This window comes from Mustela lutreola, chromosome 8, assembly GCF_030435805.1.
Source record: "Mustela lutreola isolate mMusLut2 chromosome 8, mMusLut2.pri, whole genome shotgun sequence".
Lineage (NCBI taxonomy): Eukaryota > Metazoa > Chordata > Mammalia > Carnivora > Mustelidae > Mustela > Mustela lutreola.
The window spans coordinates 5,947,742-6,231,689 of NC_081297.1; the positions used below are offsets into that span (position 1 = coordinate 5,947,742).

Sequence of the window (283,948 nt, forward strand, 5' to 3'; positions counted from 1 at the left end):
GATTTCTGGGAAACTCATGCACTCATGATTCTCTCTCGCTCACGCTGCCTTGTCTCTGGGAAAACGGCAAAGATGAACTTTGGGCCGCCCAAGTGGCCCAGGCGTGGCGCTCGGAAGAGCAGATCTCAGGCTCTGCTGCTGGGTCACTGAAAGTTCCGTCTCCTACGTTCCCTTGCACTGGCAAAATGAAACCAGGTTGAAAACCAAAAAGGAAAGCGGGAGGAACTGTGGTCGGGCTGTTTCATGGTCTGTTGTCATTAGCAACTCACTTTCCGCAGAGACTAACGTCTGAACGGCTGGGCTGGGCTGGGCTGGGCACAGCCGTCAGGTGCGGGGCTGAAGCCAGCGAGAGGAGGTCGGAGCGTTTCCCAGGCTCTCCGCCAGATTCCACACAGGCAACGCGGACGCACGGAGCAGGGACCTGGCCTTCCAGCAGGTTCCAGCCGGCACCCAGCTCTGATACCTGAAAGGGAAGGCACCCAGCTCTCCCGACTGCCGGAAGAAAGGAGCGAATGCAGCTGGACTCCTGCACGCGGATATGCCCGCAGGTGACCGTGTGGACGCGGGTGAGCGCCGCGCCCTGGTTACTGAGAGCGCGTGGCGCCGGCTGGAGTTTGAGACGCTCGGCGGTGTGAACTCGGCCGAGTTACCAACGTGACTGAACCTCGGCTTGACTCGATTGGATGGTTTCTCAGATTTAAAAGTTTAAGACAGGAAACACTTGGATACGACTGTTCTGCGTTGCTCTCGGGAAACCAGCACCCGGCAGCAAGCCGGGCAGATAACTTACCAGGGGGCAAACAAAGTGCCGATGCTATATACCGACTCTACCCTCAGAGCTTCTGCACCCGGGCCTCAGGCCTGGACACCACTGCCGCAAGGGAGGTGCCGTGTGGCCTTTCCACCAGTGAGAAAATTTTGGAACTTGATCCCGAGTCTCGTGCACACAGAAAGGCAGGGCCGTGATTTGAACAGAACCACATCCCTTCAATTATGGGCACTTGTCTGGGCAGCAGCGAGCTCGGGGCCGACAGGAAGAGGACGTTTCCTGGCCCCGCTTGGATCTGGGTGGAGCCACCCGTCTGGTTTTGCAACTGGGAAGATGCCAGCGTTGATGTGTGCCATTTGCAGACCTACCCACGGGGGAGCCACGTGGCTTGTTGGGCTGCCCCTTCCCGGTTTGTGAGACCACAAAGGACTCCAGGAGGTGGCGCCACCGCTTCGGCGAAAACTGCCCGGGGTTGGGGGGGCACCTGCCAAGAACACACAGACGGTCTGTCAGCGAGAAGCACACCTCTCTTCTGTCAAGCTTCTGAGATTTTGAGGTGGATCGTTTAGCAATGGCGGAGACGCTGGGCTCCAAATTCAGCTCACCTCGGGTTTTTTGCGTGTTCAGCTAACAAGTCAAGTTCAACAAAACGGATTAAAGGACACGTTGTTTTCCCCCTTTATAGAAAGAGGCCAAGTTGATACATGAATTAGCATTTTATTCAGGGTGGCCAAACCCTGCACACGAAAACGCAGATGCTCAGTTCAGTCTGAATTTCAAACACACGACAAATACCATTTTTAGTGAGTGTGCTCCGTGCAACACTTGGGACGCGCTAACACGCAACAGTAATTCATTTACCTGAAATTCCAATGTACTGCACCGCATCTGGCGCCCCGGATCTCATTCTATCACATCCTTGCTGTGGACCCTGCTTGGAAAGGCCTTCCTGTCACCTCCACGAGCCAACATTACCCCCACATCCGGTCCCGGCCCGGATGCCGCTGCTTCCTGGAGACAGCCTCCCGCACTCTGTCCCCACAGCTCCCGAGTGGCCCCTGCCACCCATGCGCCCGCCATGCAGATTTCTAACAAGGCTTGCTTTTTTTTTTTTTTTTTTTTTTAAGATTTATTTATTTATTTGTCAGAGAGCGAGCGAGACCGAGCACAGGCACACAGAATGGCAGGCAGAGTCAGAGGGGGAAGCAGGCTGCCTGCGGAGCAAGGAGCCCGATGTGGGACTCGATCCCAGGACGCTGGGATCATGACCTGAGCCGAAGGCAGCTGCTTAACCAACTGAGCCACCCAGGCGTCCCCCCTTTTTTTTTTTTTTTTAATTAAAGATTTGTTTATGTATTTTGAGAGTGAGAGAGGAAGAGAGAGTGCGCCCGAGCGTGACTGGGGAGAGGGCAGAGGGAGAGAGAGAGAGAATCACAGGCCAGCTCCCAGCTGAATGTAGAGCCAGACTCGGGGCCCACCAGCCCGAGATCCTGCCCTGACCCGAATCAAGAGTCGGATGGTTCCCCAGATGCACCACCAGATGCCCCAAGGGTCGTTCTGCTTTCAGATTTTAGACTCCTGAGGGTGGAGGCAGATTGTGGGTGTGAGTGGAAATGACACACACGCCACCTTAAAAAAGGGGCGTGACCTCCCTTCGTCCTTGTCCCCGTCATAGGCGGGTAAGCCGGCCTGGACCCCACACAGGCCGCGTGCTCGGGATGGCAGCAGCCCCAGGAGGGGGCTGCGGGTCACCGACACCCCGAGTCTGGGCTGAGCTGACTCGTCGGAGCTTGGTCTGGCCCAAGCTCTACCTGGGAGAGAAATGAGCTTGCTTTCTTGGCGTGTGGAGCGTGTTTCTCTGCTTGCAGGGAGATTTCCGTCCACAGGGTCACTGGGGAGGGAAGGGCACGAGGCCCGGGGCTCTGAGCCCAGGAGGGAGCAGCCCCCAGGCTGGAATTGGCACCAAGGCCTTCCGCGTCCATCCGAACCTTAGCTGAGTGTGGATTTTCGGGAAACGTGGGCCTGCCGTGGGCCGCGCAGAGGGAAACTCTAGAACTCTGGGCGTTGCTCCCCTGAGGCCGCATGTGGCTGAGGAAGCACAACGCCTCGTGTCCCAGCTGGGCCCCCTCCGCCACCACCCAGCGAGGCTCCGTGGGTCCGCACCACGAGAACGATTGGTTTTAGACATCCCATCATTTGTCTTGACTTCCAAACACCCAGCCCACATTTTATCGTCACACTCTGCGTTTTGTGTGAAGCTACTGCACATAAATAGACTCTTACAAATCAGCAAGACACGAAACAAGAGACAAAAGATAACGCAAAAGACTGATTTCCATAAACGGCCCCCTCAAAGCCGGTCTGCCGCGCGCGTGGGCTGGTGGCCTCACGCACTCAGGCTGCCCTTGGCTGCCTGGCCGCGGGGCCCGCTTTGGCTGACATGGCAGGGGTGTCTGCACGCACACAGCAGATGCGGGGAACGCACTGAGTCGTCCTCCCTCCTCTCTTGGATCCCTGCCACTGTCAGGACCATCAGGCCAGCGAGTCCCAGCCGGCGCGGCCCGGCCGCTGACCCGAGACACACGAGTGAGCCCAGCTCGCAGTGGAGTTCCGCCAGAGTCAGCAAAACCACCCAATGACCCGTGGAGTTTGTTTTCTTTCTTTCTTTCTTTCTTTTTTTTTTTTTTGGTACTAGAGAGAGAGAGAGAAATAGAGCACAGGTGAGCCAGCCGGAGATGAGGGGAGGGGAGGCAGAGAGAATTCCAAGCACACCCCCGCTGAGCGCAGCGCAGAGCCCACATGGGGCTGGATCTCGTGACCCTGAGATCACTACGTGCGCAGAAACCAAGAGTGGGACGCTGAACTGACTGAGGCACCCAGGCACCCCACCTACAGACTCTTGAGAAATAATTAACAGCTGTTGCTTTAAGCCACGGAGCCCAATGTGGGGCTTGAACTCAGAACCCTGAGATGATGACCTGAGCTGAGATCAAGAGTCAGGTGCTTAACCAGCTGAGCCCCCCAGGAGCCCCTTGAGGTAGTTTGTTACCAGGTAATAGCTAACTAAAACAGATAAAAAACACAAAAAGTCAATAAGCAGATCTAAAAATCTTTGATCTGACCCATAATTAAACACAAACTTGAAATAATGAGCTATTAAGCCAGGTTAGTAGAAATCAGGTGTGGTGACCCAGCTTTGCTGGTGGCATGTTAGACTCAGGCACCTTCACGTGTGGAGGCATTCTGGAAGGGATTTTGGCAAAACCCAGCGTGGTGGGTGTGTGGCACTCCAGGCGCACCCCAACCTCCTTCTCACGTGACCTCATACATCACAGAAGCAGGAGAGTTATAAACTACGGCCCCTAGGCTCCGGTAGAGCCGGACTTCTGGATGTGAGCTGGATTCTGCTGCTTGAGTTTGGGGAGGAACCGGCGCTCCTGGGGGCAGACGGTCATCAGTGATTTGTTTCCAGGAGACTCCCTGACCGCTTCCGCTTCAGCCTAGACGGCACGCTGCTGCAGCTGGCAGGCGAGGGGCAGCCGCCCAGCCAGCAGGGATTTGCCTGACGAGGAAGGTAGGACTTCTCGAGGCCCAGGTCTGCAGGTTGGCTCTGGAAAGTCATTCCTCATGTTCGACCAAAACCTGTCTTTGAACCTTGCTACGTTTCTGCACAGCAGCCCACAAGTGCAGTAAACCTCTGGTTCCTCACACCGGCTGGAACGCGTGCTGCTCTCAGGCCCTGCTACACCCCGCCACACACATTAACAACATGTCCTTGACCCGCGTCTAGAAATTTCTCCTCCACTTCTACACAGAAGGACACAGAGATCCGCGATCACCGTGCTGCTGTTGACAACGGCGATTCTCAAAAACCCTGGGTGCCTCCTGAATGTCTATGGGCAGATTACGGAGCACTGTGAATGACATGGTGGGAGAGAGAGGCGGCAGGTCTGCGGGGACGAGTGAGAAGCCCCGTCCAGGGTGCGCTGGTACGTCACTAAGCACAGGGTCTGGTAGGTAATCAGAACGCGCCGGTCCGCTGCTGGTTGGGAAGCCCCCAACAGCGGTTCCTTCAGGTCAGTGAACAGGCTGGAGGGGGGATTTTTACTTGCGTTGTCTGGATTCTTTTTCACCAGGAAGAGGCTTATTACTCTTATCATAAAAACTCATTAAATCAGGTGCATGAGAGTTACATCGGATAAGCTTATTTCAAATCCACAAAGAATTCCCTGAAGGTGTGACACGGGTCAGGCACGGGGCACGGTGCTCCTGGGCTGCAGGAGTGAGATAGGCACCAGGGTCGACTTCAGCAGGCCCGAGCAGAGCTCACGCAGCCTCACACGCGGCAAACCACGCGATCGTAGCTACCAAGTGTGCAGCAGAGACGTGGAGGAGAGATGGGAGTCCGGAGCCTGGAAGGACCCATCACTCTGGGAGCTCCCGTGGCCTCCCCTGGCCTTCGAGGACCTCGGACGTCTCCTGTTCGTCCTGGGCTTGGCGAGCGCGGAGTGTTACACGCAGAGACTCGGTTAAAGTTTCCGATGACTCCATGAAGTTGGCATGTTATTGCTTCATTTTGCAGAAGGAATGAGTCTGGAGAAGCTAAGAAGTGAGGTCAAGGCCATGGCAGGGGCGTGGGCCCTCACCACTGTGTGCAGGGCCGGGAGGGGCCTCTCCCTGAGGGCAGGGGGCATCCGACGGCCGGCAGCTGCGGGCACCGGCAGGCTGGAGGTGTACCCCATGAACTGGATACTGCGCGGAATCACCCTTTGCTCTACTTACTACCCCCCCTTTTAAAAGATTTTATTTGTCAGAGAGAGAGAGATGGAGCACAAGCAGGGGGAGCAGAGGCAGAGGGAGAAGCAGATTCCCCGTCGGGCAGAGCCCAATGTGGGCCTCGATCCTAGGACCTTGGGATCATGACCCGAGCCGAAGGCAGACACTTAACCCATGAGCCCCCCCCCCCCACCCGGCATCCCCCCTTAGCCCACCTTGAGAAAACCCAATGTTGTGCCTTCTCTGCACCCGCAGCTGAGCAGCTGATGTGGCTGCAGAGAGCAGGACGCCGATGTCCTTCTGCATTTCCCGGGCCGGGGGCTCTCACGCCGCTGGCCAGACCGGCAGCCTCCATGCCAGCACCGCAGCCTGTCCAGGGTGCAAACCCACACCTCACGGCTCCCGTCTAACGCCCCACTGGACCGTGCAGCTCGTGCCCAACAAGCGTCCAGGCGCACTCCCACACTCCTCCCCTGCCCGCCCGCTGTCCATCTTCCTCGGCCCGATGTGTGGCGATTCCACTCTCGGTTCGCTCAGGCCCGGTCTGCACCTCTCCTGTTTCTCTCACGTTCCTCGTCCGGGTCACGGGTAAGTGCTGCTGATCTCCCTGGACACAGGGCCGTGGGCTGGCGCCTGTCACCGCCGCACCTCCCCTGAGCTCGCGTGATGTCCTCTGGCCAGGCTCTTGCCCCCAGCTGGCATTCTGAACGGTCCCGGTCCAGCTCAGGCGGGTTTCCTCCCTCCGCGGCTCACACCCTCCTGTGGCCTCCCACGGTAGAATGGCCCCGAATGGCCTGGTTGCCCGGCTTCCTGTTGGCGGCCACAGCTGGTGGCATCCCGCTCTCCCTGCACGCGGAGGGGCCGGTCTTGCACGCTGGTCTCGCTGCCCCCGGAGCGTCCTCCCCAGAGGGCCACACACTTTGTTCCGGGCCTCCCCTGCGACCCCCCCCCCCCCCGCGACCCCCGCACGGCCCCTGCCCCTTCTCTGCTCTACTTTCCTTCCCAGAACTCCCACTCCCTGACGTTTCACATCCGTAACTAGTTGCCAGGGTCCAGTCTGTCTCCCCTGCTACAGCAGGCCTCGAAATTCCAGATGACTTTCCCAAGGTCACACGGTGGTACCAGACTGCATCTGAATCCCGGCAGCCTGGTTCTGGCCCGTCCCACAAACCACGCTCCGCCGTCTCCCCGCCCTGTGACAACGCCCGGAACGGGGCAGGACGGGGTGGGACAGATGTATCCCCAGATGTGGCTTCAGGGGCCCGGGAGCCCCTCACACCAGAGTCCACGGGGCCCTTCAGAGATGGGGCAGAGGCCCAGCGAGCAGCAGAGGCACGTGATCTCTCTCCAGGGCTCTTCTCAGGGCCGGTCCCTAGAACCGAGCCTCTGGACGGGCTGTGACCGGCTTCCATCCCGCACACCCAGCAAGTCCTTCCCGCCACCGCTGGGCCCTCACTTCCACCTTGTCCCCTCTGCGTAAGGACCCCATTCGCCTCCAGGCAGTGACGCCTTCCACACCCTTGCTGGCTCCGGGAAGCAGTTTTGAAAAGTCCATAAATACCCCGACTGTAAGTTCCCACCGACACACGTGCTCCGCCAACCCCACACCCGCCAATACTGATGCTACACGAGCCGTGCACGCAGTTGCCCTGGAAACTTCCCCCTCGCCATCCCTCTTCTTTCTCGTGTGCACCCGATCCTGACCCTGACCCTGGCATCCCAAGCCCTGGGGCTTTCAGGCTCTCTTCCCCTTCCTTCCCCACATCCCGCAGAGCCTGGACCCAATGAACTCAGCCCTTATCTGAGCCTGAAACACTGGGGTCTCACCCTTTCTGAGAAAACCTGTGCTGTTCAACGGTCTTTCTACCTTTCCTGTCTTGTCACCACTCAGCAGCTCCAAGAGTGAGGCCTGCTTGGACCCAGCAGTCCCCTGTCCCCACCGGCCCCTCCAACTCCCAGCCCCACACGGCCCTGACCCGAGATCAGACCTGAGCCATTGTCAGTTCTGACACCCCTGTCTCTGCTCCTGCCGAGCCCCAGGGCTGCACGGATGTCCCAGTTCCGCTCTTACCAAAGCAAAACAAGATGACAGTGTCAGAATAGATACGGCAGCAACACCGAGAAGCGTTAGTGATTAAAATAAAAGGTGTGCAGAGTTTTGCAGGGTTAGCCCTAAAGCTAGGGGAGACTGTGCACAGCCTCACCTCCAACATACAGTACAGGCAGGAGGAAGTAAGGGTTGTTTCTGGGCGGTGGGAAATAGGTGATCTCTGTTTCTCCGTCACCACTGGAACCTTTGGGGAGCCTTGCCAGCTGGAGGGACCCCACGGCCTGCTCTCAGGTCTGCCCCCTGCTGGCGGCCTCCAGCAGTGCGGGGCAGAGTGGGAATCACAAGCCGGGGGCACCTGAGGTCCCTGCATGGAATTCTCCATTTTTGGCCTGACGTGTGTACTTTCTTTTCTGTTTTGAGATCTCCTTTTTATTTTGTCTTGTGAATATTTTCTTACACATTTTTTCACAGTAATATACATCAGGCTGTGGCTATTTTCAAGGGATTACAATTTTTACTGATTTCTATCTCCTTCCAGAGGCTTCTGCCCCTATTGGTCTTAGGAACAAACCCTCACGCTGGGTCGGGGGGCGTGCAGGACCAGTCAACAGCCCTTGAGGAGATGGGTGGGAAAACACGTCAGTGGTCAGCTGCCCAGATCACCTTGGTGAGAGCTCTGGGACCGTCGTGTGGGGGATGGGGTCGAGGAGGGTGGGCCCAGGGGGTAGGGGGCACCGTCAGCAGGCCGACACCGCCACGGTCTGCATGATGGCCGGAGGGCTTGAACCTGGGAGTCACAGAGAGACAGTGAACTGCAGGGACATCGACGTGGTGGCCAGTCGGGTTCATGTGCAAGCAGCCTACGGAGAAAGTCGGTTTGGGATAAACTGGGTGTGGCAAGGTCTAGAACAGGCCAGGGTCACAGGGGTGGAGTGTCCCCGCAGAGGTGGGCCCCAGAACAGACCAGACGGCCAGGGGCCACACAAGCAGGGGCACCCCAGCTTCAGGAAAAGCCAGAAAAACCCAGGTGTGTGTCATCAGCCGTGGTGGGGGCCGGGCTTCTAGAGGACAGGAAGGACTCAGACCCCTGAAGTGAGAGGCCTGTGACCGAGGACTACTGACCCACCTGTCGGGTAGCGAGGCCTGGTCACCCCGCGGAGGGGCAGTGTGTGTGAGTTGGGGGCTGGTGCCCAAGTCTGGCGGAGAAAGGGTGCCCGAGGTGGAGTCGAAACGGGGTGGGGGGCCACAGAGAGGGCATGTGGGTCCGGCACTCAGCACCGTGTCCAGGACACAGCACGTGTTCCAGAAGTACAAACCCCCACTCACACATGGACCACATAATAACTTAAACCCCGCTCCGTGTCCGGCACCGTCCGGGCCGTGTAGACAGCGAGTGAATAAGGCAGACAAAGTCCTGCCCCGGAGCTCACGCTCCTGTCGCGTCGCGGAGACAGAGGAAACGAAGAGCAGGACCCACACGTGTGGCCAGTCAGGACTAACAAGGAGCAAACAAGCAGGGACGGGGGACGGGGGGTCAGGGTTTCAGATCGGGTGGCCTGGTGGGGCCTCCCTGGAGGTGGACTCAAGCTCCCACGAGGTGACCCGAGGGGCAGGTGGTTTCTGGACCATCCCGGCCCCCTTCGCCACAATCAACACCACTGGCGTCGACACTGTGGTCTCTGGTCCTCCAGAAGCTTCAGCAGCCACGGTCTACACCACAGAATGGAGTCGGGAACGTGTGGGGAGCGAAAACGCGGCCTCATGCTGGTTGGTGGGGCAGACACACAGCTGGAGGTGTGTGGGGACCCCGCTCGAGCCGCCGCGATGGGAAGCTGCGTGCGTGTGAGCGGGGAGGGCGGCCGGCGCCCCCAATGCCCCTCTGATCCCCCTGCAGGTAGCAGGACCATCTTCAGACCCAAAGGGCAGCGACACGGGTTATCTCCAAAGCAGCAGGAACCAAAGCTCAGACTGGCGTGGGTCGCACCGGAGGCCACTCAGAGGTCATGAGACAGATGACGCCAGCAAATGCTGGCTGTCACACTGGGAACCAACCTGTGCTGTCTGCGATGACAGAGAACTGGAAAGTCTCACTCCTTCCCCCGCCAGCACGACGATCAGGCCGGGCCAGCGTGCAGTCAGTCCTGACCAGCTCGCGACCAGCAGAGAGGATCGAGTCTGGCCTGTGCCCGACACATGTCATTTCCAAAGACCAACCTGGATTAACTATTCTTTGTGACCCAGAGAAGATGATTTTTATCACTTTCCCCCAAAAGGAAAAAGGAAAAGAATCCGAAGGTCTGAGCATGCAGCCTCCCTTCGATCTGTTTAAACTGCTCCAGAACTTTTGGTTACAGAGTCAAGTGTCCTCAATGCCCCCAGGCTGCAGGGGGCAGGGGCTCCGGATAGGAAGTGCGGCCAGTCGCTTGCAGAACAAAGGCCATTCTTCCAGTGGGACTCTCGCACCTGCGTCTCTTAGGTGTGTTTGTTATCTGAAGACAGCCCACGCAGAACCACTAAATAAAAGTAACCTCGAGATTAAAACATAGCTCGGGGCGCCTGGGTAGCTCCATGGGCTCTGCCTCTGCCTTGGGCTCTGGTCATGATCTCAGGGTCCTGGGATCGAGCCCCATTTGGACTCTCTGCTCAGCAGGGAGCCTGCTTCCTCCTCTCTGACTGCCTCTGCCTCCTTGTGACCTCTGTCAAATAAATAAAATCTTTAAAAACACAAAACAATAAACATAGCTTAACCAGCAGCGCTTAGAAAGTACAAATATTTCCATTATTTCCTTGCGTATGTCTGGGCAGGCGTCCCTTTCAGGCTACAAACCAGAGCGAAACCACCGTAATGAACCAAGAAGCGAGGCGGGAAGGAAGCAGCGGCCAGCTGTGCTTCCGGCCCCCGCACCGTCAACATCCTCGCCCTGGCCTCCCCCCACGACATTACCCACAAAACACGTGACATAGTTACGTGAACTCATACTGTGTTACAGTCACACGGGCCACCTGCTTCCCTGAGGGCTCCAGACACCGACTCCAAGAACATCCCCTACCTCCCCTCAAAGGGCAGAAAAAGCCGAATCCGGGTCACGAAAAGTCTCTGCGTGCGGGTCACGGGCTCGGGAGCCGGCGTCCTCACGGCCCGCTGGCTGGGGATCCTGACGACCGCAGCAGCAGGACGTGGTCACCACGCCTGTCGTCCTCGCTCAGAAGCACTGTCAGGTCTCAGGGCAGCGCTCGAAGCACTGGAGGACGTCCGCGCGGCGAGCCAGCTGCCGAGCCAGGGCACCCGAGGCGTCCGGACAGTCGCTCAGCCCGGACTGCAGCAGGAGCCTGACACAGGCTGCGTGCTGGCCGGCGCAGGCCAGGTGCAGGGCTGCGGGGACACAGAAGCCACACGGACTTGGAGCAGGACCCCGCAGCGGTGCCCGCCCGGCGAGCGGCTACATCCCCAAAGCAATCCTTCTCCCACGTTTCTGCGACTCCTCCCGGTGCCCCTGCCTCTTCGGGATCAGAGCATTTTCCTTCTTAACCTGACTGGGTTGGCAATGGCTGTATAAGAATCACCCAGTGAGAGAACGTAAGAGATTTCTGTCTCAAGCAATGAAGCAGGTTCACGAACAGGCAACTTTAAATGGCCCAGAAGCCATTTTAAAGGTTCTGTGAATTCTCTGCGTCAGGAAAAACACTGCCGTGAATGAGAATGACGTGATGAACAAACGGACACTTGCTCCCCTTCGGGAATCAGGGCTCCAGGTTCCTGGCGCTGTGAGGCCTAGGATCCTGTGTCCTGCAGACAGACTCGTGTCCCTGCACGTAGGGACCGTCCTCGTAGCCTTGGACACGGCTCCTGAGCATCACAGACACTTGCCAGATGCCGTGGTGCACCCAACGTTTGCAGAGGCTTATTCTAACCCGAGTCTAAAGAATTAGCTCTGAAAAGCTTTCTGAGCCTCACGTTTAAAAGGTTATTGTGGGGAGCACCTGGGTGGCTCAGTGGGTTAAAGCCTCTGCCTTCAGCTCAGGTCATGATCCCAGGGTCTTGGGATCGAGCCCCGCATTGGGCTCTTTGCTCAGCGGGGAGCCTGCTTCCTCCTCTCTCTCTGCCTGCCTCTTGGCCTACTTGTGATCTCTGTCTGTCAAATAAATAAATAAAATCTTTAAAAAAAAAAAGGTTATTGTGGGGGGCAGCTGGGCGGCTGAGTTGGTTAAGCGTCTGCCTTCTGCCCCGGTCATGATCTCAGAGTCCTGGGATGGAGCCCCCCGTTGGGCTCACTGCTCAGTGGGGAACCTGTTCGGGGTTCTCTCTCCCTCTGCACACTCCCACCACCTAAAATACATAAATAAATCCTGAAAAGAAATTATAGTGATTCTAGTTTTCAAACGCACTCCAAAGAGATATGGCCTCGGGAGAATCTGAACTGGGGGCCACTGAATCCACCAGCCAGTGCTTCCAGGCGCACACGTGGTCATGGTGTGACCAGCACAGGCCCCACCACTGCCATGGCAACAGCGACATTTCCAGAGCTTCGCAAACGCGTTGTTTCAAAGACGGGCTGCCGAGCCGCTGGAGGGATGGTCTGAAGCCAGCGTGTTCCACAGCCAGGTCCCTGCGTCATTTACATCCACCACTAGTCACTCCCCAGCCGCACGGGACACGAAGCCGTACCTGATCGCTTCCTTTCGTCTCTGGAATTGATGTCAGCACCCAAGGACAGGAGCTGCTGGACTGTGCTCACGTGTCCTTCCTGAGGGTGAGGTACACTTGTTATCCTGGGACAAGGGCCCCGACGAGCCCTTCAACACCAACTAATGCGGGTCACGTACTTTTTCTAAAATACTCAGCTGCTACAATGGAATTTTCACAACTACAGAAAGACCTGCATGGCTCTCAGGTTCCAGTGTAAACTGTTAAATCCAGATTTTGGGAACATTTGGTTATGAAAACACAAAGGATCTACTCCATAGGCCAAATTACATGACTACAGTCGGCAGCAGACATCCGAATACGTGCTCTAGAATCTCTCCCAGCAAACACGCTCTTTGCTGGAATTTCAAAGCGAAGATAAACAGGGAGACCGTGACCCCTCCTGGACGCCCGTCACAGCACACATCCCAGCACGTGTCACCTGACAGGATTCCTGTCCAACCGGCCAGGCTGCGAGGACCGGAGAGACACGGAATCACGGCTGCGAGGCCCATCCATCCCCCCAATGGCCTTGGCCAGGTGTGGGTCCCCTCATCTCTCCACTGCCTTCCTGGGGGACAGGAGAGTGCCACTCACGGGAAATAACTATTCCTGCTGCTGGGAAAGCCAGTCGGGGCAGCCAGCCAGTGCGGCTGAAGATGACCCACCAAACTCTCCTAACGCTCCAAGCTGGGCTGTAAGCAGCGAGCGTCCGCGGCTGCAATGCTCCCTTCTGGAATCTACTGTAAGGACAGAGCAGCAGGACTTTACGTGGGGGGATTCGTAGGGCTGCAAACAACGTTATTCCTGAACACAGAACAAGGGCGTGTGCAAACTAAAGCTGGCGCGTCATGCGGAGGAAGGTCTTCCCGGAGAGACAAACCTTAGCGGCGAAATGCAGCGGCGTCAGGCGGCTGGGTACGGCCCTGGCGTCCACATCGGCGCCCAGCTCGGACACCAGGAAGCGGAGGGCCTCGTTCTGCCCGGTGACGGCTGCCCTGTGGATGGCCTGCATCCCCAGGGCATCCCGCGTGGCCCAGCAAGCCTGGGGGGCCGGAGAGAGGAGGCCGTGTGTGAGGAGCGGGGACCTTCCAGCGGAGCCCCGCGGCCTCTCTGGCCGATCATGGGGGATACCACGCTCCGGCCACGGCACCCTTGGCGGGCGGCCAGCAGTCACTCCTGCGCACCAGCAGCGTGCTGGGCCCTCCTCCTCCTAATTGCTCCCCGCACACCCGACACGGGACCCTCGCAGGGGCCCCAGACAAGGACGTCTGCCTCCTCCTCGCCCACGGTGACACTGACCCCTGATCTGAGACCCACGGGAAGGACCGTTTCTGTACCTTGTGCTGTTCGAGCAGCAGCCTGGCCACGGCCGTGTGGCCGCACTGAATCGCGTCCATGAAGGGTGTGCACCCGCACCTGTCCGCACGGTCGGCTTCGTACGCGCACCTGCCACATGAACCCAAAGCGGCAGGTCAGACGGGTCCCCGCCGCACACGCAGGCCACAGAGACCGGAGCGCGGTCCCCGGCTCCCAAACTCAGCCCCTCCTCGGACTTCCTCACCCTGCTTGTGCGCATCCTCTCCCCCTCGTGACCGGTCACCAAAACTCAGGTCTGGGTCCCCTTCTCCCGCTGTGGCTCCTGCCTTGCTAACCCTTCTCACAGCCACCGGACCACCGTGGGCATGGCCAGTCCTCCCCGAAACCTTTATCTCCCGATCACAGAGGAAAATCTAAACGCTCGCCACCCGGGGTCAGGATAAGGCAGCATCGACCCGTCTCCCCACGCTCCTCTGGGCCACCTGCCTCCTTCCCGGTCCTCCTGCTCCCACCGCCTTCCCAGGGCTGCTTTTCCCACCTTCTCAGTCCCACCGCCCACCTTCCCCTGCATCCTGCCTTTCTCTTTCCCTACTGCTCCCCTGTCCTGGCCTTCCTGTTCCTCCCTGTCCTTTTCCTACTTCAGTCTCCCGTGGGACCACCCTCCGTCCCCGCCCTCTGCACAGTCGCCCGTCCTGCCCGCCTCCGGCCGCCTCCCTGGTCCTGCTCTCAGTCCCAGCTCCGCGTGGACCTACCGTCTTCCGCTCCGACCTCCTCTGCGGGCCTATCTGTCCGACTTCCTTCTTGGTCCTGCCTCCTACCTGACCTACCTTCTGCCTCTCCTACCTCTCCTCTCTTCTTCTGTCCTTTCCTTCAGGGTCCTGTCCGTCAAACCTTCTGGGCCCCTCTTACCACCTGTTCTACCTTTGTTATGATCCTACGTCTCCTACCCTCTTTTTGCTCATTATCATCTCCTCCAGCTTCCCAGCTTTTTGCTGCCTTTGCATGTGCTGGTCCTCTTTGCTTGGAGCACTGGTTCCCTTTTTTTTTTTTTTTATATTGGACACAGAGAGAGATCACAAGTAAGCAGAGAGCAGACAGAGAGAGAGGAGGAAGCAGGCTCTCCACTGAGCAGAGAGCCCGATGCGGGGCTCGATCCCAGGACCCAGAGATCATGACCTGAGCCAAAGGTAGAGGCTTTAACCTACTGAGCCACCCAGGCGCCCCTGGTTCTCCCTTCTTCACTTCAATTACAGCTTTGATATGCCCTCATGGAGGCCTGTCTGCTCTCCACCCACAGTAGGACCTTTGCTACCTCACAGTGAAGTCCTGTTCTCTTCTTACTACTCAGTAACTGCTCAGATAACCTCTTCCGCTCTCGTGAGTTCAGTCGTCATTTCTAGGTCGATGATGCCCGCATCTGCTTCTCAGCTCATACCCCTCCCGTGGGCTCTGGATCTTGTCGGCAGCTGGGCACTCGACATCTCTACGTGGGTGCCTCGCAGGGACACGCAACTCATCCCCCCAGCAAACCTGCTGCTCCTCCAGTGCTCTCTGTCCCAGCAAATGGCATCCCTAGTGGCTCAACGAGAAGCCTGTCATCCTGGACGTCTCTTCCCTCATTCCCGTGATCAATGATTCACCTGAATCCACTGATTCCGTTTCCTAAGGACCTCCGTGTCCTTCTCTTCACCCCTGCAGTCGGTGTCTTAGCCCAGCTGCCGCCCTCTCTCTCCCGGGGAACTGCAGCGGCCTCCCGACGTTCGCGACACCCACTCCCGCTCCCCCCCAACCCACTCCCTCTTTTCCAACGCGAGGATCTCTGAAGAATGCAAACTTATTACTGTCCGCTCTGCACTCTGCTTAAAGCCCTTCCATGGCCCGGCGTACTCTCAACAAAATCTCAAGTCCTCGCATCGTCCGGGTCCGCCCTCCACCAGCCTTTGCTCACGGCGCCCTGTTCGCCCCATTGCTCCGGACGCGCCCGCACACGCGGACCTTCAGTTTGCTACAGCACCAGGCTTTCCCTTGGCTCCGAGCATTCACGGGGACTGTGACCTCTGTCTGGAAAGGGGCCCTGCCTCCCCCTCTCAGCCTCCTTCAGATCATAGCTTGACTATCCCTGGGGCCAAGATTCCTCCCTCCCAGTCCAGTTGGGTCATCCTGGCATATGTTCCTGGAGGGAGCCCGTGACTCCTTGTTCTCCTCGGGCTCGCGGGGTGTGAACGGGGACTCCCGTCTGCCAGCGTGCGAGCTCCACGAGGGGACCTGTGCCGGCCAGCCTCTCCTGCGGCCCGTGCATCTGGCACAGTGCTTAGAGGGTGCTGAGGCATTGAGCCTATGAAAACTGGCCGAAAGAGCAGATACACGGGTGATTTTTTCTTGTCTCATGTTACTCAGCGATTTTTGTTGTAAATTCTTTGAGTTATGTCCTTTGTTCATCTCTCTTTGGGTGCTTGAGTTTCTTTCTGAGCTATTTTTCTGAGCTTTTCCTGTAGCATCGACATTAACTGTTACAATTAGTGAATCCTTTCCTCCATTTTTTGTTTTGTTCTTACCTCTGGAGAAGCACCTTCACCGCGTCTAAACAGCCATGCATCGCTGGGAGAAGAGAGCGGAGAGTCAGAGCGTTCAGAGCAGGTATAAACTCCTCCTTCCGTCTCTCTCTGCCCCAGCCTTTTAGCTAGGACTGATGGGAAACAGTAATTAAATCAAGGACACTGTTACCATCCTAGAAAAAGAAAAATTTAGCTAGGTAACTGGTAACGACGATGTTTTCACTTAATAGGCACTTAGCCAACACTCACTCTTTGTGAGCACGTCCATGGCGAATTCTCAGTCCTAAACTTTCCTCCAGTGTTGTGCTGCAAATCCTTAGGGCCGGTCAGTTTTTGCCCAGGGAATGTAAAACATATTAATAATGATCCATGAGAAAATAAGGAGGAATGTAATTCTCTTACTAAAGAGAATGACACTCAGTAACAAAGATTTCAACTATCTGTTCTCCACTCTCTTCCGTGAATGGCTAGGGGCTGATCGTTTCTTGGGGAACTAGTCAAACAATTCGTAGCAGAGAAAAGTTCTTCTACTGACCCATCAAGATTTAAAAAGAATTCCTTGGTCCCTAACTGCTCCCTGAAGCTACAATATTTCCTAAACTATATCATGTCACAGGTAGTGATGCTTTGAGAAACCAAGGCCCTGTACTCTAATTCAACGTACTATCCAGAAGGCTACAGATCATTTTTTATATTTCTTGACCTGGACTCCTGAGGTCTTTATCTATGGAGTCTTCCATCACAGCACTTTCTGCTTTCCAGTAATTTAAAATGATCTATGACTAGATAATTCAGATTTAAGGATAATTAGTTGTATCCCACATCTTTATTGACATCATCACTAGATAAGTCAAAGACACTCAGGCAGGCACTCAATTACAAGTCCCTAGATTTATTTAAACAGATTAGCACTGTGGTAGGTATCAATGAAGGTATAGGGAAATACTGTCTCTTTTCCTCCTGCGGGTAACAGTGACAACGTAAACAGAATCCTGAAAATAGCCATGCCTGTGTGTTCTGCGCTCAGTGTGTGTCAAGGGACTTAGATACATCGTGTTCCTTAACCTCTACAGCAACCCTGCGACGTGGGCATCATTATCATCATTATTTTGGGGATGAGGAAATTTGCTTAAGAGACTCAGTCCCCTGCCCAAGGTCAAAGACAGTGAAGAACAGAATGAGCTTTCCAACAAACTGGGGTGGACAGGACAGATACACACGAATACGAGAAAGAGCATGTTATGGGCCACGTTCCATCAGCCACAGGAACAAACTCTGTGCCGAAATACCCCAAAGCTGCTCTTATTCCTGGCCCGCGAGTTCACAGACCCCTGTAGCTCTGTGGGGGCCCCTAACTAGAAGGCATTCTGCGGGCTTGGGGGAGCGGCCTGCGCCCCTGTGCCTGCGCCCCTGCAGAGCTCCTGGCCATACCTGCTGTGTGCAGAGGCGTTCTCCCGATTTTGCTCTCCGTCTCCCAAGCGGTGGGGCACACGGAGAGCAGGTACTGGAGGATCAGAGGGTCGCCCTCTCGGCTGGCAATGTGGAGACTGTTCCAGCCATCTTTGTTCTTCAGCAGTGGGTTGGCGCCATGTTCCACGAGGTCCTGGATCACCTCCAGATTCTTCCTTGTGCAGGCCATCATCAAAGGAGTCCTAAGGCCAATCAGGAGAAACTGTCAGACGGAAGGGCAGCTGAGACATTACAAGGGCGCGGCTGGGTGTTCTGAAAGGCACACGCCCTTGGCAGAGGTGGAAAACCTAGAGGGGTCTGAGAAGCAGCAAATCTGTGTGGAGCAGCAACTTTTCTGGCCACCGTGAGGCTCTGGGAGAAATAGAAAGGGAAAGAAATTAGGATGTAGGTGTGCCTGCAGGAGGGGATTACTGAGGAGGCAAACCTGCTTCCGGGCCAGTTTAAACTGTGGGACCAAACTGAGACAGAGACAAACTGAGTTAATGAAAACCATGGACAGTTTGTCTAGAATAATATATTTTTTTAAAGATTTTATTTATTTGGGAGAAAGAGAAAGCAGGCACAAGCAGAAGGAGGGGTAGAGGGAGAAGCAGGCTCCCCGCTGAGCAGGGAGCCCAAGGTGGGGCTCTATTCAAGGACCCTGGGAACATGACCTGAGCGGCCCCAGGCGCCCCGTCTTGAATAATATTTGTGTTAAAGGTACTCTGCTGCACTTACTCCATTCACTTTAATCAGTAATTGTTTATTAGTTAAAGTGTGCTGAAAAAAGGCTAAAAAAGAACATTTGATACAGTGCCTACCCACGAGGAGCATACTTTGGAGACACAAATGGAACAGTGTGATTATAATAAGTTTCTGAACGGTCTTGTGTCCACAATTATGGGAATAAACTACACTAATAAGAAGGAAAGTGGCTCTAGCCTTCCTTTTTTCATAAATGATCTTGGGTAAGACATTTCTATACCATGAGCTTCTGGTTTCTCATATGCAAAACATGGGAGACATAACTCCCAGAAAGCAAGGGCAGGTCTTATTTACCTCCTGATTCCTGGGGTTAGGACCTGTGTCAGGCACACAGCAGGAACTCACTATACCTAGGATACGTCACAGGCTGCATCTAGGATCTGTCTTCTAAGATTTCTATGATATTAACTAATTACCAATATTTTTGGCAGGAGGATGTAGTAAGGAGAGTGAATACGAAATTAAGAGGGAGGAACCCAGATAAATGAAGGCTGGAATCTTCCAGAAGGACTTCACAGAGGGAATAAATCCTGAGCAAGGCACGATGGTTAAAAAAGCAGGGAAGGTATTGCAAAGCCAGAAAGGTGAGAACGGGCAAAAATATCTCACCGCGGGGTGGCTCAGTGGGTTAAGCCTCTGCCTTCGGCTCAGGTCATGATCTCAGGGTCCTGGAATCGAGCCCCACATCCGGCTCTCTGCTCAGCAGGGAGCCTGCTCCCCCCCCGCCCCCCCCCCCCGCCTACTTGTGATCTGTCAAATAAATAAATAAAATCTTAAAAAAAAAAAAAAACAACTCACTGCAATTACACCTCCCACATACATACTCCAATGAACGTTGCCTCTTTAATGGTTTTTTGCAGAGAGGCCAGTCCCCTAGCCACAGAATTGTTCTGAGCCATGTATGAGGTCTTCCGTCTGTTGGAATGGTCTTTAGACCAGTTGGCCAGCAGCAGAAGAAAACTAGTCTTGTGCTCAATCAAGCGGGCTGACCCACCATTTCCAGCAGGCAAGACAGCACATTACTTAACTATCCGTGTAGCCACTGGGGTTCATAGTGACATCAGATCAGAAATCACCTGCAGGCAGGAACTTCATTAGGTTACGACTCTTAGGATGTCATCAACTTCCAGGAGCCCCCCACAGTGGTACTGGAAACTATGTCTGTCTAACAAAGAGCAGTTGGTGTGCGTGATGGTGACTGCGGAACGTCTGGTCTGTGGACCTGCTCACGCAAGGCTATCTGTGAGCTAAAACCATACACATCCTGGAAGCGGTAAAATACACGGGTCGTGGTGATGTCGGTTCCTTCCTCTTGGTACTGCACTGCAGAAGTGTGAGACCATAACTTTGGGGGAGACTGAGGAAGGGGCACACGGGGCTTCCCTGAACATTTCTTCACGACCTTCTGTGAGCCTCTGCTCCAGAGAGACAAGTGAGAACAACGTTACTGGCAGAGTCATGACCCAGCCCGGTGTCGCCCTGCTGCAGGCAGCACAGACGATTCGCGGTGCGATCGCGTTCCAGAGTGTTCCCTAAAGGGAAAGAAAGGGTTTGGACAGGTCTGGGAACAGTTAACCCCGCAAGGGTACCCCGCTGTTCGCAGAGGCTGATCTGTCCTCCAGGGCCAAGTTCAGACGCTCCGGTGTCAAGGCGGAAAAGCCCACGGGGATCCGTGACTCTGCGGGGAACGGGGGGGGGGGGTGTCTTTGGGGAACCCGGCCACCTACCAGTCGGCTTTCTTGAGGCAGTCCACCGCGGCTCCTCTGCCCAGCAGGTAGAGCACGCAGTCCCGGTGGCCCTGCGCGGCGGCCTCGTGCAGCGGCCGCTTGTAGTCTCGGTCGGCGGCCTCGACGTCCATGTCCCAGGTCTCGACCAGATAGGCCAGCACGTCCCGGTGCCCGTGGCGGGCGGCGCAGTGCAGCAGGGTGTCCCCGGCCGGCCCCGCGCAGCCCGCGCGCCCGGCTCCCCGCAGCTCCTCCCGCAGGGCGCACAGCCGGCCCTCCTGCGCCAGCCGGTGCAGCCGCCGCGGGGCCCCGCGCGCAGCCATGGGCGCGGGTGGGGGGGCGGGGGCGTGCGGGCCGCCAGCCCTGCCCCCCGCGGCCCCCGGGACGCCCCGACCCCCGCGGCCCCGTGCGGGGGCGGCCCTCCGGCGGACCACTCGCCTCGCGGGCCGGGCCGGGCCGTGCTCACGCGCCCCAGGCTCGTCCGCAGGCGGCCGCCGGCCCGGGCTGCGTCTGCGGGCGCCACACCAGGGGGGAGGGGTGCTGCCGCCCGGCCTGCCCCGGGCCGCGTCCGCTCCGCGCGGCGGCACGATCCGCCCGGCCCCGACAGACGCCCGCCGCGGGGAGGACGAGGAGGAGGGGAGCCGGCGCCGGGCGGCACCCGAGGGTCAAGTCTCCAGGCAGCCGCCGGCTCCCAGGGAGGGGGAGGGGCCCCGCGCGTCCCCACCCCCCGCCCCTCCCCCGCCCAACCTCCGCCGGCCCCTCCGCCCGGCCGCGACCCCTCCTCGGGTCCGCGGGAGCTCGGAGGAACTCTGGGAAAGTTTCCACTCGCCCCCTCGGCCCCAGCGGAAGCACGGGCGGGGCGCGGTCCACGGGCGGGGCGCGGTCCGCGGGCGGTAGCCGCGCCCCCTGGGCGCGCGCGCTCCTATTGGTCGCTGAGGCAGTCCGTCAGCACGCCCCCTGCGCGTGCCGTTCCGATTGGACGTGCGAGCTGTCCGTCGGCCCTGGCGGCGGGCTCTTCCCGGGGCTGCGGCGAGGGCGGAGCTGGCGGAGGAAGTCCGCGGCCTGCTCGGGCGGGCGCTGCCCTGGGGACGCTGGGACTGGGAGGCCGGGCGGCCCGGGCCCTGCGGCGGCGGCGGCGGTGGCGGAGACGGCGGCGGCGGCGGCGGCGGCGGGAGGCCCGGTTCGGAGCGCCGTAGTGCGTGAGGCCGCGGACGTGGCAGGGAGCGCGCGGGCGGGGCGCTGCCGTGTGGACACTTACGCTCTCGGGGTCCTGAGCGGGGGTCCGGCTCGCGCGGCGGGAGCAGGTCCGCGGGGGGCGTGAGGGCCCGGGGCGAGCGCCGCAGTGCGGGGGCTCGGGTCCGCCGCGGGCGGCCGGGCGGGAGGGGCTCGGCGGGGCGTGCACGGAGGCGGGCGGGGGTCGCCCCCGCACGGGGGTCCTGCGGCCGGGGAAGCGGGGAGCGGCTCGTTCCCCGTCGGTTGCAGAAGGAGGCGCGGGGGACGTGGCCTCCGGTGGCTGACAAGCCGGCATTTCCTTCTCTGCCCCGGTGTCTTGACCTTGGGCGAGTCATTCGATCGTGTCCTCTCCCGACTCCCTCATCGGAGTCCCCCCTTCTCGGACTATTCAGAAAATCAGGGCGACGTGGGAAGGCCTGGAGCTTGGCTTGTGCAGAGAACGTTGAGATCTCAGCAAGCTGAACGGGGTGACGGGAGGGACCAGGGCAGGGGCTGAATTCTTAGCCGGGTCTCACCGGGTGCGAGTCGTTCCGACCCCCTGGTGGTTTCAGTCCCGAAGTTGCTACAGTTGACCAGGCCGGGAAGCAGTTGGGCTGTACGTTTTGTGTTGCGCCGTACGGTTTACAGAGTCGTTCATTAATCTGCAAACAGCCCTGCGAGGCATCATTACCGGCAGGGAAATGGATGCCTCCAGAAGTTAGGGATTTTCCCGTGGAGCTAGAGGTAATAGAGTCCTCTGGAACAAAGGACGGTGGCACCCAGTGTGTGCCTGCTGGGGCCTGGCACTGCGCGCCCCTAAATTAGGGGAGATAAAAGGAAAGGAGGCCTCTGGTGTGGACCCATGCAAACAAGCTCATTTCACTAATGAGCGGACTGGATTTGGCCAATTTACTGAGTAATATAGGTAGGCACTGGAGACAGAACTGTAACAGCTTTGCCCGAGTTACTGTTCCATTATATCTTGCCACTTAAGTGAAGGGTAGGCATAAAGGTATTTCGAAATGCGTGGAGTTTTAGAACATGCCCAACGTTGCTCTTACTGTGGCTGTTCGTTTGGTGCCAGTGGAAGCTGAGCATCTTGTAACTTTTTTCTTTCTTTTTTTTTTTTACGGCTCATGCCCCCAGCCCCATCCTAATTACAAAAGACCCCGCCTTTTTTTTTTTTTGCCTTATGTCTCAAGTTCCCTGTTTTTAAAAAGAAAACGGGGACACATGGGTGCACGATAAGGATACTTCAAATCCAGGTGCTTGGTTACTTACCTGGTACCCTCCGTGAAAATCCTCCTCTCCCGAGTTCTTTAGGAACGTAGCTTCTGTATCCCCTTTTAGATAACTAGATGGTAACATATACGCGTCTGACCACGACCCTTGTGGTTTTTCTAGATCAAAAGCTTGGTGTGGAGGGGAGGAATCTGTACAGTGAGCTGACAGATGGAGCTGTGCTTGGGTCTTGCTGATTTCCCAGTTGGGCTGCTTCTTTCTTTTCTGCAGGCTTTTGGAATTTGTGGTCTGCCGTTTAGTGTCTCATGGCTCGGGTAGTCAGTATTGGCATTGAGATTTGCTACGTGGCTGTGTTCTCTCCTTTCTCATACACTGTATTTTGTGTTCCTGTAGCATTCAGCTATGGTTGTCGGTGTCTTGATTGTTGGTGTGTTTTGTGGTCTGGGAGTGTGTGAACACTGTCGGTCATAGGACTGTGAGTTCAGTTTTGCTGCTGTCCTCTTTTCTCTGCTTATCATATCCCTCTACCCTTCGTAGGTGGATTTTATTTGAAAACTGAATTGGAGTCTGTCTTGGCCCTTCTGGCATGGAAATCACTGACTCCTAGAAATTTATTCTCCCAGCATCTTACAGCTTCACCTGTCACTCATGTGCTTTTTGAGGACCAGTCTCCTATTTCAGAGTTCTTCTTGGAGCTTAACCCGGCATCCCACAGATAAATTTAAAATGAAGCAAAACAAACAACTGCTTTCAAAACACGGAAGTGTTCATTTTCCCCTTCCAGGAAAGAGCAAGTAAAACAAAAACGCTGTCTGTCTTTGACTCCTTCATGTGGTTAATGACGTGACCTCTGGCTTCCCGCAAGAAATGTCACTTACCTTTGTCACTGTTCTTCATCGTCCTTTTCAGTCTTGTCGAAGAAGATGTGTTGATCTTCCTGTTCCCTTCTCTCTATTTCTGCTGCTGCTGCGGCTCTCAGACCTTTCCCAACTCTTGTTTTGGTCTGGGAAGTGACTTTCTGTCTGATTTTCCTCGCGGCCTCTGCGTCTACCCATCCCCTACCCAGCTCCCAGGAAGACCGCTGCGGAGTGAGTCTGACTCCTGTGTCAGCACTGCTGGTAAGCTAGATGATGCCCCGAGTCGCCTACATGGTAAAGCCCACGGTGTCTGTAGTGCTCTGTTTAAGGACCTTTACAATCTGTGCCTTCAGATCCCTTTTCCAGCCTTGTCCCCGATCTGTGAACCTCTTGTTCTAATGAAATTCGACTTTCCAGTGCACCAGTGCTGTGCTGGTTCTCTGTATTTTGTACTTAGTGTTTCTTTTGCCTTACTGAACCCTACTCGTCTTCTGAGGCTAAACTCCTCATGAAGTCTTTTTCAACGTCCCTAATCTGTTGTCTTTACTCTCAGCACTTTCTGTGCGTATCTGTGTAGCATATAGATTGCCTGATCTTTGGTGATTTGTGAATGTTTTGCTTGCCGCCTCATGGGCAGGCAAAATCTTTGCCGTTTGGTGTGCTAGTGAGTGTTCAGCATATGACATCAGAGATACCAAGAGAGGAAGCCCTCATGGTGTTTATAATGAATCTGCGATATCGTAACAACTTAAAAGTGGAATGTGGAATTGACAGAAGGACAAGCCTTTCAAATATATAAAAATATACTCTAGGTTGTAAGTAACATTTTCTTGTTTTTCCTTTCTTTTCACCATTCTTATCCTTGTGAGAAGCCCGCACCTCCGTCCTTGTGTGCTCTAAGCGAATGCTGTGTCTTCAGGAGGAGCGGGCGTTTGCAGCGGTTAGACGATCTGAGGAAGATCAGGCCTGCGAGGCCAGGCCTTGGGGGTTTTTAGACAAGCAGGATGTGGCCGTGGGAGGCATCTCCATCAAGGGAGCTGGAACCACAGCATCTTTGTTCTGCGTTTATTTCTTGCAGTGCTCATGGGGACGCGATATTTTGAAGTTTTTCCATTTTGAGCTTATTGGAGTAAGTGATGATTTTCCTCGCGGTGACAGTTTCTAAATACTGGCTTGTTATTAAGTCTTCGGTTATGACATTTCACAGCAATGAGAAAAAGTGACCTAGAAATGAAGCCTGACGTTTTCAGAGGCTGCGTTAAAGCTTTCTGGATATGGAAGGCGGAATGTTCCAGGAGAAAGAACTCTGCCTGTGGGGAGTCAGAAACTCTGAGTGCCATCACCCCCAAGCAAACCTCCGATGAGCCGTGGTTCTAACATGGCCCAGTCGTGGGATCTAGTAGGTTCCGGGGAAGATGTGTGCAGGAGCTCCGGGAGCCATGAGGCACTAAGGAGCTGTCAGTAGGGTTTTGAGGCCATGGAAGAACCCAGCTTCTGTGGAGGGAAGCAGGGGAGCAGTGTGGCGCTCGCTTGTCCGTCTGAACACCAGTGACCGGGTGTGTTGGGTGCTGGGCTGAGTGAGTTCTTCACTCCTGCCGGATGACAGAGCTTTCAGTCCAGAGCGGAAGACATGTGAATACCCACACAGACAGTTGATGATAATATAATAACAGCAAAATACACTCTAGGAATATAATTTGCATACGACGCATATTAAATACACAGTTTTGCAGGTAATTGTTTACAAGCATCTCAGAGCCAGGCAGGGTGTTTTATTACCGCAGAGGGCTTCCCGGATTGATGAGTACTTTCTGCAGGGCTAAAGTTGGGAAATAACACATTAACTGGTTAAACTGGGCCCTTAGGTCTTACGGCCTGTGAAGCACCTGGATCCTTGCGGTGTTGGACTACATTGCCCCGCACTGCTGTCTCCATAGGAAACCCTAGAGGGAAAGTGCCCACCATCTGTCTTCGCAGAGCCCCTCCGAGAACAGCGGGAGGCTTGTGGAGAACTAACAAGATGAGGTTAGGTGACTCAGGAAGGGAGTTAGCAAAACTGCCTTTTGAGGTTCTTACTAGGAGCAGTCTGTCTGGTCAGGTACTTTGTCCTAGACAGTTAACCTTGATTTCTTCCTTCTTGCTTTCTTTCCTTTTAAGATTTATTTATTTGACACAGAGAGAGCGAGAGAGCTAGCACAAGCAGGCGGAATGGCAGGCGGGGGGGAGAGGCAGACCCCCAGCTGAGCAGGGAACCTGCTGGGGGGCTCATCCCGGGACCCTGGGATCATGACCTGAGCCAAAGGAAGATGCTTAATGGACTGAGCCCCCCGGTGCCCCGATTTCTTTTTTTTTTTAAGCAGTTACTTAACAGTCTTTCTGTCTAGGAACTGTTTGTTCTTACTGTCTTCATCCTGTCTGTTTAGGTCTGTAACCTGTAAGTTTTAGAGGACGTTTCGTTAGAAATTCTGATTAGCAATGAGAGGGGAAGAAAGACATTAACTTGGTACCAATTTCCAGTGATCCTGGAATGCTTGGAGAAGGCTTGGCTACAGTAGCAGATAGAGTCAAACATGTAACGACCATCAAAGTTCATGTCTCCAGGTCAGGACAATCTAAGGTGGCTCCAGGTTGTGTGTGTGTGGGTGGGGGGGAGTGACCCTCTTTGAAGCAGTAATCCAAGGACCCAGGCAGCTGGAGGTGCTTCCTTTTTGAATGTGGGGCCTCTAAGGATGCCCGGGGGGGTCAAGTTCCTGTTAACTGGAAGGGGGTCAGATGGAGGAACAAGCCCGAGAGGACGTGTGGGCCAGTCCTGCAAGCGGCAGTAGTCTGTTTGTTCGCATGCCACTGGCTCGAGCTCTGTCAGTGACCTCCAGAGACATGTAGGCCTGCTGTGTGTCTTTGCCACAAAACCTAGAGCGCTCCATTTCACTTTCTGTGACTTGTTTTGTAAGTTGTTTTGCAGTAACGATTCTGGAATGAAGCTGACTGGTGAGAACAGAGTCAAGGAATCCTGACTGTGCTTCCCACTCAACAGGTGCCTCAGGCTCTGTGACTTGCAAAGTGTTATCTTAAGAGCTTTGGGGGATAATGTGGTGAGACACATTCCCAGCCTTCTAGGGCCTTCTGGTCCAGGAGCGCTTGAGTATAGCTGTGGCTCAGGGGAGTCCTGGGCCCGAGGGCCTGCCAAGGCAGGGTGGCCTGGAGGCGGGAAGACTCGATGATGCGGTCCCAGGTAATGATCACTGCAGGCGGTCACCATTTGAAGTCAGACAGGGCGGGAACCCTTGAAGTCAGACAGGGCGGGAACCCGGGGCGGGAACCTGAGGCTCTGCTGGGCTGCCGAGCTATGGGTTTTTGAAAGGGGTCGCAGGGACATCCTGCTGTGAGAAAGCCGTCAAGGGGAAAGCAGTGTGATAATGGGCACAGTTCTGCTTGGCCAAATGGCTTTCATGCGTCCTCAGTTTTTTCCAGTCCTGACACATGAGGGGGATGACACATTTCTGTTAGTCACCGTGGGACAGTCTCTTAGAGGGTACAGAGCACCTGCGTGGGTACAGAGGACATCCACACCTCCGGGCCTCGCGCGGCTCAGCACACGAGGGACCCTGCTCTCTCGCCGTCCCTTTAACCGCACACTGACCACGGAGCCCGCTTTGTCCCCGAAGGGATCCCGAGAGCTTCCAGCGGCGACAGATGTGCCCGTGAGACTCCGTGCACTTGGCATTTAGGGGAAGGAGGGATGCTGCGTGGTCCGTGGTCCGGGTGACTGGGGAGGAGGACCTCGCATTTGTGCATCTTTGTTTCGATGACATTACACTTGAACTGTTGGTTTAAAAGTATGTTCATGAGAATAGAAGGGTGGTTAGCATTTTGCTGTACTATTTTTTAAAAATTTTACCGGAACATTCATGCTGTTAAGATAAAACTCATGGGACGCCTGGGTGGCTCAGTTGGTTAAGCAGCTGCCTTCAGCTCAGGTCATGATCCCAGCGTCCTGGGATCGAGTCCCACGTCGGGCTCCTTGCTCCGCGGGGAGTCTGCTTCTCCCTCTGACTCTGCCTGCCACTCTGTCTGCCTGTGCTCGCTCTCCCTCTGAAAAATAAATAAATAAAATCTTAAAAAAAAAAAAAGATAAAACTCATACGCCTTCAAGGAGACACCGAGCCTGGTGGGGCGGACGTGTCGTTCTGACAGCGTAGCCCGGCGATTCTGTCAGCCTCGATACGGATGTCACAGAGTATCTTCTTCTGTATCGTCTCATTTGAGCCTCGGCTGTCCTGTGAGTTCAGTGTGGGGGGTTATGGTCGTCCCCATCTTTAATGATAAGGGAATCAAGGCTTTAAGGGTTGAATACACCTGCCGAGCAGAGAACGAATCGAACCACAGTTCCGTGATTTGTGTGACTCCGGAGGCAGACGGACACAGGGCTCTGGCTCCCAGTTGAGTGAACGAAGCACTTCATCTCTCAGGTCTGAGAGTCAGATAAAATGCAGTCTAGTTTTTCTGATCTCTTGCTGAAGTCGGAAGAGTAATTTTTGATATGGAAGTCCATTGAAAATGGTAACTTTGCCTCCCAGGTCAGCAGTCACAGGTGGCTGAGGTGACATCGCTTCAGGCGACAATACCCAGAAGCCAGATCGCTCAGCCTGGGGGCCCTCCTCCTTCCGCTCTTACCCTTAGCTCCTTCCGGGATGGCTGCATGCTGGAACCCGTGGGAATTTACTCGAACTCTCTGGAAGCCGAGTACTGAGTTCCGCTCACTCCCGTAATGCCTTTCTTCCGCTCTTGTGTCTTTGTAAGATTTCTGCAAACGTTGCATCTTCTCAACAGAGATTTAAGATTCTGATGTATTTTGCAAAATAAATATGTAAGTTAAGAGTCTACCCTGTCCATATAATTACTTTTCCAAAAATAATTCCTTTGGGTGTTTTTGATGTTCTCTCTCGTGTGGTCTGCCCTTGAAAGGAGTTCTACAGCAAATTCCTAGCAGTCTGGAGCTCGGGGTCCCGTGCCACCCAGCCTTGCCACACTCCCTGCTCTCTTCTCCGCTTAGTGTTGGCTCCGCAGGTGCCCTGTGTCCAGTACTGTGCTGTGTTCACAGGGTCCAGTCAGAAAGACAGAAGAGTACCTTATCTGCTTGGAGGACGCGGGCTGGCCGACTGCCGGGCGCGGGCTCAAGACATTCCCACCCAGTTGGTGGTCGTTATCAGGGCCGCCCACGTTTGCATTACGCATCGCCCTGACGGATGGTTGGCTGAGGAGGGCTGGGATTGGGTGGGATAAAGCCATTCTTACGTACTTTTCACAGAAAAAGTTCTAGGGTGCGTGGCAACTCTATGAAGAAGTACTTCTTCTGTACACATCTGCTGTCAGCCACTGTCCTGTTTAACAGTTTGCCACAGCCAAACTTAGAGCTATATTGTAGATTTGGGTGGGCATCTAAAACCTTGACTGACCCCAGTGTTCCCATTGGTTCTATGTCTCTGTTGCCTTTTAGACGTCTTGTGTTACCTGACTCATCCCAGTAAGCTAAGCAGGTCTGCCCTGGCTCCAAGGCCCTGGGATCGTATGAATTTGAGTGGTTTGATGTTAATGCTATTCCTTTGTGATTTTTATCCAGGATGGGATTTCCTCTCCAGGCCAGTTTGGCAATAGACCTTCACCTTTTTTCTTTTCTTTCTTTTTTTTTTAAAGAGTTTATTTATTTATTTGACAAAGCATAAGCAGGGGGAGCGGGAGAGGGAGAAGCAGGAGAGGGAGAAGTAGGCTCCCCACTGAGCAGGGAACCCAACGAGGGACTCAATCTCAGGAGCCTGGGTCATGACCTGAGCCCCAACTCGGGGTCTCTAGACCTTCACCTTCCTTAAATAAGTGCCTATTAGTAGCTTTTTGCTCCTATCTCCTGTTCTAATTCTAGATGTTCTGTTTGCCAGTTCTGAAATAGTTGGGGATATTTGAAGAGCCAGAGAAGCAAAGACCAGGCACGTATTTGGGATCTACAGTGTTAGTGGGTTTATTGGTTGGAATCCTGCAGCTGCTGCTGTAAGCTGAACCGCGTGCACTTGGAGCACCCGAATTAGGGGCCAGGATTTGTTGGTATTCTGGAAGGGTCACTGTAGCTCTACCTTATAACTTTTTGCCATTCTGACCGCCGGTCCCCATTCAGGCAAAATAGGTTGTTGACTTTGTAATACGAGGGGTTTGGAGCAGAAGTGGTAAAGTTGTGTCTTTTATATAGAGTTTAAGCTTATTTTCTTCAATGTAGAAAATTTCAAATACATTTTATTTTTCTAGTGTAGACAGAGTGCACATTCATTTTTTGCCCTTTAAGTGTGAATAAGACTTCGTTTTTAGGGTCAAGGAATGTGTTCAACAGCAACAGAAAAATCAGTTACCAACCGTTACACTGGAGGGGATATTTTCAGTTCATAGTAAGTAATTAAGATATATTACTTTTTTTTTTTTTTTTTTTTTTTTAAAGACGTTCCCGGGAATACAGACGTGGCTGTGAGATTGGATTGCTGACGCATTTCATGTCTTCCCATTAGGTGGCATCTTTATAATTTGAAAGTTATTTTAGTGTTTTCCGTAAACTGGTCATATCTAAACTTTGTTAAGCAGGGTGGGCAGAGGGGTGTATTTGGGTGGGGTTCTATAGTTCAGGGACTGTTGGGTGTATTTTCTCACTTAAGCGTTGTAGTGCCGCTGAGTCTTGGAGAAGTGAGTGAGCTGGTGGGTACAGCAGGTGCCGGGTGGCGGGTGAAGGGCTCACACCAGGGCCCCTTCCTCTCGCTCCGCTTGCTGCCTTGATCCTTCTGGCCGTGTTTGTAGAAACAGCTCTGGCCCTGCACGGTTCTGTCTCTGCCTCTAGTTTCTGAATTCACGTAGTAGAAGGGTCTCTAGCATTCTTTTAGAGGGGCTTGTACAATTATTTTTGCATGTAGGCATCATTATTTTAAAGTCTTAAAATATCATGAAGACTTTTTTTTTCTCTACAACTTCTGTTTAAACCTTGAAAGAATGAGCTGAAATTTGGAAGGAGCATTTCTGAAGAAACTAAGGGCCGAGGGGGTTCATGGTTTAAAAAAGAAAAAAAAGTAAATTGTGCTGGTTATGTTCATCCATGACTTGGTTTTAGACATTTTCGTGCTGAAATGTTGCTTGAGATTCCGGCATCTGACACTGGCGTTGGCTCCGGTATTTTTAGGACTTGCGAAAACGTCGTACTGACAGGAATGGATTTTATTCTTTCTTGACCGCCTTCTGTAAAGGATGACTTGGATTCTGTTATAGCTGTTCTTGTCCTTTCTTTACTTTTGCTTTCTTTTTTAAGTGTGACTGTTCAGAATGTTGAACATGTAGTGTAACCGTTCTGTTTAATGCCATAAGGAGATAGCTAGATCGTACATGTGTTCCCAGATACAGAAACATGAAGTCTTGGTTAAATATGAAAAGGAATTACCTGATAGAAAATGATGAATATAAAACTACATATGTCGGTACTCTTGAGACAGAATTCTAGGTACAGTTGCTGCTCTAATGCGTTGCCAAGGGAGGGTATGAAAATTACTCCTCTTGAAGATCCTCGAGAGTGGATTTGATTCTCTTCTACTTGGGGGCATCAGTCCTGTCCGCTTACATCAGTGCCAGTACAGAGATGCCCTGGAATCTGAGATGCGTACATGGGGGGGCCCTCTGGGATTTTATAGGGACTGTTCATTAGTCACTGCGTTGTGCTTCTGAGACCTGGAGAAGCTAGTATATACCGGGGATGATGAATGAGTTTATTTTTGCAAAGCTAAGCCAACCCTGAAATACTTACGGTTATTGTGGGAACATAAATGGCCTGGATAAAGTCAGAGAAAAGATCTTAGATCCCAACTTAAGCATTAGTGGTAACCCTTTTTGAATAAACATTCATGATCAGGGCTTCTAGGAGGTTTAGTAAAGAAAAACAATCATTTTGGAATCTTATTTTAGGATTTTTAAATTCTAAGGAGATGCTAAGAGACTAGGAAATGACTAAAAGTGGGTAGGAATTTAGGGAAGAAGGCAAGGGCTGGCTGGGGTGGTCCACGGTCAGTAGGTTCCTGAAAATGAAGTATAAGCTGTTGGCTCCCTTGGAGAGTTGGTCATGACTAACGAGTGTCCCATTTCTTCTGCCCGTTGGTACCAAACAGTGAGACAGTTTAAGCGGAAGCACCTTACAGCCATCGACTGCCAGCATTTGGCTCGGAGTCACTTGGCTGTGACCCAGCCCTTCTGTCAAAGATGGACCAACAGAGACCCGAACCATGGTCTCTATCCTAGACCCAGAACAAAAAGAGGGACTAGGGGTATGTCTTCCAAAAATACCTTGCATTTCTGAATCTGTAGTGTGTGTGACCTTTGACTCTCTCCTGGTATTTGTAAATATTGCTGCTGTGATTTTTAGTCCTCTTGCCATAGTTGGACACGTTTTTCATGACGTGTGAGTTTCCGTGAAAATGGCATCCCTGATCGCGGTTGGCCAAAGCCCCAGGGAAACGTGGCAGAACGAGTTGCATTGGCTGGCTTTACCACAGTGTGCTGGGAGACCCGCACCAGTGTCATGGTCCGCCCTAGAGCTGTGTGATGCCCCTACTCCCGTGGTCTGTCACTGAGCCCATTCGTTTTCCGTGCCGTTAGTTTTCTCCAGAATGCCCCCATGCCGTGCTTTCACGGCCGACTGTGCCCTGTGTCACCTCGTGCCCACCTGTTGCAGGAACCCTTCTCCTTGCCTTCAGGTGTGACTTCTTCCAAACCAGCTGGAACATCCAGCGTCACGTTACTATCCTTGAGTTCCGTTTTCTGACCCATCACTCAGGCACGTGCCGTGAAAAGTTTCCCTGTTACGTTAGGGACGCAAGCTTGGACTTGCTGTCACGTGGTATTTATTATTAATTACATGCAAATTCTACTTCTGGGACTTCGGTTTTTCTTATTACCCATTTAGGTGCCAAACGAATTCCTCCTTTTGTTAGTAATACCCATCGGGAGAGTCCCGATTGCCTTCGTTCCCTTCGATATATTTAATTGCAGAATCCAACTCAGATCTTACCTAGTCATCTGTAATTATCGTAATATGTGTTTGTCACTTTTTGGAACTACTGTAACCCATGTATGAGGCAGTTTTAAACTCCGTGGTAGTGTTTTGTTTGTTCTGTGTGTAGAAGGCAGCTTCTCTGTGTTGTGAGTTCGTTGACAAGGACTTGGTCAGTGTGTGCACGTTTCCATGTGGAGTCCCGGCCCGGAGGACATGCAGGCTCCCTGGGTGTCGGGGCCATCGAGTGCCACAGTTAGAGAGTATCAGGATCTCACCCCGCCTCCTGCCTCCAAGCCCTTGGTTTCTATCAGATTGCCCTAGAACCAGTTACAGTTTTTCCCTCTAACATAGAAAAAATCCTGAATCCTATGAATTCTATTAGAGGCTAATCCTAGTCTTGTTCCCCTCTCTTATTTTCCACAGTAAGAATTCCAGCTGTAGCCACTTCGGGCAGGAGCCGTGTCTTTTGTTATATATTGATAAGGCGCTTAAACACTTGACTGGCATTGTACAATAGGGTGTAAGAATACAGTGGTGTTGTGTGAAATCACCACTTGAACTCCCTTAAGTGCTTGGAAGTCTGAGATCAGGGACCGCACAGGCCGTTTCACTTTCAGTTTGTCTCAGAATCCCGGGTGCCGAAGGAAGGCCCATTGAAGCAACGTGTGGACAGGTTAGGTACCACCTGCATCCTATGAAGAGAATTCTGACTCCCTTCTTCTTATTTTAAAATCAGTGACTGTGTCAGCTTCACAGGAGGAGATAAAAATAAGTCACAAGGGTTTTAACTGAGGCAAAGAGTAGGTTTTCCTGAATCCTGAGAACCCGAAGCATTGTCGGGTTTAGATTTTGTGTTGTACGAGTGAGGCAGGAGAAGTGAGTTCTTGTAAGTGGGTGTGTCTGTGTGAGGAGTTGTTGACCTTCTGTCTGTCCGTCTGGGTGTTCAGTTTGTACATACTGCAAAGTAGACCGTGCTCCTCGGGCCATCTGGAGACTGGTGTCTGTCTCTTCATGCACGTGTCTGAGTACGTGATAGAGCCAGATATAAATACTTTTTGGATTAAGATCTGTATATGAAATTAGTTGACTGGTAGCTATGTCCTTGTCTCTGTTCTCTGTTAATGTACATAATTAAAATCAGCGTCCCTCCTGTGGCTCAGCGGTGGGTCCGCGGTCCTTCCTATCTTGTTCACTGTGTTTGGGTTCTCCGTGCAGGCCAAGGATGTCAAGGGTACAACACTGAGTTCTTCCCAGCCGCCCGGCAGCGGTGCATCAATGACATGGCCAAAAGCAGTTCTGTGGGCCAGGACACCTCTAAGGACTCGGAGGGGGACATGATCTTTGCTGCAGAGAACCACTGTGCCCTGCCTCAGGAGGAAGATGGAGAAGCAAGACTGGGCGTGGCAGGGTCCGCTCTGCCTGCAAGGAAGCGGTCTCGGTCCTTTGAGGACGACAGGAATCAAGCTACAGGGGCCAGTCAGTGGGACGGGGTTTCTAGAAAGACTGCACGGCATCGTTTGTCCCTGTTAGGCGCAAGACCCAGGGAAGCCAGGCAAGAAACTGAGGACTCTCTGTCATGGCGCTCTGCGGAGTCCGGAGAACCCAGCCAGGAAGTGGAGGACGTTGGGCCTGATCCCATTCCTGACTCTTACTATGGGCTTCTGGGGACCTTGCCTGGCCAGGAAGCCCAGAGCCACATTTGGAGCCTGCCCAATGAGGTCCTCCGGCACATCTTCGCCTTCCTCCCCGTGGAGGATCTCTACTGGAACGTGAGCCTCGTGTGCCACCTTTGGAGAGATATCATCAGTGACCCACTGGTACGTAGACCGCTCGTGGCTCCGCGGTGCTTTCTCGGAAAGCACACAGGTTAGCTTTGCTCACAACAGGCCTTAACGTTCCTCCAGAAATGGTAGTTTCCGTTCGCCTCGGGAATAATACCTGAGTTCCCTGGAGGCCCTTACGGCTTTCCGTGTTTGCCTGAGGATTTGCTGAGAGCCTCACTGCCCACTCCCCAGCATATCCCTGTACTCTGCCCACCACAAGGGATTTTCTGTGTCCTGACCGTAGGCCGCATACCCCTTGTCTAGGCTGGCCTAGCCCGCTCCCCGGCCCACCCCATGTAAAGGGCCCTCCATATCTCTCTTGACATCTCATGTCTTCAAGGCTTCGCTCTGTTCCTTGGGCAGTGAAGTAGAATCTCTCCCTTTCTCTTCCTTGTGCTTTTGTAGCAATTTCTCCCTCTGTTTGAAGCTTATCCCATTCCGTATTACAGTTTGGAGAACCTTCCGCCTCCTTTTAAAGGTTTTATTTATTTGAGAGAGAGAAAGGGAGACAGTGTGTGTTGGAGGGAAGAGGAAAGAATCTCGAGCAGGATCTTGATTTCATGGCCCTGAGATCATGACCTGAGCTGAAACCGAGAGTTGGACCCTTAGCTGACTGAGCCATCCAGGTGCCCACCTTCCTTCTCCTTTGAAATTACTGGCTCATGGATAGAAGGCTGCCGATCCTATTTGTTTTCAAGCTCTCCATTGTGCCTCATGGTCTTTTATATACAGTAGGTGATGCATAAATGAGTCTTGCATGGAATCACCCTAAGTGTCCCTCTTGGCCGTTGATACAGTGGGCAGCCCATGCTCTTGGAAGAGACTTCCTGAGTCTCATGACCTGAGCCAAAGCACGGACTGTCTTTGGCTCAGGTCATGATCTCAGGGTCCTGGGATCAAGCCCTGCATTGGGCTCCCTGCTTAGCACTGTTTCTCCTTCTCCCACTCCCTTTGCTTGTGTTCCTTCTCTCACTGTTTCTTTCCCTCTGTCCATTAAAAAAACAAAATCTTCCAAAAAAAAAAAAGAGAGAGAGACTTCCTGGTGCTGAGTCCATTCCCTCACTGCTCTGGCACCCTGCCCTTCTGCTGGTCTTCGATTACATATCTTCCCTCCCAGCTGTGGGCTCAAGGGTAAACCCATGGGCTGGGAGCATGTTCTGCTTGGCTTACGATATCCCTTAAACTAGCCACTGGGGATAAACCCTAGAAATGAAGATAAACTCTCCCTTCAGATATGGTGAAGTTTAGAAATTTAGGGATGGACGGGCGCCTCGGTGGCTTGGTTGGTTGGGTGTCTGAGACTCCTGGTTCTGGCTCAGATTGTGGTTTCGAAGTCATGGGATCTAGCCGCACACTGGGCTCTGCACTCAGCACAGAGTCTTCTCTCTCTTGCTCCTTCCCGCTCTGCTCCTCTCTTACATGCTCTTTCTTTCTCAAATAAATAAAATCTTTTAAAAAAATTTAGGGATGGAGGGCAAGATGGACATATGAAGACAATACATTTTTCTTACAAAAATGAAGGGTTTTGGATGAAATTTCATATCACTCTTGCTTCATTCTTTGCTTGAGGTCTTGTTTTGTACTTTCTGAGAACTGCCTTTCTGCCTTTGGGTGTGACCTCTGTTTTGTGTCATAGTATTTCTACCCACCGAACTGAGATGCATCCTGTGTGACCTGAGTAGTCACAGATGGGGATAGTGAGTTTTCTCCATTCTGCTTGAGAAGATCTGGGGCAAGTTTTTCCAGCTCATATTTACCTCCTGAAATGTTAGACTGAGGCTGTTTTTCATCATCGCTTAACAAGGATGCTTCGTACGTATTTCCGGTGATCTGTTGTAGCTCTCCTTTCCCTTCGGTTGCTCTAGTATCTTTCTCGAACTTTGGTCTAAGGTTATGCTGGCTTCCTAGAATCAGTTTGGAGGTCCTCCATCCTCTTCAGTTTTTTTTGGAGTGTTTAAGAAGGAATGATATTCATTCTTCTGAAAGAATTAATGCTCAGTGGAATTCTCCAGTGAAGCCGTCTGGTCCTGGACTTTCCTTGGTTGGGAGGCCTTTGGTTACCAACTCAAGTCACTTATTATTGGTGTGTTCAGATTTTCTGTTTCTTCGTGAGTCAGCCTTGGTAGGTTGTCTTTTCTTCTAGGTTGTCCAATTGGTTCATGTCCTTTTATTTCTGCTATCAGTTGTAATGTCCCACCTTTCATTTCTGATTTCAGTTATTTGAATCTCCTTGTTTTTTTCTTAGTCTACCAAAAGGGTTGTCAGTTTCGTTGATCTTTTAAGAAAACCAACTCTTAGTTTCATTGTTTTTTTCTTTCTGCTTCTCTCTTCTTGATTTCATTTATCTCTGCTCTGGTCTTTATTATTTCTTTCCTTCTGCTAGCTTTTTTTTCTAGTCCCTAACTAGTTAGGGACCTAGTTAAGACCTAGGGACCTAACAAAGTTAGGCTGTTGATTTGTGGTCTTTCTTCTTCTTTAATGTAGGTGTTTACAACTATAAACTTGTCTCTGAGCATGGCTTTCACTTCATCCCATTAAGTTTTGGTATGCTGTGTTTTTTGTTTTCATTTGTTTCATGGTCTTTTCTAATTTCGTTTTTGACCCACTGGTTTTAAGAGCATTATTTAATTTCCACATACTTGTGGGATAGTGATCAAAAAGGATACTTTCTACAATTTTAATGTCTTAAAATTTGTTTTTTTCTTTTAAAAAAATTTTACTTAAATTCAGTTGACATATGATGCATTATTGGTCTCAGAGGTGGAGGTCAGTGACTCATCAGTCTTATGTACTAGCCAGTGCTCACTCCAGCACATGCGCCTCCCCCAGTTATCCCGTCTCCCCAACGACTTCCCCTCCAGCCGCCCTCAGTTTGTTTCCTAGAGTCAAGAGTCTCTTACGGTTTGTCTCCCTCTGATTTCATCTTGTTTTTGTGGCCTAGCATGTTATCTGTCCTGGAGGGTGTTCCATGTTTACTGGAGAAGGCTGTATATGCTGCTGCTGTGCGGTGAAATGTTCCGGATCTGTCTGTTAGGTCCCCTTGGTCCACTGTTGTTTATATCCTCTGCTTCCTTATTGATCTTCTGTCTGATGGCTCTGTTCATTCTTCAAAGTGGAGCGCTGAAATCTCCTGGGACTTCATGTTTCTGTCTGTTCCTCCGTTTGGTTTCGTGTCTGCTTCCCTCATTGAGGAGCTCTGATACTTGGTACATTTATACTTATGATTATTAGACCTTCTTGGTGCGTTGGCCCGTTTATTATTATATAATCTTCTTTCTCTTGGAATAGTTTTCAAAGTAGAGCCTTTTTTTGTCTGATGCTAGTATAGCCACAGGGTTGTTTTTTTTTTTTTTTTTTTTTTTTTGAAAGCGAGAAGAGAGCCTAAACCAGCGGGGAGGGGCAGAGGGAGAGGGAGAAGCAGACTCCCTGCTTCTCCCTCTCCCTCTGCCCCTTCTGATGTGGGGCTTGATCCCAGGACCCCAAGATCGTGACCTGAGCCAAAGGCAGACAATTAACTGACTGAGCCCCCCAGGTGTCCCAGCTACGGTTCTCCTATTATTTGATCTTCATTGAAATGCTGAGCTGTCAGTGTCCTGACCAGGGAAATCGCACTAGTTTTTCCCAGATTCTGTGTCAAGTTAGTGTTGGAACCAAAACCAAGACCCAGTTCTCCTCATTTCCAGCCAAAACGTGTGTAATGTTTCTACCCTCCTTGCTCAGCTTTGGAATTGTGAGCTGTAAGTGCGTTTCAAGTGTCAGAAGGTCGTCCATAAGTAGTGGCTTAATCTGCTCTCACAGCCGCTGCCTGCATGTTATTCTGGTTTTTTTTTTTAAAACCCCTTCAGTTCATTCCTTGGAAAAAGCTGTATCATCGCTACCTGATGAATGAGGAACAAGCTGTGAGCAAAGTGGACGGCATCCTGCTGAGCTACGGGATAGAGAAAGAGTCCGACTTGTGTGTGCTGAACCTCATTCGGTGAGTGGCTTTTCTCCGGGGCGGAAGACGGAGTTTCCAGTCCTTTCCCGCCTGTTAGCCCTCGGGGTCAGCTTTCTCACGGACTCTGCTGTGACTGTTGTACAGCTATGCAGCCACCAGTAAATGCTCCCCCAGTGTGGACCCTGGACGGGCCCTGTGGAGTCTGAGGGATCACCTCCTCCTTCCTGAGGCAGAGGCCTGCGTGCGTCAGCACCTCCCGGATCTCTACGTGGCGGCCACGGTGAGTGACTGCAGGCCAACGCCACTCCCTTTCTCTTCCAGAAAGACTAGTGGAGATGAAGTCTGGCTGAAGGTCATTTTAGATCTATTTTCAAATTCTTTCCCTTTTTTTTGAGAGGGAGAGAATCTTAACCAGGCTCCATGCCCAGCAGAGAGCTGGACGCCAGCCTCCATCTCCCCGCCCTGAAGTCCCGACCTGAGCCAAAATCAAAAGTCTGGAGGCTTAACGGACTGTGCCATCAGGCTCTCCTCAAAGTCTTCCTTTAATCTCTGCTTTGAAGCCTTAATCTCGTCATTGGTCCCGTTATGGAAATAACAGGCCATGTTGTTATAGATTCTTCAGTGTGCAAGGGATTTTAAAAAGCATTTAATCCAATTTCCCATTCTGTGGAGGAATCTTCAACAGAGGATGGTTGTCTGGTCTCTAAAAGCTTTGATTAATAAGGATTTCTTTATACGGGAGCCCATTCCATTGTCAATAGGTGGGTTATTGGAAAGAATCAGAGAAATGAAGGTTCTCCTGCAGACACTCATGAGTCAGTGGGAAGCTAGAAATAGTCTTCAGTTTCCTGACTCAGCCTCCTTTTTTTTTTTTACAAAATTTACCACTTATATATAATAGGATGAAAAGACGCTGAAATGCTCACCATTTCTGTATCTTTGGGTGTTGATATGACAGATGACCTTTTATTCTTTTAAAGTTTTATTTATTTATTTTAAATTAAATTTTATTTTATTTAGATTCAATTAATTAACAGTGTGATAATAGCTTCAGAGGTAAGGTTCAGTGACTCGTCAGTTGTACCTCACTGGGACTTGTGGCTTCTTATCTAGATCAGGGATTCTTCCGTTTTGTCTTGGAAGCTCCATACACCCTCTGCCCGGCTGCAGCCTGCAGAAAGCTGGCAATCCAGCCGTGTGTTCTGCTCTTTCTGCCTTTAGTGACGTGATTGCTGGTGGTGGTGGGGAGTCATTTCTTTCACAGGATGGTTGGAGTGAGAGGACCCTGAAATTATAACCGGGATGCTTGTAGTAAAGTGAAGAATGAGAAAGATACTTTTCCAGTATTGGACTATTTCTGTGCTCCTGAACATTTTCTTAGATACTGCTAAACGGAGTATGCTAAACAGATCCATAATAAGACATTTTCAGTCATTTACATAATGTTAGTTAAAACATCGAATTTGTATTAATTAAAACATAATTAACAAATAATAACACGAAGTAAGTAGTAGATTAATGTCTTAATGCCAGGGAATTGTCAGTCTTGGTTTTGTCCCTGAAAGACCACTGTCGTCTTTTGTGTTGCCCCTCTGTTGGCCTCCCGGGCCGGCACAGTTGCGCAGTGAGCTTCTCGGACCCCGTCGAGTCGCTTTGGACAGGAAAGCTCACTCCGACTCAGAGACGAACGTTGGGAGCTAGGTGTTCCTCTAGGCCGGTGCTCTGTTAGATCCTTCATTGATGTTTTTTAACTGAAGACACGAAGGACTCCAGAAGCGATGAAAGAAAGGAATCCAGGGTGAAGGGAAAGGCTGACGTTTCTGAAGGTCGCGTGGGCAGTTGGCACTCGGCCCAGGCCGCCCGAGCCTGGGCTTTCTCGCTGGTTGTCCGATGGGTTTTCATTCACCGTGTTCTTTTCTCCCTGCCCGGTCTGCCGCCCTCCATAGGGTGTCAACGTGTGGGCTCTGGTGGCGGCCATCGTCCTCCTGTCCAGCAGCGTGAACGACATCCGGCAGCTGCTCTTCTGCCTCCGGAGACCCAGCTCCACCGTGACGGTGCCGGACATCACGGAGACGCTGTACTGCCTCGCCGTGCTCCTCTACGCCATGAGGGAGAAGGGGATCAACATCAGCAACCGGTAAAGCGGGGGGAGGAAGAGCCAGGCCCGGGCGCGGCAACGGCCCGCGCTGTCTGCGCCGCCCAGCTCTAGCCCCGGGCACGCCGTGGCTCTCCCAGGGCCCCCCACCCCAAGTCCACACGGTGAACGGCAGGTGCTGGGAGGGTCGGACATGCTCTGCGGATACGAAGTGCCACCCCGCTGGGAAATAGCGCTGCGGCCCGTGGACGCTCGAGGCTATTGAAGCCTGACGTGAAGTTCCCTGGCTAAAAGGAGCCTTCTGCCTTGCTGTGTGGCCTCAGTTTCCTAGGGAAGCGTTAAGATTCGGTTCCTCCATTTCTGTTTTGGGGGGGAGCTAAGCACTATGGCTGAGTCTCGCCTGCCTCACCGTCTCTAAGACGGAGGTGGTTCATTCAGAGTGACCGTCGTGGTTTCACTCGCCTGTGTGTGTGCACAGGGCAGCTGGCGGAGGTTCAGATCTGAGGTTGCGTGTCAGCCGCTGGTCCAGGCCTCGGGCACTGTGTTCCAGAGAGAGCAGACAGGGACTGCGAGAGTGAGCACGCTGAATAAGAACATTCTAGTGAGTGGGGCGCCTGGGTGGCTCAGTGGGTTAAGCCTCTGCCTTCAGGTCAGGTTATGATCTCAGGGTCCTGGGATTGAGCCCCGCATCGGGCTTTCTGCTCAGCGGGGAGCCTGTTTCCTCCTCTCTCTCTGCCTGCCTCTCTGTCTACTTGTGATCTTTCTCTGTCAAATAAATGAATAAAATCTTAAAAAAAAAATTCAAAAGAACATTGTAGTGAGTGACAAGTGGTTCAGAGAGAAAGAAGGGGGAAGTGGGCAAGGGAGGTGGGGAGCACGGCGTTAGATTGGGGGAGGAAGGGCACCTGGGTGGCTCAGGTTGTGATCCCACGTCGGGCTCCCTGCTTGGCTCCTCCCTCGTGCTCACTTGTGCTGTCTGTCGCTCTCTCTCAAATAAATAAAATCTTAAAATTAAAATGACATTTTAAGATTTGAGGGGAGAGCATTTTAGCAGAAGGAGTAGATAATTTCAGGGTCCAAAGACGGGGATGAATGTAATATATCCAAGGAGGAGAAGCGGTCTGTTGTGGCGAGACTGGTGAAGAAGAGGGAGACGATCCACAGTTAGGTGAGGCCGGCAGCGGCCAGACGAGGAAAGCTGACGTGGACCTTGGGGAGAGGTCAGCATGAAGTCCAGGCTGTGGAGGGCAGCTGTCAGGGCGCCCTAATCCCCCGCCTGGAGATGGGCGGTGTGCTACTGCAGCCGGTCCTGGGAAGCAGAAGTCCCGGGGAGATTTCCTTTCTCTGGAATCCGTAAGCCCTGGAGGGGGATGCATGGCTGGGGAGACCCCATGAGCTGTGGCCGAGGCATCCTTGCTGGAGTTCAAGGGTGGAACACACGTGCTCCAGAAATGTCAGAGTATTTGCTGTGTTTCTGAGTTACGTTTCAGTTTATTAAATGCCAGTCACATTGTATCCCTACTGTGGCATTGAGGCACAGGACAAGGAGATTTAGGATTAACTGGTACAACACAGTACACACGTGGTGAATAACGTTCTTACGTGCAGATTCCGAACCTGCAGATTCTCTCCATCCAGAGAAGAGGAGTGGAGGGCACGATCTATTGGGTTTTATTGTGTTTATGAATTTCTTCCTGCTTTACCTGGGAGGTAATATGACCAGAGACAAAAGTGTTGTGTCATTAAAGATATTTGATGGTGCTCAGAGATCACTTTCCCTCTGGGGATGGGAAGCGGTGCGCTAAATTTGGGCGGTTGGTGATGGAGGGTGATGGTGATTGGTGATGGAGGGGGAAGAGTTTGGGGTCAGTGTGAACACAGAGAGCTTCGAAGTGGCATGTAGCGGGCTGCTTGCCCATTTCCAGGGCCGCTGCTGAGTGCTTCGTGTCGTCATGGGCCCCTCTTGGTGGCTTGGAGGCCATTCTGTTTCCAGTCCTTGGTAATCGCATCTTGCTCTCTGTGTAACATCCTTCCTTTGGGACCTTTAAAGACTGAATGTTCTTCATGCCTCTACTCCAGTCATCACCTTACAGGAAGCAGGGAGCAGAGCAAAGAAGTCTGAGAAAGACACGGTGACATTAAGGTGATTTCGAACAAGGATCGCACTGCTCTGAGTAGAATTTGCAGTTGTTTTCAGCCGGTCTTGCTGCTTTTGTGATTGTTTGTCTCTTAGGGTTACAGTTAGTGCTTTGGTCGCCAGACAGCATGTCCTGGTCTCTCTCCTTCGCCATTACACACTGGAGCCAGGCACCTTCCCAGAGCTGGGCTTTCCGAGAGGGCTTTGGTCAGCTCTAGGTGTATTTAACATCTTTTCTTTCTTTCTTTTTTTCTTTTTCCCCTATAAAATGGTGGTAGCTATTTTCTTTTTAGAAATGGTAAGGAGTCCAAATACATCTGAGAGAAAACAGGATAGAGATTGTTAATTAATTTGAAAATCTCTAAATCTGCTTTTTCCCTATTAGGATCCACTACAACATTTTCTATTGCCTGTATCTTCAGGAGAATTCCTGTCCTCAGGCCAGAGAAGTTAAAGAGGAACCATCGGTTTGGCCAGGGTATGTGTATAGGGACTTGTGTGTGTGTGTGTGTGTGTGTTTTGTCTTCTATTCTCAGTTCCTCCTTATTACTTACAGAGGAGGGGTGTTTTGTCTTAACAGTTCATTGAGGTATAATTTACATGACATAAAATTCACCCATTTTAATTGTACAGTCCAGTGATTTTTGGTACATTTATTGCATGTGCAACCAACGTCATAAACTAGCTTTGGAATATGTTTATCACCCCAAGGCGAGGCCTTTTGTTGGGTTAATTTCCTCCAGTCTGCCTGTTTGCTTTGTGACAGTCCGTCACCTGGTCTTTGGAATTCCTTTGTTTTTTCTGATTTCTCTTCTATAATGATTACAGCAAGAAAACCATCCAGCTTACACATGAACAGCAGCTGATTCTGAGCCACAAGATGGAACCTCTCCAGGTGGTAAAGATCATGGCGTTTGCAGGTGAGGGAGCTCTCCGTTCCTGCACTGGGGCGTCGGGTTCGTGCCTCTCACCCCTGCTTCCCTTTTCCCTGCTCCCTGCCAGAATTTCTTTACCTTGGTCTATTGTCCAACTACTGTAGTTAAATAATTTATTTTTATTTTTTTTTAAAGATTTTATTTTTATTTATTGGTCAGAGAGAGAGAGAGAGCACAAGGAGGGGGAGCAGCAGAGGGAAACCAGATCCCCGCTGAGCAGGGAGCCCCATGCGGGACGTGATCCCTGGACCTGGGATCATGACCTGGGCGGAAGGCGGCAGATACTTAACCGACTGAGCTACCCAGGCATTCCAGTTAAATGATTTTAAAAGCAGTTAAGGAATGCTTGTTTTTTTGTTTGTTTGCTTGTTTGTTTTTTGCCACTCCAGGGAGCTTCCACATGGCGTTCCTGGTTGGACAGATGGTTCTTAGGCATTTATTTGTGGGATGATACCAGGACTGACCTAGCCGGTCATTTATCATTGTAAATGCTCAGGCACGGATCGCTTACAGAGGGGCGGGCCAGGTTTCCGTAGCTCTCTGATTTCTGTTGCGTAAAGTCTGGGAGTCTCTCCCAGCACTGGGTTCTAACCTACATTCCTCCATGAGGCCAGCTGTAGTTCTCCTGCCTCAGTCAGCTCATTGCACTTGGAGCCTCCCAAAGCACTTGGTTATCCTTTTGTCTGAGCCTTTGCTCATACTCTTTCCTACCTGGAATTCCTTCCTGTTTCTTTTCTGCCTAAATATCCTGCTATAAACAACAACAAGGATTTGTTCAGTACCGCGCGGTGCTGAGTCCTAAGGACATTCTGGAAGGTTGGTTGGTTATCTCTGTTTTATGGATAAGGATTTGACGCTCAGAGAAGTTGCGATGACTTGCCCAGGTTAGATAAGCACAGAAGTGGAGGAGGAGAAGTGGAGGAGGTAGAATTCACAGCTGAGTCTGTCTCTCCAAGAGCAGCCCCCCAACCCCATCCCCCTCCTCGCCATGCTGTCCCCGACTCGCATCGCTGCGACTTTTTCCTAGTGGAGGCTTCTTGAGCCCTTAGAGCCCTATATGACCTCTGAACTCTCGCTGTAACTGATCGTTTATACTAACTCTTTGGCATCTGATTATTTAATAAGTATAGACAACACACACATTTCATAAACACTTCCGCACTGTGTCATTAGACTTCACAGTAGCCCTGTTAGGGAGGGAAAGAGGTACCATTTTTCTACTTTTACAGGTGATTTTTTTGTTTCCAAACTTCATATTCTTTTTTTGGTTTTCTGCGTTTTCATTATACTCTCGTTGTGCTCTCATTGTTTCAGCTGTGTTGGCATTGTATTCCCGAGGAGATTGTAGTAAAGGAATCTTGCTTTATGGGGTTTTTTGTTTTGTTTTTATTTTTTTGTTTGTTTTTAGCATACTCCCAGTGCTTAGTTAGCATCCAGCTGAGCATGGAGTAGGTGCTCGTGAGTATTTGTTCAGTGAATGGTAACTGAGGAAATGAGCGGTGGAGAGGCAGGGCGTGCCGGAGAGCTCAGAATGGACCAGAAGCATCCTTGAATCTCACCTGCACGCTCTTGCCTTTGGATCGCGACTGATGTGTAGGACAGCGGCAGCTGCTCTTACTGAGTTCCCCTGCAGGGTGCCTCGATGATTGCTTTATCCTGCCAGACCTGCAAGGTCAGCGTTACCCAGGCATGGCTGAGGGGCACACCCATGGTCAGTGAGGTCCCGAGGCCCGTCCTTCCCTGCTCAGCCGGAGCTGGCTAGAGCCGAGAGCCAAGCCCAGGTTATTCGGGCTTAGAATCTCCTGCTCTTTTCACAGCCCCTTATCAGCATTGAGAAACCTGTCACTGGTCTGGTCTCTAGCGGAAGATAAGATAAACACGGGTAAGACCTCATTAGGGCATCCTTTGGAACAGCTTTTCCCGGGCAGAGGGTCACCTCCTTTCCTCTTGGCTTCCCCAGGCACCGGGAAGACCTCTACGCTGGTCAAGTATGCTGAAAAGTGGTCCCAGAGCAGGTTTCTGTACGTGACGTTCAACAAGAGCATCGCAAAGCAGGCCGAGCTCGTCTTTCCCGCCAACGTCATCTGCAAGACCTTCCATTCCATGGCCTATGGGCACGTCGGGCGGAAGTGAGCATTGTGCTGCCGCCGTCTTTGTCCAGTTCCTGGTTTTCCCGTCGTGAGCGTCACGATTCCATAGGAACTCAGACACAGCAACGCTGGGAATGTGGAGTGCTTCCCGCTCCGCTTACAGGCAGGGAACGGAAAGATGCGTAGTGATTTGCACTTCCACCCTGTAAAGATGCGCTGTTTGCAGATGGTAGTGTCGCACTGAGGGGGCGTTCTCATTTCTCCGGAACTGAGGCGCAGAGAGTCCGAAGGACTGGTCTGGCGCACAGGCTCTCCGCAGTCTGACGGATGGGCTTCCCTGGGACGAGGGGGGGGAGACTCGGCGGTCGTGCACTTGCCTGGGATGGGAGGTCCCTGGGATGGGAGGGCTTCAGGGAACTCGAGTGTCCCCTCAGGGACCTCTTGGAGTCTAGTCCACACCGTGGAGCAGTGGCATCTGCCGTGAGCCACTTCCTCTTCTGGGCTGTTGTCTGAGAGTCCCTGAAAGCCGGATGAAGCCGTTTTACATCCTGCATGGACCTTGCTCAACCTGTCTGGCTTTTGTTTTCCCCTAACCTGTTGTGACATTTAACGTGGCCAGGTGGTGTCACTGTAGGGAACGGGGTTCCAGTTGGGGGAGACTGAAATACCCCGTGCTGACAGTCAAATACCGTTCGTTTGGGCTGCGTGTTACAGGTACCAATTAAAGAAGAAACTGAATCTCTTCAAGTTGACCCCCTTCATGGTCAATTCTGTCCTTGCTGAAGGGAAAGGCGGATTCATACGGGCCAAGCTCGTCTGTAAGACCTTAGAGAACTTCTTCGCCTCGGCCGACGAAGAGCTCACTATCGATCACGTGCCGATCTGGTGCAGGAACAGCCAAGGACAGAGAGTCATGGTTGAACAGAGTGAAAAGCTGGTGAGTATCTAAGTCTCCTCACGGCCAGGGATGGAGGCTGGAGGAGAGCTGGCGTGATCCTCTGTCCTGCTCGCCTTGCCTTCCTCCAAACTGCCGGCACGTCGGACTCCCGGACCGCAGGCCCGTCGTGCTGGCTGTGAGCTGGCGTGTTTTCTGTGAAGCGGACTCACAGACCTTCTACTTAATTTGCACGCTGGTCCTCCTAATTCAACAGATGAGGCTCCTCCTACCCAAGGCTTATCGGAGCTTGTCATTGGGTTCGAATCTAAAAATAAGGAATCTCTTTGTGGATTTTTCTTGTCTTTTCAGTCATTGGCCATTCTTTGTATGGCTTAGTCGTCAGTCGCAAGTCTAGAGAGCTAATCCAGCTTTTCTGGCTCATCATATCTTGTGCTTTTCCCCCCTCTCCTCCCCGCCCTCCCCACCCCCGCCCCAGATCTTGTACTCTTTGAGCGATGGTCTGTCCCTGGGCTTGGTACGGCCCCAGCTTCTTACTCATCTCTGCACTTGACATTGTGCTAAGGCTGTCGTGGAGCCGGAGGAAGGTTAGGGAGGTGACTGCGCCTCACCGTGTTGTGATGGTGCCTTTGTTCGGACGTCTGTATGTGAGAATGAACATGATTTGAGGAGGGGTCTTATCCAGGGTCTTAAACTGTGACTTGCCGTATCACTTGCTTTCTAGAACGGTGTCCTTGAAGCCAGCCGACTCTGGGACAACATGCGGAAGTTGGGGGAATGCAAAGAAGAGGCTTACCAAATGACTCACGATGGTATGCCCGTGCCCCCTGCTTGACTCCCGTTCAGTGTGGCTGCTCTGCCTGCGAGTTCTGACTTGCCGCTCCCCTCTTTTAGGCTACTTGAAACTCTGGCAGCTGAGCAAGCCTCTGCTTGCCTCTTTTGACGCCATCTTTGTGGACGAGGCCCAAGACTGTACCCCAGGTGATAAGCTCTTCCGGACATCCGTAGTCTCAGACACGTAGAAGCAGCACCATGATTATGGAAGAGGACACACATGTGACATGAGCTGGTGACTCTTACTGGTCGTAAGGAAGAGGCACAGATGATAATTTAGTGACACAGAAATCCGTTGTTACTCGACTGTGGATTTTAGCAGTTGTCCTCACCCCGCCCCTCAACTCAAAGCAGATTTATTTTTCTGTTAGTGTTTTGCTTCGGTTACTCTTAAAATGTTGACTAAGCACAGTCCATCCGGCGACTGGGCCCTGGACTCAGGCTGAGTGGGAACAGCTAGTCAACTTAGAGTGGACAGTGTGTGCGTGTTTTCGAAGTGGCTGTTAGAAACTAGCGTGCCTCTCGGGGGTCCCTTTTCAGCTTTGAGTTACAATGTTAGAGAAGACAATTCGCCTCATTTTTTATTTGCTTATGTGGTTTTTTTTTTTAAAGACTCCATCATTTATCTGGGACTAAAAATGATCTGCATTCCTAGGCTCACAAGTGGTTTCTCTTGTCCCTTATACAGTTGTTTCTTTGCGTTGCCTGCGTATGCCGCAGGGAAGGACAAGCGCGTTGTCCAGCGTGCCCTGGCTTCGTTTCATGAAGCATTTTCATCTTTTTCGGTCGTAAATATGGGTTCTTTGTGCTCTGAGTCGGCGTTCCTTCAGCTCTTTCACTGTCCCTCTTATTGGTTGCAGCTATCATGAACATAGTTCTGTCTCAGCCATGTGGGAAAATCTTTGTAGGGGACCCACATCAGCAGATCTATACCTTCCGTGGTGCAGTCAATGCTCTGTTTACAGTCCCTCACACGCACGTCTTCTATCTCACACAGGTAAGAGCTCCCTCTGCTTCCGAGTCCCCAGAACCGTAGAAGCAAGCTTTGCGCTTCCCCGCCCTCGCTTTCCCGCGGGTCCCCTGTGCCAGGCGCCCAGTGCGGAGCAGATCCTTGCTTCTAAGCACTGGTTCTCTGTGGTTCTCGGGGTCTGCAGAGTCACCTCTGTGTTCACCACGCCTGCGTGTGCCGTCCTCCCTGTGCTCGCCTTTGCACCGCTGACGCCTTCCCAGGGGTGGGGGCCGTGGCACCACGTGGTGTGGCCGTCATCGTGCTCTTCCTGCGACCCACGCGGGGTCAGATAGACAGACAAGGGCGGTTTGCTCTGGGACGTCCTGCGGTGACAGCATTCGGACAGCATGGACTGCTGGCCCTTGGGTGCGTCTCTGGGATCCTTGTGAGCAAGCGGCCAGAGTGGCGGAACCCGGCTGCGCACGGAAGCGTGTGGGCTCCCGGACCCAGGGCGCTCTTGGGTTTGAGCTGGGAGCTCAGCCCGCTGCGCTTGTGTGTCGTTCCTGTTGGTACGTGAAGGAACAGCTGACAGGCTCCGGTCTTTGGCATTTTCTCAAAAATGAAGGGAGTGAGCTGTGACTTCAAGGAAAACAACCGACAAATGTTTGTTGCCAAAGATAAAATTCTTGCTTTCAAGTGAAACGAGAATTTGGAAAACTTGTGTCTGCCACTAGGAGCGTGACAGCTCGGGGCGTCCTCGGCTGTCTGAGAAAGCTGTCACGGTCCTCCCTTTCCCAGTACCTGTCTGTGGGAGGCTGCCGGGGTAGCTGCATAAATTATGGAGAAATCCTCTGCAAAGAAGATTTGTATCTTCTCTCCCACTTACTTACTTACTCAACCATTTGTTTATATCAGTGTGGACTCACGGATATTTTATTTTATGTTTGGGTTACGGCTCACTCGGAGTGATGCTATAACCTCACAGTACTGTTCATCCAAAGTCTTGTGTTTTCCTGAATTTTATTGATGTTCACCAAAGCACATGGTAGTTTATTACTTTAAGTCATAAATGCATGGAAAGGGCAGTAAGTACCATGAGTTTGGAGACAAATGGTGTCTTTCCAGCTGCACTGATCAAAGAAGTAGGGTGTGGGGCCATGCTGTGAAGGGTAGGAGACTGGCCCTGTGCCGAGGCAGAAGAGGGCGGGGAATGTTCAGGAAGGATGCTTGGGGCTGGCCGTGTGGGCAGCGGTTTTAAATTAATGTTGAGGGAGGTCTCTGAGGTGAGGGAAGAAAACCCCAGGCGCGCCTCCCCCTTGTATAATTTACACTTTTTCATTAGGTTTGATTGAGAAGGAAGGGTAGCTTTGCTTAAAACAGAAGTCTTCCGTTGGTCTTGGGGCAGGAGAGGAAACAAAGCTGTCCGGGCTGTGAGGCCTGTTTGGAGGGCATGTGTCACCTTTTTCCCCTGTGCTGCTCTTCCTGTCTTGTAGCAAGGGTGCGGCCCCATGAAAGTTTTGTGGGAAAGAGTCGGACAGAGGCGCAGAGACGCATCTGGCAGTGGGAGGGGGAGACCGAGTGGGTGAGGCGTGGAGTTCGGGTTGCTGAGCTGGGCTGGTAGCAGCGGTGAGAAAACCAGTCTAGGTCCCGTGGTGGGAGAATTGCCCAGGTTGGGATCTGGGGTAAGGGGTAAAGGTAGGTATCCCGAAGGTTCCGGGAAGGCAGCTGCAGTTTCGAAAGCTTAGGAGTCAAGCCAGTGGTCATTGGATTGTGAGCAGGTTTACAGTGGGGACTTTGCAAACCCCCTCTCCAGGTAGGGTGAGTCAGGGATCAGCAGTGGGGTTTGGCAAGGCTGGGACCTCGTGGGGGCAGAAACGTGCTAACCTGCTTCAGGGAGGGGTTGCTGACTCCATTTGTTTTGTCGTTTTCCCACAGAGTTTCCGATTTGGCGTGGAAATAGCGTACGTGGGAGCTACCATCTTGGATGTCTGCAAGCGAGTGAGGAAAAAGACTTTGGTTGGAGGAAACCATCAGAGTAAGGCTTTCGGTTCCTCTTCAATTATTTGTTCCAAAATTAGTTCTCCTGTTTATTGGGATTGGCCTCAGAGTGTGCGCTCTCTCCCAAAAGGTGGCATTAGAGGTGATGCCAAGGGTCAGGTGGCCCTGTTGTCCCGGACCAATGCCAACGTGTTTGATGAGGCTGTGCGGGTGACGGAAGGGGAAGTCCCAGCGAGGATCCATCTGATCGGGGTAAGAGCACATTTCTGTCGGCTGCTTCCCGCACAGACACAGACCTAGCCGGTGACCATAGTCGGCTGCATTCGGGTTGTGACGCAAGCAAGCGTTTGGGGTCTTGGGCGCCATCTGCTCCGTGGCTGAAGGCGTTGTCCCGGCCGTTCTGTTGACGTTAGCCCAACGTCCCTACAAAGACCCAGCGAGGACTGAGGATCTTCTTCCACTCTTCAAAAGCACTAGCGCCCTTCTCCTCTTTGGCTCTCCCCGCGAGGCTGCTGGCTGGCTGCCTGCGAGTGTGGTGGTGTGCGGTGCTCGTTAGCGTAGGGACGAGGGAGCTGCTCGCATGCAGGGTGTGCACACCTGGGTTCTAGATCTGGTTCTGTCACTAACTTTGTGTGGCTTGCGGCAAGTCACAGCTTCCGTGTGCCTCATTCTCTCCATCTCTAAGACAAAAATAATGCCTTTCCTTTACCTGGTTCACGGGGAAGTTAGGAGGAAGTGACATGTGTATGACACTTCTAACTCTTCAGAGCAAAGCGACACGACCAAAAGACAATCACTCCTTTTATGAAAAACAGTGGGCTCTGGGGGCTCGCTCTGTGTGGGCACCCAGTGAGCACAGCCAGTGAACTGGAATCAGAAGGCAGTCGGGGTTTTCTTTTTCTTACCGATAGAGATTCTACAGCCGAGTTCCCGAAGTTCTGGAAATTAAAAGGAAAAAAAAATCACCCTTAATCTCAGGATTTCAGATAATAATTTTCCCTTTTGCTATTTATATCTGTGTTCTTACAGACACACATTTCTGCATCATCGCAGTAACAGGGCACACACACACTTGTGCAATTTTTACTCAACATGTAAGCGTCTTCCCTTTCGCTGCATTAATGACTGCAGTATTTCATGTAGTGACCGTAGTGTAATGCGGGGACCTTTGTCATTGTAAGAAGATAGCACTCTTGGGTATGGCCTGCGCCAGGCATGGCACAGTAGGCAGTTGTCCCTCCGTCACGCCCACGTGTCATCTGAAGCATGTGTCCACACTCAGGATCACTTCTGCTTTCCAGCACTAACACGTGTGGGCTCATTTTGGTCTCTGTTTCATGTTAACGGTTTACGTGTCTCTTGCCCAAATGAGGACAAATCCTTGGAGTGTGGCACCGTGGCCCCGGGCCGTGTTCACGTGTGCTTCTGGGTAGAAAGGGCTACACTGTGACCCAGGCGGGCCCCCTCCTGCAGGAGTTAACCTTCCAGAACAGACAACAGTCTGGACCTGTAGACATTTTTTAGCGCAGTCCTTTCCTCCAGGGACACAGCGGTAAGTGTCACGTGCCGCATGTTGTGTTCAGGTGTCCCCATGGCCTCCATCGTGGCCATCTTTCTGTCTCTGGAAGGTGGATGGTTTCAGTTGCCCCTTTCGGGCAAGAAAGCAGCGTGCAGCGGGTTCTTGCCCTCCCCTTTCTTTTAAATAGAGGAAGGGGGTGCCTGGGTGGCTCAGTGGGTTAAACCTCTGCGTTCGGCTCAGGTCATGATCTCAGGGTTCTGGGATCGAGCCCCACATTGGGCTCTCTGCTCAGTGGGGAACCTGCTTCCCCCCTCTCTCTGCTTGTCTCTCTGCCCATTTGTGCTCTCTGTGTGTCAAATAAATTAAAAAGAAAAGAAAAGAAACGTTTAAATGGAAGAAGAGTTTGAGGTTCCTGACTTAGCGTCTGAGGTTCCTGAGTGCTCAGGCCACGTGGTGGCTAGTGCTTTCGTGCTCGAGGAGGTCGCCCGCTGTGTGCTTTGGGTGCGATTGAGGTCCGTTTCCACGAAAACACCTCATTTCAGAATTCCATCTCTATGTTTGCTTTACTTTGTTTTGTTAAAACAACAGTAACAAAACAAAATGGAAAACAAAAAACAAAAAAAAAAACCAAAAATCCCACCAAAAAACTTTTTCAGGGGATTAAATCATTTGGATTGGACAGAATCATTGATATCTGGATCCTTCTTCAGCCGGAGGAAGAGCGGAAGAAACGTGAGTAGCCTCCTGGCCGATGCAGTGGGCAGAAGTGCTGGTGACAGGGATGGGAGAAGGCTCGGGCTCGCCCTGCGTCAGCGATCTTACTTTCCTCCTGGAGGAGGGGGGCCAGGGCGGCTCTCTTCCCATCAAGAGTGGGATGCCCGAGGCTGCCTCTCACAGAGATCCTGAGAGCACTTTCCAGACGCTTCTCTCCGGAGTCTGCGCCTCTTCCTATTGTCGGTCCCTTAGGCTGTCTTCCCTCACCATCTTTCTGTCTGCCTGGGCACCTTTACCCGCCGAAACCTCCGCATGGGCTCAGACGGTCATTCCTAACATCCTGTAGCATAGTTCTTTTCCACACTGCGCTGTTTCACATCCCTGTGAAGTAGGGGAGGCTGTCGAGTATTGGGCCCTCGATCCTGTTTGGAGACGGAGAGGCTAAAGCACAGGTCCTTTCTGACTTGCCCAGGGTCACACAGCAGGTTAGTGATGCAGTTGGGCCTAGAACCTGGATCCCCCCCGGGTTTGTGCTGCTGTTGGCTAGGAATGTGGAGCTGCTGCCGCGTAGCCTAGTGTGGCCTGTTGTGTTAACCCGAGTGTGTGTTCTCCTCAGAGAACCTCGTTATTAAGGACAGATTCATTAGAAGATGGGTGCACAAAGAAGGCTTTAGTGGTTTCAAGAGGTATGTGACGGCGGCCGAGGACAAGGAGCTGGAGGCCAAGATTGCGGTCGTGGAGAAATACAACACCAGGATCCCAGACCTCGTGCGAAGGATCGAGAGGTGCCACATAGAAGACCTGGACTTCGCAGGTGAGGAGGACAGGGGTTCCTCACCTCCCGGCGGGAGGGCGGTCCGACGGTCCTCTTCCTGGGTGTCCGGGGGGCCCAGCGGGGCTCTGTGGCACCCCCGCCTCAGAGCCTGGGGGACGGGGAGCAGAGCTGGTGCTCTTCCTTACGCGCCTTCCGTTCTGTCGTGGGGTCTGCTCCGGGTGGGACTGCGGGCAAGTGGCTCAGGGCTCCCGTGGCTCTGTCCCTTTGCCTGCAGACTGCAGGGCTGGGCCAGTCCCCACCAGCTCTGGAACGTGATTCCCAGGTAGTGGCCCGTCTACGCCGAAGTTGCTCCTTCCCCGTCTTTTCATGTTCGTCTCCCTCTCTTTTTCTGGTCTCCTGTCGTTTCCTGTCTCCCTACCCCCACCGCTGTCCCCTGAGCAACACGTGGGCAAGGAAGGGTCCTGGCAGCACCGTTGCTTTTAGGAGCTCCCCCTCTCCTTCCCTCCCCTGCCACGCCCCCACCTAACTGTGCGCTCTCTTTTGAACCCAGAGTACATTTTGGGCACTGTGCACAAGGCCAAAGGCTTGGAGTTTGACACCGTGCACGTGTTGGATGATTTTGTGAAAGTGCCGTGTGCCAGGCACAACCTCGCGCAGCTGCCCCACTTCCGAGTCGGTGAGACACGTCCGTGCGCCGCCTGCCCGCGGGGCTCCCTTGTTGTCTGCTTTCTGCCTGGTGTGGTGGCTTCTTGGCATGACCCTTCTAGAAGGAGAGCAAAGACACCTCCTAGCTCCCAGTTTTTTATCGTCACACTGTGTGTTTGAGGAAAGCGAGTCTTCTGGGTCCGCTCCTCCCAGGGTGCGGGTGCGGCGGTCCTGTTTCAGCTCCGGGTTTTTCACCACAGATGCTGGCTGCCCAGCCTCACGGAGCTTTGAAACAATTCACCTGCTCCCCACAGGTGTTGCTGTCCAGACTTTATTTATCTGAGAGAGAGACAGACAGGGAGTGTGCCGGCACATGTGGGGGCGGGTAGGAGTGCAGGGACAGAAGCTCGAGCAGACTCCCCGCTGAGCACAGCCCCTGCCTCGGGACTCGACCCCAGGACCCTGAGATTGTGACGTGAACTGAAATTAAGAATCAGACGTTTAACCGACTGAGCTACCCAGGCGTCCCCAAAGTGTAGTTTTAAATTAATTAATTAGGGCGCCTGGGTGGCTCAGTGGGTTAAGCCGCTGCCTTCGGCTCAGGTCATGATCTCAGGGTCCTGGGATCGAGTCCCGCATCGGGCTCTCTGCTCAGCGGGGAGCCTGCTTCCCTCTCTCTCTCTCTGCCTGCCTCTCCATCTACTTGTGATTTCTCTCTGTCAAATAAATAAATAAAATCTTTAAAAAAAAAAAAAAAAAAATTTAATTAATTAATTTTTAAAAGATTTTATTTATTTGACAGAGATCATAACTGGGGGGGGGGGTGGTGGGGAAGCAGGCCCCCCGCTGAGCAGAGAGCCCGGTGCGAGGCTCGATCGCAGGACCCTGAGATCATGACCTGAGCCGAAGGCAGAGGCTTTAACCCACTGAGGCGCCCAGGTGCGCCCCCCCAAAGTATAGTTTTTTAAAATTAAATCTCCTTTTTACTTAAAGAGGCCAGAAATTCATAAAAAAGTAAGCACTTTGTGTCATTTGTTTGCTTTTATGTAAGTTTATACTTAAGGCAAGTTATGTTCTGAGCATCTGTGTAGTCATTTTGGTTTTGAATCTTAGAATTAAACCATGTAAAGTTTTTCTGCAAATAAACAAACATTCTGCTGACTATGGACTCAGAATTTGGGGTGTAGCCTACATTGGTAGGCTGTGAGTAGAAATGGTACAAACTCCTGGTCTCTGATGAATGTATTCCTAACAGAGAGAGACGTGGTGCTGAAGGTAGGTTAGAGCCAAGTGGGGCAGCGGAGTGGCCCAAGGCAACAGCAGCTCCATATTGGAGAAGAAAGGTTTATTTAATATATTACTACCCTTTTTTTTTCCTTGCTCGCCATTGCATGTTTACATATTTTTATATTTTGTTTTATAACCATTTCATCAGGGTCTGATTCACATACCATAAAATCTGTCCATTTAAAGTGCACAGTCTGGTGGCTTTTACCGTGGTCACCGATGAGTGGCTCAGGGCCATGTTCTCCCGGCCATGCTGGGTGTGGTGACTCTCGGGGCCAGGCTTCCAGGACACAGTAGAGGGACGTGTTTGTTTTTTCTGCTTGTCATATGACAGCCCAAGACATTTCCAGAGAGAGAGAGACAGAGACAGTGTCAGGGAAAGGGAAGAACGTGGCTTTGGAGGCAAGTAGCCTTGGCTTCTGCTCACAGACCCTTGCTCAGCCTCGGCCCATGTGTCCTTGTGACTTGGCCTCTGTGAGCCTCAGTGTCCCTGTCAGTCCCCCACAGCTGTCATGAGGAGATCTGGGGGATGAACGAGACCGTCCCAGGTGTCAGACAACCTGTGAACGGGCTCCCGGGATGTACCAGTCACAGCAAAGGTTAAAACTCAGTATTTCATGCCACTAGTCTGTTGGGTTTCGTATGTTTTTGGAGTTGGTGTTTGGAGGAAGAGTTTGTGTGTGCAGCCAGCAGGTCTTGGTGGGGGGGGGGGGGCGGGAGGGGTAGTGAGCGTGTAGAGGCGAACACACATGTTCAGCAGGCTCTGAGCTGACACCTTTCTTCCCTTCACATTCTTTAGAGTCGTTTTCTGAGGATGAATGGAATTTACTGTATGTTGCAGTAACCCGTGCCAAGAAGCGTCTCATCATGACCAAATCCTTGGAGAACATTCTGACTTTAGCTGGGGTAAGAGGAATCAGTAGCACAAGTTACTTCGGCAACATTCAGAGTTCGCTGGGTTTGAGTAAGGGATCAGTCTGCGACCTGGGAAGGCCTTTGGTTCAGGATCCCCGGCTGGCAGAGAAGGGCTTCTTTTGGGGCTTATGGCTGCTGTAATCAGAGAGACAAAAATGTGGGTTCTCTTCATTCTTTCCTGATTCAGTTTTACAAGTTCTTTTAGAAATCTCCACTGTTGATGTGGTTCTTAATTGCTCACTTTGTGCTGAGCAGTCTGGGGAGACACCAGCCGGAATGTGTCCTGCGTCTGCTTTCCTCCCTCCCTTTCCCCAGGTCATTTGAACCGGCAGCTGCTGCTACCGCCAACAGACTTCTTCCAAGGAAAATGTCCTTGGGGAGGGGAGAAGGAATATTCAGGCACCAGGCCTCTGGTCAAGAGCTAAGATATAGGGAAGTGTCGGTGCTCACGCTTCATCCCCTACAAACCAACCTGCTCCCCCCTTATATCCAGTCCTCTCCTGCCCTTCACAGGTCGGGGTGTAAGCTGGTTAGTCTTTTCAGTTTTGTTGAAAACGAGAACAGAAGTCTGAGCTCACAGTGGCTACTTGGTCCATCTTTCCCTGAACCAAAAATACTTAAGCCAAAAACCAAAAACGTCAGTGTAAAAGTTACTGTAAATACTCTTACTTTCTTTGTTGTCTCGAGCACAGAAAAAACTGTGCAGCCGAAGCGCCATATTTTATGCTCTCTCAAGGAGCTGGGACTATTGGGAGCTGTGGAGTCTGAGCCGTGAACGCCAACAGCCTTGCACCTCGGGGCGGGCCGGTGGTGTGGGGCAGTAATCGGTTTTTAGTACATGGTCTGGAAGTCCTAGCATTGTCAGTGGTGGTGACACAGAACCCTGATGCTCAGAACAGAACAGCGCCTGTTCCTAGGCCCCAGAGGTGACTTGGTGGCCAGAGAACGCCTGCCCTCCCCCAGCCTGCATTCCAGGCACAGAGCTGGACGATGACCAAGACAACACACAGGATTTCTCTTCCCGTGTTTGAGGAAGATGGTGTGAGAGCCTCCCAGGAGGAAGCTTTGCAGACCAGTACTCCAGGACCCGTCCCAAAGCAAAAGCTTCTTGCATGAGACTGACTCCCTTACGTGTTGGTAGCACTTTTTTCTTCTGTGCTTCTCTTAGACGGGCCCATCTGGCCATAGATTGTTTCTGGAATTTGAAATCAGCTGCATGTTTCGCCAGGATTCTTTGCTTTGCTGGGGCCTCACCGTGGGTGATGGCTTGTGTGTCAGATCCCAGAGCCAGAGCCCTTCTTTGGGTTGTGTCCTTACTGGCACCTGGGTCACCAGCGGTTTCCAGAGAGGACTTAGAGCAGAGCTTTGCACACTTTTTCTTGAAAGGGCCAGACAGTAAATGTGTCAGGTCTCTGTTGCAGGCCATATGGCCCCTGGTGCATTGGCTTAACTCTGCCCCAAGAGTGCGAGAGCAGCGGCAGGCAAGTCCTTAATGCATCAGTGTGGCGGTGTCCCTATAAAACTTTACTGAAGGCGGCAGGGGCTGGTCTGAACTTGGCCCCGGGGTTTAGAGATAAGAGCATCTGTTCTTAACCTCTGAGCTAGGACCCCGGGGCGGGGGAAGTAGAAATACAGTTGACCGTTGAACTTCAGGGGGTGAGGGGCACAGAACCACACTCCCCTCCACCCATACCCCTCACCATTGACAGCTGGTAGCTCTTGACTCCCCTAAAACTTAAGTAGTAGCTGACTGTTGACCAGAAGCCTCACGGATAGCATAAACAGTCGATTAACACGTGTTCCGTATGTTGGATGTACTCTATACGGTATTCTTATGATAAAGTAAGCTAGAAAGGGAAAATCATAAGTAAGAGAAAATACATTTACAGCATTGCACTATTAAAAAATAAAAAATCCGTGTTTAAGTAGACCCGTGCATTTCAAAATTATTTGAGGGTCAACTATAATTTTTATGTACGAACAATCTCTAGGTAGAGATTACATGAGTTTTGTATAAACTTGGACCGCCAATATCTTTTTAGAAGCTGGAGTGTGGTGGTGCTCTGGAGACTTGGTGGTGCTCTGGAGGCTGGATTCATCACAGAACCGAGCTGCCACGTTGGTGACTTGTAGCCGGGGTATTGCGAAGCAGCATTCCACTTCACGACGCCGGCTCAAGGAGATTTTTTCTAACTTAGGAAAATTCTGAGATATTTAAAAGTCAAGAAAATAATAAATTGAATTACTATATACAAATCATACCTATATACAGTTGAAATATATATCTCTAAAAAAAAAGTGCCCCCCCATAGTTATAGTGCCATTACATTGTAAAATTTATGATAGTTCCATGTGGCCTCTGCTACCCAGTCCATATTCGTACTTTTGTGATTGTCTCAAAAATGCCTTTTTTGAGTTGTTTTGTTTAAGTCAGGGTCCAAACAGAATTTGGAGTTGTGAAGTCTTGTAAGTTTCTTAATAGAGAGCAGTGTAAGACCCCCCACCCCTTCCCTCGAATGCGGCTCGTGGTGGAGTGAGTGTGCTACAGAATGCGCCACGCTAGATCTGCTTTCTTACGTGGGTGTGTAGATCTCGGTTCCTAACGGTGCTTATTGCTCACTTATTTACACTCTCCTACTGAAGAAGCAGTTACAAAGCAGTACCAGTATTCCTGTCAGCAGAGTACTGAGTGCAATTTGAGATTTCCTGACAGCCCCGTTTCTCCATATTCCACTCGGCTGTGTTGTACGAGTACCATGTTCTGAGGGCTCTTGAAGTCAGTTCTTTTTCCTCTGGGGTTAGATCCGCCAGTGTAATTACAAGAAGATAGATCTGTTTGTTTGCTGTCTCTACAGGGATTGCTTTGCTTCTTTGTGACTTAATTATCTTTTTTGAATGTATAAGACATTTATGTTCTCAACATCAGAACTTTGTATCTCATTCTGTCATTGTCCCCTTCAGACTCTCTCCCTGCACCATTGATAACTATTTTTTAAAAATTTGTGTTCAGTGTATCCTTTGGTATTTCTTTTTGCAAGTATCAGCAGATACATATAAATTTTCCTATTTTCCTTTTTCGTGAAAGGTGACATTCCCCGAGCTAGCGTTCTGAACCTCGCTTTGTCGCTGGGAAATGTGTGTGGAGATCGCTCACTGTTAGTCTCACGTGCAGCTCTTTCTCAACCCTTGGGACCGCTGTGGAGTCGTCACTGGGTCTGTGTATCATGGCTGGTGTAGCCCCTCGCTGATGGCCACTGGCTTCTCTCCAGTCTCTTGCCTTGAGGAGTAATGCCACAAGGCATCACAAGGCACAAATCGTTTTCTGGTTTGCCAGTGCGAATCTTAGTTCCTAGGTAGAGGATAAATGGGTGCGTGATCTTTCTAGATGCTGCCAGGTTTTCCACAGAGATTGTCTACCTGAGAGTCACAGCCCACCAGTTACACAGAAGCGTCTGAAAGGCTTTTTAAAGCTAGTCGGAAGCTCGTCAGTTGGTGATCACCTACATTTTATGGGGAACGTGAATTTTCCCCCATGTAGAAAGGGTTATGGAATCAAGAGAAATACTTCCGCCTTGCTGAGGCTGGGTTGGAAAACATCTGTTGCTCCCAGAAGGCCCTGAGGGAGCCCCGGAAACGTGGCCCGTCCCTGTGAGCTGAAGTTTGGGTCCGAACGCCCTTGCGTGAGAGGAAATACTTCTGCTTTTTGTCACGGCCGAGGCCTCTGTTTGGAGACATCCTCTTTGGAAGTGGCCAAGCCCCCGCTCCGCTCGGAGAGGAAGGCTGTGGGGTGTTGAAGGCTCCGGGCAGGGGACTAGGATAATGAAGTGGAGAACATGAAAACACGTGAACGGGGCAGCCCTGCATGCGAGGCTTTCGAACAAAAGGAAGCCATTGTTCCTGCGACCCAGAGTGAGAAGCCACCGTGGTGTCTGTGACCAGGAGCAGCTCAGGCAGCCTCCTTCTCTCTCACCCCCTTAGAACATCTAGCGAATCCCCAGAAGCCCTTTGGTTCCTTTGTTTCCTTAAGTTTTGAGGAAGTGAGGAGAATCACCACATTGTTGAATGCAGCGTGGGGAAGTCATGTGGTTTCTCAGAGATAGCTTCTCGGCCTCCCAGAATCCGCGAGTCTTAATCCACTTGGCACAGGTGTATCCTCAGCATGGCGCCTGGCACACTGTGGGCGCTCGGGAAGGGTTTGTCCCTGGATGAGGGCAGCCCCTGTTCCAGCCTGGGGCTGGGCCAGGCCCGATTCTCAGCTCAGTTCTCCTGGCCGGACAGTCTGTGGACAGGTCACTCATCACTCTGTGCGCCTGTGTCCTCATCTGTGAAGCTGGCCCAGGGCTGCACCTGCACCGAGAGGAGGGTGTTAGGGAAGGGTCCGGGTGGCTTGACGGGGTGACTGTCGGTGCTTCGGGAGAGTGCGGGCTGGGGGTCCTCTGAGGTGGTTACTGATCTCCAGGTTACTGGTCGTCGAGACGTTTGGCTCCAGAAGGAAGGTATGGGGGAGGGGGACTGGCATCCGAGGAAGATGTGGAGGTCTTGGCTCGCATGCACTCATTCATTCAGCAGCTCTGGTGGCGAAGCTCTGTCGTCATGTGCCTCCTTGTCCTGGAGCTTTGTGTCTGCAGATCGCGGGAGAGAGGGAGCCTCACTGTTGCTTGGCGGTGAGAGAGCACAGGTTCTGGACTTAGACCCAGGTTGGAGCCCGTATCTCCTGTGGTCCCATCTCTCCGTTTGCATAAGTGACCTCCTTTCTCAACTCCTGTGCCCTCGTCTCTACAACGGGGGCGAGGACAGAACCGCCCCCAGGAGGTAGTGGGTGAGGACTTAGCAGCTGGCGGCCCAATGGCTAGTGAGGACCAAAGCAGCCTGGAAAGATTTAAGGAAGGGATGCGGAGGTAGTGGTATCAGGTGCCTTTGGGTTCCTGAAGCCTGAGGGTTCAAGCGAAGCTTTGGGGTAGGTTTTGTTTTCCTTCCTTTGGATAGCATTTGCCGCGGCTATGCGGGTCCTCCTGCTCGCACTTGACTATGACATGAGCCCCTTGGCAGTTCCCTGGACGATGGTGTTTCCCAGCGGCTGCTGTCTTCACACCTGCGGCACTAGCAGACCCCCAGGATGTCAGGGAAGAGTGGAGGTGGCTTGATTAATTGACTGTTCCCTCCGTTGGCAGCCCCTGTGCCGTGCCTAGCACTGTAGTTCGCACTAGGGAGTACAGGTGACTAGACAAGTAACACACTCCATGGCCTTGTGGAATTTAGAGTCTAGGGGAGAAGCTGTGTGGCAGTTTTGGATCCACCGGTAGGGTTTTGGGGACGGGGAGAGTCTGCCACTTTGACACGTGCTGTATAACTGTGCCTTGGGCCAGGGGGCTGGTCGTCTTGATGGCCGGGGCACTGTTCTCTCACTGTACAGTGCCTGATTGTCTTCAAGCTAATTGTAAAGGAAAACTTATTTTTCCCACGATGTTTGGGGTTTTAAAGGTGTGGTTAGTTGGTTTGTTTTTAGCTTTCAGAAACTGTTAGACCGTGAAATGATTCATTTGCCCAGTGGGAATCCGTCCGCATCTTAAAGATCCTAGTTATAGCACGGGGCCTTAAGCAGAGCCCCTCCAAGGGCCACTCTTACCGGAGGCAGAGCGGCTGGCACAGCTTCAGTCCGGCTGAACAGGCAAACTGATCCGCTCAAAGACTGTTCATTCAGAACTAGAATCTAACACCCAGGAAGGTGTGTTACTGGAACAGTTTTTCTAAAATCATTTTCAAAGGTAGCCAAATGAAGACTCCTTTGTTTGTAAAATAAGGCCAGTTTTAACAAAGTTGGCCTACTTGTTCGCATAAGCATGGCAAGAGTAGTAATTGCCCCCTCCACCCCCACCGCCTTTTTTTGGATAAATTTGCTCTGCTGGAACTTTTCATAAGGAATTTCACATTCAACTTCTAACAGCCTCTTAAGGCTAAGAAGACAAACCAAACACTTGGCATCAGACATTACCTACAATACTATAGATTTCGGTGAATTCCTATCTTCGAGGTCCCCCAAATATCTTGAGGTTCCTGCACGTGCTGGGAGGTGATCCTCTTTACTCCTCTGGTAAGGCTGCTGGGAACCCTACAAGCAAGGGACCAGACCGATTTTTCCAAGGGGTTTCATCGGATCCATAAAGTCATCCTTAGTTCCTTAAAACTGTCTGGTCATATCTGAGCCTATGCACGTGTCCCTCAAATAGGACAGACTCGTGTCTGATCCTGTCAAAGCCTTGGTAATATAACCACTGTTTCCAGTTGTGTTCTGTAGAAGACCAGATTCTCATCAAACTTACACAAATACATACATATCTATAAAAATAAGAATAGTCAGAGTTTCTGAATTCTGGAGGGATCAGATTGGGAGAAGAAGGTACGTGTTCCATATTTGTTTCCAAAGGAATATTTTACCAAATTTCTCTAAGTCATAGCCTTAAATCTGGAAGAGCAAACAGAGAACCAGGGATGGTTCAAGCAAGAATCTGTTGGAATGCACGCTTCGCCTTCGTTGAAAGTCTTCATCAGGAATGAGGGACTCCCAGCGGCAGGAGCACTGCCCATGGTCCTGCAACCATCAGGGATTGCCTTGACCAAAGACAGCTGCCTTGCCAGGGGCATGCCCTCGACGCTCATGGCCCCAAACCAGGACTCTTGCCCCCGTGTAGCATTCCCTGAAGAGTAATCCAACTTTTGGAACTCCTTAGAGAACCAGCTGAGGTTCCTGTTGATACTGAGTCACTGTTCAACTCGTGTCTGATCCTGCGCACTCTATATAGTAAGACTCTTTATATAGTATGTCTTCGTAATCTTAGTCCTGACCACGCACAAAACTCCTTTCTGAAGATTCCCTTCTCACAAAACTTCTACAGCTTTACAGACTCGGTTCCCTTATTTCTAGTAAACCAACAGCCTCAATTAGCTTTTAATTCCAAGTATTTTCCAAGGTCACAGGAACTTAAACATTTGGATTCCTATCTTTCTGAATTTTACCTTTGTAAAAGATTTTATGTATTTGTGAGACAAAGTGAGTGAGAGATCACAAGTGGTGGGTGGGTAGAGGGGCTCGATCCCAGGACCCCGGGATCATGACCTGAGCCAAAGAAGACGCTTAACCAACTGAGCCACCCAGGCACCCTATCTTTCTGAGTTTTAGAATGCCCAGTTTTTACAAGTTCTTGCCTTTAAACTAGAGCTCTTTTATAAATTAACTTTAGCAATACCACACAAACAAGATGGAGACAAAATCTTAAATGCCCAACTTCCAAAGATTCCCCCTTTTACAAAACCCAATTGCAAGATGGTATTGTCTAATTTATCGATTTGTTAGTTGGTCATTTCTGTCCAGAGTCTGTTGACTGTTGTGGCCAAGCCGTGTTGCCAAAACTGATTGCCCAGGTTTGGAGAATGGCCCAGAAGGTTGCATGTGGGAGAATCAAAGTGTCATTTCCCAGTTTCTAAGTAGAACATGTCTGGTTTTATTCAAAGATATCAAAAGCTATAACAACAGACAAACCAAACTAAGCCAAGAGTGACTCTGTGACCATTGGTTCCTCCCTGGAAGTCAGGGCGGGGAGTTGTGGGGGTGGGGGTGGGGTTGCTTCACAACTGAACCAAACAGCTTCCTTGTTTCTAGTTCCTCCGTAAGTCAGAGCCCCACTGACTGAACCAAACTGCTTCCTTGCCAGCCTTTTCTGAAGCAGGAAAAGAGGCTAAGAGGCAGCTGAACAGGAGGAAGAAATCTAAGAGCCAAACCAAATGGGAGGAAGAAACGAGCTCTTGTGCCATCAGCTAGGTACTCACCAAGAGACGTCTGCCCCAATCGAACCCTAAAACTGTTTCCTGCCACCGGAGTAAAATTAAGCCCCGAAGGTTGGCCGCACCCAAGCAGAAAGGGGCTCCAGGGACAGACCCTAGGACAGAGAGCCCAGGCAGCTGTTTGGACTCATGGGGCCGCTGGTTGGGACTGACGACAAGCCCTCAGGAAGGAACCCCTGGCTGGCTCACCAGATCTGAAGCCGAACCGAGCTCGTCTGCCCAGTGCGCAGCGAAGACCAAGACATCAAGTATGATCAAGTTTATGCTACAAGGAAAGGGTTTGTTGGGGGCAAGCCTCAGATCCACCTCCCGGAAGGAGGAGAGTCAGACCAATTGAAGGGTACATGAAAAAAGCCTGGGTAAAGAGTTGCAGCTGTGTTTATGAGTCCTGGTAAGACCTTGGCTGCCGTGCGCTGTCTGTGTAGGACAACAGGGTGTCGTCCGCCCTTCTCACTCAGTGCTCTGACAAGCGCACAGGGGAGGGAGTTTTCCAGAGGCCACGGGACATGTGTTCTCACCACAGACTGAACACAGAATCGGTTGTCTTCCATTAAGCCAGACATGAAAGCAATGTTACTCTTCCAAGTTTTTTTTTTTTTTTCTGAAAATACAGTTGTTTTTGATAAAAACATTAACATGTGATAGGTTTAATTGTTATTAAGAAGAGTAAGTGTTTTAGTTCTAAGATTTGTTGAGTTGTCCTATTATATGTCAGGGCATCAGTCTGTTGTCATTGATCTTGGGAGGGGTCCTCTCTGCCTCTTGGACACGAATGTGTTTCCTTTCCCAGATAGGGAAGTTCTCAGCCATGAATTGCTCAACTATATCTTCTAGACGCCCCCCCACCCCCTCAGGGATCCCAATAATTCAGACATTGGAATATTTCATGGAATCATTTCTCTCTCTCAGTCTGAGCTCTTGGGCTGTAAGCTGTTTTTCCCATGCCTCCTCGGTTTCCTTCTTTTCTGTTGTCTTCTCTCTCACTAATTTGTTCTCCTGCCTCCTTTACCCTGGCAGTATCTAGTTTAGACTGCATTTCGTTGATACCATTTTTAAGTTCGGCCTGATTTGATCTCATTTCTGCCCTTAGAGACTCTTTATTGTCACTAATATTTTTCTTAAGTCTAGAGATCAGCTTCATAATTGCTATTCTAAAGTCTACCTCTTTCATCCTGCTTATATCCATATCCCCTTAGGTCTGTGTCAGAGGCCTTGTCTCTGATTGTTCCCTTTGTTGGGGGTTCTTCCTCTTAGTCAATCTATTGAGGGGTGGTTGAGGGAATGTACAGATGCCAAAGTATTAACCACGACCCAAGCAAGATGCACCTGCTTTATAGGGAGAAGATAGTTGCAAATGACACTACGGATAAAAGGCTGATACCCAAGATTTGTAAAGAACTTCTCAAACTCAACACCCAAAAAACAAATAAGTCAAAAAATGGGCAGATGATATGAACAGACACTTCTCCAAAGAACACATACAAATGGCTAACAGACACATGAAAAAATGTTCATCATCACTAGCCATCAGGAAGATTCAAATCAAAACCACATTGAGATACCAACTTACACCAGGCAGAATGGCCAAAATCAACAAGACAGTAAACAACATGTTTAGGGAGGATGTGGAGAAAGGGGACCCTCTCACACTGTTGGTGGGAATCCAAGTTGGTGCAGCCACTTTGGAAAACAGTGTGGAGATTCCTTAAGAAATTAAAAATAGAGCTTCCCTATGACCCTATAATTGCACTGCTGGGTATTTACCCCAAAGATACAGATGTAGTGAAAAGAGGGGTCAAGTGCATCCCAATGTTCAGAGCAGCAGTGTCCCCAGTAGCCAAACTGGAAGTAGCTAAGATGCCCTTCAACAGACAAATGGCTAAAGAAGATATGGTCCATATATACAATGGAATATTACGCAACCATCAGAAAAGATGATGCGTCAACATGGATGGAACTGGAGGGGATTGTGCTGAGTGAAAGAAGTCAAGTAGAGAGTGGCAATTATTATATGGTTTCGGTCATATGTGGAGCATGAGGAATAGCACGGAGGACACTGGGAGAAGGAGGGGAGAACTGAAGGGGAAATTGGAGGGGGAGATGAACCACGAGAGACTACAGACTCCGGGAAAGAATCTGAGGGTTTCAGAGGGGAGGGGGAGGGGGGATGAGGTACCTGGTAATGGGTATTAAGTAGGGCACATGTAGTAATGACCACTGGATGTTATATACACACAATGAATCATAGAACACTACATCAGAAACTAGTGGTCTGCTACTGTATGGTGACTAACATAACAATAAAAAAAAGAAGCATTCTAGAATTTCTTGGCTTAAATTTCTTTTTTTTTTTTTTTTAAAGATTTTATTTACTTATTTGACAGATAGAGATCACAGGTAGGCAGAGAGAGAGGAGGAAGCAGGCTCGCCGCTGAGCAGAGAGCCTGATGCGGGGCTCGATCCCACGACCCTGAGATCATGACCTGAGCCGAAGGCAGAGGTTTTAACCCACTGAGCCACCCAGGTGCCCCTTTCTTATGTAGTAAATAGTAACAGATAAGACGTAAACAAACCTCCTTTGGAACCTGTCATGTTTAGTAGTGTCAAGGGGTTCCAAGACCAACGTGTTTGAGAACCGCTGCTTTGGAGCTGTGCTTTTCCATGTGTCAGTCTCAAGCCATTCATGATTAATGAAACGAATTTAGTGGGCTATGACAAGTTTTTGTTAAAAAGCAAGGTAGAGCACTTAGCGTGTGTGAGTGTCTCCTCTTCCCAAGGTAGAAATAAAATCTGAAAGAGAAAGACGACACTGCACTTACGGTTAAATACTGTTTTATGAAACCGTTCTTTGAGCCTTTGATGTACGCACGTACGTGCGTCTAGAATTGTAACGCGAAGGCTCAGAAAGTTTGTAAACGCAGAAACCCTTGCATGTGTGGGTGGGAAGCTGTGTACAAGCAGGTTTGTCGCTGCTTTGTGGACAGTAATTTGGAAACAACCTGAGTGTCCGCTTGGAGGGAACGGCTTGAATCAGACGTGAAAAGAGCAATGCGGTCCTACCCAGTGTGGCACTTCCGTGAACTAGATGGGAAGCAGCCCAAAGTACAACATTTATGTCAACAAATACCTGTAAAATGATACCTAGCCTTCTGGGTCGTATGTGTAAACTTAAAGCCCTTTTAGGACGGATCAGAAAGGGTGCACTGGCTCCCCCGGGGAGGGGAGTAGAGACGACAGACGAAGGGGATTGCAGCAAGACCCCGTCCTATTTTGGAAGGATTTCCTGGTTTCATTGTCCCTCAGTTATTGGTGGGAACACGAGTGCTTATGTATTTTCTGTTCGGTTCTGCTGTAGGCAGACAGATCCTGTAAGAGAGAAAGCCAGATCAGTCCAGATACTAGATACAGGTTTTGCCACAATTAGATCCATAGCCCGTTGTGATCCAGAAAACAGGAAATCATAATTCCTCGGTCAGCAGGTATTTGTGATTTTACTCGTCTGCCACAGCTGTGTTAAATTCCGGGCACAGCAGACCAGACACTGGTCCCTGTGCCTCTGACTTTTCTAGTCTGGGAGGTTGTTAGCGTTTGGCTTGGTGTTCCCTGCGTGCCGGGCTCAGAGCACTTAGCGTGTGTGAGTGTCTCCTCTTCCCAACAGTCAGACCAACCGGGCGCTGCTGTCGCATCTGACGGGTGAAGAGACTGAGGCTCGAGTAGCCCAAGCGTTTGCTCACTTGCTTAGCCACAAGCCCGGGAGGAGGGGACAGGCTGGTCCATGTGGGCACATCTTTCAAGGCCGCCGGTTCAGCTCACCTGGCTTGAAAAGGCAGCATGCGGATGATTTTTAATGGTTCTGGGACAGGTGGGCGTGAGATAAAAATCCAGACGCAGTCCTGAAATATCATTATTTCCTGTTTGCCCATTAAGCCCTTTTTTTCAAACTGCCCATTCTGTCAAGACTCTGGCCGAGCCGCTCTAAGCATCCTGTCTTGCTGACGGCCTGACTGGCAGGGGGGCCGCCAAAGAGCCGAGGGCGCTCGGACAGTCGGTGCTTGTCTCCCGTGAGGACTCTGCCATGTCCAAAGAGCGTTTTCTGCTCCGGCAGCGGCGGGGTTTCCGAGCTGAGCGCAGTGGAGACGTGGCGGGGACCCTCGTCCCCCTCGGAGCGCAGGGTCCGCGGTGACCCTCTTCCCCCGCTCCCCGTTTGTGCGCAGGAGTACTTCCTGCAGGCGGAGCTGACCAGCGCCGTTTTGAAGACCGGAGTGGTGCGCTGCTGCGTGGGCCAGTGCAACAACGCCATCCCCGTGGACACCGTGCTCACCCTGAGGAAGCTCCCCATCACTTACGTACGTGGCCTCGGCAGCCTGGGCTTTCTGTCGCGTTCCATTTGGTCGTGGGCGGCGTCTTAGGCGCGAGCATGGCCTGGCGGGTTGGGCTGTGGCCCGGCGCTTACAGGACCACAGTTTCCCTGGAGGGCCCCGATCAGTTCAGCTTGCTGCCCCCCCCCCCCCCGGGAATCCGATAGAGTCGAGGTGACCCTGCATGGCCGTGTTGCATGTCTGCGAACATCAGAACGCTAACGCTTTGTCTCTTGGGGTCTCGAGAGTTCCGCTGTCTGATCGTCCACCTGACCTCTTTCTCTTCCCCCCTGCAGAGCAACAGGAAGGAAAACAAGGGAGGCTACCTCTGCCACTCGTGTGCGGAGCAGCGCGTCGGGCCCTTGGCCTTCCTGACGGCCTCCCCCGAGCAGGTGCACGCCATGGAACGCACCGTCGAGAACATAGTGCTTCCCAGACACGAAGCCCTGCTCTTCCTGGTCTTCTGACAGCCGAGAGGCGCTTTCTCCCTGGTACCGAATGCCTTGTGTGGACTCGAGTTGCCTGAAGAAAGCCCGTGCGGGGTAGGGTCGTCACTCACCCGGGACTCTGAATTCACGCACAGGGCATCTTCGGAGGAGGACGAAGCCAACGAGAGCTGGACGTGCCGTTTCTCCATTCCCTGTAGGTAGCCAGTTTCTGCTGCCCCTGCTCTCTGCACATCAGGCTGGGGCACGGGGGATGTTCTTTTGATAAAAAAAAACATTTTATGTATTTAAACTTTTATTACAAGGTTTCAATTAAACAGGCACTGTAGCACTGGCGTACCTCTGTGTGACCCCTGGCCGCAGCCCTGTGGTTTTTGAACCTTCTCCGACTTTCTGTCTTTCCTGCTCACTCTCCCACACCTGGGTCCCTGCTCACGTGGCGCACCAAGCAGAGTGTGAGACTTCACGGCCGGGCCATGAGCGACGGCTGGAAACACAAGGGGGTTTTGTGCCGTGGGGAATCACACATGAAGAGACATAGCGTGTGCCTTCCTCGTTACACGGGGGGCACAGTCTCAATGGGGGAGCAGCATAGTACACGAGATGACAAGTGCAGAGTGACAGGAGCCAGACTTCTGTGTTTCCCAGCCGTAGAACTGGGGGTCAGAAATGCTTGACAGAGAAGTGGAGCTGTCTGGCCCCTGTGGGGGTGGGTGGGGCCTAGGGAGACACGGGGCCTTTGTACCTGGTTCGCTGCCTGGGGACGCCGGGCGCAGGTAGTAAGACGGTTCTTACAGAAACTGGTGACAGAACTGCCATCGTCCAGATGTACATGGATCTGGTATTTGTACGTTTTTGCCACATGGCACGTCAGGGACGCAGATGGCAGGTGGGGGAGTTGGCGCGGCCTTGCCCAAAGAGCTCGGCACACCTAGGCCCTGAGCCCACCACGAGGCGTCTGGAGCGGGCCTCGTAGCTGCCATGGTCACAGCCTCCCTTTAGCCGCCTCCAGCTGGTGGAGCTCAGTGCCGGCCGGTGAGTAGAGCGGCGCTGTCGGGGGGGCCCAGGGGTGCTCTCAAGGGCGAAGGCCAAGTTCAGGTCCGCACATCGAGGAGTGAGGAGCGTTCACACGATGGGAATCCGAAGGCAGACGTGGGAGACTTGAATGGCCGTGGGACGGGGCTGTTGCGTCCGCTCGGCCCGGATTCCCGGCCTCGCCTTACGTAATGCTCGGCGGGTGACCCAGAGTAAGAGAGCGCGTGGGAGGACTGTGGATCTGGGTCGGTCACAGTTTTCACTGTCCTTCCAGAGCGGGCGTGGGGGGAGGGACAGTCAGCAAGAGTTCACCCACGTGTTTTCTGGAAATGAAGTTGTGCCTGCCAGAGGGTTAGCCGTGCCTTTGTTGGAGAATCATCAAGTCTCCGAACCGTCCCGGAGCGCCGGCGGCGGGGCACGCGCTGCGTGTGGCGCCGCTCCCAGAGACGCAAGTGCAAGTGCAATGGTAGCGGAGATGAACCGGCTGCGGGGGGAGGGCTGCACCGGCCGGCGTGCAAGCCACAGGGCAGGTCAGAGGGCTGCCGACCCGAGTGATGCTGGAGCTGCGTTTAACAACAGGACAGGCAGCTAGCTGGCTGTTCGAGACTGGGAAGCTTTTCTAGGAGGAAGGGACAGCAGGAAGGACAGACGGACGGCGCGGCCGGGACACCGTGTCAGGACTAGCATTTTGGCACTAGTTTCAAAAAATAACAGAATCTAGGAATATTAATACTGATGATTTCATTTTTCAAGTGTTGTTTGTTTGTTTGTTTTGAGAGAGTGCCTGAGCGTGGAGGGGGGAGGGGCAGTGGGAAGGGGAGAGAGGATCCTAAGCAGGCTGCCTGCTGAGTGTGGAGCCCCATTACAGGCCTCGATCTCATGATCTTGAGATCATGACCTGAGCCGAAATCAAGAGTCAGACGCTCAAGTGACTGTGCCACCCAGGTGCTTCTCAAGTGTTAAGAATTTTTTAAAAAGAAGTGAAGCTAAATATTTGGTGTGTTTCAAATAGAAAAAGAATTTTTACATGGCAGTAAAAATATAAGTTTAAAAAATAAGTTAAATATCCATCATCATTTTAATAGGAGCGATTGGATGAGAAAAATAAATGCATTACTCAAAAACATAAACACCACATGAAAATGAAAATATATTCAGTCTCTTTAAAAGTGAGTCTTTAAAATAAGAGGCTTTCATGATTTTATTGAGTTGTGAATGGTTTTTTGTGCAAGGTTTTCGGTAGTCTTTTTTTTTTTTAATTGTTGACCCACAATAACTGGGGGAAGAGTAAGAAAATAGTTAAAAGCTAGTTCTGAATTTTTATTTTGGCTCATTACTTTTTATTAATTTCTTTTATTTGATACTCGGGGAGATCTTTTTGGTTCTTCAAGAATTTTCAGTCTATTGCTAGCCAGCTCTGGCTTTTCATTTCAAAGAAAGCTTCCGATTGATCTCCACCTTCTCTGTGTTGACCGTGTGTGTGTGTGTGTGTGTGTGTGTGTGTGTATAGAGATTCTGATGCAGTTGCCGATATAAACACGAATGCTGTCATGTGTGGAAGATATTTGAAATAAAATAAAAATTATTCTTGCAGTGTAAGTGTCGAGATACCTCAGTGTATCCTAGACTGGGCGTTAATTTGTTCCTTCTTGTAATTACTCTCAAGACATAAATCAGATTTTAAATTTCTAAGAAGATAATGAGGTGATGGTATTGGGGCAACCTATAACACCTCTTGATAGGTGTTTTCAAATATCACATCATACCAACAGCTGGATGTGCCCACTGAAGGTGTGAGGCCGTGGGACGTGTGTGGCTGGGGTGTGTGGCTGGGGTCCAGTGCGCGCACAGTAGCCGCGGGCTCGCAGGGGGCCAGGCCGGCCTTCTAGGGCCTCGAACAGCAGGCCAGGGATCTGAATGTGATTTGGAAAAACTCTGAGGAATCACTGAAGATTTTAAGACCTCAGATTGTCTTTTGGGAAAGAGAGCATGGCAGTCACGTCCTTCCAACTATGCAGGGGGTGTAGCTCTGCACAGAGGGTGTGTTGCTGGACCAGGGAAACTGCAGTGGACTGTTAGGAGCGCTGGTGACTAGACAAGTGGTTCTCGGAGTGTGGTCCCCAGATGAGCAGCACCGACGTCACCTGGGAACTTGTCAGAAATGCAGATTCTCAGCCTGGGTCGCACACTGACATCTAGGCCCAGCCGTTGGTGTTTGACAAGCCCCACAAGCGATCCCGTGGCACGCAAAAATTTTGAGAACTCCTGTTCTTGATGTTAAGAAGGTGGAACCAACGGGACCGTGAAAGTGCTGAGATGAGGGTGGACAGTGGCAGGGTCTCAGCGGGACCCCCGGTCGTGTGGCTTATCGGCTACAGGGTCTGCATGGGGCCTCTGTCGTCTGGCTTCCTGCAGGGTGGGTGAGGACACCCTCCACGGAGGCAGACCAGGGGAGATTTCATAGACTTGTGAACGCAGGGATGACCTCAGTGTTTAGCATGTTGAATGTGGGGTGTCAGTGTGGCGTGTTGAATTTGAGGCACTTAATTCCAAGTAGATTTGTCCCGGAGGCTATTCGCGAAACGGATCCATACTTGAGCACGCCGCTTCGGGCTGGAAATAGAGGTCTTAGGGTTGCGAGTTTGTAAGTGGCGGTGAAGGTCGTTCAGTTTAAGGGTCTTGTGCTTATTCCAGCAGAATGGCGCCGGAAGCCCAGACTTGGGGTGAGGTAAGGGGGAGGACTCGTGAAGCGAGTGACACCTGGTTCCCGGAGACCGAGTTACCACGAGGAGGCCAGGACGGCGCTTAAACGGAAGTGCGCGGTCAAGTGAAGGTCAGGCGAAGGTCGAGTGAAGTCCGCGGCCGCTTAGCGTGCGCTGGTTCAGTGAGGCCAGAAGCCACCGGGCGGTCGGGGGTGGGGGGGACTCCAGGGGACTGGGTGGACAAGACATGTCTTCTGAAACCACACCAAAGTGGCAGTAAAAGGATATATATATTTTTTAAAGGCATAAACCTGTAAGGGCAAAGAAAACAAAAAGGAGGTAAAATTATAACATTTTATAAAAGTTATACAATTTTGGCAGTTGGAAAGAGGTAAGTGAGTGGTGACTGACTTATTAGCTCATCGAGTAAACGGAGTCCTAAGCCCAAGAACTCTCAGAAGTTGTGGGCACTGATGGGCACTGATGGGCACTGATGGCGCTGGGTGTTTCTGGAAGGAGAGGATAAAGGTGGAGCGAAAACCAGGAAGACTGGTAGGAAAGTTTATTTAAGTTCACCTGGGTGGCTCAGGCGGTTAAGCATCTGCCTTCGGCTCAGATCATGATCCCAGGGTCCTGGGACCGAGCCCTGTGTGGGGCTCCCTGCTCAGCACGGAGTCTGCTTCTCCCTCTCCTTCTCCTCCTCCCCCCACTCGTGCTGTCTCTCAAATAATAAAAAGTCTTTTAAAAAAGAATTTCTAAAAGCCAGCTAAGGGGCACCTGGGTGGCTCAGTTGGTTAAGTGTCCAACTCTTGATCTCAGCTCAGGTCTTGATCTCAGGGTCATAGGTTAGAGTCCTGTGTAGGGCTCTACTCTGGGAATGGAGCCTCATTTTTTAAAAAAGAAGAAGAAAAGGAAAAGAAATAAAAATAGTTTAGGGCCTCAGATTTCTGGGCAGCTTTTCATGCTCGACCGTAGCAGAAGGGCAGAGGCTTCACCTCTGGGTGGACGGTTGTCACGTAAGAGACTCGGAGTAGCTGAGGGCAGGGCCAGAGTGAAGACAAGGCCGTTGCCTGACTGTGCTGGGGCTCCGATAGCAGGAGGCCCTCGTGGGAGGCTCATGAACAGACGCGTATTCCTCAGGGTTCTGGAGGCTGGAGGTCCGAGATCAAGGTGTCAGCAGATCCCAGGTCTGGTGACCTCCTGCTTCTTGGTTCACAGACGTCCATCTTCTTGCTGTGCCCTCATCTGGTGGGAGGGGCAAGGGCGCTCTCCGGGGTCTCTTATAAATACTAACCCCGTTCGCGAGGGCCCCGCCATCATGACCTAATGACCTCCCAGCTCCTAATACCATCCCCTTTGGGGTTAGAATCTCAACATAGGAAGTTTACACACACACGTGCGGGCACACCTAGGCTCCGTGGGAGGGGGCCGGTTCCTTCGCTGGGGCGTGTAACCCGCTTGAGCAGAGATGCTGACGGTGACATCAGGGCTCCCTAAGGACATTGGCCAGCCAGATTACCCAGTGCCAAGAGCATATGGTCTTCGAACCACCCAAGTCCTCAGATCTTCAAACACATTTTTTAGTGTCTCACTCATATAGTAATAAACCAAGACTTGCCAGACATCTGAAAACTTCTAAGGTGAAGGTTGCATTTAGTTTGTTTTGATATCCAACTTTCATATCACAGCAAGCTGAATCAGCTTGGAGAAAACAGCCCATGCAGGGAAAAGGAACCAGCTAAATTTCGTAAGTGTATTTAGAGAATAAAAGAAGACCGTGCAACCATGAAATAATAGGCTCAAGATATATATATATACACACACACACACATACACAGACATCTGTGAATATTTGAACATCATTGAAAGTGTAAAAAACCCCAATAGAACTGTTGGAAAGATAGAGAAAATATCCAGAAAGCAGAGCAAAAACAAACTGAAAAAAACAGGAAATACGTAGTCAGAACCAGTTGAAGCAGTTGAGCATGTGAATAATAGAAGTTTCAGGAAGAAAGAGACAGAGGTTGGGAAATTTTTTTAAAAATCATCAAAATTGCCCACAGCCAAATACACGAGTTTCCAGATTCACGTGCTCAGTAAATGGTCGCCAAAATGGATGAAAAACAGACCTACAGTGAGTTTGTTATAGTGAGATTTTAGGAACAGCAGAGGCAAAGATCCTCCAAGCTCCCAGAAAGAAAAAAGTCATCTGCAAATCCAATGTCTTCCGATTGCACGGCCAGCAGCACACGGAGCTCACCCCGCACAACTGAGGAGAAACCATTTCCAGCCCAGAATTCTGAACCGAGCCAAATGAGCAGCAGCATAGAGGCACGTCGGCACAGACATTTTGTCTACCAAGAAGCTTCTAGAAGATTGAATTGTACAACGTCAAGAGCAAACCAAGCAGGAGGAGGGCTCCCCTCCAGGAAACAAGCCATCGGAGGCGAAAGGGAGCGGAGGGCACCCCTCCTGTTCTGGAACCTTGGGAAGTACTTCACAGAAAGGGACAGAAAACTAAGCCTGTGGGGCAGAGGAGCAAGGACACGATTAACTCTAATAACTAAAGCAGCAGGCTGTGTAGACGGGAATAAGGAAGGCAGGTCGTTCACTGCCTGGCGCACTAGCACAGGCGTGTGTTTGCATAGGCTTCTTCGCCTCCGCGGGGGTCCAAGGTGGGGAGCCGGGGTTCAGAGGGGGGTGTGTTTGACCTTCAGCTTCCGCTGTAGGACGTTGGCTACCGTGCCTGGAACGGAGAAATGGAAGTAGATGTCACTCAGGGCTTATCTAGAGATGCAGGACACACAGCAGACATCAGCTCAGAGATTCTCAAACAGCGTCCTCCCCGCGGGGGGGTGCCTTTCCCGAAAGGTCTCTCATGTCGCGATTGGCGTGGACTCTGCCCGTATGACCGACCTTTAGAGTAGGGGCGGGAAGTGAAAGCCAGACACTGTGCACATAGACGGGGCTCCAGGGAGGCTGGGAACGGGAGGACGGTGGATGAGGGTGACGTGGCATCAGGGCAGGTCGTCTCGAAAGTGCGAAACTCGTGAGCGCGCCTCCGTGTTGGGTGGGAGATCGCAGAGGGGCCGGTGGAGGGAGGACCCCGGCAGGGGGCGGCTGGGGGGGCGGGGAGGGCGGGGTTGGAGGGAGACCGGAAAGCCCCTCTAATGGCTAAGGAGGAAGTTTCAGGTGCTGTCACTCAGTCATCTTAGCATGTTTGTCCTGAAGTCGCCATGCGGGTCCCCCAGAGAGTGTGGAAGGTTTGAGGCTGATGTGGGGGTGACACGCGGAGGTGGACTGCACGGCTCGACCTCAACACCACGCTTCTAGTGGCTGCGTACCCTTCCCCAGCTGCCTGTGCGACCGCAGAGAAGGCCAAGGGTTAGGCCCACACGCAGTTACTAGGCCCTGAACACACCAGTACCAGGGCCTGGGGCGGGGGTGGTGGGGGTGGGCGGGCTCCCCCTGTGCGAAAGCCCCATCCGTAGCCTGTGTGGCCGGCCCTGCTGTCCTGTGGTGGGACCGGTCTGCCTCTGGGCCGGCCGCCTGCATGGGAAGGGGCTTGGATGCCCCTTGAGACCCCTTGCTGTCTGATGCTTTTCCTCCAGCCGGGTCTTTGCCACCCATCCTTCCCAACCCCCCTGCCCCGCTGGGCTTGAGGAATGCGGGGTACACTGAGGGGAGGGGGCTGCGAGCCGACTGCTTTGCATTGCCAGCGAATGGGTGCGGTAGAACCAACCCCAAATGAGGTGGCTGGAGTCCCTCCAGACCCTGCCCCCAACAGATGAAGACCTCACCTGAGGTCTTTCCATAAAGGCCTTCCCCTTAGGCTGCGAGGGCCTTCGGAGCCTCTGGAGGGAGCTGCCTTCCTCCCTGGGCTGCTTAATTGCAGATTCTCCCGAGTGAGCCCGGTGGTGTTGGCCCCACATTCCCCACCACCCGTGATTCCATGTGTTTCCCGTTCCTAGCGGTTTGGACTGAGAGGTGGAGAGAGGAGTTTCAACCCTAACTGCCTTGGCCTGCGGACTCCATGGGACGGTTTGGTTCTGTCTCAAACATCCAAAGGCAGCTCTTGATTTCCTCCCCCGCCCGGCTGGCTCCTCCCTGCGCCCTTCCCCACGTCAGGAAAGAACCAACGCGCAAATCCTTTTGACCTGACCTCCCATGAATCTCAAGTCCCTGCATTTCTCTCCATCACCTGCGCTCTTGAACCGGTGCTCCCGTCGGGCCCGGCCTGTGGCCGCTCTGTGCTTTTGCCGATTCATCTTCTGCTGTCCACGAAGGAAGCACACAGGGTCTTCTTGCAATGAAGGTGAAGTTTCGTCAGCCTCCTGCTTAAAACCCCCTGGGGCTTCTTTCAAACTTGCACCTCGGGCAGAAAAGACGTCTGGTCTACCTTCAACTGAAGCTCATGTTTTAAGGGCCTCACTGAAGGCCCGAGAAGTACCCAACACAATATCAGCACCCCAGTTTCGTGGTTCCCTTCCTAAATGTCCAGCTCAGCGGTTCTGGATCTTTTTAAGTCATCACTTTCCTCACAGTATGTTTTCCTAATCTGGGCCCCCAGTAAAACAGGTGACATTTTAATCCGTTGCTTTATGACCACATAATAGAGGGGCCCTGGCTTCTTAGCCAAAAGTAGTAGGGACCTTGCCCTGCCCTCTGTTCTACTGCCTCTGCGCAGCCAGTTCCCCATTTTAGGGTCTGTTAGGATGTCTCCCATTTTCTCTTAACAAATTCAGCATCAGATTTTGTATCACTTTTTTGGCCATAACCCAAAACAAAAACTCCAAAGGGCATTGAACGATAAACGCTATGATTTCCCCTACGAGTGCAGAGGGGGACAGAGTGTAGGGCCGTGACAGAAGCCGCTCAGCACTGCTGTGGAGAAGCTGGGTTCTTTTGCCTCTGCCCTTTGCCTGGGCTGACTTCCCTGCTACAGGCTGTTTGCAGAGGTTTGGGGCAGGGCATCCAGACGCGCAGTGGCAGTGAGAAGCCCGTCTTCTGTGGCCAGGACACTTTCCTAGAAGCTTCCCCACCTCCATGGTGACAATCATCTGTCATCATCTATGGTCATGAGATGAGATGTCATCTCCTGGTGATGGTCATCTGTCCATTCCTAAGCCAGGCGCTGGTGAGGGCATGGGTTCAGTTACTCAGGGTCTCCTTTCCTGGAGCTTGGGTTGTCCACTTCTCTGATGTGCATGGCTGTGTGGAAGAGAAGAAACACCCAAATGTTGGGACTTGTTTGAGAAGGAAGGGGAGGGTTAGGTAGCTGCCGGTGGCTGATTCTCCAGCATATAAACAGATCTCATTTTGGAAAATCCTCCTACACAGTAGACACACTTAGGACTTCATGTCCCTTACTCCATGTGGTTCCCCCAACAAAGCTGGAAAAGCAGGTAGTAGAAGGCTCTAGAGTGGTGGGCCCAGGCCACTGTGCTCAGCAGCACATAGATCAGAGCTCGGACTCCACCTCCCATGCCATCTCCAAACCCACGGTATTTGCACTGCCCCCATGGAAACCCTTGGAACAACGACTCTGCAAATAAACAAAAAACAACAGCATTTTTTAGGAACTGAGTGCATACAAGGCTTTCAGATGTTCTTAGCCATGACATTCTTCAGACATGACTCCTAATACAAGAGCGAGGCAGCTCTAATTAGTCAGGACTCAGGGCAGCAACTAGAGAGCCTTCTCAGCTCCCCACCCTGGATAGCACCCAAGGCGCTTCTGGGAGCGAAGGCTTCTCGCAACACGCTGGCAACATGGACCGCCACGTACAGCCAGGCGGCCCCGGACCACTGGGTGCAGAGCCACTTGCGTGCCTTCTAGATCCCCTTTCTCTCAAAGGGGATTTTGAAGAATGAATGACATGCTTCTTTTGTACTTCGTGCTTTTGGTCCTCTGCCCAAGGACTGAAGAAAGAGCCCTGGAAAGGTGACCATCTCGGTTCGTGGTGATGGCATCTACCGGGCTGTTGGTTGGAGCCAGGGAAGACCCTAGGACCAGTTCCTGTGAGACCTTTGCTCTTGAAGTCTCGCTCATTTTGATCTGTTCGACATGTGGTTACCCAGCAGTCATGCTGGGGCCCCGGTTCACAGGTGCCATCTGCCTTACTCTTCTCTCTGTGTCCCCACCTCTATCATTGGCCCTTGGAGAACCCCCCCCCTGCCTGTTTCTGTTTGCTTCGATCTCAGCCATGCTTCTTCATAAGTCCCACCACATCAGAAAGGACTCCCCACGTATCTAGGCCGTTTAGCGGTTTCTTTCCTCCTTTCCTGCACTTCTGCGACATTCCTTTGTTCATGACGCCGGTGGCATTGGTATTGACTAGACTGGTCTTAAGAGCTCTTTGTTTTGAAGGTTCTTTTTTTGGCCGGGCTGTAAGCACCTCAAGGATAAGTCCCAGGTCTTCAGTTTCCGCATCTCCAGTGCCTAGAGAGAGAGGAGAGACACATGCCAGTCACGGAGCACTTTCAAGTATCCCTCTTGTTCCTCACCTCGGTGGGAGGGACCGTCCATCTGTCACTTCCTCTTTAAAGACGGAATACCAGGGTGTGTGACTTCAGGGATTCTTCCAAGCTGACGAGGCCAGAAGGAAAGCTTCTAAGCTTTCCCAGGTCTTCTAAGTCCTGCGCTCCTTCCGCTGCACAAAAGTAGTCGCAAGCAAATGCCACAGTTCCAGGGCGCACAGCGAATGTTCTGGGAGCTCAGAGCCAGAGGATTTTGTACTTTGGAATAGTTACTGAAGGCCGCCCAGAGAAGGTAGAAACCAGGCTGCCTCTTGGAGAGTAGACTGGGTGTGGAGAGGATGGCCCAGGAATGACCATGAGCTGATCAGGAGCAACGTGCCTGGCCCGCAGAAGACAACAGGACAGTTCCCGGGCGGCAAAGGCAAGCGCAGTGAGGGTGGCAGCACGGAGCGAGGCTCCGGACGGCCTCTGTGGGAGCCGAGTCTCTTTCTTCCCTTGTGGACCCCGAGTCCGGAGGTGGGTCACCAGGAGAACAGGCTTCCTCTTGCGAGATTACTCCTGAGCCCAGGAAATAGTATTACCTCGAAGTGAGGAGCTGCGTTGCCAGACAAAACTGGGGGCTGATTCTGAGGACCAGGTGGGGTAAATGCGGGAGAGGGGGTCCTTGGGAGCCCTGCACACTTACCCCGGATCTTCATTCCAATATTGCCCGGTCCGCATCAGCTACGAAACCTGGCAGGCTGTGAACTCGCTAACGTGACTCAACAGCAGGAGGACGCAGACTCTCAGTCTGGGTTTGCAGCCCTCCTGGCTCTGCTCTCCGAAGGATGAGATCCACCCTGGGCTTAGAAGTCTCTAGGCTTCCATCTGTGGCTCGAATGGAGACCTTCAGGATTTGAGCTTGTTACTCTGTTTTCTCAATTGTTCCCTGCCGCTAACAGCAGCCACCATCTACGGCCTGGACTTTCCTGACCCCGTGGTCTTTCAGGATGGCTCAGTGCTGTCCCCCAGAGCTGGGCCCTCACAGTGGGCGTGCCGTTCCCGGTGACGTTCGGGAACTAATTCCCTGCCTGCCGTGGGCTGCTGGGTTCGCATCTCGGAGTATTAGGGGGACTGTCACTGCTTCCTACCCTCTCCCTCAGCCTGTCACGACTCGTCCCCATTTCTCTCCTTCTCTCATTGCAATATGCTCTCGCTCCAGAGTCCCTGCCAGTTGGGAACTTTTCAGCGACAAGTAATGGAAACTGGGTCTGTTCTAAGGAAAAAAGAAACTATTCTGAAAGAATGTTGGGAGCTCACAGAATCGTGGGAAGTTGGAGGATTCGGTGTGGATGACGGAGACAAACCAGAGCCAAGAAACAGTACGGCGAGCTTCTGATGGTCTTGAAGCATTGCTGGCTGCCGCCGTAGCAGGTCCGCATAGCTTCTGAGTTCTAACTGGGTGAGGGTATCTGACGGGCCCCGGTCAGGGCCCCAGACCCGGCTGGGAGCAGGAGAGGGGATATCTGCCTTTCTAGGTGAGGGGGCACTGAGGCAATCCAGCGCCACAGTAGGTCCCCAAAATGGGAGAAGAAGGACGCTGCATTCTGGGGAGCTAAAAATAACGAGCGAGCAGAATGGCTGGATTTACAGACCGGCTCTCGGGGGAGAAAGGAGCCAGAATTCCCTATAAAGGGAGTGTTGTAACTTTATAAATTCTAGGAAAAGAGCTGCCCGTTGAATTCCTGTACGGTTTGAATCTGGCCTGGTCTTCAAGGAGCATAGGTTTGTGGGAAAACAAACAAACTCGGGATTCTCTGTTACATTCTCGACATGCTGAGGCTAATAGTAAAAGGTCCTTCCTTGAGGACGAAAATGGATTGGATGGTTAGAAACACGGAGAGACCCTTAAATGCGTCTCTTTGGTGTCTGCTCCTTTCCTAATGTCCGAAAGATTGAAAAAGAAGACGATAATTGTTACTTATGAGGCAAGGAAAAAAGCAGACCAAAAAGACAAAGAGCGATCCGTTTTCTCTGTGGCAGATGTTGCGGACGACAGGAAACGAAAGTGGAGAAAACTGAATTACGGAGCTCTCAGCCAGTTGACAGATGCGGGCTAAAGGTGTGTCCGTTGAAGAACTTTCAAATCCTCTTCCACCAAAAAAATAAAAAGATGGACCCAGTCCCCCCCGCAGGCACCCCTGGATCATTCAGCTGTCGGGACTTTATTGGCATGTACCGAGTGCCAAAGATCGGAACCCAGATTCCGTGTCTCTGATGGCCCCAGAAAGTATTGCGGTAGAGAGTCTCCAAAGATAGATTCCACTGATGCCTTTTGTTGCTCCCCCTCCCCTTATCTGGCTGCCTGGGGACTTGCACTGACCAAGCAAATGCAACAGAAGTGACATGTGGCGGTCCCTCCCCTAGCCTTCAAGGGGCCTGGCAGTTTCTTCGGATGCGTCCGAGCCGCCATGCTGTCGGGAAGCCCAGGCTCGCTCAGAGACTGCTGAACCGTGGGAAGAGCCGGGGAAACCTCAGACCTTCCGGCTCAGCCCAGCGCCTGTTTGCTGCCAGATAAGACACAGCCGCCTGGCTGAGCCCCGCTGGCCCGCCGAGACCCTCAACAGTGGGGTTTCCAGCTTCTTCCCCCATTTTGCATCCTCCTTCTCCCATTTTGGGGATTGCTCTTTGTCTTTTTGGTGTCTTTCTGGTGGGGTCTGCAGCAGCAGGTAACTAGAGCAAGGAGTGTCGTTCCAGCTCAGTCGGCAGGACCCTGCCCCAGGCTGAAGAATCAGAGGCTTTCAGGTAGGAGAGGGGAAGGTGGTGATTCGGAAAACTCTGGCGTGCAGCCTCCTGAGAGCGGGGAGACGGGAGGGACTAGGAAGGGGCCGGGGTGCAGCAGGAGCCGGGTGCCTCCCCCCTCCCCCCTGCCTGCTGCTCGCTGCCCGTGGAACTCACACCCACCTTCCTCCTGGGGCTTGTCCCTGCTCTCCGCGCCCTCCTCCTCACTTCTGGTCCCTGTGTCCCCCCCCCCCACCCCCCACCAACAAGACCCTCTGGCATCAGCAAGTACTATTTTCAGGTAAAATGGGGACCGAATGCGAGGTAGTGCTTGGAATTGTCAAGGCAGCCCCGAAATGGGCCGCCCCCCTCACCGAGGTCGTCATATTAGTTTTCCAAAGATGATGGTGAACCAGAAGCCCGAGTCCGTGAAGTACGCCTATGACTTAACACTTTGACCCCCAGGAGAAGCCTTGCAAACTTCTGGTTTTACTGGATGCATTTGTGTGTGTGTGTGTGCCGAGTTGTGTCTTCTGTGAAATTAGTTTTGGAAATCACAAGGGTCAAACTTTTAAAACGTACAAAGAACAAAATGGATCCAGTTAATGGTAAACTCAAGAAACGTAGGAGCAAACAGCTGAAGAGAGAAGCAAAACATTTAGCTCATCAGGCAGGTTCAGGATAGCGGAGTGATTAAACCCACAAATACAGCGGCTCCGCTCATGTGTCAGCAATGAGTTTCCTCTCGTTGGGCAAGAATTTGCAGGCTGGGAAAGTGGGCGTCGTTCTAAATGCCCAACACCGGCCGCGTGAAATTCGTACCCTTCCTTCAATTTTGATGAAACCGTAGAGATTGGTGATGTGAAGAAGTTAGTAGGGAATGGCCCTTGGCGAGCTGAGCCTGCTGGCGGCCCGTGGATGGTCGCCGAGCCGGGGTCCCACTTTCCATAGGCCCGTGAAGGTGGCCTGACCATGCCGCCGCCCCCGGCTGGGTTCTGGCTGGGGCTGCGCCTCTCCTGCCCCATCGCCCTTCCTAAGTGTTGCCCAGCCCCACACTAACTGAGCCGTGTGACCTTGGGCAAGTCAACCTCCAGAGACCTCAGCTTCCTCATCTATAAAATGAGGAGGTGGCATGAGGCCCCGATTTTGTAAATAAATGTTAATTAAAAAAAGAAAGAACAGTGCAGGGAAAGAGACAGTGTGTGTGCCAGGCACCCGTGGGCCATACCCTGCCACTTGTTGCTTCTCACGGGGAAATCTTTTGAGAGATTCTCCAAACCTGTGATCGGATCCAGTTTTAGGGAAGGTTTTTATTTTATTTTATTTTTTAATTATTTTTCTTTTAGAAAAAAAAAAAAGCCAAACTCAACCATTTGAGACTCTGCATTCCCACTCTTTCTTCTCTTTTATTTGTGGCACATTTCTTCTCAGTGATTTTTTTTTTTTTGTATTGAAAATAGATATTTTGTTTATACAAGGCAGAGTTTCAAAATAACAGTTACATAAAATATGTAGATATAATGCATAGGGAGTATAAATAGAAATGCATATACATGAGAAATGTCCCCGCATATACATGGGAAATGTCCCCGCATATACATGGGAAATGTCCCCGCATATACATGAGAAATGTCCCCGCATATACATGAGAAATGTCCCCGAGTTCCATGTCCTTCCTTCTGGATCCTTACGTCGAGCGGATTCACGCAGCACGATACCTCCCTGCTTCCTTCCAGTTCATGCTCGCGCCTCCATAGGGGGATAGCGATTTGGAGCTGCCAACGCTCTTGTCATCCTTGTAGACATCCCTTAAGCCAGCAGAAGGGACCTAACTGTCTTAGCGTCTCAGGCATTTTTCTTTTCTTTGTAAACTTCAAGTCCGGATGAGGGGCAGAATGGTCAGGCTGCTAAGCTATCCTGCATAAATGTCACATGAAATAAAAGGAAAGCCGAGGCTTTCAGCCAGTGCCAGGAGAGCTTCAGCTGCTGGGATCTGGGGAAGTCAGCCCTGCACCCGAGGCTGGGCCAGGAGGGTCCTGAGCATCCATCCTGAGACTGGACAGCAGAGGAGGTGTCTTACCTGGGAGCCATCGATACAATGACGCCGAGACGTCTGCCTTATCATCCCGATGGGCTCTCTGCTGGCACCCAAGATCTTGAGTCATTTCCAGGTCCTCTTCGGCTAGGGCAGGGTCGGTGCCTTCGCTCGAGCCTCTGCTGCCCTCAGTCTCTCCCTGGAGTGTCCTAGGTCGTGTGGGTAGTTTTCTGCGTCCTCCGCTCTGCCACTGGTTCCCCTGTTCATTGGCATCTCTTCCATGCTTTCCATTTCAACACCGGGTGTCTGCGCAGTGTGCCTGTAAAGCAGATCATTCACAGGTTTTGAAAAGAGAGGGTCGCCCTCAACACGAGTGAACAGACGGTTCCTGTTGAACACTCAGATGGGGAAAGCCTAGCTCACCTCCATTCAGGGCTGGCATTGAAATCTGACTTTGGTATTTTAAGCCACTCATCCGTCAGAGATTCCCCGTGCTGTCGGAGCAGCATACCCCCTTTTCCAGTCCTCGGCTAAAAAGCAGTAGTTCAGACGGCAGCAACAAAAAGGAGAGAGTAACCTGGAGCCCGGCAAAGCCAGACACGATCATCTTGCTGAAAATGATGCAATGGGCACAAAGCTTTTTAAACAGTTCTTGGTACCTGGTATGTGTTTAAAGAAACCAGTCCCTGAGCAACCAAGATGGTGAAGGCAGAACATCTTAATCCCACGTGTCTCCCTGTCACTGAAGGACTCGTGCTTTTAGACCCCGAGTATCTGGGTCGGCAGTTTCTTCCATGGGTTTTGTCATCTACCTCTTGAGGACAGACAACTCTTTAAGACATTTCAAAGTAAATACTTTGAAGCCAAAGAAAACAAAAACACCAATTGGAAGAGAGAGCTGCTCCCCATGTTCAGTGCAGAGTTATTTGTCCCAGCCGAGATGTGGAAGCAAACTAAGTGTCCATCGATAGAGAAATGGATTAAGAAAAGATGTATATATACAAGATAGAATATTACTCAGCCATAAAAAATAATGCGATCTTGCCACTTGCAACAACATGAATTGACCTAGAGGGTAGAGTGCGAAGTTAAATAAGTCAGACAGAGAAAGACAGATAGCATATGATCTCACTCATTTGTGGAAAGAAAACAAGCCATACAGAGAACAAACTGGTGATTGCTAGAGGGGCGGGGCTGGGGGGCAGGTGAAATGGGGGAGGGGATTCAGAGGCACAAACTTATGGTTGCAAAATAACTAAGTCACGGGGCTGTCACGTACGGCACAGGGAATAGAGTCGGTCATGGTGTATTAACTTTGTGTGGCATCTGGCAGTAATTAGCCTTCTCATGGGGATCATTTCGTGATGCATGAAAATGCTGAATCAGTGGGATTTACACCTGAAACTAATAGGCTCCTTGGTGTCAGCCCCCTTCAGTTACCAAATACGTAAACGCGTTGAGCTCCATGGAGGGAGAGCTAAGCTATAGTCAGGACTCTAGGCCAGTGTACTGAAAATGATTCGCTGAAAGCCAATCTGTTGAATGACCAACCTACCTAATAACCCATCTGTAAAAAAGAAGTTTACAGCAAAGAATCAATTCACGAAATGACCAAGTACTGCTTTTCAGGTGTATGAATTCTTAAAAGATATATTTATCAATATTTCTTTACTATAATCAGTGAATATTGTTATTTTCATCTTATCAGCATATTTATTGGCCAAACATACCAAATTTACAAAGTCTTGCAAGATTCTACTTTTAACATCTCATGCTTAAGAAAGATGGTGTGCGTTTTTTTAACATCGATGAATATAGTCACTGTAATCTCTTAAGAACATAACTCCAAATACAACATCTCATGTGGAAATTTAGTTAAAAGGACACTTTGAAAGTTCTTATAAAAGCCATTTTTAAAATTTTGCCAACATTTTAGCCTTTGGGGGACTGTTTTGACAGATTTCCAAGTCACACATCAACCTTAGTGTGTTTGTTTCTAAACGATCTATGAGGTTTATAGCGTGTCTTTCAGTTGGGATGGTATTAACAGCTTTCCCAAAGATGGATGTGATTTTTAGATGACTTTCATTTCAGCTTCACAGTGGCATTTCATGGAACATTCGTTTTGCCAAAGCGAGGCTTGAAGAAGGGTATCATCCTTATACTGGTATATTTAGAAAAAACTTCTTTATAACTAGCAACTAAAAGTTTTGTTTCAGCAAATCGGATTTCTGCTGTTCATTGTGCGATGCTGAGAACGGATCCGGAACAGCCATATGAACACAGAATGCTGGTTACTGGTTTCTAATTGGTACAAGCATGAAATTAAGGCTAATATGTCATTTAAGGCTTTAATGAAAATGATAAAAATGCCTCAAGATTAGAAAAATAACAAAAACTGAAATTTTAGCAAGTAGTGGAAACGGTCTTCTCATCACCAATGGTGAAGGAAGAATTTCCATGATTAGAAATACAAAAGTCAGGCTGACATTTAACGAGTGCATAAATAAGATAAAGTATCCCTATCTTTAATGAGTACGTTCAAGAAAATATATTCATGGTTGTACTGTAGCAATTGCATATCCATCAGATTGGTTATTTGGGTAGGTTCTTTCCTTCTGAAAAGGAAAGACAATTTGGTTCATTCTTTTCTTTCCTGGAGGTAGAGCAGCCCCTTGTCACCAGTTAGGTTCTGGCTGCCCTGTCTCCAGGGGGTGGCCTTGGAGGGCCTCCCAGGGCCGGCTCTCCCTTTGGTCAGTACAGGAGTGGGCGAGCCTGACAGCCAGCCTCAGAAGCCAGGGAAGAGCGTCTTGCTTCGATGGGACAGCGGAATCATGATGATGCTCTTTTCTGGGAAGGAAGGAAGACTCCCATGCAATGTGCTTCTCGCGCTACTCACCTCGATTTTCGGTAACAGACCAGAATTCCCACCAGCACCACACAGACCACAGGGAGTACGCTCCCCATCACCGCTGCAAGAGAACAGAACAGAACTGAGCTGTCACGTGGAGAGTCCCAGCAGCCGGAGTGAGAATGTCTAAGAGTCTGAAAACTCTTCACCGCCGACAGTCTTGCCCAGCGAGCCGCAGGCCCTCGCAGCCAGCGGACTGTTACTAACATTTCTGGACGTCCGCACAGCCCCACTCACTACTGCTGGGCAGAAAGCTCGTTCTTCTCCCACCGCTCCCGCCAGGTCAAACCGTCCCCTTTTAGGTCATACCACACCCTCCGTCCTAATCCATCCTTCCTGGCCAGGGTGACCCGGGGACCGGACAGGAGGGGAAAGCAAAGGCCTCGGAGTTCACAGGCTGGGGTTGGGAGTATGTGGATGGGAAACCAGGTCCGCCGCTAAGTCCCAAGTCAGAAAATAGTTGTCCGTGGGTCAGCCTCTCCGTTTCCTTCAACTTCACAGAATCTCGATTGAGAAACAATAGCATTCGGTGCCATGTTTCTTCCAATTTCATCTTTTTTGTTTTTTTTTTTTTTTTTTTTTTTTAAGTAGGCTTCATGCCCAGCATGGAGTCCCATATGCAGGGCTTGAACTCATGACTCTGAGATCAAGACCTTAGCTGAGATCAAGGGTAGGACGCCTAACCCGACTGAGCCACCCAGGCATCCCCATCATGATTGGTTTTTTTACTGGCAACTTTTTATGGCAGAGGAAGAGTGGTAAGAAGAGAGAGGAGGTAAAAGGTGTTAGGTATGAGTAAGGCAGGGTGGCCTAGGAGAGGGGAAAGATTCGGTCTGGGTTCAGTTGAAAGGAACAGCCTGGGGGTGCCTGGGTGGCTCAGTGGGTTAAGCCTCTGCCTTCAGCTGAGGTCATCATCTCAGGGTCCTGGGATCGAGCCCTGCATCCGGCTCTCTGCTCAGCAGGGAGCCGCTTCCCCCTCTCTCTGCCTATTTGTGATCTCTCTCTCTCTCTCTCTCTCTCTCAGTCAAATAAATAAAATCTTAAAAAAAATAAAAAAGGAAGAAAGGAACAGCCTGGAGGGAGTACTTGCATGTAGGAGGCCAGCAGCTGCAGGGCATTTGAGATTAGACAGGACAGGAAGCCTGCGAGCTCTGTGTGGAAGCCAGAGGGCTAGCCTGCAGGCAGGGCGAACCTATTTCGAAAACATTTGCATCCTAATGAGCTCCCGGCAGAGTTGGCCAATTTGCCTCCCTATTGTGAAATCTCCTTGCCGATAAACAGCCACCTGCTCTACAGGAGAGATGAGGACCCTGAACATCTGGGGGCTCCGGTCGGACTGTGGTACAGTTTTTCTCAGCTTCCGAGAAGCCACACCCATTGACTCTCTAGTCCCACTTCTAGGGATTGATTCCAAGGAAATGGGCAAATACACCAGGCATTTTCACGGAAGTATTGTTTCAAACAATTCTTAAAATATTAATCTCAATCTCTTATTAATAGAAAATTAATTAAACTGTAGTCTGCCCATACATTGGACTATCATCCAACTTTTTAAAATTATAAAATGAATCTATATTACCACAGACAGATGTCTCCAATATCTTAAGTGGAAAAAAAAAAAACTGACTGAGATAAACATGAACCAAAAAATAATCTCCAGTAAGCCATGCGTGTGCCTGTAGCACAGGGCAGCCTTGAAGAATAGATACCAAGGTATTAAATAATGGTGGGCTTGTAGATAATCCTTATTTTCTCTTTTAGAACGTTTGCTTTTTCCCTGATATTTTTGACGTGATCCTGTCACCAGAGGAAAGAGTAGAGTTGCAAGACGAAACTACCTGTGCCTAAGAAAATATAAACACGAATAGAAAAGTCCCAAAGGAAATAACAAGGAAGCATGGCAAATTAGTGAAGAAAGTTTTTGAGTTTTCCGACTTAACATTAGTGATCATTATGACTAAAAACCAGAAACACTTCCTAGGAATGGTGTACCCTTGGGTAAACAGTCTCTTCCATTGACTAATCAGCTTGGCATGCGTTTACTGTCCTTGGAGGGATTTATTGGAAAAGGACGGTTCGTGTCAACTATAGTTTTGCTTTCATAATGCCTCTTCCTGTTTCTCCTGAATGAGAACCAAGCCTGCAGGCTCCGGACTCCAGAGAGAGGAGGGTTCCTGAGCCAATGATGTGACGGAGCACTTTGAACCCAGGGACGAACTCACACCTTGGGCTCTTCCTCCATTACCTCCAGGCAAACTGAGTTAAAGACACTGAAACCAAAATCACTAAGATGCCAGCTGAACAAATCAACTGGCAAGTTCCCCACCGCTTTGTGTTTCCCAGGGGAGGTGTGGGTTGGAGAAGGAGGAAGAGAGAGAGGTTTGGTGAGCCAGAGGAAACTAGTCTGGGCGGAGAAAAGAGAAAAAATGGATTATTGCTCAGGAGGGCGAGAAAGGCCAGTAGCTCCCCACTTGACTTCAACCCGCCATATGTGTTGGGTCTAAAGCAAAGAAAGTGGCCAAGTCAGCCAGTGGACACTGTTCAGTGTGAAAGATGAAGAGGTCCTCTGAGAACATGGCGGCGGGGGTGGACTTGGGTGGGGGTTGGTGATCATTTCTTTTTTTTTTTTTAATTTATTTATTTGATAGAGAGAGATCACAAGTAGATGGAGAGGCAGGCAGAGAGAGAGAGAGAGAGATGGAAGCAGGCTCCCCGCTGAGCAGAGAGCCCAACGCGGGACTCGATCCCAGGACCCTGATATCATGACCTGAGCCGAAGGCAGCGGCTTAACCCACTGAGCCACCCAGGCGCCCTTGGTGATCATTTCTTAGCAGTACCTGTAAACTAGGTCAGCCAGGGAGTGCTGTTTCTGAGTGCTGGAGTGCCTGCCTCTGATGAAATCGGTTTTGAAGTAAGAGTATTGCTGTTCCTGGGCAGTGTTTCTCGTCAGTCTCTTACAGCACTAAGCACATCGTAAGTGCTGGGTTCTGAGTAGGTATTTGGTAAATACCTAACTGACTGAACGAAACCATTCACAGTCCATAAGTTAAAGTACATTTGATGTGCTGTTTGCTTCTCAGTGAGAAATCTTCATTTTGTTGCAATTTAGAACCAACCTGGCCCACAGTGAGAACTCAATCTATTGAATAAACAGATGAATGATAGAACATAGAGCTAGCTCCTATTAAAGACTGAGCATATCAACTGCAGCGAATTCATTTCAGATATGAAAGATGGGAAGTATAACACAGTTTGAAGAATTAACTTTCCTTTCCTAGTGTCTTAAATGAACATGGCAGTGCAAACCCTGTCATAGGTGACCTTCTGGCCTTTTACTTTACAGCCAGGAGTCCTCAGGAGTAGCCTAGCCTAGTCAAAGATCAGAGAGTGGATATTGGAATCGCGGAATGAAATTATTGATTAAAGGGGCACTGGGTGGCTTGGTTGATTAGGCATCTGACTCTTGGTTTTGGCTCAGGTCATGATCTCAGGGTCATGAGTTCGAGCCCTGTGTGGGGCTCTGCACTCTGTGGGAGTCTGCTTCCGATTCTTTCCCGCTCCCTCCCTCTCTGTCCCCCCTGGCCCCCGCTCCCGCTCTCGCTCTCTCAAATAAATAAATAAAATCTTCAAGAAAAAAAAGCCTGCCAAGCGAGCCTGTAGATACTGAAGACACCGAAATGATGAATCACACTTCCTAAACCTTTATCAAAATGTTGAAGTCCCCAAATTGATGTATTCATTTGCATGCTCGTTTACTATTTATTAAGCATCTACTATATACCATTTTCTGTTGAACCAAAAAAACCCCCCAACTTTTAGAAGTTGCGATAATCATTCATGTGACTCATTTTAAGAAATTACATCAGTAGTTATCAATGGGCTGATGAAAATATTAAGTTAATTAACATTTGCTGAGTGATCACTATGGTAAAGTATCTATATTTGCTTACAAACATGGTCCGCTGATTGCTTATTTACGCAGAACGGCAGCACCTGCAGATGGCCGAGGAGTCAGCCAGTGTCTCTGCTGCTTGTACCCAACAGGGGCAAACTCTTGGGTCTCAGGTAGCCGGGACTGTTGTGACATCATTGGCAGACACCATCACTAAGTGTTTGTAGACAACGAGCATGATTTTAATTTCAGTTTACACCTTCCTCGCTGATAAAACTTAAAATAACACCTAATGAAATATAACTCAGATTTATTTTTTATTTCTTTGCTAATAATGACTTGATCGGTCTTTTAAGGCGGGTGCTAACATGTTTACCTTGAAGCACCGTGGAGGAAGGAAATCTTATTTATGTAACAGGAAAGATTTAAAGTTTTTCATCTGTTTTTAATCTTCGTATTTCTAGTTTCTTGCACAGAACTATCTTTGCCTACTGCAGGTGTTGAGTTAATGTTTATGACATCATACTTTAGAATTTGGGAGTTTCTGATATTTTTTTTAAAAGATTTTATTTATTTATTTGACAGACAGAGACCACAAGTAGGCAGAGAGGCAGGCAGAGAGAGAGGAGGAAGCAGGCTCCCTGCTGAGCAGAGAGCCAGATGCGGGGCTCGATCCCAGGACCCTGGGATCATGACCTGAGCCGAAGGCAGAGGCTTAACCCACTGAGCCACCCAGGTGCCCCGGGAGTTTCTGATATTTTAATCTAGTGAAAGTCATGAACTGGAGAAACATGATAAGATGATATCCCGTAATAAAGTCGTTGTTTAAATCTATTTAGAGGGCGCCTGGGTGGCTCAGTGGGTTAAGCCGCTGCCTTCGGCTCAGGTCATGATCTCGGGGTCCTGGGATCGAGCCCCGCATCGGGCTCTCTGCTCGACAGGAGCCTGCTTCCTCCTCTCTCTCTCTCTGCCTGCCTCTCTGCCTACTTGTGATCTCTCTTTGTCAAATAAATAAATAAAATCTTTTAAAAAATAAATAAATAAATCTATTTAGAAAATGTGGCCCTCCAGATTTTAGGTGGAGAATTTTATCCTATAGATATACTTGCACACAGCAAAATGATGGGTTTTCCAGTTAATCACTGGAACATAGTCCGTATGTCTGTATGTTTACACAGAATGTAAAGAGTCACATGTCCAAAGAGAGGGTTACATAAATTGTGGCAAATCCATCTGGTAGGATATTTTGTAGCTATTTTAAAGAACGAGGTTGTTTTAATGTATCAGTAAGGAAGGATTTCCAAGAGCTACCACTAGGTGAAAATGAACAAGGTACAAAACAGTGAACACACAATACCCCTCTAGCGTCATGTGTCCTCTGTGAGCTGTTTGCTGCTTGACTCTCTGAAAGGATACACAGAAATCCGGTAGCAGAAGTTGCTTTCTGCCTGCAAGCGGATTTTCAGTCTGAGATGGGGCTTTTCGCTCTGTATCTTTTTGTAATTTGTAATTTTTAAACCCTGTGCAAATATTACCAATTCAAAAAAATGAATAAAAAAATGCAAAGCTTTGTAGAAAGCTGAATGTAATATGCGACATAAGGAGAAAAATTAGGTCAGCTACCGTATTTGCTGGTTGCCTCTCAAGTGATAAACATATTAGAGTTTCAGTGTCCTTGTCATTAAATCGCACAGTTTCTCCATGAAAATACTCACCAGAGGGGCTTTTTTAAAAAAATGTCTTGCCTTTGCATATACATTTTGATCATTTTAAAACCATTCTAATCAACTAGCTGCTGAAATGACCGAACCCACTTGGTTGACTTTTTTTTTTTTTTTAGAGAGAGAGAGAGAGAGCGAGAGTGCGTGAGAGCATGAACCTGCACATGCGGGGGAGGGCGCGGTGCAGAGGAAGAGGAAGAGAATGTTGAGCAGGCTCCATGCTCTGCACAAAGCCTAAAGCGGGGCTCCTTCCCGTGGCCCTGAGATCATGACTTGAGCTGAAACAGTCGGATGCTTAACTGACTGAGCCACCCAGGTGCCCCTAGATGACACATGATGCAGATAAAATATAGCCACAAAATGAGTTATTCTCCCATAGGAAAACTAGTAAATAGACAATAGAAATGACTTTTGTCTGTACAAAGTTATGGTGGTTTTTTTGTTCTGTTTTGTTTTGTTTGCTTATTGAAAACTTATCAGACCAAAGTCTTAGATTCTTTCTTATGATTGCATTTCTCTTCCCCTTCTTTCTCTTTCCTTCCTCTCTCCTCCCCTCTCTTCCTCTCTTTCTCTAATTCTTGTGAATCCTCCTCACACTCCCTGGTCATTCGCCCTCTCTCCAAGCCTTAGTGTTGTGTGCGTCTTCTGTAAAAAGCATGTTCAACTGAGAGCTCGGACAGTCTTGCTTGAAGCGTGTCGTGCTAACACCATGTGAAAGCTGAATGCAATTTATGACAGAATGACAGCATCCTTGCAATTACAGCAGTATGTGCTCGTGGCTTTCTGGTAAGTGTGGGATGCAAGTCTAGCCCGGCTTTGTGGAAGGAGGGCCCTTTTGTGATGCGCCAGCTCTCTGGTTCCCACATCAGCAGCCTGACCGTGAAGAGCTCCCAGCAGTGAGATAAGCAGTCATGTTAGAATCCTGTACGTAGGGGGATCCTATAACTTACTACCTAAACCAAGACATCCTTTAAAGTGGAAGGGGATGCTGCTGGCAGCCGGGCTGGGGCAGCACATAAACCAGGACGGTCCCACTCCCTGCAGTGGAGGTCCTCTGGGCATAAACACTGCTAGGACAAGAAAACAAACAAACAAGCATACTTACCAGTCATAGCTTCAGAATGGTATGAATATGTACCTGCAAAAAAGAGATTACAGCTCAGTTATTGCTGTAGTCTTAAAGGCATTAATTTCGCATTAAGCAGGAAGAATTTTGGGCAGTTTGGCTTCCATCCTAAAGCCTTGAGAGATTCATGGTTGGCAAAACCAAATTCCCTTTAGCAGAGAAAAAAGGTAATTTATTTCGATGCTGGGTCATGCTTAAGAAGCAAATAGGCCCTTTCTTTGCACAGCGAAGGAAACCATCAACAAAACACAAAGGTGACCTACTAAATGGGAGAAGATATTTGCAAGTGACATATCTGATAAGGGGTTAATATCCAAAATGTATAAAGAACTTATACAACTCAACACACATGAACACACACACACACAAGCAAATAATCCAATGAAAAATGGGCAGAGGACCAGAGAGACATTTTTCCAAAGAAGACACACAGATGGCCAACAGGCACACGAAACATCAGGGGAAGGGAAATGTCAAACCACAACGAGATACTTATTACCTTACACCTGTGAGAATGTCTAGAATCAAAAAGACAAGAAACAGCAATTGTTAGGGAGGATGTGAAGAAAAGGGAGCCTCGTGCGCTATTGGTGGGAGTGCGCGCTCGTGCGGCCGCTGAGAACAGTGTGGGGGCTCCTCGATATTCTAAAAATGGAAATAGCTATAGATTCAGTCATTCCTCTGGGTACTTACCCCAAAGAAAACAAAAACACGAATCTGAACAGAGACATGCCCTCTCTGTTTACGGCAGCATTATTTACAGTAGGCAAGACATGGAAGCAGCCCAGGTGAACATCAGGAGGTGAACGGGGAAAGATGCGGTGAGTCTGTACACAGCATTACAAGAAAGAGTGAAGTCTCGCCCCTTGAGATAACAATGGACGGACACAGAGTGTATTATGTGGAGTGAAATGAGTCTGACAGAGAAAGACAAATGCCACATGACTTCACTTCGAGGTGGCATCTAAAATATGAAATCGATGGACAAACAGACAAAAGCAGAAACAGACCCAGAAACGCGGAGAGCAAAGTGAGACAGCCCGAGAGGGGCGGGCAGTGGGGGGATGGGCAGAACGGGGGAAGGAGGGTGGGAGGGGCAGGCTTCCAGGCGCGGGGATGAAAGGTACAGCTTGGGCGACAGATCAGTGGTATCGCAGTAGAGAAAAACACGCCACAAAGAATCTGATAGGCCTTGCGGGAAGATGTGGATTACCGAGAGCTTCTCCATCCCACAGATTGTGACTCCAGATTGCAGAAGGCTTCCGCTGTCCCCCCCCATACTGGGAGGAAGCAGGTACTACTCAGATTGGCAAAGCCTCTGCCATGTAGGTCAAGACGGTGAGACTTGTCCCATCCGGGAGATGGACTTTCTTTTCCAGCTGGGCGGAGCCAGGGCAGAGCACAGAGGTTAGAGAGCAGAGCAGCAGGCAGAGGGTTAACTGAGTCGTCCGGACTTTGGATCCGATGGTATAATGCCATGCAGTCCGCGCCCTCCAGGTCTCCACCCGCTTCTCAGAAGCAGCCCGTGGCCGGCTGACTTCTCCTAGTGCACGCAAAGCCAGTGCTAACCTGGCGTCTCCGGGGAGGCAGAAGGAGTGTGCTCCAAGGCCTTTGCTGTTGTCTGAGGTGGGGCTTGGGAGGGCTCCTGACTGATCGGCCCTGTGGTTCCTGCAGCAGGAGGCTTTGATGGTGTCAGCCTGGAGCCCGGCACCATAGTGGACTTTGTGGCCACTGTGGTGTCTGACTTGGAAGTGAAAGCGGGCTCTGTAGGAAAGTGCAAGATACGGAGAACATAAATGTTTAGAATCGTGTCTCTGCTCAGCTCCAGAAGAGAGCGGGCTTAATACTTGCTCTAGTGAAGTCCTTCATGGGCCAGCCCTCCCCCAGCGCACTCTTCCGTGGCTTTTTCGGAAAAATCCCTTATGTGGGTAAAACCTACTCATCCTCCTGGAATGGCCACAGGACTTTCCAGAATGCTAGAGGCTCTACAGCTGTTTATCATGGTGCACCTGAGTTAAAGATGCCATGGGTTTGAGTAGATCTGGGCTTGTGTTGTAGAGAAGACTCCGGAGGCGCCGTGAGAGGCTGTTCTCAAAACCCGAGTGTAACTATTTGCCAAAGACATCCGGGGTGCTGATTTTCTTTATTTTTTTGCATGTTTGCACACGACTTCTGGAATAAGGGGAAGCCTGAGGTGCGCAGCCTGACCGAATCTTAGCACACTTGAAGGAAGGGTCCTCCAGAGCATTTCTACCCACGTGCCCCTGGCCATGTCACCCCGTGTCGGAGACGACACTCCCACGCCTGAGATCCTGACTGCACCCTTTCACCTGATCAAGTGTTCGATGCACGAAGGCAAGGCTGGAGAGACCACTTGGTCATTCTCATCAGTTGGTGAACTTCTCGTCAGTTGGTGAACGAGCCGTGACTTGGGTCAAAGGGGTTTTGGAATTACCCCAAACTTAAATGTAGCCAGCGCTTGACCACATCTTCCTGTCTGTAGTCAACGAACTACCGAACTAAGCAGGAGGAAATCTCCTTCAGGCCTCGCCATCTCCCCTTCAGTATTGGTTCTCAGCTTTGGCTCCCTAAGAGTTACTGGGGAGCTTCTAGAACCCTAATTCCCAGACTGCTCCCCAGATCGCCAGAGTTCCAGGGAGATCCCCGTGTGCGTCCACGGTTCGGAAGCCATGCCATAGGGAAGGTGAGTGGGAGCAGTGCAGCCCGTGGCTGCAAGGTGACTGTGACCGCACAGGAAGGGGAAGACAGGGCGCGGAAGCGCCACACTGGATAATGGGACACAAAAGATCAGGAGGTCAGTGTGAAGTAAGGGTTTTCTAGGATGTAGGGCACACTGTCCCAAGATATTAGCATCTACGATTTCAAATTTTCTTAACATGAGGTCAGTGCTGAGGAAGTGGGGATTGAAGATTTGCTAAGACCCTGGAAATGGGTAACGTTGGCAGCGTTGCCCAATGCTTCTGTACCAGAGCGATTGCAGTTGGAACCATTCGGGGAACTGTTCTGTGTGGGTCTCTCATGCTTTTGTACACCTTGTTAGCAGAGGCACTGGCAGCCCTTCCTGGGACTATCTTTTCAAAGATGCTCCTATAGCCTTGGAATGTGGAGACAGCACCTCTCCTTGGAGCAAAGGGCAGATGTGGTCAGTTAGTTATAAAAGACTCCAGTGTCTTGGGGCAGCTGGGTGGCTCAGGTGGTTTAAGTGTCTGGCTCTTGATTTTTGGCCCAGGTGATGACCTCAGGATCAGGATTTTGGCCCAGGTGGTGACCTGGGATGGAGCCCATCACTGGGCTCTTTGCTCAGCATGGAGTCTGCTTGAGATTCTCTCTCTCCCACTGCCTCTCCCCCACTCAGGAGCTTTTTCTCTCTCAAATAAATAAATAAGTAAATAATTCTTTAAAAAGAAAAAGACACGAGTTCCTTGAACTCAGCCTTCCTCTGCTATGAAGCAGCCCGTTGGATGTGTGGGCATCTTGGAGACCCACCCCATTGCCCCTGTGGGACACAGAAATGAGGGAATTGAGGCAAACATGACGACTAAGTCAGTAACCAAGCAAGTAAGAACATCCTTGGTCTCTGGAGGAGGAATGCCCTGTTTTCCACTGGCTCCCATGAATGTCGGCAGGCTAACGTGCAGGGCAGGCAAATCTGTAGATCCTCTCCAGTGTTGATGAGGAAGTGCGTCTGAGGCTGATCCGGCATATTTGGAGTGGATTTTGAGTCATCATTAATTGTGTGCAACTGAAACCTAGCTATCAAGCAACTTTGATTTAAAAGAGAAAATTAAGCTAACGTAAAATTTAATGTTGATGTTAATAAAAAGTGGGTTCTGTTGCTTAAGTTGGCCGTGGAACTCCAGCAGTGGTCCAAGAATCTGAGGGACTCAGAGGGACCCGTGTGATCACAGGGAATGGGAGTCCTTAAAAAGTTTCCAACATCCCTACCTTTTCCAGAAAGGGAGGTGCTCTCTGGCTCTGGGGTCACCCCTGCCGGCACTTCTGTGGAGGACGGCCTTAGGTGAGTCAGGGAGGGGTCTCCTAGAGAGAGGATAACCACATGGCACACATGAGCCTGGGCGTGGAACCTGGAGTGCCTCAAAGCCATATGTAAATAAAAAGAAAATATGTAAATTTAAAACAGAGCTATCTGGCTTCCCAGGATAGGTCAGAAGCACAAGAAGTAAGAAACAGTGTTTCCCAATCTGCAATTCCCATGCAAATGCAAACACGCAGCAAACTTTTTCTAGCCTTTCGAAAAGACCGTCGAAAAGACACATATCAAATGTCTTGTTATTTTCGGTTAGAATGATATCAATGAGATGAACTCAGTTTTAGGATACTGTCTTTTACATGGGAAAATAAATGATTACTCAGTACATTCCATTGTTTCATAAGGGGGGAAAAACGCATTCCAAGCACAGGAGGTTAGGAAAAGTAATGGAGGGAGTTATAAATGGTAGAAGGTGAAGAATCTTTGGGCTACACAAAACCTAAAGATCTCCAGTCTTTTGGTTCTAAAAGTCTATGACCCAAGGTCTCTCCCCCTTGCTTCCCCCCCACCACCCAACTTGTTCAGAGCCCCCAACTCTTCTTTATTTTGGATTCATTCACCCAAAGGAATTGGGACTTTGAAGAAACAATCACTTTGCTGCTGCTGGAAAGTCCTTATTTTTGTCCCTGGATTATAGGTATCAGTGGGTGTCCTGACTGGACAGAATAAGATGTCCACTATGTGTCTTTGCCAGACTGTCCTCACCCGGCTAGCTCATCACTTTGATCCCACTTGATGTCATGTGGCTCTATGTTCCCCAGCTGAGCGATTCCTTTGCAACAAACAGAAGGCTTCTTCCTTGCCCTGCCTCTGATGTCTGCATGAAGTCATCCAGGTGCGGGAGACAGGTACACAAAATCAATGAGAAAGTCTGGCTCTTCAAGGAATCTTACAGCAGAGTGAGTTTGATCTAGAACAACCCCTTTCGTCCACTTCCCCAGTGAGGAGTTGAGAATTTTCACATATATGAGAAAGTATCCAGCTTGCAGTTGGACCGAACCAAATATACAATAAACCATGAGTTAATCATTATTTTACTAGTCTAAGGGGCTTAGTATTCCTGGAAATAACTATTGACTTCCACTCCAAGATTGCTGGCTTCTGACATAGTCATTCAGTTGTGGATGGTTCAAAGAAAAAATAGATTCTGAAAACCATCCCTCACGTGGGCTCTGGAGGGCTGGCTGGACACCAGACATGGGTGACCAAGTTAGATAGCCCCTATCCCCCGGGGTAGATAACAACAAAGAACACTAATAATTTCCATACAGTCTTCTAGGGAGAAACTGGGAAGCTCTCTGGGAAGCAAGCATGCTGTGAGCACACACCCTTTGTAGCCAAATTCTTGCTACCATAATCTTAAAGGCATACTTCAGAGATATTGTGCGTTCAGCTAGACCACCACAATAAAGTAACGTGGCAATAAAGCAAGTCGAATGAATATTTTTATTTCTCAGTGCATAGAAAAGTTATGTTTGCACCATACTGTAGTCTATGAAGTGGGCAATAGCCTAGTGTCTAAAAAAAATCAATATATATACACCTTAATTTAAAAATACTGCTAAAAAATGCGAACCATCATTTGAGCTTTCAGTGAATCATAATCTTTGCTGGTGGATGGTCTTGCCTCGATATTGATGGCCGCTGACTAATGAGGGGAGTGGCCACTGAAACTGGGGGTGGTTGGGACAATTCCTTAAAAGAAGACACTGATGAAAAAAAAAATAAGACACTGATGAAGTTTGTTGCAGTGACTGCATCCCTTTCACAAAGGAGTTCTCTGTAGGAGGTGGTGCTGTTTGATAGTGTTTCACCCACAGCAGGACTTCTCTTGGGGCTGGAGTTGGTCCTCTCAGACCCTGTCTCTGCTTTATCACCTGAGCTCATGTGATATTCTAAATCCTTTGTTGTTAACTTAACCAGGAATAGACTCCATCTCAAGAACCCAATTTCTTTGCTTGTCCGTAAGAAGCAACTCCTCATCTGCTTGAGTTTGATCATGAGATCACAGCGGTTCAGTCCCATCCTCCGGCTCCACTTCTAATTCTGGGTCTCTGGCTGTTTCCGCCTCCTCTGCAGTGACTTGCTCCACGGAAGCCTTGAGCCCCTCAAGGTCACCCATGAGGGCTGGAATCAACTTCTCCAAAACTCCTGTGAAGGTGTGTATTTTGACCTCTTCCCATGAATCATGAATGTTCTTAATGGCATCTGGAATGGTGACTCCTTTCCAGAAGGTTCTTAATTTACTTTGCCCAGATCCATCAGAAGAATCACTCTCTCTGGCAACCATAGACTTATGGGATGTATTTCTTAAATACGAAGACTTGAAAGTTGGAATGACTCCTTGATCCAGGGACTACAGAAGGGATATTCTTTTAGCGGGCATGAGAACAATATTAATTTCGTTTTCATCTCCATCAGAGCTCTTGGGTGACCAGGTGCATTGTCAGTGAGCAGCCATATTTTGAAAGGAACCCTTTTTTCTGAGCAGTGGTTCTCAACAATGGCCTTAAAATATTCAGTAAACCATGTTGTAAACAGATGTGCTGTCATCCAGGCTTTGTTGCTCCCTTCATAGGGCACAGGCTGAGTAGACTTGGCATCATTCTTAAGGTTCCTGGGATTTTCTGAATGGTCAGTGAGCCCTGGCTTCAGGTTAAAGTCAACAGCTGCATTAGCCCCTAACAAAACAGTCAGCCCTTTTTTTGAGTCCTCTGAGTCAGGCACTGACTTCTCTTCTCCATCTGGGAAAGTCCTAGATGGGCCCTTCTTCCACACTAAGGCAGTTTTGTCTACATTGAGGATCTGTTGTTTAGTGTAGCAACTTTTACCAATTACCTTAGCCAGATCTTGTGGACAACTGACTATTTCACTTTGCACTCATGTTATGGAGATGGCTTCTTTCCTTGCAGTGCATGAGCCAACTGCCATGAGCTTCAAGAGCTTCTTCTGCATCTCCTCTCAGCCTTCGTGGTATTGAGGAGAGGGCCTTGCTCTGGATGAGGCATTGGCCTGTGGGAGTGTCGTGGCTGGTTTGATCTTCCATCCGACCACTCAAACTTTCTCCATATCACCAGCAAGTCTGTTTTGCTTACTTACCTTTTGTGTTGTCTCTAGAGTAGCACCTTCAATTTTCTTCAAGGACTTTTCCTTTGCAGTCATAACTTGGCATAAGAGGCCCATTTTTTGGCCTGTCTTAGCTTGACATGCTTTTTTCACTAACCTCATCATTCCTAGTTTTGATTTGAAGAGGAAGATGGGATTCTTCCTTTCACACGAACCTTTAGAAGCCATCGTAAGGCTATGAATTAGCCTAATTTCAATATTGTTCTATCTCAGGGGTTAGGGAGGTCCGAGGAGAGAGAGAGAGAGACAGGGGGACAGCCATAGAACATCCATTGATTCAATTAACCGTCTTATGTGGGTTTGTGGTACCCTAAGGGAATGACAGCAGTAACATCAAAGGTCACTGATCCCAGCTTCCACAACAAATATGAGAAAGTTTTAAATGCTGTGAGAATTACTAAAATGTGACACAGAGACACAAAGTGAGCAAATACTATTGGGAAAATGGCGTATGTAGACTTGCATGAGGCAGGATTGCCACCGACCTTCAATTCATAAAAAACACAATTATCTGTAAAGTACAATAAAGCAAAATGCAACAAAATGAGGAATGGCCGGACTTAATATTGACCGGGTTTCACTTTACACAGTGTTCATGTTGGGTTCATTTTCTAGATGAGGGACAGAGATATCCAAGATGGTAAGACCCTTGCTCAAGGAAGCCAAAACGGTGTGACCCTAAAGCCTATGTATGTCCAGCTCCTAGGGATGTTGTTTAGAGGCTACACAGTATTTCAAGTTGTTTAGAGGTCTGTTTAGTTTCAGACTTTAACACGGATATCTTGTCCCCCAGAGATGGGCTTACCGGGCTTCCCACACTACAGTTGGGCTCTATGTGGCTTTGGGAAGGGGCATGCAGAGACTTTCAGGGATAGCTACTTACTGATGCACTTGAGATTGGGAATTGTCCAGTGGGCAATGTTCGTGGTCTCGTTTAACACGCATTCTGTCAGGCTGGATGTTCCTGCTTTACGCTTGAAGCCGGAGTTACACGTGTACCGCTCCCTGGATTTCGGGCTGTAACTCCTGACCCGGATGTCTGCATGTTCGACGGACTTGGGAGGAGGGCACGTGACGCCTGCAAGGGTGCCGATAAAATGGGGGATGAGCACATCTCAGCTCGTTCAGAAGGCGCTCTCCAGGGCAACCTGGGTGGCACTCGGTGCCTTTGCAGCCAGGGTCTGGCTTTGTTAGGTGCCCCTTAGGATACACCCCAGATTCTAAGCATGTAGAAAATGTTCAGTATGGGCTCTCATCATTTAGAAGCCTTCCAGGAGCCTTATCTTAAGTGCTCACCATCCAACACAGCTAGGGACTGTGCAGCCATCCATGGAACCCCCCCCCCCCCCCCCAGTCTCTCACCATCTCTATCTCTTTGGCGCCCTCCAGCCCGGCTTCTGCGCTCTCTTGCCTGAAAGCAGCAGTAGCCTTTGAATTGGTCTCCCTGCCTGTTCTCCCCAAAGCCTTTGATTTACTTCCTTAATACAGCCAGTCATCTTCAGAAATGGGCACTGGATGACTCACTCCTTCCTGGTTGCCTGCTGCTCTTAGCATAAAAGCTAAAATGCTCAAGAAGTCTTCAAGGCTCTGCTGGACCTGCCCCCGGCCCTGGTCACTCTGATCTTCAGTGCCCCCCTCCCCGCCACCCGTGCCGCTCACCACGCCCACTGCTCTCCCCAGCCCATCTCCTGTCATCCTTCCGAACGTGAACATGACTTGCTCAGGAAAGCCTTCCCTCCCCTTCCCTCCCCACCCAGTCAGCCAGGTCCCATAGCTCTGTGTTCTCTCCCTGCGCAGTCAGCCACTCTCGTGGCTGCGTTTGAAGACAACGAGATGCTGTGGTGGCTGTGTCCCCTCATTGGCCCTTTGAGCGGTGGAGGGCGGGGACCACATCTGTCTCGCCCAACACTGGATTCTCTGAGCCTTGTACAATAGCTGGCAAGTGAAGGTGTTCAAGAAAGAGTTGTTCAGACAATGATGCTTGTTTTGCATGTGCCCTTTGCCCCAGCAATTTCATTTCTAGGAATTTAGCTTACGGATACACTGGTGGATTTATGGAGAGAGTACAAAGTAATAGCCAGGACAATCACAATAGCCAGTACCTGTAAATGGCCTTGTACGTGGTCAGTGGAGACTCATTCATAAATTACAATACAGCTACCCCTGCAAAGAAGTACCACCAGCTCTTCACATAGAGGAAGAAACCTCTCTGTGCGCCGGAGTGGAAAGACCTCCAAGATGCGTGCTTAAGTTAGGAAGAAAAGGGGCAGAACCCTAGGTTTTACATGGTACACTCAGTGAAGAAAGAAGAAATGGTTCCTGTACACAGTGTTTGTCTATACATAACATCTCTGGAAGGACGCAAGAGACCGTTAACACAGGAGATGAGGGAGCTGGGAATACACTGCGAAAAACTTGTTACTGAAGGCCTTTTCGTACTTCCTGAATTTTGCATGGTGCAGAGGTTTTACCTGTTAAAAATGCTTTCGAAGGGCACCTGGGTGGCTCAGTTGGTTAACGTCTGCCTTTGGCTCAGGTCATGATCCCAGGGTCCTGGGATCGAGCCCCGCATTGGGCTCTCGGCTCAGCCGGGAGCCTGCTTCTCCCTCTCTGCCTCTCCTCCCTTCCCTGCTTGTGCTCTCTCTCGTATTTAACAAGCAGATGCTGACCGGTCAGAACAGTTGCGGGTGATAATTGGGACGGGGGTGGGGGGGGATGACCACTGGCCCCAGATGAAAGGCCACATGGAGGAGGCTGGCAGAATATTAGTTGTGCCTGTATGTTATACACTGTTTTAAATACACGAAATACTGCATCATAGAAAGGCAGGGGATGGGAGATTTTTTTTTTTAAAGATTTTATTTATTTGACAGACAGAGATCACAAGTAGGCAGAGAGGCAGGCAGAGAGAGGAAGGGAAGCGGGCTCCCTGCTGAGCAGAGAGCCTGACGTGGGGCTCGATCGCAGGACCCTGAGATCATGACCTGAGCCGAAGGCAGAGGCTTTAACCCACTGAGCCACCCAGGTGCCCCAGGATGGGAGATTTTAAAGGATGCCGCCACAGGAACTCTGAAATCTTGGGTGAGCTAGGACAGGAGAGGGAAAAGTCCTGCCGAGTGGGGGTGTTCAGTGCCTTGGCCATACCACGTTGCCTGCTACATGCATGTGAGAAACGCAGGAGATTCTGGAATTAGGAATTTTTGCCTTTCTCTGAGCAAGTGAAGGCAGCTTGGGGAGAAACTGAGGCGAGAAGACCTTGAAGGCAAGGTCATCTGGGAGGATTCTGGACCGCTTTGGGAGACAGCCCGCCCCCCTGCCCCCCACCCTAGTCACTCCCAGTGGGCCTGACAAAGTGCATGTCAAGTGATACCCTTTCTCAGGCGAATGTCACCAAAGGAAGGTAAGAGCCAGAGCTAGAACGATTCGCATTTTCTCTAACTTGTACAGTTGTGTGAAAAATGTCCCTCTTATATTTAGAATCTGAAAGATTTGAGCAAATTTAGACCCCACGACTTTCCTCACTATGAAACTCCCTGGCTGCAGGCAGCGTCCTGGGACGTGCCTGCTCGTGCACATTCATCTCATTTTGGTGGCGTTTCTTCAGACAGGTGCTCGGTAGATCTGCAGGATAAGCTGGTCTCATGGCTTGGGGGCTTGACACCTGGTGAAGTTCTCTATCCTCACGTCTGGGTTTTGGAATGTACCAGGAGCAGAGAGTTCTAGTCTGAACGTCTGACGACCGAGCTACCTGCGTGGGCTGTATAGTGTCCGGACCCCAAGTGGTTGAGGTGAGCTCAGTCACTACCCGGATTCAACCTTGGTGCTAGGTCTCCGGGGGACGGATTCTGGAAGACGTGACTTGTACAGCTCCACATGTCCCAGTGAGGATTCTGGCTTCCAGAACATGAATCCCCACCCGTCCTGGCAAATGTGATGTTTCTGATCTTAAGCTGGGTGTTCTAAGTGGGGCTGGTTTCCTTCTGTCTTCCCCAAGTGAGCCACTCTTGTCTGATTTACTCAAATCGTCCCTGTGACTGCTTTCCAGCAAGTTGAGCCTTCTTTGGGTTGGGCAGGATCTGGGGTCCGCCCTGACTGGCCATGGGCCCCCAAATGGCAGCTTTCTCCTTCCTTCTTACCGGCTCCCTGTGGGTTGGCCTGTCTCTGCCTAGAAACCCTGGCTTTCGGGACTTGGGCCCTGACCGCCCAGGTCTTGCCCATCTTTTCCTCCGGAGAGCAGCCCCTGGATTGTCACACGGCCCAGCCGCTGGCTTAGGTTTGGATGTCCAAGAACAGCTACTGGAATTGGCCAGGACACATACTCACCCCCTGGACCCCTAATGCAATGTCCCCCTGGCCAGGTGGGCTTCCTCAGATACTAGAATCAGAGGGATCCCCCTGCAAATTCAGAATGTGGTCAGAACAATCTCCTGGAAGGGCCTGGCAGCCTAGAGATGACCAGCCCACCGGCGGGTCAGCGGCCAGACTGTCCCCTCCTCCTTCAGGAAGGCCTCCCTGTGGGCTCTCCTGGCTGAGGTCCCACCATGTCTCCCACCTGAGCCCACTGAGCTGTGACAGCCCCTTGGGTGAGGAAAGCCCAGGCCTTACTTTCATCTTCCTGGTCTCAAGAAAGGGAAAGGGATTGTTTGATTTTTTTGTTCTTAATCCAGTCAGTGACTTTTTTCTTTTCAAATCCCATCAGCATAGAATCTTCCATTTTGCACGATACAGTATACCACTGTGCTGTTCTAATAGTCAGTGTTCTCTCCTCACTCACGTACGTGGCCTCGAGAGCGGACACGAACATTTCCTCTTCAGTGAGGTCATAAGAGAATCTTCATTCTCACTTACCAGTTTTCTGGAAGCATTATTTTCTTACTATTTCTAGAAGCAGAGTCAATAGAAGACAGAAGAAATCGATCTGCTGAGACTTACGCCCTTCACCGTCTCTGCCTCTCTCTCTCCCATCGGCCTGGTCTTGGGGTTGTGTCCTGTTTGCCCGAATCCCTTCCAAAACATTTTCATTCACCAGGTAGTGCTCGAGCTCCATTTTAATTTCAAATAATGTTCTGAATCTATTTATCTTCTCTTTCTGTCACCCCCCCCCACCTGCCCCCAGTCTCTGCTGTTTTCTGTGTTGTTTCTGGATTTGGGATTTTCATCAGCAAATTCTTCTACCTCTCCTAAGTCTTGAAAACACTCTCCTCCATTTAGAATGGTGGTTTTCAGCTTTCAGCGTTTGTGGCACACTTTGAGTTAAAACACTTGTGACCTGTCACTCAGGAGGACTGACACGGCACCTGTGTCAGCCAGAGTTATAAAGAATCATGGCTACCACAGAAGGCAGCCATGCTAACGTGTGACTCGTGAGGCCGTCCTTTGGAGCTTGTGGCTGTGTGGGGGGGACAGTCTGCTGAGTACATGAGAACTCAGAGTTCTTGCACGTTTCAGTGACTCTGTAGCCTTCTCTGTGGTAGCGTGACTTACTCCCCGGCTCAGATTCACAGCACATAGTACCCCTCTCAGCCCAACACCACCCCACCCCGCCAAACACTGTGTCCTTGCAGGTGTATTCACGTTTGTGACAGTGAAGGTGACACACCAAACAGGAAAGGGTTCACAGGAGGCATGCTGTCTGCACAGTTGGGAACCACTGTTTTAGAAGGAAAAGCAAGCTGGGACAGATACTCAGTAAACAATGACAAGCTTAATGCTACTGCAGATTCTCCAACGAAGTCCATTTCTGCTGTTAAATCTGAGGGCAAAGGTCCAAAGTCACTGTCAACGCTTCCCTTCTTCTTGATAATCTGTAGGAATCAGTTGTCATCAATGAGAAAGACGAATTCAGTCCAGGTTTCTCGCCATCGGAGGAAGAAGTTGTGACTATGGAACTGGGAAAGGATGAGTACAATGTACCCTGTGGTGCTAGAAGAGAGCGGGTCGGAGATATCCGTATGTGATCATCTGTGTGTGTTCGTGTGTGTATACATATGTCTGTACGTGGCAATGTGACATGCAAGTGTGTGTGTGTGTCTGTGTGTGACTGTGTGCGTGCTCTAGCTCCTCCGTCCTCTAATGATACCTAGAAGCAATGACACATTAACCGTGAGCATACTTGGTGCCCAGATCTTGGTCTTCGCTGAAAGAAAGCATGACTACTTGGAAAAAAGGCTGATTCCAGGGATAGGATGGGGAAAACAGTTTTTACTCTTTTATTTTTAAAATAATTTTTAATAATTTTATTATTTATCTTTTAAAATTTCTTTTTTAAAAGGATTTTATTTATTTATTTAAGAGAGAGAGAGAGAGAGAGATTGAGAGAGAAAGCATGTGGGGGGGAGGGTCAGAGGGAGAAGCAGACTCCCTGCCGAGCAGGGAGCCTAATAAGGGACTCGATCCCAGGACTCCAAGATCATGACCTGAGCCAAAGGCTGTTAGTTGCCCAACCAACTGAGCCACTCAGGTGCCCGATATTTTTTTAATTTCTTTCTTTATTTTTGAAGATTGTATTTATTGAGAGAGAGACCGCACATGGGGAGGAGCAAAAGGAGATAGAGAGAGAGAATCTTAAGCAGGTCTCACGCCCAGCATAGAGCCTGACCTGGGGCTCAATCTCATGGCCCTGAGATCATGACCTGAGCTTAAATCAAGAGCCAGACGCTTAACTGATTGAGCCACCCAGGGACCCCGCATTTTGATCTTTTAAAAGATCAAAAGATGAGCCTAAATATCTTGTTGTACCGGAAAGTAAGGAAATAGTCAAAGGAAGATGGCAACATCATCAGAAGGATATAGTGGGACGTCTGAACTGGCTCTCACTGGCCACATCTGGGACCATTTGAGTATCAAAGCAAATAAAGAGACTAACAGATTATGGAACAAAATAAAACAAAATTCCGTAAGTCTATACTAATATAAATAAGTAAATGAATAAGTAAGTAAGCAGGGGAGAAGAGAAAGCTCTCCTTACAGCTCGCTTACAGTATAAAGCTAATTAATATAGAAGGAATGACGGAGTAAGAGAAGAAACAATGGAAGCTAGAATGAGCAGACTGAAGTTGATAAGGGACAGATGTTTATACAGGTGGCAGACTGCACTAGGTCAGTTTAGCTAAGCTGGACACACATTTCCTGAATCCCCTTCCCTGCATGGTGTCCAGTTAACCTGTGGTACAACCAGTGATCTTGGGACAAGTTAATCTCACGTGCCTCCTGATACGATTCACTGAGGAGGACACAACATCACACCTGTGGTATTTCTCCCCCAGATCCAAAATCGGAATCTAATCATGAGGAAACACTAGATGAACCTAAATTGAGGGACATTCTGAAAAACAGCCTGTATTCAAGATCAAGAAAGATAAGGCAGGGCGCCTGGGTGGCTGCATCAGTTATGTCTGGCTCTTTTTTTTTTTTTTTTTAAAGATTTTACTGATTTATGAGAGAGGGAGAGGGAAAGAGGAGAGAAGTTCGAGAAGGTTGGGGGAGGAACAGTGGGAGAGGGATAAGCCGACTCCTCACTGAGCATAGAGCTGGACCTGGGGCTTAATCTCTGGACCTGAGATCATGACCTGAGCTGAAACCAAGAGTCAGACACTTAACTGACTGAGCCACCCAGACACCCCAAGTGTCTGACTCTTGATTTCATCTGGGTCATGATCTCAGGGTTGCAGGACTAAGCCCCATGTCAGGCTCCATGCTGGGTGTGGAGCCTGCTTGGGATTTTCTCTCTCCCTGTCCCTCTGACCCTCCCCTACCCCCCTCACGGGCATGCAGGCTCACTCTCTCAAGAAAGAAAGAAAAAGAAAGAAAGAGAAAAAGAAAAAAGAAAGATAAGGAAAGGCAGAGGCTCTATTCCAGACTGAGAGAGACTAAAGAGACATGACATGGCATTGAAATGCCCCATGTTGCCCTGGATTAGATCCAGAATTAGGAAGAAAATGGTGAGCAAGGGCATTTTGGGGACAATGGACAATATCTGACTATGGCCGGAGTGTTAGATAATAATATTGTGTCAAAATTAAATTTTCTGAATTTTGATAATTGTTCTGTGATTACGTGAGAGTGTTGTGTTTTTAGGAAGTTATGCTAGAGAACGTATTCTTAGGAAATATATACTGTGGGTTTAGGCGTAAAGGGGCATAACGTCTCCAACTTACCTTCAAATGCTGTAGAAGAAAAGGCACATGTGTAGTAAGTATCTGTGGTTAGAGATGGGGATGTTAAAGCACTTGGGCAATGTGTAAACAGGCGGTGAATCTGGGTCAAGGATATTAAGAGGTCTCTTCTGTTTTTGTGGTTTTATTCTAAGTTTGAGGTTGCATCAGAATAAATAAGTTAAAAAAATAAGCAAAGTAAGTAACTAAACAAAAACCACTTGGTGAATGGTGCTTTGGTCCTTTGAGGACTGCTCTTTTAAAAAAATTTTAATTATTTATTTGACAGAGAGAAAGAGAAAGAGAGTAAGAGAGAGAGGGAGAGGCACCAGCAAGGGGAGCTGCAGGCAGAGGGAGAGGGAGAAGCAGGCTCCCTGCTGAGCTGAGCTGAGCTGAAGGCAGACGCCTAACCGACTGAGCCACCCGGGTTCCGAGGATTGCTCTTGAAGGAAACTCTAAGAGCCTTGGACAACTCAAGCCAAGATTACAGTTTAGTCAGGAAAACGTTCTTGAACTATTTCCCTACTTGGGATTTCCAAAGTGCTGACTTTCCCTCTTGCCTTGTCCCCTAGTCACGCTGTTTCGTGTTCCTCCTTCCATTTCCAGGGTCTACAGTAGGGTTTGCGCTCTTGCCACATTCGGTATTCTGACTGCGGCTTTGGTTTGGTGTGTGAGTTCCTCATGGCCATGTTTGAGTCCTTGTTCTGCTACATCCACTCTGCTCCTTACTGCCTTCATCTTCGACTTGGGCCCTCTATGTCAGCGATTCCCAAATGTGAGCGTACAGTAGAACCACCTGGAGGGTTTGTTAAAACCCCGAGGGCTGGAACCCCCTCCCAGAGCTCCTGAGTCAATAGGTCTGGGGCTGGGCCTGAGAATCTGCATTTCTAACCAGTTCCACGTGCTGGTGATGCTGCGGGAAGCGTGCCCCGTGCCCCCATATAAAATATCTGGCATTCACAGGTGCGGAGTCTCCCAGCATCACATCAAGTTACTTTCTAGTGTGGATTTAAAGCTTCTCTTGAACTTAAGTATCACTGCTTGTTCATACCTTTCGTTGGTATCGATACCATCAGTGAAGATTTCTTTTACAGGTTGCTCCTGATGTGCTCTCCTGAATATCTAGTCTAATAGTTTTTGATTGGACCCAATTCCCCCACCTCCATCTTAAAAATGTACCCATCCACCGTGCACATGCGTGTACAGGCATGTGTTTAGTTTGGTAGTACCATGGGTTTGGCTCCATGCGGCCAAAAATCTTAAATTTGTGTCTTTGATGCTTTGCTCTATGTTAACATAGATGGGAAAATACTTAGAGCTGGAGGGTGGGGTGGAACAGGGAGGAATGATCATAATACACTCCACTCTAGTAATATTTAACAGGAGACCGGAGCACATAGTCCCGTAAAAATACTAGACTCTGCTCTATGATAAAATGTTCCTTCCTCCTGAGGAAGTCTGGATCGACCATAGACCTTTGGACCTCTCAGGTAATATTACATCATTGGTGACCGGACAGTCTCCATTCAGCCACAGATCAGTGATGCCAGAGGACACGAGAGACAAGAAGTCCCCAGAGGGGAAGGCTAGGCAAAGACTGGATTTAGCTGGTAGGAGTGTATTTCACTGGTTTTTCCTTACCTACCCCTTTCCTTCCTTATGCCGAGTTTGCTCTTCGATGCTGACAGCATCATTGTCTTGGGTCTGGAGGAACTTGTGAGATCACAGAGTCAAGCTCTCAGCCTTGGCCCCTACCATGGGTTATTCTGAAACTTTGGAATGGAGGGACAATCTAAGAACCCTTACCTCACCCAATCACCACACATACAATTACTTCCAAGACCAGTCCATTTTGGGGAGGATTGCAAAGACATCTGGCATGAAACTATATTTGTCTTTTTTGTACCTGATTATTTCACTTCAGAATATTGTCCTTAGCGCAATTCATATATACCACAGGTATTACATAATTTCCTCTCTTTTAAAAGCTGAATAATATTCCATTGTTATGTATATATCATATTTTGGTTATCCACTATTCATTTGTTGATGGGTACTTGGCTTGATAACATGTTTTAGCTGTTGTGAATAAGGCTGCTATTAACATGGATGTACAAATACCTCCCTGACACCCTACTTTTAAATTGTTTGGGTGTATACCCAAGGTGGAATTGCTGGATCATAGGGTAATTCTGTTTTTAACTTTCTGAGGAACTGTCATACTGTTTTCCACAGTGGCTGCACCAGGTTGCACTCCCACCAACGGTGCACAAAGGCTCCTTTTCTCTACATCCTCTTGTTTTTGTTGTTGACAGTCGTCATCTTAATGGGTAGATGTATCTCACGGCAGTTTTGACCTGCATCCCCCTAGTGATTAGAATCTTTTCATGTACCTAGCTCCATTTTTATATCTTTGGGGATATAAGAAGCTCTTTGCCCATTTTTGAATTGGGGTGTTTGGTTTTTCTTGTTGAGTGTTAGGGGTTTTCCCTACATTCTGGATGTTAATCCTTTATCAGATATATGACTTAACATATATCTTATATGATCCTTAATCTTTTATCAGATATATGACTTGCCGATGTTTTCTCCCATTCTGTGGCTTGATTTTACTCTCTGAATAGGGTCTTCTGGTGCACGAAATTTAAAAATTTTCATGAAGTCCAATGTGTCTGCTTTTTTCCTGTTTCCTGTGCCTTTGGTGTCATATCCAGGTAACCGTTGCAAAACCAATGTCATGAAGCTTTAGTCCTATGTTTTCTTCTAAGAGTTTTATTTATTTTAGGTCTTATATTTCCATCATTTATTGATTTTTGTTAATTTTTTTATATGGTATTATGTAAGGTACCAACCTCATTATTTTTATTTTTTTTTAAAGATTTTATCTATTTATTTGACAGGGATCACAAGTAGGCAGAGATGCAGGCAGGGGGTAGGGGAAGCAGGCTTCCCGTGGAGCAGAGAGCCCGATGCGGGGCTCCATCCCAGGACCCTGGGATCAGGACCTGAGCCGAAGGCAGAGGCTTTAACCCACTGAGCCACCCAGGTGTCCCACCAACCTCATTGTTTTGCATGTGGATGTCCAGCTTCCCCAGCACTATTTGTTCAAAAGACTGTCCTTTCCTGATTGAATCTTCTTGACACCCTTGTCAAAAATCATTTTGTCATACACGTGGTGGATTATTTGGGGGCTTTCTATTCTATTTCATTCATTTGTATGTCTTTCTTAATGCTCATACCACACTGTTGTGATTACTATTGCTTTGTAGTAAATTTTGAAATCCATGTGTGTGAGTCCTCCAGTATTGTTTTTCAAAATTGTTTTGACTATTTGGGGTTCTTGTGATTCTATATGAATTTTAGGATGGGCTTTTCTATTTTGGTAAAAGACATCATTGGGATTTCGGTAAGAATTGCATTCAATCTGTAGACCACTTTGGGTAGTATTGACATTTTAATAACATTAAATCTTTCAATCCGTGACCATGGGATGCGTTTCCATTGATTTGTGTCTTCTTTCATTTCTGTCTGCAGTGATTGTTAGTTTTTACTGTACAGGTCTTTCAGCTCCTTGGTTAAGTGTATTCCTAAGTATTTTAATTTTTTTGATGCTATCGAAAATGGAATTGTTTTTGTAATCTTCTTTTAGATTATTCACTGTAATTATATAGAAATGCATCTGATTTTTGTAGGTTGACTTTGTGTCCTGCTACTTTTCTGAATTCATTCATTAGTTCTAACAGTTTTTTTGTGGAATTTTAAAGATTGTACCATCTGCAAACAGAGGTGATTTTACTTCTTCCTTTCTGCAATTGCGCCACATCTCTGTAGGAGAGCTCTGGCATCATCCACTTTGCCTGATTCTTACTTCTTCCTTTCTGATTTGGGTGCTCTTTATTTCTTTTCCTTGCCTACCTGCTATGCTAGAAATTTCAGTGCTATGTTGAGTACACATGGTGAAAGCAGACATCCTTGCCTTGTTCCTGATCTTAGAGGAAAAGTTTTCAGTCTTTCACCACTGAATGTCATGTTCACTGTTTTTTAATGTATGACTTTTATTATGTTAATGACGTTTCCTTCTATTCCTAGTATTTTGAGTATTTTTCTCTAATCATGAAAGGTTGTTGAACTTTTGTCAGATGCTTTTTCTGTATCAGTTGAGATGCTCATGTGTTTTCCCCCCTTCATGCTGTTAATGGGGTATATTACACAGATCAGTTTTCATATGTTGAACCATCTTTGCATTCCCGGAATAAATCCCACTTGTTCATGGTGTATGATCTTTTAAAAATGTTGTTGAATTCAGTTTGCTAGTATTTTGTTAAGGATTTTTACATCAATATTCTGTCTATGTCTATTCTATAGCTATTTTATTTGTGGGTACCATGGGGATTACACTTAACATCCTAAAGTTATCACACTCTAATTTGCATTCACACCAACTTAACTTCAATGACATAAAAACTCTGCTCTTTTATAGCTCTATCACTATTGTTAGTGTCACAAAATCACATCTTTATACATTGGGTGCCCTAAGACATAAGCTAATAATTCTTCAAAATGCATTAGTCTCTTAAATTATGCAGAAAACAAGATTTGGAGTTTTAAACCAAAGTTACACTAATGTTACCTTTTACATGAGTTTTTTTTTATTTAAATATATTAGTCTCTTAAATCATGTAGAAAACAAAAAGTACAGTTACAAACTATTGTTCAGTAATACCAGCTTCAGTAATTGTCCATGAATTTACCTTTATTGAGATATTTGTTTCTCCACACAGCTTCAAGGTATGTCCAGTGTCCTTTTGTTTTGCCTTGGAGGACTCCGAACATATACTGAAGGTTGGGTTCAGTGGTAGTGAACTCCCTCAGCTTTTGCTGATCTATAATGTCTTAATTTCTCTCTGACTTTTGAAGGACAGTTTTTCTGGATACAGGATTCTTAGTTGGCAGTTCTTTTCTTTTAGTATTGTGAATATATTGGCCTACTGCCTCCTAGCCTCTAAAGTTTTTGATGAGAAATATACTGATTATCTTATTGGGGAAACCCTTGTAAACGAGAATTTCCTTCTCGCTTGCTGCTTTCAAGATTTTCTCTTTGGCTCTGGCTTTTGAAAGTTGGGTTCTATTGTGTCTCGGTGAAGCTCTCTGAGTTCATCTTGCTTGAAGTTACTTGAGTTTCCTGGAAGTTTATATTCACGTCTTTCATCAAATTTGGGAAATTTACAACCTTTATTTCTTCAAATATTCTCTCTGCTTCTTTCTCTCTTACTTCTTTTAAGACTCACACAATGTGGGTTTCTTGATGGTGTCCCACAGGCCCCTCAGGCTCTGTTTACCTTTTTTCAATTTTTTTTCTTTCTGTTTCTCAGACTTGATCATTTCTGTGGTTTGTCTTCAAATTAGTTAATTCTTTTTTCTAACTGTTCAAATCTGCCTTTGTATCTCTCTATGAACTTCTTATTTGAGTTATTGTATTTTTCAGGTCCAGAATTTATTTTTGGTTTCTTTATAGGTTTCCCCTCTCTTTATTAATATTTCCATTTTGTTCATACATTTTCTTTGACTTTCTCCAGTTTTGCCCATATCGCATGGTTTGCTGTTATTTATTTGTTTATTCTTTCGACTGTTGCAGGCTGTGATTTTGCCAGGGGTCATCCTGAGATGTGATCTTAAGGTCTTCTCACATCCTTTCTAAATATTTCCTCTGAGCTTGTATGCTCACTTTCTAATGTTCCCTGAATATGTAGTTGTTTATGAATGTCTTAGTCTTTAATGTCTGGCTCCCAAAAGGAAGGAATAGGAAAAAGAAGTGGTGAGGGAAAAGGATGCTGGCTCTCTAAATTCCCCTGGAAGTCATATCAACTGGTTTGGGAGGGGCTTGCAACAACAGAGAGAGGTGCAGAACAATGGTTTTCCACCTCTTTGGCAGCAAGTCTGTGCTCAGAAGCACCAATCAGCAGTCACAGCACAGATCCCTGGTATTTATAGGACAGGTTCCCTTTTGCCCTACCCTGGCTCCTGCAAGCTGTGTGCAGGCTGCTCCAGGAACACACACACAGCTGCCTGCCATGTAGCTGGTGGTGGCAGATGGGTGGCGGCTCCTTAGAGCTGAAACTGACCACTGTTCACCTTCCAAGTCTCCCCTGAAAGTTGCAAGCTTTCAGTATACCCCAGAGTTCCAAAATAGTTCTATCAGACAGATTTTGCCAGTGCAACTATTGTCCAGGACAGTAAACAGATTCCTCATACTTCCTACTCTACACCTTCCCTGAATCCTACTTCAGCCTACTGTTAGGAATAAATGTTTCTCTGGGTATACAACTCTATGCAGATGGTTTTTGTCCTCAGAACTTTGATGCTTTGAAGCTTTTAGTGTTGATGTTTTACTAAAAAGCCAAATTATTGTTTCTTTGTTAGCAATATTTTACCAATTTGTCTTTTCTCTCAAGATACTTAAGATCTCTGTTTTGGTGCTCTGCAGATTCATCACAGTGGTTCTTGGAATGGATTTCTTTTTGTTTCTCTTTCTACTTATTTAGGTTTCTTTCAAGAAGTTTTATGATTTTCTGTATAAGGGAGTGATGTATCTTTTGTTGATTTATTCCTCGATAATTAATTTGGGGCAGGAAGGTGTGCTTTGTAAATGTCATCTTTTAGAAATATGTATTATCAAAATGCTTTTTGCCCGTGCGCAGAAAGAATATTGATTCTTGAATATTGACTTTTAATTCAGTGATCTAGCTCAATCGTTACTAATTTATATGCAAATTATTATAATGGAATAACAATCATATGTCTGAAAATAATGAGAGCTTGAAAAGTTCTCTTCCAGTCTGTACAATGTTTGTTTTTCTTGTCTTACTATATTGGTTGGGACTTCTTGTATAAGGTTGAAGAGGAGGGGTTATCCTGTGAAACTTTGCCTTGTTCATGTTTTGAAAGGGAATCTTCAGGAATCTATCCTATTTCTTCTTGAGTTAGTTTTGCTAAATTGTTTTTTGTTTGATTGTTTGTTTGTTTTTAGAGGGGGAGGGGCAGAGGGAGAAGGAGAGAGAACCTTAAGTAGGCTCCATGCTGGGCCTGGAGCCCAATGCAGGCTTCATCATGATGAGTGGAAATCACGAGTTGGACACTTAGCCACCCAGGCATCTCAGTAAATTGTTTTCAAATAAGGATTTGTAAAAAAAAAAAAAAAAAAGATAAGGATTTGTCATCTATACTGCAAACTTTTTAGCATGAAAGTATTTTAAATGTTGTATTTATGACCTCTTTTACATGCCTAATTTTGTTTGTTTGTGCGTTCTCTCTTATTCTCAATTAATTCTGCTAGAGGTTTATTCATTTTAGTAGATTTTTCAAAATCCAACTTTTGGATTTCTTGCCATCTCTCTAATGTACATCTTTTTCAGTATTATTTATATCTGCTTTTATCCTTATTTTTTTTCTCCTTCTACTTCTTTCGGACCTAGTCTGCTTTAAAAAAATATATATTTTATTTATTTATTTGACAGAGAGAGAGAGAGAGAGAGAGAGATAACCTGAGTTGTGGGGCGGGGGGAAGGGCCAGAGGCAGAGTGAGAAGCAGACTCCCTGTTGAGCAGGGAGCCCAGTGCAGGACTCAAATAAAGGACTCTGGGATCATGACCTGAGCCAAAGGCAGACACTTGACTGACCCAGGCACTACCCCTATTCTGCTTTATAGGATGCTTACCTCATAATGTGAAGCTTCCTTATTTTCTAATGTAGGCACTTATGGCTCTAAGTTTCCAGATGATGGTGTTTGGTGCTTTTGTGTTGTTTTGTCCAAGTCAAAAAAAATTTTTTTTCTGACTTGTATTCCTTGTGGTCAGAGAAGTTGATCTATATGATAACTATCATTTGAAATATATTAAGGCTGATTTTATGGCCTGGGAAACACATAGTCTTTTTTTAAATGTTCTCTGTGTGTTGGAAAAGAATCTTGTGTTATTCACTTCTTAAACAATTTGATAAGCCTGTTAATTGTTTTCACTTTTATATTTTTACTGATTTATTTTCACATTTGAGCCATCAAATACTTAGAGGTATGTTAAAATTTTCCATCATGATTGTATACTTGCTAATATATATTATATATAATAGTTCTGACCATTTTTTCTTTTTCTTTTCTTTTTTTTTTTAAGATTTTATTTATTTATTTGACAGAGAGAAATCACAAGTAGATGGAGAGGCAGGCAGAGAGAGAGAGGGAAGCAGGCTCCTCGCTGAGCAGAGAGCCTGATGCGGGACTCGATCCCAGGACCCTGAGATCATGACCTGAGCGGAAGGCAGCGGCTTAACCCACTGAGCCACCCAGCGCCCCCATTTTTTCTTTTTCAAAATAATTTCTATGTCTTTCTTGATATTCCCTGTATGATGTTAACACTCTCACATACTTTCCTTTGTTTCTTTTTTTGTCCTCAAATATAATTCTTTTATTTTTTATTTTATTTAATTTTTTAATTTTTAAATTTAAAATTTTTAATTTAATTTTTACTTTATTTTCTTTTTTAAAAATTTAATTTAATTTTTTTTCAGTGTTCCAGGATTCACTGTTTATGCACCACACCCAGTGCTTTGACTCATATAGTTCAAGACTGTGTTTTAGAATTGCTACCATCCGGGGACGCCTGGGTGGCTCAGTTGGTTGGACGACTGCCTTCAGCTCAGGTCATGATCCCGGAGTCCTAGGATCGAGTCCCGCATCGGACTCCCAGCTCCATGGGGAGTCTGCTTCTCCCTCTGTCTGACCTTCTCCTCGCTCATACTCTCTCTCACTGTCTCTCTCTCAAATTAAAAAAAAAAAAATCTTTAGAGTTGCTACCATCCCATGTTAAGCAGCCTGTCTCTGGATAGTGGTCAGACGTTTTTAACGTGTGTCCTTAATAACATGGAAAAGGGGATCGATATCTACAGCCTTCTCCCCAGCTATACAAGAACCTTAGAGATACTTCAATGCCATCACCTGTTATTTTCTCTTCCTTTGAGTCTTTATTTCACTGTCTTTCTTAAATGACAGTTTTGTGCAGCATGGACTTCTGTGTTAGCAAGAAGTTATACCTTCCTTCCATAGTCCCCTGCTGTTGTTGAGGATTTAGCCAGCACTCAAATTTGCATATCTTTGTTGATTTTTTTTTTTTTTTTAAAGAATTAGCCAATGAGGCCATCTGGGTCTGGAATTTTTTGCTGAGTTGTTTTACACTACAACTCTAACTCTCTAAGGTATAAGACAACTCAGGTTATTCCTGAATGGGCTTTCATATTGTTTCAATGAATTTGTCCATTTTTACCTAAGTTGTCATATTCATAGCCATAAAGTAATGCATAATAAATCTTTATGACCCATCAGATATTTCTAGGACCTGCAGTGATGTTCCGTTTCATTCCCAGTGTAATTCATGTTTATTCATTTTTCTTCTTGATCAGTCTGGCTGGAGATTTACAATGTTGTTGATTTTTTAGTTTGATCAACTAAAGTTGATCTTTAGTTTAATTGCTATTCTCTGTTATTTTTCTGTATTCAGTTTCATTGATTTCTGCTCTTATCATTACTATTTCCTTCCTTCTGCTTGGGGTTAATTTGCTCATTGTTGTCTGGTTTCTTCAGGTAGAAGCTTACATCATTGATTTGAGACTTCTTCTCTAATACAAGCACTTAATATGATTAATTTCTTTCTAAGATCTCTTTTAACTGATTCCACAAATTATAACTTGTTTAAGTGTATTTTTATACTCATTCCACTAAAGACATTTTCTATTTTCCTCTTATAATTTCTTCTTTGACCCACAGGTTATTTATAAGTGCTTTGTTGAATTTTGATATACCTGAGGATTTTCCAGATATTTCTCTGTTAAGGCATTCTAATTTAATTCCATTGTGGTTACAGAACATATTTTGTGTAATTTCATTGATCTGGAATTTGTTGAGGCTTGCTTAATAGCCCACAGTATGGTCTCTTTTGGTGAATGTTCCATATGTATTTGAAAAGAATGGGTCTCCTGTTTGTTGGACAGGGGTCTTCTGTAAATGCCACTTAGATGAAAGTTTTGATCTTCTATATATTTACTGGGTTTTTTTCCTATTAGTTTTTTTTTTTTTTTTTTAATTACTGAAGGAATAGTGTTAAAGTCTCTGACTCTAATCCTGGATTTATATTTTACTTCTTTCAGTTCTACCAGATTTGCTTTATGAATTTTGAAGTTCCCTTGTATGGATGCAAACACAATTAGGATTTTTAGGTCTTCGTGGTGAATTAACTCCCTTATTATGTAATGTCCCTCTTTATCCCTGGTACTATTCTTTCTTGTGATGTCTCTTTTGTTTGCTATGAATACAAATACTCCAGATTTCTTCTGATTACTGTTTGCACGTTATATCTTTTCCCATCCTTTTTCTTCTAACCTATCTTTATCTGTGTACTCAAAGTTGCTATTTTGTAGTCAGCATATAGTGGAGCTTTTTAAAAAATTTAATTGAAGAATCTCTGTTTTTTAATTGGTATGGTTAGATCACTTATATTTAATGTAATTATTGTAAGCCTACCATTTTGCTAGCTGTTTTCTATTTGTTCCATCTGCTCTTTGCTCACTTTTCCTCTTTCTTGATTGCTTTTGGATTGACTATTATTTATCCCACTTTATCTTCACCATTGCTTATTTTATGTACCACTTCAGATTATTTTTAGAGGTTTCACTGAGGTACACAATACATCTTTATTTTATCAAAGGCTATTTTCACATAATACTGTATCAACTCACATATAGTTAAGAACTCTACCAAGGCATACTTAGAATCACTCTCTCATTTTTTGCGGTCATACATTTTACTGTTACATATTTTATAAAAGCAATACTTTGCTATTTTTGCTTTAGAGAGTCAAATATTTTTTTAGAGTGATTTTAAAGAACAAATATGTTTTATTGGCTTCCATTTTGACCATTTCCAGTGTTTTTCTTTTTAGAGAGCCAAGTTTCTGTTTAGGATTCTATGCCTTTTGCCTAAAGAATGTTTTTCAGTGTTTCTTAGAGTGTAGGTCTGCAGGTGATGAATTCTTTCACTTTTTGTTTGTCAGAGTCTTTCTTTTGCTTTTGGTTTTCAAAAGATGACTGGTTATTCTGGCCGTAGAACCCTGGCTTGACGGGGTGTTTATGGTTTGTTTTACTTTAGCATTTTAAGGATGTTGATCCATTTTCTTATGGCTTGAATAATTTCTGGTAAGAAGTCTGCTCTAATTCTTATCTTCATTCTTCTGTGTGTAATGTATCTTTAGCAACTTTTGTCACAGTTTTTCTTCATCTTTGCTTTTCAGTGATTTGAATACAATGTGTTTAGATGTTTGGATGGGAGAGGGGTGGGTGTTTATCCTGCTTAATGTTCTCTGAGCTTCCTGGATCTAATATCTTACATTCTCAACTGTTAACTCTTCAAATACTTCTTCTGCTCCACTCTCTTTTTTTTTCTGGAATTCTCGTTACACATACATTAGATCATTTTCTGTTGTCCGATAGCTCTTGGATACATTGTCTCACATTTTTTTCTTTCTCATTTTTTCTTGTTGTGTTTCTGTTAGAGTAATTTCTACTGACCTGTATTCCAATTTACTGATTCTTTCCTTGGATGCATCCGGTGTTCCAGTAAGCCTGTTGAAACCTTTCTTCATGTCTATTACTGTTTGTTTGGTTTCTTTCTAATTTCTAACATTTCCATTTGACACTTTCCTATGGTTCCTACCTCTCAGCTAAACTTCCCCATTTGTTCAGAAATACCGTCCATCCTTTCCACCAGAGCCTTTAACAGGTTAGTGATATTTATTTTAACTTCCAGTCTCATAGTTCTGATTTTTGGGTCATCTTTGAATCTTTTTATTTCTTGTCCCTTGATAATGGGATTGTGGTGTTGTTGTGTTTTTGTGTGTCACTTAATTTTTGATTGACTGCTCGACTATGTGTATCGAACTGAGGTAAAACAGTATTTATACCTGAAAATGGGAAAACTTCTTTGGCTAGACTGATGATGTGGGGGAACTGAGTTGGGCTAGTCAGTTGTTGAATTAGGTTCGGATTTTGTTGTGCTGAGGTTGCCTTCAGAACACCACTGGGTTCTTAAAATCTTAAAAAAAAAAAAAAAAAGTATAAAAAGGGGCACCTGAGTGGCTCAGTGGGTTAAAGTCTCTGCCTTCAGCTCGGGTTATGATCTCAGGGTCCTGGGATCGAGCCCCACATCAGGCTTTCCGCTCAGCGGGGAACCGGCTACCTCCTCTCTCTCTCTCTGCCTGCCTCTGCCTACTTGTGATCTCTGTCTGTCAAATAAATAAATAAATTCTTTTAAAAAATGTATAAAAGAACACCACTGGGTTCAAATTCCTCTAGTGTTATCTTGGGCATAGGATGGGTGCTGGAGGGCCAGAGGGATCTTCTGTGTTCCTAATTCACCCTCCTCTCTCATCGTTCTCTGTGTATCTAAACTCCAAGAGGGCATCTCCACACTCTCGCCCACCACACTCTCAGGGGTTGACTACTGTGCTAGTAGTCGGTGCATGCTGGCCTGGAGTCAAGAGAAGTTTTCTGCTGTCTGTGTCCCATCAGCTAACTCAGGCAGGCCCTGTGTATCTGGCTCTTGGACTTGGAGCTGTCAGTCATGTTGCTCCTTACTTCCTTGTCATCAACTTCTCCCCTGTATCTTTACAGGTTTTGTGTAGGAAAAAGCCTCCTTCCCCTTGTAGTGGACCTCCAGCAGTATTGGGATAAGATCCTGAGCCAGGACTAAGTATGAGTGGGCTTATTTCTGGACTTACTATTCTGTTCCATCAATATATTTGTCTGTTTATTAATCTGACCCCAATACCACACTGTCTTGATTACTGTAGCTTTATAATAAATCTGTTAATCATTTTCAGAGTTTGGTCCCTTACTGAATTTCAGAATCAGTTTCTATAAAAAACAAAAAACCTGTTGAAAGTTTGATTGAAATTGCATTAAATCTATAGATCAAGTTAGGGAAGAAGTGATATCTTAATAATATTGAATCTTCTCAATATCTATAAACACAGTATCTCTCTCAGTTTATTTAAATCTTCAGTAATTCATCTCAGAAATGTTTTGTAGTTTTTGGTTACTGGTTTTATTCATTTTTTTGCCAGATATATTCCTAAATATTTCCTGTTTTTTTTTTTTTTTACATCAACCCAAATGGTTTTTTATCAAATTTTTTCCAATTTCTGACTGCTTGTTGCTGGTATATTATATGCTGATATTTGTAAGTTAATTGTGTATTCTGAAATTTTGCTAAACTCACTTATTCTAAGAGCATTTTTATAAATTCCATAGGATTTTCTGTGGAGATGATCATGTCATGTGATTATTTGAGTATATTTCATGATTCCATTCTATCCACTCTGCTGGTCCACTAACTGTGATTCTTTCGATCGTACGATTTTGGTGGTTGCTTTAGGGTTCACGGTATATGTCTTTATCTCATCACAGTTCACCTTCAAGTGACATTATACTGCTTCACATATACAGTATATGAACCTTAAGCACTATCCTTCCATTTCTCTTCTTACAGCCTTTGTGCTCTTGTGGTCATACATTTTGCTTCTACGTATATTATAAACACCAAAATAGATTTTTTTTTTTGCTTTAAATACTTGGTTACATATTTTATTGGGTCTGTATTTTAATAGATATTTACTCTCCATTATTCATCATTTCTAGGTGTTTTGTGGCAATTCAGAGTATCTATCTTTCTGCTGAAAAAGGAAATCTACTAGTGGTCTAATAGATTGTGAACAGGCCTCAAAGAACGATAATAATTGATAATAATAATTGATATATGAATGCACAAGGATGTCCATATACTGAAGCCAGCCCCCTCAGTCACATGATGGCCCCTTATTTACCCTGCAAAGCTGGGCTCTCCAAAAGGGCACTGGAGTGGGTGCCTGGGTGGCTCAGTGGGTTGAAGCCTCTGCCTTCAGCTCAGGTCATGATCCCAGGGTTCTAGGATCGAGCCCCGTATTGGGCTCTCTGCTCAGAAGGGAGCCTACTTCTCCATCTCTCTCTGCCTGACTCTCTGCCTACTTGTGATCTCTCTCTCTTTCTGTCAAATAAATAAATAAAATTAAAAAAAAAAAAAAAGAGGGCACTGGAGACAGTACATTTGATTGTATCAGTAGCCTTTCTTCCTAGAGACCCTGATCACGTCTTTTGACACTCCAGTGATCATTTCTCTATATATTTTCCCATAACATTATTCCTTAGATATTCCACATAAGCAAGTGTTGCCTTATTTGCAATCTTGTGAGCTCTTTGGAAGCGGTGAATGTCTCTCAGCATTCTCTGGTGCTCCCACAGTGCTAAGCCTAGTACGTGATAGGTGCCTTCTGGGGCTAGTGGCTTTTATAAATATCAGACAGGAATGGATGAAGTAATGTCAATAGTTATAAATACAAGATTCTGGGATTTTAGAAACTCTTAAGTAGCCAAAAAAAAAAAAAAAATCATATACAAGTCCTAGTGATCATAAATGAAGTCACCAAAATAGTGTGCTGGGTCACAGCTTTCTCTACTTTGTAGAACTCATGAATCAGACTTCTTTATCAAGGTGGCTTACGTAGTCTAATATAATGAGATTCCTTGGCCTAGTCTCATATCGAATTCAAAATCCATTCCAATATTTTTTGGGGTCTTATTCTACCATTCATTCATATGTCTACAGTATTCTCAGTGTGGTAGGAAGTATCAGATGTAAGTTCCCCCTCACGAAGCTCACTGTGACACTGAGGCGTCGAAAACATAAAGACCTCTATGTTCACAGCAATGCATTTGCCTTCATTATTTTTCTAGCCGAAATGCCAGCCAAGCCGAGCCAACACGTTCATTTCCTTTTGGCACTCGCTGTCAGTACGCGCTCTTCCCAGGTCATTATCTTTGACTCATCGAGTCTGTTCTTTCTCTCTCAGGCTCCTGAACTGAAATTCCCAGCCCACATTTTGTGCTGTAGATGAATTCATCTTGGTTGGGGTCCTTAAAGATTGATTCGCGAGGGCCTGAAACAGCTGCGTGGTCATAGGCTAAAGGGCAGGCAAAAGGGAAAGTGGAAATCCAGTCCCGCACCAGGGCTCCAGAGGAGGTCCGCCCCCTCTTCTCTCCCTTACTGAGACAGTCTCGGTTCAGGATTTCACCATTTACAAGAACTGTTGCAAAAGTCTCTAACTTGGCTGCCTGCCCCCAGACCCTCCTGACTACAGTCCACTCTTCACATGCTTTACCACAGTCATCTTTCCCCCATGCCGGTCCAGGAATGTCCCTCCTGCCCAGAGACCTTCAGGGGCTTCCTACTTCTCTGAAGAAAATCAAGTCTTTCCTAGTAGAAAACATTCAGATTACATCAACCGTGCATGATGAGTAACAGGGGTATGACTCCAAGTGTACATGTTCGGGGATTTTTATACATTTATCTACACGGTTACACACTATATAATAAAATCAATTTGGCAAAAGTGCTTTAGCCCAAGACAAATTAGTTGAAGTGATGATTTGATTAAAAAAGAATATCCCCAGAAGCATTTCTGCCACTTTATTTTAGACTTTGAGTTCTCCCTTGTCCTTTTTGCTCTATACAGCTTATTTTCATCCAATTGTTCCTACTCTGTGCTTTTTAGAATATCAAACATTTTAAAACAACCTAAATATCCAGTCTATGCTTTGTAAGGAACCGTTTAAACAAATTGTAAAATATTGTAAAATGTATGCATAAAATATAAAATGTATGCACAAATGCTATCTATGGTGACTTTATAGTTCTATAACCCAAAATTGGTTCCAATTTATAAAGTCATGGAAACATTACCAAACAAGATCTGCTGTAATTACTTAAAAATGATTCTGAAAAAAACCTTCAACTTCTATAGCCTTTTTGAGCTACTTCTTTTGTAGTTTTATTTTCTTTTTACAAAGTCATTTCAAATTATGACAAAAATGAGAAAAGGCAGACAACTATAGACACACACACACACACTAACAACTCATAGTGTCTCTCTACTCAGTGATAGCTACTTCTAGATCTTCTGGTAAAAATGGAATAATATGATGCATATTACTTGAAAACAACTGCATTTAATTTCTGCAGTCCTCCACAGGTTGAGTTCAATAAATCCCATATTTTGTGCATTTAAGTTTTTATGACTTACTTTTTTTTTTTTTTTGCTGTGAGTAGCAGTACAAAACAATAATAACTAGATAAAATTGATCTGAAACCAAAAATGAAAGGTTTGGGCAAAACTCCCCAGAATTCTGAAAAATGGTTTTACACAAAAATTGTAAAACCACCTCAAAGCATACAATACCCTGTGTAACAGAACCCAAGATGGTATATTTATCTTCAAACAAATCCTCATCTTTAGCTACTTTTGGCAAATCATCTGCAGCTTTTCAGGTTGTGAGGATCTTTAAGAAGTAAATTCCTTCCTGCCCAAGATGATCGGTTTTCCCTGCAAGTAATGCCTTTTGACTAAGAACAGGTAACAGCAATTTGTTATATCTGTTAGCACTGTAAACTATCTGAGACTTCACTATTTGTTCTGCTCATGAGAAGAAATGGGCTTCTCTCTGTAATTTCTGATCAGGATCTTAGCACCAAGTAGCAAATTTAATAATTTGTATCCACCTCCCTTCCAAGCTCATTTAAAAACATTAGGTGCAGGCTCTTCTGCTAGCCCTTTGTTCATCTTTACCCTATAACCACATTGTCTGGATTATTGTAACCTTATAATAAGTCTCAAAATCAGAAGTGTTCCTTCTCCAACTTAGAGAAAGTCGCTTTTCAAAGTTATTTTGGCTATACTGGGTCTTAGGCATTTCCATGCGAATTTTGGAATCAGTTTGTTAGTTTTTGCAAGAAATTTGGATGTGGGGGAGGAATATGGTTACCTTAGCAATACTGCTTTGTCCTGTCCATGAGCATGGTATGTATCTCCATTTGTTTAGGTCTGCTTTATTTTCTCTTAGCAGTGGTTTGTGGCTTTTAGCATACAGGTCTTTCTCATCTTTTGTCACATTCATCCATAAGTGGTTCATACATTTTGATGCTATTGCAAATGATACATATATTTAAAAATTTCAACCAATTGCTAATGGAAGAGATATAATTGATTTTCATGGACTGATGTTTTGTCTATGGTGACCAACACTTATATGAACATCTGATGTTCAAAATAAATGTAAGAGCAATTCAGTTGAGATCATCTTTCAACAAATTGTACTGGGACGATTGGATATGCAAAAATACCAAAACCAAGCCAATATGGAACTTTAAAGCCGCACTTTGTATTATATAAAAAATTAACTCAAAATGATTCACAGACAGAAATATAAAATCTTAAGGCTATAAAACGTCTAGATTTAAACCTTTGTGACCTTGAGTTAGCAAAGATTTCTTAGAGAGGACACTGAAAGCATAATACATAAAAGAAAGAAACTGAACTTCGAAATGAAAATTTTCTGTTCATCAGACACTGTTAAGAGAATGAAAGGACAAGACACAGACTCTGAGAAAATATTTGCAGATTGTATTTGATAAAGGTCTTGTGTCCCAAATATATAAAGAGCTTTTGAAATTCAATAATAATTCAACAACTCAATTTTTAAAAGAGCAAAATGTGTAACCAGACGTTTTACCAAAGAAGATGTATTTGATGGCAAATAAGCAAATGGAAAGATGCTCAACATCACCAGTTATTAGGAAAATACAAATTTAAAACTATGAGAAAAAAAATACGAGAGTCCACTACACATCTATTAGAATGGATACAATTAAAGAGACTGACCAACCACACACACACACACACACACACACACACACACACACACACTTTGGTAAACAAATGAGGTGATTGAATGTGTTTACTTTATTGTGGTCATCGTTTCACAAGATGGACATATATTAAATCATCGTGTTGTATATCTTAAGCTTACACAATGTTATACGTCAATTGCATCTCAATAAAGCTGGAAAAAAATTTCCAAGGGGGAAAAAGAAAAAAGACTGGCCCTCCCAAGTGCTGACAAGGATGTGGAGAAACTGGAATTCACACATCGCTGGTGGGAATATAAAAAAACACAGACATGTCATATGATTCAGCCATTCTGCACCCACTGTCTCCACCCAAAAGAAATCCAAGCCTGTGTCCCTGCGCAGGGAATCCATAGTCTCAAAACCGTCACAAAACTGACATATGAATGTTCATAACAGCTTTAAGCATAACAGCCCCAAACCAGAAACAACCCAGACGTCCTGTAACAACCAAATGGATGAAGGAATGGTGTGATACCCATGCAATGAAATACTTCTCAACAATAAAAAGGAATGAACTATTGATACAAATGATAAGACGGAGGGAGAATTCTCAGAACAATTCCCATGGCTGAAAGTAGCCAGACAAGAAAGAGTACGTTTTGTATGACTTCATTTATGTAACATTCTAGAAATGACAGCAAGTCAAGAGCGATGGAAATCCCAGGGAGGTGGCCTGGGGGATAGGGCTGGGTGGGAGGTAAGGGTTACTCAGGACAAGAGGAAATTTTGGTAGAAGGGGTATGTTTACCTTCATGATCATGATGGTTTCATGAGTAGAGTCATTTACCTCGAAACGTATCAAAGCACGTAATTAAATGTATGAAGTTTATTATCTATTACATCTCGCCCAACCCGCTCAGGAAACTACTAAGGAACACGAGGAGCTGCTGAACAGCAGCAGTACCTTTGTGAGGTCAAAAACGAGACTGTAGGTGATGGGCTTTGGAGGTCCTGCCTGCAGAGTTCTCTGCACCTCCTGGGCTCTGAATACAGCTCATGCCACTGTCACACTGTCCTGGTCCAGCTGTCCTAGTCGCTGGCTACGGGGCACACTGGCTAGGGAGACGAGAGGAACTGACCAGGTCACCAGCGTAAGTCAGATTCTCAGATGCGGCGCAGGGAATCCATAGTCTCAAGAAAATAAAGGTTAAGGAAACATGGCAGAGCTACCGAGATCACACCAAGCCAGCTGGCGGCCACTGTGGATGGAACCTTTGGGCAAGTCCTGGGTAGGCAGACTGGCCCGACTGGATGTAAAGTCCTGGGAGTCTTGCCTTAAAACACGCCCCTCCACCCCAACCCCCCATAACATGGGGTGAACTAACTCTTGGAGAATCTATAAATGGGCTTTAATGGCTCCCCGGCCCCCAAATTAGATCCTGTGCCTTCGTGCATTTTTCTGGGGAGAGGGTTCCTGGCTTTCATGGGACACTGCGAAGCTCCCCGACGGTAAGAAGAGCCAACAAGGGGAAAGCCGGCCCACCGCTCCGGTCTCCTCCCTTCTCTAGCTCCCCGGGAAGAAAACCGATGAGTCACTACTTCGGTTCTTCCTGCCGAGATTACATCTATGCGACCTACGTTCGTCTGGAATACACGAGCCGTCACCGCCGTGCCTCCTTCCCCCTGCGGGAGCGCGCCCTCCGCCAGCCCCAGGGCGCCCGCGCCCTCGCACGGCTTCCTGCGGCTCAAGCATGTGGAGCGGCTCCCGCTGCCTCCCGAGGGCAACCTGCCCAACACGTTTTCTGTCCCCAGGGACGCAGTCTCTACCGCGTCCCGTCCTGCCGCCACCCACTCGTAGTATTTGCTTTTGGTCGAGGGCAGAGACCGGGTGGTTTTCCGCGCACCCCCGCGGGCACCGCTCGCCGTGCGGCAAGTGCGCGGCTTTCCCGGCGGGGCTCGGAGAACCGCCTTCACGCGTTTCCCGAAAGTGCTGTGAAACAACCCCTCACCCCCGCCCCGGAGCCCCCGGAGCCCCCGGAGCCCCCGGAGCCCCCAGTGCAAACGCAGCTTCTTGCCTTTGCCCCGCGAATGGAGAAGGCGTGGGATTCAAAGCGCGGCCGCCGGTGCCGCTGCCCCGCGAGAGCCCGCGAGCCGGGGCCGGTCGGCGGTCGGCGCTGCCCTCCCGACCGCTGCCTGCAGGTGTCCCCGTCCCCGCGCGCGCTGCCCCCCGCCCCCCGCCCCCCGCCAGGGGCGCGCGCCTCTCCCTACCCGGCGTCGCGGGCTGGAGCAGCAGCAGCAGCAGCAGCGACAGCAGCAGCGGCGGCGCGGGCAGCGCGCGGACCCTGCAGCCCCAGGGCGGCCGCGGGGCCATGGCCGGACGCTGGGCCGCTCTCCCGGCCGCCGGGCCCTGGGCTCGCAGCGGCCCCGACGCCCCGCCGGCCGCGCGGGCAGACGCCGGACCGTCCCGGAGGAGGTGGCGGGCGCAGCTGCCGGGACCGGCCGCCCCGCGAGTGGCATTCGCTTTCGCTTTTGCTTTAGCCCCCGGAGGGCCGGGGAGCGGTGAGGAGCCGCGACGGCTCCGTGACTCAGCATCCCCACCCCCTCCTCTCGAGAAAGCCCCGGCCGCCGCCGTGCCCCCCGCGCCGCCGCCCGCGTCCCCCGAGCGCCGCTGGCTGCGCGGGGCGGGGACCGTGCCCTGCCGGGGCCTGAGGTCCTCCCCCTCCGCCTGTCTCCTCGCCCCTGGGGACCCCAGAAGTCCGTTTGGTCTTGCGTCTCGTCGCAGAGGGGGTCGGCGCCGTCGGGAAGCGAACGCTGATCGGGGAGCGCGGCTGGCGGGCGTTCGCGGCCGGTGTCTGCGGCGCGGGTCACCTCCCGCGCGCGTCCCCGCCGGTCGCTCCGACCTCAGTGTAACAAGTGTCCCGGCGCTGCCCGGCAGGCGGGCGAGTGGCCCTGGGCTCCGCGGCTGCCTGCGGTCCGGGTGACCGCGGCGGTGTCGCCGCGCTGTGGCTGTCGGGTGTCCTGCGGTCTGTGCCACCTGCTCGTGCCTGCTGCGTCTCCGGCAGCAGCACTTTGTCTAAATCCTGTCGCGAATGTCTTCCCCCAAGAAAATGTCAGACAGTTGAAGGGGGCGTGGGAGGCAGGAGCAGGTCGAAGGCCTCCTCTCCGCGCCCTGGTGCTTCTCTTTCGATGAGATCTACTCTGCCGTCTTCCTCTTTTGCAAGTGGGTTTTTAATATTTTTTCTTTCTTGCTTTCTTTCTTGGGACCTCAAGTGAAGCCTGACATTACTGGAGACCCGGTCTGTGATGAGAGAGCTCTGGGCGCCCAGTCAGAAATTCCCAGGTACAGGAGGAAATCAGGGAAGACGAGCCATCTCGGGGCTACAGTCTGTTTCCCCGGGGTGACACCCAGAATCACTACAATACACTGTCACAACCAGGAAATCGACCTTCATGAAGATCCTCAGGCCTACAGCACATTTTGTGGGCTTTCCATGCACTCACACACTTCCGAATTTAGCTCTGCAAAGGTCTGTCACACACGGATCCGTAGGGGACCACACTGTCAAGACTGAGCATAGGACCTTCTCGAGGGTCCCTCCTTCTCCTCTGTTCCAGCCACAGTGGCCCTCCTCTCTCAGCCTCGCTCTACACCCTGGCAACCGCGGACCTATGCTCCATCTCTAGGATTTGGTCCCTTGAAGAATGCTTTAAGTGAAACTGTGCAGTTCATAACCTTTAGAAGTGGACTTTTTTCCTCCCAGTGAAATCCCCTGGAGATCCCTTGGGGCTGTCCTGTCAGTGGTTTGTTCCATTTATAAGGAGCACTGATAGTTTCTTTTTCTAAAATGTAGGCATCTCTGCCATCTACACTCCAGTAAGCCCCTTTACACACGCATTAGTTTCCTAGACCTGTTGTAACAAAGTACCCAATACTGCAATTGCAGGGTCATAGGAAAGCTCTATTTTTAATTTCCTAAGGAATCTCCACACTGTTTTCCAAAGTGGCTACACTGACTTGCATTCCCACCAACAGTGTAAGAGGGTTCCCCTTTCTCCACATCCTCTCCAACACATGTTTTTTCCTGTCCTGTTGATAATCCTAAAATTTGTATGGAACCAGAAAAGACCCTGAATTGCTAAGGAAATGTTGAAAAAGAAAAACAAAACTGGGGGCATCATGTGCCTGATTTCAAATTTTACTACAAAGCTGTGATCACCAAGACAGCATGGTACCCACATAGATCAGTGGAACAGAGTAGAGAGCCCAGATATGGACCCTCAACTCTATGGTCAAACAATCTTCAACAAAGCAGGAAAAAATATACAGTGGAAAAAAGACAGTCTCTTCAACAAATGGTGCTGGAGAAATTGGACAGCTATGTGTAGAAAAATGAAACTCAACCATTCTCTCATACCATATGGATGAAAGACCTTAATGTGAGGCAGGAATCTATCAAAATCCTAGAGGAGAACATAGGCAGTAATGTCTTTGTTATCGACCACAGCAACTTCCTTCAAGATATGTCTCCAAAGGCAAAGGAAACAAAAGCAAAAATGAATTTTTGGGATTTCATCAAGATCAAAAGCTTCTGCACAGCAAATGAAACAGTCAACAAAACAAAAAGGCAACCCACAGAATGGGAGAAGATATTTGCAAATGACATTACAAAGGGCTGATATCCAAGATTTATAAAGAACTCCTCAAACTCAACACCTAAAACACAGATAATCATGTAAAAAAATGGGCAGAAGACATGAACAGACACTTTGCCAAAGAAGACATACAAATGGCTATCAGACACATGAAAAAATGTTCATCATCATTAGCCATCAGGGAGATTCAAATGAAAACCACATTGAGATACCATCTTACACCAGTTATAATTGCCAAAGTCAACAGGTAATTTATTGTTTAATTGACTTTGAAGCAGTATTCTCTCCAGTTCTGTATTTTATTGACCAGGTATCTCTTTTCTTAGCACTTGTACACACAGAAAAGGCAACAATGAATGGATGCCACACCGATAAAACAGCAGCATTGAATAGTTCTCAGACCTCTTCCAAGTCTTCAAGAAAAGCTGAATTACATTCCCCCAGACACACACTTGTTAAATACCACTGTTTGCCACCTGTTATTTTGTCAATAACCTGCCTGTTCCTCCCCTGCAGGAGTCCTGTGGATATCTGCTTTTGAGCTTATGGGTGAGAATTATGATGCTGAAAGGATATATGTGTGTGTGTGTGTGTGTGTGTATCTCAAGACCGTGATGAGCTATTCCCTTACACCTGTAAGAATAGCTGTTTCCATCTTCAGAGTAGCTATTATCAAAGGACAAGAAATAACAAGTGTTGGTGAAGATGTGGAGAAGTAGGAACCCTTGTGCACAGCTGCTGGGAACATAAACTGGTGCAGCTGGCATGCAGAACAGTATGAAGTTTCTTTTAAAAATTAAAAATATGGGGCACCTGGGTGGCTCAGTGGGTTAAAGCCTCTGCCTTCAGCTCAGGTCATGATCTCAGGGTCCTGGGATGGAGCCCCGCATCGGGCTCTCTGCTCAGCAGGGAGCTTGCTTCCTCCTTTCTCCCTCTCTGCCTGCCTTTCTGCCTACTTGTGACCTCTCTCTATCAAATAAACAAATAAAATCTTTTTTAAAAAATTAAAAATAGGGGCGCCTGGGTGGCTCAGTGGGTTAAGCCGCTGCCTTCAGCTCGGGTCATGATCTCAGGGTCCAGCAGGGAGCCTGCTTCCTCCTCTCTCTCTCTGCCTGCCTCTCTGCCTACTTGTAATCTCTCTCTGTCAAATAAATAAATAAAATCTTTTTAAAAAAATTAAAAGTACCATAAGATCCAGCCATTCCATTTCTGGGTATTTATCCAAAGAAAACAAAAACACTAACTGATCCTCCATCTTCACTGCAACATTATTTATAATAGCCAAGATATATCAACAACCTGAGTGTCCATTGATGGATGAGTGGATAAGGAAATTGTCTTACACACACACACACACACACACACACACACACACACAGACATGAATATTATTCAGCCGTAAAAAGGTGAATGAAATCTTGCTATTTGTGACAACATGAATGCACCTCAAGAGCATTGTGTTTAGGGAAATGATAGAGAAAGACAAATAATGTATGATCTTTCTTATCTATGGAAACTAGAAAGTAAAAGAAAGAAAGAAAAGAAATTCGATACAAAAACACTATTTGAAACCACAGCTCTGGGGCCCATCTTTTTTTTTTTTTTTTTTTTTTTTAAGATTTTATTCATTTACCTGACAGAGACAGAGAGATCACAAGTAGTCAGGCAGGCAGAGAGAGAGGAGGAAACAGGCTCCCCGCTGAGCAGAGATCCCGATGCAGGGCTTGATCCCAGGACCCTGAGATCATGACCTGAGCCGAAGGCAGAGGCTTTAACCCACTGAGCCACCCAGGTGCCCCTCTCTGGGGCCCATCTTGATGGATATAAAGTAACATTATTATTTGTATGAAAAGACATTATAGAAGAAAAATGGAATGTAAAATAGTTTTCTGAAGACAAAGTAATTGCTTGTTACTATGCAGAACACTTGTGTGTACTTTAGTAAAGACAGATTCTATAGGACGTTGTAAAATACACATAGAAAGAAAAAGAAGGGTAAGGTGGACCAAGAATGCTTTATGGGGGAAGGGTGCCACTTTAGGTATGTTCTCATTGAGAAGATGACATTTGAGCCAAGACATGAAGGAGACAAGGGCATTTGACAGGTGGATAACTGGGGGGAAGAGGAATGTTCTAGACAGAGTAGACAGCCCATATGGGCTCCCTAAGGCAGGATCGGTATGCTTGGTGAGTTCCAGAGCCTGGCTGGCTGGAGAACAGTGAGCAAGGGGAGGGTGTTAGGGGAAGAAATTGGAGGTATCGTGGAACAAGGCTATGTGGGGTCTCTGTAAGGACTTTGGCTTTTACCCTGTGTGATATGGAGAGCCATTGTATGGTTTTAAAAACAGGAGTGAGGCATTTGGACTTGTTTCTTTAAAGGATCACTCTGGCTCCTGTGTGGAGAGTAGACAGGAGGTTGGTGGGAGCCAGGAGGCCGGTTAGAGGGCTCCTGCACTGATCCACATAATTAGTATGTAAGGAAAGAAACAGTAAGAAGTTTATTTTATTTTTTTTTAAAGATTTTATTTATTTGACAGAGAGAGATCACAAGTAGGCAGAGAGAGAGAGAGGAGGAAGCAGGCTCCCCGCCGAGCAGAGAGCCTGATGCGGGGCTCGATTCCAGGACCCTGAGATCATGACCCGAGCCGAAGGCAGCGGCTTAACCCACTAAGCCACCCAGGCGCCCTGAAACAGTAAAAAGTTTAAAAAAGGAAATTAAATTTCATCATTTCTGCCTCCTTCAGTGGCTCTCCATAGACTTCGGTATAAAATCCAAACTCCCCGGTGTGGTGATGAGTGGAAGATTCCTGGTCTGGTCCCTTCTTCCCTCACTCACGTCGTGTCTCTTATGACTGCTGTACTCGTTTTAATCACAAGCATGTCGAGCCTTTGTACTGTCCCCTTTCCTGGGAATATCTGTCTCTACATCTACTAGGATTGGCCTGCTCTTTATAATACAGCTCAGGAACCTCCTTCAGAAGACAATCCTTGACCCTCTTTCTCCGTGTGGGGTCAGCCCCTCTCTGCTCTTTATCCCACTGCGTTGTAATGATCTCTTTGTTTATTGTGGTTTTTACTGGTGGCTTTCCAACTTGGTGGACCCAGACCTCTTTTTCCTACCACAACTCCAGCACACATGGATACGGGTTTATTCTTTGTAAACTACCTAAGATGGTTGTACAGAAGGGTGTCAGCTAAAAATGTTAAGTGCAAGTTGGAGGTTGAGGGTGTTGAGAGAAATACTAGAACTATCTATGATACTGAGCCAGAGCCATCTGTCAAGGCTGGGTGCCAGAGCACCAGGAAGGCAGACAGGGAGGCTCCATGAGCAGATGGTAAGAGAAACTCCACCCTAGGTATGTTCCAACAGCTGGAACCAATGTTCCCAGTGTTCCCACTATCACTTTTGACATCGAGACTACACCCAACTAAATGATAAACTCATAACCTGAACTGCCCCAAGATAATTCAGCTTTATTTCCCACTCCCAATTACTCCATGAGAATCCCCAACTGACCCTCATCTACCTAGGAACCCAACTTGTCCTTCCCCCGTGGGGTTCTTGATGGTCTCCCCATTCTTTTCCACTCCCAAACTCTCACCTACCTTCCTGATCTTATCTCCTTCTGAAGAGAACTTGGAAAAAGAGAAAAACCTTTAAAGAATCTCCTGCTTTCAGCTTTGTTTTTTTTTTTTTTTTGTTTGTTTGTTTGTTTTTTGATTCATCCCTAAATAGGATAAAACCGAGGAAGAAAAGGACAGAACCTGAGGGTTTCAGGACTGAAAGCCCAGGACTTTTGTGGGAATCTCAAACCCAAATGCCTAGAAGGGCCAGACAGCAGGGTTGGTGGGTAGGAGACAAGACAGAGTGGGAAGAAAGTCCTTGTAGACTGTGAGGAGGCAATGTGTGGCCAGTGCCACCAGATTTTTAATTTTTGAAGAAACTTAAAAAATATAGATCCTTCTGTGAAATCTTCCAGTTTACAAATAGTGAATGTTGTCTTAGAAAAAAAAAAAAAAAACAATCAAAAACACGACACAAGTCAAACAAAGCCCATCTACAGGTTTTGCAACATCTAATATATAGTAATCTTTTTATTCAGACAACTATTTTTTTAAAGATTTTATGTATTTATTTGACAGAGAGAGAGAGAGATCAAAAGTAGGCAGAGAGGCAGGCAGAGAGAGAGAGGGGGAAGCAGGATCCCTGCCAAGCAGAGAGCCCAATGCGGGGCTTGATCCCAGGAGCCCAAGACCATGACCTGAGCTGAAGGCAGAGTCTTAAAACCCTCTGAGCCACTCAGGCACCCAGATTCAGACAACCATTCAAAGTGTTTCCCAGGCCTCCCTGGGTGGCTCCGTTGGTTAAGCATTGGAGTTTCCATTTTGATTTTGGCTCAGGTCATAATAGTAGGGTTGTGAGATCGAGCCCCATGGCAGGCTTCATGCTGGGTGTGGTGTCTGCTTAAGATTCTCTCTCTCACTCCTTTCTGCTCCTTCCCTCCTCCCTCTCTAAAAATAAAAATAAAAATAAAATAAAATAAGAACATTTCTCTTCCTTTACCATGTGAGAAATCAGAAATAGTAATTTACTGACATGAGTTTGAGTCTTGAGTTTTGAAATCTTAGATCCATGACCAATCACAATAGATAGCCGACCACCTCTTGGAACATTTTGCAAAAAGTGTGTGTGTGTGTGTGTGTGTGTGTGTGTGTGTGTATTTTTTGTATGAAGGATCCATAATTTTCATCAGCTTTTTCAAAAGAATCCTTGACCTAACCAGTTAAGAATAAAATGTCTACAAATCATAAACATTATAATTATTTATTTATTTTAAAGATTTTATTTATTTATTTGAGAGAGAGACCGTGAGAGAGAGCATGAGCGAGGAGAAGGTCAGAGGGAGAAGCAGACTCCCCGTGGAGCTGGGAGCCTGATGCGGGACTCGATCCCGGGACTCCGGGATCATGACCTGAGCCGAAGGCAGTTGTCCAACCAACTGAGCCACCCAGGCGTCCCTAAACATTATAATTTTTTAAATGTGAGAACTTACAGATTTTTGAGTTGAAACACAAGCTATTTATGAACTTAAAATTATTTATTTCTCTGGGGTTAGAATTGTGGTTAGAGTCATCTCTCTCTTTTCTTTCAAAGGATTTCTACAGCTATGTCATAAACAATGTGTTAAAAACCATGAGAGACTGGACCCAGGAAAACAAACTGAGGGTTTCAGAGGGGAGGGGGGAACAGGGTGATGGTTATTGAGGAAGGCATTTGTTGTGATGAGCACTGGGTGTTATAAGTAACTAATGAATCATTGAACACTACATGAAGAACTAATAATGTACTATACAATGACCAACTGAGCAGAATAATTTTAAAAATCCTAATATTTGTGAAGATTGGAAAAAATCCAAATGTCCATTAATGGGAAATGAGTGGATGGATGGATATGTAACATGAATACAAGAAAATACCATCCAGTCATAAAAAATTTTTTGGTCTCTTTTTTTTGTTGTTGTTGTTAAAGATTTTATTCATTTATTTGAGAGAGAGAGAGAGAGAGAAAGAGTGTGAGAGAGCATCAGCAGGGGTGGGGGGTGGGCAGAGAGAGAAGTGGGCTCCATCTCAGGACTCTCAGATCATGACCTGAGCCTAAGACAGACACGTAACCGACTGAGCCACCCAGGCGTCCCTCTTTTTTTTTCTTAAAGCATAATTGACATACAAGATCCTGTTTGTTTCAGGGGTACGTCAAAGTCATTTGATATTTTTCTACATTATGAAATGGTCCCCATGGTAAGTGTAGTTCCCCTGTCACCATACAAAGTTATCACAATACTGAATATACTCCCTGTGTGTACATTACATCCCCGTGACTTATCTACCTTATAACCAGAAGCTGGTACCTTTTAATCAATATCCTTCAACTTTTTTTTTTCCCATTTCTTCACCACCCCCCTTTCCTTTGGTAACCAAAGGTATTTCCTGTGTATATGAGTCTGTTTCCATTTTGTTTTGTTTATTTGCTTCTTCTGTTTTTTTCGGTTCCCCCATATGGTCTTTGTCTTTGTCAGACTCCCTCTGACTTCACTTCACCTCACTGGAGGGCATAATATCTTCTAGTCCCATTCACATTGTTGCAGATGGCAAGATCTCTTTCTTTTCTACGGCTGAGTAATATTCCATTGTGTACATATACAACACATTATTCATCCACAGATGGACACTTAGCTTGTTTCCATATCTTGGCTATTGGAAATAATGCAGCTGTGAACATGGGGGTGCATACGTCTTTGTGAGCTGGTGTTTTCATTTTCTTCACGTGAACACCTGGACAAGGAGTTCCTGGAATTCTGATAGTTCTAGTCTTAATTTTTGAGGAACTTCCATGCTGTCTTCCAGAATGGCTGCACCAGTTTGCATTACCACCAAAACAGTGCAGGAGGCTCCCCTTTCTCCAAGCCTCACCACACGTGTTGTTTCTTGTGTTGTTGATTTTAGTTATTCTGCCAAGTGTGAGGTGGTATCTCATTGTGGTTTTTATTTGCATTTTCCTGATGATGAATGATGTTGATCATCTCTTCATGTGTCTTTTGGCCATCTAGATGTCTTCTGTTCATGTCTTCTGCCCATTAAAAAAAATTTTTTTTTATATTAAGTTGTGTAAGTTCTTTATATTTTTTGAATATTAATCTCCTTTTTAAAAGTTTTGAACCATGTTGTATCACCTACTTTAAAAATACAAAAATTCTCATGAGAACATTAGCATCTTATTTTTAAAGTAGTACTTTTAATTCATGGGTGATTTTTAAAAATTAAAACATGGCAAGCCAACCGCTGTAATGCAGTTTTCCAGGTATGCTTTCCAGTGAAATTAACTTTGACCGTTTTATTAGGAAGATGTTTAGTATAAAGTAGCTGTTTTAAAATATTTTATTTATTTATTTGTCAGAGAGAGAGAGAGAGAGTGCACAAGCAGGGAGAGGCAGAGAGACTAGCACACTCCCCTCTGAGCAAGGAGCCCGATGTGGGACTTGATCCCAGGACCCTGGGATCATGACCTGAGCCTAAGGCCGTGGCCCAACCAACTGAGCCACCCAGGCATCCCTAAAGTAGCTGTTTTAAATAAATAATATACCTAAAGTAAACAAGCTTCTAAAATGAAAATGTTTCCAACAAAATGAAAATATAAAATGTTTCCAAAATAATTAACTAATAAGAGATTTAAAGTCTAGCATGCTGGTAGACTGGGAGACTCAGTTAGGCAAAGCTGTTGCATACCTAAAAGATAGTTCATATGTTCCAGACACTCTCTTTACACACTCTTCCAAAACAAATGGACAATTTTTGTTTGCTGTTTTAGTTGCAAAAGAAATTTGAAAACAGAGACGTGCTTTATACCTCGTGACTCATTTTGAACAGCCTTAAAAGGAGGGGATATGCCTTTTTTACTCTTTCTCTTCCTTTCTGGCAGAAATGCAGACAAAATGACTGGATCACCAGCAGTCCTATTGGACCACAAGAATTCCTGATAATCCAAGCACAAACCACCATATAGTAGAAACAAGATAGAAAAGTCTGGGTCCCTGACACCAGGAGAACCACATCAGCCTGGACTATCTTCCTCTGACCTCTTGAATTTGAGGGATATTAAATACCTATCTAATTTGTCATGATTATTTTTGGTTTCTCTCTTACTAACAACTAAATGTTATTGTAACAACACACTTAAAAAGAGAAATTACATTTCTCTTTTGTGTTTTTTCCCTTATAGATTTTCCTTTTATTAGCCATGTTATTTTCATTTCTGCAATGGAAATATATGTAATATACTCATTATTTTCATCAATTTTGAGGTACTATTAAGCCTGTTCTCACATCTTCGTTAGTGGCTTAGAATAAATTTTGTTATATTTCATTTATAAAATGCATACAATTATGTTGTACTTTTAAAGAAAAAGAGATATTATTATTTTTAAAAATTATTTTTATTAACAGATAAGGTATTATTTGCCCCAGGAGTGAATCTGTGAATCACAATACTCACCATGGCACATACCCTCCCCAATGCCCATCACCCAGCCACCCTATCTCTCTACTCCCCTAACCCCTAGCAACCCTCAGTTTGTTTTGTGAGATTAAGAGTCTTATGGTTTGGTTCCCTCACAGTCCCCCACCGCCCTGCCTCTCAAATTCCTCATATCAGGGAGATCATATGATAATTGTCTTTCACTGATTGACTTATTTCACTCAGCATAATACCTTCTAGTTCCATCCATGTCATTGCAAATGGCAAGATTTCATTTCTTTTGATGGCTGCATAGTATTCCATTGTGTGTGTGTGTGTGTGTGTGTATCTATCTATCTATGTATATATACCACATCTTTTTTTTTTTTAAGATTATTTATTTATTTATTTGACACAGAGAAAGAGAGATCACAAGTAGGCAGAGAGAGAGGCAGAGAGAGAGGAAGGGAAGCAGGTTCCCTGCCTAGCAGAGAGCCCGATGTGGGGCTTAATCCCAGGACCCTAAGATCATGACCTGAGCCGAAGGCAGAGGCTTAACCCACTGAGCCACCCAGGTGCTCCTATACCACCTCTTCTTTATCCATTCATCTGTTGATGGACATCTAGGTTCTTCGCATAGTTTGGCTATTGTAGACTTTGCTTCTATAAACATTGGGGTGCACGTGCCCCTTCAGATCCCTACATTTGTATCTTTAGGGCAAATACCTAGTAGTGTGGTTGCTGGGTCATAGGATAGCTCTATTTTCAACTCAACACCCAAAGAACCAATAATCCAATCAAGAAATGGGCAGGAGACATGAACAGATATTTCTTCAAAGAAACATCCAGATGGAGAAAGGAGGAATAAGAAAAAAAAAAAAAATATATATATATATATATATATTTTAATTATATACATGTATATGTAATTAAACTGGTGAATAAAACAGAGCCACCCACTTGATTTTGGGTGTATTCTGGTCCCCCTCTTTTTAAAAAATTACATATATATATATATATATATAATTAAACTGGTGAATAAAATAGAGACACCCACTTGTTTGGGGTGTATTCTGGTGTCTTAAAATAAACTACCTCCCAAAATATTAAAGAAGAAAGAAAAACTTATGTATACACCAAAACAAGGGTAAACATGATGAAGGAATGGAAAATGACTGTAAAGATGAAAATTTAAAAAGATTCTAAAAAAGGAGTTGATAAGTTGGTGGAGAAAAAAAAGAGGAGAGAATGTGATCAGGCTGGAGCTAGATTTAGGGTATATTTTGATCTGTTAAAAGAAATTATATCTCAATATTTTAAAGAAAAAAAAACTATATACAAAAATAAGATTAGGGCGCCTGGGTGGCTCAGTGGTTAAGCCGCTGCCTTCGGCTCAGGTCATGATCTCAGGGTCCTGGGATCGAGTCCCACATCAGGCTCTCTGCTCAGCAGGGAGCCTGCTTCCCTCTCTCTCTCTCTGCCTGCCTCTCTGTCTACTGTGATCTCTCTCTGTCAAATAAATAAATAAAATCTTAAAAAAAAATAAGACTACAACAATGAAAATGTTAAAAGTTTTTTAAAAAAGGTATTGACAAGATAAAATAGTTAAAAATGTTAAAAGAGGAAAGAGGAAAAGTAAAAAAAATAGAATAAGAAAAAGTAAAATTAAAAAAGATTTAACTTTGCAAGACTTAAAGGATCATGGGGAAAAAGCCATGAATTCTAGGCCTTGCTTTCCCCTACCTCTGGAGTCCTGCTGTCCTCGTGGATCTGTGAACTTGGTCTAGGCTGGATGTTCTTGCTGATCTTCTGGGGGAGGGGCCTGTTGCCGTGATTCTCAAATGTCTTTGCTGGAGGCGGAACCCGCACCACCCTTGCCAGGAGCCGGGCTAAGTCACCTGCTCAGGTTCGCGCTGGGAGCTTTTGTTCCCTGATCGCTCTCCGTAGAGCTTTGGACGACGGGAATGAAGATGGCGCTGCCCAGTCTCCGGCTGGAGGAGCCCAGAGCTCAGGCCCCACTGCTCAGTGCGCCCTGGGAGAAAAGCAGTCAGTCCCTCCCCTCCCCTGGTCTCCACCCGGCCCGTGACCGAGCGTTTCTATCTCTGGGGCTCAGCCCGTTTGGAGTCTCCAAACCCAGCAGATTCCCACCGCATGCTCCTTTGCTACTCCGCCCAGAGGAGGAATTGGGGGGGGGGGGGCGTCTCCCCGGATCTGCCACGTGGGGTCCCTCCTCGAAGAGCAGTGGCCCAAGTGTTCCTCAGATCACAGTTTGAGGTAAGCGCGGGCTGAGAGGCCCCCACTTGGCTCCGTCTGTGGAACCGGCTTCCCTGCTCCGACACCTGGAGCTCTGCCACACTCAGACACCCCCGTCTTTCTGTGACCCTGCCTGTCCCGAGACCACACGGTCCCCACGTGGGTTCCACCCCCGCTTAGCCTCTGGGCGACGTCCCTCAGAAGGCCCGATTTTGTGCTCCGATGCTCTGCCCTTGCCAGGAGCCGGCCCCTCCCCCCACCCGTGGTTTATCTTCCCGTTGCTTTGGATTCGCTTCTCTGCACGTCCTTCCTTCCCGAAAGTGGTCGATTCTTTGTTCCTAGAATTGCTGCTCTTCCTCTCTTTCATCTCCTGTTGAGTTTGTGGGTGTTCGGAACGGTTTGATAACCGTCTAGCTGAACTCCTGCGACCTATTGCTATTTCAGTCTGGTACTCCGCCATCTGGCTTCCTCCCCAAGAAGCCTGCTGTTATTATATATAAACTAAATAATTGAACTTATAATACAATTGCAAGAACAATTTAAGGTTAGAAGGTTTATAAGATTATTCTAATTAGTCTGTCTATAAAGGCATATTAACCCTGGTCATTTCTTCATTTAACCGGGTGAGTTCAAGTTTAGGGAAAAATTCTGACTGGTCATGTTACCTACCTAACCTGATTTATAATATTTCATGATTTAGGTCTTTGAGGCAACCTCTGGTTCTATCAGTGGCCTATAACATACCATTTCTAGATCAGATCTTAGTAGATTCTGAAGGCCACTCTTGTCAGCTGGATAAAGTGGCTCACCTGATTGTCTGTACCCCATAACTCAGGTACGCTCCTACAACAATGAGGTTTGCTTCAGTGATGGACTCTGCCTTTCACAAAGGAGTTCTCTGTAGCAGGTGGTGCTGTTTGATAGCATTTCACCCACAGAAGGACTTCTTTCAAAATTGGAGTCTTCCTTCTCAACTCTGCTTTATCAACTGAGTTCATGTAATATCCTAAATCCTTTGTTGTTAACTTAACCAGGAGTAGACGCCATCTCAAGAACCCACTTTCCTTGATTGTCCATAAGAAGCAACTCCTCATCTGCTTGAGTTTGATCATGAGATCGCAGCGGTTCAGTCCCATCCTCCGGCTCCACTTCTAATTCTAGGTCTCTGGCTGTTTCCGCCTCCTCTGCAGTGACTTGCTCCACTGAAGCCTTGAGCCCCTCAAAGTCATCCATGAGGGCTGGAATCAGCTTCTCCAAAGTTCCTGTGAAGGTGTGTGTTTTTTTTTTTTAAGATTTTATTTATTTATTTGACAGAGAGAGATCACAAGTAGGCAGAGAGGCAGGCAGAGAGAGAGAGAGAGAGAGGAGGAAGCAGACTCCCCGCTGAGCAGAGAGCCTGATGCAGGACTTGATCCCAGGACCCTGAGATCATGACCTGAGCCGAAGGCAGCGGCATAACCCATTGAGCCACCTAGGCGCCCCGAAGGTGTGTATTTTGATGTCTTTCCATGAATCATGAATGCTCTTCATGGCATCTGGAATGGTGACTCCTTTCCAGAAGGTTCTTAATTTACTTTGCCCAGATCCATCAGAAGAATCACTCTCTCTGGCAACCATAGACTTATGGGATATATTTCTTAAATACGAAGACTTGAAAGTTGGAATGACTCCTTGATCCAGGGACTACAGAAGGGATATTCTTTTAGCGGGCATGAGAACAATATTAATTTCATTTTCATCTCCATCAGAGCTCTTGGGTGACCAGGTGCATTGTCAGTGAGCAGTCATATTTTGAAAGGAACCCTTTATTCTGAGCAGTGGTTCTCAACAATGGCCTTAAAATATTCAGTAAACCATGTTGTAAACAGATGTGCTGTCATCCAGGCTTTGTTGCTCCCTTCATAGGGCACAGGTAGAGTAGATTTGGCATCATTCTTAAGGTTCCTGGGATTTTTCTGAATGGTCAGTAAGCACTGGCTTCAGCTTAAAATCATCAGCTGCATTAGCCCCTAACAAGACAGTCAGCCCTTTTTTTGATTCCTGTGAATCAAGCACTGACTTCTCTTCTCCAACTGGGAAAGTCCTAGATGGGCTCTCTTTCCACACTAAGGCTGTTTTGTCTACATTGAGGATCTGTTGTTTAGTGTAGCAACTTTCAGTAATTATCTTTTCCACATCTTCTGGACAACTGTTTCAGTTTGCACTCTTATGTTATGGAGATGGCTTCTTTTTTTGAAGTGCATGAGCCAAACTCTATGAGCTTCAGACTTTTCTTCTTCTTTTACTCAGTATCTAGGAATAGAGAGGAAGTTCCTCAATCTGATGAAGGGCGTGTATGGGAAACCTTCACCTGACCTCATGCTTGATGGTATGAGCACCAAAGTCTTGGTGCTTTCCCGCTGAAGTTCAGGAGCAATGGATAAAAAGATGCTCGCATGACCACTGTGAAGCATTATCCTGGTGGTCCTAGCCAATGCAATGAGGTAAAAATAAATGAGTGAAAGGCATAGGGTTTGGAAAGAAAATAGCAAAGTGTCTTTTTTCATGGATGACATTGTCTATGTAGAAAATCCTAAGGAATCTACAAGTTCTTTAAAAAATTATTGTAGATGTGATGGTTAATTTTATGTATCAACTTGACCATAGGGTGCTCAGACATTTAGTCAAACATTATTCTTGTGTGTGAGTGAGGGTGTTTTTGGAAGAGATTAGCATTTGAATCCCATAGACTGAGAAAAGCAGGTGGTCCTCCCTGATGTGGGTGAACTTCATCCAATCAGAGCCACCTGAATGGAATAAGAAGACTGAGTAAAGAGGAACTCTTCCTGCCTATATTTGATCAGGGACATCAGTCTTATACCTTCAACACTAACCGGAGCTGGGACTACACCATTGGCTCTCCTGGGTGTCCAGCTTCCCGACTGGAGATCTTGGGGCTTCATAATATCCTACTGCTTCTATTTCTCGGGAGCCAAAAGCCAAGTTGGATACTCCAACGACTGAGCCATCCAGGTGCCCCTGATTTTCATGTTACTTTTCATTGTTCATTAGAACTTAATCTTTTAAAGAAATCTATTTCAGATTTTAGGGCAGTTCACAGATTGATCTACTCTTCAGAGGCCATCTAAACCTCCACTTTACAGACCAGAAGCTTCCTCTAGTTCCATTTGTTTAATCATAGTTTTCTTTCTTTCTTTTTTTCTTTCTCACTCTCTCTTTCTTTGTTTCTTCTTTCTTTTTTTGAAAGAGAAGAGAGAGAGAGAGAGGAGAGAACATGAGGAGGAGTGGGGCAGAGGGAGAGAGAGCATCTCAAGCAGACTCCATGCTGAGCACAGAGCCCAGTGTGGGGCTCAATCTCATGTCCCCGAGATCATTACCTGAGCTGAAATCAAGATTCAGAAGCTCAACAGACTGAGCCACCCCGGCGCCCTCTAGTACATTCATTTTGACACAAAGTGTTTATCCTGTGCATACTTAGTAGCTACAACATATTACCTTAGTGGAGGAGAGAGCAATCGAAGAACATCTGGGAGAACTGGTGTATCCATTTTCTCTTGTTGCTATAATATTTGACAACAAACTTCGTGGCTTTAAACAAACACAAATTTATTATCTTATTGTTCTGGAGGTAAGAAGTCAGACACAGGTCTCACTGGCTTAAAATCAAGGTGTTGATAGAGCTCCAGGGGAGAACCTGTTTGCTCATCTTTTCCAGCTTATAGAGGCTGCCTATGTTCTTTGGCTGATGGTCCAACTGCCTCATCTTCAAAGCTGGCAACACTGTGTCTTTCTGGTCCTTCTTCTACCATCTTTCATTCTCCCCTACGACTCTTCTTTCCTACTCCACTTTCAAGGCTCTCATGATTACATTGAGTCCACTGGATAATCTTGTCATTGTAAGGTCAGCTGATTCATGACTCTCTTTGCATCTACAAACTCAATTCTCTTTTGCCTTGTATGGTAACATATTTATTGTACGTTTCAGGAATTAGGACGCAGATGTTTTGGGGGGGGGACCATTATCCTGTCTATTACAGCTAGAACTTAGGCACACACACTGAAATGACAACAAGGTAATTTGTACTGATAATTGACATAATAAAGATTTTTTCCAACTGCCAATATCCTTAGAAGTTTCCAGAATTCCCCTTTAGAATCTCCATAAAAATAAGTACTACCACCTCATTTTTCTTTATTAAAGTCTGTTTTTCCTTATGTACCAACACTGTAGATAAGCAAAGACATTTTGGAGGGTAGGGATAATTATATGATTTGTTAATATACCAGTATTAGTTTATTTTTATTTAAATCCTTTTGAAATTGAGATATACAACATTTTTGCTATGAAGTAGGTTAAAATGAGTGGGCTAGAAATCTAACTAGGATTTTATCTGAGTGTGTGACTTTGATTTACTTTTCTAATGTCATCATCTAAGTTTCCACTGCCCATCCCTGGAGGAAATCAAGTAACCATTTCTTGAGACTTACCTACTCCCTGCTTCCTGAAAATTTCCCAAGACCATCAGGGGCTTAATTCAAAGGCAGTGGGTTTTGCGTACAAAAAACAGAGGCAGAGAATTAAAAAAATTTTTTTTTTGTATCGTTGGCACATAGCTTCAGATGAACAACATAGCGATTGGACAAGTCTGTGCCTTAGTGGCTGTGTGGCTCATAGCAAGTGTAGCTGCTGTCACCATACAATGTTATTGTAATACCGCTGACTTACTTCTTATGCAGCAGAGGCAGAGAATTTGAGAGGATAATTAGTTCCCTACTTCTTTTTTTTTTTTTTTTTTAAAGATTTTATTTATTTATCAGAGAGAGAGAGGGGGAGAGAGCGAGCACAGGCACACAGAATGGCAGGCAGAGGCAGAGGGAGAAGCAGGCTCCCTGCTGAGCAAGGAGCCCAATGTGGGACTCGATCCCAGGACGATGGGATCACGACCTGAGCCGAAGGCAGCTGCCCAACCAACTGAGCCACCCAAGCGTCCCATAGTTCCCTACTTCTGTTGCTTCTGATGTTATCATATAAGGTCACAGTTGAAAATAGTTTCAACATGGTCTGATCTGCCCATGGCTGTCTCTGTCTATTACTATCATGATGATGACTGCTGGGACGAAGCTCCGTCATCACCCGTCCATACACTCTCTTGTACTGTTTGGGCTAGAAGCCTGGGTATTACATTTCTTAACCTCCCTTGCCCACTGAGTCCAGTTAGGTTCTGCCCAGTGGTACAAGATTGTAAATAGGAGGAATGCATGAGTCATTTTGCTCGTGGGAACCAATTCAGAAGGAATATAGAATTCCAGGCACCCCCACCATCAGCAGTGGTGGCCCTAACAGCAGGAGTAGTGTAGGAGTAGTGGCAAGCATGTGCGCATGGGCTCTGGGTAATACCTTCTGTAACTCCAGTCCTGGGGACAGTAACTGAACCATGGGTAACCCACCTTCTGCTGTGCTAAGCATTCTAAAACTCTTGCAAACAAGTCCCTATATTAAATCTCCTGTGTCTGAAATCCATAGAGAGCCTTCTGTTCTCCAGGCTGGATACTGACTGATGGAAATTGCAAAGCTAACTGCCTTGTTTGCTGTGCTAGGTCCAGGCATTGCCGTAAATATCTGATGCCCAGCTTGGGGCATGGGTCCCTGGTACAGATTCCCTCATTGGTGTGTGGGAGCTTGTGCTGTCTATTCCCATACGCATACTTCGTTTGGATCATCTTAACATAGTAGAGAAGTTTTCTATACACACTGAACTCCACAAGAGAAAACATCCAGCTTCCTCTTTCCAGAAAGCTCCTTTAGAAATATACGTTCCATCTATCAGCAGTTCTACAAGCTGAATGGGTTGGGAGGGAAGCCTTTCCCAATTGATTAGAGGTCTTGTCATAGACTTTCCCAGGGTCAGAGTTGAGGCTTTGCCTCATCTTTGTACAACAAAGGGGGCAAAGGCTCAAAATGGGAAAGAGGAGTTCTGTTCCAAGGCAACCAGCAATATCCACCCAGGGAGAGATTGAGTCCAAAGCTTAAATAAATGTAAACCCCACCTTATTAAATTTAAATAAATTTTATTTAATAATTTTAAATAAAATTAAATAAATTTAATCCTAAGTATGGGGAAACATGAATTTTGAGTTCCAAATGCCAACTTCCTTCCAGATAAACTGTTGATTTACAAGCCACTGTAACTGGAAGACTTCTATTCTGGGAAGGAAACCCATTTAAAGAGATTTCCACAAGTAGAATCTAAATGTCATCATTGTGGAATTCAGTTTGCAGTGAGGACAACAACTTTGACCTTGCCTTTTTAAACAAAAGAAAAAGGAAAAAGAAGAAAAAAAACCCCATATCATTTAGCCATTAATTAAGGACTTTGAACTTAGACAAGTTAAGAACTTGGGTCAGAATGCCTGTTTGACAAAAATAATATTTGGAAAATGATTAATGTGCTTTTCCATTTTGTCTTTTGAAACCACGATCTTTACTGTTGTTGGCCTGGGGTATCCACATGCTTCGTGGGGAGAGGAGAGTTTAGGATTGTTACAGGAGAAATGCCAAGAAAAGACTAAGCAACCAAAGGTCACTGATTCTAAAATATACATTTTGCCCCACATTTTATTTTATTTTATTTTTTAAAATATTTTATTTATTTAACAGACAGAGATCACAGGTAGGCAGAGAGGCAGGCAGAGAGAAAGGAGGAAGCAGGCTCCCTGTGGAGCAGAGAGCCCAATGTGGGGCTCAATCCCAGGACCCTGGGATCATGACCTGAGCCGAAGGCAGAGGCTTTAACCCACTGAGCCACCCAGGCGCCCCTTGCCCCACATTTTAAATATTTTAAAAAATTATTTATTTGAGAGAGAGAGAACAAGTGAATGTGTGTGATAGAGAGCACAAGTAGGGGAGCGGCAGAGGGAGAGAGAAAGGAGCAGGCTCCCTGCTCCCGATGCAGGACTCAATCCCAGCACCCTGAGATCAAGACCTGAGCCAAAGGCAGAGGCTTAATTTACTAAGCCACCCAGGTGTCCCCTAACATTTACAGCTGTCGTAGTTTTAGTGATCTTGCTCTTTCTTCCTCTCTTCTTCTCTCTTTTTCTCTTTCTCTCTCTCTCTTTCTTTCTTTTTTTTTTTTTTTTTATTTTTTTTTTTAAAGTCTGAGAAAAGATAGTGAGAAATCATATTGTTTGGTTGGTTACCACATAGTTACCAATATGTTTTCTCACTATCTTTTCTCAGACTTTTTTTTTTTTAAGATTTTATTTATTTATTTGTAAGAGAGAGAGAGTGAGAGCGAGCACAGGCAGACAGAGTGGAAGGCAGAGTCAGAGGGAGAAGCAGGCTCCCTGCGGAGCAAGGAGCCCGATGTGGGACTCGATCCCAGGACGCTGGGATCATGACCTGAGCCGAAGGCAGCCGCTTAACCAACTGAGCCACCCAGGCGTCCCTCTCTTTCTTTCTTGCACATAAAATAATGATGAGGCTTACAACTGATAGCATCTTGGATTGAATGAAAAACAGTGATAGTTCCTGATATCCAGCATAAGATTAACATTTTTAGCTGAGATAGACTTTGCATAACAAATTTTGACAAACACGTGCACCCAAACCCCTATCAAGTCATGGGCCGTTTCCATCGCCCCGGAAAGCTCCCTGGTGTCCCTCCCCGGTCAGTTCCCACACTAGTCCCTGCCACCCCTGGTCTGATTCCTTTCATCATAGTTTAAATTGACCCATTCTCAAGTCATATAAGTAGAACCATACAGTGTGTGGTCTTTTATGTCTGGCTGCTTTTGCTCAGTATAATGGTTTTTAAAGTTTATTTTGTGTGTATCAGTAGTCTGTTTCTTTTTCTTGAGAGGGAGGATTGTTGTAATATGCAGATCTGCTCATCTTTCTCCTGTTTGCTGATGGACATGAAGTTGTTTCCAGTTTTGGGCAACTCTGAATAAAGCTGCTATGAACATTTTTGTATGGACATTTTGTGTGTGTATAAATATACGTATATGTATGTACACATGTAAGTGTGTTGTGTATGTTAATATACATATCTTTATATAAATTATGTGTGCATACCTATATATTAACATATGTGTGTACATACATATGTATATGTCTCCCTATATAAATTTGTATATATATAGCACATGTGTATATGTTTCTTTTAAAATTGTTCTAGGGGTAAAATTGCTGAGTTATGTGGCAGGAATGTATTCAAGCTTTTAAATGGCTGATCTTGATTCATTATTATTGTCACTAATGCTGATGATAATTTTTAGCCAATTTTTAGCCAACAATTTTTAGCCAACATTTATTGAATACTTTCTGGATAGCAAAGATATCAATGTTTTTTTGCATATAAACATTTTGTTCAGGCATCAAAGAAATTAATAACCACACTTTACCAATGACGACATGGAACATGGGGGAGGCTACATAAATTTTCTAAGGTCATTAGCTAGGTAGTGACAGAGTAGGTTTGAGCTTCCCAGCATGACATTAAATGCTTTTTCTCATGTGCTTCACAAACTATCCCAAAGTTTAAGATTTTGGAGCAAAAGATTACATAGGTTTAGGGGCAGGTTATGTTCTTTTTTTTTTTCTTTTTAAGATTTTATTTATTTATTTGAAAGAGAGAGAGAGAGTACGCAGGGAGCACAATGCAGGGCTTGATCCCAGGACTCCAGGATCATGACTTCAGCCAAAGGCAGACACTTAACCACGTAAGCCACCCAGGTGCCCCAGGTTATGTTCTTGAGAAAGAATTATCATCTGGTCTAGCACATTGCTAGGTTTGATTGCTAGCTTTTTAGGGTTTTATATATGGAGTCCAGACACCATGATCTGGGGGGAATGTTTGCCCTTTTCTTGTCCCAGGAAAAGGGATGATTTTTAAATCAGGAGATGGTGAGAAAGACAGAGAAAGAGGCAGGTGCATGATGGGGTCAGATGTGCGGGGCTTTGTGGAAAGAAGGATGACTGCTTTCTGCTGTTCTGTTGGGACTTACATAAGATACACCTCTTACTCTGTCCCCACACCACCATGAGGCACAGCCATGTGGCCCCCTAGGCTGCCGTGTGTTCAGGAGGGAAGAGACTCTGTCATTGGGACACAGAAAATCATTGCAAGCCTGGCTGGGAAACTTTCCATCTGGCTGAGTGTAGTGAGGGAAGCCTAGGTGGCTTGAGTGGGTCTCAGAACCCCCAGAATGATCTTGGAAGCCTGTTGGAACAGATAAATCTGGGTCAGTAGGGAAGGGCTATCAAGAATGGTGGTCAGACCTAAAAAAAGTTAGGGGTACAACTTGTTACTGTTATAGCTGCTGCTGAAAATTCCAGCTGGGCAATCAGTATCAGTATCTGGAGAAAGCAGAGGATGGATTTTGGGGTCCCTGATTCTTTCCCATGGCTGTGAAGCTGAATGAGCTTTACTTCTCCCCAGCACTCTCTGCACTGCCAGAGAGACTGAACATTGCCTACAGGAATTGTTCAAATTGGAGAGGATATTTTGTTTCCTTCATTTTAATTTTCCTGCCAACTGGTGGGTAAGGCCTGATTTGTTATCGATTAAATACAAAGCTACAATTTCTGTGCATCTCCAAATGGTAGTGTATCAGTCAGAATCAGACAGGTCCGGCTTCAGTGACAAACAGCCCTTACATAGTAGTGTCTTGTAACAACACAAGTTTGTTTCTTTTTCATGCTACATTAATCACAGTTTGCCCAAGACTCTGTTCTGGGATTTTACAATGCAATCCAGGCCAACAGAGAAACTTCTGTCTGGAAATTTTCTGTGGTAAGGCATGTGCTCTCTCTTAAAGTTTCATTCAGCATGGAGATGACACATGATACATGTTATTTCTTCTTCTCTCTTTTTTAAAGTAGGCTCTATGCCCCCCGCCCCCAATGTGGGGCTTGAACTCACGACCCTGAGATCAAGATGTGAGCTGAGATCAAGAGTCAGACACTTAACTGAGCCACCCAGGAACCCCCCCCCCCTTTTTAAAAATTCCAGTATAGTTGACTTACGGTGTGATATTAGTTTCAGGTGTACCATATAGTGATTCAACAGTTCTCTGCATTATCAGTGTTCATCATGATCAGTATCTTCTTAATCCCTGTCACCTATTTGATCTATCTAACGATTGTCTATACCACACCTTCTTTCCTTCCTTATCCATTCATCTGTCAATAGACACTGGGTGGCTTCCATAATCCAGCTATTGTAAATAACGCTACAATAAACATAGGAGTGCATCTATCTTTTCTAATTAGTGTTTTCACATTTTGGGGGGGTAAATTCCCAGTAGTGGAATTACTGGATTGTAGGGTAATCCTATATTTTTTGAAGAAATCCTTCATCTTTTGAGGAAGCTGCGTACTGTTTCTGCACTGTGGCTTCCCTGTTCTGCATTGCTTGCATTCCCACCAACAGCGCACGAGGGTTCCTTTTGCCCCAGATGCTCATCAATACTTTTTGTTTCTTGTAATTTTGATTTTTTGATTTTAGCCATTCTAACAGGTGTGAGGTAAGATCTCATTGTGGTTCAGTTTGCATTTCCCTGATGATTAGTGGTGTTGAACATCTTTTCTTGTGTCTCTTGGCCACGTGTATGTCTTTTTTGGAGAAATGTCTGTTCCTATCTTCTGCCCATTTTTAAGTCGGATTATTTGGTTTTTTGATGTTGAGGTGTATAAATTCTTTTATATGTTTTAGATACTAACCCTTTTTGGGGATATGTCATTTGCAAATATCTTGTCCTATTCAGTAGTTTGTCTTTTAGTTTTGTTGATTGTTTCCTTTGCTGTGCAGAAGCTTTTTCTTTTGATCTAGTCCCAATAGTTTATTTCTGCTTTTGTTTTCCTCGCGTCAGGAGACATCTCTAGAAAATCTTGCTATGGCCAACGTCAGATGAATGACTATCTGTGCCCTTTTCTAGGATTTTTATGGTTTCAGGTCTTACTTTTAAGTTCTTAATCCATTTTGAGTTTGCTTCTGTGTGTGGTGTAAGAAAGTGGTCCAGTGTCATTCTTCTGCATGTAGCTGTCCAGTTTTCTCACCCCATTTGTTGAAGAGACCATCCTTTTCCTCCTTCCTTTGTTGAAGATTAATTGACCAGATAATCATGGGTTTTTTTCTGGACTTTCTATTCAGTTCTGTTGATCTATGTTTCTGTTTTGTGCCAACACCATACTGTTTTGATTGCCACAGACTTGTAGTATATCTTGAAATATATTGGGATACCTCCACTTTTCGTTTTTCTTTTACAAGATTGCTTTGACTATTTGGTCTTTTGTGGTTCCATACACATTTTAGGATTATATGTTCTAGTTCCATGAAAAGTGCTCTTGGTGGTGCCTGTGTGGGTTGGTCAGTGAAGTGTCCAACTCTGGATTTCAGTTCAGGTCATTATTTCGGGTCATGACATTGAGCCCTGTGTTGGGCTCCATGCTGGATGCATAGAGCCTGCTTAAGGATTCTCTCTATCCCTCTCCTTCTGCTCTTCCCCTGGTGGTGTCTCTTTTTCTCTCTTAAAAAAAAAAAAAAAGAAAGAAAGATGCTGTTGGAATTTTGATAAAGATCTCATTAAATTAAGCTCATTGCTTTGCTTAGTATAGACATTTTAACAATCGTTGTTCTTCCAGTCCATAAGCATGGAATATATTTTCATTTGTTTGTGTCATTTTCAATTTATTTCATCAGTGTTCTGTAGTTTTCAGAGTGCAAGTCTCTCACCTCCTTTGTCGGGTTTATTCCTAGGTATTTTTTATTTTTTTTGGTGCATTGTAAATGGGAGTATTTTCTTCATTTCTCTTTCTGCTACTTTGTTATTAGTGTATAGGAATGCAACAGATTTTTGTATAATGATTTTATATCCTATCTCCTAAATGAATCCATTTATTGGCACTAGTAGTTTTTTTGGTGGAGTCTTTAAGGTTTCCTATTTATAATATCATGTCATGTGCAAATAGTGGAAGTTTTACTTCTTCTTTACCAATTTAGATGCCTTTTATTTCCTTTTTTTGGTTTGTTTGATTGCTGTGGTTAGGACTTCCAGTATTATGAAGAATAAAAATGTTAAGAGTGGACATCCTTGTTTTGTTTCCGACCTTAGGGGAAAAGTTCTCAGTTTTTTGCCACTGAGTATCTGATGATAGCTGTGGGGTTTTTATATATGGCCTTTATTATGTTGAGGTATGTTCCCTCTAAACTGACTTTTTTGGGTGTCTGGATTTTTTTTTTTTTTTTCCTGACTGGATGTTTTACTTTGTCAGATATTTTTTTTGGCATCTATGGAGATGATCATATGTTTTTTTAACCTTTTTTTTTCTTTTGATGTGTTAAATCACATTGATGGTGTTGCAAATGTTGAACTACCCTTGCATCCCAGGAATAAATCCCACTTGATCATGGTGAATATTATATATATATATATATGTATACACACACACACACACACATATATATTTGGTGAATGATACTTTTTGTTTAAAAAGGATTTTATTTATTTATTTGACAGACAGAGATCACAAGCAGGCAGAGATGCAGGCAGAGAGAGAGGTAGAAGCAGGCTCCCCGGCGAGCAGAGAGCCCGATGTGAGGCCCGATCGCAGGACCCCGGGATCATAAACTGAGCTGAAGGCAGAGGCTTTAACCCACTGAGCCACCCAGGCGCCCCTGGTGAATGATACTTTTATTGTATGGTTGGATTCAGTTTGCTAATATATGTCAAGGACTTCTGCATCCCAAAAATATCGGCCTGTAGTTCTCTTTTTCTCTTTAGTGTCTTTATCAGGTTTTGGTATCAGGATAACGCTGGCCTCCCAGAATGAATCTGGAAGCTTTCCTTCCTCTTCTATTTCTGGAGTAGCTTGAGAATAACTATTAACTCTTCTTTGAATGTTTGATAGAATTCACCCATGAAGCCATCTGGCTTTTGTTTTTTAGGGGTTTATTAGGGGTTTTTTGATTATTGATTCAATTTCATTACTGATCATTGGTATGTTTAAATTTTCTATTTCTTCCTGATTCCATGTAGGGAGGTTATATGTTTTTAGAATTTATCCCTTTCTTCTAGGTTGTCCAGTTTGTTGGCATGTAATCTTTTATGATATTCTCTTCGAATCCCTTGTATTTCTGTGGTGTCGGTTCTTATTTCTCTTCTTTCATTTCTGACTTTGCTTATTTGAGTTCTCGCTCTTCCTCCCTCCCCCACTTTCTATAAGTCTGGCTAAAGGTTTACCAATTTGGTTGATATTTTCAAAAACCAGCTCTTCTAACCAATCTGTTCTATTGTATTTTTAGTTTCTATTTCATTTGTATCTGTTCTAATCTTTATTATTTCTTCCCTTTTTCTGGTTCTGGGTTTTGTTTGTCCTCTAGGTGTATGGGTAGGTTGCGTATTTGAGAATTTTCTTGCTTCTTGAGACAGGGCTGGATTGCTATAAAGTTCCCTCTTAGAACAGCTCTTGCTGCATCCCTACGATTTTGGATCATTGTATTTTCATTTTCATTTGTCTCTGTATTTTTTTTAAGGATTTTTTTTTTTTTTTCATTTGACAGACAGAGATCACAAGTAGGCAGAGAGGGGAACGCTGGCTCCCTGCTGAGCAGAGAGCATGATGTGGAGCTGGATCCCAGGATGCTGGGCTCATGATCTGAGCTGAAGGCAGAGGCTTAACCCAATGAGCCACCCAGGCGCCCCTGTCGCTGTGTATTTTTTAATTTCCTTTTTTATCTCTTGGTTGGCCCATTCATTGTTTAGTAGCATGTTATTTCACCTCCATGTATTTGTGTTCTTTCCAGATGTGTGTGTGTGTATGTGTGCGCACGTGTGCACACCTGCACATGTGAACACGTGTGTGGTTGATTTCTAGTTTCATAGCGTTGGGATCAGAAAAGGTGTATGACTTTACTGTTTTCCAATTTGTGGAGGCTTGTTTTGTGGCCTAACATATGATCTACTCTGAAGAATGGTCCATGGACGCTTGAAAAGAATGTGCCTTCTGCTGTTTTAGGATGGAGTGTTCTGAATATACCTGTTAGATCCATCTGGTTCAATGAGTCACTCAAAGCCACTGTTTCCTTGGTAATTTCCTGTTTGGATGATCTATCTATCCATTGATATAAATAGTGTTAGAGTCCCCTACTGCCGCTTCCAGTCGGCGACGAGAGAAGAATTAGGCACGAACCAGTCAGCTGCAAAAGACTGGGAGCAGGGGACAGCAGTCGAACAGGACGGCTGCCCCGAGCCACTCCACAGTCTCCCTTTTATTAGACAGAAAACAATAGCCAGCAGAAGGACTGAGGAAGGTCACACGTTAATCCCGTCTTGCAGACAAGCGAGAAGGAGGATCAAGTTTATAGTTGACCAGGCACAGTCAGAGGACTCCTCTGACTAACAACGGGCACTTCCGGGAAGAGAAAGGAGCGACAACAGGAGCGGCCACGGATAAGGGAAGCAGGCGGTTTTCGTTCCACCCTGAGCTGACCGGGCGTTCCCGGGTGCCCTGCTTCCCTGAAGCAGGCGGCGTTCCGCCCTGGGCGGGCCGGGCATCCCCAGCTGCCCGGCTTCACGGTCGTACATCGTCCTTCTCCCGAAAGACCTGTTGTCAGTATATGTATTTCTTTTTTTTTTTTTTAAAGATTTTATTTATTTATTTGACAGACAGAGATCACAAGTAGGCAGAGAGGCAGGCAGAGAGAGAGAGAGAGGGAAGCAGGCTTCCTGCGGAGCAGGGAGCCCGATGCGGGGCTCCATCCCAGGACCCTGAGATCATGACCCGAGCCGAAGGCAGCAGCCCAAACCACTGAGCCACCCAGGCGCCCCAGTATGTGTATTTCTTAAGGCAGTATCTAAATGTGCTTGGCAACTAGTAAAATCCTCCAGGGTTATAGTTTAAGTAACAAATTGTTCCGAGGGGCAGCAGCACCCTACTATTACTGTATTAGTATCAGTTACTTCCTTTATGTTTGTTATTAGCTGCTTTTATGTATTTGGATGGTCCCCGTTGGGACCGTAAATATAATTGTTACATCTTCATGTTGGACCGTTCCCTTTATAATTACACAGTGTCACTCTTGTCTCTTGTTATAGTCTTTGTTTTGAAGTCCATTTGTCCTATATAAGTGTTGGTACCCCAGGCTTCTTTTCCCTTCTGTTTGCATGATAAATGCTTTTCTGTCCCTCTGCTTTCAATCTGCATGTATCCTCAGGTCTGAAAAATAGTCTCTTGTAGGTAACATATAGATGGGTCTTGCTTTTTTATCCATTCCATTACCCTATGTCTTTTGATTGGAGCATATATGCCATGTACATTCAAAGTTATATTGTTAGATATGTATTTATTGCCATTTTGTTCTGCTTGTTTTAAGTTTGTTTTTGTAGTTGTTTGCTGTTCCTTTCTTCTCTTGCTCTCTTCTCTCAGAGTTTGCTGGCTTCCTGACACACTTGGATTCCTTTCTCTTTATTTTTGCATATCTGCTATTGGTTTTTGATTCATGATTACCATTAGGTTTATATACAACATTTTATGCATATACCAGTCTATATAAAGTTGGTTAAGTTTGAATCCATTCTAAAAACACTAAATTTTTACCCCCCCCCCCATTTTAGATATATGGTGTTATACTTTATATGCTTTTATTTTGTGAATCTTTTGACTGATTTTTTAATTTTATTTTTATTTTTTAAAATTTATTTTATTAACATATAATGTATTATTAGCCTCAGGGGTACAGGTCTGTGAATCACCAGGTTTACACACTTCACAGCACTCACCATAGCACATGCCCTCTGCAATGTCCATTACCCAACCACCCTCTCGCTACCCCCCTACCCCCAGTAACCCTCAGTTTGTTTTGTGAGATTAAGAGTCTCTAATGGTTTTTGACTGATTTTTTTATAGATGCACTTAATTTTACCGCTTTTGTACCACCAACTTTTCTTAGACTCCTGCTATGGTCTTTCCTTACCACTTAAAGAATCCCCTTTAACATTTCACGTGAGGATGGTTTAGTGGTGATGAATGTCTTTAACTTTCGTTTGTCTGGGAAACTCTTTTATCTCTCCTTCTGTTCTGAATGGTGGACTTAGTGGATGGAGTATTCTTAGTTTCAGGTTTTATGTTGTTGTTTTTTGTTTGTTTGTTTTTTGTTTTCTTTCAGCACTTTGAACTTCCCATGCCACTTTCTTCTGGACTGCAAAGTTTCTGCTGAGAAATCTGCTCATAGCCTCATGGGTTTTTCTTTATAACTAACTGTTTTCTTTTCTCTTGCTGCTTTCTAAAATTCTCTATTTATCAACTACTCTTTGCCATTTTAAATACTATGTGTCCTGGTGTGAACTTCATTGGGCGGATTTTGCTGGGGGCTCTCTGTGCTCCCTGGATCTGGATTTCTGTTTCCTTCTCCAGATTTAGGAATTTTTCAGCTGTTATTTCTTCAAATAAATTATCTGCCTCCTTTTCTTTCTTCTTCTTCTGGAATGCTATAATGTGAATGTTTTTACACTTGATGGTGTTGCCAAGTTCCCTGAATCTCTTTTCATTTGTTATTGTTATTTTTTTTCTCTCTCCTGTTCAGCTTTATGGCTTTCCCTTACTTTTTCCTTCAGGTTGTTGATCCTTTCTTCTCCTGTCTCTCGTCTACTATTTCTTCCCGCTAGTGTATTTTTAATTTCAGTTATTGTGTTTTTCATTTCCAATTGGTTCTTTTTTATCTCTCTGTTAAGGGTCTCACGGAGGTCCTCCACTCTTTTCTCAAGTCTAGTGAGTATCTTTATGACCATTACTTTCAATCACCTACCAAACATATTAATTACCTGTGTTTCATTTAGCTCTTTTGCTGTGACTTTGTCCTGTTCTTTCATTTGGGACGTATTTTCCTGTCTCCTCATTTTGCATAACCCTTTGTGTCTGTTCCTGCTAGAAAGTCAGCTATGTCTCCTGCTCTTGAAAGTAGTGGCCTAATGAAGAAGAGGTCCTTTAATGTCCTGTAGTGCAATGTCCCTCATTCACCAGAACCTGGAACTTCAGGGGCGTCTCCTGTGTGTGTTGTGTGCACGGGGCTGAGCCACATCTGCCTTTAGTCCGATTGTCTACAATGGCTTTCTTTGCTTTTTGTGAGCGGGATTTGGTCCTTGTGTTGTTAGTGGGGCAGTTGGCAGCTGCCCTGGGCTTGAGTTTCGTCAGACCAGTCATTTGCCAGAGCTGTGGTGGCACAGAGCCGCAGGGCATTCTACCTGTGTTGTCGCCTGAGCTTTCCTTGGTGCGTGGGGCTTGTAGTCAGACCAGATGTCTTCCCCCAGCCCACTGTTGGGGCTGCAGCTGGATTGGTGGGTGTGGGTGTCTTCCGCTCTCCCTGGGGCAGGGTCACTCTGGAGTATGCTGGCCCCTGTCAGGGATGCCTGCACTCTGCCAGGCTTGGGGTGCCACTTCGGACGGACGCTTTCTAAGAGCGTGTTGGAGAGGGTGGTGCCACTGAAAAATATGGAGGTGGGGCGTGTGGCACCAGCAAGGTCCTCACAGGTCTAGTCCACTATGGAAGGGCCCTGCAGCCTTAGGGCTTTATGAACTGGGGAATGAAAAGCAGTCAGGATGCCTCAGGCTCTTGCAGAGGGACCCAGAGGTCCTTTCCACACACGTTTGGTCCCACAAGGGCTGATTTGCAATCACCCACCACTCTGCGTCCCACTGTCCAGGACACAGGGTTCATCCCTTTCCAGCAGCCCTGCTGTCCCGCTGTGCAAGGGGCCGGCAGCCAGGGCTCGTGGGCGATCAGCAGCCAGCCCACTCCGAACTCCGCCCTCTGGTTGCTGTGCTGGCTGCCGTGGGAGAGAACCCACCTGGAGGGGTGCTGTGGAGCCACTAAGAGCTGGTGGGCTGTCGGGCTAGATCAACTTTCCATCCTCTACCAGAGCCAGGACCCAAGTCCCAGGGGCACGCCCTCCTTCTGTTGTCTCGGCCCCAGTGCCCGACTCCTACCTTCCCGAGTCCTAGACGCATCCAGCTCAAATGGCAGCCCTGCTTAGGAGATGCCCAGAACTTTCATCCGTTTTCCTAGTACTTCTGCCTCCTGAAGGTGGCTGCTACTCCGACCCCGAGCCCCACATGTGCCCTCTCTCTGCCACGCAGCGTAAGGGACAGGAACACTGGGCCAAAGTCCTCCAAAGTCCCCAAACCCCTACAAAGCCCCGCACCACGCTCATGTCCTTAGGGGCTGGATACGCTTGCACCTTAGTAGTCACAGCTTTTGGGACAGCAGGTGTCTCACCTGGCCAGCCGACACCCAAAAGCTTACTGTAGTATCTGGGTCTTGAATTTTCCCTGATCTGCTGCCCATCCTCCCACACGTGCTCCTGCAAAGCCGGCAGGGCATCCTGCCGCAGGGGCAAATCTTCACATGTTCACATTGTATCATCCACGTAATGGACCTGTTTCACTCATGTGGGAAAAGAACCGGGATGGGTCCCCCATTCTGTTCTAAAACACATGGTTGGACTGTGCAGATAGCCTGGGGAGGGGGGTTCTGGAAAGGTTTATTATTATCCCTCCCACATGAAGGCAAATTGATCTTATCTACTAGAAACCTGTCAGAGTTTTTTCTACAAATCTCCCTGAAGATGAGTCACTTTTGCAGGAACACTTTTTGCCAAGGAGTAGATAAAACAATAACTGTCTGCAAATGGCCAAAGACTTGGAAGTGGCCGTGGCTACAGATCTGATGAGAGTTCATCTGATGCAACGGACCAGGGGCTTACTTGTTTCTCTGACATACACTCAAAAGTTATGACTGATACCATTTTACTAGGACATTCCAGAGTTTGGGGGAATTCCTTGCAAGTATAGCCTAAAGAAAGTTTAGCATTGCTTCTTATTTGACAGTGCTGCCCATGAAGTTTAACATGTTAACACAAGTTGCAAAGTTGTGAACAACTTAGCTTTAACAGAGAAGACGGTCTTTCTTAAGAAATCAAAGACCTGATAAAGACAAAACACAGAATCTTAGTTTCCCAGGTACAGAAAGGCAAAGAAAAGCCTTTGTCTACAATGTCTTATTAAGAGCAAACCAATCATCTAAGAAAAATTTTTCCCTTTCACACAGAGAAAAGTAAATTCTAATTTTGTACCAGTGTACTTTTGATAGTAGAACTCTTACATAAGTCTACCTTAATCATTGCTTGGCTACATATTAAATTCCTTTCTCAATATTTCTTTTCCACAGACCTTCTCCAGCTTTCTGTATCTATTGAGCGTTCATTCCCAATCTCTAGCTGGGAATCAGGTACCCACTCCCACGGCTAAAGCTTCTGGTTGATTGTTGTAATCTTTTGGCTTCTGTGGACTGGATTCTGGGGAAGGGAGCTCCGACAGTAAGCAGTGTGTATTTTAAAAAGCCGCCCACCCCCTCCCCCTTTTTTCCTTCAGTCTTTGTAACGCCAGGGGAAAGAGAAAGAATGCAATTTTTCCCCCTAGGAGTTTTGGGATCATTGTATTAGGATCTTTGTTGTTTTTTTTTTTTTTTAAACATTTTATTTAAAATTTTTAAGAATTATTTTTTAAAGATTTTATTTATTTATTTGACACAGAGAGAGAGGGAGAGATCACAAGTAGGCAGAGAGGCAAGCAGAGAAATGGAAGCAGGCTGGATCCCAGGACCCTGAGACCAGGACCTGAGCTGAAGGCAGGGGCTTAACCCACCAAGCCACCGAGGCGCTCGGATCATTGCAATTTAAAACGTTCCCATATTACTGGTCAGAAGGCAGGGCACATGTCACCTGTTTTCTCCTCAGTTACCACAATATCCTTGTCCTCATTCTTATCACATTTTCAGGGATTACATCTCTTAACTCCTACTCAGGCTTTGTCCCAGGTGCCCAGATCTTAATCCAAAGCATCTGGAACCCTCCAAGCTTTTTACAAAGGGTATGCTAAGACCTCGGACTTTTTTTTTTTTTTTTTTAAGTAGGCTCCACACCCAGCATGGAGCCCAAGGCAGGGCTTGAACTCGCAACCCTAAGATCAAAACCTAAGATGAGATCAAGAGCCAGACACTTCCTGGCTCCCCTCCCAGGGGTGCCTGAGACCTCTCTAATCACCCTGCCCTCCCGCCTCATTGGCCGCCCCGAAGCCAGCAGAGTGGGGGACGCCAGAGCGTCCTCCCCTGATAGCTCTAGCTTCCTAACTCCAGCTTCAGCCTCGAGCCGGGCTTCCCGGCCCGCACAATGGCCCGCGCCGGAGGCCAGCCCGCTGCTGCCTTGCTTCCCTTCTCTGCCGCGGAGAACTGCATGCACTTCCTCAAACAAGCCCCTGAGAGCAGCTGGTATGTTCGGAAGGGGGAGTAGGGGATCCTGTAGTCCCACAAACAAGCATCTGACAGTGGGCCGCCCCTCCCCACGCAGAGGTCCCTGGCCGATGCAGGATTTCCCTGCGATGTCTCATTCCCAGGGCTCATTGCTCCGGTTCCCTGGCTGGCTCACCCGTTGCTGGTTTGCAACCTCTTCTGGAGCTTCTCCAAGGAAATCTGAAACTAGCATCTGTCTGTGGGAGGAGGGCACGGAGCCACTGAAGAAGCAGCAGGTGGCCCCAAGCTGGTAGGTGGCAGTTGTAATAAACAAGGGAGTTTACATACCAGATGTGACTAGGGGTGGGGACAGCAAGCCTAGTGGATGCCACGCCCACCCACCCAGGGCGCCTTGGAAGTTCAGAGAGAAGCCTTAACTGGGTCAGTGTCGGATACTGAGCAGATGTCCTCACACCACAGCCCTATCTGAGGCTGTGTCCTTGGAGCAGCCTCTCAGGGGAGAGGCACGTGGAACTCACATTCCAAGGACAGAGGAGGGGTGAGGAGCCTCCAGTCCCTTGGGTCCGGCTCACAAGTCAACTGACAATCACATCTTGATGCCTTCGCCCAGCCCCCGCTCAACACTCCTGCTCCAATTCCCTTCCAGTCCAAGTGTGCGTCCCCGTTCTGCCTGGACAGCCCCGCACGCGGTCAGAAGAACCTCAGGAGGCCTTTCGACATCCTGAAGCACTCCCAGATGCTGGCGCTACAAGTCTCCTAGTCCACATTTTTTTCTCTCCTGCTCCCATGACAGAGCTTTGACCTAGATCCTCCTAAGCTTTCTAAGGGTATGACTGATGTGAAAATTGAGGCTCTCCCATAATAGAATAATCCTGCCTGGAAGCAAAGGCACAGAGAAAGGTGTGGCTGCTTCCCTTTCATCCGTGCTCCCTTCTCCGGCTCACTCTTCTGTCCACCTCAAGCAACCAATGAGGGAGGTTGGTTCTACTCTTGGGTCCAGAGGTGGGGTCCAGGCTCAGCCCTTCCAGCCTCCGGCCACAGTGCAGACAGGAGTCCTCATCTGATCCCCTCAGACTGGAGAAATCTTGCTCCTTTGCCTGTGCCCCTCGGGGGCCCTCTATTGTGAACTGAGGACCATTCTTTGAGAACCATGGTTGGGACCCGCAATGCTCAAATAGTTGGGTTTCAGGATCTCTTTTTGTTGTTGTTGTTTGTTTCTTTTAATTGAAGTGAAATTCACATAACCATAAAACGTGTGGACTTCAGTGGCATTTGGTGCATTCACAAAGGTGTTGTGTAAAATGTGAAATAATCACTCTGCAGCCCCGGTTAACCTCTCATTTTTTTTTTTAAACCAAATATTTTATTTATTTATTTGACAGAGATCACAAGTAGGCAGAGAGGCAGGCAGACAGAGAGGAAGGGAAGCAGGCTCCCCACTGAGCAGAGAGCCCGATGCGGGACTCGATCCCAGGACCCTGGGATCATGACCTGAACTGAAGGCAGAGGCTTTAACCCACTGAGCCACCCAGGTGCCTTAAGTTACTTTATTTTTTTTAATGTTATTATAGAAATCTTTTTTTTCTTTTGTAATTTTTATTTAAATTCTGGTTAGTTAACATATAATAGTGGTTTCAGTAGAATACAGTGCTTCATCACTTACATACACCCAGTGCTCATCATAACAAGCGCCCTCCTTAATACCCAGCTTCTACCCACCTCCCTCCATCAACTCTCGGTTCGTTTTTTATTCTTTTTTTTTTTTTTTTAAGATTTTATTTATTTATTTGACAGAGGTGACAAGTAGGCAGAGAGAGAGGAGGAAGCAGGCTCCCTGCTGAGCAGAGAGCCCGGTGTGGGGCTCGATCCCAGGACGCTGGGATCATGACCTGAGCCGAAGGCAGAGGCTTTAACCCACTGAGCCACCCAGGTGCCCAACCTCTCATTTACTTTCTGCCTCGATGAATCTGCCTACTCTGGGTGTATCATATAAAAGGAATCTCATAACATGGGACCCTTTGTGCCTGGCTTCTTTCCCTTAGCAAGATGTTTCTGAAATTCACCCACATTGCACCATGTATCCATACTGTATCAGTATTGTATTCCTTTTCATGGCTGAATAACATTGCGGTGTGTGGGGAGACCACAAATTACCAGTCCATTTCTTCATTGACGGGCACCTGGGCTGTTGTCACCTCTTGGCTGTCTGGCTATTGCGCTGTTAGAAATAGTCACGTCCAAGTTTCTGTGTGGACGTAGGTTTTCATCTCACTTGGGTATCCCTTGGAATTGCCAGGTCATGTGGTAATTGTATGTTTAATGTTTTGAGGAATCCCCAGACTGTTCTGCACATTGTCCGCACCTACTACATTTCCACCAGGAATGTACAAGAATTCCCGTTTCTTTATATCCTTGCCCACGTTTATTATTCTCCTTTGGCCGAGAGTCATCTTAATGGCTATGGAGGGTACCGCATTGTGGTTTTGATTTGGATTTCTGGAACGACCAATGATGATGTGTTTGTTACCTATTTGTCAGGACCTCTGTACATTATTAAAAAGTATCGAGGCGCCTGGGTGGCCCAGTCGGGTGAGCGCCCAGCTCTCGATTTTCACTCCTGTTATGATCTCAGGGTCATGGGACAGAGCTCTGGTCATGGCGTCGAGCTCTACGCCCAGCATGGAGCCTGCTTAGGATTCTCTCTCTCTCTCTCTCTCTCTCCCTCTCCCTCTCCCTCTGCCCCTTCCTGGGCTCTACCTCCCTAAGAAAGAAAGAAAAAGAAGACTATTGAGAATCCCAAAGAGCTTTTATCTGCTTTCATCTGTGTAGTTACAGTCAGGGATTCTTACCACATTTAGACACTAAAACCAAGAAAGTTTAAAAATATTATTTATTAATATTATTTATTAGTTCTTTCATAAACAACAGTAATAAACTCATTGCGTGTTGACATCCGAGAGATGACATCATCACATAACATGTAGTTTTTGGAAACTCCACCATACACTCAGAATGAGCATGAAAAAGGTAAATAGCATCTTAATTATTATTTAAGACATTTGTTCTCATGCACCCCCCCCACAGTAAGTCATGATAATTCAGTTCAATTTTACTCAAGAGAAGTAACACTAAAAAAAATTTTTTTTTTCTGGTCTGAGATTCCTCTCAACCCAGAAAACATGTACTTGGGGGCATGGGGAAGTGGACCCTGGAATGGTCATTGTACCTGGTTAGTCCTAGACGGGGCAGAAAATGGTTCTTTAATCTGGATATGGACCTGCTGATGCCTGTCCATTTTTTTTTTTTTTTTTTTAAAGATTTTATTTATTTATTTGACAGAGAGAAATCACAAGCAGGCAGAGAGGCAGGCAGAGAGAGAGGAGGAAGCAGGCTCCCTGCTGAGCAGAGAGCCCGATGCGGGCCTTGATCCCAGGACCCTGAGATCATGACCTGAGCCGAAGGCAGCGGCTTAACCCACTGAGCCACCCAGGCGCCCTGCCTGTCCATTTTTAAAATAACACTTTTCTGGCCTGAATTCAGAAATGTAAATGGGCTGGTTTTAACCTTTCACTAGTCTCCTTAATCACGTGATTTTTGCGAGTAGATGGGCGGGGAGGCCTAGAACCCAGAGGTTCTCAAAGTGTGGTCTCGAGACCAGCCTCAGCGGCATCACCGGGAACTTTTTATCAGTGGAAGTCCTCGGCCGGCACCTGCTGACTCAGAGACCCGCAGATGCACCCCCTGCCCACCCTCAGCCTGGCCTCCAGGTAAATCTGATTTGCTAACTGTGTTGCTAACAGTTTAATGTCCTGGTGATTTACAATAAAAAGGCTATCTCTTCAATGGCCCAATTTCCAGAGACAAGTAGCTCAGTTCCTCAAGGCCTAAGGTCGCCCTCCCCACAAAACTGAAGGAGGCGGAGGCAGAAGGAAATGTAAATAAAGTTAAATTTCTTCTAAACCTAAATCTCACTTAACCGCCAGGATGGCGCCAGGGTGATGCAGGGGTGGCAAAAGGTTAAACAAAGTTAAACTGTCAAAGTGGGGCGCAGGATATGTATGTAGCTGTGAAAAAGTGCCTTGAAAATGCTATATAAACCCTTGGCTTGGAGTGCTCGGGGGCCTTGTTGAAACCCACTGTGCCGGGCGGATACTTGGACCCCAGCGAGCTGGAAATAAACCTCACTGTGTGACTTGCATTGTCGAGAGTGTTCTCTGTCTAATTGAGGGGTGGTTGACTCCGTACCCTAACATTAGTAAGGTACACATAGAGCTTTTTATTAGGCACAGTTCATTACCTGGGACCTAGTTTTCCCGTCTTTTCCCAGCGTACCTCCAGTAAATAATCCTAAACGCCGAAGCCCTGGGATCCCCAGAGGGTTGCCCTCTGTCGGTGTTACCCAAAGAGTGCTGCTGTGGCTTCTGTTTAGAAATTCAGATTGACGGGTCCATGGAAGGGGGCTAGTTTAGAGGACTGAGCCAAGGACAAAAAGATTCCGAGTTCATTACAGGATGTGGCCCGGAGAATGGACTGATCAACCAGCCCCCGGGGAAGGATCTGCGTCCATCCCCCAGTTCCATAGGGAGGGGACTGTGTGTGTGTGCGTGAGTGTGTCTATTTACATTCGTGCTAGGGTTTTCCTAAACTGGGAAGTTAGGGTGAAATTGACACGAAGCTACTTTTCTCGGCACCGCGATGGTGTGGAGAGTCCCATGCTGTTCAAGCTTGAATGACCACGCCGCCGCGAAACTAAGACCCACAGTTCCAGCAATTGCTTCCTGTTCCTCCAGTGACCCTGGATCTGCTGCCCAGAAGCCGGTCAGGTCCACTCTTGGTACTACGGAGCTGGCTGTGTCCTGAGCTTGCAGTGGTCTGGTGGGTCAGCATGCGACGTCAAGAGTTTTCCAAAACCCAAGAGGTCCCGGGAGATGCCTCCTGGCTGAGTGTTCGACTTCTTTGAATTTGCTTGGGCTCCACGACTTCTGTGAGCTGTTCTTGGCTTCTTACCGCTCCCAGTTTTCTAGATTGTTCTTCTGCTCTTCCTCCTGCAGGGAGACAGCTAAGTCAGTTGTGGGTGTACTATCGCACGGAGAAAAAGGCGTGATCCCTACCCTACCCCGCTGTGCGGAGAGCCTTCAACATAAACCCCCAGTGACCTGCGAACTTAAAATTCCATCCCGGGGTCCTGTTACCTTCCCACAGCCTGAAATCTGACCCCAAGGCCTCTCCAAGCCTCCAGAGGTCCCGACTGCCTGCCCCTAGTTCCTACAGCACGAAGATTCAACCATTGTGCGGGGAGCAGATCTTCAGTTTCCTTGTCTGCTCCAGGACTGGGTGGGTCTCAGGGAACCGACTTCTGCTTGGGGACTGATGCCCCAAGGGGTGTCCTGCCATTTGCATTTATTTCACCAAGAGGCTAAGGGGTCCCCCATCATACTTGAAAATCTGGGGTCATCCGTGCTCCATCCATCTTCCTTAACCCTTACTGCCCATCCGCTGGCAAATCCCGCTCATTTGACCCCCTTTAGGTATTTCATGATTCTCTTCCTCCTTTTTAATGTGCGCTCACTGACCTAGCTCATGCTCACCTTGTGTCTCTAAATATTCCGTCATAACTGCCACCACGATTCCTAGGTCCCCTCCATCTCGCCTCTGTCGCAGCCAGACAGTCCGAAGGGCCAGTGCTACCATTTGTCCCCAGGTCAAGCTTCTGTGGCTGTTTTCCCTCAGATGGGGTCTGGGCCCCTCTGGCTGACCTGGGCTTCCATGATGTGGTCACCGTCCGTCCCCACAGCACGGCCGTCCCTGCTACCCACGCACCTCACAACCTGATGTTCAGAGCTGCCTGGCTTCTCCCGGACACTGTCACGTCCATCCACACCGAGTTACCTCTCCCCGTGCTCCCCGCCGCTGAGCAGACATCTCGCAACTTCCTGTATCCGGCTGTAGGCACCGTCTACTCTTGTTGACACCCCCGCGTGGGATCAAGTGTCCTTTCTTTTTGCTCCTATATCACCCCTCAATCTTGGGCTTTAAAAATTTGTACTTGAGCTGTCTTTTTCCTCTTCCTATTCATCTTTAGGCCTAGCTAGTGCTTGGCACGTAGCAGATGTTCTTGAGATAGTGTTTGTTTTTTAAATTAAGATACGATTGACAGTAACATGGTATAAGTTTGTGGCATACAACATGTTTATGTATTTTTAACACACTGTATCACTATATTGCAACACGGTTACCGCCGCAGCACTAGCAAACACCTCCACTGTGTCATATAACCATCATTTCTTCTTTGCGAGGAGAACATTTAAGATCTAGTCTCCTAGCAACTTTGAAATATAGAATACAGGATTATTGCCCATGATCTCTATGCTGTGTATTCGATCCCCAGAACTCATTTGTGTTAACTGCAAGCTTGTGGTCTTTGATCAACATCTATATAAGAGATATTCTATACATTTTTTTGAGATATGTGGGGGGGCAGTAGGTGCAGAAAAGGAATAATAATAGTAACTGTGCTAAGTGACTTTCATGAATTGATAGCACCATTTCTAGCCAGCTCTGTACTGAGCAGAGAGCCTGATGCGGGGCTCGATCCCAGGACCCTGGGATCATGACCTGAGCCAAAGGCAGAGGCCTTAACCCACTGAGCCACCCAGGCGCCCCCTGTAAGAACTTTCTGATGACGGAAATGTTTTGTATCTGCGTTGTCCAATGAGGTGGCCATCTGTGGCTACTGAACACTGGACATGGGGCTAGTGTCACTGATGAAATGAATTTTTAATGTTGTTTCATTTATTTAAGTTTAGGCTTAAATATCCACCGTGTGGCCAGTGGCTAGTGTGTTGGACAGCGTAGTCCTAGACCTTCCCCAGCCCTTACTGAGTCCACAGGAATGTCTGATCTCTTCCTACGTCCTGGGAGCTCACATGGGGCAAGGCTGTGAGAACAGCGTGCTGGTAAATGATTAACAACCAGCTCTTTGAAAAAGTTGGCTTGTTTCCGTGGTGCCAGGACTCCCACCAAGCCCAGTTTCTAGCTACCAACGTGACACAACAGCACACAGAATTGGGAAGAGGTGTGTAGTAGCAGCAGACGATCGTGCGGCAATGCCTCCATAATATAGAGACAATAGATTGAAATAACCCTGAAAACAAATAAAGCAGTTAAGTAATTAGAGAGTGGCTACTTTCCAGTATGTATTAACTTTGTTTTCAATATGATCTATGTAACTATGTTTACATACTGAATTTTCAATAATGGCTGTGCTTGAAAACGGTTCACAAGATTCATGAAAATTCAGCTTTTGGCTTTTGGTTGTTAGGAGTCAGGGGAAGCCAACAGCTGTTTATCCCTAGTGATTGGTCCAAAAATCAAAAAACGGAAAACAAAAAAGTCACATGTAGGATTTCTGTGTAGCCACAAGAGGGCACCATCAGACGAAGAAGGCTTCTGGGCTGGCGAGACCTGGTGGGAGAATGCTGTTTGGAGAAGGAGTGTGCGTCTCCTGAAGACAGTCATTCTGGGAGAGCTTGCAGGAACTCAGCTAGTTTTAGGCTAGTTTTACGTCACAACACAAATCCCAAATGTTGGCCACTCCCAAATAGCTTCCTGCCTTTGTGTCTGAAGGCTCTGCATCTTGAAGCTACCGAGTGAGAATTTCCTTGAGGAGGTATTAAGTCTTGCCAGCAAAGGGAGGGGAGAGCACATGTTGAGTCCCCACAATGTCCTGAGCGCCTGACACACCCCATCGCACATAATCCTAAAACAACGCCTCAGGAATCAGCTAATGGGGAAGCTGGTAGATGGTCAGGTCTCTCTCTGAGTAATTCCTGATAGAATAACCCCAGGGGCCTTACCCCCGCTTCTCGGTAACCGGTGCTCTTCGAGTCACAGGCGGGAAGTCAGGAGTATTTGTGGGCCTGATGACCGATAGAATGATCAAAGACGTCTGCTGGTTTCCCCTGTCTCGGCTAACTGTAGGATCTGGGATTTGAGGGAGGGGTTGAGCCTGTGTCTTCTCAGGGTCTCCCTAGGGAGCTCACGTCAAGGTTGGTTAGATGGCACACTGGTGGGGGGCAAGGGGGTGGTGCTTTAGGAATGTCCCCGAGAGTCAGGAGAGGGACACAGGAGGTCTGCCTAAAGGGAGGGAGAAAGCGGACTGTGTGTGTGAAACGAATTCACTCCCTTGACCTTCATACACTCTGTCTAGTGCAGCGGTTCTCAAAGTCAGGTGCCCGGAACAGCAGCATCAGTATGTCCTGGGAACTGGTTAGGAATGGAGATTCTGCGGCCCCACCCCAGACCTGCTGAATCAGAAGCTCCAGAGGCAGGGCCTGGCAGTCTGTGTTTTAACAAGCCCTTCAGCGGCTTCTGAGGAGCAAGCCCACTCAAGTTCGGGAACTGCCGGCCTAGCACAGAGCTGTCAAAACTGGACCTGTGTGTTTTTGGTGCCCCTGAGGAGCTTTAAGGAAATACTGGTGTCTCGGTCACACAAGGTCATACACTGTATGGTTCCATTGATGGGAAATGTCCCAAACGGGCAAATCCACAGGGATGGGAAGTGGACTGACTTGTGGTTTTCAGGGACTGGGGGCAATGCGGAATTGGGAGTACAGGGTTTCCTTTTGGGATGATGGAAATGTTCTGATGTCTAATGAGACAGTGGTGGCATATATACAACATTGCCCAAAACCACTGAATTATGCACTTTAAAATGGTCAGAATGGGGCACCTGGGTGGCTCAGTGGGTTAAAGCCTCTGCCTTTGGCTCAGGTCATGATCCCAGGGTCCTGGCATCGAGCTCTACATCGGGCTCTCTGCTCAGCAGGGAGACTTGCTTCCTCCTCTCTCTCTGCCTGTCTCTCTGCCTACCTGTGATCTCTGTCTGTTAAATAAATAAATAAAATCTTAAAATAAAATAAAATGGTCAGAATGATGAATTCTATCCCAGCTGGCAAAAAAAGAGCATTGATGTCCTAGGGATCCTGGCTGGAGGGCAAGTATTGGTATTTAAAACAAACAAACAAAAAAAACAACTCTCTCCTGGTTGTTCTAATTGGCAATCACTGTTGAAAACAAGAGTTAGTGCAATTAAGGCCACACATGGGTCACGTCCCAGCCAAGGGCGTGCTGGTCTGAGTGTCTGCAGTGGGTCGAGCAGGGAGCACAGGAGAGGAAAACTCGGGGGGACGCTGCCCTTGGTTTCCGTCCGGCCACGTGACGGGAACAGAAAGGCCTTGGGCTCTAGATTTGGGCTGTTATGTCGGCCTCTGCCGTGCACCCCGTTCGCGTTGCTGGATCGGGGAACCTGCAGCTCTTTCAAATGTCCTGAGAAGTTAGGTTGTGGGAATGTTCCTTAGATACGCACGGAGCCCGGCATACAGTAGGGGCTCAGCCATACGCACGAACCCGGCATACAGTAGGGGCTCAGCCATACGCACGAACCCGGCATACAGTAGGGGCTCAGCCATACACACGGAGCCTGGCATACAGTAGGGGCTCAGCCATACGCATGGAGCCCGGCATACAGTAGGGGCTCAGCCATACACGCGGAGCCTGGCATACAGTAGGGGCTCAGCCATACGCACGGAGCCCGGCATACAGTAGGGGCTCAGCCAATGCTAGTTTCCTTTCCTTTCCCATCTCCTCATGCTTGGGCGCTTGCCGGCCGCTCTGGGGGATGTGTGGGTTGACCAGTTCTCTGTGACTCCCCAAACCGCTGCTGGTTAGCAGGAGGACAGGGTGAGGGCTTCTCTGCCTGAGCTCTTCGCACACCGGGCTCCGCCTGCCAGCTCCGGCCAGGGCTTCGTGACCCTGACCCTACGGGACTCACCATCTCCGCTGCCAGGTGAGCCCGCTCAGAAGGAGGGCGCTGATCAGGAGGAGAACGCAGACGGCCACTGTAACAGAGAAGCCGCTCATTAAGGCTCCTGCTGGGCTGGGTCGGCCGAGCAGCGTGAGAAAATCCCCCCAGAGCAGGGGGGGGGGGAAGCTGGGGAAGGAGGCTGCTCGGGGTCCTACAGCGCCAGGATCAGGGTCAAAATTCCCTCTCGCCCGGGGGTGCTGGGGTTTCCTGAAGACCAGAGCGCGGGCGTTTCCGCCTTCCCCTTCCTGGGATGCTCCGGCCCAGGGCTGGAGCCCAGGGAGGTGGCAGAGGTCTTGGCACCTTTCCACGAGGGGCTTGGCTCTTTCTGGAAGGCTGAGCTAACCGACCAGCACGCTCTCCACCATGGGTCAGGGGCCTCGGTAAAGGAGGCCACTGGGGAGGCCTAAGATGGGGGAAGGAAAGCTCGAAACACAGGGGCAACGAGCCTCTCTTGAAAGTGTTCCTGTTCCCCAAATGTTGCCTTTCCCGGGTGGGAGCCCCTGCCCCCCTGCCCCCCTGCCCCCTGCCCGGCCAACCAGCCGTCCTGGATGCTCTTCTCAGCGCGTTTTCCCTTTTCTGCCCCAAGTTCTCCGGGTGCACAGTCGTGTAGCACTGCAGACGCCCACGGCGTGCGCGGCACTAACCTGACGTGAGTACACATCCCACCACGCTGGGCCTGTAGCCCTCACACCTCCCACCAGCCCTCCCGTCCGCCGGGTCCTTTTCGCGGTGAGAACACTGCACAATTGCTCCTTTAGCCAGCTTCGGGGTCTACGACACCCCACTGTTAACCAGAGTCCCCACGCTGTCCACCAGCTCCCCGGGACCGAGTCGTCCTTTAACCGGAGTCTCTGTCCTTCCGCGGGGGTCTCCCGGCTACCCCCACCCAAGCCCCCGCCAGCCCCGCTCTGCTCTCTGTTTCTGTGAGCTCGGGTTTTTTCCCCCTCTCAAAGCCTATTTTTCTCTTCTACCAGGAAACCACTGTGAGGTTTATGGGATTTGGTCATTTCGGGTCCGTCCCGGAGGAGCTCTCGGTGCTGCTTTGAGCCCTCCCACCGCACTCACTGTGACCGACGGCGGTGAGTTTGTGCCGTTCGTATCTGGGTTAGTCTTTTACTCGTAGAACTACTCTACAGGGTCAGGAGGGGGGCGTTTGAAGCCAACCTGACCGGCTGACTGTCGCCCCAGACCACCAAGCAACATATCCCACAGGCTCTGGGCTGCGTTTTGTCCACGGGAGCCACGAGCGCCCGACCCACCTGCTATCTGGTACTCGGAGATGAACAGGAAGGACTCCATCGGGGTAGCCACTTCGGTGTGCTCGTGGAAATCTGTGCACGAGAGAGGAGAAGGTGCTCGGTTGTGCTGCGTATCAGGCCGCGCTCGCTGGGGAATGCGAGGCCTCTCTTGAGCTAGAGCCTCGGAGCCTGGAGGCGGGCGAGGGACGGACAAGCTCGCCGCCGTCTGCCTCGACGTGCTATCCTCAGCCTGGCTTCTCCTGGTCCTGACCCTTGCTTTTGACTTGTTTGTTTGTTGTAAAGATTTATTTAGTTATTGGAGAGAGAAAGACAGAGCAGAGGGGAGGGCAGAGGGAGAGAGAGAAACTTAAACACACTGTATCCAGCACTGACCCGGACATGGGGCTCGATCTCGTAACCCTGAGATCACGGCCTGAGCCAAAACTAAGAGTCAGAGAAGCCCAGCTGACTGAGACACCCAGGGGCCCTGCTTTGGACTTGTTTGAGGGTTGGGAGGTCAGAGGGGCGGGTGGCCTCGCTGACCCGGCTCTGGGAGGGGCTGCCCCAGGCACCCTGTCTTCCCCCTCCTGCCTGGTGGCTTTGGGGCGAGCTCTCCTCAACGTCCACCGACGCCAGCCGTACCTGTAGTACCTGCCGTCGTCCAGGGGCGGGAAGCGTCTCTCCCAGGGGGCGCGAGGGTGCTTGCTTCAGGCTCCTCTTCATCATCTGCTGGAGAGAGCGCAGAAGGTGGGGCCCGCAGGGTCCTCAGCCGACCCCGACACACTCGGCGGGGTGCGGATCTCCCTTCTCCGGCGTGGTCTGGGGGTCCCACCCCTCCAGCAGGTCACAGGCACGCGGGTAAACGGCCCCAGCACCCCCGGGCGAGAGGGAATTTTGACCCTGATCCTGGCGCTGTAGGACCCCGAGCAGCCTCCTTCCCCAGCTTCCTCGTCAGCCCTGGTTTCCACCAGGGGCTTGGAAACAGGTCGTCGGTGCCCAGGTGCCCCGAAACAGCAAATGAAGTAGAAACGTGCAAAAGGACAGCTTTTCTCGGGGACAGGTTCCCTGCCCCTTGTGGATGTTTCCAGTTACCCGGGACGCTGCCCTGCCATCCTCTGACACGGGAAGGGACCCGTGCAACAGGCATTCCGGCCAGCCACGAGGCTCCCTGCCAGCACATGGGCGGGGAGTGTCATCAGAAGGATGCAAGCGCCAGCTGACCCCCACCCCCGTCCCGTGCTCGGAATACGGGCCCCGCTTGCCTTTTCCGCTCCCAGAGGCTGCTCCAAGGACACAGCCTGGAGCTAGCGACTGGCCGTGGAGAACACCTGCAGAGCGTCAGTGACTAACCCCGTTAAAGGCTTCTTTATAAACCTGTGTAAGACCCGGTGGCCGAGCTTGGGTGTTCATGCCTCTTTCTGCTGCCCCACACTAGCCCCTGTGTAAGTTCCTCTGCTTATTCAAACCGCCACCTGCCAGTGGTGGCCCGCCTCTTTCTTGGTCTGTCCCTGCACTCTCCGTGTATGGGGGTGGTTTCAGATGTCACCCAGGGAAACTCCGGGGAGAGTTCTGAACCAACGGGTGTGAGCTGAGAAACCCGTAGCACGGATGTTTAAATCTGAGCGGCTTTGGGTTGCAAAAATAGTAGTATGCTTTCAGAATGAAAATAGTAAACCTCCGCAGAGGCGGGTCGCACGCATGCCTGAATGAGTGTGTGTATGTGTGTACACACACACATGATCACGTCCCTGCTTGACTCAGCCCCTTCCCTGCACGCTGGCACTTTTACCAAAGCTCGGAGGGGCATTGCACGAGGAGAAGGAGCCTGCTAACGGTGGGCCGCCAGGCACGTAATGAGTTCACGTTACATATCCGTAATCAGAAGTGCATGCGTGGCAGGCTGACCTTGCCCTTTTGAATGAGAGAAAGTTCTGGTAGCTTAGAAGAGGCCAGATTTCAGGATCGGCCAGGAGGGGGCAGCACCGCCTCCAGTGAACACTCGAGAGATCTCCCTCCTCTTCGACCTTCTACCGTTTATCCCCACTCAGGGTGCAGGGAGCCTGGGGTGAGAGGGACCTTAGTGTATCTGGTGTCTTTTCTAGAATGAGAGAAAACAGAGGCCCGAGGAGATGCAGTGGTTTGCCTGCGGTCACGGAGCTGGCGGGCCAGGGATTCCACTCCGCGCAGCCCAGTGGGAAAAGCAGGGGTTGGGCCCACGCGGGTCCCTCCGTACCTGGGAACCGCCCGTCCTCCCTGTCACTTATGCACTTGAGCTGGGGCCGCGTCCACTGGGTCTTCCCTGAGACGGTTTTGCAGACGCTCTCGGCAGAACCTCTCCGCAGGGCCCTGAATCCCGGCACGCACTGGTAGTGAACCGTCTGCCCCACCACAAAGTGGTAGATTCTCTCTGAATCTTCGTGGTCCCAGGAAGGAGGCTCCCTGCAGTGACCTGGAACAGGGACAGGAAGTTCGGAAGGCGTCCCGCGAACCTGAGTCGCCTCTTGCTGGAGACCGGACCTCGGTTCCTACTGTTCATTGTTTCTTTTATTGCACCAATATGCACTGAGAAGTCTGTGTGTCAGCAACGTTGCCCGGCACTTTGAGCGAGGGAAGGGACCCAGACCCTGTCCCTCCCGCAGGAGGGGGTGAGCCATTGAATGAAGACGATGTCTGGAGACACAATGTCCTGAGTGTTGTCACTGAGGAGCCCAGGGGAATGAGCGGCTCCTTGTGATGGCGAGGGTTCTCGAAAGTGCACAGGAGTGCGGGGCGGGGGGCAGTCTCAGCTGAGGGATAAAGGTAGGCTCAAGCCCACTGCGAGGAGGTCCTTCCTCGGGGGGTGGCTGCTGGTCCTCTTGGGGCTGTGGTGGAAGCACTGGAGATGGAGCCAACGCCAGAGGGAGAAGAGAGCTGAGAGAATCTCTGGGAAATGGAACCTGATCTCTGATCAAACCGTGCCTAAAGCCTGCTCTATGTGAGCCCTGCCAAGGCCTCTGAAATTCTCCATGCCCTCAAACCTTCCACTCGCCCAGGTAAAAGCCAAGCCTCACTGGTCTTTAACCCCAGGGATCATGTCCTGCTCTGATTTATTCTCAGGATGCCCTACCCAGCCCCACATCTGCATGTACGGAAGCACATGTACCCTCTCTCCCCAGATGTGGGTTCTGGCCTTCCAGAACTTCCATGGTCCGAATACCCAATAAGACCTTTAAAAGTGTCTTACACATAAACCCCCTGGCTCAGAGGGAAGCCCATGGCAGCAAGTGGAAAACGGTCCTGTCCCATGGGATCGGCTCTAGTGTAGCACCTTCCAGATCATGGCTGAACTTCGGTTTAGTCTCAGAATAAAATTTCTTTTACAGCCAATAAAATCCGTAATGGTCGGAACCTGTTTAAATGACGTTTGCTTCTCTCAAATGAAAACATCCCATTAAGAGGGTCTGTGGCCAGAACCAGTAGTGGGTCGTCTCGTCTCCCAAATAAGGACAACAGCCTTTGACTTGCCTAGAAACCTCGAAAGAACTGTTCAGGGTAATATGAGAGAAAGAGAAAAGCGAACAATTAAATGTGTTTTGAAATGTCAGCGCGAAGTTGGAGGTCCAAGATAAAACTACCATATTGCAACAGTGCCCCCTCAATTTGTCTTTTATATATATATATATATATATATATATATATATATATACATATATGAGACAAATTGAGGGGGCACTGTTGCAATATGGTAGTATACATATATGTATATATATATATGAAGCTGCAAATAAATTAAAATTAATTTAAAACAAGTGATCAGTAGAAGGATCCTGAGTAAGACCTTACTCCTAAATGTGAGTGTAGCCATCTTTTAACTTCTGTTTAACTTAAAATAATAAAATTAGCACAGGACAAGAGGGTCTTGTAAAAGTTGGTAGGTCCCCCCAAAACTCAGGTTTTCCTAACAGGCTCTGTGTCCCCATCACCTGAGGACCTGACCTGAGCGAGGCTCGTTTGGAGTCGTGCTCACTCCCCCGCATCCCATTAGCGCGGAGTTGTCTGTCGGCGGCCTTATGCTCCCGTATATGCTCTATGCTCCCCAGCATAGCCCAGCAGGCCTCACACCCTGTTTATAAGCAACATGTTGAGGTAGATGCTTGGCTGGCAGCTGGTTGTCTCGTCCTGAAGGGAAAACGAGAGCATTTTCTCGAGCGCAGACACCACGGTCTGCAGGGCCGGGCCCCGTGAGTCGTATCAGACATGCTTTTGAACTCCGTTCAGTGGCACCGGCTGAGCCGACCTGAGCCCAGGGCTGCTGGGCTCAGCTCCCGGAGCGGGAGGAAGCCCAGAGCCTGCGCGGGCTGGAAAGGCTAGTGGCTCTAGAGCCTGCAAACACTGCACAGACGTTCTCGCTTCCCTGACATCCTGTAAGAAGAGGATGGTGAGCCGTACGTCCCTCCCTCGGGGGGCACAGGGTGCGCCCACAGGAGCAGGGTCGGCCTGGAAGGCAGCCAGACCGCTGTGCAGACCCGCCTCTTACCTGGAAGCTTCCCTTGGTCCCCGGACGGCGTTAGGCTCTGCATTGCCTTCTCTTCCTCAGGTCTGGGAGTGACTTGTCCTGTGCTCTTGGAGGCTAGAGGGTAGAGACAGAAGCAAATAACTTCACAGAGGCTTAAAATAGAAGATGCTCTTTGGTATTCATTTATTCGATGTGTGTCTTTCCACCGCCAGGCAGTATGGGGGTGCAGGGGTTATAAAGAGGAGCCACACACACCCCCTGCCCTTGGGATACTCCCAGTGGGACCTCCCCATGAGCATCAGTGACTCACAATGTGTTTCTTTTCTTTCTTTCTTTTTTTTTTTCTTTTTAAGATTTTATTTATTTAGAGAGAAGGAGGGAGAGAGCTCAAGCAGGCAGAGAGGCAGGCAGAGGCAGAGGGAGAAGCAGACTCCCCGCCGAGCAGGGAGCCCAACATGGGGCTCCAGCCCAGGACCCTGGGATCATGATCTGAGTTTAAGGTAGACCCTTCACTGACTGAGCCACCCAGGTGCCCCCAGAACGTGTTTCTGAGGGAACTGAGAGGTTGCCTGGTGCGTGTGGGTCTCCCCAAAAGGGACTCCATTCTGCCCATCCACCTGCCAGCCTTGCACGCGGGCCTGGGCACGATGGCCGTGAGGGATTCCTTGTTTCCCTACAGCAGTTCACTAAAAGGTAAAGGGATCCAGTCGTAAAGCAAGGACAAGGGAAGCCTCCTATCACACTCCTCTCTGTTGTGTAGACTCGGCAAAGGAGCTGAGTACGGGCACCGCCGAGACGGGCTCGGGATTCCAGCTGAGGGGCCGGGGAGGGTCTGCTGGGAGAAGAGGTGACGGGGCCAGCAGAGGTCTCCAGACTCTGCGGTCCGTGCCTGGGGCGGCCGACACAGAACTCACTGTCGCTCACAGACCCCGTCCCCGGGGCTGAAGCATCAAAGGACGAATGGACCCACCACTTTTCACCATGTTCCAGTATCACAGAGACAAGAGACCCGGTCGAGAAATGGGGCTCGTGAGAGGGCTTTCAGGACTCCGTGGAGAACACGGAAGAGCTAAGTCAGCCCAACTTAGGTCTTGAAAGCCCCTCGGGGGTCATGCCCTCCACACTCCACTCCAGGAAGGTGACCCACCTACCGTCTCGGGGGTGGGTAGGTGAGGGTAAGGGGTGCTCAGGCTTCTATGCTCGCCCTCGCCAGCAGTGATGGGGTTCAGCACCCTTAGTCCACTGCTGGTTCCAATCCCATCTGGCAGTGAGGACTACAAGGCTCTCAAGTCAGGTTATAAAGTCCAGAAATAAGCCATTCAAAGGGAACAGCTTCCTCTTCCTCCTCTTCCTCCCGGCTCCCCAGCACCCGCCCACAGACTTGGAGCCCGCCCAGCACACCAGCCCCACCTGCCTCTGGGCTCTCCCCTCCCCCAGCGCAGCCAGGGTCTTGCGGTAGTGGAACGGGTCGGGGGGGCAGGGGGCTTCTGGGGGGTCTTTGGGGAATATTTCCCACACTCTGGAATGCCAGCTCCTGACGCTGGGCTGGGAAGACCCTGGGCCGACAGTCCTTTCTGCTTGACCATGGATTTGTCCTCTGAAGAAAGGTCTCAAAGACTTCATGGCAGTCACATTAAAAATTCCCATAATCGGGGGACCTGGGGGCTCAGTGGGTTAGGGTCTGCCTTCCACTCAGGTCATGATCCCTGGGTCCTGGGATCGAGCCCCGCGCCGGGCTCGCTGCTCAGTGGAAAGCCTGCTTCTCCCTCTGCCCTTCACCCCGCTCCCCTGCTTGTGCTCTCTCTCTCTCAAATACATAAATAAAATCTTAAAAAAAAAAATAGAAAATATCCGTAATAGATAAGACTCTCCAAGTCAGTAATAGGAGCTTCTCTTCCCTCTTTATTCTCATCAGGGAAGGAAATGCCTTGCCCACTGCCTCCACTTTTCTAGCCAGAGCTTCCTCCTTAGGGTTGTGGGGATGGACCCTGAGAGGCGAGGGCACGGAGGCATCTTGGGGAGTTGTTGGGAATTCAGGTCGCCATATTGCTGGGGGTGGAGCTAGGATGGGTTGCTGGCACCAGGCAGCCTGTGGGTGGCGTGAGGTAGGAGCTTCTGAAAGCAAAATGCAAGAGTTGGTGCAGCCTTACGGGTAGATACTCACTGGGATGGTTATTATTTTTCTGATTCTTTATATGGGCTCATTCTGACCAGTCTTTTTAAATTTTTATGTCTAAAAAATTGCGATGAGATATACATAGCATAAAACGTACCCTGTGAATCATTTTTAATGTGTAGTGTGGTGGCATGAAGTACATTCATATTGCCATGAATTCGACTTATTTTCAAATTGTTCAGTAATGATTAGTATAACGTCTGTTCCCTCTCCCCCTGCAAAATATAAATTCTTTGAGCGCTGGGTATCCCGAGGGCCTAGATCAGTCCTTGGAACCAGGAGGCACGCCTTAAATATTTGCTGAGTGAATGATTTTCGAGGAACCGCCGAGGTGAGTTATTGCAGAGTTTGGGCCGGCGGGTGTTCGTCTGTAGGGCTGACGCTCTGTGTCCTCCTGCTGGAGTCCTTCTTCCCTCCACGTTACAAAACGAAACACTTACATGTGCGGACGCACTGGCACTTGTTTTCCCAGGAAGCGTGGCTCGAGTTTCCTGCACAACGCATGAAGCTGTTTAGCCGGCGGAAGCCCCTCTCACATCCACAGTTTAGCATCGTGCCCGTGCTGTACTCGAGGGCTTTGTACACGGCGTGCTTGAGGCTCGGCGGGTTGTCATCACAAAGGTCTGCCGAGAAAAAGAGGCCTGTTTCGGGTTAGGGAGGCTCTGCCCTCACACTCACGTCCGGACCCTCGGATGAGCCCATCACACATTTCTTGGCTCTCTATAAAGGATTTATGGGTACCTCACCTCTTCCCAGAAAGAAACAAAGGCTGTCGCCATTGTCCTTTAGAAACCTTTGTATCAGAGATGGTTCAGGCTTTGACCTCAACAGAGCTGCCCTCCAAATTACAATTTATTTCAAACTAAATGAATAGAAGCAAATGAGGTTTTATTCTGAATATGCCTCATGCTGAGCAGGTATAGAAAGAGAGAAGGGGACATCGGATACGAGGAAAGGAAGGGAGGGAAGTCGTATGAATGTGATTGAGGGACACGTGTGGGCAAGAAATACTTGTCAGGAAGTAAGGATTGTCAAAATTTCTATAATTAGTGATTTTTGTACCACTTTCTTTCCTTTCCTTTCTCTCTCTCTCTCTTTCTTTCTTTCTTTTTTTTTTTTTTTTTTTTTTTTTTTTTTTTTTTGGAGACATATATGTAAAGGGCTCCACCCAAAGTCTGGCGAGTAGGAAATGTGTATTTTTCACCCACCTCCCCACCTCTGAGTTTTCCAAATCCCTTCTCATACCACAAGGACCTGACCCTTTCTCACCTCCCTTCAAAAAAGGACACTGGTTTCTCACCAAGGACACCTGAAATAGTAGCCAAATGCCCAAGTAGTAAGGGGAAAAAATGTGCTGTTCAAATCAGAAAAGTGATTCCATTGTGTATCTTATAACAAGTCCTGCTTTGAGAGATTGGATCTTTAGGGAAAAGCCCCAGGCTGGATGGAGATCGTGGCTAGGAAGGATCGCAGGAGACAGGAACAGGTGAGACAGCACTGACCGCCTCGCCCCTCGCCAGCACAGGCACAAATCCAGGCGGGGTGCTGCGCCCATTGCTGGCAGAGCACGGTCGGCCGGTGGCTCATTCATCGTCCCTCCACCGGAGTGCGTCTTTGTCCTTACACTGCGCCCCAGATCTTGCCACACCCATGACTCAGGATACCCCTGATCTCCTGAATCACAGAGGGCAAGAAGAGGGGGGACCCTCACCCACCTCTCTCCAAGAAGGGTCTAAGTGGAAATAATATGAAAGGCTCAGAGAGCCAGCGATTGGAAAGGGACATGTAACATACACACTGAAAGATAGTGGTCATCGTAAAAATCACCATAATAAGTAAGGCAAGAGAGGTAGAATGGTAGAAAGGGGAGAAAACTGAGCTTCCAGATCCGAGCCCTACCAGCTTACTAGCTAGAGTGCCTTGTTCTTACTTTTCAAAGGCTTGGCCACTTTTTCCATAAACGGGGTAGTATAATGATCATCACCATTTTACTGTTTGTTTTAAAGATTGCATGAAATGACGTGCAAAGGTAACTTGGAGACCGCCCCACACATAAGGGACATAGAACAGATGCCCGTTCTTCTTCCTTCCTTTTCACCTCTGTCCAGGAAAGGAGACGGTAATTCAGATAGAGGCAGGACTGACGTTCACCTTAACCTTTATCTCCTGCAAGAGGTCATCTCTCTTCACAGCCTGTGTCCCCAGGACCAGTCACTGGTACCTGCTGTACATCAGTACCAACCCATGTTTTGAGTATCAGAAGGTAAATCTATTGCTAAGATAAGATATGCACAATAATAATTTTTAAAAAATGAAAGAGCAAGGCAAGGATGTGCCCTCTCATCACCACTTTTCAATATGGTGCTGGAAGTCCTAGCTAATGCAATTAGAAAAGAAAAGGAATTAAAAGTTGTTGGGAAAGAGTAAAACTTTCTCTTGCAGATGACATGACTGCCTCTGTAGACAATTTAGAAAAATAGACAAAACCCTTGTGGTACCAATAAGCAACTTCAGCAGGGTTGCAGGATACAAAGCTAATGTATGAAAGTGAATTGCTTTGCCATATACCAGCAAACACACTTTTTGGTATTCACCCAAGGAATTGAAAAGTTACGTCCACACAAAAATCCGCACATGGATGTTCCTAGCAGCTTTACTCGTGATTGCCAAAATTTGGAAGCTACGTGTAGCTGTCCTTCAGTAGGTGAAGGGATACATGAACTCTGGTCCATCCAGATGATAAAATAGTATTCAGTGCTCAAAAGAAGTGAGCTATCAAGCCATGAAAAGACATGGAGGAAGCCTAAATGCATATTCCTAAGTGAAAGAAACCAACTTCAAATGCTACATTCTGTGTTGTTCCAACTATACGACACTCTGTAAAAGACAAAACTATGGAAACGGTAAGAAGATCCTGGAGGCTAGGTGTTAGGGAGGAGGGAGAGGTGAATAGGCAACATACAAAGGATTTCAAGGCAGTGAAAATACTCTGTAGGATACTTTACTGGTGGGTGCGTGTCATTATACACTTGCCCAAACCCACAGAATGCGCGACACCAATAGTGAAGCCCGATGTCTACTGTGGACCCGGTGATGATGGCGTGTCCGTGCGGGTTCATCCACTGAAAGGCAGGTACCACCTGGTGGGGGCTGACAATATGATCACGTGGGGGGCGATGCATGAATGAGGTCCAGAGTACGTGAAGAATCTCTGTACCCTTTGTTTGGTTTTGTTGTGAACCTAACACTGCTTTAAACCATAAAGTCAATTAACAACAAGAACAACAACTTAGAAGCAATGGCTGTGCCCTGAGCTGGATGAAATCATTGAAAGGGGGAGTCAGTGATGACTTCTGCTTCCAGCCATGGCAAAATTTTGGTACCCAAACTTATCCTCCTGCTGAAAACAACTTTAAAACCAGACAGAATATGCAAAAAAAAAAAAGTGTTTCCAGGCATCGAGTAAGAGGCAGCGCAGCCCTGTATCATTCAAGAAGAGGGAACTGTGACGTGAACCCCACCATTGCCGTGGAGTCCCTCACGGCCACTTTCCCGCCAAATGGCACCAAAGCGGAACCCAAGCAGAGCCGTGGTCTCATGGACCTGAGGAGGGAAGAAATCAGAGTTCTAGGCCGCTGGCATGGCTGGACTTTGGACACTGCCCCACACTGACCCATCCTTATGAAGTGTAAGACCAAAGCAGACAGACAGGAGGACGCACCCGGGACTGAAGGGCCTGTAAGAACAAAATGTAACGCCTCTGGAAGGAAGACGACATATTCCAGACCTTCTAAAATGTGTGATTTATCACGTCCGGCAAGTTTTTAAGAATTCTGGACATGTGAAGAAATAGGAAAATGTGACCCCATTTTTTTTTTTTAAAGGAGTCAATTAGAATCTAAAATGGCCCAGATTTTGGAATTAGCAGACAATTGGCCGCCATTCATTTTTATAAAGAAAGTTTTATGGGGACAAACCCACACTTATTTGTTTACATTTGGTCTGTGGCTGCTTTTGGGTGGTAAAGACAGAGTTAAGTGTTTGCAACAGAGACTAGATGTCTAGCTGGCTGAGAATATTTACTCTCTGGCCCTTTAAGAAAAAAATTGTCAACTACCAATTCCAAGGAAACATGGCCATAATGAGTGAATCAATAAGAGATCTCCGAAGATAAATGAAAACTATAAGAAGGAACCAAATAAAAATTTTAGAACTGAAAATTGCAATATCTGAAAAGAGCTTCACCAGACCTTGAAGACAGAGCAGTAGAAATTATTGAACTGATGAGCACAGAGAAAAAAATTTGACTAGACCTTCAGTGACCTATGGGTTAATATCAGATAGCCTATCATATTTAATTGAAGTCCCATAGCAGTGGGAGAGTAAGAATGGAGCAGAACAAATATTTGAAGATATAATGGCCAAAAATGTCTGAAATTTGAGGACAAATGTTGACTTAGAGGTCTAAGATGCTTCAAGCAACGAATTCCAAGCAGGATGATAAAAAAAAAAAAAAAAACAAACCTAGATACATCATAGCCATGCTGTTGAAAACTAAACCTAGTGGAAAAATCTTGAAAGTAGCCAGAGGAAAAGGACCCACCACATACAGGGAACAACAGTGAATAATGGCTGACATTATTTCACTGAAATAAGGAACCAACGCAAGTTAGAAAATAATGGTAGAACATATCCAAAGTCGTAAAAAAAGGAAAAAAAAGCCTCTCAACCTGGAATTCTACCTAGAAAAAAAAAATCTTTCAAAAACGAAGATGAAATTAATGTATTTTTGGATAAATGGAAGCTTAGAGAATGTATTACCAGCACACCTGTGTTCTAAAAGAGAACGCTGAAAGGAAATTCTTCAGGTATGTGGATATTACCAGAGTTAGAAATACAGATCCACAGGGAAGAGTGGTATGCCGGTAGATATTTAGGTAAGTGGAAAGATCATCTTTTAATTTCTTTGAAAGAGAAGTATTTAAAATAAAAATAATAAGAGTTCATGGCGAGTGTTATTGCATATGTCAATGTAAAATATGCAACAAGTGCAGTGTAGAAGTTGGGGTGAGTAGATGTTTCTATCATATAGTTCTCGTATGCAGAACGGTGTAATACTAAATCCAAGGAGAGCGTGGTGAGTTAGGGATGCCTCCCTGAAAGCTCAGGGAAGCTGGCGAGTAACAACACAGAGTGTAGCTTAAATGGCACTAGGAAACAAAAAATAGAGTATTAAAATACTTTTATTGTCAGCCAAAAATTTTTTTTAAAAGATTTTATTTATTGGCAGAGAGAGATACGGCGAGAGACAGGAACACAAGCAGGGGGAGAGGGAGAGGAAGAAGCAGGCTTCTTGCTGAGGGCGGAGCCCGATGCGGAGCTCGATCCCGGGACCCTGGGGTCATGACCTGAGCTGAAGGCAGACACTTAATGACTGAGCCACCCAGGCACCCCTTGCTTAGCCAAAATTAAGAGAGAAAAGGAAGAATGGAAGAATATAAAACCAAATGGGACACCTGGGAAACAGCGTAGCAAAAGGGAAGACCTAAAGCCAACCATATCGGTAATTGTATGACGCATACTCCAAACACATAAATTAAAAGATAGGCACTTTCAGACGGATAAAACCGCAGGCCCCCAACCCTGTGCTGTCTACAAGGGAGCATACTTTAAATACAAAGGCACTAATAGATTGAAAATAAAGTATATATAAAGATATATTATGCAGAGATCTACATAGGAAAATGGGCGCGGCTACATTAATATCAGAAAGTAGATTTCAGGGGCGCCTGGGTGGCTCAGTGGGTTAAAGCCTCTGCTCGGGTTGTGATCCCAGGGTTCTGGGATGGAGCCCCGCATCGGGCTCTCTGCTCCCTGAGGAGCCTGCTTCCTTCTCTTTCTGCCTGCCTCTCTGCTTACTTGTGATCTCTCCATCAAATAAATAAATAAATAAATCTTTAAAAAAAAAAAAAAAAAGTAGATTTCAAAATAAATAGTATTCACATATGACTTGATTGCTTTATAAAATTACTAAGAAATCTGAAAAATAACTACTATAACTTAATAAATTTAGCAGTCTTAATATACAAAAATCACTGGCAGTGGGGCTCCTGGGTGGCTCAGTGGGTTAAGCCTCTGCCTTTCTGCTCAGGTCATGATCTCAGGGTCCTGGGATCGAGCCCCGCATTGGGCTCTCTGCTCAGCGGGGAGCCTGCTTCCCCCTCTCTCTCCGCCTGCCTCTCTGCCTACTTGTGATCTCTGTCTGTCGAGTAAATAAAATCTTAAAAAAAAATCACTGGCAGTTATTTCTGTATATTGGAAGCGACCAATTAGAAAATTAAAAATTTATAAACAATTTCAATTATGATAGCATCAAAAAATAAAATACTCATGAATAAATTTACCAAAAACATGTAAGACTCTTGAACTGAAAACTCTGAAACATTACCAACATAAATTAAAGAACTACATAAATGGAAAAATGTACAATGTTTACGGATTGGCGGATTCATTTTTTTAAAAAGGACATTAGTTCACCTTACGTTGATTGACAGATTCAATGCAGTTACAATTTTTAAAAATCCAATACACTTTTTGGTAAAAATTTGGCAAGTTGATTCTAAAACCTCTTTGGAAATACAACAGACCAGAATTTCTAAGCCTATCTTAAAAAGAATGCACAAATTTGGAGAGTTCACATAATCAGATACCAAGATTTTCTATAGTATATTGTGGTAGAAAGATAGACAATGGGACACAAGATAAAGGCCAGAAATACATGTACATTCAGCTAATTGTTTTATAAATATGTTAGGGCAGATCAACGTGGGCAGGAAATCTCAGCAAATGCTCTGGGACAAATGGATAAATTTATGGGGGAAAAGAAGCTTACTTCACATAAAAAAATTAATTTTATTATATACCTAAACACAAAAAATCCATACCCTAGATTTATCCAGGTTAGGTATACACATAAAAGTTGAAACTATCAAGCTTCTGAGGGTCCATGAAGGCAAACAGCTTTGCAAACTAGGGATAGGCCAGGATTTCCTAGAGAAGACCCACAACGTACCGACTGTAAACAAAATGTCAATCAGAAACTTCTGGTCATCCCAAGACACTAAGAAAATGAAAAAATAAGTGACAGACCGGGAGCATATGTTTGCAACACACACCTCGGACAAAAAAACCGTGTCCACATTCTCGAAAGAACTAGAAATCAATCCTAAAAGGCAAACAACCCAATAAACAGATGGGCAAAGACCGGAACAAGTCTCTCTTCCAAGGCAGACAGAGGATCATCCGTAAACACGAGGAAGGACGCCTCACATCGGTAGACAGCAAGAAAAGCACGTGGGGGACGAGCACGGAATATTCCATTAGAACAGGTAAGACTGACATAATGACAGAAGGGAGGAGGTAGGGGTACCGGAGCGCTCTTCACGGGGCGGCGGGAGTGTGAAATGATACCGTTCCTCGGAGAGCGGAGAGTTGTTTGGTTTTTGGTTTTTTAGGGAAGGTAACTGTGTCTCTGCCCATCGTAGGATCCAGCCACTCCGCTCCGAGGTATTTATCTCAGCGGAGTGAAAGCGCAGGTTTACAAGAAACTTATACAAGATACTTATAGTGGCTTTAAATAATCTCAAAAATACTGTGTTGAATGAAAGAGGACATGCACAAAACCATACACACGGTTTGATTCCGTCTGTAGGAAGTTCGAGAAAAGACAGGACTAGATACAGAAAGAAATCAGAGGACCGGTTGCTTGTGGTGCGTGGGGTCGGCGGCAAGCTGGCGGTGATGGAAATGTCGGCTGTGTGGGTGTGTGCATTGCAAAACTCATCAAGTTGTACACTTGAGAACGGCATTTCTCTATAGTTTGGCCGCAGGAAAATCAGTAAGAAGTATACTTAGCAACTCTTGTAATGACTCATTAGCACAAATAATCAAGGACTGACCTCAGATGCATTTGGATTCGGATGACGTAATCAGGAACCAAGAATGCTTCTAAACACCTAAGTCTTGTTTTAGGGCAAATTGCCTTTGAAGCAACTTTGTGTCCTTAAAAACTGTTGAATTACACAATGATGTGCTCTTCTAAATAAGACCATGGAAATTCCCACAGTCATCACAATTCGCTTGACTATCTGAGGACATCCGTCATGGGGGACAAGGGAACTTCCAGAATTTCTTTCTCCCACAGACTTCATTTTCAAAGAAGCCCCTTTCCTGGAATTTAGAAACCCTGAAACGCTGTGGTCTATAGCTAAGAACAGGTGAGGAACTTGGCTATAATCCTTTTCCCTAGAAAGCCTTGCCAAGGGTGTTGCAGCGGCATCTGAGGAAGGTGGGAGGTATGAGCAGGTGGGAAAGATGACCCTGAAACACTCCTTCTTTTTAGTCTAACAGGAGTAAGTCTGGGGTATTTTTAGCCCTCCTAGGTATCATTAAAGAAAAAACAAAACAAAAACAGCAGCAGTAAAACATCTAGAAAACAGAAGAAGAATAAAAACCACTGTCTACTCTGAAGTCGTGCGCAGGAGTAAGGAAGGAGCGTTCAGGGTATGCGACGCGGCCCCATGTCTTTAAATACTTTCCCCCCAACGATCACTTACAGACCTGCTCCCCACACAGCACGGCAGCCACGGCCATTCCCTAAGTTTGCTCACTAAATATTTGGAATATCCGTTCTTGAAATTCAGCTAACAGGGGCTTTTCCCTTTCCAGATACGTTTCTTGCTTCTACCGGCAGCTCTGACTTTTTAAAACAAAGAAACTGTTCTGTGTTCTCAGTTGCACCCGTTCTTCTGGCTCCCACCACAGTGGGCCTGGACGCCTTGGAAGCAAACACAACTGTCCTTTTCTCGTTTCTCTTTTTCCTCTCCTCTTCTCTCCTTTTCTTTCTTTTTGTTTTTTTTCTTTCCAGAATTTTCTTTAGAAGGTGGATAGGGGAAGTTTCCTCTGTGTAATTTTTTGGTATTGGTCTCATTCTGGAGTTAGATGTCGTTTTCTCTCCCGAGACTCAAGTGTCTGCTTCCTCTGGAGTGGTGGAAAATTTCAGATTACTAACTGGACATTGGAATGTGGCGGCAACTGCTCCGAGCTTGAAAAATGGGGCTGGGAGGAGGGGAGTCCTGGGCAGGCGCAGGGGGGTGTTATCCATGTGGCCTTGCCTTTTAGCTCTTGTACTTTTGCGTACGCAGAGGGGAAAAGAGACAGCGCCTGTTATTAATCCTGAAAATCCCAAGGGCTTTGTCGTGTACTAAGAGGGAGTCAAATTAAGCTTTTCTGACCCTGAAAGTGTTCCACAGCTTGTTTTGGAATTTTGCTCTGAATGGTGATTTGAAAGACACAGGCCGGATGCCATGTGTTTCTCCTTCCCACACTTCACCTTCGTCACTGTCCCCGAAGCAGAGTCGGGGGCATCTTCCCCTGGGGTATCTGCAGATCTGTTGCCTCCAGGCACTTCTGCTCTACTGAAGTGCGACGCCCCCCTTGGGTGCTTTTGGGACCTTGGTGACGGCAACTAGAGCTTCCTTGCTCTGCCCTGTACAGCCGGACAGGTCTGGGTGAGAGTGAGGAGCCGTAAGCCACTCTTCTCTTTTCACTGCTGTTATCTTGGGTTTTGTTTTCCCTCCAGCGGGTTGCCGGAGGCTCAACTTCCCCATCTCGCCACGGCCCCTGCCAGGCGGGGAAAGAGTAGGCATTTGTGGTTCTCGGGTCATTGCGGACAAGAATGACAACCAAGGTTGCACAGTGACAGAATCAGGATCAAACCAGCTTTTCTGTCTCTCAGGCATCTGGTCTCTCAAGCACTAGGCCCTCCCATCAACTACGCACCCCTGTTCCCAGGAGGACACCGGTGCCGCTTCTAGTGCTTGGGTTTCAAATACGAGATAAGAAACTTGGTAGAATGAGGCACTTTCTTCCTGTCAGGGGCCCCAGCACACAGTGAGAACGGTGTGAGCAGACGGGGGTTCCTGCTTGGGTGCGGAACGCTGACCCCCGCTTTATTTCGCTTCCCCACACGCCTTCAGCTCCACTCCCCCAGTCCGCTCCTATATCTTTCCCCCTTTCGTTTTGGAAAGGGGAATAGAATCAAAACGAGTCTTCTGCTGATATTTTTGGGTCCCTCGAGTGAACCAGAAATACTACCACTTGCTTGGCCATCGATCCTCTGATCTGAGAGAGTCCCGTCTAAGGCGGATCCTGTACAAACAGTGGGACTGTCCCTTCTGTCCTCCTTGGGCGTGGTTCTCAAATGTTACTGTGCACACAAGTCGCCGGGGGGTCTTATTAAAATGTGCGTTTGGATTCAATAAGGCAAACAGGCAGGCTAAGAGGATTTCTGACACCCTCGCAGATGCTGTGGGGTCCACAGCCACACAGTACCGGCGGCTGCCACGTCTCCCCTCTCCATCCGCCCCTTTCCGAGGCATGCACCTGCCCCTGGGGGACCCGGAGAGGGCTCAGGCGCTGGTGATCCTGTTTACGACCAGGGGCCTTCCTCAGTATCTAAGACGACGCCGTGAAAACGTACTCGGCAGGAGGGAAGGTGGGTGGGTGAGAAACAGTTGTGGGCTAGGTGATTTGTTTTTCTTCTCTGATGTTGTTCAAAATGAAAGAGAAGCCTTCTGGCCCTTGTGGCCAATGTGAGCAACATGAAAGACAAGGAAAAGAAAGAGGATTCAAAAGGATGTGGACAGAGTCTGAGATAAGACTCTTTTCTCAGTGGGCGAATCAAGGTCAAGTGATGTTTACCCACAGCCCAGCCAGCACTGAGTAGATGGCTTCATCTTTGGGCCTTCCTTTTCTCCAGCAGAACAATGGACTAAGCACAGAAACTTCTAGATTATGATTTACTAAGCTTACGCAAAGGACACAGAAGTACATCGAGAGCTCGGTGTACCTGATAAAGAATCTGGTTCTTGACCTAACATCATTCATTTCCGACGTCAGATCTCAGAAAAATCCCCCAAATTGTACCTAATGCCAAAGATAGTCTCCGACTTCCTTAGCAAACCCATCCAGCAGTTTGGGCCTCATAGAAAGGACGTGTTTGGTACAAAATAAAACATCATAGGACATGTCAAATTTTCCTCTTAATAGGATCCTAGGATCTGAGAGCCGAGAGAGACCCCGAGATTATTTAGGTCCATCCACACATTTTGTAGGTAAGGAAACTGAGGCTGTGTGTTATTCTTCAGGTTGTGGCAAGCCTGGCAAGAGAGCAGGACCCCTGATTCGTAGGTCAGTGCTTTCCCATCACGTACAATCAGAATCTTCAGGAATGTGGGTGCTTTCAACCCAGTGGTGGAAGGCTTTCTCTTGCTGAGGGGTAGAGCTACATCTAAGCTATCTGGGTCACTGGGAAGTGTTCGCAAAATGTTGTGGTTTAATTGAGATCATTATCTTTGAAGAAGTCAGAGAGCTCAGATCTTCCATTTTGAGATAGATATATATAGATAGATATGTATATATATATTTAGTATATATATGACATATGATATCTGAGCCTTGCCTGTGTGTTGCTTCTTTGTTTAGTTTACCTTTAAAGCTCACAACAGCCCTGAAAGGTGGATTTTATCATCCCCACCTTACACAGAGCAGGAGACTGAGATTTAGAGGACTTTAGCAAATTGTCCAAAGCGCACAGCTCAAGGTGATAGGACAGGAATCACGAGAACGCCCAGTACTGAGGCTTTCATTTCTGCATTAAAAAACAAAAACACAAACAAAAACAAAAAACCTCACTTTTACTTTCAGAAAATGCTACCAAGTAAAAACTGAAACGTGTCGGAAAAGAACAAGAAGGAAGAGGGCAGAATCGTAGAGAAAAGAGCGCCCCGAGGACGACACTGTTGGTTTCCCCGCAGGAGCAGGGCTCCAAGTGCTCAAGACGCAGGATAGCAGGAACCAGCGGGAGGAGCTGCCTTAAGACCCAGGAGGCTTCAAGCTACATGTTCCAAATGGCAAGATTTCAGTATTTCTGCGGCTCCATGTACACACCACGTCTTCTTTACACACTCATCGGTGGTGGGCACCTGGGAAGCTTCTATGGTTTGGCCATGGCGGATGCTGCTGCTGTAACTCTCTGGGCGCATCCCTTGCAGTGGCATTTTTGTACTCCTTGGGTCAGTACCCAGTAGTGCCCTTGCTGGATCACAGGGCATTTCTGTTCCCAACTTTCAAGGGCGTTATCGATAGGACTCGTCTGCTCTACCATGGATCGTGTGGTGTAAGAGACCATACATGACACCCACCACGTGTTGAGCTCTTGCTGAGGCCCGGAGAGCAGAGTGAGTGGTGAAGGCGGGCCTTTTCTCTCATGGAACTTATATTCTAGATAGATATTGTGTTAAAGCAGATATTAAATAAATATTACAAATTAGTAGGTACCAGAAAGATGCAGTATAAGCTACTATCAGAGCATATTGATAATTGACTCTTTTCCCTTTTGTTTTGTTTGGTAATGACATTCTGTGTACGATGAATAATGTGAATTAACTTTGGTCCCTTGTGGACTTTCCCTCTGGTGAATGGCTTCTGAGTATTTATGACCCTGGAGGATAGCTAAAAATATTAGGCCGTGGTCCCTTCCTTGGCAATCTTTATAATTTAGTAAAGAAGGTAGGACAGATATATGATTCTAACACAAAATAGAAAGTGATAACTGTGCTTGGGAAGAACAAGTGGGCCCATGGTGGCGGGCCTGCATGGTTCTATTGGTTACCTGTCCGACTCATGATTTCAGCTTAGGTTGTGATCTCAAGGTCGTGAGATTGATCCCCACATCAGGCTCTGCATTGGGCATGGAGTCTGCTTAAGATTTTCTCTCCCTCTCCCTCTACGCCCCTCACCTTCTCAAAAAAAAAAAAAAGTGTGGCTTTTTGTAGACCTCATAGGTCTATAACAACATGCGGTTAGCTGGGGGCAGCCGTGGGGCAAACAGGTAGGAGGCAGGGTGGCCAATTAGGCTAGTGCTTCTCAAACTTCTGTGCGCATCTGAGTCATGGGGGGACTTTATTAAAATGCAAACACTGATCCAGGAGGCCTGGGGCAGGGCCATAGAATCCTCATTTCCGGGTTTTCTGCTGCTGTTCCAGTCACAGTTTGAGTAAGGAGTTGGGAAATTCACTACAATAGGCTGGGTCGGAGCCAAGAGGAATCTGGGAATGGGAAGGAGCAGAGGCGATAGGTAGCTGGGGGGGTGGGAAGATCAGTAGCACTGGACATCGATTTGCGGAGGTCGGGAATGGAAGAGAAGGGATCAGAGACGTGCAGGAACCCAGCGGGGACAAGAGAGTGGCTGGTGCAGTCAACAGAAATGAGTGTCGGTAGGTTAAGATGTGACCATCTTCCAGAAGAGAAATTTTTGTCCTCATTTTAAAATGTCAGGTATTGGGGCGCCTGGGTGGCTCAGTGGGTTAAAGCCTCTGCCTTCGGCTCAGGTCATGATCCCAGGGTCCTGGGATCGAGCCCCGCATCGGGCTCTCTGCTCAGCAGGGAGCCTGCTTCCTCCTCTCTCTCTCTGCCTGCCTCTCTGCCTGCTTGTGATCTCTCTCTGTCAAATAAATAAATAAAATCTTAAAAAAAAATAAAAATAAAATGTCAGGTATTGAGCACGATGATCTCGAGTTGAGAGTTTACTGTCCTATTCGTGTCTACCCCCTAATGTTGAGGGAAAGCAAGTCAGCTCTGGGCGTCAGAGACCTGAGTCCTCTTCCTGTTCCGCTGACCGCTCACTCTGTCCCCTGCGATGGTCTTCCTGGAAGAGGGAGTGGGAAGCGTTCCTCCAAGATCGCTGGTCAAATTTCACACTGCCTGAAGCTCGTTTACCTCCAGTGGGAGGCTAGAAGGAAGATACTGGAACCAGAGGCTCGCTCTGATAGTTGGGTGAAGTTTATGAGAATTTGGGGATCCTTGGGTTGGGGTTTACTAGCTTGAAAATTATAATGTTATCTTTAGGCACATATTTTTTTTTTTTAAGTTTACCCAAGATTTTTCATACCATCCCTTTGAAAAGAATGGCATCTCACTCATAGATAAGGAAACGGAGGTTAAGAGTGAACGGCGTAGGTTAAGAGAGAAGTAGAAATCAAACGATTTGGCTGTACTTCTGCAGTCCTACCGTCGCCCGACCTTAGCAACACTGAAGAGTTGGTCCACATGAGTGTTGGCTCGATCGCCCTTTCTCACTTACTCTTTATTTGTCCTCTCATCTCTGAACTTCCTCAGCTTTCTCTGTGTTTCCCCCCATTTCCCCATCACACCCCCTTTAAGTCAGCATAGCCTCTTCCTTCTGTCTCTCCACGTGAAACACATTCCTGGTTTCGCCAAGCCAACATGGTGTGGCTCGGGTCACAGCCCCTCCGCTGCCTCTGGAGCTGTGCCCCAACCGCCGCCCCTCTCTGGCATCCCCGGTCTCACCATCACCTCCTGAGCCTGGAAGCATCCCAGGTGCCTACAGCCCCTCCAGGCATGACTCTTCGTGTCCTTCCCCCGGAATCCTGTTCTCTCACGGGAGTCGCGCATTCGTGGTTCCTGCATGGTCCCTGCCCCGCTCACTCCACAACTGTTTAGCATGCCTACTGCTTGCACTGGGATGATGTTCTTTTCTCAGATCACACCAAGAAAGCTATGAGTCAACAACCCAGCGACGCTCGTTTGCCTCAAAGTTCGTTCATTGAGCATCTGGTTCCTTTAGCCCTTCCTTCTGGAAACTTCACTCACGATATTGTAAGACACCATGACCCCCTGGTTCCTCATCTCTTTGGCTTTCTTTCCCTGAATGCTCACTTCCCTCTTGTTTTATACATCCTCTGACCCGAGCTTTTCCTATTATAGGTATCTTAGTGTGGTACCTTTGTCACCACTAGTAACCATTAACTTTGTTATTAGCTACAGTTTATACATTACCCGGATTCCCTCTGTTTTTCCCCATTGTTCTTTCCCTGTTCCAGGATCCTATCCAGGATTCCACATTTCACTGAGTTGTCATATCCCCTCAAGCTCCTCTCGGCTATGAGGATTATGTGGCAGTTTCCCCCACTTCCCTTGTTTTTGATGACCTCCACAGCTCTGAGGAATCCTGGTTGGGTATTTTGGAGGATGTCCCACTATTGGAATTTGTCTGATGTTCTTTGCATGTTCAGAGCGGGATTCAGAGGAGGATAGCATTCATCAGAGTCCCAGAAAGTGTCCAGAAGCGTTCAGCAGAGGCTTTCCCAATGCTCTCACCATTCTGTTCTTGGGAGACTCATCGTTTCAAGTCTTACCTCTGTGCTGAGCGCTTCCACATGATAAAGGAAGACTTAGCCACTTACTGAATTCTTACCAAGCTCAAAAAGCTGTTCTAACATCTTCACACACATTAACTAATTCAATTCTACTGTAAAATAAATATTGTAATTGTTACTGCCATTTTACAGATGAGACACTGAAAGGTTTCAATAAACTGCCTGTAGTGGCCCAGTGTGGTCACAAAGCTAGAGGACCCAGGAGCTGGGAGTCGCAGGCAGGCTTCAGAGCCCACGTTCTTAACAAGGATGCTGTGCTGCCTCATCCAGATTCCTGCCTCCAGCCCTGAGCGCTGGTGGGGCCAGAAAAGTAACATACATAACAACATAACGGCCCTTTTACCTTTCCACTTCCAGTGTTTCAACTCTCTTCAAATCTTTGTTTCTGGGGCGCCTGGGTAGCTCAGTTGGTTAAGCCACTGCCTTCGGCTCGGGTCATGATCTCAGGGTCCTGGGATTGAGCCCCGCATCGGGCTCTCAGATCAGCAGGGAGCCTGCTTCCCTCTCCCTCTCTCTCTGCCTCCCTCTCTGCCTGCTTGTGATCTCTGTCTATCAAATAAATAAATAAAATCTTAAAAAAAATAATCTTTGTTTCTAGGTCAAGGTACTATTTCTTCTTCTGCTTAACATTGCCATTGAAGTTTTAGCCAATGCAATCAGATAAAAGAATGCAAAGGCATAACAGTGGGAAGTAAAGGAACTACAAACTATCCCTGCTTGTAGGTTATAGGATAGTAGGTCTGGTAAATCCAAAAGGGCCCATGATTAAAGTAACAAAATGATGAAATTATCTTAAAAGATAGCAATCCATGGAGATACCATGGGACTGGGGAGGGGAGAAAGCTGTCTTTTACAGGAAAATTCCAGCTAGTAATGCAGAAAGATGGATCTCAAGGGAATTGTGTTGAATGAGAAAAAAAAATCCAATTTCAAAAGTTAATTTTGTATAATTCCATCCCATAGCATTCTTAAAATGACAAAAATACACTGATGGATCTGGTACAGTGCCAGGGATTCGGAGGGAAGGAGGCAGATGGTTGTGGCTACAAAGGGTAGCTCAGGAGAGACGCTTGTGATGGGAGCTCCTGTACGTCTTAACTGCGGTGACGGTCACATGGGATAAAGTTGCAGGAACTAAATACAACGGACACCCTTCATGTCAGTTTGGCGAAATCTGAATCAGATTGATGGGTTGTACCAATGTCAGTTTCCTGGTTGTGACGTCACGCTGTGGTTACGGAAGGAAGCGCGTGAAGGCCGTAGTGCATCTCTCTGTGGTACCGCTCACGACTGCATGGGACTCTACAACCATCTCAGAATTACGAGGCACAAAAGCAAACACAGACAGTCCTCTGCTCCTCCTCTTGTCCCTGCTTGTCTTCCTGATCCTTCCATTCCCATCCCTTGTGTCACCTAAGCTTGGCACTCCAGCACCCTCTTTAAATGCCACCCCTTCCTTGTCCCCCTTCGGAATCACTTCCCAAGTCACGATTTCTGCCGCCTCAGTGCCTCCTGTACGTGCCTCCTCTCACGTCCATGACCTTCACCCTCTGCTCACCTGTCATAGCGGCGGCGTCTTACTACTTTGGTCTACCTCCCATCTCCCCACCCCTCCGACGTGTCCTTCGAATGTTGCCAAATCAAGCACCCTAAATTACAGAACCAGTTGCACCTGCAGTGGAGTCAATGGCCTGGAAGTGATTTCTAGTATGTTCTCTGGCCCCATGATTAACCTCTGATTTTGACAAGAAGCCTTTAGCTCTGTGCTCCCCGCGTTCCCAGCCCTGTGGCTCCCAGCATTGCTCCTGCCGCATTCCGGACCTCAGGAGGATCCAGAAAGTGGGTTTGCGGGATGCGCGCGGAGTTGTTGTTGGGACGTACTAGGGTATTCCACTGCTCAAGTTTGGAGATGGAGTCTGCGCATCCATCGGCAGGGGGCAGGTTCCTCGGGGTCACTGACTAAACATGACCGCAGGAGCTTCTTAGTCTCTCCAATGTCACTGCCTTTCACCATGCTCCTTGGTCTTCGTGGCCTCCTGACATGCCGTGCCCTGGTGAGGAGCTGCTCCCTCTCTGGGAGCCAGGTAAGGAAGGCCGCTCTCGACCGTACCGTGTTTAAGGGGCAGATTGGGTTCACCTGGCAGGTTCAGCCAACGAGGTCACCCTGGCAGAGGGACGATTGTGTTCAGGGGACTACGTGTTGAATGTGTTGCTTGCGTGTGGTTTGCAAGGGTGTGAGTAACAGAAACGCATGCGTGTGTGTGAGTGAGAGAAGGACCTTGAACTCTGTAAATTGCCCCGCACATTCTCACTGTTGCTTATTACCCCTTGGGCAGCGCTGTTTTCAGGACCAAACGATAAAATACGTCAGGTTACTTTGTGAACTGGAAAAAAATATTTAAAATGTTAATTACTTAAACCTTGATTGTGTCAGAATGAGGAAATGGAATTTCTTTGAATTCATCTTCTAAGAACTGTTTACGATCATTCTCTGTGACTTTCCTTCTTCTCACCTAGGTTCACATGCAGACCTTATAATGGATTTCAAATAGGTTAAAACAGGGTCCACTTCCATCCCATCACCACCGTTTAGTCTGAATACTCCCAGTCGTTTCTGGTTGTTGTTGGCTGCCCACATCACCTGATATTTATTTAAATTATTTCATGAGGGGCGCCTGGGTGGCTCAGTGGGTCAAAGCCTCTGCCTTCAGCTCAGGTCATGATCCCCAGGTCCTGGGATCGAGCCCCGCATCGGACTCCCTGCTCAGCAGGGAGCCTGCTTCCCCCCTTCTCTCTGCCTGCCTCTCTGCCTACTTGTGATCTCTATCTGCCAAATAAATAAATAAAATCTTTTAAAAATAAGTAAATAAATTATTTCGTGAACGTGGGCAATAGGAGGCACTGAACAAATGTGTGGGCGTCTTGGCATCGGCAATACTGTGTATTTATTCCAACAAATACCCATCTTCTCTGGGCAGGCATAAATGCAGAGGGGAACGTGGCAGGAGCACAGTTCAGCATCAAAGGGCTGGGAACTCGAGGGTCGCAGGGTTAAAAGAAGTGAGTGCCATCAAAGAAAATGTGCAGGGTCCCCGGGGGACCAAGGGGGGCGGCTGTGTGTTCTGAGGGGAAATATCTCAGAGCAGATGGACACACCTGCGGTCAGGAACACTGATGGTCTGTGACTCATGTGTGTTATCTGATCCACTATTTCTTTTTCTTTTTTTCTTTTTTTTAAGATTTTATTTATTTGACAGAGATCACAAGTAGGAGGAGAGGCAGGCGGGGGTGGGTGGGGGGAAGCAGGCTCCCTGCTGAGCAGAGAGCCTGATGCAATGCGGGGCTCCATCCCAGGACTCTGAGATCATGACCTGAACCGAAGGCAGAGGCTTTAACCCACTGAGCCACCCAGGTGCCCCCAGATCCACTATTTCTGATGTCTGGCGGGACCTGGCAAGTCACAGGGTCAGTTCCCACAACCCAGAAATGAGTGACTTACAGGGTGAGACCCTTTGGAGGACAGCTCACACCTTCCTGCACAGTTACCAAGGCCAAAAAAAGAAGCGGGGTGGGGTGAGAATCCAGTTACTTTCTGTTTACCCTGGAAGGGAGGAAGGAGGCAGGGAACCAGAAATAGTCTTCCCAGCAGCTGTCTCTGAATCAACAGGGACATTGTCTGGGGATCTCAAATGCCGGAATGAAACGGGCAGGGGGGGTTCTCTTCTGCCCCGGGAGCCTTCTCAGTTCAATAAGCTTCTGCACATGAAAGAGTTAACCACACACTTACCACAGAATGTCAACCTGATGAAAATTAAAGCCGTATCAGATAAGAAAATCAACATACTCTTGTTCTTTGAAATCTAAAAGTAGTTTTTCTTCAAACCTTTGAAACCTATTTCTTGGGATGGAATCATATTTTTAGTAGAAATACGGTCCGTTGGTCCGTGGGTGAATCCCACCCAGAGTCTGCCCCAGGGACTCTTCTGCGAAACAGAATCGAGATTTTTCAACTGGAAAACAAGAGTTTCCGCTGAGATTTCACAGAACACCAGACAGGCTGAGTATGATGCCCGGAGAAACAAGCCCGGAAGGGAAACATAGGAAAGAAAGAATAAGGAGAAAGTCTCAGGACACCGGGGAGCTTTCGGGAACAACGTGCTTCCCGCGAACCACAGCCCAGCCTGGGTGTCAGGCAAGGGCCAGCCATGCTGTCACAGGTCCTAACTGTGTCGGGCACAGAGAATGCATCGGAAACCCGGATGGCCCTGGATCTGAGGTGGCCAGCAGCCCCGGGGCCAGTCCTCACCTAACCCCCCGTGCTGGCCCCTGATCTAGGCACAGAGGGAGCCCAGCGTGTTCAGTGTGTTAGAGGGTGGGGATGGACCGCACGGGCGCGATGCATTTCCCAGAGAAGGACGAGCCACACTTGGACACGGAGCTCACAACCTAACTGAAGGGCAAGTGCCTCTGCGGGTCCTGGGGTTCTTGGTGCTTTGGCAACGGCCCGATCTGCTCGCCCACTGGGCCTTGCCTGTGTCCGGTATAGTATAAACAAGCAGCGGCCGGGAAGTTTCCCCAAATCCGCATGTTGACAAGCGCTACCTCACAGACAGAAGCAGCACAGGACATTTCAGGGCAGGAGGGATGACGGGGTGGAGCACGCCGCACGGGGAGGAGGCTAAGGCTATCAGCTGAATGGTACCGAAAGCCCTCGCCTGTACTTGAGAAACAGGCCTCGGGAAGGCGAACTCCCCTGAGAGGTTTCCGTTGAGTTTCGTGTATGGGCTCGACCAGCCCTGGAGGAGACACAGCCTTCCCTGACCTCAGAGCTCCCCGTCAGGGGTCGGCTCAGCAGCCTCCCTAAGTTCCTCGTTAACACAGAGAGCCACAGTTTTTGATCCTTTCAAGGAGCAGATGCTACTCGTTTCAACGGAGACCTCAAGGTTAGTGGGCGTGGCCCCAGGCGGTGGTCCACGCGGGCATGAGCCGGGTTTCCTACAGAACTCAACCCCGCGGTGGCTGCATTTTTCAAGGACATGGGAACTTAAAGTCTGTTACCCTGATTCCCTGGGAATTGCTTTGTGCTACAGAACGACAAGTGGAACTCCTCAAGGACATGGTAATCAAAGCATGAACTGGATAGACCTTCTTTCTTGCCTGGAACCGATGCCTCAGTCCTGCTCCAGACAGACAGACAGGAGGCGGCTAGGGAGCTTGCTGTCCCGGTGGGGAGGTCCGACGGCTCAGTGGGCACAGCGTTGAGGAGCTGTTGCTTTTCACTCTGCTCTAGGGCAAATATTTAGTAAGCTGCAGAATGTCAGCCTCTGCCTTCGGCTCGGGTCATGATCCCAGGGTCATGGGATCGAGCCCCACATCGGGCTCTCTGCTCAGCAAGGAGCCTGCTTTCTCCTCTCTCTCTGCCTGCCTCTGCCTACTTGTGATCTCTGTCTGTCAAATAAATAAATAAATTTAAAAAAAAAAAAAAAGAATGTCAGGGCTCAGAGGGGCCTTGAAGACCCTCTCTATGGATCTGCTCGTCACATAGACGGTGCATACGTGGTCTCAGAGTTACCGCATGCTGGACGCTGTCCAAGGCACTTTACAGCCGTGGTCTTCTCTCATCTCTCCAGCCGGCTATGGAAGTAGGCTATTACCAATATTACTGATAATTAGCATCACTATTATTTTATGTTATTGTAATTAAAATATAACCAAATATATAAGTATATAATAAATAATGAAGAGTATAGTATAACTATATAGTTATAATTATATGGTTATATATAATATATGTTACAATTATAATAATATAATTATAATTATATAGTATAGTATAATTAACACAATTATAAATGAAACCATTTATTAATTAATTATTAGGTTACTCGTTACCGTCTCCATGTTACAGACTACTGGAGTCAGGCACACGGCTCTGACCTGCCCAGAGTCGCACAGCCGGCTGATGGCAAAGCTAGCGTTTGGATCCGGCAGCCTGATGGGATTGGGAGCTCATGACCCCCCCTGCATGTCCTCCCTCCGTGTCTCGGCTGCACCCTGTTCCTGCGGCCCCCGGAGCCTCTGGCCTCCTGCTGCCCGTGTCCAGCATCTGACCCGTGTAGCGGGAAGGCTAGGGCTGCCATCTTGGCGGGAGGGATGAGAGGGTGCACGGAGAGGTGGTGAGGGCTACAATGAGGCAGGGGGATGGGGGTGTCTTTCGCTGAAACAGGAGATCGAGGAGGACGAGCAGGCCCAGGGGGACAGTTCTGTGTGTGTCGAGTTGGAGAAGACTGTGAGCTCCCCATGGGGCCTGTGCGGCTTCGAAGTCCGGCAAGTCATGTTTACTGAGCACCTACTATATCCTGGCTATTTTATAGGCAGGCTGTCTTGCAAGCCGTAGACCCACCCAGGACGGGGGTGTGATTTTCCCATTTCATTTTATTCAGGATTTTAGTTTTTAAAGGAATCTCTACACCCAACGTGGGGCTTGAACTTACAGCCCCAAGATCAAGAGTCGCTCACTCCGTGACCGAGTTAGCCAGGTGCCCATGCTATTTCCATTTTATACCCACAGCAACTGAGGCCCATGGAGTTTTAAAGGACCAACCTGCCATCAACTCCTACCCAGACCGTCGAAGGCCCAGATCGTGTCTTTGCCTTGCCTAAGACCATCCTGTAGTATCCTGTTCCTTGCGGGATGCGGTCCAAAGCCTTGTACTTGGCAAGGCTCTGTGTCATAGCCCATGCCCAGCCTCAGAAATCTCCCCCGCCCCTGCCTGCCCACACTCTCCAGTCGGCTGGAAGTCCACGCAGCTCTCAGAGCTCACTGAGGCCTTGGTCTTTGGCTTCGCTCGTGCTGGGCTTACAGCTCAGTTCCCATCTTCCTGACTCCTGCTTCTGCTGCAGGCTCCCTCCCTGGTTTTCTCTTGGAAGCTTTCTGTACCCTACTGTCTGGTTTTGTGGCATTCCTCTGTACTCCCAGACACCCTGCTGTTTCTTTGCCCGGTGTGTCAGATGCCCACCCCTTGCTCGTGCCTGCAGAGAACGGCACCCACCCATGCTTGTGAAGGGAGATAGAGTCACACAAGTCCAAGCGAGTCTTTGAATTCAAGCCGGTAGACTCCCGAAGCCTTGAGCCTCGTCTACTCTCCCAAGATGCTTTGCAGTCAGGAAGAATGCCAAGCCGGCGAATGAGCCGTGGAAGATTATTCCAGTAAGAGGGGAGGTGCCCGTAGGGGCCGAGCTGGGAAACCACAGGCGAGGAAGTGGTGTTTGCAGGACAGAACTGCTGACCGGATGCACGAGGCTGCGGTGTCCCGTGAGCAGAGGACGTGGAGATGGACAGACGGACAGGTGGTCCCAGGTGGAAAGGATCTTGGACGCCAGGCAGAGGAAATGGGCCGCGTCCCTGAGGCAGCTGGGAAGGATTCGGGCTATTTGGTCAGGGTCAAGGCATCATCGTGAACCTTACTTTCGGGGCCTTAATCTGGGGATGGACGGAAGAGGCCTTAAAACGAGACCTGAAGGCTTGCCCAAGACGCACATGGAACGCAGTGTCGCCTGTCGTCAGCTTGCTTCCTTTGCCCGGGGAGGGAGCAGAGGGCCCAGCTCGGTCACACGAGTTTCTGCCTCAACACGTCTGGGTCCTCATCTGTGGAATGGGAGTAATCCCCGCGCCTGTCTGGCAGGGCTGCTGGGAGGGTGCCCAGGACGGCGGATGCAGAGTCTGCGGCCCGACCCAGCCCGGTCACACGCAGCCATCGCCGGCTCAGGCCAGAGACCCCGGGAGTGGGAAAGTGACACCTGCCCGGCTGCCGCGTGAAAGGCGGTGACAATCAGTGAAAGCCCCGAAGTGAACTCTCCAGCACAACGAGCAAGGCGAGCTGACACGCTTACCCTTTGTGGTCTCCGTGCTCCCCAGGGTGTCAGCAGGATGTCTGAGGAAGCTGCCTTTCATTTGACAAAGGGTTTTTTGGTTTTGTGTTTTTTTTTTTTTTTTTGCTTTTTTTCGTTTTCCTTTTTCTTTCTTTCTTTCTTTCTAACAGTTGTTTGTTTTGCTTTCCACTTAAAATGAGGAGGTTTTCTCTTTACAAAGGTCCTTTTATTCTAAATCAGGCTCTGAAGAGAGGTGTCGCTACCGCAGGGGCCGGAAGCAAGACACCACAGGGCTGCTCAGCTGGGTTCAGGGCCTGGCCGGGCCTCTTCGGCGGGGAAGCCGTGGTGGCCAGGACACCTGTCAGGTACGTGGCCTCCTGCAAAGTCAGCGCCCCCAAAACTCCCGGGAAACTCACCGGGCTCCCAGACGGGAAGAAGCTGACGTCACTTCGGTTCCGGGCCCCCACGCACACCGTGGGCAGTAATTCCTGTGCCCCGTACGTGGTATCGACACAGACCCACCTTTCTCTGAAGGAGATGGGCCAGTGGGCTCCACGGGGCTCCTTTCATTTTGAAATGAAAAAAAAAAAAGAAAAGAAAAAGAAAAAGGGAAAGAAAAAAACCAACACAGTTGCTTTGCTTTTAAGTAGTGATGAGGGGCCCTTCCCTTCTTCCTTGGAGAGGCCCCTGCTTCCAGGGCTGGGGACCTGTTCGCACACAGTCGGGGTGTGGGGATCGGTGGTGCGGTCTCTCCATGTGGCTTTGCAAACATTTGGGGTCCGTGGGAGCCTCAGGCTGTTCTCCAAGGAATGTCCGTGCTCCCTCCCGAAGTGTGTCCATTTTCTCCATCACGGAGTTTCTTGAGCAAGAGAGAGAGCTTCGGCAAACCCTCTGCTGTATGATTCGGATATTACTGTCATTCGGCGTCCGTGGTGTTTGATTTTAATAACTTTAGCAATTAATAATGACAACACAATGCTCCCAGTGCTCCCTTCTGTCCCAGATGTTGGGGTAAATGCGAGGCAGCTCAGGACCGGGCTCGCAAGACGAAGGAACGTCTCTGTGTTCCCTTCGCTCTTCCTTCACACTTAGATCTTAGCCCTTACCGTGTGTGGTCATTATCTCTGCAAGATATTTCTCTCCTCCTCGGTGAGGAGTTCCCGACAGCCCAGGACCGGGCGACCACATTCATCTCTGACCCTGTATCTGACACCTAGTAATTGCTCAACTAACAACTCGCCGATCGATATACAAAGGAATGAACTCGTAACCAGGAGTCCTGCCTGCCACAGACGAGACTGTCCTCAGCCACCCTACCGCTTCTCTCTTCCACCTGTCTGTCCCCTGTCCCTTAGTGGCAATGTTTGCTAAACTCTGAGAAACTCCACAGCAGAGAAAACTCCCACCATCACGCCTCGGGGACACGGGGACATATACTTGATCCTCACCTTTGTTTTTTTTTTTTTTTTTTTTTTTACTGCTGAGAGTACCAAAAGCAGCAAAGCTTCTAAAGAAAGTGTCTATTTCAGGCCCAAACAGAAAAGAGTGGGTGATGCTGTGGGCAGAGATTCCTGAACCTGGCGGGGTTGACTCATGCCTGAAGGTGCTCAGAATTTCCTCTGTTTTGTGGGCGGCTGGGGCAGACTGGGCTCCACCGAAGCGCTTTCTTTGAAGCCGAGTCAAAACCGAGTCGAGCTGCTCTTGGGGGTGCGGGGGGGGGGCGGTGGTGGTGGAAAGAACATGGGAGAGGAGCAACAGGAGTCAGAGTTTAAGACCCCAAGGAAGTGAGGGGACTGGAGAGGTCAGTTTGGTCCCTTGACTAGAGGCAAGGGCGGGCATGTGGCCCGAGGGTTTGCGTTATGGGAACACGAACCGGGGACAGCACTGCAGGAGCGGTGAGCCATAGCTCGGAGACACTTCCTTTGACTGTTCACAGAGTGAGAATCAACGTCTTTCTCCATGCGGCCCATGGATTTATGCCCTTAGCAGCAGTTTAGAAGAGTGAAGAATGCAGTCTCCCACCCCAGCTCTGCCTGGTTGCCCTACGCTGCGCAGCGTACTTAGCCTCTGCGAGCCTCAGTGTGCCCGCTGTAAAATGGAGGTGACAAGGAGGCCTTCCTGACTGTGAGCGCTACCCGAATGGACGCCCCGCATTCCCATAGTCCCTGAAGGAGTGTGTGCCGGCCATGGCTCTCCGCTCCTGTTAGGGTTCCTGCTGAAAGGTTCTGGGAACTAGGCGGAAACCAATCAGCCTGCAGGAGGCAGCAGGCATGGGGACGTGGCTTCCAGGCGGGCTTGCCTTTCTTGGCCCTCCGGTCCCAGGTCCCAGCTGACCGTTTCGCTCACCTGCTCCCGTTTCTCCCCTCACCCTGCGGCCTCCCCCTCCAGGCCGCCGGGCTTACTGGGGCGATTCTCCCTGATCTTCAGGGGAAAGGAACCAGCTGCCTCTTCAGAGCTTCCTTTTTATTCCTTAGAAACCTGCTGCTCTTGCTTCTACTGGTGGGAAAATCACTCAACAGCTCCTGGTCTCCAGCCACCAGCCTGCTTTCTCACGGCATATGGCAAGAGGCCGGTGGGGAACTTGCAGAGAAAACAACCCCCAAAAGCACATCTGACCATTCAGCCTCCTGCCTTCCACCCTGGGGCAGGCCTGCCTCGAGGCACAGAGCTCTGACCCGCATGTGCCTCCTCCCCTCTCCCTTCCCGGTGAGGTCGTCACCCTCACTTGTGTGCCTTAAGAGTTTTCTCCTGCCTGAAATCATCCTGTTTGCAGGATATCCGGTACCGAGTTGAGTTGTTGATCAAAAGCCCCAAGGGTTGCGTGCGTGAGGGCACTGGGATGGGTTGTCGGGAGGGAAGCTTCTAGAATCTAGCCTCATGGTACGCGGTTAGCTGCAGCCAGGTCAGGGCAAAATATGGATGTAGGGAAGTGAGACCCGGACTTTCTGACCATTATCGGGGGTCATGTGGTCCTGCTGATGCGGGGCCAGTGATTCATCATGCGAAGGAAATCAACCAAACACCGCTGGCATGTGTAGACGCCTAGAGGACGAATGTGAGGGGAGGACTCAGGTGTTTTTTGTCTGAGCAAAGGTATGTTTTTCATCAGAGAACCAACAGCACCTTGAGTCTCATTTTGCTCAGCACGTACACAGAAGCTTCGGTTAATACATGAAATAGGGGCCTTTTACTTCCCTGCGCTCGTCAACTCCTCAGTGTCCATTACAGAACCTGATCCATGTATACAGCTTAGCAAAATCATTAGAAAATACTGTCCTCCACCCCATGTCCTGAGAGTCACAAGCACAATTTCAGAGTCATTATGTCCTAGAGCCATGTTCTCTGAGAAGACTTTCCAGACTCTCCAGAAGCAGATTACCCACACCCTTTGGATCGCGATGGCACGCGTTGACCTCGCCACATACTACTCTGGAATATTTGATCTTGTATCTTTCCCAAATCAGTTTTCCCATTGTAGTTGCAAGTTCTACGCTGGTAGATACAATGTTTATTTCTTCTCTTACATGGTAGCCTTGCTACTCAAAATGGGGTCTTTGCACCAACAGCATGGGCCTCATATGGGAGCCTGTTTGAAACCAGAATCTCAATCCTCACCCCAGAGATCCTGAATCAGAATCTACATGACCATATTCCATGGTGATTTGTAAATATATTAAATTTTGGGAAGTACTGCATTAAGTCCCCTAATCTTAGTGAATAGAAATGAAATAATGGAATCAGACAACCACGGGAACCATCATTTTGTGGATTTCAATCCTAAATGGGTCTTAAATCATTTAAGGAACTTAGGAAAAAACTATTGTGTCCAGTTCTCATCTCCAGAGAGTCTACCCTAACTGGTCTTAACTGGTCTTGGGTGGGCTTGGATATCCTTTGTTAAAGCACTCCAGATACACACTGGGAACCTCTGCTTTAAATACATTTCCTGGTGAGACTTGCGTTCTCTTACCAGTGGATGCAAATCTGGGAGGAACCGTAGAACAAGTCAAATAGCCAAAAACTATCTGAGTAATCTTAGGGGGGAAAATACCTAAAATACCTAGAGATGACTACATTATCATTTGCCCCTAAACGGGTGACTTATTTGAAACCCTGGTGGGGTTCAGCGATGGGCACTGACTCATTAGCAGATACTCTTGGCTCTCCTTTGGCCGTCTTCTAGAAGGAACTGCTCAGCAGACCTTTCATCTCCACAAGCAGCTTGAGGGCAAGGACCACACACTCTTTCATCTTGGTGATCCTAACCCACCAGTGGACAGCTGCTTGTGTACCACCGAGAGTCCATGTAAAGATGTGCAGGAACATTGGACTGGAATTTAAGAGACCTGGATGCTAATCCCGGATCTCTGTTTTCCCTGGTTGCCTAGTGTTTTTGTTTTGTCGTTGGCACCCATCTCTTGCTGTCCTCCCTGCCTACAACCATGCCTCTTAAGTTGCCTTTGCCAAGCCAGCTACAGCTTTCTTTCCAGGGAGGGTAACTCTCTGTGTCTCACTCTCTCTGTTTATGACTACCAGTGTAGAGATGGTGAATATCAGTTCAGGATCTTGCCAGGTGACCGTGGTTTACAGGGAGGCTACAACCCAGAGAATTATACTCCAGGTTTTGTGTGTGTGCGTACATTTTTCGAAGGAGACAGAGCTCATCAAGTTTTCTCAAGGACTCACCCCTCAAAAAAGATTAAGAACCAAAAAAGCCAGATGGATTCTTGCTACCACAATGTTCTCCCTGTTGAGATGTTCAGGCTCTATATGGAGGAGTGACAAATGAGCTTCTCTGGGCTTTCTCCCTCCCTTGATGCTACCTGGGGCATTGGCTGACTCTACCAAAGAGGAAATTCCTGAAGAAATTATTATGAAGCCAAGAGAAGAAGAAGGTCCTTAACTGTCCTTAAGCTTTCCTCACATGATACCTGCCCCGAGGAAGAGCTGGACAAGAGACGAAGATCTCAGGAAGTTTAGAGTCTCCCAGGAGATTCTGAGGGCCCCTGGGTAGGCCATGGACTGATGTCAGGGTGGCACACATGGTCAGCCTGAAAAGAAACTGTCACAGATTCTAAATCCAAAGGGATCAGAGGCTCTCACTTCAGCCTCCTGCCTGGTTTGGCAAATCTCTCCACCTTATGTGATAACCTCGGATTGGAGCTTTGCTCAGCCACTTCCAGAGAAAGAGAGCCCTTTGTGGAGAGGAAAGGAGCAGAGGAATTTTTACTCCAAATGTTTGGCCAACTGGAAATTTGCCCAACACAAATAAAGCTATGGTTCAAGTTGTACCCTTTCAGAGACTTCCCCTTGCCCATGGCTTTTCTGTTTCTCACCACCGTCCAGAGTTTGGGGCAGGGCGCAGGCCGTGGACTGGATTGTGCTTTCTCTCCTAGAGCCGAAAACCTGTACTTGTTTGTGATCTTGGCTTTGCAAAATGTGAAAATCACATATCCTTAATTTCATTTTCAAGGAGGGGAGGTAAGATATCTGGGAGGGAGGCAGAGGGGAACTGGCACGGAAGGTTGGAAAGACACCAGAAGGCCACCCTGTCCCTCTTCCTTGCACCCCTCGATGGCCCCAGAAGTGGCCAGACAGCTCTACTGGAACATTTCCAGGGGCAGAGGGCTTGTAACTTTTGAAGCCATCCATTGAATGAGGACCTATCCTTTTCTCACGGGAAATGGCCAAGGATAAAGAGAGGAGAAACAGATTCCCACTCGTGTAGGACCGCTCCAGTGAGGAACAAGGAAATGGTTTGAGGGCGAAGACTCCCCGAGGAAGCAAACAAGCAGCAGGATGCGTCACCAGCCCTCGGTGGTGTTTTGGTCTTGACGCTTACAACTGCGGCATGTACGGAAGCAGTGGGTCATGGCTAAGCGCTGTGGCGTAGCTTTCAAGAGTTGGAAATAACCTGCTGTGACATGCCAGGCTTCGCTACTCTGCCACTTCAATGTCTCTTTAGCCCAGACCTTGTGTGTGTCTCTTCAGTCTGGAAACTTTTTCGTCTGAAAATACCCTCACTTGAAAATGCCTTTTAAGCAGAGCTTATTTTAGTTCCTTTTCAGAATTTTTGACAGAACAACAAGAGTCTCAAAACCTTCTCTTTCGTGCTTCTCATTTTATAGGGAGAAACTGAGGCCCGGGGAGCGAGGGGCAGTTTGTCAAAAGTCATGCTGTTCACATGTCTGGTCTTCTATCCTCCAACAATGCTTGTTAGGATGGGCCTTGGCTCACTTTCAAGGTTCGATTTTCTCCCAATTCTTCTCTCCACTGACCTGAGGTGATAGACCCCACTTTCTAAAGGAACGTTTCAAAGTTGTTTTTGTTTTTAAGTTTCTCCTGACCCCTGGGCAAGGAGGGAAGCAAAGAAGTTCACTTGAACAGCTCCCATGTTGTGGAATAGCCTGACTCAGGGGTGACTCTAGCTATTACAGCAACAACTTCCACCCGACCTAACAGAGAAGTATCCAGAATCCTCAAGACTTAGCCAAAGAAATTTAAGAATACTTCTCTTTGAGATGAGTGGGTCCAAGTGTTGGAGTTCTAGGAATCAACAAGGGTTCTTTACTAGCCCCTCTAACTGACCATGGGTGAAGTCACTTTTTTGCGTGCCTTGCTTGGGTCAAATCTAAAATGGAGCGTACGTACAGGTGACGTACAGCACTGCCTATGTAAGACATGCTGTTTTAAGAAAGTAGCAACTGGGGTGCGCCTGGGTGGCTCAGCGGGTTAAAGCCTCTGCCTTCGGCTCAGGTCATGATCCCAGGGTCTTGGGATCGAGCCCCACGTCGGGCTTTCTGCTCGGTGGGGAGCCTGCTTCCTCCTCTCTCTCTGCCTGTCTCTCTGCCTACTTGTGATTTCTGTCTGTCCAATAAATAAAATAAAATCTTAAAAAAAAAAAAAAAAAGAAAGTAGCAACTGATCTGTAAGACATTCCCTAAGCTTACCAAAGCCCTGTCTCTCCAAAGTGTGTCTTGAACATGAGCAGAGTCAACCATGGTAACAATGCTTTGGGATCTGAAGAAATGGAATGCTTAGATGTGGAGAGTGAAGCATTTTGGGTTTTAATGACAAACTTGAAGAGGGGAAATCCCAGTGTGGGCAGCAGTCTTTACAAGAAGGGATAATTAGACAAAAATATCATCTTAATGGGTTTCCGCACTTTGGGTTTTTTTTTTTTTTTTTTAAATTTAGGGGATGAAGATTTGATCACAGAATTCCTAGAATGAAAGAAAGATGATGAAAGCACAGATAAACTTTCAGAATTTCCACAATTCTGAGAAAGGTGCCTTCGCTAACGTGCCATGTTGGTAACATCAGGAGAATTCTCTTTTTAACCACATCCCAGGACCCAGTAATACAGAGACTAAAAACACTGAAGTTGACTAATACATCCTCTGCAACCCATCACAATTTTAACTGGCGGCTTTGGAAATTTTCAGAATGAAAATCTGCCTTATGAATCAGCTAGAAATTGCATCTGTTGACAGTCTGTTTGATTTCGTTAGAGACCTCTCCCCCCTGAGGAATAAAAAGTCTTGTTTATTTTAAGACTGGGTTCCTCCTCTTGGAGGAAAAGGTCTGAGATGAGGTTCTTTCTTATCCTGGGGTGGTTCCTAAACTATGTTAATCCAAGAAACTCAACCCATTTCACTCTTTGGCCACCAAGTCTTCATTAGCCTCTTGACAGGACTATTTTAGGGGCCTCGCAACTTGTCTCTGTGCACCTGATCTCCCTCCACTCTATGCAAGGGTCATCTCCACAGACGTGTCTGCAATGAATGGGAAAATCGTAAGTCAGGGAGCCCCGGGTTGGAACGCCAACTCTGTCCCTGTCTGTGTGACTTCTGAGTTTTGGGTTCTTCACCCAGTGAGGTTGTGATATCCACACTGCGAAGTGGTTATGAGGATGAAAATGAGACTTAACATGTCTAGCACAAGGAAGGCGCTCTGTAAATGGTCATGGTCATTTTTATTGTCTAGCAGTCATTGGATCGTCCATTTGACCCCATCCTATATTTTCATACTCGATCCCCAATGTCCCCACATGCTCATCCAGTCTTGGGGGCCACAACAAACCTCCTGCTGTTCCCTCATCTTCTGATGTGTCTTTGGTCATAGGGCCTTTCTATCTGGAATGTCCACTTGGGCAACTTTACTGGTCTCTCAGGGCTCTCTTTGCACGCTACTGTCATGCAGCTTCTCTGTTTGTCCTGCTCACAGAGATTCCGTCACATTCTAATCCACAGTACTGCCCTGGTCCCCATGCCTTTCCTTCCCTTGCTAGGTTATAAGTCTCTCAAGGATTGAGACTATGTCTCGTTCATTTTTGTATTTCCTACGGTGTTGAGATGGAGACTGAGAGGTACTGAATAGACTTTTGGAGACCTGAGTGAATGGACGATTTCTCATAATACTCCCACTTGCCCCATGGCCACCAAGACCATTCATATCTGCAGATAAGTCACCAGTGGCTAGCAATAACACAGGTTTACTGGAAATGTGTTTCCCAGATATGCTGTAAAGGCTTTTCTGTTCTAGCTTGGACTGTCCTCTCACTTTGCAAAGATCATAATGAAACAGAAGTCATCGCATAAACCTTCCAGAAATCATGCCTTCTTCAACTCCGCAATAAAGAAATTCCTACCCCTGGGTCAGCTCACAGCTCCACATAACCTAGCTACTTCACAAAGTAAGCAAAAAGAAGTGCAGCCACACGCTTCACTTCTTAACACACCTTTCTATGGCTGGTTAGCATTATTATTCATCTAGAAATTAAGGCTATGAAATTGTAGACTTTGATATCTTATCTGTCCTTTTGGGTAAGCAAGGGAAGAAGTTATTAGAAAATTCACACTCAATTAGGGAAGGTGGTTTGAGGTAGAAGTTAGCGGTTTCTGATTTGTTAAAAAAAAAAAAAATCTTTGACAAAACCCATTTGAAAGGATGAATGAAATCCAAAATTTGCATATGTGTGTGTGTATATATACACATATGGATACATGCATACGTACACATAAAGTCATAAGAAAAAGTAGAGTTCTTAAAGTGAGTACACTTATGCTTTCTAAAATTTCTATAATGTTGCACATGTAAGGAAAATCCTCGATATTATTTCCTGAGGCAGTTAAAAATAACATATACATCCTCGAAGCCAAACTTAAAATTACCCCGATATTTCCTATATCGGGGCACTGAGATTACTGACATCTCAGGACATTACCTTGGTTTTAGAGAGATTCCTAGTAGATTTTTCTTGTTATCTTACACCTGGTTGGTGCCATGAAAAACCAAATCCATTGGAAAATAAGAGGAAATTTCTTGAGGAACCTGCTCATTAGTAGCCCCGTTCACATTCCGTTATCATGCTACTCCATTCACCCCAGAGATAACAAAGACTGAGTGGCAGGAGATCCCCAGTTTCAAGCTCTGTTTATAGATCGGGGATGACGGAAGCCTAACATGGGGTCCTGGGGGGGGAGTCATGGACAAGGCGTAGACCCCAAGATTCAACCCCTTTGTTTGCATTTTCTACGTAAGCAACTCCCCACTCCTGATTCTGTGGCTGGGAAGAGGTAACATCCATTAGCCTTACCCAGATTCTGAAGGCACCCCGTGACCTCTTACCTGTCATGTGGCCAGATACTGTGATGAAGGTAGAGATTCCCCACATCAGCAAGCTTGGCTCCATCGTCCTGGCACGTGGGATCAGCCGCCTTCTTGAGGGCAGAGGAGAGAAGGTGTTTCTTGGCAGAAGGTCAAGTTTCCTATCAGCCTCTGACTCGCACCCTGCCGGGAGGATGGGAGATGAAAGGACCTCAGTCGGTCCGGACCGTCACCCTCGCTGCGGTCTCTCTAGTCTCTAGGACAGTCTGGAGTCGCTCTCATTAGGCTGCTTTGTTCAGTCAGGAAATTGTGCCTGGCCCTCTCTAGTCTCAAATATAGGAAGTGGTTTTAACCAGGTTTTTTTTCAAATTCAATTGCTGGGAGGTGTGGGCTGGAGGGGGGTGTGTGTGTGTGAGAAGGATTGGACTTGACGTATGAATTCTGTCTTCAGCTTCACCCAGAGAAGGGAAGGGAGATTCCCCCGCCGCCGAGAGAGGGTGAGCGAGCATTTCTTGGCAGTGGTCTCCTTTCACATTTCATAAATCGACCTCACTGTGAAATCGAGGTCCTCCCCCAGACTTGCAGCTCCCTGGGGAGTCAGCAGGTCCCACACGAGATGGGTGGGAACCATGGCGGGGTCTTCAATATTGAGGGAGGGAATTGAAAAGGAAACAGACTGACCCATACTCGGAATGCATGAATGGTCTCTCGACATCTATATTAAGTCGTGGCTATAATCATTTCACCACGATGTCCAGGTTTTTGAATGTGAGGTGTCATTTTACAAGGTATTTTGCCTCCAGATTTGTCTTTCTCTTAAAGGGTCATACGAGAAGTTGGCTTTTGGGGAACCCAGGTGGATCAGTCGGTTAAGTATCCGTGTTCAGCTCAGGTCATGGTCAGGGTCCTAGGCTGGAATCCCACATCGGGGCTCCCTACTCAGTAGGCAGTCTGCTTCTCCTTCTCCCCGTGCCCCTGCTTTCTCTCTTTCTTTCTCTCTCTCTGATAAATAAAGGAAATCTTTAAAACGTGGGCTTTGGTTTTAAACTTTGGACTCCCCCCCCCAAATTAAATCTTTCTTCCTTGTTGAATTATCAGAGTTACCTTCTGCTTTTCATGAAATGGTTGACTGTGTTCTGCTGTCCAGAAATTCATGTCCATTAACAATCATCTAGTTATCACAAAATATAGTTTTTTAAGTATTCAAAAGCAAGCAAAGGGAAGACCGTCTGAGCAAACCAAAGTACTTCACAGTACCAATATGTATTATCTCCACCTCTGACATTCTTTCAGAAAAGCAAGTAGCTCTGAAGACAGCCTTGGAATTCTGCAAATGAACTGTGGGTCATTTCCTAGCTGAGTGCCAGAGTCTGCAGAGAAAAACAGTCAACTGCTCTCTTTCTGGGATACTTATCAAAGTGTGACGAGATTATTTTTTTAAGATTCCAGAGCGGGCTTATCCTCACTGCTAGAAGCACGTTCAACCCCACACAGGGGAGGGCAGCAAATCCTGTTTTCTCCAGAGTCTGCCCCACTGATCAAAATTTCCAATTTAAGGGAATTTTACTAGACATAGTTATCACTGCATAATTTTGAAACAAACTTACAGAAAAATTTTAAGTACAATACAAATACCTCCTCCCAATAAACTATGTCAGAATTGTTGCCGGTGGAACATTCCTTTGCCCCGAATACTTCAGTGAGTATTTCTGACCAACAGAGAAATTCCCCAGCATCACTACAACTATCGGTTAGGCAACAGGGTTGCTGCATTACTGCCCCCTGTCCTTGGACCCAGGTTCCTCTAGTTGTCTCGGTGGCTCCTCCCAGCAAAAGGATCCAGTTCAAAACCATTTCTTGCATCTCATTGTCGCGTGCCTCTAGCAGGTCCTTGGTCTTTTCTTGGCTTTCGTGACCTGACCCACTGGAAGATAACAGATAAGTCACTTTGTAGATTCTCCCTCAGTTTGGATTTATAGACTGTTTCCTGGTGATTCGATTTAGTTTTGTGTCTTTGGCAGGAATAATGTGGAAGTGGGGCTGTGTTCTTACCTCACACCCTTTCATCCCATTACTGATGACGTTTACTCTGGTCAGTTGGTTAAATAAAATGGTATCTGCCAGGTACCCATGCTTTAGAGACACTGTTTTCCTCTTTGTATTAAATATTCTGTGATAGGATTTAATATCCGTTATTGACTCATTTATTTATATCTATGTGGACCCCTGCTCTTTTATTTTATGCAGTAGGTTATAATCTGTTATTGTTCATTTCAGTGCTCAGATTCTCCCCATTTGTCAGTTGGGAGCCCATTCAAGCTGGCTTCTCTGTCCTTTTGATGTGCCTCATCATTCCTCTTGAGTACTTCTTGCTTTGGGGGCATAAAAAGATTTTCTGGGCTCCTCTTTTACTTTCTCTTTCTCAGCCCTGGAATCAGTCATTTATCCAAAGACCCTGGTTCCTGGGCGCCTGGGTGGCTCAGTGGGTTGGGCCGCTGCCTTCGGCTCAGGTCATGATCTCAGGGTCTTGGGATCGAGTCCCGCATCGGGCTCTCTGCTCGGTGGGGAGCCTGCTTCCTCCTCTCTCTCTCTGCCTGCCTCTCTGCCTACTTGTAATCTCTCTCTGTCAAATAAATAAATAAATCTTTAAAAAAAAAAAAAAAGACCCTGGTTCCTTTAGAGGAAAACAGACTTTAGAAGCCACTATGTGCTCAATGGTGTGCTCATTGCCATCGGGGAAGAACTAATCCCAGGCTCTCCCAATGGGCAAAGCTAGGGAATATATGCATGTACAGTACATGTATGTACACACACATATGCACACACACACACATTCACCCTCACCTTTCTGTCTATATGTTTTCTACACCCATCTATGCATATTGAAAATCATGAATGTGTTCACTCTGATACTTCCCAACATCCCACTTTCGATCTAATACCACAGGGTTGAATTCTAATTTTCTCCTTTCCTATCTTTTTAACTCCCTTCCCTGGCGGTGGGAAATTTGGTTTCCATTATCTCTAGTCTCGACATTTTTTTATAAAGCCCCCTGTATGTTATCAGCCTCTTACTCCTGCCACGATTCCTTGCCCCACATGGATTCCCTCCTTTCCCTGCTCAGGCTCTGAATTCCTACTCTGAGTCAACTCCCAAACTCAGAGGCAATGAGTCAGGCTCTGACAGCCCTTACCAGGCTAGCCCTCCACACCTCACGGATGTGCTTCTGGCCCTGTGTGGGTGCGTCACCACTATGCTGGGCCCTTCCTTTTGGGGATGACCTTCTCCACTTGCTTGGGTTCCACTACCAACCCCACGCGTGAACGTCATTCCCATCTCACGTGGGCTCAGATAGCCCTTGCCAATCGGCCTGTCTTTTTGGGCCCCTCTCACGCTGATCAGGTTCTAACTTCCCCCACTGGACCGCTCCCTGTGGGGACCCCCACTCCATTCTGCTTAGACCCTGACTCCTCCTTTTAGACAGTCTCCCTATGGAGACACCTTCCTCACTACCTTTGGGCTGTGACCCCACCACTGTTCTGGGCAACTGTGCCACATTCCACCAGAAGCCACATTAGGCTCCCGTGCTTTGCTCTCCCTGAAAGATTTAGGACTGAATTGTTCAAAAAAGGAAGGGGAAAAGGCTGGCTAGTGGCTACCAGCAAGACTAAAGTACTAAAAGGAAACTAAGGCCACAATGGGAAATGCAGACACGTTCAGAGAATGAGCACTTAGGTAATGAAGAAGCAAATAAAACCATGATCGCCTCCAAGATTTTTCGTGTGCTTCATGATTTCTTAAACCCTAGAAGGTCTTAGCAATTAATATTTCTTGAGGGAAAGTGACAATTACCTAAAGTTCACTAATACTTTCAATTTTATGTCGGCTTCTTTTTCCTTTATGAAGTTAAAGTAAAATTAAATTTAATGATATTTATTTACAAATTGTTTGAGGATCAAAGAAATACTAACCAGGACTCGTAATGTACGTTTGGATTAAAGTAGACAACAGAAGTTAATCTCACAAATTAATTTAATTTCTTTATAAAATAATCAAAATTTGAAGCATGATATTTTTTGCTTTACAATAGAACCTCCCTCAGCTCCTCCTCATAATAATTAGAAGAGCTAGATCTATTTTATTTTATTAGTAACAAAGTGATAAGGTCTTAGTAAAATAGATTAAATATCTTTTGTTTTTCATTTTTATTATAAAAACAGTATACAAATTACTTTTTTAAGATGTATTTCTTGGGTGCCTGGGTGGCTCAGTGGGTTAAGCCGCTGCCTTCGGCTCAGGTCATGATCTCAGGGTCCTGGGATCGAGTCCCGCCTCGGGCTCTCTGCTCAGCAGGGAGCCTGCTTCCTCCTCTCTCTCTCTCTCTGCCTGCTTCTCTGCCTACTTGTGATTTCTCTCTGTCAAATAAATAAAATCTTAAAAAAAAAAAAAGATGTATTTCTTATTTTTAGAGAAAGCATGTATGAGGATGAGTCAGGCGAGGGAAAGAGGGAGAGAGAGAATCTCCAGCAGACTCCGCACTGAGTCAGGAACCTGGCACGGAGCTCCATTGCAGGACCCATGAGATCATGACCCAAGTCAAAACCAAGAGCCGGCCACTCAACCCAGATGCCCCAGTAACAAATTGTTAAAATGGAAATAGTGATTTGGCTATGGGAGGCTTGGGAATGTCTTCTACTCATTTACCCGAGAAGAAAGGAAGAATGATTTTGGTGAGCTGTTGGAGGTCTCCAACACACTGTCGTGTTGTGATTGTCAATTCACTGGTCTCTGGTCTGTCACGTAACTTGGGTTTTAATTTCATCCTGTGCTTACGACGTTACCCAATTTAGCGAATACCCAACATGTATATATCCCACAGCCCTGCAGACTCACCTCTGTGACTAGAAGAATTTTAAATGGTTCTGCCACTGGGACTGACATGAACAAGCAGCAAGACTTAACATTTCTAAGTGAATATGAAAAAAAATGCAACCTGAGATTTCTTGAAAAAGGAGAAGTGAGCTTCTGAAGGCAAATTAGCTGACAGGTTTTTTTGAAGCCACGTGCAATTTCTATGCTCTTCTCTTTCCCCCTACATACCAGTGTAAGCGTGTAAGGACTGTCAAATGTGGCCTTCGTCACAAGGACCTAACCAAGCCAACAATCCTCATAAAAATTACAGTTATTTGGTTTAGAAGCTGCCCCCAAAGCATTTTCTTAGCTTCTAAGCAAAAACATTTTTACCTTATCCTTCCCAAATATGGAGACTCTGCCATTTTGCTTTAAACAATAAATCTAACTCAATGATTCCATTGTGTGACATGTTGTAATTTGAAGTTTCTTCCTAATATTAAAATTTCGCGGGTGCCTGGGTGGCTCAGTGGGTTGAGCCGCTGCCTTCGGCTCAGGTCATGATCTCAGGGTCCTGGGATCGAGTCCCGCATCGGGCTCTCTGCTCAGCAGGGAGCCTGCTTCCTCCTCTCTCTCTCTCTGCCTGCCTCTCTGCCTACTTGTGATCTCCGTCTGTCAAATAAATAAATAAAATCTTTAAAAAAAAAATTAAAAAAAATAAAAAAATAAAAATAAAAAAAAAATAAAATTTCGCATAGGGGCGCCTGGGTGGCTCAGTGGGTTGAGCCGCTGCCTTCGGCTCAGGTCATGATCTCAGGGTCCTGGGATCGAGTCCCGCATCGGGCTCTCTGCTCGGTGGGGAGCCTGCTTCCCTCTCTCTCTCTCTGCCTGCCTCTCCATCTACTTGTGATTTCTCTCTGTCAAATAAATAAATAAAATCTTTTAAAAAAATTTCACATAAACATATCTTGACATTTGAAACAAGAAGTTGTTGAAGGTCAAGCAGCTAAGGAATTCCTAGGACCACTAATAAAGCAGCACAAAAAAATACCTTTAAAGTTACTGATGGTCTTTATAAAATAATCATATTAATGAAAAGTTTCAAAATAATACCAGATCACAAAGGCCTCACAATTTTTCTGACAAAATAAGAGGACCAACTCTTGGTACTAAGACAGACTAATCTAAAACAAATAGCTGACTTTTACAGTTTGCACCGAGTGACCTTTCAGTCCTTTTTCCTGGCCTTGAGCTTTCTAGTTAATGTCACACTGCTCAGTGCAGACACAGAAGATCTAGGGAGAGGAGAAGGTGGCAGAACCATTTTGTCATGAATTATACATCAACTCACAGTGACCCTCTGTATACCAAAGCTGCTGTGGTTAAAGAATTTACAGTTGAGATGGAAAGACATATGAGAATCACTGCCTCCAAGAGGTCTTTTCTAATCGTATCTACTCAGTCCTAGTACCTGTCATGCTGTCCCATAATCCACTGTTTATATGCTGTTATACTGCTATTTGTGAAGACAATTATGCGTAAAAATATAACTAGCCTAACAAAGCAACTGCAGGCAAATTCTTTGTGAGCCTATGTCCAAGTTTTGTTTCCAGCCTGCTGAAGGAGGTAATTTCCAATGAGTCCAATTCAAAGATTTCTTTTCTAGTAGGTGGTTTTGCTTTGTTTTTGGAAGAAAAAGTAGCTAGATGGCATTGATAGATTAGGCTCAAGGAAGGAACATTTGGTTAAAGGTAACTGGGTTCCTCACAGGACGGGTGGTCAACTCTGCAAGTTGAGTCTCAGTTAATCAGGAAATTGCTCAACCCTGTTACCAGAAAAGCTTGGTACTTCCCAGAAGAAACTCTTCCTTACATCAGACAACAAATGGCTGACCGATCTGCCTTAATTTAGGCTTGAAAAATAATTTTCTTATGGTAAAAAATGGCAAATAAAAATGGTCATGATAAGAACAGCAGAAAGTCAGGAAGGGAAAATTTAGTGGGTTGGTATGATCAAGGAAGGCCTAAGAATTGTCCTTGAGGGGTCAGTGCAGCCTTGGTAAGACATTCTGAGGTAACAAGGCACGGTCTGCATTTGGGCAGAAGAAGAGCCAGGTAGACAGGCGGTGGAAGCTATGGGTAGAAATGTCACCTGGATTCAAACTGGGGTGGACCATGATGGACATTATAAGATATCTGGACTTTAACCACTGAAGATGTCAAAGAGGGAGTGGGACAACACCCACATGATGCCTGAGCTGGGGACGGCCACCAGGAGATCTTGAGAGTATAGAGATGCTACGATAGTCCCCAGGCATGAAAGAATGAGGCCCTGAATCAAGTGACACAAGTTGGAATGGCAAGGAGGAATGATGTCCAGACAACTTGCAAAGGAAAAATGCAGCCTTTGACCTGGCATACAGGGGCAAGAAGTAAAGAGTGGAAGTTGTGGGCTTTGGTAGAGGTAGAACTCACTGATTTGAGTCTCATCTTTTCCCTTCCTTGAAAGTTCCCTGGGGAAGATGCTAGTGAACACGGAACAAAGGGGCCAGCAAGGGTAGATGGGAGGAGGCAACAGGGGGTAAATCCAGGTGCCTGAGCCCGAGGTTAGGTGAGGGGCAGAAAGGCGGTGCCATTGATGGACAAGAGTTAGTTGTTCACTGTTGGTTGCTCTCTCGCTCCCACTCTGCTGGGTGGTCCTTCAAGGAGGAACTCTGTTTTTGACATTTATCATCCAGACTATCCTAAACCTTGGTTCCCCCATCTCTTCCATCACCCCACTGATGAGTAGCTAGCTTGCAGCAGAAATGATATCTAGGGGATAAGGGAGAAGGGGGTGAAAGAGGAGCAGGTGAAGAGAAAAGACGCGAGAAATCTATCACCTTCTTTCACTTTCCCCTCACTTACCATGATGGCTTGTCGTTTTGATGGCCCTTTCAACAATGCCCCTAGTCCCAAGTGGCACATATTCTCCTTTGAAAGAAAGGTAAAAGAGATGGATCTTGAATGACTGGAAGCAGAAACAAAAAATGAGGAGAAAGGCGGGATAAGGAAGAAAGAGATAAGAAAGCCGTGATCACAGGGAGGGATGGTGGGTCCTATAGGTGATGAGGTAACACAGCTGATTCCTATCTGTCAACGATGGTGTCACCCGTTCTCAAAGGCATAGTCAATAGGGTGAGCCTGAGTTTGCACATTAGAGATGCCAAGGGTGAGAAAAATTGCTTTATAGAAAAAAAAAAAAAAGATAGAGATGACAGAGGCTGGCAGAGAAGGGGTTCAGAGAGTGAAAAATTAAAGGGAACTTTGGGGAAATGATAGAGAACTTAAAGAGATTTTTAAGATCATTGGCAAATAATAGTTTGTGATTTGCTTTGCAATGTTAGCCCCTTTCCCCAATATTTCCACAAAAAGCTTGAGTAAAAAAAAATCTCATTTCTTGCTCATGCCTTTTGGAGCTGACTTCACTTTGAGGGTGTGTTAACATGCTGAGCCCAGCTTTCTCTGCGAGATAGGGGCAAGAGAGAAGGCCAGTGAGCTCAGGATCCCACAGTTTCTCCCTCTCCTTTCCTGCTGCCATCCTGTTCACCATTTCTTTGTGGGCTCCTCTCTCCACCGGGCTAGTCTCAGGAAGGGATAAGGCAGAACTTGGATAAAATAATTTTGCCTCTGTCAAATCACCCCTCAACAAATGTTGAGCACGTACCTATGGTTAAAGCGTGGTGCTAGGATCTGGGGCAGGCTGAGAAATTCAGACCTGATCTGAGGATGCTCACAACCCACTCAGAGAAGGAAACGAGCTCTTGACAAGAGAAATGACTGCTGGGTTCTGCAGGGATCCTTTGAGCCTGCAGGCCTGCCCTGCCTTTCCCAGCGGCACCACATGAAAGCAGCCTTGCTCTGTCATCTCACACTCCTAGCAGAGCACCTCGCCGAGCTGTGGCAGCAGAGGCAGAATCCAGAGAGAGGAGGACTCTTGGCAGCCCAATGACGGGAGGTGCTGCAGAAAGCCTACTGTTCACGTAGCTCACGTTTCTTGTTCAGTTCAGTAAGAGGCTGTTTTCCCAAGCCTATGGTGTCCCGAGCCTTTCTCACCTTTATCTCCTAGCTATAGGTCTGAAATCTCCATTACAGGTGCTAGTGTTTCCTTTTTCTCACACAGGACACATGCTCTTGGGTGCACCCTTCATTATAAGTCAGGGAATACAGATCGGGGACCCAGAAACAAGGCACTCAGTCCAGGATCTGAAAGATGCAAAGACAAAGAAATCACAGGTTCCAGCTCTCAAAGAGCCCATAATGTAATTATGGGGATTGGGAGCCTCTAGAAAAGCCTCCAGGCACCTGCAAACACGTCTGTTAAATTGGCAATCCCCCAAGTAGCAAAGCAACCAATACAAGAGAAGCTGGGGGGTGGCGGTCTTCAGTACCTGTTTGTTACGTGGGGGCGGATGCCTAGTCGAGTCTGCTGTGAGTGACATGTTTCATCATTGAGAGGAGTGTCATACTATTTCAGATTTTGCCCCAGTTGGTTCTATGCAAACAGCCTTATTTCTCTCAAACTGGTGTCGAGAGAACGCTGCTGCTAATTCTATGAAATCTACAGGTGCATCCTGTTATTGTAATACAGAGTTGAATTTCTACAGTTTGTAATTTCCACCAGATTTTACTAGGCGGGGCACAGGGGTACCATGGAAAATCTAAATCCACTGTGAGTCGGATAACTCCCCTCTTCTCATGTCTAGTTTCCCAGGAGCCATTTGGCTATTGTGAATTGCCCTGCCTATAAGATACTGGGAGAGAATGGTTGGTTTGAACGCATCAAAAACTGAGCCCTCCCTCTCTCATAGTTGACAGTTGACCTTGCTACCATTTGCTGCTTATGATGACCAGTCCTGTTGGATCTCACAAAGATGGCCAAAAATTTCGACTCCTTTTGCCCTTTTCTATTTGAGAACAGGATGTGTTTGCAGGATGGATGTCATCTCTTCTGTTGTAGCTCTAGTTCAGGGGTACATAAGCACACATCTTTTCCTTCACGCCAACACTGATCATTTACTAATGGCTACCGGAGCAGGTCCTGGGGCTCCATCAGAGCTCAGGGGGCTGTAGGGATTTACTTGGAGGGGATGTGTTGGCTCCTCCATTGTTCTTCTTCATTGTGTCCAGGTTGATTTTCTTGAAGGAGTCATTTTTCCCTTCTGTTACCCAAAACCTAGAGTCTTAGGAATCCATAATGTCTTTGAAATTAAGCCCAAGTTCATCAACATGGCATTCAAGATTCTCCCTCATTGGCCCTAGCCTAGCTCTTCCATAGGAATTCTCCACTGTTTTCCTTCCTGCTGGCTTTGCTCCAGACAAACAATAAATAAAAGTCATCAATGGCTCACTAATCCCACAACATCCTCCTTCCTTGGTTCAAATTGGATTCTTTAATACCCAGCTCAAATGCTGCCTTCTGATGGAAATCTCACCTTATCCCTCTGTCCTGGAAGTACTGTCTCTCCTCGCCATCTCCATGAGAATCATAATCACTAGCCTTGATTAAGCATCCAGTACATGGTGAGCCTCAGGCTAAGCATTTATGTGTATTATCTCATGTGTATTATCTCATTGCCTTCTCACAGCGACTGGTTAAGGTCAGCGCACTATCACAATTTCCATTTTACAAATGAAGATGTTGAGTCTCATTGTGGTTATGGAACACCCACACTTGCATGATTAATTAGGGTTGGTGTCGTGTCTAGGTAGTTAGGTCTATCTACGTCTTAAACAGTGCCACTATTCCATCACTTTCAGGGCATTTTCAAATTTATAACACGTTACAGGTCTCTGGGGACATATCTGATCATTCCAACCAGACTGTATGTGCTTCTAAGGCAGGAAGTGCTGCGAAGTCACCTTTTTATTCCCAATGCCTCATGCACTACCTTGCACCTAATAGGTACTCTATAAGTATCTGTGGAATGAATGACGACATGGAGAGCCCTTTTAGAGCTCTGGTCTTAGAGGACAAGATCTATAGAATATTAGCCTTAACTGGTTTTCATTACTTTCATTTCATTTACTCTACGGAACTGGATTCGAGGAAAAATCATTCAATTGTGGTATATCTGAGTCCCCAGTTATGCTGTAGGTTTCAAAGGGTTTGATTGCACTCACATCTTCAGTTTAGGTGGGAGCTGGATGCAATTAGCCAGCTGATGTACGTTCCTTTTTTTTAGGAGCAGAGTGTGTTCTCTTTGACTCTAGACCTGCTTCTCCTTAATAGCCAATGGGTCTCCAGAAACTGAGCTGGACAAGGGAGGGTAAGAATGGAGGAGCACAATATTTTCCTTACTTAAGTTCTGAGAAACTTTTCCCTTATCATGAAAACTCACAACTTCCCTACAATTTTTTCTAGCTCCGAGTTCTAGTTCCTGGAGTTTGAGAAAAGGGAAAGAAATGAAACACAAGTAAATAAAAACAATAAGCATCACCCAAAACAGGAACATTCTAGGTCATGGGGTAAGAGGATTATTTCATAATAGACAAATTTTTTTATTTTATATCAATGTGGAGGATTAAAATAGAACAAAGGAAGAACACAAAAGAAGCAATTTGTTAAATTCATGAAATCCAAAACTCTCCTCTATCCGTCATCTCCTGGGGGTATTAACGACACCTCAAACTGATGAAATTCATTTTTTCTGAAAAGCTCAAAACTTTTTGTTTGAGTTACCTCCTTTCTTTTCCTCCAAAACCGTTGTGAAACATTCCGTTGCTTTGCTGATACATGAAGCGATTGAGATCTGCTGAGACTAGGTTGGTTTCATCTAGGCTGTAGACAAGGACTAAATCCTAATTTCCTCACTTCTCTTTTTCTGGAACCCCCCCCCCCCACATCTCTCCTGTTATTTCCCCAGATTGGTGATTTATCTTTTTTATACAAAGAAGGGAATTCTTCATCTTCTGCTGAGCTCATTTTTGGTGCTCTGTTTCCACTACCATTTATCAGGTACCTAATATGTGCCTGCCACATTGCACTGGCATTAGAGCAGAGACAAAATTGGCCGTTGCTGTGATGCTTAAGTTCTGGTGGGGCAGGTAGACAATAAACGAACAAACAAATGAATAGGTAATGTAATGATTCATGGTGATAGTTGTTACAAAGGACACTAACCTAGGTAAGTAAAGCATGCCAGGAGGGGAGCAGAGGGGTCAAGAAAAGCCCATTTGAGGAGGTGACACTTGGACAGAGTCCTGCGTAAAGTGAAGGAACAGCCAGGAAGCTATTTGGAAGAACAGGACCCCATGGCAGAATGAGCTCAATGTCCTAGGATCAACCATCTGGCTGGTGTGAGTGAACAAGCCAGAGGACAGAGGAAAGAGATGCAGGTTGGGAAAGTTGGGAGGGGCTGGATCATTTAAGGATTTATAGACCAGGTCAGGAGTTTGGGATAATTTTCTGAATCGATGGACGCTCTGAGAAAGCCGAGAGCAGAAGAGTAAAGTGATCAGGTTATCACAGTTGTCCAAGTGAGACAGACAGTGGCTTGGCCTGACATGGTAGCAGTGGAGGCTAGTCAGTTAATTTTTTATGGACTTTATGTCTTGGTTTTAGATTGACAGAAAGCTTGAGCGGCAGAAAGGAAGAGTTCCCAGTTACCGCTTCCCCCTGTCCCCACATAGCCTCTTCTGCTACGAGCCTCCTCCGCTAGTGTGGTGCGTTTGTTACAACGGATGAACTTACATGAACACGTCATCGTCACCCAGAGTCCATAGTTGATACTAAGGTTCGCTGTTAGGGTTATAAATTCTGAGGATTTGGACAAATGTACAATGATATGTATATACCATTGGAATATCATACGGAGCAGTGTCGCTGCCCTAAAAATCCCTGTGCTCTGCTATTTGTTCCTTCCTTCCCCCGGTCCCTGGCAATTAGGGACTTATTTATTTATTTATTTATTTGTATTATGTTAATCACCATGCAGTACTTCATTAGTTTTTTTTTTTTTAAGCATAACACTATTCATTATTTTTGCACCACACCTAGTGCTCCATGCAATCCGTGCCCTCTTTAATACCCACCACCTGGTACCCCAACCTCCCACCCCCCACTGCTTCAAAACCCTCAGATTGTTTTTCAGAGTCCATAGTCTCTCATGGTTCACCTCCCCTTCCAATTTCCCCCAACTCCCTTCTCTTCTCCATCTCCCCATGTCCTCCATGCTATTTGTTATGCTCCACAAATAAGTGAGACCATATGATAATTGACTCTCTCTGCTTGACTTATTTCACTCAGCGTAATCTCTTCCAGTCCCGTCCATGTTGCTGCAAAAGTTGGGTATTCATCCTTTCTGATGGAGACATCATACTCCATAGTGTATATGGACCACATCTTCCTTATCCATTCGTCCTTTGAAGGGCATCTTGGTTCTTTCCACAGTTTGGCGACCGTGGCCACTGCTGCTATAAACATTGGGGTACAGATGGCCCTTCTTTTCACTACATCTGTATCTTTGGGGTAAATACCCAGTAGTGCAATGGCAGGGTCATAGGGAAGCTCTATTTTTAATTTCTTGAGAAATCTCCACACTGTTCTCCAAAGAGGCTGCACCAACTTGCATTCCCACCAACAGTGGAAGAGGGTTCCCCTTTCTCCACATCCTCTCCAACACATGTTGTTTCCTGTCTTGTTAATTTTGGCCATTCTAACCAGTGTAAGGTGGTATCTTAATGTGGTTTTAATTTGAATCTCCCTGAGGGCTAGTGATGATGAACATTTTTTCATGTGTCTGATAGCCATTTGTATGTCTTCATTGGAGAAGTGTCTGTTCATATCTTCTGCCCATTTTTTGTTTTTGATGTAGTATTCCATGATTCATTATTTACACGTAATTAGTGACTTTTTAAAAATTATTTTTTGTTTTCTAAGAGGGGCTTATCATGCTATAGTAGCACACTGAAGAAATGCTGGCAAGAGAGAGACAGAGAGGAATTACAGGCACAAAGTTTTTGAATAAGAGAAAGACCAAAGGATTTGATGTGTGGACAAAAGACCCAGCCTGAGATGCCTGCATAGACAGTGCCTCTACTATAACAGGTGGAAGACAGTGGATAATGGGTCAGAGGTAGGTCTGCTGATACATGTGGTGGTCAGAGGTGAGATGAGCCTTCTGATTGCTTAATTTTCTCAGTGAAATGCAAGACATAAGGTTGTCACCTGAGAAAAGGGGAAGCCAAGGGGTGTTAGAGGAGGTGGATCATTCAAGGTTTTATTGAGCAACTACTGTGGGGGCCAGTCACCATTTTGGGACCCAGGGAAACATTAGTGAGCAAAATCACATTGTGCTTTTGTGGAATTTACATTCTAGTAGATTTGAGAAGATGTGAGAGGTGAGAATGGGTATTAGTTTCGCTGTCAAAAGGTTTAACCCAAAGCTTCAATGGCTCACCAGCAAAAAAAATTTAATTCCCCCCAGGCTGCCTATCAGCTGAGGGTCTTCTACCTTTCTGCTATGGCCATGGCTCTGCTCCAGACAGTGAGTAGACTAAAACTCTCCTCAGTCTTGGTCTTCTTCATTCGCAGATATCAGTCAGAAAATCAGTTCCCCTGGAGGGGAGAGGGGTCAGGAGAATGGGGTGACTGGGTGATGGACAGGAGGGCGCATGATGTAATGAGCCCTGGGTATTGCCTAAGACGGATGAATTACTGAACTCTACATGTTAATCAATGGAATAAATAAATAATAAATAAAACAAACCTATGGGTATTAACTGAAAAATAAAAAAGGAATATATTCTAAAATAGGGATGCCTGGGTGGCTCAGTGGGTTAAAGCCTCTGCCTTCGGCTCAGGTCATGATCCCAGGGTCCTGGGATTGAGCCCCGCATTGGACTCTCGGCTCAGCAGGGAGCCTGCTTCCCCCCTCTCTCTGCCTGCCTCTCTGCCTGCTTGTGATCTCTATCTGTCAAATAAATAAATAAAATCTTTTAAAAAAAGAATATATCCTAAAATATTTTTTTTAAAAAACAAAATAAAATCAGCCCCTGTTGGGCGTGTGCCAGCCTTGTGATGCAAGGAATCAAGCGAGAGAGCTTACAGAAACATGGAATAATTCTTAGAGCTTTCTCAGTGCAGTGGGCATCCCATTCCATTGGCCTAAGCAAGTCACACGGTCCAGCATGACACGAGTGGGATGGGGACAGTAAACCCCTCCCACAGGAGACAACACAACTGGTGAGAAAGAGGGTACATAGAAATATAGAATCCTCTGCCAAGAAGGGGAGTACTTTCTTCTAGTTTCATCCTGTCTAGCCACAACTTTAATCATTTGGATCACTTACAAATCTATACATTCAGCCCCAGTGTTCCCCTTTAGCTACAGAGTGGTACACTGGGCTGCCTTGAGAGATTTGTCCAGGTCCCATAAATCTCCTAGATGCAACATTTCCCAAACTGAACTCTCTCTTTCCACTCGGTCATTCTCCTGGTGTCTCCATCTCCTTCAAAGATGTCAGATCCTCAGTGTGCCTCCCCTTGACTCTCACCCTGACCTTCAGAATTACCTTTCGGGCAACCACCCGAAACAGGAATATCATTATATGATCATCTCTATTACATGTGATCATCTCTATTACATGGAAATAAATCCCCAGATCCTTAGCATAGCATCATCCAAAGGCATCTGTAATGGAGCCTCTTTTCTCAGCACCCTCTTCTTACCAAGTAGCTACACCAACTACCTAGTCCCCAAAGATCTTTAAGTGTGTCAGAGCACTTCATATCTTCACGGTTTTTCTTGGGTTCTGGGAAAACTCTGTCTGAAAAGTCCCTCCACTCCTTGTCTTTCAAGGTCAGCTCACCTTTCTCCTTTTTGAGGTTTTTATGACTTTCACTCCCAGTAGAGTAGACCATTCTCTTGTGTACCCATTGTAAACTTGTCATCTACAAAACATTTTGCAATTGCTTATGTCTATGTATGTCTCCCTGTTTGGGGAATCTTGGGGGCACCCTGCCTTTCTCTGCCTCATGTTTTCACTTGGAGGGTCTTCTGCTGAAGCATGCAGTCAGCCTCTCTTCCCACTCCTGACTTACTCCTCTGTTTCTCAATTGGGTGGAGCTAATCTCCTGAAAGTTCAAAAGAACTAAAGATTTACTCCTGTTCTATTACCATTCCCTGAGCCAGCAATCTTGGAAAGTGGGTCTACTTTGCAACAATCTTGAGAAGCCAAGAATCTTTTTTTTTTTTTTCCACTCCCAGCTTTATTGAGATATAATTGACATACATACTGTGTAAGTTAAAGGCATACAGTGTGTTAATTTGATACGCTTATGTATTGCAAAATGGTTCCCACCACAGGGTTAGAATACCTTCATCAGGTCACGTAATTACCTCCTTTTTTTTTTTTTTTTGTGGTGAGAACACTTAAGATCTACTCACGTAGCAACTTTCAGGTTTGTAAAAGAGAATTATTAACTATAATCACCATAGTGTTCATTGGATCCCCAAAACTTATTCATCTTAGGACTAGAAATTTGTGCTCTTTGACCCAAAACTCCCCACATCCCCTACCCCCAAGCCCCTGGTTACCACTGCTCTGCTCTCTTCTAGGAGTTCAGTTTTCTGAGGTTCTACATATAAATGAGATCATTCAGTATTTGTCTTTCTCTTTCTGACTTACTTTCCTTAGCATAATGCCCTCAAGGTCCATCCATATTGTTATAAATGTCAGGCTATGAAGCTGGCCATCTTGGGAAGTCTGATCTGTAGACCCAAACTTCTCCTTGAATGGACTCTTGGGAGTCCAAGGACTGCCAGATCATGTCTAGATTTGGATGATAAATCCAGAGCCATTTTCTCCAATCCTTATGTGGTAATAATGCTGATATTCTGATATCCATAAGTCCTGTGCTTCTTTTTTTTTCTCCTTCCTTCCTTCCTTCTTTTAATTGTGGACCCAGGAGAGAGAGAAAGAAGGCTATTATCAATACATTACCTAAAACTCCAACATCCCTTCTAGGCAGAAGTTTCCTTTCTGTCTCATTCATCTTTGAATTCTAAATGCCTCATACAGGTCCAGGCACATAACAGAAGCTTGGTAATATTTATTAAATACATTTTTACTGGAGTATAATTTTAGTGTATGTAACGCTAAAATACTTAAGTCTTAAATGTGCAGCCTGATGAATTTCAGCCCACACACACACCCTTGTAACCACCATCCCAATCAAGTTAGAGAACATTTCCATTCCTCTAGAAAGTGTCTTTCTGTTTCTTCCCAATCAATATCTCCTTTCTTTTGGAGATAAGTGCTTCTCTTAGTTCTTTAACGATACACTGGTTCTGCTTGTTCTTTCCCTTCGTGTAACTGCTAAGGTGTGCGTGTGTGTGTGTGTATATATATATATATATATATATATATGGCAGGGAGGGAGACTGGCTTCTTTTCACCCAGCGTAATGTTTTTAAGATTCATTCATGTCACCTATATGTCACTAGGTTTTTCTCTCTTTGTATTACTGTGTAGCAGTCCCTCGTATAAGTACATTAAAATGTTATTCATTCTTCTATTGATGAACAATTGGGTTATTTCCAGCTTTTGGTTATTATGAGTAAATCTCCTATGAACATTGTTGTACATTTTTTTTTATTTTTGTGAACACATAAGCTCGGTTCTCCCAGGGATATGCAGGAGTGACAGGTTGATGCATGTTGACTGTATGAAACTGCCAAACCTTTTAATAAAGCCCCAAGAACAGCTTTTTGAGGACACACACACAGTTATCTTGGGTATATGCATGCAAGTGGAATCATTAAGTCAAGGGGCAGGTGTATGCTACCTTTGTATGAAGCTTCCACTTTTCCAAAGCAACTGTTTTATACTTGTTCTTGCAACAGACGTGTAGATTCTAATTGTTGTTGCTCACGGGCTCACCAACACGCATTACTGCCTGTCTTTTCCCATTTTATTTATTTACTTATGTTCAAGGTTTTATGTATTTCTTTTAGAGAGGGAGAGAGCACATGAGTCAGGGTACGGGGAGGGACAGAGGGAGAGGACCTTCCAGCAGATTCCCCGCTGAGTGCAGAGAGCTGGACTCAGGTTGATCTCACCAGCCTGAGGTCACAACCTGAGCTGAAACCAAGAGTCGGCCATTCAACTGACTGAGTGTCCCAGGCGCCCCTGTCTTTTTTTTAAATTTTAGATATTCTGCTGGTTTAATTTGTATATGGTAATTGTTGAGACTAACACACATTCGAATTACTTCATTCTTTCCTATACCATTTTAGTCCTTCACCTATCACTGTGGCTTTCACTTGCATTTTCCTAATGAGACAAGAGTGTTGAGGATATTTTCATGTATTTATTGGCTATTTGGATATCCTCTTTTTTCTGGTGTCTAATTGAAGTCTCTTGTCCATTTTTAAAAGTTGGGTGTTTTGTCTTTTTTAAGAAAATGATTACTGGGTGGGACGCCTGGGTGGCTCAGTTGGTTAAGCAGCTGCCTTCGGCTCAGGTCATGATCCCAGCGTCCTGGGATCGAGTCCCACATCGGGCTCCTTGCTCAGCAGGGAGCCTGCTTCTCCCTCTGCCTCTGCCTGCCATTCTGTCTGCCTGTGCTCACTCTCTCCCCCTCTCTCTCTCTGATAAATAAATAAAATCTTTAAAAAAAAAAAAAGAAAAAGAAAATGATTACTGGGGATTCTTTGCATATTCTGCATCCTTTATATAATTCTTCATCAGATATATATATATTGCAAATATTTTTCCCAGTCTGTGGCTTTCACTTTCTTAATGGTTGCTGAATAAATTGAAACATGTTTTTAATCAATAAGAAACAGTTAAGAAAACAGTAAAAAAAAAAAATACCATATTGGAAAGAGAAATAAATCTCCTTTTTTTTTTTTAAGATTTTATTTATTTATGTGACAGATTACAAGTAGGCAGAACAGAGATTACAAGTAGGCAGAGAGGCAAGCAGAGAGAGAGGAGGAAGCAGGCTCCCCGCTGAGCAGAGAGCCCGATGCGGGTCTCGATCCCAGGACCCTGAGATCATGACCTGAGCTGAAGGCAGAGGCTTTAACCCACTGAGCCACCCAGGTGCCCATAAATCTCCTTTTAAAGAGAAGAATTACTTGTTAATTTATCTGTTGTTGTTTTTTTTTAAGTAATGTTTCTATATCTGATTTTCTTAGAGTAGACATCACTGGCAGATCAAGTTCATGGTGAGTGTGAACTTCACTAGCTCCATTATCCGAATGGGTGGCTATTGGCATAGTCCAGTGGTCTGCAGTCTTGGCTGGTTCTTAGAATTTTCTGCGGGAACCTTAATGTTATTTTTAACATCAAGGGCCTGCACCTGGACTTTCAGACTTGGAATTTCCAAGTCATTTTCAACTGTAGGCTGTATTGAGAAGTATGGTTTACATGGTTACTAAGATTTGAGATTACAAGTTTGTGAGTTGGTGGGGGCTGGGGGTCCTCGGGGCTGGGAGGAGCGGCGGTGTGCACCTGGTGGTTCAATCAGTTAAGTGGCTGACTCCTGGTTTCTGCTCAGGTCATGAGCTCCGGGTCCTGGGATCAAGCCCTGTGTGGGGCTCCATGCCCAATGGGGGGACTGGTTGTGAATTCTCTTTCCTTCTTCCTCTCCCACTGCCCCTCCCCTGCTCATGCATGCTCTCTCTTTCTCCCTCTCTCTCTAAAATAAATAAATCTGGGGCGCCTGGGTGGCTCAGTGGGTTAAGCCGCTACCTTCGGCTCAGGTCATGATCTCGGAGTCCTGGGATCGAGTCCCACGTCGGGCTCTCTGCTCAGCAGGGAGCCTGCTTCCTCCTCTCTCTCTCTCTGCCTGCCTCTCTGCCTGCTTGTGATCTCTCTCTGTCAAATAAATAAATAAAATATTTTTAAAAAAGTAAAATAAATAAATCTAAAATAAGAGAGTTTAGGAGTAGAGCAGGCATATAGTTTCATGTTTCAGAGTAACAGTAGGAGCTAATAAATAAACTTTGTCAAAGATAGAGTGTCTTAAGGAATAATCAATTGCATTTAACAGAAAGCCACTTGAAGTAAGCAGAAAGAGGAGAGAGAGAGAACAGACAGTGGGTATTTATGGAAGAATATGGGGTATATCACAGAATCCAAGGAAAGCTGAACTAGGTCTCAAGAATTCATTGGTGGCTTTGTAGGAAAGTATGGACTGTCAGTCTAATGGGCCAGCATTAGAGGACTACCCATGAGCACTCAGTCTTCTTCTTCTTCTTCTTCTTCTTCTTCTTCTTCTTCTTTTAATCTCTGTAGACAGAGATACAGAAAGAACACAAGCAGGAGGAGAGGCAGAGGGAGAGGAAGAAGAAGACTCCCCACTGAGTTGGGAACCTGACATAGGGCTTGATCCCAGGACCTGGAGATCATGACCTGTGCTAAAGGCAGATGCTTCACCATCTGAGCCACATAGGCACCCTGAGCCCTCAGTCTTCTTATCTATCAATTCACATCCTCAAGAGAACATCTGACTGGCCATACACAACCAATGAATTGAATTTCCTTAAGGCAGAGGTCCATTCCTGGTCCAAACAACTGTGCCCAAATGGCCATGGCCACATAATATGGTTATGGCTGTAGGAACCCATTCATGTGCGTGCGTGTGTGTGTGTGTGTGTGTGTGTGTGTGTGTGTGTTGAGGGGCACAGTTCTTAAAGACCGTGAATCTGGGCTGAGTAAGCATGCAAGAGAGAATAAGGATAACCCAGAAATATAAAAGGAAGAATATGGATGAAAAGAATGAAATAGGGCGCCTGGGTGGCTCAGTGGGTTAGGCCGCTGCCTTCAGCTCAGGTCATGATCTCGGGGTCCTGGGATCGAGTCCCGCATCAGGCTCTCTGCTCGGCAGGGAGCCTGCTTCCCTCTCTCTCTTTCTGCCTGCCTCTCTGCCTACTTGTGATCTCTCTCTGTCAAATAAATAAATAAAATCTTTTTTAAAAAAAAAAAGAATGAAATAATTAGGATATGTGGTGTCATCAACAACTCTCGAGTCTCTGTTTGGTGAATTTTTATCACAATTTTACAATCTCCATTTGTCTTCTTTCTGTCTTAAAGCATACTTCTCTAAGACTATATTTCTTGCAGTCAATTATTTGGAGCAAAGAAAACTTAAAACTAACTGAATAAGCATGAAAAACATAGAGGAGAATTCAAACTTCTGCAAAATAATATATTTATACATACATCAAAAACCCACTGTGATGATTTGTTTCCTGTTTTGTATCACTTGTTCCCCTGTTCGTCTATGCACACTTCTTCCTCACTCCAGCCCAACAGTATGAAATGTAAAAGAGGCATTCAGACATGTAGCCTGCTTCTATGCTCCGACACTGTTGCACTGGGAAGTTCGAAGAAGAGAATGGACACGGGGTGCATCATGTGCATGGAGAGAAAAGCAAAGTCTGGAGCCCCTTTCTCAAGTTGCAGGGAATGGGCTTAACTTGAGAGCAGTGGTCACTGTTCAGCAAATGCTTATTGATGTAAATGCATTTTGGAATAAATGTTTATCAGAATAATTAACTCCTTGGGCTGATGGAGTGGGATTAGAGGACCAAGAATGAGTCTGATAACAGCCATTTTGCTCTGCAGTTCTCCGTGTGTGGCTCTAGGGCAAGAATGGTGATGAGAGGGGCTCCTGGGTGTCTCAGTGGTTTAAGCCTCTGCCTTCAGCTCGGGTCATGATCTCGGGGTCCTGGGATCGAGCCCCGCATCGGGTTCTCTGCTCAGCGGGGAGCCTGCTTCTCCCTCTCTCTCTCTCTGCCTGCCTCTCTGCCTACTTGTGATCTCTCTCTATGTGTCAACTAAATAAATAAATCTTTAAAAAAAAAAAAAAAGAATGGTGATGAGATTGCCTTCTGATTGATAATGATGGTAATGACTAGAGAGGTGTTGCTTCACACATTTGGTATCTGCCCCATCTCTGGACTCTACCTATACATTTCTAGGTAGACATGTATTCTACTTACTTAACCCAGTCACTATCAAATATTTTTTGAAAACATGAAAACTTTTCTTTCTTTTTAAAACAAATTTGTTAAAAGTGACCAAAGCAGAGGCACTCTGGTTGAAGTGGGGATGGGGGACCCCAAAGCTCCCGCTAATTCTTTCTCTAGTACCCCTTCCCCACCCTGGTGGGCCAAGGGCCCAAGATGCTGTCACAGAACACTGGGCGCTGCAGGACCATTTGGAAATCTAGCATGGCTGGTTCGCTCGGTGGAGAATGCAGAAGCAGCTGCAGAAGATCAACTGATAGGGACTTAGATTAGAAAAAAACATTGAAAGAGCATGCGTGATTCAAAGGAGCAGGCTTCTGGGGAGATGAGAAGGACTACTGTAGCATGTCAAGAGGATAGAGATCTGCATGAACATTTATCACTCTGAAAACCAAAGCAGCCCAGAAATACTCAAAAGAAGACTTAAAACCATATTCCCTAACATAAGTTGCAGAACACAGAGGTTAGACACATTCTGATAAGGGAATATCTTTTAGAGTTTTCACAACTCAAAAATATGTTCGGGGCGCCTGGGTGGCACAGTGGGTTAAGCCTCTACCTTCAGCTCAGGTCATGGTCCCAGGGTCCTGGGATCGAGCCCCACATGGAGCACTGTGCTCAGCAGGGAGTCTGCTTCCCCGTCGCTCTCTGCCTGCCTCTCTGCCTGCTTGTGATCTCTCTCTCTCTATCAAATAAATAAATAAAATCTTTTAAAAAAATGTTCAAGGAGATAAATGACACAAGTATTGTCTTTTATGTCGGCAATTTGCAAACTTTAGAAAGCATCAGAATCACGTGGAGGGCTTGTTACGACACAGACTGATGGACCCCATCTCTAGAACATCTAGCTCCCTAGGTGTGGACTAGAGGAACCTGAAGACCTTGCACTGGAGAATTTGCACTGGCCTTGGAACTACACTTAGAGAATCTTAGCTCTACAGTATTCTAATAGAGAAAGAAAAAAGTGGGTAATGGTAAAAGTAGCAGGAATTTAGGGTGGGGAGGATAGCCATATTTCTATTTATTTTCTTAGAATTTGTGATAACCATAAGAGGAAACCCATTTACTTTTAGGAAGGAACGTTGCAGAAGTTCATAAAAAGACAGACAGGTTTAGGCAGCACAGCCTTGGAGAGGAAAGATGGACTGAGAAAGTTGGAAAGCTGGAACATCTAGTTTCTGATGGTTATCACTGCAAATAATGATGCCGGTTGGAGAGGAAATTAAATAATTTACATGGGATTCTCAAAAGCTAGGATTTCAAAGTGCATGATAGAAAGGTAAAACCATGGTGGTTGGAAGATGAGCCACAGGTCTGTTTACTAGTTTAATAGAGCTAAAATCCAAATTGAGCTGAAGTTTGAAAGAAAAGAGAAAATACAGCCCAAACAGCTTTGCAATGAACAGTTAATAGTACAGAAAATGCAGTGAGCCAAACTATTCTTGTTTTCGTTATTGTGTTTTTGCCTTAGCTTTTTGTATTTTCGAGAGGAAGCGATTATTAGATAGCACCTAACATCTCTTAATGCAATAACATTTCCTGGCTTCCAGCAAGAGCTAATAAAGAAAATTTCAAAACAGTATCACAGATCTTTAAGCGGTCATGGCCGTTTTGCTAGCAATATAATGATGTCGTGAGTAGATTAAAACTATTGTGTCTTATTTCCAAGATTCCTACCCTTTAGTTCATTTTCCTATCTTACTGCCGAGTCAGTGCTTTCCAAAACAGCACTTAACCACAGTGCTAAGAGTGGGCATACCTGGCCAGTGCCTAGATTTTGATGAGAGATTTTTATTATCTCATCATTCATTGTAATAGTTTATTATTTTTAATAAGTTTTCTTTACATGTTTAGCTATTTTTTTCCCATTTGGTCTATTTTTTTTTTAAAAGATTTACTTATTTATTTGACAGACAGAAATCACAAGGAGGCAGAGAGGCAGGCAGAGAGAGAGGAGGAAGCAGGCTCCCTGCTGAGCAGAGATTCCCGATGCGGGGCTTGATCCCAGGACCCTGGGATCATGACCTAAGCCGAAGGCAGAGGCTTTAACCCACTGAGCCACCCAGGTGCCCCTCCCATTTGGTCTATTTTTGTCCATTGTCAATGAATGTGATTTTTTAAACCTTGCTACCATGAAGTTATCTAATATTCAGACTTAGATGGTGAGTGAGCCAACCAAAGGTTTTTTCATTTGAACACCTCCAGATGCTTAACTGTACCGTCTAAACATATGTCTCAAGGCTTTTTAAGGGCCGTTACATGGAAGAGGAATTAGTCTTACTCTAAAAAGCCCCCAAATGGAATGGGAGCTTCGACAGAGCAGAAGCTTCAACAATATGGATTTTAGTTGCACATAAGAATTTTTCTAGAAGTCCCTACTGTCCAGGATGGACAGTTTCTGGAGACTGACTTTCTGGCTATCAGAAGTATTGGGTAGAAATTGCTATCTCCCCACATCACTGTCTTCCCCAAGAGAGGGGCGTAATTCCCCGATTGGCAAAAAGTCAAGAAGAGTCTAGTAGGCATTTATGTTCTATATTTCTGTGTGCAACAGGTAACATGCCCAGGGTTGCCTTCAACGGTACAAGGCAGGCCTCTCCCTCAGAGGGCTGGGCAAGTGTCCGTTTTACACACCCCGTCCCCCCCATGTATATCACAAGGCCTACGCCTGGGTCTAGCCCCTACTGCCACCTAGCTTTGCCTCCGTAAAACTAATATGTTGATCCTTGTATTCCTTCTTATATGTTCTGATCATTAATTCCAGTGTAGAGGGGGTGGGGACAGGTGGTTCTCCCCATCAACATGCAATTCTCAGACACCTGATGGGCGTCCTACAGCTCAATTCTGATACTGCCTATCCAGAGAGAGTGTCGGATCCTGCAGGCTAAGTGTTCAGTCCTGCAAGAATGCCCCCTCCCTTAGACACCAGCTGCAGGTCCAGGCTTCTCCCTGTTCTTCTGACCAACCGGCTATGGACTGGAGGTTCTAGCAACCACCTCCAATTCAGGATGCTAATTGCAAGTCTAGGCTGTTACCTATACTTAATGGCTATCGATCACAGGTTCCAAAGACCCCTTTCTTGGGTTTGTTTCATTGGCTAGAGTGGCTCACAGAACCCAGAGAAATATTTTACTATGGATCACTGATTTGTTTTAAAAGGATATGCATTTAGAAACAGACAGATGGAAGAGATGCACAGAGCCAGCTACGGGGAATGCTCTCGGAGCGTGCCACTGTCCCTGAATCTCCACCTGTTCACAGCCTGGGAGCTCTCTTGACCTGGTCCTTCCGGGTTTTAATGAAAGTTTCATTACATAAGCATAGTTACAAAATCATTGGTCATTGGTGATTGAATTCAACCTGCAGAATCCTGTCCAGTCTTCAGAGGTCACGGGAAAGGGGAGGGGCGGAACTGAAAGTTCCAACCCTCCAATGGATGGTGGATTCCCCAGTTCCCCAGTCTCCGTCAGTAGGGGTTTTCCAAAAATCACCTCATTACCATAACAAAATATATAGATCACTCTCATCACTTAGGAGAGTCCAAGGGTTTTAGGTGCTCTATGCCAGGAACAGGGATGAAGGCCAAATATCTGTTTCTTATCCTTAGTCCCAAAGTCACACTCCTTTTATTTCCCAACAGGTTCAGAACTCAGAGGGAAGAAAGAGTAAATTAATTAGCACCGTGAAGTCCCAACATTGTGAGTACAATAGAAAAGAGTTAAGCCTTGAATATGGTGATGGAACCTACAGTTAATTTCAGCCCTACAGTTGCAAGACAGTCTTACTACGACTGTTCAATCTCATCTCCTTCTCTCGAGCAAGAAAGCCCAGAGGTGTGCAGGAGTCACTGTACGGCCTTTCCCAGGAGGATGACCCAAATCAGCTTAAAAAAACACATTTCAGATTTGCTTTTTTTCCCCTCTAAGATGATATTCAGGTCCAGCAAACAAGATGTCTCTTCTTAGAGCAGGAAAGACCAACCATCGCAGGAAAGACCAACCATCGCAGAAGAGAGAAACCTGTGGATGGACTGAATTAGATTCTGTTTTTCAAGTTTTCTTTGTAATAGAATCTATGTTTTTACTACAGGAAGAAGTCTTAGATATAAAAGAAATGAAAGGAAGGGAGGAAGGATACTCATGAAAAAAAAAAAAACACAAAAATTCACTAGTACTTCTTGCTCTGTTTCTCTGAAGGTCACAATTACAGATATTTTGATAAAGACATCCTCTTTAATGCTTGTGGTCTTTTCACATTATGGGGAAGAGACAGTTGGCACTGTTGAGTCAGAGCTGTCACCTTACCTTGAAATGTAGCAGAAGGTAGGATGTTGGGGAAACAGAAGAAAAGGGTTTTCATTTTCCCCAAGGCCAACGTCACCGGTTTTTTTTTTCTTTTTCTTTTTTTTAATCACTTTTCTAACCACACCCGTGTGTGTCCTCCATGCATTGCATCATGATTTTCATGCTTGCTGTTAGGAAGCAATCCTCTGGCTTAAAAATGTGTGTTTTAAAACGTGAGAGATACTGTGGGGAAATCATTATTGGAGTTATTAGACTAGAAAAAGAACTTGATATACATCTGGCATTCAAGTAGGATCATAGATAAACCACTGAAAATAATAATCTGTCATTGGGTTTGTAGTTAAATATATAAGATATGATAAGAGATAATTTCTTGAAATCTTTATTGCAAAAGACATGTTTATATAAGATACTAAATAGTATGTGTATGGCTGGTACACAAATCCCCAGAGCTTGGAAATAAATTACCTTTGGAAAAGAAAATTAACAAGGGACTTCAAACCTGCATAGAGGTCAAACCGACAGTGGTTGCCATAAATCTTTGGGAGAATCTGGCAATACATGTCTACTGAGGATAATGTGTGTAAGAAGTGAGCAGAGCTCCCTTGAATGTAATTTTAAAAAAGTAAGTCTGATACATTTTTGGTTGCCTGTTGAAAGAATGTGCTAACAGGAGGAAGACTGTCTCCAGGATTTCCTAAAGGGAGCCCACAGAACAAGACTTGGTTATCCGAGGAGAGGGTCCTTCATCTGCCCAACCTGCGTGCTTCCTTTCTGGGCGAGGATGGTTACAGATGATACCGTAGGAATCAACTCCAGGTAACTTGGCCACTGGTTGGCCTTGCCTTTCTCTTCCTAGGTTCCAAATGTCTCTCGTTTAGATGCTTCTCTCATTACCTGTCCCTTAAAAGGGAATGAGAAGTAGGTCCTCAGAAGTCGAAGAGGTCATAAGGGCATCTAGGTCACGATCTGAAACGGTGGCGTCCCAACACACTGGTAGGTCTTTACCCATGTTAAGGAAAGTCCCAAATAAGGAGTACAAAGATCCCAACACTCACCAGTTCCCTAAATTAGACTAAAGCTATCCTTAGAACTTCCCTTTGACGGACCTGTATGTGGCTATTCTTCTGACAGAAAAGTAAGTGAAAGTTCAGCTGGTTCCCATTTCTGGAAGTCTGTCTGGGGTGTATCTCGGCGGATTGCGTGTGTGTCATGATAGACGCACCTGTAACCGTGAGCTGCACCTGGGCTTCCTCCATGCCATGTCCCCTCTGTGTACCTCATACCCACTTGCAAGTCCCCTCCCTGTATTTAGCCCAGAGCTGAAACATATACACAGTGCAAGTAAGTTACTGCTCATGATGATGAAATCCCACATAGTTGGAATGTGTGCACGTTGTCTTAAAATAGCAATAGCAGTAGGGACCATTTTAATAGCACCAGAAGCAATTCAAAGACTCACAGCCTTCCCACCTGAGCACTGAAAAGTAGAGTACTCAGCTCTCTTCTCTCACTTCCTAAATATTTCCACCCCCTCTGTCTTTGAAGTTTTAAACACTAGATCAAAAGGCTTCCAACTCTATATTGTCTATAAGAAACCCACTTTAAATGCAAGGACACGTACAGACGAGCAGTACATGGGTGGAGAAGAGTGCACCATGCCAACATTAACTGAAGGAAAGCAGGAGTAGCTGTCTTAACTTCAGACGGAGTGGACTCCAAAGCCAGGAAAGTTATCAGGACAAAGAAGGAATGATGAAAAGGTCCGTTCTCCAAGAAGATGTAACAATTCTTACTGTGCATGCCCCAGTAGTAGCATCAAAATGATGTGAGCCACAGGGGGCTAAAGCCTCTGCCTTCGGCTCGGGTCATGATGCCAGCCAGGGTCCTGGGATCGAGCCCCACATCGGGCTCTCTGCTTGGCAGGGAGCCTTCTTCCTCCTCTCTCTCTCTGCAAACATGTGATCTCTGCCTGTCAAATAAATAATAAATTTTAAAAAATAGAACTATGTGAGCCAAAAACTAATAGAACTGTGAGGTTTATAGATGAAAATGCTCTCACAGTTACAGACTTCAACACCCCTCTCTCAGAAGTGGACAGATTCGGCAGGCAGAAAACCAGCAAGGACCTGGCTGAACTTAACGACACCTTCGGTCAGTTGGGTGTACTGGATGTGTAGACCACTTCATTCAACGAGAGCAGAATACACATTTTTCTCAAGCTCACATGAAGTATTTACCAAGGTAGATCCTGTTATAGGCCATAAAACACATCTTTACAAATTTTAAAAAAATAGAAATCATACAACGCTGATCTTACACCATAATGGAATCAAGCTAGCCATCAGTAACAGAAAAATAACTGGAAATCCCCCCAAAATAGGTGGAGATTAAGCCACACACTTCTAAATAGCACAGAGTTGAAAGGAGAAATTTCAAAAATATTCTGAACCAAGTAAAAATGGAAACACAACTTATCAAAATTTGTGGGATGCAAAGCACACAGTGATTTGAGAGAAGTTTACAATACTGAGTGAATATATTAGAAAAGAAGAAAGATCTAAAATCAGCCGTGTAAGTTTCAGCCTTAGGGATGTCAATAAAGGAGAGCAACTTAAGGCTAACATAAGCAGAAGGGGAAAAAATGGTAAGAATTAGAGCAGATGCCAATGAAGTTTGAAACAGGAAATCAGTGAACACAAAAGCTGATTCTTTGAAAAGATCAATAAAATCAATAAGCTTCTAGCCAGGCTAAGAAAAAAAAAGAGAGCAGACAAAAAATTCAATATCAGAAATGAAAGGGGACATCACTACCAACATGAACAGTATGAGGATAATAAAGGAATACTAAGAACAGCTCAATGTCCACAAATTTTATACCCACTTCCTTGAAAGACATAACCTGCCAAGACTCACACTTACAAAAGTATATCTACTTTACATACAAACCAGCAATCACACTTGTTGGTACTGACACAAAAGTGTTTATGTGCACACAAAAACCCGCACAAAAATTATTTTGTAGCAGCTTGGTTTATAATCACCAAAACTTAGAAGCAACCAAAATGTCCACCAGTAGGTGGTCCATCCAGATAATGGAATATTATTCAGTACTAAAAAGAAATGAGCTAACAAGCCATGAAAAGACGTGGAAGACCCTTTAAAGGCATATTACTAAATGAAAGAGGCTAATCTGAGAAGGCTCATACTGTATGATTCCAGCTATATGACATTCTGGAAAAGGCAAAACTATGGAGACAGTAGAAACATCAGTGGTTTCCCGGGGTTGGGGTAGGGAACAGGATGAAATGGGCAGAGCACAGAAGACCCCTAGGACAGCGAAACTACTCTGTATGGTACTATAGTGGTAGCTATGTGTCCTTATTCATTTGTCCGAATCTATAGAATGCTCCGGAATATTTTTAGGGTTTAACTCCCGCTCTCTGTGGCTCTCGTGTCTTACAAGGTCTTCCTGCAGGCCTGCCATTTCTTGCTTATCTGGCCTGATCAGCAAAATATGTTAGCTAAGTGACCATCACCATCACTATCATCGTCATAGGCATGGGAGGTTCTGCAGAATGTCTCAGCCACTCATCTCTTCATGAATTATAACAGGTAGCAGGAGAGTTAACATGGCCCTGGGGCAAAACGGTAAATGTGGATCATTGTCTCTCATAACTAGTCCTGTTTGAATTGGAAACAACTCATTGGCCACTTGCTATGCCCCTGAGGCCACCTTAATCTGCTCTGACAAAAATACCGTATTTATTATAGCAGCTACAACTGGGGCTTCTATGTGGTTGACTTAACGGAAGTCTCCTATCATTTCTCAGGATCTGCATGATGTTTTCCAAGGTCAGACTAGTGAATTTAAAAGAAGTACGATGTACACACCTACCCTGCATCATTTACATCAGGGCTCCACAAATTTTGGCCCGTGGACCAGATCTGACCTACCACTTGTTTCATATAGCCAGCGAGCTAAAGATGGTTTTTACATTTTTAAATGGCTGGGAGAAAATCAAAAGAATATTTTATGACACATGGAAATTATACGAAACTCACATTTCAGTGTCTATAAGTAAAGTTCTATTCAAACTCAGAAATGTTATTTCATTGACATATTTTCCATAGCTGCTTTTTTGCTGTTTTAGCAAAAACAAGTGTTGTGCTAGATAGAGACCGAATGGCCTGCAAAACCTAAAATATTTACCAACTCCTGCTTTAGATCCTTAAGCCAAACATTTATCTTTGCTGTCCTTCCCGTTCCCTGGGCCATGGTGGTGTTTTCTACCTTGATCCAGGAGGAGAGAGCTTCACAAACGTTTTTGCACCTTTCCCACAATAATAGCCCTCATGTATAGGCCAAGGAACCGAGGTGGAGACTGTGTCAGTTCCCAAGTACATCAATTTCATCTGCACATTCAACTGGGAAAATGGGTCGCTGGGTGGGTCCATGAAGGTGGACTTTGGTCAGGACTCCATTTATTATCTGTTCTCTTATACCCCAACTTGCACAAGGGGGCATGGTAGCTCTTCAGGTCTCCAGGTGTCCATGTCAACAAGAATCCTCAAATTTTTTTGGTATTTCTCTTTAGTTGCCTAAGTAAAGGGCCACAGGTCCCTTGGGTAAAGAACTGGGGAATTATTGTTATGTGTACTTGCAGAGGGGTTGCCTTTTTCCTGGGGAATGAGCTTCCCCATCGGTTGATGGGTCCTGGGTGTGATAACTGGCTCATGTCTGGAAATTGGGCAAGGGATGATGAATTTTTATGAGGATGACTTCCCTCAGCCACCAGGTCAATCATCCTTCACTTCCTCCAATGTTTACAAACTGAGTAGGACCCTTGCTGGCTGCCCAGCTGGGCCTTTTCATAGCAATGGGGGGCTCTGTAATAGAAGCCAGGTGCCAGCCCTTACTCACCAGAAGGCAAGGGGAAAGGGTTTGGGATGAGGAGGCACAGTGGTCACAATAAGGATCAGGGTGGACGGACAGGCAGCCATGCAAGGCTGACCTGAAGACTTGGAAGGTTCCTGGAATATGACATCCCTAGGGGGAAAAGCCCGGGCAGGATTATGCTGCTTCTCAATCCTAGGTAGAGAGTAATGGCTGGGGGGTGGGGTGAGGGGCATAGGGAAATGATTCTGTGCTGTGGAGAAAAGGTGTTTGTATTGTCTTAAAACAAGGGGAGATGCTAGCCGGGCAGAGTTTTCAGTGTTCTCCTCCCTTTTACTGACTCAGGAGAGCCCCTTTGTAAGTTACTAGGGAATTTCTCTGGCTTTCAGTTCCCTATTAAATGCCCACAGGCTTTTATTTGTTCTTTGTAAAAAATCAGTGGAACCTAAGAATAGCCATTTGTTACGGTCCGGATGTTTATCTGCCATACCCCCAAATTCATATGTTGGAATCCTCACCCCAAAGGGGATGATATTAGGAGGTGGAGCCTTGGGAGGTGACTGGGTCATGAGGGAGCGCTCATGCATGGGGTTAGTGTCTGTATAAAGAAGACCCCAGAGAGCCCCCCTGCCCCTTCTGTCATGTGAGGACCCAGCAAGAAAATGGCCGTCAATGAACCAGGAAGTGGGTTCTCATCAAACCCTGATCCTTCCAGCACCTTGATCTTGGACTTACCAGCCTCCAGAACTGTGAGAAAGCAATCCCTATTCTTTATAAGCCGCGCAGCCAGTGGCATTTGGGGCTAGTAGCTCGAATGGACTTAGACACCGTCTCATTGTTCTTACAGCTCTTACTTCCTTGAACTTCTCAAACACTGGCCGCCTCATGGCCAGTGAGGCCATTCACCCAGACAGCACTCTGAAGTTACAGCTCTGCTCAAGTCCGTTTAGGTTTGCTGACTTTTCTCAGCCTTGCCGTGTTTTCAGCTGGCCGTGTTATCAGATGTCCCATTTCCACTGAAACCCTTGCACTAATTTCCTGAGCACAAGCAGCCTAAGTTTTACCTCTTGTTCCCGCATCCTATCTTCCTGGTATCTCTGCTTTGAGTTTCTATTTACAGAGGCCAAAGCTTCATTACATTTTAAAAATTCATGGCAATATGTTTGGTCCTAGGACTTATTTGTGACGGTGCAATATTTTTCTCAGATAATTTTATTTTCTTCCCTTTTTTCTTGGTATGACTTGGTATGGATCTGTGTTGGAAGCATTTTCCATTTTTTGGTCAAAATTTCAGTGAGTCAAGTCCTTTTTAAACAAGACCTTTGCAGGAGGCTTGGGTAGGGAATATCCTGGGGTCGTGGTCTGAAGTAGCAGAACTTCTGAGGCACGGGGAGTGTGTGTTGGCGTCTGTTCTTTTCTTTTAACCTGTGTTTCTCTCCGTCAGCAGCTGTAAGGGTACTCACAGTTGCGGTTTCTTCCCTCCATCCTTCTTCAGTTATAGACAGCTTCCTGCAAAAGTGCTTCTCCTGGGCCACCCCACTTCCTCTGCTGCTCTTGTGTTTCATTTCAACCGGTTCGAAAAAGGAATATTGGTGTTGCTCGTAGGTGTAAGCCGCTTACTCTGGAGAGCTGTGTTCTTTTGGGATCTGGGGTGGTGGGCTGCCAGGAGCTGTTTCCCTTGCCTGCATTTAGCAACCCTTCCCCAGAGTCCAGAGTCAGAAATGCGTTCTTCATAAAGATGGAATTTGCGGTTTTATTTCTGACCCATCAGAGGCTTTAGGTAGACATCTGAGAAGATAAAAGAGCAGCATCAACTGTGCCTTTCCCTTTTAAAACTGGAGGGCTTGTTCAGCCTTGGCTTTGATATTCAGTGTTAGATAAAGTTCCTTGTTTCTGAACCACAATACTGACCTTGGATGAATTTCTAAGAAACTGGGCTCAGAAATTCCAAGATGGAACTCAATAAAATCTAAGGAGGCATCCAAGAATTGTAAGTCCTCCTTCAGTGTTAGAAATAAAACATGACCTCAGAATTAAAAGACTTTTTTGCTATAGAGACACAGTATGTTGTAGTGAGCTTGGTCTCTGTGTGTCTTTGATGAGTGGTGTAAGGCATAGAGTTGAAGAGAACAGGTTTGGGAGTCAGGGAGCTCTGGGTTCCTATATTTAGAACCTGGGGCAAATAATTTCTCTTGGCCACCATTTCTTCAGCCCCATAAATGGGGCTGATGATAGCTACCTTCCGGGGCTCTTGTGATGAATAAATTAAGATAATATATGCAAATCACTCTGCTCAGAGCCAGCTACATAGGAAGCGCTGGATAAATGGCATCCCTTATCCCTGCCAGAGCCGGAAGAACGGGAGCGTTCCAATGGACTGCGGAGACGAAACTGTAGAGTAACATAAACTGTAGAGCACAGGAGGCATATCTGTCCTGCTCTTCGTTAAATTGCCTTCTGGTCAGGAGGCAGCTTAATCCAATACAAAGTGTGCTAACCTTCAACAGAGTCCTACAGACCTGGGCTCTCACCACAGTCCAGCCAGTTACTAACTGTAACTTCAGCAACACCTGTCTCCGGGGGTATTTCAAGATCAAAAAGAGACGATTTACATTAAAATTTCCAGCATAGGCGACCACTGGCTCTCTGTGGTTCTATGGATGTCTTACCTCCATGCTGGGCCATCATCACTCTTCTCTGCAGTGCTTTTCTCCACAAAGGAAGAGCATAACTTAAAAGGGTTACTAATCCCTCGAAACCCTCTGATCATAGATAAACTCATTTCCCGATCCTGCCACGTAAGTCATTGATCTGGTTTTGATGACCCGATCACACACTGAGGACCACATTAAGGTTGTCACTCAAAGCTGTACTCATGATCAAAGTTCTGGAGCAAGGCTTGCTTCTGCCCACGCACTCTGGGGATGGCACCAAACAACACGATGGAGAAGATAACCGACCCCCACCCAGTCACTGGCTCACAGATCAAGCTCTTGATCTGGCTGCTTGAAGAATGGGAACCTCAGTGTTGGAAAGTGATAGACAGTTCATTCTTGTTGTTGTTGTTTGAAGATTTTATTTATTTATTTTGGAGATAGTGAAGGGGTTGGGGAAAGTGAGGAGGAGAAGGATAAGCAGACTCCCCGCTGAGCACAGAGCTCGAAGTGGGGCTTGATCCCACCACCCTGAGATCATGACCTGAGTCACAATCGAGAGTGGAAAAAGTAACTGACTGAGCCACCCAGGCCCCCTGACAATTCGTAGTTTTATTGACTGTTTTAGGTGAATGCACATGGAAACTCAGCATCTAAAAAATACCCACATGAAAGTTATATAATGTGCACCAAAATTTTTATGTTTTTAAAAAGAGTGAATTTCTTATTAAAAGAGTGAGTTTTCAACTAATCAACACAATTAAAAACTTACAAAAAATCTAGCTGAACAAACAGAACATCAGTTGGTAGAAAATAAATTTAATATTGCTTTTTAAACGGTGCCTCGGGGGACGCCTGGGTGGCTCAGTTGGTTAAGCAGCTGCCTTCAGCTCAGGTCATGATCCCAGCGTCCTGGGATCGAGTCCCACATCGGGCTCCTTGCTCGGCAGGGAGCCTGCTTCTCCCTCTGCCTCTGCCTGCCATTCTGTCTGCCTGTGCTCGCTCTCTCTCTCCCTCTCTCTGACAAATAAATAAAATCTTTAAAAAAAAAAAAAAAAAAAAAAAAAAAAAAAAATAAACGGTGCCTCGGTGGCTCAGTTGCTTAAGTGTCTAACTCTTGGTTTCAGCTCAGATCATGATCTCAGGGTCCTGAGATCGAGCCCTGCGTTGGGCTCCACGCTCAGCACGGAGTCTGCTTCTGCTCTGCCTCTGCTCCTCCCCTGGCACTTACTCTCTCCCTCTCCCAAATAAATTAAAATCTTTTAAAAAATTTGTTTTTTAATTCTGATAATTCTACAAACCTGTAAAATCTTTTACTGGGAAAACATACAAACAAGCGAAAAATATAAATAAAGAGCTACTGTGATCCCACCTATCTGGAGAAACTCGGAGTGGCAAATCACCCTTAGATGCTTTCTCGGTATATATTTACTTATTTTTAAAACAAAAATGGGATCCTTCCTTATAAATTGTTACCCAACATATTTCAATTTTACTGAGTCTTTATTATTGACTACGTACTTTGTTTCTACATTGTCACTGTTACAAACTTTGTGGAGCAGAAATAGCTGTAGAGAAAGACTTGAGGAAAAAGGCAGGGAAAAAAGTTTCTACAAAGTGGACGAAACTGCTTAGAGATATATAAACGTCCACAGAAGTCATCCTCTGTGGTAGACCAAAGGTATCACTACACATCCAGTCCCTGGGGACTGTTATTATTTTAACTTTTTTTAGAGAGGGAAAGAGAGAGCGTGCACCTGCGCTCGAGTCGGGGGAGGGACAGGCAGAGAGACTCCTCAAGCCGATTCCGTGCTGACTGTGGAGCCCTGTGTAGGGGTCGGTCGGCCTCACGACCCTCAGATCATGATCTGAGCAGAAACCAAGAGTGGGGCACTTAACTGACCCTACCACCCAGGTGCCCCTGGGAGTTATTATTTTGGGTCAAATTATAATTTTGATCAAACTGTCAGTCGACCAACTGTTTCCTTCCAGTGCACCCCGGCCTCCCCTCCTGGCCTCCCCCATCTCTAATGGCCTGTGTGCTGCGTTGCCAGCAGCCCAAGCATCTCCCTCGTCTCCGGTGTTTCTAGAACATCTGACCTGCTGATCTCTAGTTTCCGATGAACTCTCCCATTTGCTTTCGGCCCTCCTGCCCACCGGCCTGCTGAACGCTGCTCTCCGTCCTGGACCTTCCTGCCTGCCCCGATCTTCCACCCCAAGACAAGCCTCGTATCTTGTCCCTCTTCTGAGTCTCCACGATTTATTTATCCTGCCTGCTTGTTGCATGGCCCTGGCTATACGCCTCGATCCCTTGAAGACGCAGATTCTCCGTTTGTAAAATGAAGGTCGTATCAGTTACTTTTGACAGGAGTGGAAGAAAGAATGAAGTTTCTAATACACTCGGCCACGAGGGAAAGAAGGTTTCTTTGACCTCCTCAACAACGGAGGTGATCACGTCTGTGGTCTGTAAGCCAAAAAGCTGTCTGTAAATGTGTGTTGTCATGATTGGGAAATGCACAGAACTCTGGCCAGAAGGAAATCAGGCATGTCTGGCCAATTAGGGAGGCTCGGGAGACAGCAGATCCACTCGGAGGGTCCTGAGAACTCGGTATCTCGGACTCAGGGTTCCTGCGCACCGTCCCATGCCTCGTTCGGGGTGGAGAGACCCAGCCCAGACTCTGTGTTTATTTTCAGGGCCCTTCCCCTGCTCAGAGCTTGATAGAGAGCCAGAGACCATCAGAGGCCCTTTGTAGGGTCATTTCCTTTCTGAAATATTCAATGAACATCTTATGTCATCAATGACTTCCACTCTCCTTGTCTAGGAACTGCATTTTACGTTGGCCTGAGAGCTTAGCCCAAGACTCCTTTTCCTCTTGGAGCCACTGAGACAGAACAGTCTCCAACAAGGGGCCACCGGCTGTGCCGCTGGCCAACTGTGCCCGTGACAAAGCCATTTCACCTCATGAAGGGTCATCTGGAAAAGGAATAACGCCCCTGACCATGAACAACGCAGGTTTGAACAGCGTGGGTTCACTTACACGTGGATTTTTTTTCCTAATAAATACAGTACAGTACTAATTCCTTGTGATTTTATTTATTTATTCATTAAAAGTGATCTCTGCACCCGACACGGAGCTCGAACTCACGTCCCCGAGATTAAGAGTTGCTTGCTCTACTGACTGAGCCAGCCAGGCGTCCCTTTTATGATTTTCTTAATAATGTTTTGTTTTCTCTAGCTTGCCTTACTGGAAGAACAAACACAATCTCTACTACATACAACATACAAGGTGAGTGTTAATTGACTGGTTATGTGACCCGTAAGGCTTCCAGTCACTAGGAGGCTATTTAAAGTTAAGTTTTCTGGGAGTCCGAAGTGACATGTGGATTTCCGACTTGTGCGGGGTGAGGGTGGGGTTGGCGCCCTTCCTCCCTACGCTGTTCAGGGCCTACTGTATACAACCTCACAGATTTGTCAAAGTGTTACCCAAATAAAAGCCAGTCCCCCCGCTTCCCTTGCCTGGTTTACATGTGAGGTAACAGAAGGGTAGTGGGCCTGCCTCTAGAAACTTCAACCTGGAAAATAAAAAGTAGATCATTAGTGTATCTTTCTTTGAAGGGCATACAGCTGCCGTATCCTACTCGGCGATTCTGTTTCTCAGACTCTAGTATGGACGCCGCTCCCCATGCCCTCTGTGGTTCCTGTGAGCGAACAGGCTACAATCTTGTCCTCTCTCACCACCGGGTTACTCTTGGCTCTGTCTCCCGACTGGAAACCTCCATGGGACTTCAGCCCCACACCCGCCCCACACCACACTCGAGGACACAGACAGCAGCTGAGCCAGCCCAGGCTTCCTCCTTCTCCCTCACTCCCGGAAAAGGCAGCTTCCAGAAGTTTTCTGAGCCCCTGAGAAGTGTGGTTCTTTGCTCACTATGTTAGAGACGACGTGTTGGTGTGTCCCCAGATGCAGGTGTTGAAGCCTTATCTGCCCGTGTGTTGCTATTAGGAAGTAGGGTGTTTGGGAGGCAGTCAGGTTTAGATGAGGTCAGGAGGCAGGGGCACCCACGATGGGAGGAGTATGCTTATGTGAAGAGAAAGGGTTCAGAGCTCTCTCTCCGTCATACAGCAAGGTGGCAGCCGCCTACCCCCCCACCAAGCGAGCCCTTTCACCAGCAACCAGATCTGCTAGCACTTAGATCTCAGATTTGCAGCTCTGGAATTGTGACCAAAAAATCAACGTCTGTGATATTTTGTTACAGCAGCTTGGGCTGAGACACTCTCACGGCTTCTTTCTCAAACCATCTTTATGGGGATTACCTGATAGATGTAATTCTCCACCATGTCACATGAGGATTGAGGGGAAGGGGAGTACGTAGAATGCCAGTTGTAGAAGCAAATAGTGAGCCGGATTCCGGATCATGGATTTAGTACTCGTCAAACAACCGGAAGAGCTGGTTAACCATAGTCGGTTAACAATCGATTTCCTTGTAGAAATCTGCCTCTCTTGGGTTCCTTGTTGGTGCCGGTTTTGTAGGCTGCGGGACGGGAAGATGTGCTTCCTCATTTCCAGGCCCTCGCTTCCAGCGGCGGGTCCCTCTCATTCTGCGCTCTCGGGCTGGCTCAGTTGTCACTCCGGGCACTCAATGGGATTTCAGTGATATCCAAATGGTTTCTACAGGGTTTGCTCCTTCTAACAGAGCCTGGAAAAGACCAGGTGCTATAGACGGAATGCTTGTGTCCTCTCGAGATTCACATGTTGAATCCTATTCTCAGTGACGTTATTAGGAGGCAGGCCCCCTGGGATGTGAGGAGGTCGTGAGAGTGCGAGCCCCCGTGAACAGGCTTGATGTCCTTACGAAAGAGATCCTGGAGGGCTCCCTTCCTCTTCTGACAGGAGGACAGACTAAGACATCACACAGTCTTGCTTATTCATATGGTAGCTTCATGGTCCTGTAGTTGCTTTCAAATAAATAACAGACAGGCAGATAAGAAAAGGAGAGAGTAAGAAGGAAGGAGCCTGGAGAGAACAGCTGGCTGGCCGCCTGGTGGGCTGCTGGGCTGCCCTGGCAGGTGCACAGACCATCACGGGCCCAGCTTGGGTTTTCTTCTCGAAATTCACTCAGGCCCTGGACAAATAAATCTGTTCACATCTATTTCATCTGTTCACCAGGTCTCTGATGTCCCCCCCTCCCAGGGAAGAGGGCTGTCTCCTACGATCTGGTCTACCCACCCCCTGCCCCAGACTGGGGGTGCAGAGAGCCCCACATCTACCTTGTCTCTCTCCAGTGAGATCCTAATCTGCAGGGCCGAGTCATTGCCTGTGTGTCTCGACCAAAGTTCCTCCCACTGAGAATTCGGTGTGACTGTCTCCCAGTCCTTGCGCACCTTCCTGTCTCTGGGAAGGGTATGTTCCCTAGAGTTGCACACATCCTTGTCCGTGCCCTGAGCATCTCTTCCTAGTTATGTTACCTACCTCTAGCCATCTTCAGTATGTCTGGTCCATGTTTCCTACCTGCTTTTCCTTCTGCTGGGCTGAAATGCTACCTGGTTGACCATAGGCTCCTAGAAGCAGCAATGTCTTTGGACAAGTCTTCGGATGCCACAGTTGACTCTCTGTCAAATTAAAAAAAAAAATCATAAGATGAAGCTGACTCCCACAAACTTGGGTCTCTAAGCCAACCCTGGAAATGAACCCTCCCAAACCAGGACTGGTTCCTTCAAAACAACGGAGTGAGCACCCCAGCCCTCAGCATGTTTGTCTTACTGCCAGAATGTTTCCCTTCTCGCTGGGGCGGATCGCCACATCTCTGGGAATGGACTTACCCTAGGACTAAGGATCTCTCCTCAAACTAATGAAGATGCTAATGCCACACTATATATTATTTAGAATTTTTGACTTGACAATCTTAAGTGAGAATGACATAGTTTTCTTTGGGATATATTTAATAGGTATCACTACTGTGCTGGCTCACACAAGAAATTTGAAGCAAGCCTCCCTTCATTTTCTATGCCCTAGAACAGCACATCAGGATTTGATGGCCCTAAGGGTTCCCCTGTGGACTTGCTGTTTTGGACAGTAGGACTTTGGTCTTCTTTCTGATTTCTCCTGTGATAGTTGGTCTATTTAAATTTCATAACTTGTCTAAAGAAATTATAAGAGGGGCGCCTGGGTGGCTCAGTGGGTTAAAGCCTCTGCCTTCGGCTCAGGTCATGATCTCAGGGTCCTGGGATGGAGCCCAGCATCGGGCTCTCTGCTCAGCGGGGAGCCTGCTTCCTCCTCTCTCTCTGCCTGTCTCTCTGCCTACTTGTGATCTCTCTCTGTCAAATAAATAAATAAAATGTTAAAAAAAGAAATTTTAAGAAATTATCCTGTCCTCCAAATTAACTCCTCGGTCCAGATTTTCTGACATATTTGATGAAACTCAACAAAGTCTTCTTTTAAAATAACATTCCTTTCTTCTGTGTCGGGAGCTATTCGCCTTGAGTCGGTGCTGGGAATATTTGTACTTTCTTCCTGTTACCTTGTTGGACCAACTGCTTACCTATTTGCTTTCAAACAAATATAATTCTCTATTTTTCTGTTTTACACGCCATCATTTTAGGCTTTTATTTTTATTCATTACATCCTTCTGCTTTTCTAAGCTATATTTTGTTGTATTTCTACCTTCTTGCATGGGTGCTTGATTCATTTTGTTTATTCTAACTCTTTAATTAATACCATCACTTAAAATAATAATCTTAGAAATATGTGGCTAAATCCCATGGGTTTGGATTTGTCATTTTCACTTTCAGACTCTCGCGGGTATTTTCTATTTTGTTCTTGTTTTTCTCTTTGATACAAATGTTATGGAAGCCTTTAAAAATTTCCAGGGAGTACAATATTTTATTTTCTGTTTTAACATTAATTCCTAGGTTTACTGAATTGGGATTATATAATATTATCCATATGGCTCTACATATTGGGATATATTAAGATTTTGCCTGTGGCCTAAAATATAGCCAACCATGAAGGCTCCTTCCAAGGACACTTGAAAAGATGTGATTTCTGTTTCAGGATACAGCGTTTAATATATTAGATCCACCATAATAAATTTATAATATATTAGTAATGTATTACTAATTATATTACTATTACTATATACTATTACTATTTTATTAGTAATATATCACTAATATATTATTAATTTAATATTAATATATTATAAACATATTAATATATTATCTATATACTGAATATTAACTATATTACTATATTAATAACCTATCTAATGTTAAATTTATATATATAATTAATATGATAGACTATATTTTTAGGTCTTATCTATCCTCTTTTACCTCCTGTGGCCTTAGTCGGGCAAAGACCATCAATTATTTCTAACTATTTGTTCTTTTTATATCTCCTCCAGTGTTTGCTATGAATAATGAAGTAATTATATTTGGTGCATAGATGCTCCTATTTTTTCCTCTTTGTGAATTGCAAATCTCATGATTATAAAAAAAATCTTTTGAGCAATGCTTTTTGCCCTGAAATCAGCAAGTTCGTGATCCCTGACTTCTTTATGTTTGTGTGTTCCTGGCCCTCGCTTGACCGCGGTCGTGGGTCTGTGTTTGATCACGGGAAAGGTTTGGTTCTCGTCCTGGGGTCTGTGATCATAAGGACGATGTTACCTGATGTCCTCAGTCGTCCGTTTCTTTAGTGTCAGTTAACCAACTCCTTCTCGTATTTCTTTCTTTTCTCCCTTTCCCTAATCCCCAGACTTGAGCTGATTGTACTTCTCTTCTTATATGATCCTTTGTAGGAAGATGTGTATTTTGAGCCCCGTTCGATTTCTTAGCTCGACATATTTTTACGCCTCCTTATGGAGGTGAAAAATCATATTTACACGAAATCCCATTTCCCGTTTGCTCCCGCTTTTTGTTGCATCGTTTTGAAGCCGTGGGGCTTCATCCCGCGCACGCTCTCCCGCGCACCCCGAGCCCCCACCCGCGGGCGACTGGCAGCAGGTGTCCCGCACCTGCCGCCCTCGGTGACCTACGCTCCGCTCTGTGCTTAGACATGCACGGCTCTGGGTGAACGCGCACGGACGCTTGGAGGGGTTCTGGGGCCTCTCCTATCAGAAAGCAGGGGACCCCCCAGGACGCTGGGTGCAGCCTGTGGACCGTTTCTCCTCCTCACCATCGGGGGTCACTGCCCGGCTCTCCCCAGGCTGAAATTTCACAAACTGGGACCGCTGCGACCCCTTACGGCGGGAGAGAAGGAAGCCGGCGGAGGGGAGTGCACCGCGGTCCTCCGGCCGGCAGGGGGCGCGCGGCGGAGCGGCCCGCGGCGCAGGCGCGCCTCTCTTCCTGCCGCACGCGCTCCGTGACCCCGCGCCGCCGCGCGCCCCGCGCACTCGGCGTAGGGGTTGGCGCCGGTTCGGGTCTTGCGGCCGCGGGCTTACGCCGAGTGCGCCCAGCCCGCCCTGTCCGCGGCGCCTCGGCCCCGGTGCGCCGCCGCGGCCCATGGGGAGAGTCGGCCGGGCGGGCCGGGTAAGTGGCTCCCCCGGCGGCGTCCGGACGGGCGGCCTGGCGGGAAGCCGGGGCGGGAGCGCGTCCCCGGGCGGCGCTGGACGCGAGGCCGCGGCTTCAGGCCGCGCAGTGAGGGGGCCGAGAGGTCCCGGGCCGAACCCCCCGCAGCCGCCGAGCCCTTGGCCTCCGGACAGCGTGGCCGCGGCCCCGGCGGAGGGCGACCCGCCGTGTTGCCCCTCGCGCTCGCCGCCGCCGCCTCTTTATGCGCCTCGGGTCACCGGGCCCTGAGCTCTCCCGGTCCTCCTGACCTTCCCCTTCCCGTCCGGGTGTTGCCTCGCTCCGACCCGAGCACGCTTCCTTTCCCCTCTCCGTCGGTCCGGGCTGGACAAAGTCGCCCCGGGGCCTCGACCCCGGGCGCCGGGCGTGTGTCCCCCGGGGCCCAGCACGCTCGTGCCCGCCCCCAGCGCCCGGGCAGCGGAGCAGGGGAGCGGCGGGACGGGGGGCTCCGGATGCCGACGTCCCTCGGCGACGCGGGCTCCCCCGGACGCGCGGCGGGAGGCGGAGCTCCGGCGGCCTCGGCCCCGGACCTGGTGAAGGCGGCGTCGTAGCCCCGACGCTCCGGCCGCAGGCATGGCCCCGGGGCACCTGCCCTGGCCCGGACCGTGTGCGCCGAGCAGCGGACGCGGGCCGAGGAAGACCGGGTTCCTCCTCTCCGGGGGTTTGGGCTCTCGGGAAACCGGCGTTGAGTAAGAACCCGCGCCCGGCCTGACCCGAGGCTTCCCGGCGCGGGTGATGCTGAGCGCGGGGTCTGGGACGCGTTGGGTGAGGTGCGCGCGAGCGGGGACAGGCTCGCCGCGGGGGAGCGCCGTCGCGCGTTCTGGAAACTGCAGGTGGGGTGCTTTCGAGGAGCGGCTGGACGGGTGGGCTCGAGAGAAGGCCGTCCAGGGCAGACGCCGAAGGCCCCTGCTGCTGGCGCCAGGCCTCCGGGTGGAAAGTGGCGTGTCCTGGGGAAGGGCCGCTGAGCACTGTGTCTCCTGGCGGCAGGTGCAGCTTTTAAAGGATGCACCTCGGTTTCCGCACATTTAGGGGATACAGGTCACCGCCATATTCACCGTAACAGAGGTACTTGAGGAACGGGGGGTTGTGCATTAGGAACTTACACAGAAGGTGCGTTGTAGAGTTTTCTTAAGGGACGTGCGGCCTGCGGTACAGCTTGGAGCGGGTAGGTTGCGAGACAGGAGTGTGACAGGTGTGATGGGCTGTTACCAGCGGAGTTCTGGGACAACTGAAGATCGCCTTTATGGAAAACAGGAAGGGGGGGGTTGTCGGTGTGTTCCCAACCGTGAATGTGCAGAAGGGGTTTCTTTTTTACCCGGTTTGTTTTCAGTTATCGTCAGGGAACATCCAGGGCTAGTAATCCCCCAAGGCCGACATAACAGTGGATGGCGGAGGAGAGATTGTTCCACACCCACATTCCAGGCGACTCTCTTGGACTGTGTTGCCAGACTCTCCAGCCTCAGAAGGAATGTAACCAGGGTGGCAGAGGTGGACATACAGGGGGAAAATGTTTTTATTCTTTAAAAAGCCGTTGTAAGTTTTACAGCTGGGCAGATTTCTTTCATTGCTTATTACGTATTTTTTTGTGTGAACATCAACATGCACCGCCCCGTAGTCCCCTTGCTTTTCCTTTCTGTCTGTACATACTTCCCCATGTTCTTTAGGCTTCATTTTTGCTGTATGTTACATGAGTATCTATTTAATGGTTTTTTAAAAAGGTCTCTTACCATGCGGCTGCTTTAGGTGCTCAGAACTCGGACTTCGACTCCGTTGTATGGTCGTGGTGGTTTTTCTCCCATTATGACGGTGTGCAACTTAAAATTTAGCACACGTATGGGACGCCTGGGTGGCTCAGTTGGTTAAGCAGCTGCCTTCGGCTCAGGTCATGATCCCAGCGTCCTGGGATCAAGTCCCATATCGGGCTCCTTGCTCCGCAGGGAGCCTGCTTCTCCGTCTGACTCTGCCTTCTACTCTGTCTGCCTGTGCTCGCTCTCGCTCGCTCTCTGACAAATAAATAAAATGTTTGAAAAAAAAAAAATTTAGCACACGTATGTCGAATACCAACCACTTAAAATAAGTTGTGTCCTTAAAAGGCTGATCTGAAGATCTTATTGTTTGATAACGTAAATTAAGTAGGTGCACTTGATAGCATTTAGAAAATATTTACAAAGTGTTACAGTGTTCAGAGCATGGTGTTCAGCTGGAGATACAAAGATGAAGACAAAAACAGCCCTTTTAAGGGCCTTGAAACAGGGGAAGAGACAGGCGTGTCACCCAGCAGGCCGCGTAACCTATGGGAGTTGCTCCGAGTGTGTTCAGGGGAAAGACACCGAGGACGAGGACTTGATGTGGGGGTGGCAGTCACCGAAGGCTTCAGAGATCATGTGACATGAGCTAGGTGGGCTGCTTCTGAGAGGACTCGTTCCATGGTTTTTCTACTAGTTGCACGTTTAAAAAAATACTTTGCCAGCTTAGGTAGAATTTTATCAAGTCATCGTTCTTCTGGCAGAACCGTGTTTACCGTGTTTCTTCTTAAGGAAAAAGAAAACAGTGCATCAAGAAAGATGCGTTGATCAAAGCCTGGTGTTACCATACAAAAGTAACGGGTATTTTAAAGTTCTAAAAGTCTCAGGTCCGTGTTTGTATTTGTCCCTGGCTTGTAGTGTATCCAAATGTTAACGCTGGTTTTTATTACCTGTCACTAGAGTTCATGAAGTGAATGTGTTCTGCCCTGTGACGTCTCAGCAGGCATTAGGTTAAGTTCATGTGCGGGCGGTCTCCTCAGTGCTTGTTCATTTCCCTGACTGCAGTGGGAAGAGCGAATGAATCAACTCTGCTATGTTAGAAGTGCTTCAAACAGCTGAAATCAAAATGTGGGACCTTTTAAGGAAATCACATTATGTCAAAGAATAGTCCGGAATTAGTGGGAATGGGATGCAGGGTGCTGCCCACCCCTGGGCTGGAGAAATCACTTGAATGGGATGGGGAGGGGGTGGGCATCAGGAAGTAGATTTTGACTCTTGGCAAATTCACCGGTGCTGTAGCATTCCAGTAATGGAAAGCAGGCCGTACGTGTGTGGATGGATGACACGTGTGTTGTTGCTGTGATTAATCCAGTTCTGTGGGTTCGAAGTCCTGTTTCAGGGAGAAAAGCGAAGAAAGCTCTTCCTCGTTTTCTGTGATTAACAGATCTGATCTAGAAGCTCTGTGTTCACAGAAAAGCAGCAGATGCTGGGAGATGACATCAGCTTCTAATATTTGAAGTGTGTTTTCGAAAGTTTTGAGAACAGAAATGATGAACGTAAGATTCTGCTGCATAGTGATTTTCGAAGCGTGGGGAGGGAGGAGAATCAGACGGAACGGTCAGCAGGCCGCCTTCGATTTGGAAGTGGAGTCACTGGAAGTGTGGCCCCGTGGGACCTCATTGATTCAGCTGTGGGATCTTGGCGAAATACTGGATTCTTGGGTGGAAGAACTCTGGTGGAGGAGCAGATCCTCTGTACTGTTGGACTTTCTTTTGCCCCCAAATGTGGGGAAATAATTGCATGGACGTTTACGCTTCCTGTAGGCAGATGTGCTAGTGTCCGTCAGCAGCCTGTCACCTCAGGCCCTCTCCCCCACTGCTGCTTCTCCTTCCTGTTTACCTCGTCTTTTGTTTGTGTGTGCCAAGTGTATGTCACACACCACTTGGGATTTGAAGCATTTTAAGTGCGCGGGACTGCGGCAGCAGGTACGTACACACTGTACAGCCATTAGAACCATCTGTCTCCAGACCTTTTGCCCGTCTCTACCTTCCTAGTGGGACCTCGGGCCTTGTGTCGTTTCCCTGCTGATTCACGTGGCTGCACAGACTTGACTTAATTACTAGTATCTCAGCAGATGTTTGTTTATTTCCTGTGCCAGAAATCGGAGATGCAAAAATGGGTAAGCTAATCTTTTCCCTTCATAGTTCAGTGGGTATTTGGTTAACCTATTTCCATTGGCACAAACATATTTGTAAATACCGTTTTTGATGAGGTTCTGAAGTTTTTTATGAAGAAGTTCAGGGAGAAGCAGAGTTTGGGTTGCTAACAAAGTTTGGTAATTTATCTGTTTGTAATTTCCCTGAAAGCTTCGTTGTTTGTATTTGTTTCCCAGGATGTGTTTGTCTTCCCTAGCCTTTATGAGTATAAAGAAAGAGAAAACAACTGAACCCACAGGTTAACTGGGCTTTCGTTTAGTGACTGGTTGAATGAAGAGAGCCCAGACAGGTAGACTGGGTTGGATGAAAAGTGCATGTCATTCTTGAAGTAGTTCGAGAACCACAGGAGCAGCCAGGACATTCAGCATTGTTTTTCTTTGCTGTTGCTCCGAGTTCTTCAGATGAAATTTAAAGTGTAAGGATATGTATTTAGATAAGAATGATTCGTTTTGAATATCATGTGGGCTCTGCAGAAGGTGCATGAAAGCCTCTGAAGTTCTCCGGTGCATTGCTCTTCTGGGCACTCGTGTTGGCCAGAAGTTTCTGGAAAGATGGCTTGGAAGGGGTTTGCAAATAGAGCATTACCTGTGCAGTTGGCCTGCCTTCCTTTTCAGCTCTGTCTGGGTCAGACGTGGTCATAGTCTGGGGAGAGAGCAGCGGACTCTGGGCTGGATCCGGGTGCTCCTGGGGTTTCCCAGAGTGTGGATTAAAACGGGTTCTGAAGTGGCCACCAGGGGCTTTCCTTGCTGTTTCTTTATTGCCTCAGTGACTCCAGCGTAACGTGACAATGGGCTGCCAAGTTCCTGAGTAAAACGCTCACTTTGTCTGGCACTGCAGGCAGTGGGCATTTATTTCCCTGTTAGAGACGCTGTCTAGGAAATTCTTTGTTCGTGCCATCAGCCGAGCGGGTGAGTTGTCACAGAAGCCTACTGAGGAGAACATGCAAGCCCGCCTCGATTTGTAGGTGATTCATTAGAGCAGTCGGCCGCCAGTACCCTGGGCTCTCCTTTATTCCCCCTGTTTCTGTACTGCCTTGGGGGCCTTGCATTTAGAAATCAAACCTATTCCTATTAAGGAATAGAAGAAACCGAAAAGCAGCAACAGTTGCCTGGGCTCTGACTTCCAGGTCAAGAGCTGCTCTGCTCAGACCCGACCAACTCTTCCGGGGGGTGGCAGGGGGTAATGTTGGTAGCCACCCCACACAGAGTGGGACCAAGGTTGGCCAGGATGTTGCGGTGGCAGAGTCTTAGAGTACCAGCCTTAGAGGACGGAGAAGTAGTAAACATGCCAGAGAGAAGTTTTTGCCCTGAGTCAGACACAACCGGAGAAGATTAAATATTTTCCTTCTCGTCTATATTACCCTCGCTTTCTGAGAGACAGACACAGGTGAAACAGGATTTGTTTAACACGGTTTCTATGGCAAAATGCTGCCTGGACCTGGGAACTGACAAAAGTTTTTGGAATGTGTCCATAAATCAGAAAGTACCTATGCTGAAAATTGTGCAATTTCAGGATTTCCGTGAAGTTTTTTTTTTTTTCTCTTTCCATCTGTGAGAAGGAGATTTGATTTTTTTTTTTTTTTTTTAAATTTTGGGAAGTGGTCTCTGTTGTGGTTTCACCCAGAACATTGATTTTTTTAAAAAGGTGATAGTAGGGATTTAGGTTGTGCTGTTCCCATGACTAGGTTTGAAATGGGTCTTCCCACCGTGACCTTGGGCAGATTTATCTCGCAGAGTCCCAGTTCTGTAGGAGGCTCGGCTTTAATGGTGGCATCTAGTAGGTTTCTCCAGCAATGCTGCGTTTACTCCAGCCCAGCTTGATAAGGCTTCCTGAGTGGGAATTCTGGCTTTTTCTGTTGTTGTCTTATGTTCCTCTGATCAGCAAGGATATTATGTATTGATCACTTACTGTAGATTATTGATTATCTTAGTAATAGGTGTTCTCAGAGATTATAAACTTCAGGTTGGTGGAATATGAGGAAGTCAGGCTGTTTATGATCTGCTCTCTGCTCTCCTCAGTAATCATTCAGGATTTATGAAAATACAGCATCCGTGATACCACATCATGTCATTTCTGTTTTTCTTTAAACTTTTAGGCATATGTTTAGATTTCTTCTTTATAAAAACATAGCTAATAGTGCTAAGTCAACCTGGTAATGCACTGTTGTAAATTTTCTACTTTTTGTTGAAACAAAAAAGAACTTTTAAGAATTGGATACATAAAATTGGCAATATGAAATTATTAGTAATCATTATATGCAATAGTGCAGCATAGATCTGCGTAGATCTGCCTTAGAGGTCTATTGCATGATTTCACTCCTGAATTACTTGATCCTGCAAGTTTATTTGTAAACTAACACGCGGATCCGGCATTAGAAGGGGCAGTGATTGGCAGCATCGGTCTTGGCTTCTGTTGCTGAAGCTTCCTGGACGAGGTGTTCTCTCCCAGTACCCTTCACCTTTAAAATTCCATGATACTGAGTTATTTTAACACGGAAAGATGTGAACTCCTTCCTGTAGTCTGCGTCCTTTAAGCCTCTTCCCCCTTGCCTTTCAGCGTTAAACTGGGAAGATGTCCCTGTACGATGACCTAGGAGTGGAGACCAGTGATTCAAAAACGGAGGGCTGGTCCAAAAACTTCAAACTTCTGCAGTCTCAGCTTCAGGTCAAGAAGGCAGCCCTGACGCAGGCCAAGGTAAGATGCCCCGACGGGTGGGAGCAGAGATCTACAAAGAGCATTCCTCCTCGGGAGCACGGGTACTTGGGTTTCTCCTCTGCCTGTGTTGCAAATGCGGAGGGCAAACGTGTCTACAGGGAGAGGCCCTGCGCGCGGAGAAGTACGGAGGGAAGGTGATTGTGCTTCTCCAGTCCTGGGAATAGAACTGTTTCAGGGAATCGGAAGGAAGGAAAAAGCAGGACTGTTTCCAGCAATGACCCTGGTTTTCAGGCTTCATTCGGTATGTCTGAGGTTGGCCGAAAATGTGGGTGAAGTGTTGCTTCGTTCGCTGTGTTCCTGAGTCCGGTTCTAGGAGTCTGCTGTTGGTGGTAGGTGGTGTGAAGGCGGCCCGCGGAGGAGTGAGGCTGTGCAGGAATTGATAATCTGTTTGCGTTAGTGACGGCTCAGGCTGGTCTGCATGTGTCGGCCGGATGTATTAGGGGAGGAATTGGTTGGTTCCTGTTGTATACGTGCTGGGCACTGATGACAACTGAAACTGAATGACATATAAGACATTCCGAACACAGTTATCCACTGAGTATTACACTTGTAGGAACAAGAATAGTATCTGATTTGCTTGTTTTTTAAGGCCCTTATGTTTTAGAGCATATAACCCAGTGGAGGCTGTATCCCCCTGAAGGGGGTGAATATTGTCTTAATGGGGTAAAAACTGCTCTTCTTATGTGTGGAGCACAGATACACATCAGGTACGTGAACAGATACATAGTACATCTGTGGTGAAGTTTTATGGGCAGGGAAGAATGTATTACAAAGTTTCTTGAGGGGAAACCAATAATGAAACAAGAACTTAAGAAAACCTGCCTTAGAGATCTGTTGAAATATTTACTGATAAAATGTTTGACTTTGGGGCTTCTGGATGGCTCAGTTGGTTCAGCAACTGCCTTTGTCTCAGGAGGATTGAGCCCGGCCTCCGGCTCCGGCTCAGCAGGCAGCTGCTTCTTCCACTGACCCTCCCCGCTCATTGTCTGTCTCTCTCAAGTAAAGAAATAAAATCTTTAAAAAAAAAAAAAAAAAAAAAAAAAAAGTTTGAATTTAGGGGATTTGCTTTAAATTAATCCACTCTTGGGCAGGGAAGGTGAGGAGACACCCAGAACGCAGTCGCTGGTGTCACCGGGTCAGAGAGATTGAAGGATTCATGAACCTGTTCTCTTGACATTTTGTGTTTGGAATTTTACATCATAAACATTTTCTTAAAGTTCTGGAATTATTTTTCTTTCCCTTTACCACCTCCTCAGTCGGTGGCCGTATTGACGTGCTCTCGCCAGTGCTCAGCGCTTGGAAGGTTTTTAGGGTCAGGATACCCACCAGTAAAGCAACAGTGTCTGAAAATTTTAGTTTGTTTTGTCAGCTCTTGTCATGAGGGTTTTTGTCTTTTTCATCTTCATCATGACGAGATGGACTTTTTTTTATGCCAGTATTTTTAGAGAGACAGAATTTTGTTGTTTTTATAAACTTTCACCCTACGTGAAGGGAAGATCAGCAAAGGAAGTCTTATTTTTCCCTTTAGTTTTTTTAAATTGGTAAGTTTTTTAGATCTTTCTGAATTTCATGTAATTTTTACTCTGCACACGAGATGTGTGCAGAGTAAAATGTCATGTGTCATTCTTCAAGGCCTGGTAGGCCCTTTAGTGAGATGGCGCTGGCCGTAAGGAGCAGTGTCGCGCTGAAGGACGTAAATTCAGTTAGATTGAGTGGATGTACCTCGTGAACAGTCTTAGGTCAGTGGGGACTAACAAAGCAGAAGAGAAGTCAGACTATACTGGATGTACACAGATTAGAAACCGGGCTAATTCTCTAACTACCAGTGTAAATAATTGTCAGCTTCAGAGATCACTTGCAGCCAAATTTTTAAAAATCTAACCAGTTTGTTTTCTCCTGCCCAGTGTAACTTCAGGATCACTTCTTTCTCCAGTCAGAGCGTGTTTACTGTAGGTTAAAAACTAGCTTATATAAAATACGGTTCAGAAAATAGATCCTTTCAAAAAATGTACTAGAAAATTTAATGAAATGTATTCATCACGTACCGATTTTTCTGTGCAATTACTTCACTCACATGCAAAAGTGTGAGATGCTGAGAAGCAGGAGTCTAGACTCGGACATCCTCTGTAGCATCTGCCTCCGTTTAATTTGTGCCTGCCAGGTTTTCCCTTCTCCAGTAGAGTGATGTCAGCTACCTGGTTGTCTCCTGCGCTTTCAGATGGGTTTTTAAAAGATAGGTCAGAATAAAAACCGGCCTGTGAAATCATTTCTGCTAACTTTCTTCTATCTTTTTGAGATTGCTGTGTGAAGTTAGTATTTTGTTCTTCTTGAAGGGAAGTTAAGGTACGTTGCATTGATTCTCATAGCTTTAATTGACTAATAAATTACTCAGTACTAGGTTGGCTTAACCAAACCTGTAAAGGTGTTTGGTGGAGACAATTTCACATAAACCGGGAAGATGGAGCTGCGCTCTCCTCTGTGGGGTCATAGAGGAGTCCGTGCTTTGATCATCTCCCTCCTTGTCCTCTCACCGGTGGTATTTCTTTGGTGGATTTTGTGTTTAATGATTGGATTAGGCTTGTTTGCTTAACATTGTAAGCACTGGTAAATTCAAGAGGGAAGGTGGTTTAGTTTGAGCCTTTTGTAGTAATAACAGTGAAAACCTGTAACCCTTTAAATTGCACAGGGGGCGTCAAAGCTTCATAAGCACAAGACCAGATGGTCACTGTCCTGCCCATCTGAGGTTCGCGCTGCTGCCGGACAGCCCGACCCCACGGGCTGCAGCGCTGGGGCCAAACGGAGCCCAGCACCATACCTGGGAGGCACTATTTTCCGAAATTACAGGGCGTAGAGTAGTAAGTGAAACTAGACCGCCAGGAAGTTATCAGACTGGTCTAGAACATGTGGCATTTTACAGGTGTCGGGAAAAATAGGAGACAGAGGCTCTGCGCTGGGAAAGGAATCTTTTCTAAATTGAGAGCTCTAACAATCAAATGAGTTGTGGAACTTTGGTGTGATTTGGTTCAAAAGAAAATCAGCTATTTAAGTGTCATTTTAGGGGACAGTTTAGAAAACCTGAGTGTACATTGGATGGGAAATGGTGCAGGGGATCATTGATTTTACTGGGTGCGGTGGTAGTACTGCGCCTACATAAAAGAAAGTCTGTAGTTTGGGGAGGTTAAAGGAAAGCGTTGTGAGTCTCCAACCTCCTTTCCGATGGTTTAGTGCGGAATACCGCGCCGTGAGGAAAATGTGGAAACGCGGGGACAGTGGCTGCTGGGACGCAAAGGAGGACGCTCCTCTTTCTTTAAAGTTTTTTCTGTGCGTTCGTAATAAAAGAGGCAGAAGTTTAAATGCGACTGGGAGGGGAAAGCTCCTGATCCGCAGGTAGCGTTTGCTGAGGATGTACAGGCACCCCTGTTCCTGGTGAAGGACTGCCACCACTCCAAGGGGGTCGTGCCGCTGCAGACGTGCCCTCCTGTGCTCAGAGGGAAAATCGGTGTTAGAGCTTTTCTCGTATATTATATATGTGCACATTTAAATAAAAGAAACTAAGCTTACTGTAAACCTTTTATCAAAATAGAGGAAATTTGTGTTGTTAAAAAAAGGCTACAGTAATTGGTATGTGGTAATGGTAATAACTAAATTAAAAGGCTGTTGCTTTAAGATTGCTTTTGTCATATCTGGAGGCTTGTTACAGAGACCACGAAGCTTTACTATAAACAGTATGAGTTTTAGTTTGGAGGTTCAGTGTCCTTTTGTTTTTCCATGATTTTAGAGCCAGAGAACGAAACAGAGTACAGTACTTGCCCCAGTAATTGACCTAAAGCGAGGCGGCTCTTCAGACGACCGGCAGATCGTGGACACCCCGCCGCACGTCGCAGCTGGCCTGAAGGTGAGCCCTAGGCACCCCCACCCATGGGCTCTTCTGTTTCACCTGCGTGTCTTCAGAGCACCATCCCCCTCAGTGGGTCTTTGTAGGCTAGCCAGTGTCCTTCTCAACTGAATTTTAAAAATTAGTATTGAATGTAAAATAGTGCATCATAGCAAAATCAGAAACTGGAGAGATGCAGAAAGGAAAACAGTAGGACTTCACTCCTACCCTCTAGACGTTAAAAACTTTATGTTTTGGAATAGCGTTCCATTCTCTGCCTCCTCTGTCTACTGTTCTCTGACTTGCTTTTCTCACTTTATTTATGGTGACCGTCTGTGTTAAAAAGTACAGGACTATATGATCATTTTAATGGTTTCAGTGTACTTCCTCAGATGGGTATACTATAATTTATTTAGTTTACTTAAAGCTGGATATATGGGTTGTTCCTAATTTCTACTGTCAAAAAGGAATGTTAGTGCTTATCGTCTTATCATGGATGAAAATAGAGAAAAGGTTGAAATTCTGTCAACCGAACCTTGATTACCTTCAGCGATTTTACATCATCTTGAAAACAAAGAAACAGACATCGTCAGCTCTGTAAACGGGTTAGTGAGGATGGGGAGGATCTGGACAAAGATAACAGAGAACATAGTTCAGATGACACAGAATGAGGGCTAAGTGAATTCAGCGTAGATTGTGGTTAAAACCACGCCCACCATCAGGGAACGTCCGTCCTTCCGCAGGTGGCAGTCAAGCAGTGTGACTGCAGGAGTGTGATGTGACTGTGCACACAAATGGCTTGATGAAAAATGACCGAAAGGCTAATAATTAGAATATGCGGTTACTGCTCTTTCTAGCAAGATCCTTGTCCCAGCCCGCACCCCCACACCCCTTAGAAAGAACCCAAATGAACCTGAGACACAGTCCCAACTGCATGACCCCTCCTTTCTGTATTTAGATTTAGTCCAGACTGTTCTGGGTTGCAGTCTGCTCCCCTCGTTTGCCTTTATCCTGAGCCTTCTGGGCCAGAAGAACAGGTGTTGGTCCTGCAGGCTGATCATCTGTCGAGGAGGAAAGGGGTCCCTCAGTGGAGAGGTTTCTGGGGATTCTTCATCAGTCAGCACTTTCCCCACAGATTATCTACCTAATTTTCCCTGACTGCATCTCATCAAAAACTGGTTCACTGTCTTCTGTTACTGTGTCTTGATTCTGTGATATCCCCACAGCATACGAGTGTTTTAGATTCTCCAGCGTTGGGGTGTTAACGTTTAAATATCTTTAAAAAAAAAACAAAAAAACTGGACAGATCACTTTACTCTTGATAGCATGTTGAGATGATGTCTCATTGTTCCACTCAGCAGGTTTTATACAGTAAAAGTTGTTCACTTTCAGATTTTGAAATGACAAAGAATTAACCTTGGTATTGACAGTTAGTTCTGTCTGAAACTCTGTGGTGATAGTATTATATAAATTGAAGAGTTAATTGTTAGTTTCTGTCTTGTCTGAATAATAACTAAAAGAAAATCTTGTTCATGTGCCTCTGTGTTTTTTAAAATGTCTTTTATATGAATGCAAATTCGTAACTACGCTTTGGGAACCTTTCCTTAAATAGATTTGGGTAAACTTTCCACTGTTCAGGCCTGAAGCTGATTATAGCTGTTTTTCTCATATACTCATAGGACATCGTGGTTCCTGATTTTTAGTTCTAAGGAAGCATTGAAATGTGTGTTCACATTTACAAAACATCAGAGGGTACCGTGTAATGCAGGAATGATGGGATTTAGATCCATTGATGGTGGACATAAGCTCTTTGTATTTATGTTCAAATACAAAATACATTTTATGAACAATTGTCCTGCCTTTGTGAGTGTGGGCAGTGTCCTTCTTGAAGGCAGTGCAGGGTGAGCCCTTAGAGACCTTAGTCCCAGCCTGTGCTTGCGTGGGGTACCTGTGGAGACCAGTTAAAGCATCTCATTCTCACAAATAACTGAGGAGGAGTTAATGCTAAGAAAACTAACATGAAAGTGTGGAAGTTTAGGTCCTCGTTTTCAGGTCAGCTGTGCTCTGTCTACCTTTTGTTTTTCTGATTTCTTTAAGGCTACCTTTTTACTCTCAAAGAGTAGCCTCAGTTTCTAAATATACAGAAAAATGCAAAATGATCTTAGTGGACCCTAAGAGAATGAATGATGAAGGGAATTCTATCTACCTGTGCCAGACTCAGTTCCTGAAATGCTGCACACGTGGAAAGGGATGTGTATTCCAAAAGGTTTCAGAAAGCCTTTCTGCTTTTATTGCGAACTCTGGATATATCATGTTTCCATGTAAGCAGAATCTAAAATTAGAATCTAAAATGACCACAAGAATGATTGTTATTCATGGACTATTTATTTAAGTTTTCATAGAGACATATTAAAATGAAAATATTCATTGTTTATTATAAAGAGTCAAATGTATTGCTTGAAATTTTAGATGGTGGCAGCTTGTTTAGGAATTGCAGCAAGATGCCCTAAGGTATTTATGGAATTAATACTAAACTGAGCGGGGAACTCTTGGTTCAGCTGCTACATAGCTACCTCGTGTGTGGCTCTGTCAGGTCACTAACCCTCCTTCTGTTTCCTTTTCTGTAAAACAAAGGAGGCAGATGGGTGGTCTGCAGAGCCCCTGCTCATATTCTTTGACTGTGAGTAAAATTCTCAAACATGAGGATGATACATGGTCTGGCATTTTTACCTTCCTCAGGATCCTGTTCCCAGTGGATTTTCTGCAGGAGAAGTTCTGATTCCTTTAGCTGATGAATATGATCCCATGTTTCCTAATGATTATGAGAAAGTAGTGAAACGCCAAAGAGAGGAACGACAGAGACAGCGGGAGCTGGAAAGACAAAAAGAAATAGAAGAGAGAGAAAAGTAAGGCTCTGTTTGGATTCGAGGATATTTTACATTGAAATATCATTGTGATATTAATGAGTGAACCTTTGTGCTGTCTGTAAGGCTGAAGTTAGTTTTCTTGGTTGTTCTAAGCAGTCATCGGAAGGAATCAGTCTGTTTTTAAGATTTTGTACAAGCATACCTCATTTTACTGTGCTTTGCAGATGCAGTATTTTTTACAAATTAAAAGTTTGTGGTGGGGCGCCTGGGTGGCTCATTTGGTTGAACATCCGACTCTTGCTTTTGGCTCAGGTCCTGATCTTGGGGTCCTGAGCTGGCGCCCTGCTTCCCGCTGCACGTTCAGTGCGGAGCCTGCTTGAGGTTCTCCCACTCCCCCTCTTGCTCCCCCGCCAGTAAATCGATCTTAGAATGGCAGCTCTGTATGGAGCCAATCCATCAGCACCATTTTCTCTCTCTCTCTTTCTTAAAGATGACGTATGTGAGAGGGAGAGTGTGTGTGGAAGTGGGAGGAGGGGCAGAGGGAGAGGACGCTCAAGCAGTCTGTGCCGAGCGTGGAGCCTGACAGCGGGCTCCGTCTCCTGACGCTGAGTGCAGGGGCTGGATGCTCGCCTGACTCAGCCACCCAGGAGTCCCTCAGGGCCATTCTTCTAAGAGCATTTGCTCTCCTCATGTCTCTGTTACTTGGTAATTCTCACAGTATTTCAGACTTTCCACTATCAGATTGGTTATGGTGATATGATCAGTGATTATGACTTGCTGAAAATTCAGAGGGTGGTTGGCCTTTTTTAGCAATATTTTTAATTAAGGTATATACTTGTTTTTTTTAAGGCTGAGTGCTATTACACACTTAACAGACTACAGGATAGTGAAAACATAACTTTTCTATGCACTGGGAAACCAAAAACTCTGGTTCCCTTGGTTACAATATCAGCCTTACTGTGGTGGTCTGGAGCCAAACCAGTAGCTCCAAAGTGTGCCTGCCCTTACGTTCCAGCGTGAAAACAAACGCTAGAGCAGACTTCACGTCCAGATGCAGAAAACGTGGAAGGAAACATTCTAGGTGAATTGTTAAAAAAGAAACTTAGAAATCTGGAGTTGAATAATTGGGCATTTTTCCTGTTCTACTAGAATCATAACTATTTAAATACTTGAAACATTATGGGCACCTGGCTGGCTGAGTTAGTAGAGCATGTGGTTCTTGGTCTCAGGGTCATGAGTTTAAGCCCCATGTTGGGCAGTAGAGCTTACTTTAGAAGATAAAACAAAACACTTAAAATGTTTCTTAAGTTTAACTAATTTTGAGCGAGATGGAATTTTGAAAAGTGTATATACATCTTTTATTTATATTTTTTAAAGGTTTGGGTAAAAGGGCTTTATTTGTAGTTCTTATTTTATAAATATTGAATGTTAATTGTATTATCTTTGTTGATATGCTTTAAATCCAAAGATGTAAACATCAAGGAAACTTTTCTCTTGCTACTTATATCCATGTGCCCGTTAAATTTGTTCAGTTTAATATTTTGGATTTTTCTCACTTTGCTCACTTCTACTACATTTAGTCTTCAGCCAGTTATTTGCACATGTGCCTCCTTCCCAGCCCCCCAAATTAATAGTTCAGTGGGAAAGAGAAGGCTTGATATTTTCTAACCAAGAGCAAGTCAAGGTGACATCCTTGGGTTCACATCTCTAAATTGGTTCCTCTGTAATGAATATTTGGTGCCTTTGTTACCGCAGGAGGCGTAAGGACAGACATGAAGCTAGTGGGTTTTCGAGGCGACCAGATCCAGATTCTGATGAAGATGAAGATTATGAGCGAGAGAGGCGGAAAAGAAGTAAGGCGTGAAACGTAAATGTCACGTTTCAAACATGGTGACATCCTGCTGTTTGCTTTTCTTGTCCAACTTGGTAAATTGTTCAGTTGACATCGATTTGGGTAATTTTCTCTCTGGAATCCCGGCAGAGCGTGTTTGCATAACAGTTTTAACCTACATCCTATTTTCACTTTGTGCTTCGAGATCACTTTCTCACGTGTGTTGCTTGGAGATCTCGGGGATACCTTAAGTACGTACCAGTTTCCTTACTGACAGCAGCATCACACAGACCTCTTCTCTGTCGCCAGCCATGTGTCTGTTCAGCATGAGCAGAGAGTCAAGGCACTCGTTCCCACAGTTTTCGCCACTAACATGCAGGAATCTAAGGAAATCCCTTAGCTTCTCTGGACATTGGTTTCTTTCAGGGTCTGTGGAGAGCAGGGCGACAAGAATTTGAGCCAAGCACTTCATACGGCCCCTTCCATCTCTAAAATTTCACAGGCAGAATTGTCCTTGTGTTAGAGCTGAGTTCTGCGTGATCTCTAGATAGCTAAGTAGTGCTCATTCTTGAGAGAATGGATTGCTTCTAATATTAACTTCATTGTGTTTTAATTGCTGGGATTTCCTTGGTTTAACTGACCAGTTTGGTGGACAGGTTGAGATTTATTTAAGTGAGGAATGTAGGTCTTCTGCTTGTCTATGGGATACCAGGTACTGGTCGAATAAGCGCCTTCATAGATGACCTGCTTCATTACACAGCTCCAAGTTGGAGCTGTGATTATCTCTGTTTTGAAGGTGAGGAATCCAGGGCACAGAGGGAATTACTGCTGTTTAAATACAGGTCCGCTGTTCAGCTTATCCAAGGTCTTCATGTGCCTGAAAACCCACGTGGTCATCTTCAACATGGGACCTAAGAGTCATGTTACCGTAAAGTTGCGGCATAAGTCCGTGTACATGAACGCGCTCGAATGACTAGCAGTTTGGCAAGCCTGGCCCTCCGCAGGGTGCAGCCAACGCTGCTTCAGGGTTTAATGTAAACTTTAAGGTACTGATTGAGTTGGAAAGGAACAAGTCTGTAGTAATTTAGAATTCTTAATCTTTCAGTGCAGATAAGAATTTAATATATTTATAGGAGGCTTACTATATGCAACCACAAAAACCCAAGTTCAGAGACACAGAGAGAAGAGATGGGCAGTTGCTAGAGGTGGAGGTGGGAGGTAGGCGAGACGGGCAAAGGCGGCAGACAGGTACGAGCTTCCAGTTATAAAATAGATCATGAGGATGTGCGTGTACAACATGGTTGTAGTTAATAAAACTATATTGCCTGTTTCAGAGTTGTTAAGAGAGTAGATCTTAAAAGCCCTCATTGTAAAAAAAACATTTGAGACCGTGTATGATCAGTGTTAACTACACTTACTGTGGTCGCAGTGTACACAAACAGTAAGTCATTATGCTGTACACCTGAAACAGAGAGGCCATTATGGCAGTTACACCTCAATTTAAAAAAAACATGCTGAGCATGGTCAGTCAGGTGCTATGTTGTCTTTCTAATGGAGAGGAGAGTTAACTGTGTGTCAGGCATTGTGTTAAACATTCCATATCCATTATCTTACCAACTAACAAATGTTAATTGATTTGTTTTAGAAGCCAGTGTATAGGTTGAATGTTTGTCTTAACCTTGCCAGCGTACAGATTGGCTGCCCTTTGGATAAGGAGCTGTGTTTTCTATATTAAGGACATTGTTTTCTTAATGTTAACAGGAGCCATACAGTCTAGTATTAGGAAAATAATGGCATTATAGCTGTTCTGCATGCTGCTGTTAACAGAGTGATGTTCACATTTTAACCAGATTGATGGCAGATTTCCAGTAATCACCTACATTTTTTATTCTGAACTCAGAGCTGATTTTTTTCAGTATCAGTCAACCATCACCTGGGTCTTAGTGACAAGGTGAAAAAGAAATGATACGAGGTATTTCAGAAAGAACATGTTTTATTCAGGTTCCTGTTTTTTCATAAGTGTGTTGTCTAGTCCGGCCGCATTCTCCGTGACGCACGTAATGTGGCTTTGGAGGAGTTGCTTTTGTGAAACCTTATGTAACGCTGGCGCCGCATGGTTTGTAATCAGTTCTTTTTTTTTTTTTTTAAAGATTTTATTTATATATTTGACAGACAGAGATCACAATTAGGCAGAGAGGCAGGCAGAGAGAGAGGAAGGGAAGCAGGCTCCCTGCTGAGCAGAGAGCCCGATGCGGGACTCGATCCCAGAACCCTGGGATCTGTAACCTGAGCCGAAGGCAGAAGCTTTAACCCACTGAGCCACACAGGCGCCCCGTGTAATCAGTTCTTTTTAATTGACACTTTATTGTTTTGATCGTTTCACTGGCTACTACGTTGTAATATGCATGTTAGGGTTTGTATTGAATGAAAAATTCTTATGTCCTCCATGCGTGTTCTCCAGTTGCTGGGTGGCAAGTGGGGTCTGTTTTGGTGCTTGTGTCGTCATTGTCCAGGAAACAGGAGCAGGAATGGCGACAGCCCAGGAGCCAGAAGCACCCACCTTTCCAAACAGGTGTTCTGCTGGTGGACGCCCTGGAAGGAAGTGGGCAGGCTCGTGGGCCGGGTCGTGCGCGAGAGCATTGGTGCCACGGGCAGCTGGGTTTTATTCTGTCTTTGCCCGTTATTCCTCGGAAGGAGTAAGGTCTCTCACACCTACAGGAGATAACACCTACGGAACCACCCCGCAGGCCGCAGACTCTCAGGAGGTTGTGTTGCTGGTTCCTGAGGGACCGCGCGCTCTGGGCTGCGTCCTTTCACCTGGCCTTGACTCATGAACTGCATTCTGCGGCTCTTGAGTGCCTGCTGTGAAAAAGATGATTTTGTCTGCCTCTGTTTTGCCCATTTTCTGTGTTTTTAATCCCAGACTCAGAGGTGAACTCGTAAATGTTAGCAGGAGGGACGAGGTGGCTGGTGTCCGCTCCCCCCGCCCCCCAGAAGGGGTGTGGTAGGGCACGGGCTGTGAGGCACCCGAGGGTCTCCTCCTCTAACGGTGGCTGCTCCCGTGTCTTGCAGGTATGGGCGGAGCTGCCATTGCGCCACCCACTTCTCTGGTCGAGAAGGACAAAGAGTGTACGTATCTGTTTCTTGTCCTTTGTTATTCTGACCCACATCTGGGGCCTGGTCAGGGGAGGTCTTAGCTGGAAGCAGCCAGCTGTTCTGCACGTAAAGGGTAATGGCCGGAAAACCCATCCTCTGGCCCCACCACGGAGCAGCTTCAGGGAGGCCAAGGGGGCGACCGCCCTTCACTCCTGTGCTTTGGAAGTTTTCACACCAGGCTGAGCCTTGTGTTTTATGCAGTGAAATGCTTTGCTTTTCAGTAATTTATTTTATTTTCTCTAACATTTCATAGTTGGAGTTGGCTTAGAACAAATGTAGCTCAGTTTACGGTTTTCCTACTCTTGGGGTTTGGAGGCTGCTAAATTCATGGCCTTCCACAAGGTGGCAGTGCCTTCCTCGATCAGATTTTTGTGTAGTTCGTTTCCTTCCACGTGTCGTGTGTATTTACTTAGATTGCCAAAACATGCTCACCTGCTGCTTCTTCTCCCGGTGATCTATTCTAGAATATTTGGGTTGGAATTGAACTTTGATACAGCATCTAGATCATTTTTGTATCCTCTGGATTGGACCACACCTAAACGATCCCAAGAAAATCCAGTCATCCTAGTGCTTTTTTTTTTTTTTTTAAGATTTTATTTATTTATTTGACAGAGATCACAAGTAGGCAGAGAAGCAGGCAGAGAGGGGGGAGGGCGAACAGGCTCCCCGCTGAGCAGAGAGCCCGATGCAGGGCTCGATCCCAGGACCTTGAGATCATGACCTGAGCCAAAGGCAGAGGCTTTGACCCACTGAGCCACCCAGGCGCCCAGTCCTAGCGCTTTTTTAATACCTGTTGCCCAATTTATGTTATCTTTTTAAGGAAAATAATTCAAAAGATACTGTTAAATACCTTTTTTTTTTTTTAGTAAAGATTTTATTTATTTATTTGATAGAAATCACAAGTAGGCCGAGAGGCAGGCAGAGAGAGGGGGGGGAAGCAGGCTCCCTGCTGAGCAGAGAGCCCGATGTGGGGCTTGATCCCAGGACCCTGAGATCATGACCTGAGCCGAAGGCAGAGGCTTAAACCACTGAGCCACCCAGGCGCCCCACTGTTAAATACCTTTTATGTGAAAACACCTGACAAACCATAAGCCCCAATAGAATCCTAGTCTGTGGGAGTGGAACCCAAGCATCTAGGTCTTTTTAAAGCCTCCCTGTTCAGTGCTCTGGCGTTATGGTCCCTGATCACAAAGACCCTCGTTTACTAGGCTAACGAGGTAGCAAGAGTAGAATCTTCAGACCTGTACCCAAAACGCTGTGAGCAGCAGAATTGAGTTAGTTGGGTCTGCCTGGAACATAGAGAACATCGTAAAGTTTTAGGCACAGATTGTCATTTTAGAGCACTTTAAAAGGTGAGTAACATTTCAGTAGGACGTTAAAAATTTTTTTGAGGAGATAAAAGCAAGGGGAGCAAAGCAGGAATCAGGAAGACCGTGTTCTGCCTCTGGTTTTTAAAAATGTGATGTGGTGGCTGTGAGACTGATTTCTTTTTTTCTTAACTCCTTGTAAGTAACTGATTTACTTAAATTTAGTTCTGAATTCTTTTGTAGTATTTTGGTAAACCTGATTTATTTTTATTCATTAGTACCCCGAGATTTCCCTTACGAAGAGGATTCAAGACCTCGCTCCCAGTCTTCCAAAGCTGCTATCCCTCCTCCCGTATATGAGGAACAAGACAGACCTAGATCTCCGACCGGACCTGGCAACTCCTTCCTTGCCAACATGGGGTAATGGTTCTGAGTGCGCTCACTTCAGTAGCGTGAGAAGGACGAGCCTCGGTGTGGAGTGTTGCCGGCCTTGTCAGTAGACGCAGCTTTTGTTGGGGAATGAGGGTACCCCCGAGCTTATGGGGAGACACTGGTGTATTCGGTCACAGAGCGTCCTTCCTAAGAATCAGCGCTTGAGTGCTGTGGAGGGTGTTCCGGCCTGACACTGGTAGGTTTTGGATTCAGCAGTAAGCCTTCCGATGGAAGTTTTGAATGACTTCGATACAGTGTTAGAGTCTATAGGTAGGAGCAGTTCCTGTGATAATTACTTACATTGATTTTTATAACATTTGCGAACAAAGTAGCTCTTACAAATTAGAGCTGACATATGCTACATCCAAAGGGCGAATGAAATGAGCCATTTGCTTTAAGATCGTGATTGTGCAGTTTGGGTTTAAAACACTTAGTCATTCTGACTATAATTAAAATTTGTTTGCCGGCATATAAAATTCAGTTTTAAGGTTGACTTTCTGGTGGGGCTTGAGGATTTGTTTTTTTGTTTTTTGGGTTTTTTTGACCCCCACTGGACTTGGCCTGCGTTTTGGTTTAAAGAATGTTTTATAGTGTTGCCTCTGTGTGTCTCATGCTGTGAGCTGTCAGTGAGGCGACATGACACTAAGGCCTCCACTCTGCCTCTGACAGGGCTGCTGTGACTGCAGCAGTGACCCTGAGTGCCTGTGCTTTGACTCGGAGAGCCCCGGAGAGAGCGCCAGCCCGTGGGAGTAGACGGCTGGGCCTTACGCCCTGCAAGAGGGTTTTCAGTATTTGGTCTTGTTGGGATCCATCTCCTTGACCTATGCTGCTTTCTGTGGGTAATTGGCGGTTATTAAATTACTTGAAGATGAATGTGGTTCCTCGGTCACAGTAGTCTCCTCTATGAGCAGCGTAGATGGAGAACATTTCCACTCTGGCCCTAGGATGTGTGTTGAATGGGGGACAGATAGGAAGCTGGTTCTTGTGCTGCTGAATTCCTTTTGAACAGTGATTAAGTGTTCATCAGATACCCCAGGAAGGTAGAGGGTGGCGTAGCTCAGCCTTCCTCAGGCTTCTCTGCTCTGGGCTGGCTTGTTCACGTGGAATTTGTAAGGGCAACAATAAGGTGATGCTGTTACTTGAAGCAGTGTTCTATGATTCAAGCCTTAAATAGCAGTGGTCACTGGGGCCCCCCATAGAAACCCATGAAGCACCTCCAAGTGCAGTTTGGATGCTGCGTACTAAAGAAAGAGCTGTGGTCTGGGAATCGAGTTGTAGGTTCCGGTTTTGCTTGACCATTAGCACCTCTGAAAGAATTTTAAGTTAGGTGTCTTGCTTTGCTCCTAGTCAGCCTTAAGCTGGTCAGCTAATCTGGGCCTCAGTATATTTTTCCATCTGTTAAATGGATGATCTCTAAGAGTTCTTTTGGAGCTGTCATTGGAAACTCTATTGTACTATTTAGAAAAATGTGGCGCTCTACATAGTGTGAAAGCACACTTGTAAGTAAACCATGGTCAGAAACTGTAGAGCAGGGCTGACTCTGGGGCATGCGGGACGTGCAGTGTTTTCTCACAGGGTGCGAGAGAACCTCGTAGGAAATGGGCATTTCCCTTGGCTCCAAGATGGTCTTGGGGTATCCAGGATTTCGGCAATTTTTTGTTTTCCATTTTTTTCATCCTGAACATCCCTACAGCTCCTAGCGAATGACCTGTTGGTAATTCTATGTGACCACATTGAAGCCATGTGGGATTTACGCTGTCTTTTTAGAAGGCGATCGCTGTGACATGAAACTGGTTTGTGCTGTAGCCGGTGACTCCCAGTCCAAGAGCTCCTTCTTTCTCCCTCGCAGCGGCACAGTAGCACATAAAATCATGCAGAAGTATGGCTTCCGGGAAGGCCAGGGTCTTGGGAAGCACGAGCAGGGACTGAGCACGGCACTGTCAGTGGAGAAGACAAGCAAGCGAGGAGGCAAGATCATTGTGGGTGACGCCACAGAGAAAGGTGGGTCTCCTCCACAGCCCCCCTTCCGGGCGGGGGCGGGGGCGGGGCGGGCCAGCGCCAGAGGACGCCAGAGGACGGCCCTCTCTGGAGTCCACAAGAATTTGGGATTATGGTGCATTCCAGTTCTGTGTTGTGGACACAGACCCTCCAGAGGCTCATCTGTTGTTTAAAACAGACCTAGAGATAGGAAGGTTCAGGGGAGAAAAGATGAGAGACTGGCAGAAAATAAACAGCACTCAGAGAAGTGATTTCATGCTGATTTGTACTAGGCAAAGACCTTGTTAAACTGGTGAAGTCCTAGTTAGTTTTTGGGTCATGAAGGAGCCACACACAGTTCGTCCATCCTGTTAGAGTTCTTTACTTTTTTTTCCTGCCCTTTCATTTTAAGTGTGATTTCTCATTTTTTACAGATCCATCACTCTGTGAGATGTAATGTTATTTCACAGTCTGTTGCTACATGATGCCTTCACCAAGTAGCACTTGGTGTCTTATTTTCATTTGATTATTCTGTTCTGTGCTAAGGGCATATTGGAACGAGATGAACATAACTTCACATTTTGAGCAGAATTGAGTTTATTTTGGCAATGTTAGTTTAGCTCCCTTTCCTAAAGAAAGAAGAAAACTGTACCAGCAGCCCTGTCTGAGGAAGAAGTCAGCAGTCGCCCTGATTTGGGAGGTGGAGGGTATGCGCGGTGAGTCAGCCAGTGGCTGGCCAGTCCGCTGCTTGTTAGGTTGGCCACACTGCATGTGCCACTGCTCTGATCCATAAGGTTTGTGGTCTGTGCTGTCAGCTACGTGAACTGAGGAGGTGAATGAAGCAAAAATCACAGATTAGAGATGCTAAAAACTTGTAGATTTATGGCAAAAACCTGTACCAAAGCGGAGCAGATATTTTCATCACACATAAGGCTACAGTTTTGCTCAGAGACTGATTGCATAAAAGCTTATAGATGACTCTGAGGACATAAATAGTGGGAAGTACTCTTGAAATTAAATTAGTCATCGTAACTTGGACTCGATGTTCTAACACGCCCACGTCTTAAATGTTTTGCTGCAGATGCATCCAAGAAGTCAGATTCAAATCCATTAACTGAAATACTTAAGTGTCCTACCAAAGTGGTCCTCCTAAGGGTAAGAAGCAGAATTGAAACCAGTTTTCCCACCCTGATTTTTGCGTGTCTCTCCACCCCGGGCTGTATGTGTGTGCTTTCCGCCCTCCTGATACGGAGGGAGGATACAGTTCAAGAAAACCGAAAATGATTTGTTTTGCAAATGATCCTTCTGGTTAGACTCCATTAATTAAGATTGATGTTTTAGATTCCTTTTTCACTAATGTTGTTTTTTTTGCTAAATACAGTATTTAAGACCACAGTGAGTAATTGCTTTAAAATATTTGAAATTGTTAAAAGTTCAGCTTAGTTATGCTCCTGTGACTCTTTGAAGCCTAATGTATGTGTGTGTCTTTATGTTGTGTTTCTCAAAAGATTTACTTATTTCACTTGTTATTTTACAACATAAATGTATTCATGCACTTACGCTCGTTATTCACACCTGAAACACACTAACTTTTGCCTCGAGCAGTAGGTAAGCCATGTTTAACTTGGGCATCAGTCCATGTAGGACACTCTTTTTCAACTTATACTGAAAGTAGCACGTAAGCTTAGAACATTTTTTTTCAGTTAGATGAGTAAATGGAGTAAGAGTGTCCATCTGTACTCTGTTATGTGCCATGACGTCATAATTTGCTTTAATTCAGCATGTTAAAAAACGTAAATACATATTTTTATTTTGTTAAGCAATACCAATTTTTGCATACTACAAGTATGAAAATTTTCATCATGTCGTTTGGGATTGAGAACATTTGCCATCGTGAAAGAAAGTTATTCATCTCATTTATGTATTTGTAAATTATACTTGAACTAACTCATTTTTGTTCATAGAACATGGTTGGTGCAGGAGAGGTAGATGAAGACTTGGAAGCGGAAACCAAGGAAGAGTGTGAAAAATATGGCAAAGTTGGAAAATGTGTGATATTTGAAGTAAGAGGGTTTTCTTTTGATGTTTGTAACCCAAGTTGTAACTGACAGATTACCACACATTTTCAGCCAGTAGAGACAAGGTGTGCTGTGAGTGTGTTCTTAGGACCTGAAGGTGACAGATGTTCCTTAGTTACCCTTCTCTTACAGGGTTATAACAATTTTAAACATAACGACAAGAAGGACTTCAAATTTTTTTGGTGAAGAAATAAAATGTTTCATTTTATGATTGAGGTTTAGTTTGGTGATTCAGGACTGTCATGTGCCCAATAGTTCAGTTAGTTGGACCTGCCTTGGGTTGCTTTCATTGGGCAAGTGTATATTTAGTGCCTCCCACATGCATTTGGGCAGGAAACGTGGGCTGTGCTCTCAGTGTTGTGTTCAGTTGAAGAAACAGCGAAATAAGCACATGTAAAAATAGGGTATGTGCGGTTGCTAGACTCTGTAGTAGTCACTATAAATACAGGAGTCGAGGATGGGACTTGGTCACAAAAAATAGAGCAATCAGATGTGGGCTGAGCTTGAAACGCATGGGTGGGATTTGGATAGGAGGAAGAGGTATCCCGGAGGGGTCACAGCTTCCAGGAGCCTAAGGAGGGCTCCTGAGTGGCATGGTTGGGTGTGCTGGGAATGAATGGGAGGTGGGGTGGGGGGGCTGCTTGGAGAGCCCAACAGGGGAATTTGAGTGAATGTGAGAGGCAGTTTGAACACAGATCTTTTCTTTAAATTTCGGATCCTGCTCCGGCTGCTCTCTTGTTTCACATTCTGTCCGATGACCGCATAATCTGTTGAGGTGTTGCTGGTGTAGGACTGCTTCAGGGTCAGAGAGCGCCCCGCTTACTTAGCTCTGCATTGCTTGCACCTAAGACAGTGCCTCTCATAGACAGATACCCAGAAAAGCAACAGAGGGTAATGGAGTTTTTGATGAAGAACAAATCGTACTTACAAATCCCTGGTGTTTGACTTGTCTTGTGTGATGGTAATTGCATTACTTCCCGGACAAGGACCAGCTAAGGAAGGAAGCACTTTCAGCTACATGTCCGTTGGTAACTTCACCTGTTACACTGTCATTTCTTTCCCAGATTCCTGGTGCCCCTGATGATGAAGCAGTACGAATATTTTTAGAATTTGAGAGGGTTGAATCAGCAATTAAAGGTAAGTGGCAGCGCTAAGTGTCAAGAATAAAAGAATGCAATTTGTGATCTTGAGCCGTAGAACACGCTCTCGCGATGCCTTACAGGACGCCTGTATTAACTGACGCTCTCTCTGTTTGTCTTTTAGCTGTTGTTGATCTGAATGGGAGGTATTTTGGTGGACGGGTGGTAAAAGCATGTTTCTACAATTTGGATAAGTTCAGGGTCTTGGATTTGGCGGAGCAAGTCTGATTTTAAGAACTAGAGCACGAGTCATCTCCAATGATCCTTAAATGAGCTGCAGGCTGAGCAGAGAAAGAAAAGGCGTCGGCCGGCCTGGGTGGCTGCTGCATACAGAGACTCTGGAAGGACTTATAAGATACATGTTGATTGAACCCTTTTTTATTTTGTGATTTTTTAAATATAGTATAAAAATCCTTTAAAAAAAAAAAAACAACAACAGTCTGTGTGCCTCTCTGGTTGTTTTCTCTTTTTTTATTACCACTTCTGAGGTGACTACATTTTTTGCTAGGATTTCATGAGAACTCTTAAATGCTTCAGTGATACAGCATTTCTTGCACTAAAAAATCTAGAAAGTTTTGGGATATGGGGTTGTATTGTCATCCTTTGCTTTTCTTTCATTTTTTTGATTCATTTTAATAAAACCTGCAAGTTATTAAACTGTAGCTTCATAAATTCTATAATAAAGCATCATCTTGGCAGTCTGCCAAAGGTGAAAATGTTTGCTTTCTCTAACAGAGAAGTTCTCATTGACTCCAGTCATAGAAAACTCTTTGTGACGTGAGCTAAGGTTGAAGAATTGCAAACCTGCCATGACTGTTTGGATAAATCCTCTTTGGTGAGGTTAGACTGTGGGGTATGTGGTAGGTGTAGGGGTAGATGGGTGTAAAAACCATGGATCTAGCACTTGTTTTCAGAGACTCTCCTATAGTCTCAGTGGATGTCGGAAATGACGTGTTGATTCTAGAATTCACAGGTACGTTGTAAACGTGTGTCCAGTTGTATTTTGGAAATGGTGGCTCCTTGAGGGTCACATTTCTAGTGGCAAAATTCGCAACGACGTTAGTTCTCATATGTAATTTTGAATTTATAAAATGTTGCCACACAGGCTACTTAACCTGTACTGCCAGTTGATAGAATTCTGGAATTGTGAAAAATTGTACCTTTAAAGTGTGGTGGTATATATGGCTTAAAAATGCAGCAGAACCACAAAAAACAAAACAAAACAAAACCGGATGACTATACTTGGTACTGAGGATCACTGCCAGCACAGGACGTGTATCCAGAATACGCTGTGCCTGTGTTCCGTTCCTTGCTTGCCCACGTACTGCGCGCGACTTTCCCGGAGCAGCGGCTGGAGAGTCTGTGTTGTCTCTAGGTGATTACCACATGGAAGTGTGTTGTGACCCTGAGGAGGGAAAAGCACTCAACAGTTCTTTGCATCCATGGTTTGGAGACATAAGGAATATTCTGACCCTTTTTAAAAAAGGATTTGCTCATGTTTTTATTTAACATAAATAAAAAAATAACATTTTCTCTTTTGTGCTATTATTTTACTGAGTAAAACGGAATTAAGACTTGGTTTTTCTGATAAAGGTGCACATATTCTATTAAATAAGTTTGGGATGAAGAATATAAGGTATAAGAATTGCATACTTGAGTATTTTGCAGGAATAAAACCAACAGCAGCCCTGAGACTCGAGCAGGTCTTCCTGTGGACCTGACCATCCGGACCAAATCCTGAGTGTGGAGGCTGCTGGGGGCTCACAAGTACCTAACCCTGCTTATGCCAAGTACAGACCTTCCTCGGCTTACTCGGGTTTGCACCAGCAAACCCACTACAAGCTGTACATGCATTTACCTAACCTGCCCAATGGCCTAGCCTGGCCTGGCCCACCTTGAACGTGTCCTAACATTCCCGGCAGCCTCCAGGTGGGCAGAGTCTTCTCACATGAAGCCTGTGTGATGATCAGGTGCTTTGTGTCTCGCGTCACATTCTGGGGATGGCCCCGTGAGTGAAGAATGGCACAGGGGGCTTGGCCTTCTGCTCTCCTGATTGCTGGCTGCCTGGGAGGGGTCCCTCACCGCCCAGCTACCGGAAGTCCGATGTGAACACATGTCGCTAGCCTGGGACAAGATCCACGTTCACAGTCAAAATTCCAAGTACGGCTTCGTGCATCGCTTTCGCTCTGTCACGAAGTTGACAAACTGCTGAGACCATCTGTGTTTATGACGACAGCTTCATGTTCTTCAAGTGTTCAGTTCACAGCGTCTCTAATGCCTATATAATCGTTCTGCTTTACAGTAACATCATTGTTTATTTGCAGCCAGGTGCCTTTTGCCAGTGTTTCCATGATGGACTAGGAGGAACGCAGGTGCCTTCTTACACTGCTTCAGTTGTTAGCATGAGCCCAGCTTAGTGTCTTTCCCCGCAACCTCTCTGATTATTTCTTCTGAAATTTTCCATGGCCGCATTGGTCACTTAGTGTGTTACTGGCAGTGAGTTTCTGATATTTCTAAGTCATCTGCAAGATGGTGCTTGAGAACTTTGAAGTTAATTCCAATACTAGCCACAAGGTCAAAATTTCCATATAAATTTTAAAAATCAGTGAAGCTGTGTTATAATTATGTTCAGCATAATAGACCTTTGTCACTTCTGGTCCACCTGTGGTCAGCGAGCCCTTCCTGTGTTCAGGGAGTCACCTGCATCCACCTCCCTCCCTAAGGTCATGACCAGAAACTTGCTTCCCCAGCCTGTCTTGCAGCTGGGGCACCGTCCTCGCCCTGGCGGGGGCAGGCCCAGCATTGTGTGGCCTTGGGGGCAGCTGTGGCAGAGTTTGTCGTGTTGGAGTAGCCTGTGCACAGGGCAGGGTCCGGAGCAGTTTCGAGGTGTGGTTTGGCCGTGTTCTTGCTCTATTTAAACCTCTAAGCGTGACTGGGGCCAGTCAGGCTAGTTTCCTATCTAAGTGGCTTTTGCTTTTGTTTTGTAAATTCCTTTTCTTCCTAAGGCAGTGTGTGTTCTCTCAGTGGCCCCTCAGAACAACTGACTGATAAACACCAGTTGCTATCTGGAATCTCATCTGACCTTAAATGCTGGGGGAGCTAGGACAGGACTAGGGAGCATTCCCTAGGCTAGGTTAGTTGGTGGTAAAATACTTTGGCAAGCTGTTACTGTGCATGTGGACGGACTGGTGTGAGGGGAAATGGGAGGGATACCACAGAGCATGAGCATGGGTTGGTCACTTCTTAGGCAGCTGTGATGTTGGTGCCAGGCTGCGTGGGTTCAAACCCCGGTTCTGCTGGCTTGCTGTGTGACCAGGTGTCTCACTGGAAATGGAAATGATAATCATACCTACTTAGGATTGTTAGGAAGATTAAGTCAATCATCCGAGGAAAGCAGTATCCCAGAAGTGTGGCGTAAATGCAAGCTGCCAAGTCCTGCAAAAGAACGAGGAAGCCGGCCTCCCGAGAGTCTGGTTCAAAAGCAAGAGTGAAGAAGAAACCCGGCCTCGTGGAAGGCTCCCGTGCTCCCGGCCTGCGTCTCAGTCCACGGAGTTCCGAGGTAGAGCCCGGCTGGTGCAGAGAAACCTCCTGTCCCTGAAGCTCCACCAGCGGCCCCAGCAGCAGCCTTCCCCGGAGTTGGGACTGGAGAGTGTAGTGCCGCGGAAGCGGAACTAAATTGTCCTGCACAAATGCTACTTTTCCACTAGAAAGGATGTTTCTGATTGCTCAAGGCAACAGCCTTAATGACTATGTAAGGGAGAGGGCTGGACCCACCCCCACCCCCACCCCCACCCCCACCCCCCAGACCAGCTGCTGTAAGACAGTGCTCCAGTGAGCCCCTCTAGGTGAGCTCGTGGTCAGGTTTGCTCTGGGGAGGGACAGGCAGCCACCCACGTCCTGTCCTGCTTTGTATGTCAGGTCCTCTGTCCAGGGCCAGTCCCCTGGCTTTGCAGGTGTATACCAAGTCGGGCCACATTTGGATCTGATGGAAAAAACTGCCTTTCAGTCCCAAGATTTGGGCTGGATTTTTCAGTCACTGGAAGCGACTTGGTGTTGT

General features: G+C 47.1%; 5 protein-coding genes and 1 long non-coding RNA gene across 21 annotated transcripts; 3 read left to right on the forward strand and 3 right to left on the reverse strand.

Annotated features, from left to right (window-relative positions):
• Window positions 1–321: 321 nt before the first annotated feature.
• On the reverse strand, window positions 322–20,925 carry ANKRD16 (ankyrin repeat domain 16). 7 transcript variants are annotated; one of them, XM_059183725.1, is made up of 8 exons: window positions 20,096–20,913; window positions 17,586–17,806; window positions 16,155–16,197; window positions 13,620–13,728; window positions 13,163–13,324; window positions 12,262–12,340; window positions 9,648–10,968; window positions 8,088–8,455 (listed from the first exon to the last, which is right to left on the reverse strand). In XM_059183725.1, exons 1-7 carry the CDS (start codon window positions 20,413–20,415, stop codon window positions 10,811–10,813), a joined length of 1,092 nt encoding a protein of 363 aa, XP_059039708.1. In that variant the 5' UTR covers window positions 20,416–20,913; the 3' UTR covers window positions 8,088–8,455; window positions 9,648–10,810. The 7 variants fall into 7 exon arrangements, with proteins under 7 accessions (XP_059039707.1, XP_059039708.1, XP_059039709.1 ...); XM_059183726.1 differs by lacking the exon at window positions 8,088–8,455 and having other exon boundaries at window positions 9,822–10,291; window positions 10,646–10,968; XM_059183724.1 differs by lacking the exons at window positions 8,088–8,455; window positions 9,648–10,968 and adding an exon at window positions 322–1,253 and having other exon boundaries at window positions 20,096–20,923.
• A 258-nt stretch (window positions 20,926–21,183) lies between these two features.
• FBH1 (F-box DNA helicase 1) lies at window positions 21,184–68,997 on the forward strand. Of its 4 annotated transcripts, none has more exons than XM_059183732.1 (21): window positions 21,190–21,287; window positions 31,584–31,739; window positions 33,683–34,284; window positions 38,136–38,266; window positions 38,372–38,507; window positions 40,174–40,364; window positions 42,845–42,937; window positions 43,288–43,379; window positions 45,355–45,523; window positions 46,199–46,421; window positions 47,104–47,191; window positions 47,274–47,360; window positions 48,074–48,210; window positions 50,098–50,197; window positions 50,291–50,412; window positions 52,336–52,411; window positions 53,010–53,207; window positions 53,719–53,844; window positions 55,900–56,006; window positions 68,069–68,200; window positions 68,509–68,997. In XM_059183732.1, coding segments are annotated over exons 1-21 (3,138 nt in total). In that variant the 5' UTR covers window positions 21,190–21,286; the 3' UTR covers window positions 68,680–68,997. The 4 variants fall into 4 exon arrangements, with proteins under 4 accessions (XP_059039716.1, XP_059039715.1, XP_059039717.1 ...); XM_059183735.1 differs by lacking the exon at window positions 21,190–21,287 and adding an exon at window positions 21,297–21,396; XM_059183733.1 differs by lacking the exon at window positions 31,584–31,739 and having other exon boundaries at window positions 21,184–21,287.
• Window positions 68,998–83,007: 14,010 nt separating this feature from the next.
• On the reverse strand, window positions 83,008–129,555 carry IL15RA (interleukin 15 receptor subunit alpha). Of its 3 annotated transcripts, XR_009356457.1 has the most exons (8): window positions 128,755–129,555; window positions 101,402–101,596; window positions 97,287–97,379; window positions 94,890–95,084; window positions 93,300–93,332; window positions 86,570–86,642; window positions 83,716–83,989; window positions 83,008–83,552 (listed from the first exon to the last, which is right to left on the reverse strand). XR_009356457.1 is itself a non-coding variant. In XM_059183736.1 (7 exons), the coding sequence occupies exons 1-7, from the start codon at window positions 128,855–128,857 to the stop codon at window positions 83,818–83,820; spliced, it is 864 nt and encodes a 287-aa protein (XP_059039719.1). In that variant the 5' UTR covers window positions 128,858–129,555; the 3' UTR covers window positions 83,008–83,817. The 3 variants fall into 3 exon arrangements, 2 of the variants coding, with proteins under 2 accessions (XP_059039719.1, XP_059039721.1); XM_059183736.1 differs by having other exon boundaries at window positions 83,008–83,989; XM_059183738.1 differs by lacking the exon at window positions 97,287–97,379 and having other exon boundaries at window positions 83,008–83,989.
• On the forward strand, window positions 106,353–172,859 carry LOC131838069 (uncharacterized). Its single transcript, XR_009356459.1, has 3 exons — window positions 106,353–106,467; window positions 172,159–172,221; window positions 172,547–172,859. It is a non-coding gene; the product is annotated as an uncharacterized LOC131838069 (long non-coding RNA).
• Window positions 165,210–212,577, reverse strand: IL2RA (interleukin 2 receptor subunit alpha). 4 transcript variants are annotated; one of them, XR_009356458.1, is made up of 8 exons: window positions 212,283–212,577; window positions 179,922–180,122; window positions 177,327–177,419; window positions 175,044–175,259; window positions 173,453–173,539; window positions 172,832–172,903; window positions 167,296–171,606; window positions 165,210–166,752 (listed from the first exon to the last, which is right to left on the reverse strand). XR_009356458.1 is itself a non-coding variant. In XM_059183741.1 (8 exons), the coding sequence occupies exons 1-8, from the start codon at window positions 212,344–212,346 to the stop codon at window positions 166,728–166,730; spliced, it is 807 nt and encodes a 268-aa protein (XP_059039724.1). In that variant the 5' UTR covers window positions 212,347–212,577; the 3' UTR covers window positions 165,210–166,727. The 4 variants fall into 4 exon arrangements, 3 of the variants coding, with proteins under 3 accessions (XP_059039724.1, XP_059039723.1, XP_059039722.1); XM_059183741.1 differs by having other exon boundaries at window positions 171,540–171,606; window positions 179,922–180,104; XM_059183740.1 differs by having other exon boundaries at window positions 171,540–171,606; window positions 173,453–173,536.
• Window positions 212,578–254,372: 41,795 nt separating this feature from the next.
• RBM17 (RNA binding motif protein 17) lies at window positions 254,373–281,424 on the forward strand. 2 transcript variants are annotated; one of them, XM_059183742.1, is made up of 12 exons: window positions 254,373–254,518; window positions 261,072–261,209; window positions 265,009–265,125; window positions 267,844–268,010; window positions 269,727–269,824; window positions 272,875–272,931; window positions 274,544–274,685; window positions 276,547–276,698; window positions 277,756–277,829; window positions 278,639–278,737; window positions 279,817–279,889; window positions 280,016–281,424. In XM_059183742.1, exons 2-12 carry the CDS (start codon window positions 261,087–261,089, stop codon window positions 280,117–280,119), a joined length of 1,206 nt encoding a protein of 401 aa, XP_059039725.1. In that variant the 5' UTR covers window positions 254,373–254,518; window positions 261,072–261,086; the 3' UTR covers window positions 280,120–281,424. The 2 variants fall into 2 exon arrangements, with proteins under 2 accessions (XP_059039725.1, XP_059039726.1); XM_059183743.1 differs by lacking the exon at window positions 254,373–254,518 and adding an exon at window positions 255,116–255,243.
• The last annotated feature ends 2,524 nt before the right edge of the window (window positions 281,425–283,948 follow it).

What these genes read in the sequence shown, in the direction of transcription:
- ANKRD16 (XM_059183724.1), bottom strand. Translation starts at nt 20,415, where the DNA reads ATGGCTGCGCGCGGGGCCCCGCGGCGGCTGCACCGGCTGGCGCAGGAG. An exon ending in TGCCTCAAGAAAGCCGACTG is followed by an intron (nt 17,807 to 20,095) that starts GTAGGTGGCCGG and finishes GATTGGCCTTAG; the next exon opens with GACTCCTTTGATGATGGCCT. An exon ending in CGCTGCATTTCGCCGCTAAG is followed by an intron (nt 12,341 to 13,162) that starts GTTTGTCTCTCC and finishes CCTCACCCTCAG; the next exon opens with GAAGGACACGTGAGCACAGT.
- FBH1 (XM_059183732.1), top strand. An exon ending in TTACCAAATGACTCACGATG is followed by an intron (nt 47,192 to 47,273) that starts GTATGCCCGTGC and finishes CCCCTCTTTTAG; the next exon opens with GCTACTTGAAACTCTGGCAG. An exon ending in CGAGGATCCATCTGATCGGG is followed by an intron (nt 50,413 to 52,335) that starts GTAAGAGCACAT and finishes AAACTTTTTCAG; the next exon opens with GGGATTAAATCATTTGGATT.
- IL15RA (XM_059183736.1), bottom strand. Translation starts at nt 128,857, where the DNA reads ATGGCCCCGCGGCCGCCCTGGGGCTGCAGGGTCCGCGCGCTGCCCGCG. An exon ending in CACCTCCCTTTCTGGAAAAG is followed by an intron (nt 95,085 to 97,286) that starts GTAGGGATGTTG and finishes ACTTTCCTACAG; the next exon opens with AGCCCGCTTTCACTTCCAAG. An exon ending in GTCTGTTACCGAAAATCGAG is followed by an intron (nt 83,990 to 86,569) that starts GTGAGTAGCGCG and finishes TCTGCTTTACAG; the next exon opens with GCACACTGCGCAGACACCCG.
- IL2RA (XM_059183739.1), bottom strand. Translation starts at nt 212,346, where the DNA reads ATGGAGCCAAGCTTGCTGATGTGGGGAATCTCTACCTTCATCACAGTA. An exon ending in GTGCCAGTGCGTCCGCACAT is followed by an intron (nt 177,420 to 179,921) that starts GTAAGTGTTTCG and finishes TCTACCCTCTAG; the next exon opens with CCTCCAAGAGCACAGGACAA. An exon ending in GACGACGGCAGGTACTACAG is followed by an intron (nt 172,904 to 173,452) that starts GTACGGCTGGCG and finishes TCTCGTGCACAG; the next exon opens with ATTTCCACGAGCACACCGAA.
- RBM17 (XM_059183742.1), top strand. Translation starts at nt 261,087, where the DNA reads ATGTCCCTGTACGATGACCTAGGAGTGGAGACCAGTGATTCAAAAACG. An exon ending in CCAAAGTGGTCCTCCTAAGG is followed by an intron (nt 277,830 to 278,638) that starts GTAAGAAGCAGA and finishes TTTTGTTCATAG; the next exon opens with AACATGGTTGGTGCAGGAGA. An exon ending in GAAAATGTGTGATATTTGAA is followed by an intron (nt 278,738 to 279,816) that starts GTAAGAGGGTTT and finishes TTTCTTTCCCAG; the next exon opens with ATTCCTGGTGCCCCTGATGA.